This window comes from Pieris brassicae, chromosome 4 (genome assembly GCF_905147105.1).
Source record: "Pieris brassicae chromosome 4, ilPieBrab1.1, whole genome shotgun sequence".
NCBI lineage: Eukaryota > Metazoa > Arthropoda > Insecta > Lepidoptera > Pieridae > Pieris > Pieris brassicae.
Window position 1 is genome coordinate 7,293,571 of NC_059668.1, and position 288,358 is coordinate 7,581,928.

General features: G+C 32.9%; 12 protein-coding genes, 1 long non-coding RNA gene and 3 other non-coding genes across 20 annotated transcripts; 9 read left to right on the top strand and 7 right to left on the bottom strand.

Moving 5' to 3' along the window:
- Window positions 1–62,601: 62,601 nt before the first annotated feature.
- Window positions 62,602–62,673, top strand: Trnad-guc. The gene has a single exon. It is a non-coding gene; the product is annotated as a tRNA-Asp (tRNA).
- Window positions 62,674–92,953: 30,280 nt separating this feature from the next.
- On the bottom strand, window positions 92,954–93,025 carry Trnad-guc. Its single transcript has one exon. It is a non-coding gene; the product is annotated as a tRNA-Asp (tRNA).
- An 803-nt stretch (window positions 93,026–93,828) lies between these two features.
- Window positions 93,829–93,900, bottom strand: Trnad-guc. Its single transcript has one exon. It is a non-coding gene; the product is annotated as a tRNA-Asp (tRNA).
- Window positions 93,901–109,882: 15,982 nt separating this feature from the next.
- On the top strand, window positions 109,883–112,453 carry LOC123708340 (deoxynucleoside kinase-like). The gene is made up of 5 exons (XM_045659017.1): window positions 109,883–110,118; window positions 110,235–110,404; window positions 110,909–111,045; window positions 111,253–111,347; window positions 111,687–112,453. Exons 1-5 carry the CDS (start codon window positions 109,975–109,977, stop codon window positions 111,831–111,833), a joined length of 693 nt encoding a protein of 230 aa, XP_045514973.1. The 5' UTR covers window positions 109,883–109,974; the 3' UTR covers window positions 111,834–112,453.
- Window positions 112,454–113,992: 1,539 nt separating this feature from the next.
- LOC123708947 (NADH-ubiquinone oxidoreductase subunit 8-like) lies at window positions 113,993–116,520 on the bottom strand. Its single transcript, XM_045659985.1, has 5 exons — window positions 116,359–116,520; window positions 115,799–116,025; window positions 115,320–115,460; window positions 114,669–114,767; window positions 113,993–114,379 (listed from the first exon to the last, which is right to left on the bottom strand). The coding sequence occupies exons 1-5, from the start codon at window positions 116,393–116,395 to the stop codon at window positions 114,218–114,220; spliced, it is 666 nt and encodes a 221-aa protein (XP_045515941.1). The 5' UTR covers window positions 116,396–116,520; the 3' UTR covers window positions 113,993–114,217.
- A 247-nt stretch (window positions 116,521–116,767) lies between these two features.
- LOC123708208 (pyridoxal-dependent decarboxylase domain-containing protein 1) lies at window positions 116,768–127,586 on the top strand. The gene is made up of 15 exons (XM_045658792.1): window positions 116,768–116,923; window positions 116,993–117,378; window positions 118,252–118,358; window positions 118,564–118,695; window positions 118,933–119,147; window positions 119,981–120,052; window positions 120,264–120,323; window positions 120,555–120,746; window positions 121,099–121,143; window positions 121,816–121,944; window positions 122,339–122,558; window positions 122,867–123,017; window positions 123,135–123,256; window positions 123,645–123,819; window positions 124,167–127,586. The coding sequence occupies exons 1-15, from the start codon at window positions 116,852–116,854 to the stop codon at window positions 124,237–124,239; spliced, it is 2,151 nt and encodes a 716-aa protein (XP_045514748.1). The 5' UTR covers window positions 116,768–116,851; the 3' UTR covers window positions 124,240–127,586.
- A 719-nt stretch (window positions 127,587–128,305) lies between these two features.
- Window positions 128,306–130,244, top strand: LOC123708543 (lactosylceramide 4-alpha-galactosyltransferase-like). The gene is made up of 3 exons (XM_045659309.1): window positions 128,306–129,250; window positions 129,324–129,445; window positions 129,534–130,244. Exons 1-3 carry the CDS (start codon window positions 128,535–128,537, stop codon window positions 129,758–129,760), a joined length of 1,065 nt encoding a protein of 354 aa, XP_045515265.1. The 5' UTR covers window positions 128,306–128,534; the 3' UTR covers window positions 129,761–130,244.
- Window positions 130,245–132,566: 2,322 nt separating this feature from the next.
- LOC123708256 (40S ribosomal protein S24) lies at window positions 132,567–133,217 on the bottom strand. The gene is made up of 2 exons (XM_045658875.1): window positions 133,056–133,217; window positions 132,567–132,961 (listed from the first exon to the last, which is right to left on the bottom strand). Exons 1-2 carry the CDS (start codon window positions 133,103–133,105, stop codon window positions 132,613–132,615), a joined length of 399 nt encoding a protein of 132 aa, XP_045514831.1. The 5' UTR covers window positions 133,106–133,217; the 3' UTR covers window positions 132,567–132,612.
- Window positions 133,218–134,793: 1,576 nt separating this feature from the next.
- LOC123708255 (monocarboxylate transporter 14-like) lies at window positions 134,794–142,657 on the top strand. The gene is made up of 6 exons (XM_045658874.1): window positions 134,794–134,863; window positions 136,119–137,611; window positions 137,706–138,122; window positions 139,067–139,288; window positions 141,256–141,541; window positions 141,770–142,657. The coding sequence occupies exons 2-6, from the start codon at window positions 136,394–136,396 to the stop codon at window positions 141,928–141,930; spliced, it is 2,304 nt and encodes a 767-aa protein (XP_045514830.1). The 5' UTR covers window positions 134,794–134,863; window positions 136,119–136,393; the 3' UTR covers window positions 141,931–142,657.
- A 515-nt stretch (window positions 142,658–143,172) lies between these two features.
- LOC123708130 (monocarboxylate transporter 14-like) lies at window positions 143,173–162,744 on the top strand. 3 transcript variants are annotated; one of them, XM_045658656.1, is made up of 7 exons: window positions 143,173–143,536; window positions 153,270–153,343; window positions 157,589–159,162; window positions 159,553–159,987; window positions 160,357–160,578; window positions 161,339–161,648; window positions 161,884–162,744. In XM_045658656.1, exons 3-7 carry the CDS (start codon window positions 157,948–157,950, stop codon window positions 162,072–162,074), a joined length of 2,373 nt encoding a protein of 790 aa, XP_045514612.1. In that variant the 5' UTR covers window positions 143,173–143,536; window positions 153,270–153,343; window positions 157,589–157,947; the 3' UTR covers window positions 162,075–162,744. The 3 variants fall into 3 exon arrangements, with proteins under 3 accessions (XP_045514612.1, XP_045514609.1, XP_045514611.1); XM_045658653.1 differs by lacking the exon at window positions 153,270–153,343; XM_045658655.1 differs by lacking the exons at window positions 143,173–143,536; window positions 153,270–153,343 and adding an exon at window positions 154,472–154,634.
- Window positions 162,745–163,784: 1,040 nt separating this feature from the next.
- LOC123708660 lies at window positions 163,785–168,217 on the bottom strand. Of its 2 annotated transcripts, none has more exons than XR_006753641.1 (4): window positions 168,076–168,217; window positions 167,300–167,683; window positions 166,380–166,544; window positions 163,785–164,623 (listed from the first exon to the last, which is right to left on the bottom strand). It is a non-coding gene; the product is annotated as an uncharacterized LOC123708660 (long non-coding RNA). The 2 variants fall into 2 exon arrangements; XR_006753640.1 differs by having other exon boundaries at window positions 163,790–164,623; window positions 167,300–167,369; window positions 168,076–168,215.
- LOC123708658 (hexosaminidase D-like) lies at window positions 168,189–175,027 on the top strand. Of its 2 annotated transcripts, none has more exons than XM_045659478.1 (11): window positions 168,189–168,262; window positions 168,973–169,027; window positions 169,165–169,347; window positions 169,435–169,632; window positions 170,039–170,222; window positions 170,609–170,763; window positions 171,219–171,331; window positions 172,755–172,852; window positions 173,565–173,679; window positions 174,038–174,124; window positions 174,658–175,027. In XM_045659478.1, coding segments are annotated over exons 1-11 (1,380 nt in total). In that variant the 5' UTR covers window positions 168,189–168,260; the 3' UTR covers window positions 174,848–175,027. The 2 variants fall into 2 exon arrangements, with proteins under 2 accessions (XP_045515434.1, XP_045515433.1); XM_045659477.1 differs by lacking the exon at window positions 168,189–168,262 and adding an exon at window positions 168,335–168,877.
- A 5,185-nt stretch (window positions 175,028–180,212) lies between these two features.
- Window positions 180,213–182,495, top strand: LOC123708280 (phospholipase A1 VesT1.02-like). Its single transcript, XM_045658936.1, has 2 exons — window positions 180,213–180,342; window positions 181,519–182,495. The coding sequence occupies exons 1-2, from the start codon at window positions 180,234–180,236 to the stop codon at window positions 182,421–182,423; spliced, it is 1,014 nt and encodes a 337-aa protein (XP_045514892.1). The 5' UTR covers window positions 180,213–180,233; the 3' UTR covers window positions 182,424–182,495.
- A 12,706-nt stretch (window positions 182,496–195,201) lies between these two features.
- On the bottom strand, window positions 195,202–199,114 carry LOC123708993 (lipase member H-like). Its single transcript, XM_045660063.1, has 2 exons — window positions 198,957–199,114; window positions 195,202–196,132 (listed from the first exon to the last, which is right to left on the bottom strand). The coding sequence occupies exons 1-2, from the start codon at window positions 199,072–199,074 to the stop codon at window positions 195,222–195,224; spliced, it is 1,029 nt and encodes a 342-aa protein (XP_045516019.1). The 5' UTR covers window positions 199,075–199,114; the 3' UTR covers window positions 195,202–195,221.
- A 16,607-nt stretch (window positions 199,115–215,721) lies between these two features.
- On the bottom strand, window positions 215,722–217,404 carry LOC123708671. Its single transcript, XM_045659494.1, has 3 exons — window positions 217,343–217,404; window positions 216,946–217,092; window positions 215,722–216,394 (listed from the first exon to the last, which is right to left on the bottom strand). Exons 1-3 carry the CDS (start codon window positions 217,388–217,390, stop codon window positions 215,891–215,893), a joined length of 699 nt encoding a protein of 232 aa, XP_045515450.1. The 5' UTR covers window positions 217,391–217,404; the 3' UTR covers window positions 215,722–215,890.
- Window positions 217,405–280,384: 62,980 nt separating this feature from the next.
- Window positions 280,385–283,315, top strand: LOC123709045. The gene is made up of 4 exons (XM_045660133.1): window positions 280,385–280,542; window positions 281,447–281,906; window positions 282,537–282,601; window positions 283,158–283,315. The coding sequence occupies exons 1-4, from the start codon at window positions 280,515–280,517 to the stop codon at window positions 283,172–283,174; spliced, it is 570 nt and encodes a 189-aa protein (XP_045516089.1). The 5' UTR covers window positions 280,385–280,514; the 3' UTR covers window positions 283,175–283,315.
- Window positions 283,316–288,358: the final 5,043 nt, after the last annotated feature.

Sequence of the window (288,358 nt, forward strand, 5' to 3'; positions counted from 1 at the left end):
ACCTACTCGTAAACGGAAGTTTTAATATCTTGCGTGGCCTTTATATTACTCTTGCATATAATAAATTATGTATCGAAATAAATGTTGATACAAAATTCACTTTATTTATATAGGTTTAAATCATCATAAGCATCTTATTAAGAAATTACTTTGATGAGATTTCTAATTAATGTAGGCAATTAAATATTCTTTGTTTAATTTGCCTTGTTTAAAGACTAATATGTCAGAATATCTTATGAATTTTTTATCGTATTCACAATTACTAAGTGTACTACGGTGAGTTTTCTGAAGAATTATTTTGGTTGATTCCTCTTGCCTCGTTTCAACTCAGTACAAGCCGTATGAATTCAAAATTTCATCTACATTACCTTCCTGGCTGGAAGTCATTTTCTTTAGCGAACTAGCGAACTGTGGAATCGACTCCCGGTGGGTGTATTCTCTGAGATATACGACCTCCAATTCTTCAAAATTTGAGTGTAGTCCTTCTTCAAAGGCCGGCAACGCTCCCACATAAAATAGGTGTTTATGGGCTGCGATGACTGTCCTTATTGGGCGTCCCGCAGGCTTCTTTGCCTATTATATATGCCTTTGCTTATTATATATTTAAAAAATACTTTATATGTATTTTAGCTAAGAATAGATTAGTTTAATTAGAATTTGTGGGCTTACGGCCTTGTGTAAGTATCAATCGAATCGTATCGATTTTATTTCCCCTTAAAAAATTTTTGGAAGGCACAGCATGAAATTTAGTTTCCATGCCGATTGAATAAAAAATGTGTATATAAGCACCATGACGTTTAAATAGACTATGGAAATTAGGTTACCATACATGATGTCATTATTTTTACGATGTTAAACACTTACATCAGCCAATTGTTGAAGTCTATAATACCCCTACAAATCGGTCTACCTATGCCTGAAATATACTCAGTCAAACCAATACATAATTGTAGCCAGACATTAATTATAACATGACTTAAAAGTATACAGTACTACTATATAATTCCTCTTGAAGAGTAACAGATCGTCCCCTCATTAATATTTTAAGGTACCCAAATAACTTCGTAATTAACATCATTATAAGTTTTAAAGGTAAATGTATAGCGCATAATTCAAGGCAGGTCAGACGCTCACGTTCGGGTTGGGTGACGTAAATATTAACTTCTCGGAAGTTATGTCCTCCTGGTATCATGCATTTCAAGTGGAATATCTGTGCAAAGTTTATTTTGTTGTTTATTTAAATAAATTTATTTATAACAACAAAGAAATTTACGTGTAATAAGTATTACAAAAAACAAAACTAATAACTTATTATCCTTTATACATAATATATAAAGCCACGTTTTAATAAACATAGCAATTGTGCTTTGTGTACACAATGTATTTGCATGGCACAGTCGTTAGAAAATTAGGCATTCTAACGTAAGATGGACAGTGCAAACTGGACAAAGCCTGGACAAATATTTACCTCTAGCTGAAGTTCCTGTGACCAGGTCTCTGAGTACACTTTACAACTATGTCTGTGGATTCTGGGAAGACCTCAAATAGTTTAACATCCGTTTTCACATAAGTCTTGTAAAATTATTAAGATTATAAACGAAATATAACCTCAGAATTACGGATACCTTTTTGCGTTTATATAACATAAATATTTATCCAGATATGAAATTGAAAATAAAAATCCTTTTCCAGTTTTATGTCTGTGAAACATCTGTATTGAATATGTATTTTTATAAATATTTATTACAAAATATCATTTAGTATTTATTCATTAACATATTCCAAAAAAATACTATTTGCGTAGGATGGTATATTAACAAAATTCTAAATTGGAAAACTTTTTTAATGTACCCTTGATTGGTCCCAAAAGAGACATTAATATACTAGAGACTATAATTATACCTCTTACATTTTCCTTGTATCGTGTGTGCGGGCAGTGGACAAACGGGATAAACTTGGGCAGAACAAATATTAACTGTCCTGTGTAGTTTGCTACGAGATTTTGATTACCTACGTGTAAGTTACTAGAATTTTCGTAAGTACGCCTGTATACTGCGGAACAACATATGGTATTGAAACATTCTTCGATTTGATTTAAAATGAAAATCATTATGTTCACGAAAATTAAAAAAAGTTCTTGTCACTACATTATAATAATACCCTTATTTGAAGTGCTTTTACATTTTATTCCTCTTCTTTACTCCTTCAATGTTCTCGTTCGAGGATCTGGTTATAAAGGAGAAAATAAAAAAAGATTACTCGTCATATGTAAGTGTATATTGACGTAAAAGTATACATGACATACAGCACGATGGTACAACACTTTCTTTTTATTTTCAATACAACGTAAAATTCTAATTACTAGAGCCTAAATAACGTGTACGTGTTTCATATATAATTATTTGATGCAAACACAGAAATTTGACTCATACCACATTGAATCGTACTTATCGTATGTCATAATATTTTCAACATACACAGATAAATAAGGTAAACATCGAAAAATAAAGATATAACAAATAATTTACACAGCTCGTTCATATTAATCAAAAACATTTATTTTCATAAACCGACAGGTGACCGTTATGTTGTACGTTTTACGGCTGTGTATGCGATGTTCATAACTTGTTTTATTTCGTATACCTTTATTGACGTCATAAAGTAACTTAGCGATAGTAAAATGTGGCTATGGAGACAAAATTATATAGCTACAATACGTGGCACTTTTTATTTGAATAATATTTAAGCACAGACGACAATTATAATTATTTTAAATGCTTTATTTTTTTAACGGAAGCAAAACGAATTATTATTATATATACTGGTAACTTTAATACAGGATCGGTTTATCTTCCTGGTGGACTATGGTATATGTGCCAAGTGAGCACAGTGTTGTGAAATATTTTTTGCTGTATTTATAATATTTTATGTCCCTCTTTGGCTGTAGTTTTGACTTGCGATCCTTAGACAATCTAATTCTTGAAACTCTTACTCATAAAACTGATTTCTTTCACTCCTCCTTACTACAGGAGGCTATTACACAGTAGTATTGCATGGAATTCTTTACCAATTGATATCACACGAGCTCAATCTTCAAATTTATTTAAAAATCTTCTTTTTGATCATTTTTCTTCTGCCTCGTACTAAGCTACTACTTATACATATTAATTGTTAATCAATTAACCTTTGGTTTAGGTTTTACATTTTTGTTTATGTATATTATTATTTATAGTTTTTCTTTAGATTTAACTTTTGTTATTTTTACTTATTAGTTACATGTGATTTTGTTAATTAATTATGCACTTCTTGTACTTTACCTTCTGTAGGTGTTTCTTTTTTTATCCTCCCATATTAGGGTGGACTGGAAGAAATCGTTTGTTAGCGATAAGGCTGCCCGTTGCCTAATAACTTATGTAACCTAATTTTTTTTTAATATGTATAATTTTGTATATTATGATAGCGAAGTGCCAATAAATAAATAAATAAATATTGAAGATGTAAATAAATTTTAGGAATTTAATTAAATTGTTTCGTGTAACTGTTCCTTTGGTTTCTGTACTCGGCCGTACTTGCCTGAAATAGAAATAAGTGGAGAGACCCCTTGTCTCAAACACTGCGGACGCACTGTAGAACAAATACTTTGTTCTGTTTTTTTTATAATTTTTATTTCATTGTATTGCTACATAAATAAAAATATTTTATACGGCCTTAAAATTTTAAATGAAAACAAATTAGGAGACAAATAATCGAAGAGATTTCATGAATACAATCATTTAATGTAAGTAATAGGAATATGTAAGCCTTACTCTCAGATAATTAATCTGTCAGCGCAGTTTGACGGGCATCAGATAGGCAGAACATTCTATAATAAAGCGCAAACTAATTTTCCGACGAGAAATTGTTTTGCTTTAAATCTTTTGAGAGTAATACTTCATTATTCTTAGAAGATATTGTAACTTCAATTTATTTTTAATATCAAATAAAACGTCAAGTTGAATTTGCTTTTGTTGTTCGTATTCCGATTTTTCATCATTCATTCATTTAGAAAAAACTTAAAGTAAAAACTAAACTGTACAAGTATTGTAACTATAGTTATACTAAGTCTGGCCATAAATACTGTTACAACTGAAAGTTATCAAAATAATTACATTTCAATTTAGATTCTGTTATTTTATATCATTGTTCATTAGGTTTTCTCATTTTGGCGCCCCTACGTTGTACATATTTTGCGATATTAAAATGCAGTGTGGTGATAAAGAGAACTGAATCGCTGTGATTCCAGTACATAAAGTAGGTAAGGAGCCAAATGCAATTTTTAAAACTCTTCATACGCTTGGTATAAATGGATGTGTACCGAGCTATAAATAAGTACAACGAGGCCTCCTTTGTTTGTAACAGAAAAATACCTGGCCGTCAACGTAGTGTTCGTACGAAAAAGGTGGTCAAAGCAGCAAGGGAAAGAAGTCCAAGAAATCCTGTCCGAAAGCAAAATATTTTGTCTCGGGAGATGAAGATAACACCTAGAAGCCACCTTGAAGCCTATAAGAGACGCACTAGTCATTTCTTAACTAATATTTAAAAAAGTAAAAGGGTGGAAAAACCGAAACAACTAATGAAGCGGTACACAAAAGAGGCGGTAACAAAAAAATTGGTTTACGGATGAGAATATTTTTACAATTGAGTAACATTTTAACAAACAAAATTGCCGTATTTATGCTCAAAGCTTTCTAATTAGTTGACAGAGTGCTACGTGGGCACTATCCGACTTCAGTGATGGTTTGGTGAGGTATTAGCAATGAAGGAGTGACTGAGCCATACTTTAGTAAAAAAAGGTATCAAAACATCGCCACGAGTGTATCAAGATACCATTCTTGAGAAAGTGGCGAAGCCCTTTAACAACACCATGTTCGATAACCAAGAATGGTCCTTCCAGCAAAAATCGGCGCAGGGTCATAAAGCTCAGTCTACGTAATCTTAGTTGGAAACAAACGTTTCAGACTTCATCAGAGCTGAAGACTGGCCGTCGTCTAGTCCTGATCTTAATTAGCTGGTTTATGATTTATGGTCAGTTTTAGAGACTATGGCGTGCTTTTAGAGCATTGATAATTTGGAGTCTCTAACACAATCCATACGATTGGCAGTGAAGAATTATCCCATAGCAAGAGTGCGTGCTTCTATTGATATCTGGCCTCAACGTTTAATGGCCTCAACTGTATTGTAGCTAATTGACAGCACTTCAAATAAGCTTTTTATATTTTACATTGTTTTATACTTATGTATTAAACTAATACACGGTAAATTTTACTAGCAATAGATTTTTTACTTTGGTTGAGTATTTATGGTTAGACTAGATATATCTTAAATTCTTATATTGCTTAGATTTATTTTTAGAAACTTAAAAGAAGTGATTGGTCTTCTATAATTTATGTTTCAACATACGACACCACTGAATTTTTTCAGAACTGGCCAGTTCACATTTACCACAAGAAACATTCCAAATGAAAATTTTATTTTAATTTTAGGACCATTTGGTAACCTAATGTAAAGATAAAATTAAAGGTATTCGTTTTATGAGCCCTGAAGATCCGGTGAAATCGTAGAAAAATGCCATGCAAAAGACGGAAGAATGGGCCCACTGCATTTCTCAGTAGTTCCATCGAATGCGACGATGTGTAGAGAGGAACGGACATTACTTCGAAAAACAATAAAAGTATTGGGAACTTTCTACATTAAGCCGTGTTTCATTTTCTAAACATCTTCATTGTTACCTAGGTACCAGACGCAGATGTTTATAAATAGAAGATCGTTAAAATTAAAAAAAAAACAAATTTTATATAGCAAAATTTTAAGAACAATTCAAGTTGTTTAAAATTTGCTGTGCACATCGAATGACACCATAATGTCTCGTAAATAAATATGGTAACAAACTGGTGGCGCGGTGACCTAAAACCTTTTTACGTCTGGGCTTCAGATTTCTGTATTTTTCATGATCAATTCTCAAACTTATAGGCAAGTAATTGACAGCCTCCTGTGCTTAGCACTCGACTTTTTGGGTCTAAAGCAAGCCAAGGCTTCCTCAGGATATTTTCCTTCACCGTTCTTACGACTGTTAAATTCGCACATAGGAAGTCCAATGGTACAACTCGCGAGTTGAAGCCACTAGGTCAATACTGCTCTAAAATACGGAAGCGTAAATAATACAACCGGTTACTTACGTATTATGATCAAGTAATGAGTTTAAAGTATTTTTTTTTTAAATATTACTTGCTAAGATGTTATGTACCGTTAGTTCACGTTTTGACACCTTCATCTGAAAGGGCCAAATGTGATTTTTGCTATGAGAATAATAAAATATGTTTTTTTTCACTTATACGTTACAATATGTTTTTTATAAAATAGGGGGCAAACGGGCAGGAGGCTCACCTGGTGTTAAGTGATACCGCCGCCCATGGACACTCTCAATGCCAGAGGGCTCGCGAGTGCGTTGCCGGCCTTTTAAGAATTTGTACGCTCTTTTCTTGAAGGACCCTAAGTCGAATTGGTTCGGAAATACTTCAGTGGGCAGCTGGTTCCACATACCGGTGGTGCGCGGCAAAAATTGCCTTGAAAAACGCTCAGTCGTGGAACGGCGGACGTCGAGGTGACACGGGTAGAATTTTGTATTCTGCCTCGACGTCCGATGATGAAACTCAGCTGCAGGTATTAATCCGAACAACTCCTCTGAACACTCTCCATGGTAAATGCGGTAGAAGATGCAGAGTGACCCCACATCTCTACGCAACGCCAAAGGATCGAGCCGCTCGGAGAGGGATTGGTCATCGACGATTCGAACCGCTCTTCGTTGGATACGGTCAAGTGGAAGGAGCTGGTACTGGGGAGCCCCCGCCCAGAGGTGAGAACAGTATTCCATGTGGGGCCGTATTTGCGCTTTATAGAGTTGCAAGCGGTGGCCCGGAGTGAAGTACCGTCTCGCCTTGCTGAGCATACCAAGCTTTTTGGAGGCTAATTTAGCCTTTCCCTCCAAATGACCGCGAAACTGAACCGTCGTTCGATATGTCAATGCCAAGTATTCCGATGCTGGCTGTGGCTTCAAGAAGAGTGTTTTCGAAAAGAGGAGTAGCGACAAAGGGTATTTTTTATAAGGGTCTTCTTGGGGTTAAATTGGACTAGGTTTAGTCTACCCCAGTCCGAGACTCCACGTAGTAGAGTTTCGACTTCAGACACAAGTTTGTTCCGGTACTCATCGACAACTGCCCGAGAAATACCTGTCCGGCCAGTGTAAAGAGTATCCCCAGTGCTGTCGTCCGCATATCAATGAATGTTGCTAAGTTGCAACATATCATTGATATGCAGAAGAAACAGGGTCGGGGATAGAACACAGCCTTGTGGGACCCCAGCATTCACGGGTTTAAGGTCGGAACATGCTCCGTCGACGACGACATTGATGCTCCGATCGGCCAGAAAGCTGGAGATCCAGTCGCATAATTTCTCGGGAAGCCCGTAGGCTGGAAGCTTCGAGAGCAGTGCTTTGTGCCACACCCGATCGAAGGCTTTCGCTATGTCCAAACTAACCGCTAGCGCCTCCCCCTTGGACTCAATTGCCTCTGCCCATCTATGTGTAAGGTATACTAGAAGGTCACCAGCCGAACGACCACGACGAAAGCCGTACTGATAATCGCTAATCAGCTGGTGGCCCTCTAGATACCTCAAGAGCTGGCCATTAATAATGGATTCCATTATTTTGGAGAACAAGGAGGTTATAGCTATTGGACGATAGTTGGATAGGTTATAGTATCAGAGCGATCGCCTTTTTTAGGGATCTCATGTATCGAAGCGGTCTTCCAGCACTTCGGGACAGTGCCGAGCGAGTACAGGTACCGGAATAGGCGCGTCAGGACCGGAGCCAACTCAGGAGCACAAGTACGCAGCACAATTGGAGGGATACCATCCGGCCCGCTCGACTTATGAATGTCTAAGGAAGATAGCGCCTTGCGAACAGCACGTTGCCGGAAAGTGATTTCCGGCATTGAATAATCACACCGCGAAATCGTAAGTGGTGATCCCCCTCAGTCATCCAAAGTCGAGTTGGACGCGAAGAGACAGCCCAAGAGGTCGGCCTTCTCCTTCGCAGTGTGGGCGAGCGAGTCATCCTCCCTGTGCAGCGGTGGAATGGATGGCTGACAAAAATTCCCTTGTACAGCTTTGGCGAGAGACCAGAAGGCTCGAGTCCCCGAAGGGAGTTGGGCCAATCTCTCGCCAAATCTGGCGATGTGCTCTGACTTTGCTTTAGCGATTTCCCGTTTGAAGGACCTGGAGGCTGAGTTATATGCTTTTTTAAGTTCGCTGGTATTGGCATCACGATATATCGCCGCTTCCGCCCATGCATTAAAGCATTCTCGCTTTCGACGCGATGCTGCCTTGCAAGAACGCTTAAACCAGGGCTGTGACTTGCCACCGATCGGCGCCGCAGAAAATGGAATAAAGAGTTCCATGCCCTGCAGAACCACTTCGGCGACAGAGGCAGCGACGGAATCTGGAGCTTCCGACGAAAAGCACATAGGCCCCCAAGGGTAGGACGCAAAGAAAGACCGCATCCCATCCCAATCTGCTGACCGATAGTGCCAAATACGGCGCCAACCCGAAAAACGGGGCCGAGGAGGGCGCGTAGTAGGCACAGTACTCCGGACCACACAATGATCCGATGAACCCAATGGCGGGTCAACAGAGACTTGATAGGTCTCCGGATGTGAGGTTAGCAGAAGGTCCAACAAAGAGGGTTTATGACCATCCACATCTGATATTCGCGTAATCGCAGGGACCATTTGTGACAGGTCGTAAGCTAAAGCAAAGTCGTGAAAGGATCTTCCCGCGTGATCGGTGGTTTCCGAGCCGAGCCAATCGGCATGGTGAGCGTTAAAATCGCCAAGTATCACGATTTCATTTCCCTTCGAGCAGGGAATCTGTAGCCATTAGGATGTGCTCAATGAGTCGGTCAGTTTCGGTATTTCCGCTATGGGACCTATACAGGCATGCGTAAAATCGTGGATGGTCATCGCAGTCTACGCGCAGCCAGAGGCTAGATAGGTCCCTTCCTTCAAGCGACCCGAGGCGACGAGAACAGATATCCTCTCTGACGTACCCGCAAACTCCCGCCCGCGGCACAAATGAATGTTCCAATTTGTACCCCGGGTAGGAGAGGTAGGATGTATCAGCCGGGGAGGATATCTGAGTCTCATTAAGGAAGAATAAGGCCGGCTTCGTAGTTTCGAGGTGAAAGTGAACCGCGTTAAGATTAGAGTTGAGCGCCCTAACATTGGTAAAGTCCACTGAGAGCGTGGAAGGGGATGCCTTCGGTAAATTCTTCCGTTTGCCCCGAGATCGAAACCTAAAGTTAAAGTTTTTTGCGCAGTTTTTGCCCACCCCAGAATACGAAGGGCAGCCTGTGCATCCACCACCGAATACTGATTGTTCCGATGATGGACGCTCAGAGGGGGATTCTCCACAGCGGAAACGTGTGGTACCGCCCTGGGGTAATCTCTGTTTAAACTGCATCTTCATATTCTGGGGGGGGAATTGATGGGCTCCGGGAGTCTCACTCACCGCACGAAACTCGAGTACAATAAGATGAACCTATTGCATCACTTCACGCCGGTTTTCTGTGAGACAGTGGTACTGCCCCGGTCGTGCCTGCCCGTTTGGCTGAAGCCCGAAAGCAACAGCATGGCACTCCCACTAGGAAGGGGGTTGACTGACTGCACTGGTGAAATAACCTCTGTCACAGGTTATTTCACCAGTGGGCGATGGGGTCGTCACGTCCCGACGCCGCTGTATATGGATAAGATAAGGTTTTTACTCACTACATTTCACAAATTAAAGCCTATATGTATGACAGAGTAAGTAATGTGATTAATGTGTACATTGCGTCTGTAATCGAGTCAACTCGTTCAGTGTTGCCAGTAAACTGCGGATTTCGTGGTACTTAATTAAACCGCCAAATTTATCATGTAATTTAATGCACTAGGAACGGAATGACATGTTCCGGTTTCTGTAACCTAGAACTATGTATTAAAATAATTGGCACGAGATTATTATAAATCTAATCTAATCTAGCTTACGTTGTTTTTACGTACTGGAAGATTAAGTGTTTCATTGAAAGAAACCAATTTTTTACCGAATTAAAGCTATTTGTATTATTATAAACTTATAATTATTTTACATATTCGATACCAACTCCGGGGAAATAAATACAGATAACACAACTTTCTCTACAGCTGTGACACTTTTTACATTCAACACCTTTTGTCTTCAGTCACCGTGACCACGCACGCCGTAAAGCACGTCGACGTTTGCGAAACGTCGGCAAAATTTAAATTTAAAATTATGTAAAATATTTATAAGTTTATAATAATACATATAGCTTTAATCTGGTTAAAAAAAATTGTGTAATGTGTAAAAGCTATGTTAACCAAAGACAATACTAAGTGTTTCATTATAGGAAGTCAAAATACCATCCATATCACCTCGACGTCCGACGTTTTACAACTGAGCGTTTCTTAAGGCAGTTTTTGTCATCAAAACTAGGTGGACACAACTGATCACCGTTGTTTTTCCGAACCAATGCTGAAATTATCTTAAAGGTTACTAATATTAATAAGAAGGTTCAATTCGGTGGCTTATGTGTATTGCGGATAGTCTTTCACGCAGGAGATATCACGAGGAATTTTAACTATTCCATAACTCTCAAATACCGACGGGACGGACGTGCGACACGACTGGCGGTATCACGAGAGCGGGCGTGTTTATTTAAAAAAATCTTATTTTGATTTTCTCAAACTGATCAACTGAACAATTGATCGATTTAGTAGCTATTCTAGTTAAATTTATAGAAAAATACGAGGTAGACGTTGACATTGTGGTTGTATAAATATTTATACGGGATCTTGGATACTCGGTTATTTCTTAAACAGTACCGGAGTTGAATAATTAATTTATTACAAAGCCGCATGTCAAGTTGTTTGTTACTTCGTTCTAAGGAAACCCTTATAAATATAGTAGTATAAAGGAATTTTTTTTTTAATATTTTCTTTTCGTTTTTTTTTTCTTTGTAATCAGTCTGACAAATTTCGGTTGTAAGACATGTCGGTTTCCTAACGATGTTTTCCTTTACCATACAAGCGTGTTTATTACGCACATAATAAATATCCATTGTACTTGGTACATTGTATTTTGTACGGATGTTTTTTTTATAATTATTAGAACATTATTTATGTAACCGTTATAAGGGCCCAGAAGTCCAGTTTTGTTAAGGTCCCCATTGTCCCCCCAAATCCGCCCCTGTCGAAGCACTTGCTTAATTCGCTATTCGTAATTAAATTCGCCGCGGATAGCAGTTCAGTACTTGTTTGTAATTATTGCCCGTAGTTTGTCTTTGATGTGTACCGCTGCAAACTTGGGAAGTATTTGTTAGATTGATTAAAGATGCCGTTCATCAACGGTTCTAACAATAAACAAGTATGTTTGGTTGTATGACTTGTATTTCAAGATTATTTTGATGTTAAATAATTTGTGATTATCATTTAAATACTCATTCAAACTTTTAGACTGGCAAAAGATTATATTCGTTATTAGGTTATACATTTGGTTTTACGTTTTAATTAAAAAAAATCTTTTTACTTTATTGCCGACCACTTCCTATTGTTTTGACAAATGTATCAGCTTTCAAGAATTGAAAGCTTACAGACGTATGTACGTCAAACAATTAAATTCAATTCAATTAAATTAAATTGAACGTAAATATTATTAGGTGTCTGTAATTCTGTAAGAGTTCATTTAATAACTATTGCTAACTAACAGGGTTCTTACACACTATAAATGTGAGGTAAATGATAAGTTATTGCATTCTCAGTGATCGTCATGTGGGAGCCTTGACAATGTCATGATGAGATGCACGTTGAGACATTTCTGGTTAATTGTTTGTAATTTGATTATTGATAGTACTTTTAGTAGATAAAACTGGAATTTGTGCACTTAAAAAAATCTAGGCAAAGTAATCAATCGAATAAGTAAAAATAAAATCAATCATTTTAATATGAAACTGAGAGCAGAGTCCCTTGAGCCAAAACTGGGTAAATGTACAAGAAATATGTTTTACCTTTTTATAACTCCTGAGGAAATATAAAGATAAGGCTTCTAGAAAGTTCGCTTGTCGCGCCCCCTGGGGCTGGCTGAGTGCGGTTCTCTGTACATAAAGTACTGTGAAATGTTATTAACATTATGCTAATGTTTGGATTGCTTGTTGGTTTAATTTATATTTTATTTGGATCATTCTTTGTTTTTCCGTCTATTGTTATTTTTATCTCAATAGAAAAATAAAAATTGGAACTGAGAACCCACTGGTAGATTTAAAGGGTCGAGACATCGTCGAGGGTCGACAGTGCTGTGACCCTACGCCACGCAACTAAATGTTCCGCGTACTCTTTAAGACATGCAGCAGACATTTCACTTCTTTACAGGCAATGAACAACCTTCTACAAGTTACCCTCTAAGGTATAACAATTAACTGGCATTGAAAACAGGTTCCGTGTTTCTGTAACCTAAAAAGCCTTTGTGTTGGTAAATATTATTCATTAATTTTATTTATAACACTTACCAAATACTGAATACAAATTCTGTGAAATTTCCAGTTTCAGTATATTGCCTATACTCGGCTTGGCCGTAGCCCAAATTCCCCCAAAATCGGCTTAGTATTAAAAAGGATTAAACAAATAACGGGTATTAAGCTTACAGCCAGCAAAAAAAACTTGGTTCAATATATCGGTGGAGGATCCCTCGAGGCTAATCTTATCCGAATTTAATGAAATTTTTACCAACCACACACGACGCCACTTGTTACAATGAATGTTATTCTGTCCTACATACAAAATAGAGTTTTGTTGTAAAGGAATAAACTTTAATTTGACATAGCAGAATTATGGTAGATACGTCGTTATTCATTCATTATGATCTACCCTTTGGTAAGCACTCAAAGTTAGGTAAATAAAATTATCAGTCTTCGTCGATAGGTACTAACAAGATGATTGAAACATCGACATAAACCTCTAACTACATATAAAATTACAAGAAGGTGATATATCTACTTCTATATCTGACACAACACATCCTACCCTTCACTGTTAGGGAAAGTTCTAATTATAAAGAAAGAAAATTCCTTTGGTGCTCAACCGTAATTCGAATGCACGATCTCAAGGATGAGGGTCGCAGGCTGAAGCCAATAGGTATACTGGTCTCATGTGTGTGTGTGTATTTACTCTAACGCGACAGAACTGTCAACTGTCAAAAATGGTCTACCTAAGAACTAGAACTAAAGTTGTTATATTAAACAGCAGATTCACGAATATTACATTTATAATAAGCTAAGAAATAGGAATAACGTAATGATTCCTATGGGCTTTTTGTCTTCAAAGGGAACTTTTAACATATACATATTTAAATTATAACAATTATTGACATAATTTTAATAAATTTAATAAACCCATGTTCCGATTGTATATTTCAACTAAGACTGTCAATTTACGCATCTTGTTAGTGATAATTTGGTTGTTCTAACGATGTTATTTATTTCGACACTTAACTGACCCTTTGAATTTCAACGCCGTATTATGGAATCCCAAATATTCGTGAGAAGGAATTTTTCGCTCACAAATTTTGCTGTCACAATGATAATATAATAATAATTTTTTTAAATATAATATTGTAATAATGTCATAATATAAGCGACACTTGAACAGTGTTAGCCTAATGATTAGCGTAATCCTTAACTGGGATCGTGCGTTCGAATCACGGCTGTGCCTCAATAGACTTTTTAAGAGCCATTTACTATCCGATACCACTACCACAACCAAAACTTGTATCCTATTTAAGTATCATAATTTTTTTTTCACACTATCTGCATACAATTAAATAATAATATTTATAAACTTAAACATGACTTAAACTATCTTTTCCAAGCGTTTTACGTCCTACAACGCAGGTAAAAAGATACAATGACATATATTCTAACTGTATAACTATCGTATTAACACGCGTAATTAAAACATTTAATTTTACAATCTATGTAACTAGGTTCCAGTGTATTAAGATAGTTAAGTTCACGTCTAATTTGTGTTAAGTTCGTGATCGCTAACAATGTAACAATATCGCTTCGAATTCCGAGAATAAGTCCGGTTCTACGAAGTAATTTGATTTGAAAGTGACTTTGTATTTAAACAGCCGTCTTGTGGTTAGGGAAAGAGTTGTAAACTTGGTAACAAAAGTAAATAATACTTCAGCGTTATGTTAATATTCTGACATCACAGAATGGTTTATTAAATTCACTTTGTGTATGACTTGATGTCTGAATTTTTCTATAACATTTAACAAGGAATTTACTCCCTAAATTTGTAATATATATACCTATGTATTTTGATCGTAGTTAAAGTATTAAGTTTATGGATGCCATTTAACATATGTCAGTTATAGCTTCATAGAGGGTTTGTCGGCAATATTGTAACGACAGTTCACTCTTTGGAAAATAAATAATATGATTAAACTGTTTTTTTTAATAAATTGTCTCTGCACTGACTAATAAGTAATTTAAAACTAATCTAATTTACTAAAACGCATTCTTAACATAAGAAAGTGTCCTATAACACTACTCACAGTCCCTATTAAGGGGAAAGTGTCTCCTTCCTTTTCAGTTCTTGCGTTCTCTGTTTCCACTTACCACTGTATAGCACTTAAGACTGACGTACACTCACATTGAGTCACCAATTCGAATGGTGCTTTTCAATCTCCTCACTAGGCCCGTGGTGTCAAAAAGTTGAATTGCTTAGACATACACGTGTTGGTGCAGCCTTTGTTCCTGTGCCCCAGCAATCTATTTCATTATTGTGGTGACATCTCTACATTAAGGGCTTGATGAAGGTGACTGCGTATGTACCAGGGAGCATTGACTATTCCCCTGAGCACTTTGTTTAGGAAAGCTCCACAGCTGGCAACCATAAGTCCATGCAGGCATCATTAGGGAAAATAAATCGGAAATCTTTTATGACAATCTAATCGAAATTGGAAAAAGTTGTGCTTTTTTAGCTTTTTATCCGTCAGAGGTCCTTTCGTCTTTCACTACTTACTTTATTCCAACAAAATTACCACTAAGGATTGAAAGCTTTATACATTTACCAACGATCTTAAACAACATCTTCTTAAATTATTGAAACGGAAAGTATTGTGCAACATTTCATTATAAAATTGTACGTTGAAATTATTACGTCAAGTACCGTTAACATATCAAATGGAAGAGACTAGCTGCCTACGACACTGGAAATCCTATATGGGATCTAGTGCAGTTTCTCTTTTAACTAAAAATCCTTTTTTATTATATGTCATAAATAATTTTCTTTTTATTAGGTCCTTACATATGAAACTGGCGTTTTGTCGTTTTGGCCACTTTGACCTCAAATACCTCCTCTTTGGTAAGGAATTATTTTCAATTTCAAATTTGTACAGCTATTTACTCATGTATTTGTGTTTCGATGACCGTCATTCATTTGTTTTTTTCTGTTTGCGTCATTCATTTTACAAAATAGAAAACTTAAAGTATCGCATTATTTACGAGTACGAGTTCCGCCGTGGCACTAGTGCTGCGGAAACGACTCGAAGGGTGAATGATGTGTATGGCGGTCATGTTGCAAAAGAAAACACAGTTCGTTTTTGGTTCCAACGTTTTCGTTCTGGAAATTTCGACCTGCAGAACAAGCCCCGTGGACGGCCTGAGACCCAAGTTGATAATGAAGTATTGAAGGCTATTGTGGAAGCGGATCCATCGCAAACCACGTCCGAGTTAGCTGCAGGCTGCAGTGTTAGTGATAAAACTGTTTTAATTCACTTGAAACAAATTGGGAAGATTAAAAAGCTTGAAAGGTGGGTACCTCACGAATTGACTGAAGCAAACCAGCAAACGCGCGTCGACTGCTGCGTTACATTACTGAACCGGCACAATAATGAAATGGATTCTTTACGATAATCGGAAGCGCTCAGCGCAATGGTTGGATCCTGGCCAGCCAGCCAAATCCTGCCCCAAGCGAAAATTAACCCCAAAAAAGTTACTGGTAAGCGTTTGGTGGACTAGTGTCGGTATTGTTCATTGCAGTTTTCTCAAATCTAGCCAGACTATTACGGCTGATATCTATTGTCAGCAATTGCAATGGAAAATCTAGCGGCTAAACAACTTAGGCTGGTCAATCGCTCCACGCCACTGCTACTTCACGACAACGCTAGACCACACACTGCACAACAGACGGCTACCGAATTAATTCATCATTAATTAAGTCTAAGACATCCTCCGTACTCCCCGGATCTTGCTCCAACAGATTACCATTTTTTTCGAAATTTGGACAACTTCTTGCAAGGGAAACAATTTAACTCTGATGGGGCAGTCCAAATCGCCTTCACAGATTTTATTGATTCCCGTCCGACTGTTTTTTTTAGTAAAGGGATCAATGAACTACCTATGAGCTGGCAAAAGTGCATAGAAAACAATGGTTCATACTTTGATTAATTAAATATATTATATTTAAAAATATTCGACTTTTTGTTCCTCCCATACAAAACGCCAATTTCATATGTAAGGACCTAATATAATTTTTGATGTGGCACCTACATGTGATGTGTTGTGTACATAGTCAAATAACTGTGACGCTTACGGAGCTTTCATTCACTCTGCAGTTGCAGGCTATGGTTTTCACTTTCCTTCCCTATTCGCTTAGCTTCTTCTATATCTTCCTTTAAATTTCTTATGTACAAATATTACCTGTCCATATCGTATCCCTAACTTTCTAACTACTAACTGACGTGAGACTGATCTTAAACTATCGTCATTCATGTGCACTTTTTACTTTTTATTATTCATATATATTCCTTTTTTTAGTTTCGTTTGTTTCTTTTTGTTCCTGTTTAGTTTTGTCTTAATAACTGTGTGTAATATGTATATTTGCACTTCTTGCCTTCCTTATCTAATTTAATTTTCTCTTCTTACAGTGGTTGCCTGGAAGAGATCGCTCGAAAGCGATAAGGCCGACAGTTGCTCTCCTTATAATTTAATTATGTTCAATTTTTATTTTGTAATGCAACGAATAGTTAATAAATAAATAAAAGCTTTATGTTTGATACACAGTGGTGGCTTGAACGTGCGACATTCATCACTGAGGTCGTAGGTTCGAACCCCGGCTGTGCATCAATGCCATTTTCTGTCTCTGTGCACATTTACTCGTGTAATTCTCACATGTAATGTTATGTAACAATGTAATTCTCATACTAAAAAACACTTGGAGGTTTTCTTAACACTATGTAAAATCGACTATATTTATGTCTGTTTAACCCCAATACAGGTGATTTGCAAGATTTTACTTTTATGTCACTCATCTGATAAGTTATAACGTTAAACTTCGATTCATAATCCGATTTCAATAAATTTTCCGATTTTAATAAATACGAAATAACAAATTCTAGGGAAATGCGAATAATCTGCAAATAATGTTATACAAAACAGAATTCCGTTTAATTACATCTTGTTTGCTGAGAAATATTTCATTCATTTTCAAGCAGTTCATTAAATATATGCCATAATTAACATCATTGTTAAATACAAAATTGTGCTAGGATTTATATCATTAGTGAAACTATGCTTTAGAAGAACCTTCTTTAATAAATACCAGTCAAATAGGTAAAAACTAAATCAAGACTGGCAGCGCTTGCATCTCACACACTTGATTGCCAAAAATACAAGACACATACATAATAAATATAAATAAACAATATACATAGCTAAGACATTGCTGAGTTTTATGAACACCTTGTTGAAAATTTTATGGCAGAAAATTGAGAGCGCGAACCCTCGATCCAATTTTAAGATAAATAAAATAAATTTAAAATCATATAAAAAAAATACCTGTAAAATACTTCTTACAGCCAATTTTTTTTAAATATAAACTGTAAGGGTACAACAAAGCCACACTGCATTACAAATTTATTTTCTTGACAACTGAAGACTTGAGAGAAAAGTAATGCTTGCAATAATTACAAAAGCAATAAAAATCAGAGATAAAAAATTTGATTATATGATTATATATACTGATATATACAGCAATGGCCGGCTTTATCGCTAGTAAACAACCTTTTGTTAAAGGTAAAAATAAATATAAATCAGTTACCACGGAAGGGTTTCCGAGCAAAACGACATAGACAACGATAAATTGCATACCCAAATTTGACTTAAGTGGCAAGAAACAGCATTGGTAGTATTATTCGTAGAGGCTCAACATTGTTTATCCATGGTTCCATGTGTTTATATGACAAACGACATAACTATGTTAACAAGCACGTTACGACAGTAAGTAGATTTATTATAAAGCCATTTCATGTATGCATTTTACTAATAAAATAAAAACCTTTACTTGCATTAAAGATATAAGGATTAGCAAAATAATTAAATAATTTGTTTGTATGTAAAATGGTTTTTAATAATAAACTGTAAAACCAATATTTCAAAACTATATAAACTGTACGTTTTATTTTCAAACAATAAAAATACTTTGTTAGAGTGTTCAACTCGCCATAATATCCGCGAATCTTTTCAGAAAACGTATAAACAATGTTTTTCTTCCATTTGCGACTACTTTCTTATTTTCTTAAGAAATAGATGCCGGATATTGATGTAAAGAAAACTTAACATTGAGGATAGTAAAATAATAATATAGACGCTTTTGATTTATAATGTTGTAGTGAATTCTTCAGACTGGAGTAAAATATTTATATTTAATTAAGTTTTTAAAGCATTAGATTTTTTATAACAGCACAATTGTTTGTATGCAGTTAAATGTCTATTAACAACTGTTTTTATTAATATTGTTCAATGAAATATGTTTTAGTGAATCATGAAAATTATGTTAAATAACAAAAACATACAAAATGTAGATCAAGTATCGCTGACTTCAATAATATTACTAGGATAAGCATTTCGTTGCTCCCAAAAAAGCATTTATTATCAATGTAATCATCAATCAACATTAAAAATGCATCCTATCCCTGAGTATACACAGCTATATCTTAACACTTACCCAACCCGAATTTTATTTCAGGTTCACCCAATAAAAAGACGTTTGCTCGTATCTTTACTCTAGCAGCTTCCGTAAATACGTGACGCGCAAAAAATTACTTCTAGTCACGAAGGCAACAGGATTGTACCCACTGCATATTTTAGTAATTGTTTACAAGTTCATAGATATCTATAGGTTATGAATTGTCAATGTCAAAGTATCAATCTGTCAGAGCGTTGGGTCGATTGTTTAGTTAGAATGCTAGCTACTTTAAAATCAACATGAAAGACTCTGGTCCTTTTAAAACATCGTTCAATTCTTAACAAAACGTTATATAAATGTTTTCATAAAATGTTGCAATGGCATTTTACCTTTATTAAAGACCAATACCCCAATTTTGTTCTAAATTAGTTGTTAAAATCCAGGATTTTCTCTCGTGGTGGGCACCCTACCGCACAAAAGACCCGCATAAAACTACACTTAGAAATATTGTATGCCGGGATTGACCGATCTTGTCCCGCAATCTCGTCCCGTGGCCGCGACAAACCCGGGATTAGTTAGACTGGTCAACAAGTCAGATAAAAATACGAATTCTTTCTGAGTGCCATTATTAACGTTTTTCTTATGCATTGTTTCGGTTCTTGCAAATGTTTGTTTATCAGATTATTTAATATCATATTTTAGGTATAGGTACGCGCTATCAAAATGAGCTATCATCTACAGCTTCGATGGTCCAGCCATCTTCAGAGTCTCAGAGTCGTCGCCCTTATTGGAATTTCCCAAAATCTTACTAACTTGTACATTTAGTCTTCAGAGTGGTGATAAATGACATAAAAAAAACATTATAGCTTATTTATATTTAGACATAAATAACATCGCAATTAGGGATGGCGCAAAATTTGAACAATAAAATTATTTTATTATTTATTTACGCCGTATTCCCGACATCCTGAGATATTCTCTCCTTTCATGGCATTCCTGCATGCATGCTTGTCGGTTAAGTGGAAGTTTGACGTATCCCTTCTTTAGCACGTCCTAGATTTTATTAAATTTTTATACGATATAACCAACCAACTCGCAATTTAAGTTTAGACTATGTTAATGAGTCCACGCAAATCATATTCTATATGTATAAAAATAGTTGTTTTATAAAAAAAAATATTCTGCATTATTCTAAATTTTATTTGTCGGTTAATGCTAGAAAAAAATAAATCCCTCGCCAGGGGGATGTTTTTGTCCTGTTCGGGGCGTATGCCCCCTTCAGGTGGTGTAAAGGTTCGCGCCCTGCTGATACAGGGCGGTACGTGGGCGGTCATATTGCCCCTGATGGGGGCTGCATCGCGCGGGGAGACACGGTCTTTACCCGCTGCGCGCCATATAATATAACTGAACAGTTATATGAAAATATACAAATGTCAGCAATACGGAGGGATGCGACTTTCATGCATGACTACACACTGTTAGGGTCATGTCCGCAATTTAGACGGGTCTTTGTTCTCTATCCCTCAGGAGTAACGTGTTAAATGTAATGTAAGACGTTTAATAATTAAATTTTGTGACCCTATAATAATTGGTATTAAATTTCATATTTCCCGGCCTATTTTTGTTATTCTCGCCTGTCATACATGGAGATAAAAATCCAACACCAAGAGCATATATGTGTAGTGAGACACGAGACGAAGGTTGTTGTTATAGATAAATATGGCAAAGAAATAGATTGCACCGCGGTGACTGAGGTTCGCTGGGCTTGGTTCTATTGGGAACGATAGTGTTTCTTCTACTATGATGTCGTCTGTTATCATTAGTAGACGCTGACTTGCCTATTGGTTAAGCATTTAACTGGATATGGCACATACTACGTGCAATGTAGAGAATATCTTTGGCATTGTGGCTAGACATATTTCTTATTGATCTTTAATACAAACAGTTACTTTCAAAACTTGTTACAGAATTTAAATAATATCAATCAACCATTCATTAAAACTAATGTGTTGTAATGTAAGAAAAATCTTTGGGCAAAATACACAGAGAACATTATTAAGTTTATACATTAAATACTTTGCAGATGAGAAGATGGTAAGTCATGATCTTTATGCAATCTAACTTGGCCCTTAGCCAAGTTTAAAATTTATACAATTATTAGATAAATAAAATGAACTCCAGGGCTTTTATGAGGATAAATTTCAATACAAACGGTAAATTTAGTTGGAAACTCAATGCCCTGGAGGCTCGGCGTTGATAAGGCGACGCTATACTCGCCTCGCTACCTAACTTGTGTGTCGTCGTTTAGATGTGAATATAAGACTTTCCCAATGAACATTTTGAAGTTGTTTGTAAGAAGTCCTGTAACCACCTCATGGGACATGGATATGTATTTTATAAATATTCTATTTAGTAGGTAACCTTTAGTGCGTACAAATTTGAAACGATTATTTTTAACTGGAACTTAAATTAAACATAGCCATGACGGTTAATTTAAAAATCATAAAGAATTACACGATATAATTGCTTTTTGTGATATTACATCTAAAAATACATATTACAGAAAGTATTAGTATATTTTTCAACCGATAATCACTATACTGTAATAATAAAAACTTTATTCATGAGAGAAATAGGTTGTGACAAAATTCATACATCGCTAGTTCCCACACTAGGGAGTGTCTGTGCTGTGGGCAACTAGATAACAATTATATCGTAGTACATGCTTAACAGTTTTTTTTTAAAGAAAAAGTAGTTTTAGTGTTACAACTAATTCAACACAAGTCGTATAAGACATTGAGTATGTGTAAATGTGTGAGTATGTGAATGGGTGTGTGTGTGTATTTGAGAGTATAGCTGAGAGTTGTTATAAGCGTGCACTATGTCTGTATTACTTTTTGGAACTTCAGAGTCATGCCAATAAATATATTATAATTATGAATAAATAAATAGATATATAAATGTAATGTTATTTATACGTGATTATATGGTAGAAATTTTGCTATCAGTTGAGATTCTCTATTCATCGGTAACACTGAGTTCATAACAGTGTAGGAGAAAGTTTAAACGGACATAGTATTACTCTTAATATTCAGACAGACTACACAAAATAATGTAAAATGTAAGCGACATTCAAGGGTTTATAATGCTAATGAGGAATTTTAAATAATCAATCATTTTCTATTGTCAGTTGATACATGAGAACGGGTCTCTCATGCGTTTGTTTATGATTGGTCTGCAGAACCGTCATTCCGTTTGGTCAATCACAATCAAACGAAATGGACATTGCAAAGTACTTTCTAAACGTTTTTCTCTCCCAAGGGACACTTACTTACATAATTGTGTAGCAATACACATTCGAGCAACAATAAAATTCAATAAAAAAAAATATATTTTGTAATTTTCAACTTGTTCATACAATTTATTAGATGTTCTTCCGCTTTTTACCTATGAAAATATAAAGTTACGCTAAATGTGATTATAATTATTTTTGTATATCGACTTTTGATATGACAATTTCTACTTAAAAGATTAAGTTTCACCAAAGACACATAATGTATACTAGATCTTGTAGTTATGTATATTATACATATTTATATAAACATATAAATAAATAAATGAACCTTTTATGTCTCTGTCTCAGATTTATGAATCTGTATCATGATCTTTTCAATCTAATAGTCAAGTAAGTGATCAGCCTCCTGTTCCCGACACACGCCGTCTAATTTTTGGGTGTAATGTAGGTTTCCTCGCGATGTTTTCTTTTACCGTTTGAGCGAAAGTTAAATGTGCACATAGAAAGTCCATTGGTGCACAGCCGGGGATCGAACGACGTCCTCAAGGATGACAGTTGCACGCTGAAGCCACTAGGCCAACACTATTGTAGTAACATATAGCATCTAGTATAACAGGTGAGTGTATAAGAGTTTTACTAGCTTATATCCACGACTTCCAGGCGTACGTACAAACCTCAGTGACTGTGCCAATACTCGTCTTTTTCCATATTACATTAGACAAAATACTCATTGCTAACATTCGGAAAACAAATAAATAATTCCTGTAATGGGACACCAAATTGGAGAAGTGGGTGTCAAATTGTAGTGAACTCTTCGCCTGAGGAATGTTTCTGTTATCAGGGGTCAAGCATAACTGGTGTAATCGCCAATTATATCTTGACCCCTCTCCATAAAGTACGTGAACCTTATCGGCGGTCGTATATAACTGGGCTATGTGCTTTGCTCACTGATAAGCCTGTAGGCTTGATTTATTGAATTTAATTGGTTGGAGTGTCCAATTAAATTCACTATTTCACTATGTCACTATTTCAAATACATTATAGTTCTTAAATACGTAAGTAACATACTTTACTAGTATTTATTTCAATGTATCATAGAATAAAGTTCTGCTAGAGAGATTTAATCAACATCTTATCAACCTGTTCTATGCTGAAACGGAAACTATTCTTCAAATGCAACAATAATTTTATTATAAAATCGTTATGTAGAAATTATGACGTCAAGTACCTCCCGTCCATATGTCAAATGGCTATGACTAACTGCCCACGACACTGGGAATCCCAGTTCACTCTTTCAAGCATACATTTATAAATGTGTTAAAACGTTTTTTATTTATAGTAAATAACAAATAAGACTTAAGGAAATATTTATAATCAATTTAAATTGTATAATTAAAGTATTAGTAGTATAGCAGTTAGTAGTTAGTAGATAGTAGCGTCGAATGCACAACAGAATTGGACACGAGGACACAGGGAATCCTAGTGTACTTTCGCTTTTAACTGTACATCTTTTGCGTATAGTGCGTAGAATGGACAAACGGTCGTGCATTGTCCATCTGTACAGCAATGGAATGAAACTTTTATGTGCACAATTGTTTGTACAGTGATGAACACCTTGTCAGGCATCTACTTGGTAATATAAAAATATTGTTAATATATATAACATATATACTACTAATAGTTACAAAAATCTGAAGCTAAAACCATTTTAGGGTTTTATGGCGCCACCGTATTGATGCATATTATTCAAAAATATATTGAATTGGACTACCTTGATTACTTATATTATGCTAAAAAATTATTACACAGATACCCTAAGTAACAATATATGAAAATTTTTGCTAGTAAAAAGGACAGTGTTGGCCTAGTGGTTTCAGAGTGCAAATGTGTTCCCGGAGTCGATGACACGAGCCCCGGCTGTGCACCGATGGACTTTCTGTCGATGTGCGCATTTAACACCTGCTCGTACGGTGAAGGAAAACATCGTAAGGAAACCGACATGCTTAAGACCCAAAAATTCGACGGTTTCGAATCGATTCGGTGTGTGTCACGTACACAAGTCGATCACCTACTTGCCTGTTAGACGTAATGAAAGAACAGATACAGAAATCTGAGGCCCCCACCTAAATGTTTGAAGCGCTATTGGTACATGTGAAAAGTACAGAACAAAATCTTAGTTTTGACATTTCACATAATAATAATAAATAATAAACCGTTTATTTGCCAAGATGGTACAGTGGTTAGATCGATCAACTATAAATATCCGCACAATCAGCCATATATAGGCATGCAAATGTCATATCAATTTTTACAATGCCTTATAAGAACAAAATAATGTCAAAGTTAAGTTTTACAATTGGTGTCAAATCTATGGTCCAAATACTCGCCTTCGATATAAAGGCACCTTGCCTTTAAAAATTAAATTCCTATATATATCTTACATACACATATCTTAATTACACACTAACAATTATTCCATTACCTATGCTAGGCGTCTGTAAATAGTCGTATTGGCCAAGCTATCATTGCAAATCACTATCTGCAACGGGCAATCAGCGTCTATGTTGATGGATCGTAATTACAAATATAATATGATGCTATTGACCGAGATATTTTCATAATAGTAACATTCATATAAGCTTTTCGATAATCATGTATACGATACCGTTTGATACGGCCACCGAGTGCAGCTGAAGTACTAAACAAACAATTATAAATATCAAATCATTACAACGAATAGATATTAGCTATCGTTCTCGCATGTGGCGTTTAGTACAATTACATATTTATTAAATAATACTACATATATAGTGCATTTTATACGCTATATGTTATAATCTATCTACTATGTAATACATAACAGGTGAAGGTGAAGGTGAACTAATATAAATGATAATAAAAATATTACAAGACCAACAACAAATTTTAATTTTTACTAGAAATATAAAAAAAGTTATTCGTTTAACATGTTAGTTTAGTTATTCAATATGTGCTTAAACTGAACAGCTCACTACCGAATCTATCAAGCTGTGAATAAGTAGCGATTATTATGTTGTATTGACGAAAAATTCGAATGAGTTTGGAGAAATTAGTTCTCCAAACTCATTCAAATTTTTCGTAGTTTGGATTTCACAGGTGGTATTTGGAAGATTCTACTGATTATGAAACTTGCAGATGAATATGGGACGGCAATGTTAATGTTCTGCAAGAGGTTACTGGTCCGAATTTGACCATTTGACAATTTGTATAAGAACGTAAAACCGGCTGGAGTTCACTGATCGTACAGTGATATCCTTTTAATTTTTCTAATTTAATAAATACGGGTTATTTATCAGCGAAATTATGATTAGGTATATATATATTATATGGATCCGAATGATATTTAGATTCCTATTACTCTTAATGTCTTTTTTTAACAAAATCACTGATCCTTTTTATTTGTTCACAATTTCAAACAAATAAGATTTTACATGTAACTACAACAAATTGAAATGTCGTTGATCCTTTCTCCTAGGCTAAATTTACATATTCCACAGAGCATCTAGCTCATTTGCCTGCCCATAACTGGCCTTTTGATATCTGTCACTGTCATAGTCATTAGTCGGAACTGTCAGGGCTGGCAACACAATCAATATACGTTAATAGTAAATAGGCAGTGCATGTAAACTGTATGATCCAGTTACAGTAAAATTAGCTTTTAATTAGCCCAACAGATATTGTTATTTAATATATACTTTTGAAATACTGTATACTTTTATCAAATACCTTATAATGGTATAGTAATGTATAATGGTGCAAGAAGGGCCGCGCCGACCCCCGGCAAAGCCTGTGTGCGAATTTTTTTATAAAATTGAACATAATTAAATGAAATGAGCCACTGGCGGCCTAATCACTTTCGTGCGATCTCTTCCAGACAACCACTGTGAGAGAATAAAAATCGAAATCTATGAAGCACCTCTTTTTTACTTGACTTAATGTCCTATATGGGGCATGGATTATTGTCCAAAAACTCCTAGATGGGGCAGAGGGCGTGTCCGAACCGACCTCTTTTTTACGAATCTTTATATTTCATCGTATTTTTTTATAATTTGTTAATTTTGACCGAATAAAATGTTCTCCAGTGTTATATACGTAGATTATATCCTAAATAGGTAAAACCAGTTCGCTTCCTTGCTTATTCAGGGAGACGAACGGACGTTACTTGGACTTCATAATCTTATATTAAAGTATAACTAAATCACAAACGTAAATATTATCTTGGGAGACGTATACAATAAGCGAAATATATGTTTTTATATTAAAATTTTCGTTTATTGTACCTTATTTCTTATCGATAAGAATATACAAAGAATATTTTGTTGTAATAAACATTATTTCGGTGGCGGCGCCCTATTGTAATGGCGCCTGTGTGCGCCGCACACTTCGAACAATCATCTTGTAGAACAAAATATGTACTGTTAGATTAAAGTAGTGACGCAGAGTTAGTAGTTTATTCCAAACCCTTGATATAATTTAATAATATGACTGTATTTAAGAGTCATGTGGCAGTTTTTGACGATATGTGTAAAAATTTAGTGACAACAATTTGACAAATTCCCTATTTTTAAAAATAATGTATAATTTAAGTCATAGTCACAATGTATAAACTTTAAATTAGTGTGTATTTGATCAAATTTATGAATTTAAAAACATAGATGTGCTAAAAATTATGTAAGCTAGTCAAGTATGTAATTCAATTATAACATTTATCAATTTTATTTTCCTATCATTAATTATAGAAACTTTTTGAAGTGAAAACTTCTTACTACCCTTAATTTAAAGTTTATACACTCATTTTACACGTTAAATCTTATGATATTATGTGTCTGTCTCTTTTGCTGTCGCTTTTTCATTTCATCGAATTTCAAACTGTCATTATTTTAGTTTTTACAAAATTAAAGATCGATATTAAACTTATAAATTATAACTTAACATGAATATATACATATATATAAGGTTTCACTTCTACCACGTGTAAATTGCACAATATGTTTTATTTATTTGCTCTCAAATCTCAGAATAACACCTAAAATTATATTAGGTACTTTTTGGGAAACCTGAGGGGGAACCTGATTTCTTAGTTTCTTGTTAGAGACATGACGTTTATGATTGCATTCATTGTTTTTTCTTAAGGTTTTAGTTGTTAAGTAAAGTATTTTGCTATGGTGTATGATGCGAAGATTAAAAGATTTTTGGTGAATTTGTGTACCTTTACTCTATTTATTTTTTCTTCTTTTGTGGCGATCATTACTGAAAGTGGTGTTAGTGTTACATATCTTCTTCTATTCAACCCTGTTAGCAAGCTTTAGCGCCTGTGTAATACTAAGGCCTTTAAGGACCAAGGATCGGTTCTCATTATCACCGCACTCCATTTTAATATCGCAAAATATTGTACAATGTATTGGCGCCAAAATGAGAATACCTTATGAACAATGATATAAAAATGACAGATTCTAAATTAAAATGTAATATTTTGTTTATTTTTAATTGTAACAGTATTTATGGCCATACTAAGACTAACTTATATATACTCGACTTGCTATCCTACTCATTTCAAGACCTCCTTTGACACCCGAAGATTACACTAGAACAAACAAAATTTGCGAATATAAAATTTCGAGCTGATGAATTTTATTCTTACAATCTTTAGTAGTCTCCATTTCCTTTGTTAAACTATTTTACTTAGAGCCGGCCCAGTAAGATCAAATTGAACAAGTTAAAAGAGCAACTAAATAATAGACTGTCTGATTTAGTCGGCTCGCTTGCGGCTACCAAGCTTTAATTAATACTTCAACTGAGATTTACTCAACTTTTCCCTTAGCTGTTCATTATTTTACTCGTAACATTCTCTTAAAAGCGCTGGTTTGTATTAGTTTGGCATAGCAGGCAATTTTATAAAAGCCTTTTTATGTACCACGTATTGGGGCTTAAAAAAAGATGACTTGATGGCTGATGCACAGAAAATTGGTGGAGGTGTGGCAGGGAACAATGGGAAATAACATTTATTTTGTATGTATATATTTAAAATTGATGCAATAAATCTAATATATATAGATTTAACTATGTATATAGATTTAACTTCTTAAGTTTTTTTTACTTATAACTAATATTACCATTAATGTATATCTGAATATGCAAATGCTGTGATATTTGTGTACTTGAGGGTAGTTGATAAAGCTATTGTCTAAATACGTCGTAGTTACCAAATATTATCTAATATTTTTCTGTTTTGTTCACCAAGTCAAAAATAGATTTACGCATCTTGTGGTATGATTGGCGTGTCAATGGGTACAGGGGTATATGGAACTGACTCCAAGCTACTACTACTCATAAAACCGGGTGTAATCCAACAAACCACGGGTAGTTTCAATAGTTCGCATCAAAGAGCGTATTCTACCGGGAACTAAGTTCTGCAGTCATAGTGATTATCATACAAGATACCTGGAAATTAAAACTAAACATTGACATAACAAAAGTCATAGTATTATAATTGAAATACTATATTTTCCAGTCGCCATTTAGTTAAACAAACCTTTAGTAATCCACAAAATTACTATATAAGGAATACACGTAATATCAGAACTGTATTGACATTGTTCCAAACATTCGATACGGAGCATACGGGCACACTCTGTTTACCATTACACTGCGCACCAAATGGACATTGGTATTCTCTATCTTTTAAGGTATACGATATTGTACAAAAATTATAAAATGTAAATTAATTAAAGATTTAAGTTTGCACCTGGTAGATAGACCTGTGACCCCAGGGCTGGTACTTTCCTCGCTCAACGAATAAGTATCGCAATACAGCGAGTATATGCTGCCAGTGTTTAACGGCCAAAGAGACACAGGAACAAAACTTTTGAAATTTGTTTTAATTTTCTATTTATAAATTTTTAAATATTGTTACTATTATTACAATGTTCGGTAAGTATATTGTAAATACTACAGTAGAAAACTTAAATCTGTAGTTAAAACAGAAATATATACACTTGTAAGGGGTTGTGTACAATTATAATCTCATACAACTTCATGCTTCTAACTATGAACAAAATATATCTGGTACTAACGATTGTAAGTAGAACGTAACGTAAGTAGAAGTAGTTATACATAGGTTTAACTTATCTATGGCTGAGTCGTTATTTCATATAACCCAGAGTACACAAATGAAACACACACAAAAATATGTTTGCCTCGCGCCCATTGGTAACGATTCCCATATTTTTATAACATTTTATTTCTTCATACGATAATCGTATCTTGCAGTATAATGAGCGTCAATCCTATTTATTATATTATGCTAAAGAAAGTGCCTCAGCTGCACCACACTCGTATTACGACGTGCAAAGCGAATGCTCAGTAAATGGCAATAATTTAAATTGTTAACATAAGATATACATTTTGTAGAGCGCGAGGGAAATATATAGAAACTTTGTAGATAGCGATTTAGTTTATAAAATAGAGTCCTTTATATTGTCTCGGGAGAATGTACTTCCGGATTCGTTTTGTGTGATGTCATTGAGCATCTAAAATTGGACAATAAATTTGAAATATGAATATTATTTTGCTTATGAACCTTTATTAGTAAAGTGGTTCAAACGTTTTCAGACAATTTGCACGTACATGGTATACTTCTCAGATTCAATAAAACATATAATTTATTGAAGTGAGACTTCTTTATCGGCGTTGGAAAAAAAATCGCGCCATCTTTTTCTTGTCCCTACTACGGTTGATTCGAAGAGATTCGAAGCCATTACTAACAAAAATATATAATAACGATAACAATGATAGTAATAATTCTATTACAATTAATGAAATTCTGTAATAATCTTAGTAGTAAGGTAAAATGAAATATTTATTTAACCAATTTATGTAAAGTTATAGGTATAGGAGTTAATTTTTTCGAAAAATAAGGTCATAAAGAAGTTTCACTTTTTACGTGTGTACACTAGTACACATACACATTTCTTTTCATTACATCAAAAAAAATTAAGCATAGGTTTAGTAGGTTAGGTAAGGTAGGTTTTCTCCATAGCAGTTTTTATCTAGTTTTGTCTTTTGTTAACATAGCTTTTACACATTAAGAAAACACTTTTTTAAACGGATTGAAGCTATGTATTATTATTAAAAACTTATATTTATTTACATATTTTTTTAATAATTTTAAATTATTTAAAGTATGTAAATAATTATAAGTTTTTAATAATAATACCTAGCTTCAATACGATTAAAAAGTGTTTTCTTAAAGTTTTTGTCTATCTAGCTACTAACGAAACGAATGAAATACTGACATTAAAATATTAAGATTGACACTAAATCGTTAAATACCAATTTTCAATATAATATAGTAATAAAATGCACTGTAAAAAAATCTCTAACCTTTTTCTACATCTAAACAAATTCAAGTACAAACAGAAGTTCAAATATTGGAACTTGTAAACATTCCCTCAAGCGTACGTTGTAATTGCATAAGAAGGTACGAAACAATGATAATTTACATTCAAAACAGCGTCCCGGTTTTGTTTGTCGGACACATGGCGCACAGACAAGCTGTTAATAGAGTTCGCATATTAATGGAATGTCAAATTTCAGCGTTTATTTGTATGCGTGACATTATGATGGCTGACGTGAGTGGTGACGTGGGGACTTAACGAATTCATAGCGATTACGCTGTTATGCGATATAAATGATTATATTATGTGATGTATATGTCGTAGCATAGGTCTAATTCCTATGTTCATGCATATTATAATAAAAGCCTTCTATTTCTTATACTTTTACTATAAAACATATTTATATTTCTATCATCACATTCTCTTATTCTTTATTTATGTTCCCTTCAATGGCAAAGGCCTCCTTCAAATTCCAAATCTAAATTAATTTAATTCGGTTCATTATTTAGTTTTTATTTGTATTTAGAAGTCTCAGACTCCATCAGTACTATATCAGAGACACGTACCCCGTTTGTTATGTAACCTGTTTTTGTATTAAAAAAATAATTATTAATTTGTGAGTGATCTTACTGAAAATTTGTACATAGGCCACATCTAACAAATTTACAGTGGGTAAAGGCAATGAGACGCATTTAACACAACTGCTAACTCCCTGTATTGTTCCTTTAATTATCTATATACAGTAAAAGTCTTGAAGGGTGTAGTGTGTAATCCAAGTGTGCTCGAAGAACTGGGCTTCTTGGTACCTACGGGATATGTGTGACGGCGAAGGCATAGGTTATTTGCGATACCAATGGCAAGAAACAGTCTGTTCCATAGATCCCCGTTATCCAGGATTTTGCAACTACTGAATGCTCTAATCCACAATCGATATATTTATATGTTCGCAGAGTGAACTCACAGTAGCGATATTGTATAAATTATGTGTTTAATATTATATACGTATTTTATTATATTTTAATTATTAAATGTTTTTTGACATTATCGTATTGGCATAGTCTGTAAAGATAATGTATGTAATTATGTAATAAATAAATAAAATCTTTAATAATAACTACAAAGTTTACGATTTCTATTTTAATTAAAAAATATATACAAGTCTATATCGAATAAAAAATAATGATATTTAAATTAATATTGGCTTGAATTGCTTAAAGTTTACACGAATCTTATTATTATTAGAATTTACCTTCCATCTTAACTCCCGCTAATTTCAAACGCTATATCCAAATAAGTAATGAGTCACTCTAATTAATGATAAATCCTCAGGCAGTACGTCAAGCAATAAATGACGAATGTGCCGTAAAAATGTAGATTTCGCGACGATCCTTCATTCCACTGATCACAATTTAATGGAAAATTTTATTTTATGTCTCAATTTTATTACGGTACGTCTGATCTGAAGTAATTCGAGTCGGATAAATTTGAAATGGATTTCAATCGTTGCGGGAATTTTTATGGGATGCGTTTTTGTCGCGTTTCATTGAAATAATTAAATGGGAGCTTTATAGAACGTATTTCATGGGAAATTAGTGTGACATTTTTTACAACGGGCTAGTATTGATAAATTAATAGCCACGAACACGTTTACATTGAACATGTAACACATTTAAAGGAACTATTATTACCTACCTATTTCATTACATTACATAAAAGCAAATTGACGGAACCGAAGAGCCGCTAATAGAAAGAGCGACCACCATCACGTTGATGGCGAATTACGCTTTAAGGTTGCGGTTTCGCAACCAACTGGTGCTGCTGGTAGAGCTGGGAGAATATTTGAAGTCACTAATCTTCTTGATTATAATGTTTAAAGTACTTTACTTCTTATTATTTTTTTGTTTTACTATGAGAAGCTTAATATAACCAAACGATAAACACGTCGACATCTGTAATTTTAGTCTACTAGGTTCATTCTGATATGTATCTTTAATGTCCTTTTAAATTGGTTAAACTCGCTCATATTACGAATTTTAGACGGTATTTGATTATAATTGCACACCGCCATACTTAATAAAGTTCTTCAAATAATTTGTACGCAGCTACGGCAAGGCAAACAAACTCGCTCGACGAGTATTGCGTGTAATGGTGATGAACATAAATATGGCGACATAAAAATGAGGCTTGGCGGTCAGTCAGCGTAAGAAGCACCTAAAATGGAAAGACGGTCGGCTTAACGTAACCGTATTAGATCAGAGGGCTTCTTATAACTGTTCCCAAGAATAGTGACCTTGGCTTTTTTCGAACCTCTGGCTTCCGGCCTAATCGCTCAAGTACCAACCAGATCCTCTTCGTATAATTCTTAAAGAAGCTGAAGAATGGCAGAGGGAGATTATCTAACCTTTCATGACTTCTTGGCTTTCCGACATACTGAGATGGAGCAGCATACAGCTGACCGCTCTTACATTGATGTACCGCCGAAGATAATCAACCTTGTTAATGCCATCTACGGGACCTATTGTTGTAGAGTAGCTCATGATGGCCTCGATGGGCTCTAAAACTGAAGGTATAGAAGAGGACATCACTTCATCACTTCACTTCACCAAGGCCCGAGCAACCTTCCACCAACCGGAACAACCAACCGGAAGTTCACCTTAAGGTAATTTAGATACGTCAAATCTGTGCTGCTATATGGGTGTGAAACGTGTAAGGTCACTAGCATTTACAACTAGCTTCATATTCTTGGTATCTAGTGGTCTGAGAAGAAGTGGAAATAGATAGGACATAAACTAAAAACATTTTGCGAAGCGGAAGCGTAGCCGTACTTTGTAACCTTTCGTCGTACAGTTACAGATGAGGCAACGAGAGCCGGAAAGGCTTGTATGTATGATACATAATTACGTCAAGTAAGTCCTGTAAGGAACACACACTGCTGACTGGGTATAAGGCCTTCCGACTGCCTTACGTTTTCCTTCAAAGTAGGAGCAAAACAAATAAATGCGCACATAAACAGAACAGTACATTGGTACATAGCCAATTTAAACCTACCTCTGAACTGAGACTCCAAGTTATATTGGATGTGAAAAATTTGTTAAAAAATATTGTCATCACTTGCTTTATATAATTTATAATACTTAAAAAACTTTTATTGTAACAATTTAAAATTTAGAACTTTTGTGTATCAAATAGGCACTTCTTTCTTGCGTTTTTATCCTTCTGTATAGTATTATTGTTTAAAAACCTACGACCTCAGAAATGAGAGTGCAAGTTTCGTCGCGCTTAAACCACTAGACCAACACTGCTCATTAAATAAAATAACAGATCTCTCGTTTAATTAATACCTTATAATAAATCCATATTTAATAAATTTACTTTCTTTCGTAGTCGTCATGTTTAAATGGCTCTGTACCTTTGATACTCTACACTCGCGATGCGACTACGTAATTATGTCTGTTTGTTTTAAGCTTTACACTGTCGTATATTCGAATAGCGTATTTGTGCCTAATTAAAGTCAAGCTCTTGTGACGTTGTATTTAAGTGTCACTTTTCACAGAGATTTTCCGATATTTAAACCATTTTATTCAATACTAGTGACTCGCAACGGCTTGTGCCCATACAATGCGTGAACAGGTGTGCTGCTCCTTCTAATTTAAAGGATGGATTTAGGCTAGTCTAACTCCTGACGAGCAAGATGCGGGATGTCAAGATAGCAACTTATCTCTGTTAACAATTTCTACGCCTTTTTCCCCAAGTGGATGTCGACTTGCTACGGTGACATACCTCTCTCGCTTCATCCACTTTAATCACATTCACCATGCATGCTCGTCAGTTTGACCTCTCACTTCTCCAGTACGTCCTGGATTTGGTCCAGGTATGTGCGAAAAGGACTACCCGACCCTGCCTCACCATCCACCCTATCAACACGGCCCAACTACCGAAGCTTGACATCGTATACTTATCATCACGTCCTTTTTTATCCAGAAACTTGTGGTTATAATATATGTGGCTAATATTCATGTGTGTTCTTACTATGTTGACTTATTTCGATTGTAATCTCACTTCCTTATTGCTTTCTCCTGTTTCTAAGTATTGGGTGCAAACTGTTAAGGCACTGATTGCAACCTTACATTGTAGATATCACTACAAAGGCATAGTTTATGTACGTTAGAGTCAAGTGATGAATTATATTATTATGACTAAACTACACTAAACACTGGCAGACTATTGGCAAATATTGAGACATCTGAAAATTGTTGCAGGAGGCCTTTATACATGTGGCGTCCATATTCACAGATTAATATATTACTACTAACATGTAGCTATAAGTAAATACTAACAATACTAGTAACACCATTTCGAATGTAAATTTAGTATATGAAAATAATAAACGCTTTATTATTATTGATTTAAGAATATGGTACAATAATGATATGGTGCAATCGAAAGTTGGCCACACATAATGGCGTGCAAATTTGTCTATAGGAAATATAGACAAATTTATTATAGGATTTGTTTATAGGAATTTTATATTTTACATCGTGAGTCATATCAATTAGTCACATCAAACATTAAATGTATCATACATATATTATACGTTGTCAAATTAATTTTAATTATAACATTTCACGCAAATAATCATTTACTGAGTATAATTTTTATTCCAAAAGTAGTATCTTAAATCGATTTTTAAAAACTAGCCGGAAGATCCTATAATGTTCTTAGTAAATTATTGTAAAGCTTGATTGCCATACAAAAGATGTTTTTGCTTTACAGTTCCAGATTAATTTCTGGCACATCCTATTTCTCCCCATTATTAACTGGAATAAAATGGATATAAAGTAAAATTACTAATTCAGATAAAGTTCGTTTTCTATAAATGTTCCTAAGAAATAATAAGTTCAGGCCAATTTATATTATATTATATACGATGTAACAATCCATCCATTATTCGTAAATGAAACGTCACTATAATGTAATCCAATTCTAATGCCCAGCCCTTTCTTACCAAAATTGAGCTGCACCGTTTCTTAGTTAAATATCTTATTCAAGAAGGCTTCCTTCGCATAAATCATTTGAGGACCATCGAATTCCTGATGGCTCTAACGTCGGCATCTCGAATTAATGCAATTCGATTGCTTTTTGAAATTCATGAGTCGCCCTACTCGAGAACATCTTAATATTACTAAGATCGTGTTTTAATCGATATTAAACCGATTCCAGACTCGATTCCCAGTAGTGGACCGTTATAAAATCGATTATTGAGTCGAGTATTGTTGAGCGCAGTCAAGGATTATGGAACAAAAACATAGGAAATGTCAAGCTTTAAAAGCTTAGTAGCCAGCGGCCCAGTTTTTGAAGCTCCGTGAAGCTTATATAAATGAACGAAGGAAAACTAAACGTGCTTGTAAACTTTCGTTTGAATTATTTAACATTTTCCAACATTACAACTTTTAATGGCAGGATTTTTAATTAGAAAATAAGATATCTCCCAGACTAAATATTTTAAAACATGAAGTTTGTAAAGAATTCGAATTCTCACAGAAGCCAAAAGTAGTTTATAAGTTTTGTTTGTTTTTTGTGATAAATTTCTTATCTTTATCATGCGATTCCCTCACCAGCTGGTAATCTAACCATAATCATCTCAATTATTTAATACTTCCGATATGGTTAATGTCTAAGGACGAGTGTTTTAGGCTAAACGCGTTTTCACAAAGTCTAATCATTATGTATAATTTTATTATATTAAAATATGTACTAAGGAACATGTTACACTTTCAAACTAATATAATATTAATAGTTTCATCCAAGATTCGTGTTATTGTTAATATCGCAGTTCAGAGGCCCGTAAACTGTCAGAATAATTAATCTCACTAATAAATTAATGACTTCAATCAACCTTTGACCTTCGCCAAAGTCCTATTTTAAACGGCTCTGACGCAAAAGGTAATTTTGGGGATTTTCTTATACTTTAATAAAGTAGAATTCAATTATTGTTTAGTATTAAATTAAAATTAACAAAATTTATAAGAATATTTTGAGGACGAAAATTTATTTTATTAAAGCCTATGAAAGATGAATATTTGCTTTTTCTATATTCTGCATAAAGCTTAATAAAAATTGTCTTATGTATTTTTGCACTTCTGGTTCTTCTTATCTAACTTATTATTTCTTCTCACAGTGGTTGCTGGAAGAGATCGCTCGAAAGCGATATGGCCGCCAATTGCTCTCCTTTTCAATTAATTATGTCAATTGATTTATATTTCTGCAACGAAGTGTTAATAAATAAATAAAACTCTTAAAGAGTATGTAAAACAATATTATTTAGAAGTCTACGCTTTAAACAAACTAAAAAAATATAACACAAACTCATTAAAATTTATGAACTAAATTTCATTTAAAATTCTGTGGTATCCTTTTCGAAATATCATTATTCAATTAATTTTTAAATAACAAAACATGTATAATATTAGAGGCTTTAGACTCGACATCATGATCATAGATCTGAATCAAACCGTAAACGCTATATTACAGTGCTCTTTTCCTCTGAAAGGCGTAAATCTTTTTTATTTTAATCACTAATTTTAACACCGGTACCTGTGCAGTGCTAGCAATAACTAATACTACAACATTCAGAAAGTTTTATTTTATATTTAGAATATGTCTCATCGTAAAATACCTCAAATAAAACCTTTTTTGAACGATCTTAAATCGAAATATTTAGAATAAAGAATATTGAATCCGATTGTTTACTCTGAGGTGAAACACTTTTAACGTAGCAAACTGAATTCTAAAGGGTAATTATGTTAAAAAAATTCCCGGAACGTTCCATTTCGATAAAAGCCTTTTCAGATACCGTATATGGAGTCTAAGACACCCGATTCCCTCACGAAATTAGCAATTTGGCAGGTAAATAGAGGCCGTTTCGCTATATGTATAAGGAAACGTGCAGAGTTTTGAAAAGTTTAAACTTTTCTCTCGTTTCTTACAGGAAAATTAATCTTTGCAGCAGCTGTACTAAAGTAAAAAATATGTCTTTTCAACATGTGAAGTCTGTATTATAATTGCATAGAACACATATAAGTGCTACAGGATTTTAAATACATTCTCTTTGTGCAAAGTTTTACAAAACATACTATAATACCATATATTCCAATCTGTCAACCAAAACTTATAACATTGTATCAAAAAATTAGTTAAGGTAACTTCTATAATTTTATAAGCGTAAATTCCGCAGCATAAATCAACTTTTTATATTTGGTGTGTTTTGATTACTTTCTGAATTAAAAATAACATAGGTTATTTACATAGACAATTAGATAAAATTTTATTTAGATTACAATTATAAACACTTTTTGAAGTGAAAACTTCTTACTACACTAATTTAAAGTGTTTACACTGTATAATGCTTCCTATCTTATTTTCTCCGTTCTTCGTTAAATCTTATGAATGTATGTGTCTTTCTCTTTTTAATTTCATCGACTTTCAAACTTTAGTCATTGTAGGTTTGATCAAAACTAATAATCGACGTTAAACTTAAAAATTTTAATTACATTCGTCTCATTACTTTGGAACCAAATTTTTTGAAGGTTTCACTTGTACCACGCGTAAATTGCACACATTTTTAAAAAAATACCAAACATCAATTACAGTCCTACTCATTTTTTATGTTCATACATAAAAAAATAGGTTAAGTTAGATTTCTACAGACGATAAAACAATATATTCTAATTAAACATTACCTACAGCCAACGTATAATATATTTATATCATTTTTATTATATACTATATATCGTAAAGTTACTATGTTGTACCATCATTACCTTAAAACAGCTACGACGTAGCTACTTAGATGTGAACTACGATGGCCAATTGCAGCTGCGTAGCACTCTATGTAGTCATCAAATTGAAAATACTACAGAAATATAAACACTTAAATTTACAAACAAAAACTTGACACTTTTCTTATATACATTGAAGCAACTAAATGCATGGCGCTCTGTCGCTAATAAGCTTATCTGGCACAATGCAGTTTTCAAGCAGCTCTAATTTTTAAGCCGTAACTACCATAAACAAGCAATTACAATCTTAGTATAAACGATATATGTTATATTAATAAAGTCAAACAATTTTAAGTGCATTACCATTTTGTGAGTCCTGAAACTGCTAATAAACTTTCCTTAAAAATAAAACGATAGGTCAACTAAACCCGATAATCGTAAACATAAAAGTTTTATTACGTTGATGAGGGTGTGTGGAGTTTTTGCGCGGTCCGTAATGGCCGGAAATGACGTCAGAGCATTCGCGGGGCATGCTTTTAATGAAAACCGAGCACTCACGTATGGCTACTGAGAGCGAGTACTAAGAGTCCTTGTTAATTAATTATAATTTCAATTTAATTATAAATATTTTTTCGCTGATATTGCAAATGACGTAAATCATTCTCCTATTTTCTACAGTCAGGCGGTATTGTATTCTGTTTAAATTGTGAAGTAAATATAGCAGATTCGAATCTCTATTTTCTACGGTATACAAACAACGCTTAGATGTTATTTATAGCTACGATCGTAAACTTTATTCTAAACATAAACATGATGCTGAAATGATGGAAATGAAAGCCCCTATTAATTTGTTCTAAATGAACTTTCATTCAATGCCTCAGGGAATATAAAGAAATAGGACTAATTATATAGATTGCTTTGAAATCATATTTTGTGTTGTTTTCCTATACAGTACATCTGTTTCATGATCATTTGTCAATCTAATAGGCAATTAGGCGATCGGTTTAATATGCCTGACCCACGCCGTCGACGTTTTCGGTCTAAGCCAAGCTGGTTTCCTCACGATGGTTTCCTTTACCGTAAAAGTGTTAAATGCGCACTTAGAAACTTCTATCGTGCACAGACGGGGATCAAACCTACGACCTGAGGGATGAGATACGCACGTGAAGCAATTACTACGCCAACACGGCTCTATATATATATACGGATTTATATCTTAAATAAATATAATCTATATATGAAATTAAACGCTTAAGAGGTGAATATAAAATGCTCGCCTAACTCGTGGTCGTACGATCTTTAAATGCTAGGAAATGGGATGTTAAGATAAAAGCGATTGTAACTCCATGCACGTATCACATCACAGATTGTTTTCTTTACTATTTCTTTACCTTTCTTTCTCATAATGTAACAAACTTTGCTCTGTAGCGTTTCCAGTGAATACAAAAACGAAACGAAATTTTCACGCAGGCGTTTTATTTATTTCAACATTTTTAGAAACTCAATGCTTCGATAATAATAGAGTGGCGCTGCATGAATCCTTACTTAGGGTTCTTTTTATATGGCTTTAGATATGGTATTTGTTTTTATGATGCATACAGACAAGTAACATCTGAGCCTTTTTTTCATGAGGTGAAAATGCGCTTACGCAGGCCTGCGCCAACTATGTCCACTTTGACGCGGGGACTGTGGGGCTGGGTCTACGCTCAAATCCCTCTGCTATTTACAGGGATAGCGAGACACTACCCACTAAAAACACCTCAGCCCTTCACAAGCCCTTAAGATGGGCCCTCGGGGCTTAACATCTGAGCTTGACACATGCCATAGATCTTTGAGACATACTAACGATGTTTTCCTCCCCGCAAGACTCATGCGTATTTAGAAATACATATATATTGGTTCAAATACACAACCGTAGGATTCAAAATAGCTAATGTTTAAAAACTTCTTTAGAGTAGATTAGTTTAAATATAGGGATATATATATATTGTTTTTAAATATGATCGTTATTATTTAGTAATACTTAATAAATGATACAAAAATTTAAGAACGAACATGAGACGCGTTGTAAAAGAAAACGACTTTTTAAACAACGATTTGTTTCTTTAGTATAATAGACTGTATTGTTATACTAAATCCTAACAGCTGTACAATATTTTATCAAAACTTAATTAACTCTAATTTCAATGAATTTTAATTGTAATATATTATTTACAGTAAAATCATCAATTTCAACTGAGACAACGAATTAATCTGTTTCACAATTATATAGTACTTAAAAATTTAAATGAAAATAGAACAAAAGTAAATCTCATTCCGAGTAACAACATGTTAATAAAGACAGCAAAACAATGGTGAAACAACCTCGAAATACGACTATTATAAATCTGGAAACACTAAAATCGTCAAACATCACCTAGTCATCAACACACAAAGGGACTGACATCAAAAAGCTTTTGAGGAATTTTCATCCGGTTTTCACACAAACTCCTTTGAAATAAAGCTGGGTTTAGCGTGGCAAGTAAATCCTGCTTAAATGTACATTTTGTGAAATAAGTTGTCATAATAACACATGGCATGAAGTGCTTTATGTAGAGAGCTCGTAAAATGAGGTGCTAAGGGGGAAAGTTTTGTGCTTGCCAGTACACTTAATATTACTTACTCTGTGTAAAAACAATATGAACAGGGTGTTTTTTGTAATGCATCTATTATTATTTTATTTATATATATTCCAACAACATAACAACATAATTAATATATTATAAGTATTTTACCTAACAGCGTTTTTTTTTTTTTTTTTCGCTTTGAGTTGTAGGATTTGTTTCAATTTCAGTTTTAGTTTTCCGGTTGCCGATGTTAAATTGCTAGTTGTTACCTTTCTCTGTTATCCTACTGAATTTCGACACTGGTCTAGTTTTACTCACATTCTTCCTTATTTCTTTAACAGTGTCAGCAGGTGAGGTAGATGGTGCCCGTTTTCTGTTACATGTTTTATAGTACTATAGGTTAAATATAAGTTTTTCATTGCATTTTATCAAGATTTAAAATTTAACAATGGATATTTAAAAAATTAACAAATAATCCGTATGGTGTGAATAAGACAAAAGACGTATCGTATTTTTCACGAACATTAACTCGTGTGTTTACGCAATGACACCGTGTCGACTCCAATTTGCCTCCAACTAAAAAGCCATTTATTTATATATGAATAAGATAAACGGGTCTGATTTGTCACAAAGAGAAAAAACCTACTTTAAGTAATGTTTGAGTTAAACCATTGACTGCGGAATGTATCACTGCTATTTATAATTATGAACTTGCGGCTTGCCTGGGCTTCGCACGACTAGGCAATTTCCTTTGAGTATTTTGCGAATATAGTCTCATTAAGAGATAAAGTAGAATTTTAATTGTGAAATAATTTATGGAATAGGTCCAGTTATTTTTGAAGTATTTCGTTACAAACATAACATTTGTTTAAATATATCTGAATTTTACTACTAGATTACGACGTTTCTGTGTTATTATAATATTACGCACACGACAATATACATTTATTTATCGATTTGTTACTTATATAATCAGATTATTATTAGGTAAAGAAAACAAAATCTTCACAGTGAAAAAAGGAAGCACACTAAAATAATTACGCCACCTACGATACAATAACAGAAAGCTCTCTTAATTACCAAAACTGCCTTTCCTTATATGGTGTAAGGTGTACTACCTTACTCGAGCGGTTGATTTTTTTTTTCAGAACCAGCCAGTCTCTCTTATTTATATAAAAAATAAAACCTCCAAAGCTTTATAAGCTTAAATTTTTGTTTTTCTCAAATTCTATATAAAAGCACTTGCGAAATATGCAGAAAAGCATTCGTGGATCACAATAATATTGTAAAAGATCAAACGACATGACATCTTAAATTTCAAGGTATTCCCAAGATCAGATTTTCCAAAGAATATTACAATGAAAATTCCTAAGCTTTTCATTTTATATCCTCATATATGGAACCTCGTGTACAAACGCCTTTTATTAAACACAGAGTTTTCGTATATTTGAACTGAACGGAGAATATATTTTTGTAATATAACGTGTTATTTATACAATGGATTTAAGTTTTCTGTGTTTTTTGGGTAAATATCGTTCTTAGTATTTGATATATTTTCCAAAATTCTGCAATACAATATCTCTGGCGTTTTAGACCATAATAGTTTGTAAGATCCTGTTAGTTGGCAATAGTTATTAAATATATGTTGTTTGCTTGTTGAAGAGTGTACAATCAGTTTTATTTTTACTTTTGTTTGTTCACGTGATAATTTATTGCTGGCGAAATTTTTAAAATACATATAAAAAAAAATTAACTTGCAAGTTTTCCTATGGAGTTTAGATATTAACCTAAGTTATATGTTAGTATATTTAATCTTGAATTTACGCGAAAGTAGTTTTAATGTAAAGAAAAAAACAACTTTAACTATACAAAATGCATTTATCGTCCCATCTACCTAAACCATACGCAACGGTACTATATTATTGATTGAAATATATATTAATAATTCGTTCGGTAGAAGTAGTGATTTCTTTTAATTAATACTCGCGTCGTCAGTAAAAAAAATCTACTCGTAATTTTAAAAACATTCCTTGTAATGTTTTCACTTAAATATCACCATCAAATCTTACTTAAAAATTCGGTTGAATCTCAAGAACATCCTAAACCCATCTGGTGCTTCTTACAAGTTATCTTGTCCGGTAAATAAACTAAGCTAAGTGCACTCTTGATGTATAGAGCCATTTGCACGCCACCGGCCGACATATACTTGTTTAGCAAATATGTTTTATTCAATAGTGAAAGGACGTTTAAGTTATAAGGGACGCTGACACAAGCTCCAACCCTTTTAAATCTATACTATTTTCTATTTATCCTTTTTAATTATTATTATTACTATACCTAAAAGAGCAGTGTTGGCCAATTGACTTTAGCGTGCGACTCTCATCCCTGAGGTCGTTGGTTCGATCCCCGGCTGTGCACCAATGGACTTTCTTTCTATGCGCGCCTTTAACATTAGCGGTAGAACGGTGAAGGAAAACATCGTGAGGAAACCGGCTTGTCTTAGACCCAAAAGAAGGCTGATCACCTTCTTGCATTATTAGATTAACAAATGACGATAAAACAGATACCTAGAATTCTGAGGCCCAGACCTAGAAAGGCCATTAATATTTTCAAGCATCTCTTTTAAAAGTTATTATATTAATATAAATACTGAGAGTAGTTGAGTAGGCCTTGTCCTACTCACCGAGACTAAATCTACGAGGTACTAGAGAAGGGACAAGTTAAAAGTATCCATAACCAACGAGCATGCATGGTCAATATCATAAAAGTGGATGAAGCAAGAGCTCTATGAGGAATGCAACTGGAGATCCGTGGTCTCTGCTTACCCCTTCGAAAAAAAGACGTGAAGGTATAATTAAATTAAAAAAAGATACTGAAAATTTGTAATCTCAAAGTTTTGTCTTGAATTAAATCAGTATTGAAATGTAGAAAAAAAGACGTTGATATACATAGAATTTACTAAGTTCATAACAATATTGTCTTTTGTTAAAATAGCTTTTACACATTAAGAAAACCACTTTTTGAACGAATTAAAGCTATGTATTATTATACTTATAATTATTTACATAATTCAAAATTTTAATTTTTTTTTCGACGTTTCGCGTGCTTTTCAGCGTGCGTGGTCACGGTGACTGAATCCATACTTAGCTTTAATCCATTTAAAAAGTGTTTTTCTTAAAGTTCATAACAGATTAGAAATCTCCTGGCATATAGCAAGCATTAATCTGTGTCGGAGTGTCGGCACTTAGTTGCTAATGTATGTTGCACCTGCCGCGAGCTTTTTATCTCGCCTTAAGTGCTCTCTGTTTTTAAATTTTTAATTATGTTGTCAGTAGCTTTCATAAGTCATTGCAATAGGTGTTGCAGAGCTATTTTATCCGATAGGTTTCAAATCCAGGTTATACCAGTTTTTATTTATTCACTCTAACATTTATACATAAACAAATAATAAAACACATGAAATGTATAAGGGATGTAACGGGTGGCTTTATCGTCGTGTCTCAAGCGATATCTTCCAGGCAACCCCAGTAAGGGAAAAAGTAATTTAAAAATAACAAATCAATAGATGGATAAATAGCCTACCAAATGTTGTCAAAGAATTTATTTTGTATTATCGTTCAGTAATCAAAAACTACTATTTCTAATTAGAAAAGTTTTTATAAATACATTTGCAATTTACTTATATATTGAGTTCTCTGGAGTCAAAACTGTCCATCTGGTGAGCCTCCTGCCCCTTTTCCCCTGCTCTATAAATAAGCATATGTTAACTGGTTTTGAAAATTCCAGGTATAACAAGGTTTAGGAATTCTATTGAGTAATAAATAAATACAACTACTTTTTTCTTTCATCAAGATTTGAAAAAGGTCCTAATAAGCAATTATAACACTCTCAATAAGAGGAAGACAAGAAAGCCTCAAAGAAGTCTCAGAGCTAATTAACCTCAAAACCATCTTCATATTAAACAAAAATATAATCTTTTATTTATTTAAATAACCAGACTGGTTTCCACGGTTTGTACGAGTACTACATCTTTAAATAAAACTTTATAACAGTTTATAAGGAATTTATTAAGTTACTAATTACTTGGTGACCATTATTACTAAAAATCTATCTAAACGTCTCGATTAAAAAAAATCACGTTTATATCAGCAGAAGAGATAAGACCAACGACCAAAGTAGAGGACATTATAAAGAAAATAAGACATTTGAAATTGCGCTGGAACGGGCACATGACGAGAGATAGCAAGTTCAAATGGACAAAAATTATTACAGAATGGCAACCAGGCGATGGAAAAAGGAAAAGAGGAAGACGGAGCAAGAGATGGGCAGACGATATAAAGAGAAAAGGAGGCACTTGGACAAGAAAAGCTAACATTAGAAAATAATGGAAGCAACTGGAAGAGGCCTAATGTCACAGGACACACTGATTATCAAAAACGGGTCATATGATCTATTAGATTAAGTAAGGTTATGTAAATTAAATAAGTGTTAGTGTCAGCAATAAAAAAATTCAATAGCGCTACGTTTTTTAGGTCTGGGCCTCAGATTTCTGTATCTGTTTCATGATCATTTGTATATCGAATAGGCATGTAGGTGATCAGCCTTCTGTGCCTGACACACGCCGTCGACTTTTTTGGGTCTAAGGCAAGCCGGTTTCCTCACGATGTTTTCCTTCACCGTTCGAGCTAATGTTAAATGCGCACATAGACCTCAGAGATGAGAGTCGCACACTGAAGGCACTAGACCAACACTGCTCTTGTCAGTAATAAAGGCTTCATAATAATAATAATAACCGCTGCAGAAGATTGTTTTATATAAATTATACATAGTTAAATTGATGAAAATGCTCTACCAGACTTGAATAAACCACCCAATAAATCCAATCTATCAATGTTCCATTATATCTTACCTCCTAGACTACAACCAAAATGACGTGTATTACAGAGGACGCCCTTTGATTAACTAACCACATATTTCCTATCAGCATCGGGGTCGTGAGTTCGATTCCAGTCACGTATACAATTTCCTAATGTGTCCGGCGAGCATCCAACGGTACGAATAAAATTGTTGAATGCTTTCGTATTTTGACGGTTATTTTGGAAACGTATTCAATAATACGAGGATATAAAATTTTGTTCAACGTACACATACAAATAACGTACGTACGTACGTTTATAGGACGTAACTTGCGATTCCTAACTTTATTTAACTTGGACTTACCAGGAGATAATAACTCTAAGAGATTATCAAAGTACATTTTTATCTATTGTTGTTTAGTCAACTCATAGCCAAGTTAGCAAAGTATATTATGAAAAACGTAAAGGATCTTTAGAAAAAGTTAATTTTTAAATGTAAACTATTATTTAAATAAGTGTAAAGGTAAAGGTTCCCCATTTTCCGATTTCAAACGTTGAACACAGTATGCTAATTTTATGACCCCAACAATTTTACTAAAACTTAGATCTAAACAAACATATTTCAAGTCGAGACAATAAAACGAATCTGCTTTACGAGTTTGTGGGAGTGTCGTTTGAATTTATGTTTGAAATTTTTCATTCTCTATTTTCTTGTTACACATATGACCGGACGTGATTGTAGTTTAAAACGCTTCTATTTGTATCTGTGGTATTCTGCTATAAATTGAGAAACATACTAGTTTAGTTATGGATAAAAACAATAAAATATATTTTTTGCCTCATTTTTTAGACATGCCTTTAGAAGAACAAAGGCTTCTCATTTTATGTTTATGATTTTATTAAAATTGGATAATATTTGAGGATGTTTTTTAGATAGAACAGGCAAAACACCTGAAGTCTCACGGGAAATGATTTATTTAGATTTCCAAGCGTGTGTGCTACGTTCGTAAAGTACATATACGTTGGTTTGTTTGTCCACAAAGTCCTCGGAAACTATAAGTCATATCGTACTAAACTTGAATTAAATTGATTAATATATCTTGATCAAAACATTACTTATAATAATAAAGAAATATCAAATCAACCGCCTTCCGCTTGACATATGTTTAAATCCTAGACCTCGTGGTGTTCTGTGATATTTTTCTTTATCATATGAACATATAAATTGCGCACATAGAATAATTTATAGCCGAAGTTGAAATGCACCACCAAGGGATGCAAGTTGCGCATCTAGCTAGCGCATTAGATCTTTAATGATTTACTACTTGCTGTTATTACAACTAGTATTCTATACATAGAACCTGTGTATAGAATTTATGACTATTTTCACTAAGTAAGGAACCGACTTTCCATTTCATTACTTATTTATTTTTTGAGTTATTAGTGACGTAATATTATTGCCATATTAAATAAATGCATTTAATATAACATACCACGTTATGACAAATAACTGAATCAAAAAATGATTTTTCTCTTTTAAAAAACCAAATACCGAGAATATATCTAGCTACCTACGCATACGCATGTTGGCCGTACCGTAAAAACGTACTTTTGTGACAGTGAGAGCTGTCAGTCATGCTTCAACATACAATATTTTTTCTTGGTTATAAAATCTCAGTTGAAAGTTACTCCTGTATATATATGTGTGTGTATATATTGGTTTTTTAAAAGAAAAAAAACATTTTTTGATTCAGTTATTAGTCATAACGTGTTATGTTATATTAAATGAATTTATTTAATAAAGCAATATATATATACGTAATATATATAAAAACAATCACTTTTATACTATTCCTTTTATAATCCAAAATGTTCTGACAAAAAAAATCTTCGTACTAAAATTTAAATGACAGGCCAGAACTAGAAATTCCACAGACTCACAAACCAATTTAATGAAATATCAGTAAAAACAATAGATAATTAATAATCTAAAGAATCTAATGTGAGAAATATAATGATTTCTTTACATATTTATAGTTTTAAAAAATCCTTTTTCTTTAAACATAAAAATAATTGTGACAATAGAACGTTTACTGTCTCTTGGACCCGATACTTCTAAGGGCCATAAGTTTCCCAGCATTCAGCGTGTATTAATTGATTTCAATGCAGCTAGCATCTTTTTAGTATGTGATGTTTGACTGCATGATTAAATTAATAAATAAAATATATGTCAATATAAAAATAAAAAATAAATCAATGGCGCTACAACCTTTTAGGTCTGGGCCTCAGATTTCTGTATCTGTTTCAAGATCGTTTGTGAATTGAATAGGCAAGTAGGTGATCAGCCTTCTGTGCCTGACACACACCGTCGACTTTTTGGGTCTAAGGCAAGCCGGTTTCCTCACGTTTTCCTTCACCGTTCGAGCTAATGTTAAATGCGCACATAGAAAGAAAATCCATTGGTGCACAGCCGGGGATCGAACCTACGACCTCAGGTATGAGAGTCGCACGCTAAAGCCAATTGGCCAACACTCAGATGAAGTCCTTAGTAGTAGTGTAAATATCGTAATATGTATTATAAAATTACATCAAGCGAATAGCGGGCAGAAGCTCCGTTCACAAAGCAAACTCTCTCCTAATAACATTACTAACTTGTGACCCGATCTGATCCAGTAACAAGATTTAAGTGGCAGGCGACATCAATTATTTGGAAGCTTCTTAATTTGTTGAAATTGTCTTCCTAAATGCGCATTACCACTCACTTGCTCTTAATTATTTGAATTCATCATCGCCACAAAACACGCTATACGGAAACCAGAGAGATTTGAAAACCTTGCTCGTGTTTGGGCCTTATGTACACAACATAAACTATATTTTTGACAATTTAAAACACATTAAACACCTTTCTGTTACAATGAAAAATGATAGATATTATAATAATATTAATCAGGACATTTGTATATTTACATTTTATATTATTTTTTATGTTTATGATCTACCTTTGCTGTATTTGTCACAAAAAAATTTAAAAGTATAAAATAAAAATGACACACGCTACCTCATGCCTTGTACCACGGTATCGACACCCAGGCGAGCCGCGCGTCCCTACAAAACTTTCAAGAAAACTATTTAACTAAAAGGTACATCGTTTGAAAACATTTCCTTAGAGGAATTATTAACTACTTAGCACGAACTATGAGCTCTTTGACACAACGCCTTTAACTTATTACTTAACTGGTATTTATAAACTTTGCCTTAATTTCTTAAAGAGACTACCCAGTCAGTAATTATGCCGTAACCGGCAACTTCCTATGCTTTGATAGCTTATCCTTGTTGATCCTGTGTTTGCAAGGTCTAATCTATTTAAATTTGAAAATGTATCTTTTAAAGTTAAAATAGATATTTCGACTCGTAAATAATATTAATAAGTGGAGCTTTTAAGTCCAGGCCTCAAATTTCTGTATATGTTTCGTGATCATTAGATTTTTTACTAGGGAATTAGGTGAAACCTTCTATGTCCGATACACGCTGACTATTTGTCGCTTACGTATATCAAAATGAGTACTTTAGATTAACCAGTGTGAATTGCTATTGTTTTGAAGAATAAAAAGGAAGTTTATAAATTTATTATACTGGGATAATTTAAGTGTTTATATTGTGCTTTCCGTATCCAATATAATAATGCGTTCAGGGTGCTGTTGCGGCTGCCGCGATTGTGCAGCGCATCGGGGATGTTCGCTGAGGCGCGGGTGGATTGTTTCTACGTCAGCACGTGCAAGAGATGTACATCCTTGGTGCCCAGGCTGCGAGCTAGCGGTTACAGCATCCTCCGCATGATCGCGGACAGAGTCGATGGGCCATACCTCAATCACTATTCACACTATTCGAGTCTGAATAATTAAAGCGGTATTAATGTTTTTAATTTATCCAATTCCTGTATTTTTGTGTGTCCTAATATCTAAACCTACTAACCCTTAGATTTAAGTTATTAACTTGTAATTACTAACATAGTTATGGAACCTTGTTTTCCGAAATAAACAAATTTTTTTTTTTTTCAATTATCCTTATTTTGTTCGTTTTGAAACCTTGATTAAGTTTGAGTGACCCGTAAGGATCCATTAAAATATATGCTCAAACTATTATACTAGACTTATTTGTATGCTCGTCTGTCAATTTTTTTTCATACTGGAGTCATACTTAGCCCTACTTTCAACACTTTCCATAGTCGCTTTAACCAATTAATTTATTATAATTTTATATGTGTACAGCGAGGAAATGCTGCCAGCAATGGCTACACTGACGCAGGGATCAAACTTTTTTCAATTTGTTTTAATTATTTTTATTATTACTTTGAAGGTTTAACAAATTCTAAATACTGTATACTTGATTGTAATCCATATAATTTGTAATACAGACGAAACATTTTAGCTTTCTATTTATGCATTTTTAATTATTATTATTATACATTGTAATTAATAGGACTTAATAATCTAATTATATTTAAAATTGTCTTCGGGATACTGCAATACTTTTAAAATTTATTTACTGGATTAACTGATAAAGTAAGTAAGTGAGATAAAGTATAAGAAATAAAGGCTTCACAAAGAGCCTACTTGGCTAACACCCAACTATTTTTACACGCAATAGCTTGAATGCTTTATTTCCACACAGTTAAGAAGCTAATTATGTTTATACAGCCTCTATTGTTTGGATCTCATTAATTCTTGAATCTGCCAGCGACACCACTATCTCGTGTCATATGGTTTTGTTGACTTAAGGTCCTGGTTCTACTGGATGAAATTATCGTACAAATTTTCAATTAATATAATTCATATAGCAATAACAGATATATAATCAGTATTTTTATTAAAGAATAAAGAAAGTTAAAGAACTTCGAAAATTGTTAAGTAAGTAATAGCGGCTTCAGTCTATTTTTGAAGTATTATAGTTCTTTCTTGGTGGTACGAAACCTTAAAAAGTATTGAGATGACCAAGGACACAATATACTTCTTTTACGATTATGTTTAGCATTAGACAAGCAAAGCGGATTTATTAACACAGATTCCTAATTATGTTTTAAAACGTCTGTCTATTTTCTTCGATTTATTTTAAAAATAAAATTGGCACATGTACAGTTATGAACGTCAATTAAAAAATACACTTCTAAATTTACTTTTCCTGCCAGTTCTGCCACTAAACGAGAATAACTGGAATTCTTCGTCACTCTTTTATATCGCCAACGTTTGTTTTGCAAAATGGTTGCAAATATAACATCATACTTCCTCATCACACGTTAAAGCAGTTAATTATTGTAACAAATAATAACGAATAAATAATCAGCTACCCACTAAAGTATTTCCGAACAAATTTGACATAAGGTCCTTCAAGAAAAGAGCGTACCAATTCTTAAAAGGCAACGCACTCGCGAGCCGTCTGAATTGAGAGTCAATGACAATGGCATTGTCATTATCAATGTCAATGTCAAGGTCAATGCCAATGTCCGCCGTCTATCACTTAACATCAGATGAGATTCCTGCCCGTTTGCCCCTGTTCTATAAAAAGGAAACCCACGTTTCGCCTCTATCAGCAAGGCGTGGTAAAGTAAAATCATGCACTTACTTTACATGTGGGAACCCGCAAACACGTATCAAGAAAAATCAAGGAAAGGTCGAAACGTAAAAAAAATAAAACATACTTTTATTTTTCATAACCAACCCCATGCAGTAAATAACACACTCGTATAATAAATAAATAAATTGCAATTTAGGGAGTCTTAACCCCGTAGTATAATAAATCATTACTCTTTTGTTGAAACGTCTTCGTGCGTCTGTTTTGTTATGTATTGCTCTTGCTGCTTTTTACTTTGACTTCGCTTAATTGTCGTTCACAATGAAGTAAGAAGTGAAGCAAAAATTTGTTGTTAAGAAATTCATGTAATAATAGATCACTGTATATCACTCAATATCTTGTTTTGCATCAATACTAGTAAATGTTAATAATTCCAGTATTTATAGATTAAAAATCTTCACAAGTTCGTAACTGAAATCACCTATAATGGTTAAATATTATTTTTTTGGAATAAATTCGACAATAGTCAAAAAACAATAGAATGACTCAATTTGAAAACTCCACAATGAAGCTAAACATTTTTGAGGAAAAGTATTGTTTTAAAAATTCGTTCTCCTTATTTTACGGACTTTAATTAGGGCGAGTAAAATTAACTTATAATTGAGTAACCACCTGTAGCCCGAGGATGGTTTCTGATGAATTTTCCTTAACAGTTACTAAGGCACTTAAACGGTTTTATTAAATGAAAAACCCCTTTTGCGCGCGTTGGGCGTTAAAAATACTTCAGTATTGTTTACTCTTTAAGTAACACTTCTTTTTTTTCATATAAATGTAATGTACACTGCACTAGTGTCAATTTAAATTCTCCGCATCACCGCTGACACCAGACACCTTAATGTCAGAGGTATTTTTTTTAGCCACAGTTTATTGGTTTAAACTCGTAAATAGATTATTTTCAATTCCAAAATTCCTTTATTGATCCTAATTATAATATAGAATCTTAAAGTACTTTTACAGCCAGTCCTAAAATGATATTAATATTTATTTCCAATAGAATTCGAATATCTGTAATGTATATTAAAAACAAGCTGTCATAAGCTCAAAATCCTTCCTGTACAGAAGCTGTATAATATTGCACAATTTCTTATTAGCTGTCTGATACAGGCAGCGGTGAAGACACGCTCAGTTAATTCCATCCATTCAATCCGTTAGCAAGCTTCAATTATTACCTCGCTGGGGTACATTTTACCAAAATCTAATATGGGATAATCCTGTGGCTTCCGGTAATTTTAATATTGCAGACATCTATTTATATATATTATTGAAAATGAATTCCATGTATATTATATTTCTTACACCCATTAAAAGCAAAGAAAATAAATTATTAGTCTTATATGTGATGTGATCTAATACATAATAGAAATTATTAGTGAAACTATTGCCAGGGTGTCGAGTTGTCGTCTATTTTTGGTTTTTGGATGGGTTGATTTGCAGACCATCAGCGTGACTGGTACGAATACGTTCAGTACTCTATGCAGTACACATAACCACTTATTCACCCGTCATAATTTGTCTATGGCAAATTGTGAGGCTAGGCGATATATGTGCCGTGCACATAGTAGCTAATCTTCAGTGATTAGATAATCGGGAGACTGAAATACGACACTACCCAGTGAAAAACATTGAATGTATTTATTTAATAAAAATATAGTCTACATTATATCGATTAATCCAATAAAAATAGACAACAATGTATCGACTCGATGAAATATATGGGTTTGTTTATTATATAATAAAAAATAACAATAGGAATTACTTCCGGCATATGCGAGCAATGGTCCTTGTTCCCGCGATTTATTTTACGATTATCGTCGTACGGGCGAATCATCTGCGCCTCGGCGAATGGGCACATTTGCGCCCACTTTCCCGAATTACCGCCCTATAACAGTTTTGAGACTGGGCTGCGAAAATTTTTCGCTTCTCGTATGTACTAAGGTATAAGTGATTTGTAAATTAGGACCTTAGTAGAAAGTCCATCAGCTAAGATTTTAATTGAAAATGTCTTAATTATATGTATTTCTTTATATTTCAATAATGTGAGAGCCATTACAGCTCTTTAATGAAAGACTTGGTTGGAGTTCATTAGTCAATATACACGTATGACTAAATCGTCATAACTCCCCATTGGAGCATTACAAACCAATAGTGTCAATTACGATTTCATGGTGAAACTTAAAATATTAAATACCGTGATTGTCGAATCAGCTCGTGAAGCTTTCGGTCCCGCGCCAAGTTCCTTACAAAATTATAGCTCCACAAGATCCAATAGTTGCAACATTAGCGCTACGGATATTGAGAGAATTGCAAAGAACGTGCATACAAAACGTTGGGAACGGTATCACTGTCGCTATTGGAAGCTACAGAATGCGGGCTCAGATCTGGATATCCCAGCACTCTGTTACACACTGGTGGACCTGTACACACTGGGTTAACTGTACACACTGGTGTACCTGCTCACATTGGGGTATCTGTACACTCTGGGTACCTGTACATACTGGTGTACTATCAACTCATACTAACCGCTGAAGCCGATTGGGTATATATTTTAATCCGCTTCAGATCATACCCTACGCTTAACTCACGTTGCCTCGTTAGTGCGATAATGGGATTTTAACTTTCACCCGCGAAGGATAAGAGCAATTCTCCCTATTACATGAGTTTGTAGACTAATTGTGCCACTTAGTGTAGTGTTGTGAAGTGTAGCCGAGTATTTGCTTGTTATCTGCTTGTTAAGTTTACCCTTTCATTCATTAAATTGTAGTTTTTTTTTCAATAAATTGGATATTTCTATGATTATCCCTCTGATTCGCCGTGATATCTGTACTTTAATCTCAAGATTAATCGGAAAGAGTAGATAACTCATTGAAATGGGTGTGATGCCATTTTACCTACGTTTGTTATCGCATACCTAAAAATATAATAACTTATATATAAATTCGATATTATATATTGTAAAATGTCCTTCGGTGGATGAACTACTGTTATTAATCAATATTGTAACCATCTCGCTTATGCTCTTTAAAGTTCATTTTTGAAGTGAAATTTCTTTATCGGAATAGGAAAAAAAATTAGCGTAAATTTTTTCTCTTACTCTTCACATTTTTCCGTTAAGCCCCATCTTTTTCTTGTCCCTACCACGGCTGATTCGAAGAAATTCGAAGCCATTAATAACACAAAAAAATAATAATGATAACAATGATAGTAATAAATCTATTACAATTAATGAAATTCTGTAATAATCTTAGTAATAATAAGGTAAAATGAAATAATTGTATTATTTGTATTCATGTCAATGATAATAAAAGCCTTTTGTTAAACTTTATCTAATTTAACTCAAAAATCAATATCTGTAAAGTTGCATATAGTAGATAATTTTTCGAAAAATAAGGTCATAAAGAATTTTCACTTCTTACGTGTTGACACTAATACACGCACACATTTTTTAAAATAGAATGTTAAGAATTTTATACCACATGACCTTTACTACGAATAAACGTATACGTACTATAAATATTATTTAACGAATCATTGTCTGTTAGTTTAAAATAGATGGTGTATTTGTGAGAATTTTATGTATTTGAGAAGTGTATATTTACTGAGTATTGATGCCTGCTTGGCAAGGGGTCAAAGGCAGGCTTGAAACATTAATATGGGAATGTTAATAACATCAATTATATTATTTTACGAATATTATTGACAGCCTAGTATATAATATTTTCTGATAATATCAACATACGGCAGTAATAATAAACTGAACTCTTTTACATCGTATTTCAAATATTAGTTTTACATCAGAAAGCGCAAAGACAATAGAACTAACTTAATAGATAACATTTATTTATTAGATTATCAAAATGGTAATCCACACATCTGTGCCCACTAACTTATATATCATAAATAGTTTTAATGATAACTATTTCTAGAAAGTATCCATGAACAGAGTTCGGTGTGACAATTCATATAACCATGCTTCCAAATTATAATTAATTGTAATTGTCAAGTCCTCTGCCACATCACAGCGTAGATAGATACATATCATTAGGCAGAGATACTCAATTTTATCAATAAAGCCATACCATCTCTATAATCATACAGAATAATTTTATATTTATGTAGCGGCAACACTGCTTCCAGTAATCTACAAAACAAGCCATAAAGATTTTTTTTCACGTTACTTTTAAACAAAGAAATGCACGGGTGCTTGGCGGGAAATTGAAAAAGCGCGGTACTATTTTTTTCTAAAATAATACTTTAATTAAAATAAAGATTATTTCTTTGTAAATAACAGTATTAATAGACAAATTAAATATAAACATAGTGTATAAATAATACAAATGGAAGGAAACGAGGGGGGCGGGCTTGACCCGCCCAACTCAAAAAAGAGACCACGACGGCGGCTCGAAGATCCCCAAAATGTTTCTGATGCTGGCGGCGGAGGCGGTGAGAAAGACTCGTATATCCCATATCTCAAGCCTAATTATAAAAGACTTTATCCTGAAAATTCTATTAATATGGAATTTAAGGTTTTTATTGAAAACAAAAATATTCAGGACAGGCTGGGAAATAAAAGCCCAATATATTTAAACCACATATTCTCCGAAATTAAAGGCGTGGTGGCAATAAGGCGAATTAGCGCAAATAAAATTGTTGTCATATTTAAACAACATAATACAGCTAATAACTTGATACACAATATACATTTTCTTGAGAAACATGATATGAAAGCATACATTCCAGCAGCTCAAATTGAAAAAACTGGTATTATCAGATTTGTGCCTGCAAGTATATCAAATAAAGAACTATTTACGAAATTAACTTCTACAAATGAAATAATTGCAGTTAGGAGATTTATGAAAAAAATTGGCAATGAATTAGTCGGAACACAAACTGTTAGTATCACATTTTTGGCAAACTCTTTACCTGAGAGTGTCCAATATGATTTATTTTTTTACAGAGTGTTTGAATATATACCTCCTCTCCAACAATGTTTCAAATGTATGAAATTTAATCATTATGCTAAAATTTGTAATGGCAAACAGCGTTGCTCTATTTGTTCAGGTGAACATTCTTATAAAGACTGCAATAAACAAAATGAGATTTGCTGTGTAAATTGCAGTGGACCTCATTTAGCAATATCCAAAATGTGTCCAATAAAAATGAATAAAATCCTAGAAAAGAAAAATAAAATAACATATGCAAGCATTGCCAGCACAAAAGATAACAATGAGTTCCCTCCCCTTCCACCACGCTCCAACCCTGTAAATAAAAAAGTGATTAGTGTAAATAATGCACCCAAACATGTAAATAAATCTGTAAATATTAAGCCTGTCTCACAGGCTGTAAGTATTAATGATATAAAATCACAAATAATTGCAAACAGTGATGTACTTATGGCCCTGGTACAAACACTGGTTCAAATAGGTAATAAGAATGATAATGAGCCTATAACTACAACATTTATTAAAGATATACTTATTAAAAATTTGTCAATATAATGGATACACAACCATATACAACATCATCTCTACGTATTGCGCAATTTAATGTTCAAGGTGCAAATCATAAAAAACATCTTCTTACAAAATTCTTAAATGAAAATAATATTGATATTTGTTTACTAAATGAGACATGGTTAAAAGACCATCAATCTTTTTATATTTCCGGTTATAATTTCTACAATAAAAATTCAAAAAATCCTCGTAATGGTGTAGGAATATTAATTAAACCATATTTGAAACACAATGTTATAAATACTACTTTTTATGAAGATATTCAAACTATAGCCATAAGTATATACACAGAAAATACTACACTGTCTATTCTTTGTGTGTACTGTCCTCCGTCACGTAGGAGTATAAGAATGAATAGATTGCACAATATTATAAGAGAATTACCGAAGCCTCTTTTTGTAAGTGGTGATTTCAATGCACATCATATTGCTTTTGGATGTATGTCTACGAAAAGTCGAGGGAATAACTTATATAATATAATTGATGAATGTGATTTATGTATTTTGAATAATGGTAGCTTTACTACAGTAAATTATCCTACACGCAACCCCTCAGCAATAGATGTAAGCTTTGTTAGTCCATGTGTGGCTCCTCTTTGTGAATGGTCAGTACATGATGATGCTATGGGTAGTTATCATTATCCAACCATAACAAACATTACAATGTGCATTGAAAGATACACAATTAATAAACATGTTGACAGATTTTTATATGATAAAACAGATTGGACAAAGTATAGTGAATTGTCTGGTTTGGTCTTCCATGACATGATGGTTAGCGTAGAGAGTCCAATAAAATCTTATGATGAGTTTTGTAACCGGCTCAATAAACTCAAACTCATGGCAGTTCCTAGATTCACTAGGACTAACTTTAGGAGTAGACCACCAGCCCCTTGGTGGAACAGTATATGTGAACAAGCCGTAATACAATCTTACAAAGCCTTGAAATTGTATAGAAATGATTCAACAGAATATAATTACATCAACTATAAAAGATTAGATGCTTTAAAAAAACGCACTATAAAGGAGCAAAAAAGAATCAGTTGGAATGGTTTTTGCAATAGTTTCAATAGAACTACACCCATCAGTAAAATTTGGAATCTCATTAAAAAGTTTAAGGGTATCAGAATTGGTAATAAATCATATAGGGATGAATTTGTAGAGCCACTTTTAGATAAGTTATCAGATAGTAACAATTTACTTGACCCAAATTCATTAGACAATTATTTTAATATTAACAATGAAAATCCTCAATCTAATTTTTTATTGGATTCTTTTTCATGGTCTGAACTTTTAATGAGTATACAATCTAGAAGAAATACTAGTCCTGGTTTAGATGATTTTCCATATTTATTAATAAAACATCTATCTGAATCTGTACAAAAGCTATTTTTGAATGTTCTTAATAATCTATGGCATAAAAAACTCATACCAAGTTCATGGCAAACTCAATGTGTAATACCTATATTAAAACCAGATAAGTCACCTGAACAGATCAGTTCTTATCGTCCAATCTCGTTATCATCATGTATTGGAAAAATATTTGAAAATATGGTGAAATCTCGACTTGACTGGTATGCAGAATCCAATAATGTCATTCCACACATTCAATATGGATTTCGCAGAGGAAGAAGTTGTGTTGATAGCTTCATTTCTCTCATATCTGATCTGAAAAATGCAAAAAACAATAAATTACACACAGTTTGTGTATTTCTAGATGTGCAAGGTGCATTTGACAGTGTGGATCCTGGCATACTGGTGAAGGTACTCAGTAATTCTGGTATACCTGGACAATTATGTAAATGGATTTATGATTTCCTCAATAACAGAATACTATATGTTAGGCATAACAATATCTTATATGGACCTAGAACTGCATCAAAAGGTACTATACAAGGTGCCACATTATCACCCTTGTTGTATAATTTGTATACTTGTGAGATATGTAAATATGTTAATACTAAAAATGTAAATATACTTCAATTTGCAGATGATTTAGTGTTGTATAGTTCAGATGTAAATTTAACAGTAGCCATTGAAAATGTTAACACTGCCTTAAGACAGTTAAATAATTATTATCAACACACATTAAAATTGAAAATAAATGCTGGCAAAAGTAATTTAATGCTATTTGGAAAGGACACACCAGTAGTGGATGTTGTCTATAATGGTGATGTCATTCAAAGAGTCACCTCACACAAATTTTTAGGTATTATCATTGACCAGAAATTGTCATTTGAAGAACATATTAAATATGTATCTAGAAATGCATTAAATGGTGTTAACATTTTAAGATGTCTAGCAGGTGTTACATGGGGTGCAGATCCCAAAATACTTTCATTATTATATAAATCTATTGTAAGAAGTCATTTTGATTATAGTTCTTTAGCTTATTTAAATAGCACTCATGTACATAAATTGGATATATTGCAGAACAGAGCTTTGAGGATCATATCAGGAGCAATGTGTTCGACTCCCATAAGGGCCATGGAAGTCGAAACAAATATTATGCCATTGATATTGAGACGACTTATGCTTGCAGAAAGATACTGCCTGAAACTATTATCATCAAATAATATCCAAATTATAAATAGGATAATACCTCACCCAATCAATATAGATGGTCCACTCACTTCACCAAATGATCTCCTGAGAGGTACATCTCCAACTCTGTGCCAGATCTTCTTAGAAATACAATCTCATTATTCGAACATCAAAAAACTTTCACACTGGTCGTGTTACACTCATTCATACAGTTGTATCACTCATCCTATTACGATTTTATCCAATTTAATCGAAAATAATTCAGATTTACTGGCTTTTATAGAAGAAAATAACAAGTATTATACAATCTACACTGATGGCAGTAAAGGCAATGATTTTGTAAGAAGTGCGGTATATGATTCTCAAAAAGATGTTGCTCAAAGCTTTGCTCTCGATAAAAAGTGCTCCATATTTATAGCAGAGGTATATGCAGTTTTTGCCGCTTTAAAATCTATAATTTCTATAAATAATTGTAAATATTTTCTAATTTTGACAGACTCTTTGAGTCTTTTAAATAGCCTTAAGCATTCTAATATTAATAATTTTAAAACTAATTATATTATTTATTTAATTAAAGATACTGTCTTACGGTTGCATAAAAAAGATATAACTGTTGCCTTTATGTGGGTACCCTCACATAAAGGTATTACTGGTAACGAAAAAGCAGACAAAGCTGCATATGAAGGGATTAACACTCTTAATGTCAGAAATGTGGTACAGGTTCCTATGACTGATTATTATTATTATATCAATAACTCGATAAAATTTTTATGGACAGCATTATGGAAAGAAGATCAAAAATTGAAAGGAAAATGGTATGGTAGTATACAGGAAAATTTACATACAAGACCCTGGTATGATGAGTTGAATACTAGCTGTATCGTGAGTCGTGAGTTCGTTACCACAATCAACAGATTGCGCTTTGGGCATAACACTGCACCCGCGCACCTCGCTAAACTTAATATTATAACTAACAATATTTGCTCTTTCTGTAATAATAACGAGATCGCAGATATCAACCATATCTTTTTTAAATGCCAAAACCAAATATTCATTTTTAATAGACTAATATTGGCAAGTGAAATAATGGAAATTAGTGATCCCTCCCGCCGCCAGTTGTGTGATTTGCTCAAAAACAAAAAGTGTTATAGTGCATTATATAAATACATCAAAAATACCGTGGGGAAGATTTAAGAAAACAAGTGAAACGATAGAATAACATGTGAATTAGTGACCGTAAATAAGACTTGGCTTAAAGGTCTCGTTACCAGGCCATAAAATTATTAAAAAAAAAAAAAAAAGAAATGCACGTTCTTCACTTTCTTGTCGTCTATAATTTAGATATTTACCAATCTATTACCGGCTCAAAAAGCACTTACCTGCATCCATTATCTTTGAAGGAAATTTCCAAGAAATTCCAGGTAAAGAGAAAGAGTTTATAGAGTAACATAAAACGTTTATCAAGTGAAACAGCATAGTTCTGTCTGATAACATTTTGGTCAAGTTTCCTTAGACAAAACGATAAGTGTGAAGTGTGGAGGAAGGATGTTCTGCGTTTCACCCAACTTAAAGGGAAAATCCAGAACAACCAGTCTAAGCACTGACTGACCCAAAGAACAACGTTGATTTTTTAATGGAATCTCGCTGTTGTCCTGAAGGACTTTGACAGCTCAGCTCGGGCTGTTTCGTCCAGCGTAGTTATACCGGGAATGGGCTTTTCTCGCAACGAGGGCAAATCAGCCCTCGGCTTGGGCCATCGTACCTCTAGTTAGCTAGGCGTTACTCTAGTCTGAATAGGCCTTGCCGCGCTGGCTTTTAATTTGTCGTTAGCAATCGTGATGGAATTATCCGGATCCGTTAATAGCCGCAACGTCTAAGGTCGAGATGTTGTATTAGCGCGTTTCATGGTATTACGTCATCTAAGTGATTGTAGCCTCGGCTTGTGACTGTCGCTAGATATATTTTTTTTTTAAAGGCCCGTTAACAAAACATACAAACTTACAGAGAAAACACAACATTTAAATAGAAACATTACAATGATAAAACCGAATGAAATTATACATTAAAAATATAAGACAATAGACTAGATTAACAAATACAATTAATATGCGATTTAAAAAATAAATATATTTCTACTTTGCAATCGCTATTAGTTAAACCTTTCGACAACATACGAGTACCTTGATATTCTAACAAGGTGGGAATACCTTTACGCAACTGTCGCAACAAAAGACGAAACCGGTATGCGGAATAATATCCTATGAATTCACAATGGTTCCCACACTTAGTTTAAAAAACTAATCATTATTCAATTATAACGAGGATAACAGGTTTTGAATTTAAATATCAATTAATAGATTATATAATAGACTAGCCGATTCGACAGACGTTGTTCTGTTCACACGTCTTACATACAAAACAATCCAATAATGTTGATCATTCTCGACTCCGCTTGAACACCCAAAAATTTCATCAAAATCTTTCCATAATTACGAACACATGCGCAGATGTATCATATATACTTAACAACAACGACTCCATCAATACATATCGAATTAGCATTTATTATTAACACTATATTTTTTAGATTATGCAAAAAGATGTAAATTATTCAAAGACAAAAAATTGCTAATTTTATGAATAACACACACAACACGTAAACTTGAAAAAAACGTAAATCATAAATGTTTAGATAGAGGTTAGTTAAAAATGCCACGATAGGTACTTGATAATTCATAAATCTAAAATATATAAATTCACTATCTATTATACATCGATAAAAATAAAGATTTGTTTTTTATTAATAAAATATAGTTAAATTTCGAATTGTAAGCATAATCCTCGGTAGTATAGTGGTCAGTATCCCCGCCTGTCACGCGGGAGACCGGGGTTCGATTCCCCGCCGTGGAGATTTTTTTTTTTTAAACACATTTCTATTTTTCAATTTTTATTTCCATATATTGGTTTATGGATACTGATTTACTGAAATTAATAAAGTTTTTTTCGGGTTAACTTATGGCGATTTAAACAGACTAAAATTTTTAATTTACACGGCAACATTTATCACGGAATCTTATCAAACATTTATATTATTATACAGTTAGTAATTAACAGTTAATCACAAAACATAATTCCCCATTTACAATGGTCGGTTTAAAACCCTTTGGTAATATTATTATTGTAAATCCGATTACAGAATTAGGTACGTCGTTACCGGCTCTCAAAGGTTGCCATGGCAACGTGAAACTACTAGCGGTCAGGCTGACTCCTCGAATTCTCTTCAGCTTGTTAACTTGTCCATCTATACTAATATTATTAAAAAAATACATTTGTGGTTTTGTATGTATTTTTGTAATGTTTTCACTTTTCACACAAAAACTGCTCGACCGATTCCAAAAATTCTTTCACCATTAAAAGGCTTCATCATTCAGTGACTGACAGAGCCTATATTACATTTTTTTAAAATAGGGATCCCTAGTAAAAATGAAATATATTAACCTAAGGAGTAAAAAATATCCATTAAAAATCTCTCGCTGTGGAAACTATTGATGATTGATTGATATTATATAGAACGAAAAAATTTTGTACAGTAATACTAGTATCATAGAACGTATCAATATGTACAAAAATAATGTTTTACCAATTAAAAATTGCATGTTGGCTTATCCCGAGTCAGAACTCCAGAACATTGAAATACTTTGCAGCCACAAAACAAAACTACGTCAAATGCTGTATAGGGAAGTTCTGAGACGCTGAAGTTCTACAAATAAATATCTTCTCTATTACAGAAGAAAATTTTGCATTTTCGAATTTTTGTTTTTTAATGTATAAAAATCAAGCTAATAATTCAATCAATGCCTGTAAAATATATTTAAAGTTACTAATGTCGGACATTCTACGTAAACGATGTAACGCATTAAAAAATATATTAGATAAATATTCGTTGGAAAGTAAAATCTATATACTGATTAAAAAGGGTCTGAAAGAAAGTAATTAAACTCTGAAATAAATATGTAATAACAAAAATATATCTATAGTCCGACTTAATAGACTTTCCACCGCCACAAGATCGGTATCTACGCGAGTGCAACCGCGGGGCATTGCTAGTAAATATATATGTTTCATTCGAAGATCTTAGAAATTATAATTCATCTCACTATATAAAGTTATTGGAGTCTAGAGTGCAGACTTTTTCTGATTCAATAACAAAAACAAATAGATTGTTTTTTTAGTGGGGCAACCATCATTCAAATAGATTCAGTTGAATATTTTTTTATGTAATAGGAGACTCACCTGATGTTAAGTAATACCGCCGCCCATGGACACTCACATCGCGAGAGCGTTGCCGGCCTTTCAAGAAATGTTACGCTCTTTTCTTGAAGGACCCTAAGTCGAATTAGTTCGAAAATACTTCAGTAGGAAGCTGGTTGCACGTAGTGGTGGTGCGTGGAAAAAACTGCCTATTTCAAATGAAAAAAATCCCATTAGTTTCATTTAACTAAAATTACACAGTTTAGTATTACTAAAGTATTGTTATTGACGTTGTTTATTTTAACAAGATATACCAATAATACCAATAATATATACACATTGTTACATATACATTTCAAACATACTGTTAAGACTAAGGTATATATCTTAGTCAACGTAACAGCTTGTACCGCAAGTAATTATTCAGAACTAGTCATGCATTCCTAGTTTGAACTTGTTCCATACTAAATGTTAACAAATTCTTAATCCTTATTTGCACATAGGTAGAATAATATTAAAGCATTAGAAATAATCTTTGTTAATGATTTGTGTGCGTGTATCAATGCCACAGTGGCCGGTAAATGTGTTGCTGTCATGGATATTAAGTATTGCCAGTAATAAAAAATATTAAAATAAGGGGAATTTTAAGTCTTGCAGGCATACCTAATAGTTTATTGTAATGTCTTAATAAAAAGATGTATAGTATCTAGAAAATACAGTTCTTGGCTTAAATAAATGTGACACAAACTTAGAAACATGTGATATGATACGTTTTTTTACCTGTACTATTAATATAATATCTTTTAATATACCTAGCATTCAGAACCGTTCAATAATTAAAAGATTGCAAGATTGAATAATGGAAGGAACATTTTAGTTGGATTTTTATTACATGTTGGAAGATAGTAAAATTATTTATTGGACACACTAACAAAATTACAGAAAATAGCGACCATAGTACAAATTTCAGCAGCCGGCCAAGAAAAGTATAGTAGCACTGTACTTGTTTTTCTCATTCACAGACCATCAAATTAACATGAACCAGACATAATAAAGACAGTATTACTCTCATCAATGGACCAAGTTCTTTGCCTTTCGCATTAGGGATAAATTAATATCATCATTATCACCAAGTTACAACAATACTACTGAAAATTTATCAGATATATGTAGAGTTGTATTCTTTTTTCTTCAAACTAAATTAACATAAAACTAAAACAAACGAGGAGAGTACAGATTCACAGACTAGGTAAAGATTTTAGCAGGCGTTTTTTTTTTTGTCACAAATAGTCATTGTTAGCGAAAATAACAACAGTTACAACAAAGAAGACCTCTAGCGCCGAAACAGAACCTTAATTACAATATATAATTCACCTACTGATTAAACAAGGGAAAATACTTAATTATTAATGAGCACCTTATTATTAATAATAATAATGTTAATTCAATGAATTTCATAAACTTGATTTTTATAATAGTACTCGGGATACTGGTGATTTACTCGCTTCAGCATGGTATTACAATTTGTATACTTAAATATCTTTCAAATCAAATAATCAGAATAAATAATTAAGAATTCAAAAACTATACAGTGGTACGCGAAACAATAAAATGGACTTTCGAATTTATAATATTTGCATAACAAGGAAACAGTAAAATGCAAATTTAAAACCATTTACATTATTTATTCACGACTTTGATCCTACGAGAATAGAGACTTAGGGAGGCTTGACGCTACGCGAACCAAAACAAAATGGATGCGGTAATTTGTTACAATATTTTACTGATGCTATTTTATTTAGGATGGAGGACGCTAAGTATCTATCCAATTGGAAAGTGCAGGAGGAGGCTCTATCCAAAAGGGGTCCAATTCAGAAGGCAAAGAAACAGAAATAACAATAACTAACGTGGACTATATGTATAATAACAGACTCACACACATTTGATGTCTAATTTTTTACAATATAGAATTAATGTGGTTTTATTATTATTATTTTTTAGTTATAAAAGTAGAATAAGTAGCGTATAACCATTTTCAATAACGAGTTAGCATGGTCAAATTAAAATCCCTTCACGTGTTTTAGCTAGAACGCATAATTAATTAGTATCATTTACTATAAATATATAAATTATCAGGCATATGTTTTAAATAAACAATACCAAGAAAAAGTATTTATTTCTATTTTGGCTATTTTTATATAACATTGTCATCGTCGTATTACTTTTCATAGCATGATTTTTTTTTAAATACAATTTTCCCCATTGTATTTATAATAATGACACTTTATATATTATTATTAAGTATGTATATGGATGTCACCATTTCTCCAATAACATACCCAAATATATACAGCCGGTGTAGGCTTAGAGATTCGTCGGTAACATAAAAACGTATCTTTACAAAATACACACTCAACATGAAATGAATATTCTAAGAAGCGCCATCTAGTATCGAAATTTTAACAAAAAAAATTAACTAAAGGGCATCCAAATTTCGTCGCGTTGTCATCGCCACCGATCTGGAGCTAGATAATCAACTGAGCCATTCACAATTTACACTGAGCCATTGACGGGACACGCTCCGAACCCGCAATCTGCGATAATGATTTAATTCCCCAACTCTCCCTTTGTTTTCCGTAATTAGAACCGTACCTTTTTTACGTTTAATTTTGATTTACGGCCCGTTTGTGGGTTTATACTGGGGACTGTGATATTTCGTATGACTTATAGTGAAATAAAATACAGTGGCCATTCGAGGCCCGGACAAGTTCTTACGTTAAAACCTTGGAAAACTCTTAAATTGAAATCTTCCATTTTAAATTAAAAAAAATATATATAGTGCCATCTTTCGAGCATAAAAGAAACTATTTAATTTCCATAATCAGCATAGTTAATTAACGCAAGACTTCATATGAATTTTTTTATAGCATTTTGTCGTAAATGTCAATGATATTTTATTAAAACCCTTCTTTATAATATCTAACACTGCTTTATCTATATCTCTATCCACAGCATAAGAGCTTATACAAGCTGTATTCTATTTATATGAAATACTTAAAAAAAAATTGCATAAATAAAATACATATCTACTGGGTAAAATACTACAGAATTGCCCCAGTATATTGAAATTAACTTGTTTATTGCTTGAGAGTCACAAGTTCGAGCACTTAGTAAAATTATTCGTACCTACCGTTGATACTTTGAAGATAGTTCGAGAGGTTCTTCAGTACTTGAGAATATCTGTGCAATCATTACTCAATCTTGACATAGGTAACATTGGTATAAGCTAACAGTACTTGAACCAATCTCAATCGTTTTATTAAAGTTATCCTTATTTTTGACTTTACTTAGATAACTTAATTTGTTAAATTCACTGGACTTACGTCTACATAGTTTTACATATACTTTTGAGTAGACTATGTCCAACACGACTCTCCCATAAGCCCTGTCTCTTTATGATTATAATTGTACAAATTATAAATTCCTTATAATTAAAAAAATTCTATTAATACACAAACGGAAACGATAACATTACAACAAACAAAAAAACGTTTTACATAAAACAGTAAAATTATATAAATATAATATATAGATAACATATACAAATACTCTAGGACTTGAAACTTATAAAAAAGTTATTTTTTATGGAATTAAGTATTAAGATTGTTATGGAAGAGCTGGGAACCCTGACACAGGTATTTTTTTACTTAAAAGGGTTCCGAAATCCTACTCGAAATAAACAACTCGTACTTACTTGTAATGAATAAACACATTATTATTATTATTAAAAAATATTCATTACATTCGGTATTAGATTGATTGTTATGGGAATTATATTTATGTTTTCAATTAACTATTTAAATTTCAAAGTCACCAACACGTTCAGAGTTACCATTAACTCGTCTAGGTACATAAATCGGGGATTATTTTCGAGATAGAAGCATTTCAGTCACGTATCGTGGCTAAGCTCGAGATATAACTTACACTCAACTTCTTGACGTAGACGTCTAGCAGAATAATAGTTTCGTGGTAGATTCGGTGCACTAAAGTCAAATTTCTCTTCGCTACTTGCTGTTTAACTAGAAGCATATTTAAGGATATTTGTTTGTAAATTGTACTCACGAACGTTTAATTTTGATTAAAGGTAAGGCAGCCCGTTCCGTAATAAATTTATAGACACGTCAAAATTAAATCATCTTTAGTACCAAAAACAAAAATTTAAATTTTTTAATTCCAATCGGACATGAAAGCTACTTTGTTTATTTTTTATTTGTCTCCAGTCAATTTCTATTATTATATTATTTATTTTTAATTACGAATAATATAAGGCTGGAAGCATTGTGTATACACTGTGAGAAAACAGCTGGCTTAGAGGTAGAAACTTTTATTGTAGTGGGTGGAAGGATATGTGGGACTGTACATAACCACTAAACCCCCACGGCGCCACCAACAATAGACCGATTCAGGAACCAGTAACAGCGTAGACTTGTCCGCATCCCGCCATGCGATCAGCCGTTAAAATCACGACCTCCAACGGCCATGTTATAGTTATATAATAATAGTCCTTTAATCTCATTCTGTACTAGAAAGTAGTATCTAGTACAGCGGTATCTAATATATTTAGACAATGCACGTGACAATTTTGAAAATATATTAATCAAATCTCGTAAAACGTTCTAATTTGTTTATCAAAGCTTAACCCTAACGAAATATGATCCTGCTACAAGACATAATAATAAGTTTCAATTATTAGGTCCTTACATATGAAATTGGCGTATTTCGTACTGGCCACTTTAATCACGATGTTCTCCACTTTGGTAAGGAATTCCAAATTCAAATTTGTACAGCTATTTACTCATGTATTTGTGCTTCGATGACCGTCATTCATTTGTTTTTTTCTGTTTGCGTCACTCATTTTACAAAATGGAAAACTTAAAGTATCGCATTATTTACGAGTACGAGTTCCGCCGTGGCACTAGTGCTGCGGAAACGACTCAAAGGGTGAATGATGTGTATGGCGGTCATGTTGCAAAAGAAAACACAGTTCTTTTTTGGTTCCAACGTTTTCGTTCTGGAAATTTCGACCTGCAGAACAAGCCCCGTGGACGGCCTGAGACCCAAGTTGATAATGAGGTATTGAAGGCTATTGTAGAAGCAGATCCATCGCAAACCACGTCCGAGTCAGCTGCAGGCTGCGGTGTTAGTGATAACACTGTTTTAATTCACTTGAAGTAAATTGGGAAGATTAAAAAGCGAATTGACTGAAGCAAACCGGCAAACGCGCGTCGACTGCTGCGTTACATTACTGAACCGGCACAATAATGAAGGTATTTTAAACCGAATCATTACCTGTGATGAAAAATGGATTCTTTACGATAATCGGAAGCGCTCAACGCAATGGTTGGATCCTGGCCAGCCAGCCAAATCCTGCCCCAAGCGAAAATTAACACCAAAAAAGTTACTTGTAAGCGTTTGGTGGACTAGTGCCGGTATTGTTCATTGCAGTTTTCTCAAATCTGGCCAGACTATTACGGCTGATGTCTATTGTCAGCAATCGCAAACCATGATGGAAAAGCTAGCGGCTAAACAATCTAGGCTGGTCAATCGCTCCACGCCACTGCTACTTCACGACAACGCTGGACCACACACTGCACAACAGACGGCTATCAAAAGAAGAAGAAGAAGAAGAAGAAGAGCTTCAATTGGAATGTCTAAGACATCCTCCGTACTCCCTAGACCTTGCTCCAACAGATTACTATTTTTTTTTCGAAATTTGCACAACATCTTGCAAAGGAAAAAAATTAACTCTGATGGGGCAGTCCAAATCACCTTCACAGAGTTTATTGATTCCCGTCCGACTGTTTTTTTTAGTAAAGGGATCAATGAACTACCTATGAAATGGCAAAATTGCATAGAAAACAATGGTTCATACTTTGATTAATTAAATATATTATATTTAAAAATATTCGACTTTTTGTTCCTCCCATACAAAACGCCAATTTCATATGTAAGGACCTAATATTTTACGCCATCAATTCAAGATAGAATTTGTAATAAGAATCATTAAAAGTAATATAATTACTACTTGGAAATTAATGCGATTTAATAATGAATGTCTTGAAGTGACGGTTTTTATATTAATTGTAAATTGAACTGTGTAATTGGTTAATTCGAAGTCTAGACATCTTGATATTGACATTGTTGAGATCTAATAAACTTAATATGATTTAAACTTAGTCTAGATTTACTGAAATTACTATACGTATTTTGAACTTTAGACTTTCATTCTTCTATGTAAGCTCTGAAACTCTTTAACATTTAAACTTAGTAAATAAATATATTATGTACCGAAGTATTTTTTTATTATATCATAGGGGGGCACAAGAACCTGTGCCATGCGCAGAAAAGGAAGTCATCGCAACCCATGGACGCCCAGTGTAGTGGGTGCTTGCCGGCCTTTGAAAGGCAAGTATGCCCTCTAAATTTATACTAATGTTATAAAGAGAAAATCTTTCTTATTTTCGTATTATTTTTATGAATAAACTACTTTTGAGTAACATTCCTTTCTTATTTCCGACATAAAAAAAATTGCCAATGTATGTTCTTATTAGCTACAAAGTTTTCAACAAATGATACATTTTTAAAACTGTCTGGATATAGACTACAAATTTTTCAGATACCTCATTCGCCAATAAAAATGCTAGATAGATAGCCCATCAATCGCGGTCGGCGTGAAGCGTAAAACTAATAATTAAACTGGTTCAATTCCGCGCCAGGTCAGCCCGGCTCTGGGGATTAAAACTAAATTGCGATCACTGTACATATATTAACTTACAGGCTGAGTTTGCACAGAGGCCGAATGTCATATTTAATTACTAGTTTCATTCCGTGTTCCATATTTAAAGATTCTACAGCCTTTTATGGGTCAACTGTCAAAATAATTGCTGATCTTGGTCTTTTTCTGTGGTAAATGTCTTTCAAGTAGTTAACCATAAATATTCACCGGTTTCTTTTTAATCGACTAAATTGAAGTTTTAGACACAAATTTTGTAATTATTATTAAACATTGATTGTATTTCCAACCTTATAAAAAACAGATATTTACATTACATTAGTATTTCGTTTAAATTTCTCAAATTTATTTTTTAAGAAAAATATATATTAAATTGACTTAAATATGATTAAGATTATATAATAAATATTATAAAGTTCACTGTTTTATTGGGCCTATAACATATATTGGGTTGGAACTCCATCTTGCTTTGGGCTGGCCCATCTAGGCTATCATAGAGGGCCTTGACTTCGACGGCTGATCGTGTGGCTGTTACCGTGTCCTGCCTTGGGCGATTGTTAGTGGCGCCGTGAGTTTTTAGTGGGTAAGCAGAGTAGCGAGTCCCACATTGTTTGTTCCTAATTCCCTCTTCGCGAGGCAGCCGTGCCGGCAATTGTTTTTGATACTTCCACACACTGCTTGCTAATACAATTATGATATCGTCTGATTAGCGTATTGAATACCTATTCACTGTTTACCGTTAGGGCCTGGCCATTTCAATATTATGCTTTATGTCTTACCACATTGGTTTTGGAGCTAGGCTTTGTTTAGTTTTTTTAAATACAATAAACTTTTAAGTATATATTTTGTGATAAACGCGAATTTATTACACTATTTACATAACTCTTATTAACCAAACACAATAAACATTTTGTCCTTCATACAGCATGATATTTTTAAATCATTTAATAACTATGGAGTCATAAATGATGTCTCATTTATGACTCCATAGTTCACACACAGTTTATAGACTCCACGGACTACGTCTCCCGTATGTCAACGTCTTGGTCATGTTTCTTGAGAAAAGCACAGTAATGAGATCTCTATATATAAGTGTCCTATGTAGAATCTATGCAAATACATTGTGGACTAAGTAAATAGGCTATTTTTATCGTCGCAGCTTGTTTATGGTCGCCTCATTTGGCATTCTTCCACCGGCCAGCGGCTTTTAACTCTCCTTTAATTATTGCAAGCTATCCAGCTTATAGGCTTAATTATTTTTAACATTTTGATAATTTGTTATAACAATACATTTCATAAAACGTTTTCTAAAAGAGACATTCCCATCGCTTGTTACAAAAAGCGAATTTATAATTAATTTTTCATGAAATTAATGAAATTAGTGCTACTTGAAGTTGTATTAAAAAATATGTAAAACAATTTTAAAATATTAAAGCTTTATTTTTATAATAATTTCGACCTGCAGTTTTTCATACACAGGAACATATCCAATAAGTTATATAAAATCTCTTCAATATTTTAGTTCGCGTTTCATCGCGTCCAAACTGGCCAATTCCTGGTTAATATATGGAAATGGAATAATAAATAAGCCATATCAAGAACAATATCTCTTGGAACGAGAAAATATGGCAAAAATACAATTACCCCAATCTATCAGTGAGAAATAAATTCGGGAAGTTGATATAGAGTCGTTTTAATGGCATTTAAAGAACAATATAGTATAATTTACGTGGTTCCCTGGCAGCTACGAGTTTCATTCTGGATTGAGGCCAACATTTTACATAATATAGGTTTTAATAGCTCAACTTACGTATCACTTTAATATGCTTGATTGCAGTACTTAATTGCATTCCTAAGTTGATATGAAATAGCAATTAGGTACTAGTAATAGGATATGAAAGATACTTGCAGTAAATTAGACGTGGATTTTATCAAACAATGTTTTTATTCAATTAATTGGATAGTGTTAAGTATTTGATATTTTATACTAATCAGCCTTTGATATTTACGAAACCTATAGTAACTTCTGCTTTGACATTGTCAGTTAGCTGTAATTTCTTGGTGCGTACAAATTATTCTACTTTCTAAGAAGAAAGAAGCATAAGAATGCTTTTTATTGACATAGACAAATGGAGGTATTTCAACAATATTTTATATATTTTGAAGCAACGTTGCGCCATCTTTCAGCAAAAGTATACATAGATACAGATAATAGAGGGTTACCTGGAAGAAATCGCTTGTTAGCGATGAGGCCGCCTAATTATAAGTTTATAATAATACATAGCTTCAATCCGGTAAAAAAGTGTTGTCTTTAAAAATATACCCTTTAAAAAAATTGTATTTCCTACGAGTCGTAGTATATTTAAATAAATATTAGGTCCTTACATATGAAATTGGCGTATTTCGTACTGGCCACTTTAATCACGATGTTCTCCTCTTTGGTAAGGAATTTCAAATTCAAAATTGTACAGCTATTTACTTATGTATTTGTGCTTGGATGACCGTCATTCAATTGTTTTTTCTTCTGTTTTTTTCTGTTTGCGTCACTTATTTTACAAAATGGAAAACTTAAAGTATCGCATTATTTACGAGTACGAGTTCCGCCGTGGCACCAGTGCGGAAACGACTCGAAGGGTGAAGTTGGGTCATGTTGCAAAAGAAAACACAGTTCGTTTTTGGTTCCAACGTTTTCGACCTGCAGAACAAGCCGCGTGGACGGCCTGAGACCCAAGTTGATAATTAAGTATTGAAGGCTATTGTGGAAGCGGATCCATCGCAAACCACGTCCGAGTTAGCTGCAGGCTCCGGTGTTACTGATAAAACTGTTTTAATTCACTTGAAGCAAATTGGGAAGATTAAAAGCTTGAAAGGTGGGTACTTCACTGAACCAGCACAATAATGAAAGTATTTTAAACCGAATCATTACCTGTGATGAAAAATGGATTCTTTACGATAATCGGAAGCGCTCAGCACAATGGTTGGATCCTGGCCAGTCAGCCAAATCCTGTCCCAAGCGAAAATTAACACCAAAAAGTTACTTGTAAGCGTTTGGTGGACTAGTGCCGGTATTGTTCATTGTAGTTTTCTCAAATCTGGCCAGACTATTACGGCTGATGTCTATTGTCAGCAATTGCAAACCATGATGGAAAAGCTAGCGGCTAAACAACGCCAGTGCTACTTCACGACAATGCTAGACCAGACACTGCACAACAGACGGCTATCAAATTAGAAGAGCTTCAATTGGAATGTCTAAAACATCCTCCGTACTCCCCGGACCTTGCTCCAACAGATTACAGATTAGATTCGAAATTTGGACAACTTCTTGCAAGGGAAAAAATTTAACTCTGATGGAGCAGTCCAAATTGCCTTCACAGATTTTATTGATACCCGTCCGACTGTTTTTTTTAGTAAAGGGATCAATGAACTACCTATGAGATGGCAAAAGTGCATAGAAAACAATGGTTCATACTTTGATTAATTAAATATATTATATTTAAAAATATTCGTCATTTTGTTCCTCCCATACAAAACGCCAATTTCATATGTAAGGACCTAATATTGTAGCTCTTGATGCAGATCTATTTCGACGGCGTTGTTCTTTGTCAATCCTATAATAGAGCAGATGGTACTTTCGGTTCTGGAAATATTCGTTTTTAAGAACACACAAGATGTTTTATTTCAAAGTTATGATTTGTCATTTTATTCTTAACCTTTTGTTATGTACAGCCTTGATCCTATTTCTATAATTTCATAAAATGTTAGGTCTACTACATCGCTACAAGTAGTTTTCGCAATAACGTAGGGAATGCACAAATTATACTTTCAGCTATTCACAGGCTTAAAGATTTTTCGAAACAAATCCAAGATCTTTCCCGATATTGTAAAACATCACAAAGGAACCAAATTAAAGCTCTGCAGTTGTCTCAGTAAAATAATGGTGCATTAATAGCGGTGTCCATTTCCTCAAAGTCGATGAAGTCGCCATGATTGAATTCTTCCCTCTATAACGTTATTAACTGGCTCTTTGATCCCAGCCAGGTTAGCAAAGGCTATATTAAAAGGATTTCTCGAGGTCTTAAAGAAATAGCGCTTTAATCAACTTTTCTAAGACAAAAAATACTAAACGATTTTAATAGCCGACTACCAGTGTTGCTAGTGACAATGTATTTTTTTCAATGGACCCTTTCTTTGCATTTTCATATAGCGCCTTTATAATGTTTTATATTGTTCGATAAATGAAATCTCTGACAAGGGATTCATTAAGTGCGTGACATTATAGCGTATTATTTGTACTGATAATTGAAGCAATCTATTATAGTATACATTAAAATACAATTTTATTTACATCACATATCACTGGTGAAATTAATTAATGTTAAACTCTGTATTGTAATTTTTGTCGGTTTAATACTTTTATGTTATTAAAGTTAATTTAACAGTCTGAATCAGGATTAAAAAGTGTAGAAATATAGTTTGTTTATGATTTGTTAATATTTGATACATAAAGAAAGGCCTCAAAAGCCGGCAACGCACCCACTAAAAATGGATAACTCACACTACGATGACTGGCCGTTTTTGGGCGACCCGCAAGCACGTTTGCCCTCCTATTATATAAAAAAAATCTTATTGGAATAGTTTTTGTTTTTTTTTAGTCTTAACATTTAAGTAATGGAATGTGTTCTGCGGTTTGGCCTTTCAGGCAACAAGGTTAAACCCTTAGTGGTTTTGTCAAAACAGTTTTGAATCATTTCATTACCTATGTTTTACGAAACATATGTAATTTAGTAACATAAAAGATATTTTATAAAATATTATTTATACGATCGTTTAAGATTTTCTTTTAAAATGTTATAGGCATGCAACACAAGAACTATATCGAAATTGCACACAAAACCGTCAGTCTATTAAAGGTTTTTTCCGCGATTGACGTAACTCATCTAATTAAATAAATTGTCTTATTGCACCAAGACTATTAAGTTACCACATATCGGCACAATAGACAATTGTTGCCTAAAAGAAATATTTTATTTTATATAGAACACACACACCTTAAGGTAAATGATACCGCCGCCCATGGACACTTACCACCACCACTTAACAGAGAGCTCGCGAGTGTGTTGCCGGCCTTTGAAATTTAATAAATATAAAGTTATAGAACAGATACAAAAATCTGGTGTTATTGTACGACATTATCATGACAGTATCATGTTGTGTTACTTTGCAGTAATTTTTGTTCATTGAGGCTTTTACAAATCTCTTACGTTATTGGATATTACAAGTGGCCTAATTTAAAAAAAGAGTATCTACATATACCATATCCAGAGATACTATTTACAGTCTAGTAGTAAAGAAAATACTCTTTTCTTGTGTTATATTTGTTTCACATGTCACTATTTAACACGTAACACTGACGCTCACTAACACAAATTCGAAACGAGATTTTATTTTTTTTTCATAATTTTTTAACTTATCGCAAAAAGGCAACTAATGAAACCTTAAGTATAACTTTTAACAAAAGCAAAATTTTGTTAAATTGAATTAACAATTTCTGAAGTGCGATAATTTGTATGGTATAATGTAGAACAGTTCTCCGGTAAAATTGCAAGTCTGCAATTATTATCCCGGACAAATGTACTGTTCTCATGATACACTTTCATAAGATGAAGTAGAGTAGAAGAAGTAAATTAATATCTAGTTTGCAATTATTAAAATAAACTAATATTCAGTAATCATTTTTTTTAAGCAATCTTGTAGATGTATGCATTTCAATTTGATTGATTGATGATTTTATTTGGCTAATTAGGTTTCTCCGTTGTATTATCGAGAGTCAAGCCATGTCAAGCAAGACCTTATTACTAGTATAGAAGATGAGATTTGTTAGCGTAATTAAAGTGAATTTCTTTTTTCTGTTTTCGTTATATAATAGTTTGGCCAAGCACTGTTTCATCAGAAGTTTAACTTTGAACAAATTTGATTGATTTAAAATTAATAATAATAATCAAAATATAAAAATATTTATAATTAAAATTTATAACAAATTTAAAAGGTATGGTCCCTGTGGTAGTGTACCTTTAACGCTGGCAGAATTTCCTGGGAAAAAACCACCAGCTCTAGGGTAACACATACCATTTACCAGGCGCCTGTGTACTTCAACCCCCCAGCCCAAGAGTCTCTACTGCCAAGGGAACAAAAGCGAAGTTGAAGGAAAGACTCTTATATTTGAGCCATTTATTATTTTCCGCCTGCTCTGCGGCTGCCCCACTAGCTTGTTCAGTTGTAAATACATCTTAAATCAAATTTAAAAACATTTGGCAGAAAAATTATTATCAAGTAACATGCATGTGCTGTAACTGCTGTACACTGGTGAAACCTCAGTGTACAGCAGTGAGCAACCCAAAATCACAAATAGTTATCATTTTAAAAACCTATTACATTGTAAAACTTATTGCCAAAATAAAACGAAAGCTTCACTGTAACAGGCCGTCAAGTCAGCGCGTGTTATTGAAAGTCCAATTAATGCCTCAATCGGGTCGGACCACCCACTTGCTCTGGATTTAACACTCAACTCTGATTTATACTTGCTGCTACGTTAATGAGATTAGCGACTGGCGAGTTATAGAAGTAGTTTTATCTAAGCACTTCTAGGCTAAGGTTTTTTATTTATTTAAGATTTTGCTTTGTGTCTCAGGTGGACGGCTGACTTAGCCATTTGTTCAACGATATTCTGGTATAATATTTCCGCGAAACTGTGGGCTATGCCTTTCTTAGCAAAGGCGGTAATATGAGTCTTAGCATGTCATTAAATAAGCTCTTATGTTTGACACGTGAGTAAGTTATATTCAAATCAAAAAGTTTTTAATAAATAATAAGAAATAAAATATGTGTTTATTCATTTTAAGTACAATTGCATTACAATGTGTAAGATTTGGGAACACTTTTAAGTAAAAAATACCTGTGTCAGGGTTTCCAGCTCTTTCATAACAAACTTAATTATACATTTCTTAAAATATTTAATTTATATATAATTCAGTTACACCTTTTATTTCTTTCTTTTTTTGTTATTGATTTTTAACTGTTATCAACACGCTTGAGTGCATAAGTGAGTGTGTGAGTGCAAATGTGTGAGTGAGTGAGTTAATAAAACCTTATATAGTACAATTATTTTTGTATTAGCTATCATGAGATCGGGTAAAGTAGAAGTGGATTTAAGTTTGTTATTACATCTAGAAAATACTTGAATATCAAGATCCGACTATGTTTACTGATACATAGAAGTTATGTTTGTAAAAAAAACTCAAAATAGGTTACACAGGTGACAATTATTTCTAGTACAATGTTAAATAAAATAAAAATAGCCTTTATTCGAGTACTACACTGCACTAAGTTCATGTCATTACGTTTTACAGTAGTACTTGACCTCCGACGTAGTGAAAGTTCCAAGTACAACGATCACAAACATAATATTATCCTTCTATAAAAATATACAGTGTTTTTTCCGCAACTACATTTTTTAATTTTGATTTTTGTACCTTCAAGATTAGATGTATGTACGTTTTTATAAGACAGGGTACAAACGAGCAGGAGGGTTATCTAATGTTAAGTAAAACTACCTCCCATGGAAACTCTCAATGCGAGAATTTTAAGAATTGGTACGCTCTTTTGTTAAAGGGCCTAAGTCAAAAATACTTCAGTTAGTAGCTGGTGCCACATAGTGTTGGTGCGCGGCAAAAACTGACTTAAATAACGCTCAATTGTGAAACGACGGACATCGAGATCATTTTGATGGTCAAAAATCGGATGGTATTTCGTATGCTTGTTTTATTTTTTAACCGTGACTGCTAAACCAAGATCGCCCTCGCTTCGTCTATGAATGTGTTATAGGTAATATTGTCATTGATGCCTCTTCAGGCTCGTTGACGGTTTTTGTTGTACGTAATTGCAATCAATATCTACGAGTATATATCGCATTTTTATCGGAAATTACTTCACGTTGATTAAGATACAATTGTTATAATTTTATTTACTACACACGTATACCAAGAATCCTCTTGTAGCTCATACAACTATAGTTATTTAATAGCATATTTTTAAAATCAACAACAGTGTGGTGTAATTAAGGCAACTTTGTATAAGTATTTTATAAAACAAAACAACAAAACGTGTTTCGGAAAGTTCGGCATTAAACTTTCGTTCGTAACGCTCTTCTCGGTCATTCGTATATCGTTACGAAGTGACAGTAAGTGTAAATATTTCGTATGTATATTAATCATTTAAAGAACAAAACATGTATAATGACGAAACTGTAGAACAGGAAACTCGTAAAAATATTCGAGGTAATTCTGCTTAAGTCAGGTTGGCGATATGACTTAAAATCGAATGATAATCCTGCCCGTTTACCTCATATTCTATAAACAAACTTCATTGGGCGAAAAAAACTGTTTTGTCTAACAACTAGATAATATACAAAATAGATAACTTATACCTTACAATCAGCATATCTATAGAATCTATAGATTGTTTAAAAACCACGTAATATATATATTTAGTAGCCGATTAAGACATTTACCTTGTGTTTACGATATTTTCTTCAAAAGTGTATTATTATTATTATATATACATGTATTTAAATGTATGGAGATGGTTTTTTTTTCTGACTCGTTGGAAGTTCATGTGTTCTTTTTTATTATTGCCCCTTTCACTGTTTACTTATATTTTAATTGCTTTAACTTGTTCCATTAGATTTGTCCAAGTGATTTTGTTTTATATAGTTTTTCACTTCTTGCGCTCACCTTATCTGATTTTTTTTTTATTTTTTATTACAGTATTTCTGTATTACTGAGTTAAGTGTAAATAAATAAATAACATTTGTTTAATCAATATAATTTAAAATTCCATACAAATAGCTCTCTTCTAAAATCGGAAATTTTGTTAATTTGATACATTTCTTCAATTATTGACGCCCTCAGATTTCCTTGTATAATTTGATTTTGTCATTTATCACTTGTAATTCTCCTTGATAGGTGTAATTTAAGGGTTTGGTTTGAGTGCTTCGTTGTAGGGTTGGCAAAATAAATATTGATTCTATATATTGATTGAAAATTTAAATATTTGAGCGCAAAGTTTAAATATGACTAATTTTATACTCGACTCGGCCGAATTGTTTATTATCTGTGACGTGTTCAGAATGACGCTTTATTTAATTGAATATTGTTAGTCTGTGGAAAAAGATGCGTGTTTTAGTTTTTTACAAGTAGAATATTTGTTAGAACACTTTCGGAGTTTTTGTCATGTCATGTCATTAGATATTGGTTTCTATAGAAAGAACTGAAAATTGATTAATTATTTATTGAATTTTTGGGTTAATTATGAATTTAAAGATTATTGTTTAAAAATTAAAGTTAGATAAATATGGTAATAAGTAAGGTTTATAAAGCAGGATAACTTTCACTGTATCTCCTTATATATTGATGAAATCCCATAAAAATACGCAAATTTTATGAGTTTTATCAAGAACAGATGCGGCCTAGGATTTTGCTCTACGTTCTTGATGGTTATTAAGGTTGTATAAAACCTAAGTTTAACGAACACAACGTTAAGTAAAAAAATAAATTTATGAATAAAATGATTGACTAATTAATAAATAATTGTTTCGTGATATGATACAGTAATCTATTCAAACTGAAGTTCCAAGTGATAAAAAAAATGATTTTAAAGAATTTTATCTATGAACTCCCCAATTTTTATTTTATTATGATGACATTATAAGTCCCCCAGAGTTCTAAAAGTTACTCAATGACTTTTTAATAGTCTACCACCTAAATGAATTTATTTGGTAACCCTTCTATCTAATCTCGCATCTGAAGGGGTTTTCAACTTTTCGGCTGCTAATTGAGGCCCTTTATTCCGAATGCTTGTGAATAATGTCTTGACAAGAACAAATGACTGCGCTCTTGTTTACGTACTAAGCCTTTTTGGGATAACGAGAAAAATTTATCGTATTACAAATTAATTTACGTGCGTTATAGTTTCCCGTTGTTTAGTGCATGGTTATATTTAAAATTAAATTAATCAGTTGCACTACATTATTTTTAGGTCTGGGCATCATTTGTCAATCTAATAGGCAAGTGAGTGATCAGCCTCCTGTGCCTGACGCACGCTGTCGACTCTTTGGATCTAAGGCAAGCCGGATTTCTCACGATGTTTTCCTTAACCATTCGAGCGAATGTTAAATGCTCACATAGGAAGAAAATCTATTGGACACAACCGGAGAACGACCCTATGACCTTAGGGATGAGAGTTCCATGCACTGCAGTCCAAATGATGATATTAACATAAATAATTTAATCACACAGATATTTATTGACTGGGCGATGATAATTTACTGAAATGTCATTAAATATTGCCAGATAGGACCAGACAGTTATGCGTTTGCTAACTATGACATCTATTTCAACATAAATCCACTCAAAACAATTCCACTCGTTATCCCACGAAATCCCTCACTAATGTTAATAATCGGATCTTCAATCCCCGAGGTATTATAGAAGTTTAATGCCATGCCTGTGTTTTCATGTGTAAAAAGTTTATTCAGCAATGAGTTAAAGCGTTGAATTTAGTATACCTGATGTTTTAACATAACTATACGGTTGATATGATTCTTTAGGTCAAGGACGGATCTAGAGGTCACACAGTCAAAGTCATAATTTCTATAAATAAGAACGTTGCGCACGTATCTGTGTTTATAGTGTATACGTAACTGATTTTGATTGTTTAAAAAAATCCGTTAAACTTTACAATATCAATAAAAAGTGAAATAGTTTCAATCCCGGTGAAAACCTTGCCATCGTGACCAGCGAAACAGTAACTGAATCCCATCACAACATCCGGTATCTAATTAATTCGATTCGAACCTATCCATACATTTTTCCGGTTTATCGCACAAACACGCCGTGATTGGAAATGGGACTAACGTAAATAAACATTTGTTTTCTTCAGACATTAATAAAACATCCATATACCATTGGTCGTACTAATTGATTACTAATGTCAATGCGTTAATATAACAATGCCTTACTGTTTAAAATAAGATTTCACATATAGGGTATGTGACACTACAAAACCTATAGTATTGACTTTTGTTAACATAGCTTTTACACATTTAGAGAAAACACTTTTTTACCGAATTAAAGTTATGTATTATTATAAACTTTCACATAATTTTAAATTTCTCCCGAATTTTCGCGTGATTTACAGCGTGCGTGGTTACGGTGACTGAAGACAAAAGGTGTTTAATGTCAAAAAGTATCACAGCTGTAGAGAAAGTTGTATTATCTGTATTTATTTCCCCGGAGTTGATATCGACTAAAAGATCATATTTTTGGTTTATACTAATACATAGCTTTAATCCGGTAAAAATGTGTTTTCTTTAAACTACAAAACGTAATCATTATATTTTAATCGAGTAGAACAGCCAAATCTAGAACGATATTGTATCTGAACAGTGGATGTGAATACTAAAGGAAAAGCATTTAGAAGCGAAAAAGAAAATCAATCTTTGTTCAAATCTGGTCCGTTAATGAATTAAAATGACAATACTATTCCGCTACACTTAATGAGGCGTAACAGCAAATTACTCTGGTATAAACGATCTTCCAATCCATTAATCTGTTAAGAATTTAGCCGTTCACTGGAATCACGGATGTACTCCTCCCTCCCTACTGGGAGTCAATAAACAGGAGCGGAGTAACTTCCATAACTGCTATATGAATTGGAATGAAGCGACTGATACTAGAAAAACGCTTTTTTGAGTTTCAACGTAAATTTCAAAATTGCCTATCCTGGGCTTCATTAAAATATTTCCTCAGATTAAGTTAATAGTGGTTTTTATTACATAATAACAAATAAGAAATCGGGCGAAGACTTCTCTGTTATGGTTGAAGATGGTTCGTAGGGATTCAGTTCCTAAGATGTATTGTATTTTGTCACGGGACGGGGAATTTATATATAATATCAGATTTAACAATGTCTATGGAGTTTGACAGCTCAAATAATTAAGTCTTGACAATGGTTTTAAAAATTAATTAAACTAAAATTCCTCGTATTCATTAATGTCATAGGACAACTTTTCTTCGGCCCTCTCTGGTAAAATACTATTAAATGAAAACGAATGTGTTCACCCATAATCCGTAACAGTCAAGTCAATCGTACCCATTATATACCACAAATATTTCACCAGTCCGAGATCTACCCCAGAACGAACTGTGAACGATACACGACAAGTCACTACATATTAATTACATTTCTCATACCTTTATTAGCATTATACTACGATTTGTTTCTATGTTACTAGTGTACCTATGTAAAATATAAATTCAATCACTCGTTTGATGTGTTGTATTGAATCGAGCCCGGACGTCATAGTTTTTAACCGCTTAATTACTTTTAATAACCAGCGAAATAAATTAAAAAATAACATAATACTGCTTACATACAGGTTCTGCTGTTATATCTACTAACTTTTTTGCTATTTCCTTAAAAAGTCTTATAGAGACGACCCCACGGACCAAGGGTCTCGACACCGAATAGGACAAAATCATATTCGGAGCCTAGGCCCCTGTATCTGCATGCTTTAGCTTTTACAGCCGCAGCACAAGCCGCACCAGATGTAGATGGGAAGGGGCCAGTGTGTTGCATCCCAACACAAACTACATTAATTGAAAAACCTGAGTCATTTTTAAATTTTTTGCCCTTCATATTTTACATATAATATAATATAATAAATGCGGCCCTGGTAAAGAAATATTTCTTAAAGCAAATGTTAAGAGCAACAAATCAATTCGGAGCGTTATATGAGCAACAGCCCAGAAAGGGTCTTCGAAACAAAAGAAACAATGTTCGCTATACTTCACTGAAGTGGGCATGTATCGTTATTGCTTTGCTTACATTGGGATAGTTACTCACGGTGTGACTTAATAAAATGTATGGAACTTTATCCAATTATAAATAGTAGAACATTAAACAGTAGAACATATAATAGGAAATGATTTTAGTCTCTACCTACATAAATATATGATTGTCTATGTAGCAGTATTTTAAGCACCGGAATATGTCCGACGGCTAAACGCTGACGACAATTCAACCCGTCTGCGGCAATTGTGGCGTTATAACTAAACGTCAGTTGAGATTCCTGATCGGTTGCTCCCTTTCTGAAGACAAAATATTTAAAAATAATCGCACTGTGACTTTACATTGCTGATTTTTACATTTTATTTAAAAAAACAAATGAGTGTGAATGACAAACTTTGCTACATAAATAAAGTGCTGCTTCCTTTTTGTTATGAGTAAACTATTAATATTCTAAATGTACGATCTGAAATATCGGCCTCGCATTCAAAAACACGTTTACAATCATATTTAATAGAATATTTTGTCACTAATTATATGACAAGTGACACGACAGGTATAAGATTTTGTATATATTATTCACCCAGAATATAGCAAAACAATGCAAACGCAGCACAGACAGGTTGTGCTCAGTAAAAGTAAATACCGCGTGAAATTGAAAGAGCGTCGGTCGAGTAGCACGTATCGTATCAGATGTTACACTTGACTAACACAACTACACAAGTACACGGCTTCGATATCAATGCGTATACTCAATTACATGATTGAGTTTCCTTTCTTATGTGTGTAATTTTCTCAACATATTTTAATGCTTGATTTGATTTCCGTATATAGTAAAACAGTGGCGCTATAACCCTTATTCTTAGCCTCAGATTTCTTTATCGGTTTCTTGATATTTTTGGCTTAATAAGCAAGTGATGATGCCTGACATGTCGTTTAATCGATAAAGCTTGGTTTTGGTCTCATATATTTGTTTCTAGATAGGCAAATAAGTAATCAGCCGGGCAAATGCCGTTGATTTTTATGTCTAAGGCATGCCGATTTCCTCACGATGTTTTAGAATACCTTTATCTTACGAGCGGCTTGAATGCGCACATTGGGAATTCTAACTTACGACCTCATCGATGAGAGTCAAGCAATAGCCACAATACCAACAATATTTTTGTCTTAAACTTTAATGTTTATAGTTTATTTATGTTTAAGCTAAATGTACCAAACAAGTTCATAAAGGTAGGTCATGTCTTCGTCGGAACAGTTACCACATGTATTTTTATTCATAAATTTGTGCCATTGTTAAATATATTATTTATAAATAAAATATTCAGAAGAGAGTAAGTTATCATTTTTATTAATTATTATTCAATTAATGGCATAAAAGTTCGTCTTTATTTGCATTTAGATTTTAGTGTCTACCTGACTCACAGACTCACAGACGGCATTTGACATTTCATATATACAATGATATCGGTTACAAGAGTCTTCGCGAAAAAAATATTATAAACAATTTATTTATTCACACTTTAAACAACACAACAATATACAAAACATTAAATTAAAAATAATATCGTGCAAACATAACGTGCGTGTTTTAGAGCTTAATAAACAATAATAACCAGTATATTATTAATATAATAGTATATAAATTAAATCAACACTACTCCCTAATTATACATTATATACATTGCCGATTCGGCATTACCTTGGCTGTAATTAGTCCACTCGATCGTAATATATCTGTGGCACTGTTACAAAGGAGGCTTTAATGCACGGCCGGGCTAGAACAAATATATACTATGTCATATTAACCATAGTATATAATAAGTGGATATCGGTTTTTCGGGTTAAATTAATATCTAAGGTATTGTGAAATAAATACTCAATTTATTCATTTAAACAATCATTACACTCTGGTAGCTATAGTAATCTTTCGTCTCTTTCTGACAAGTTGTATTTACGTTGTGATGAAAAGAGGCAAATGTGTTTTAATTAATACGGTACAATTATATTAATATATATGTAATTAATAAGGGATCACCACTGAAGTATTTCCGAACCAATTCGACTTAGGGTCCTTCAAGAAAAGAGCGTACCAATTCTTAAAAGGCAGGCAACGCACTCTCGAGCCCTCTGTCATTTAGAGTGTCCAAGGGTGGTATCACTTAACATTAGGTTAACCTCCCGCGCGTTTGCCCCCTGTTCTATAAAAAAAACAGTCCTTCACGATAAGCTCGGGCTAATTTCTAAAAGACCGGCAACGCACTTGCAAAATTTCTGGCAGTATAAGTGTCTAGGCTACGGTATCACTTAACATCAGATCCTCCAGATCAGGTCCCAATGGTCCAGCCTCCTGCCCATTTGACCAATGGTCTTTAAAAGCCTTTAGGCTGGATCAACACTACAATACCGTTCACAGTTCGATCTTGGTCCGGTCTAATGGAGAGATATTCTTCGTATATAATATCGTTGCGACCGGAACTTTACTGTTATGGATAGTACGAATGCACATATTTTTCATTCGAACGACGAAAGGTCAAGGACATTATAGTGTTGATCCAGCCTTAACACGAGTGTTTTATATTGAGTATCTGTGGTTTTTGCATAAATCATCTTGTTACGTATTGAATAAGTAAAAATATTTTTTAGTAATTCAATCAAAACAAATTTAAATATTAAAGTCTAATCCGTTTCAGTAATGATTGGATCTTGCACGATGCGACTTTAACCGAATGATACCGGATTTATCCGGTTCAGACGCCACTGGCCGGATTACCGTTTAATAAGTGTGAAATGAAAAGTTTCAAGTGAAAATGTGTGCTATTTGTTATTGGTATACTATTTTCGAGGCGAAATAAGGAGTGTCGACCCTGGTGGTAAGTTTGAACCCTAGTTTTGCAACAAATTCTCTATTTATCTATATGGGCAATGAATTCTTCCTCATAAGGTTGTGTACTACATAGTATAATTTATTTAAGCTTCGTTACAATAAAAGAAAAACAAATAACATAAATTATTAGACATTCAAAGGGCGAACTTATCGCTAACAAGTGCTCTCTTCCAGGCAACCCTAGAAGGAAAGAAGAAGAAAAAAATTACACAAGTTCATAACCAAATCAATAAAAATAAAATTCCTAGAAACACTGATAAATTATAATACCAAACCTGTCCTAAAATAATAAAAAACACTCACAGTTCATGAACTACAATGCAATACAAAATAATAAGAATAAAAGTTAACCTACTCTTAGAATGTTTCTGATTTATTTATACATTACTTGTACAATATATAAAGGTATCTCTAATAAGAACTATTGTAGTATTATAATAATTGACTGTATAAATATATCAAACACTCACTTGAGAGTTAAAAAAGGAAACAAGCAATGCAAGAAGCGTGAATTTTCATTACGTATATATAGTATATATTTTCTTAAGTTTAATAGAAATACAATTACCGCAAATGAGATATTCCAAAGGCAAACATTGAACGCCGTAAACTCGAAGCATGAATTGAAATGCGTCGAACAACAAAAATAATCATTATTTTAATGATGATCCTTCGCAATTGAAGATATTTCCTTATTAATTGGAGGCTTCGCATTTTCCGGGAAATCTGAATTCAATTATAGTGTAGTAACGAGAAAAATCTTGTTTATTTTTATTAATCTTTTACTGTACTGTTTATATGTGGTTTATCAAATATTTAAGAGATTAAATTGTATTTTAATTGGCATTTAACTTATACGCTATTAGGCTATTACGCTTATGCCTTAGACCCAAAAACTCGAGTATCAGGCACAGGAGGCTGATCACTTGCCTTTTAGATTGACAAATGAACATGAAACAGAAATCTGAGACCAAGACCCCAGCCCAGACCCAAAAAGGTTGTAGTGTTTTATTTTAAAATCTATTTGAAAAATTGTGTAGACAATTGTACTACAAATAGTGTTTGTGTAATGTACATCAAAATTTCATATATAAATTACTAGCTGCCCCCACGAAATTCGTTTCTCCTTAATGTGGTTTTAGTTAGCCTTAATACCGTGACACGAAATAATAATTTTACTGTATTATCGTTACTATAATTCCGTCTAAGTAACACGTGGTTTGCTAAGCTAACACCAAAAATTAAAAAGTAGAAATAATTTAATTTCACGGTATTTCGTTTACTACAAAATAAATTTAATTTATACTTTAACCTCAATAACACGTGGTAAACATGATATTGAATTGTAGCTTATATGACACGTTTGTCGGTTTACCATAGCAGTGCCATCTATTGATTACTTACTCAATCCAGTCGAAAAGTATCGTATCTGTTAGAATCTTTTGGAGTTAACAGATAATTGTGTCTGTCAATTAATTATAGACAAATAATTTGCAATAAAATAAAATTGCGACTATAATTAAAGATCTAAGCTAATCTTATCTCTTAAGTTGGAGCAGACTGCTCACGGTGTGCCAATTTAATTTAAAATCGGTTAAGTAGTTTAGGAGTCCATCGCGGACAAACATCGTGACAGGAGATTTATATATATTAATCTACTACTACTAAACTATATGGTAGTAGCGATGTTTGCAGTAATTCTAAACACGTCGAAACAGAAAACCCAATCAATCAATAAGATCTTAGATTGTAATGTGTAAAATAGTCTATTATTACGAGTATAAAAGCAGTAATTCGAATGTCCCGTTAATAAATGGACAATATCGTCAAGATAATATCACGTCAAGCACAACCGCAGCTATACAAGGCACTAAGTGACATGGCTGAGGGCTAGGAAACAAACGATTCATTGATTAATGATTGAACTGGGAGTGAGAATTCAGGGAAAGTAACCATTGACCTGTGATTAGTCAATAACATTTCTAGTTCAATACGCGTTGACACGATACAATAATAAAGGTCCATTTGTCAAAACACAATTTAACGTAATCGGCTTGTATTTTTTATTCACTTTTTTCGTAATTTTTGACGTTTATTGTATAATTGTATGCACTGATTAAATTAAAGATATCATTTATTTAATAATATCTTTGTGAGCCTCAATTTCGAAGTGAATATTAATTTAATATCGTTGTGATTTGAAAGTCGATGAAACGAAAAAGCGACAGTAAAAAGAGACGGACACATACATTCATAAGATTATTATACAGTGTATAAACTTTGTTTATTAGTGTGTATTTGATCATTTTCTGAATTGAAAAAACATAGATGTGCAGAAAATATTAATAGCAGATTAATTTAATTTAATTATAAAATTAGATGAAATTTATCAATATTATTCACCTCATATATATCATTAATTATAAAAACTTTTTGAAAACTTCTTACTACACTAATGTGTTAGAATTAATACAAGCTATTTTTCAAATGAAAAAACACAAAAATCATAAAAATCCGCTATTTTTGAGTTGTAAATGTGCTACTTCGTTTTACATATATCCAGCTCGAAGGACAAAAATGTCCCGGTTCCCGAGTCAAGGGGATACGTAAAATAAAGTACACTACAATTAATTATCACTCGCGTATAACAATGTAATGAATGGTAATTGATTAAATATTTTGAAATAAAATGCTGTGATAAATAGTTAACGCAGGCAGCGCATACTCCGTGGGCGTAACTCCGACGGGGTTTAGGAAATCGCATGAATGAGCAAAATGTACAGCCTTGGCTCGTAGTTGTATAATAATAGCATCTTTAATGGCATATATTGTTCTTTGTATAGAACTGATGTTAAGGATACCGACTGATAGTGGACACGCTCAGTGCCAGAGGAGTGACGAGTGATATATAAGTATTTTATTGCATTATAGCGTTTATTACTGACTTTTTTTGTATCCTAGATAAATTGTTCGTTTAATGGCCTTACTTGACAAGGAGCTAATCTAGCTCAGTGTGGTGTAATTAGCGATCCAGCGAGCGCAAAACGTCTGATCGTTAGTCTTGAGGACTTACTTCAGCATGGACAAGAAAAATCTAAGATTTTATATCAATTTGATGTTGTAGATAAAACTCTAAACCAATTATATACTTTATGTATTTTTTAGTTTTTCCTAGCCCTTTTACTGGATTATAATAAGGATATTTGAACATTTACTATTTTGTTGATAAAGCTAAATCATTCTTATACACAGTATACAAAAAAACTCATTCGTCTCTTTTCTCCCATTCAGAATTTGATAGAATTTGATAGAAAGGGACAAAATGGTGGTGTAATAACAAATTAAGTTTTTGTGTAAGAAATAAAGACAAATCAGTAAATATGCCAAACCATTATTTATTTATTATATATAGTAGCTGACCCGGCAAACGTCGTTTTGCCATGTATATTATTTCCAGGAAACATTTTTTTAGTTCAATAACCTATCTACTATAATAGAACTATGCCTTAAACGTAGAAGGTGACAATTAAGGGTTGTATGTATTTTTGTATGGTGTATCATAAAAAAATAAAGCAAAAAATATTCTTTTAAAATTTAACCCCTTATCAATTAGGGGTTTGAAAGAGTAGCCGATTCTCAGACTTACTGAATATGCATAAAAAAAATCATAAGCATCGGTCGAACTGTTTCGGAGGAGTATGGGAACAAACATTGTGACACGAGAATTTTATATACAATAGTGATTAACCATTATATTTCGTTGTACTTTGTAATACCAAAAATAGGGTCGCAAAAGTAGCGACGTGCATCCATATTGAAGCTACTACCTTTTTATAACGTGCTCCCATCTTCTTATCTGCCTGCCTCGTCTTCGCTCCCCACTTCGTGGAAGGCGATTCTATTCCATTGTTGCTTTTTTTCGTATCATATGATCAAACTCAAACTCAAACTTAAAATAAGTTTATTCATTTAGGTAAACAATTAACGTCAACAAAAAAGATTTTTGATTCTAAACTTACATTTACTACCAGTTTCCAATTCAAGGGCGTAGAGCAGGCAAGAAGAACTGGCAAGAAACGCCACTCTTTTTTATCGCCTAGATTTGAGTAATACAAGTTGTTTGAATTGGAGCAAATCAATCCCTAGGATTAGGATCTTTTAAATATTCGTCAAATTTATTAAAAGCTTTATTTATTAATTTACGTTTAACGAGTTTTTAATTTATTCAGTGATAATTCTCTAATTTCGCTTAGGAGTTTGGATGGCAAATACACATATTCTGAACCTTTCTCTTTTCCTTCCTTCCTTCCTTTTTCTTAATAGGCATTTCCTTGTCTTTCATGATCTGATAAATAACAGCTCTAAATTACTACATTTGTAATGTAATGTATTTGCTTTACAGTTAATTATTGTATTTCTTACAACATAATTTTCATAATAAATTACTTTTCTCTTTAATTGATCTCTTCTTTTGCGAATGTGTTCAAAAAAACTAATAAGCTAATTTTATATAACGATTTTATTTAATTAAAATTTTATCCAAGTAATATTGTAATCAAAATAAATTAATTAATACTGAACAGGGAGAACGTAAAAGGCTATTTAATAATATTCCAAGAAAACATCAAAATATCGTGGTTTCATAAGCACAATTTGTAATGACGAGGAGTAATGTGGAAATTTGATGAGGGAGTAATGGTGGGGGTAACGAAGTGTGACGTCATAACTGTGGCTACTTGATAAGTCTGGATGCGCTATTAAAAGATTTTTGTTAAGGTTTTCACCATACATCTTAGCTAAGCTACGTTCCCAATTTGTGGTTTTATCCTGGTTTTGAATTCAATTACACTAAACTAGCTGTAAGCACTGCGCATCAACTATTTCTATGTGACACCAATAAACCTCGAGCCACCTATTACACTACGTGCAATCACAAAATTAGGTATTGATAGCTCTATCGTCTTCGGGGATATTTTGTTAGTCTTAACTATTAAGAAAACAATTTTGTTAAAAGAGGATCCTGGATCATTATAAATTTCTTCTCTTGACCGCTGTCTAACTTATATGTCCAATGTTTAAGAAAATACTGTATTTCAAATAATATACCTCATCCAGTCTTCTCTAATCGGATCGAGAATTTTTCTTAAAGAAAGCGATCCCTCACTTTGCTTAAGCATCCATGTAATGTAAGTCCTGATCTCTTCTGTAGATTTCATTAGCGCCACAAAATGTTCCACTTTTTCCTTTCCATTTTAATTATGATTCGTTAACGAGCACAATTCATGTTATTTTTTGTACTTTTACTGAATTTAAACTTTTATTTTATTTAATATTTTATTATGTGGTCGTATTTTATTTGAATGTTATAGATAATATAAAAGACACTACAGTATTTGTACTGTGGAGGAATGTTGTCATTGGTGACGCAGATTTTTGAATACCATAATTTTTTTGGCTTTAAAAAAAATCCTCGGAGCAGTGAGGTCGCCCCTTAAAGCCTGTAAAGTGCCCAGGGTTTACAAATACTATAGTAATAGTTACATACGATGTTGCCTCTGACGACATATTGACTGAATATATCTATACCTTGTCCAGCCATAAGTTCTATTACATTACTTCATTAAAAGAAGGATTTTTTGAATGAAGTAATGTAATATTATTCAAATGTATACCTACATATATATTAAAGTCGCAGCGAAAACAAAATTCTCGAAAAGGCCACCTTTGGATTTTATACAGGCCTTTAATCTGTTTGGCCACGAATCTATGGATTTACACTGTGAAGGGAAATTTCGGCACTGCTTTTGTTTAATGTGCTTTAGTATTTTTTTCTCATAAGTCTTTACTTTTAAATCATAAATGAAATGTAGTGTGGCCCTTCAGGCACCTATAGTTTATTTATTACGTATAAGCAATAAATTAATATAAAAACATGTTACATGTATTGTAATTGTGGTCAAATAATTTTAAAACCAGACAAAATGTACAAAATGTTAACACGTAAAATAAGAAATGTATTGAAAACATAAGGGTAGGAGATGTATCCAGCGATAATAATCCGTCCTTTTTATTATTTCTATCACAAAAGAAAACCGCGGGAAACTCGCCACATTCGGCAGATTATTGTTGCCCCCTACCAAAGGCTTTCGAATATATGTATGTAGAAAAATACACTATAAATTATTTTGCTCCATTGGAATAATAGATATTAAAATAAACATGTTTGAATAATATTTAACCAATTATGCCTACGTTGTATTAGTAAAAAAAACAATCTACAACAGTAAGTAAAAATTTAATACATATAATTAAATATTAATTATGTGTTATACAAAATATGTTAAAAAATTAAAAATAATCTCCACGGCGGGGAATCGAACCCCGGTCTCCCGCGTGACAGGCGGGGATACTTACCACTATACTACCGAGGATTATGGATAATTCAGCCAAATTATAGATTAGAACTCGTTTATGGCTGAAATAAGATTTGATAATTTTAAATTGTTATGCTCATACAAGGTAATTATATAAACATATTTTTTTAATAAATTATTTCTGCATTGAGAAATATATAACATTACGATCTAACCTAACTTAAGATAATTAATTTCATACATCAAAATTGTCGACCGGGGAAATCTGTAATTGGGTTTGTCTATTATAATTATAGTCTAGCCTAATTTACTAAAAAGGATATTTAACATAGAAAGTGTTACTTTCAGTCTCTATTAAAGATAAGACACTCTGTTCTTGTGTAATAGTTTTTCCATTTCATATCACTGTTTAGCACATAGTCTAACACAAATTCACTAATTCGAATAATTGTTCAATCTTCTCGCTAGGCCCGTGGTGTTCAGTTGAATAGCCACATTCACGTGCTGGTTGAGCTTTTGTTCGTGGGATCCAGCTATATATTAATGAAATCATCGCATCAAATCATTTCACAAGAAAAAATATTAGGTCATCGCTTCATCGTAATGTGACGCTGCGTCAGGGCGTTGCACTTTGTAGATTACAATAAGTAATTCACTACTTACTACCTTACCACCCCACCCACACATGCCCAAACTATACTATATTAAAAGTTTTTAAAATATTATGTATAAACTCTTAATGTTTGTAATATGAAATAATTATGCATAAATTAACGTTATATCAATAAAAACACAATCTACATGAGTAGGTAAAAATTAAATATTAATTGGGTGTGTTATAAAAAAATAAAAAACATTATCTCCACGGCGGGGAATCGAACCCCGGTCTCCCGCGTGACAGGCGGGGATACTTACCACTATACTACCGAGGATTGTGATTGCTTATGCCAAATTATAGATTAGAACTGGTTTAGCGCCAAAACAGATCGTGTGATCAATTTCCATTATTGCTATGATATAATATATTTGTAACAGATAAAATTTATAATTTTTATTTATACAAATTAGATTGCGGAAAAAATCATACGACCTTGCAACGACAGATAACCAATCGATAACGCCCGAACAGTAATTTTGTAAATTAATTAATGTCTTGTATAACCGTTTGAGTGCGGTCCATATTTGATTATAAATAGATTGTAAACAAATATAAATTTAGTATATTTAACATCTCGAAGCGAGAGAAAAGTGAGAATGAGAATTGCTAGTAATCATTCAAAAATGTCGCCCGGGGAAATCTGTAATCGGGTTTGTCTATTATACCCAGCCCAATCCTGCCCCATCCCGAGGCTATCCGGGATTTTTATCTTGGAATCGGATGACGCGCGGATGACTTTAGAACCGAATCTCCTAGATTGCGTTCCAAATTCGAATATCTGAACGTTGATTGGTCCTAGTTTTATCCTTATCTCGTTAACTACATCGGACATTTGCCTAAGGGACTATTATCTCAATATCTAGTTACTTTTTTATTATAAGGGATAGATAGTTGTACAAATACTAGTCTTATAATGTAGGTAAATTCTATATGCCTAAGAAATTGTATAAAACAGTTTAGCCATGGTTTTTATAAACATGTTTTAGATTTCTGATATTATGACTAATTAATTAGAATAAATATCAATAATAAAATAGATTTTATTTATAACTTAATGATATTCGTTCGCATGAGGCACAGAACACTGCTCACCTACTTGCAGAAAATATTTCATATGATGAAGAAATGATTTGTATTAAAAAAATAGTGACCGTACTAAAATTTATTGATAAACAAAATGTTATATTAAAATTTAAAAAATTCATAAATCTGTTCATGCTCCGAACCTACCCTTTTTCCGTAAACGTTAGATATTTTGTAGATAAAAACGATGTCATTATTTCCCATAAAAATGGAATGTAATAAAAATATACCTGTTATTCGAGGGTAGACCGCATCTTGACAGTCCTATACTAACAAGATGCTTTACATCTGACTTTTGTCGTCCCCTCAAATCCTTTAGTCAAAGATTATATTACAGATACATCTTATAAAACTCTCTTTCTCTTTTCTTTCTTTTTTTCTTATGTGTGGCATTGTTGGTGCGGCTGCAAATAAAAGCTTCCGTAGATGTTAACTTACTTACAACCAACTTACGTTATATTTGTTGTCTTGAAGTTGTGTTCACAATTACAGAAAAACAAAACTGGTTATTAGGGTTTTCTGTACAATTTTTCTCTCTTCCTTAGAGTACCTACTTCCAGTTTTGCGATTAATTTTATATAGATTCTTTACTAATGCAACGTAGCAAATTATCGAGCAATATATTAATTAGTGACGTCAACTATTTAGGTATTAGATTTAAGCCCTGGAATTCAGTTCAGCTTATCAATGTAATTACAAAGTTAATTAGTTATAAGCTAAATGCATTGGAAATTATAATTTATTGGACAGCTAATTCTCGCCTTTATAATAAATAATATCAGGAATATTGTGAATTAACTGTCATATAGATATCTCCCAGATATCGAAGAGAAGATCTCAAAAAAGTTAAGATATTCAGGATACTATTACGTCTACCGTTTGTTAATATCGAAACATTTTTTATATACTTACTAGTTACTTCGGGACACATGCCCGAACTCGACTCTGATTCATAATTTGGTTCAAAAGGTCACCAACGAGATTATAGACAATAGTAAGAACAAAATAGTGTTTACAAAGCTAACTAGAAGTTCTTTTCCAAATCTAATGCCAAAGAAAGCGTAAGAAAATTATAAGTTTTGATTTAGCTGTAAAGAAGTTTTTTTTTACTTTTTCACAAACGGTAGTAGTATAAAGTCGGCGAAATAGAAGCGTAACAAACTTATTGCGCTGTGAAGATGTTCACATGAGTTTTTAAGTAAACATTGTTCATGGAATCTTTTGGAAATCATATCTTTATCAAATTTATCTATGTTAAATCGCTCATACTTCTGTTTTACGTTTCGCCTTAGGCGGTCTTCAAAGTTTGGGATTTTCAGGTCAAAAGGTTGGCAGATATGAGAGGCAAAGTGAGTATTGTTTGCATACCGAATATTTCTTTAGTCGCCCCGAGCGTGCTACATTCTATTTCAGTGAATCTTTGTTCAGCGACCCTAGACTTAAGTGTGTATACTATAATAGACCAGCATCTAATTCGAACACCTTACCATGTTTAATCACTATGCAAGATTATAAGTGCGTATAGATTTAATTGTTTTGGTATAAGCTTTGTACCTAGCGAGTTTCCATACTAAAACATAGACACTGTGATAGTACTTAATATATCTCTAATACAAAGAATTCATTGCATAAAAATAGTTCGCTTTTTATACTACTTTGTAAAACGGTCTTACTGTATTTAGCTTTTTGAACAACAGTAAATAATTAATTTACCCCCAAACAACACTTATCACAAGGGCCCTGTCTGTCCTGTGTTAAATTATGATCGTACTTTTCATCAGAATACTTCAAACAACCACTAGGTCCTTTGATCTCATGCTGTAGTGTCCTCAATTTGCAAAGCCATTAACGCCTAGCCACAGGTGAGCCACTCAGACACAATGCAGCATATTTTTCAAAGCAAATGAATTGCAAAACTGTTTTGGTTAGAACATGAATATGAATGGAAAACAAGGCAACAATGACGCGTGCTTCTCTATTATTTTCGAATCCTTCAGCGTATTTAGATTTAAATATTATTTCTCATTAATTTTTTACTATTTATAAAAACAATGCGTTTATTGTTCGCAATGTAGTTTTCTAAATAGCATAGATGAAAAAGAAAAGGAATGCTTTACTTTAAAATATGATGAAATGTCTATCGTAGCAAGTACAGCGTTATTTCTTGGCTGAGATTTAAAAAACTGCTCCCTGTCGATCCATCTGTTGTATAAAACGGATATTGATTAATCTTTTTCGCGCGCTCCCGAGCGCGCCTTCTGACAGATAATGAATGACCATAGCCACGTGACAGATTAAAAATGTTATTTCACAGATTACAGTAGTGTTGCTTATTACAAAGTAAAAGCAGAAATATATTTTTAAATCTATCTGTATTTAAAATTACGTCTTATAGTTAAACTTAATAGTAAACAAAGATGATGAAAAAACAACTTTGTATAAGATAAGTATTAATGTATATTAAACCGTCTGTCATCAACAGAACCAGCAGGCAGTGCGGTTTCGGCGGGAAATCAAGATGGCTACCAATTCCGTGCAACCGACGGCACGCAACTGTCAACGTGAACAGATGCTTATGTTATCATAACTGAATTAATTATTAATATGACAAATCCAAAATTAAAGTTTTAACTTCTATTATATTTACATTCTATTCATTTGTGACGTATTTAATGAGACGAGTAAAGACACAGAACAACAGACATTCTTTGCCTTTGTGGTTCGATTTGATTGTTTGAATTAATGACAAAAAAATGAAGAGCAGACATTTTTACTGAAATCGGTTAATTAAACTGCCTGTATAAACTAGAATGTTAATCAGAAGATAAATATGGTAATTTCGTTCAACCATGCGGGTAACAATTGATTTATAGTTTCGGTGTTGCCCTGTAGAAAACTATCCCGATGACCAGGGAAAGGGTTAATTATATTTGCGGACTTTTGGATTAATTGCATTTGCGAGTGTAACAAATTGAGTTTATTGCTAAAGTTGCCAAAACTTTAACGCCTACCGCTTTACATGCAATAAATCTCGACCTTATTATTATGCTTTGTTACTTTAATAAGCAAAAACTATTTGAATATGAAACGCTTTCTATTCTTGCTAAAAAACAGTAAAGAAATGTCACACTTAAAAGTACTGTTGTAGTATGCTTGCAAAAGTACAAAAGTATTTTTGCAAGCGTGTAATTCTCTGTGTGGTCGTGTGCTTAAAACCCCACCGTACAATAAATTGTTCTTACAAAGTGCACAGGTTATTCTTAATTGTAGGACTCAGAAAAGCTTGTAAGGAAACCCGTAAGATTGGTCTTGGCCAAGAATCACCTGTTTAGTGAGATAAAACAATAAACAAAACTGACGAAAGAATATGTTTGCTATGTCTTTATCATCCTGATAGTATGATTCTTTTTTAATCATAACATAACAGGAACATTAAAACATTCAACTATTGTGATAATACTAAACCTAACGTATAGCTCTCCCGGGTGTCATAGAATACTGTGTCACCACTAAATTCTATTGCTATATGTGTTTGCACAGAATACTAAACTGATAGAATTAATAAGTTCGTTTATTACGTTCAATAGACAAAGAACAATTAGCGTCTTGTAGATTCCGAAAGATTTTTCAGTTAATTTCACTGCGTAAGGCATACGACACTTGACTATGCATAAACCTTGAATAAGGATTATGATGCTAAAAACGTGGCAGTTCAATTATACCAAAACAACCAATAAAATAGATATGAAAGAAACAGATAAATGTATTTTTTTAAGAAACATTTCAGGTGTAAAAAATATAAAACTGTCTCTACTTAAAAATACAAAATGTGTTTAATAAAACTCAAATACATAAAGTACAGAAAATAATACCTAACTTACACTAATTTTACACTGAGATGATTCTTCATCAAAATAATTTAAAGAGCAAGATGAAAAAGTGACCAAAAAGCGGAAGATCTAAACTTTACATTTTCTATGTGAATACTTAGATCAAAGCACAAAGTTTTACAACTACCAGAACTCAGACTGCACCTCAGATTTCAAACCAAATTCACTTGAGAACTCCTTACCAACTTTGAAGAGATCTCGTTCTATTTGTATTGATTTGGTCATGTAAGTTCCTTCTTTGGTACAAAGTACTGACTTGGTACCGACACATAACACTCTAGGGTTAAATTTAGGCAGTGTAGGTAATATCAGATAGACTTTGATTTCTGTAGAACCTTTGCAAGTGAAAAATTACTATTCCGCTATAAGCATACAGTCAGGTCAGAGTAATTTTTGTTGAATATCTAATTACTATACACCAAAACTTCTTTAAGATACATATTTCATGGTGATCAGGCAAAATGTCAGCAACAGTTTTTGTTATTAAAATGTCGTTAAGTTATTGTATCTGTAAACCGTTATCAATATTTCATTATTATTAGTATTATTAATAATTAAATATTGATAAATATTAAACAAAACAAATTTAAAAAGTGTCCATGTGACAGTGTACCTTTAACGCTGGCAGAATTTCCTCGCTGCATTGCGATGCTTATTCGTTGAGCGAGAAAAGCACCAGCTCTGGTGTTACCGGTACTATCTATCTATCTTACTCATAATAACTTTCACTCTCAAATAACGTTTTTATAGACAACGACATACGCACAAATAGTCCGCGTAGAACCGTAACCGTAACCGTATGGTTAACTATCTAAGAATTTCTCTAGGAAAATCTCTTTTTAAAGATGTCCTAGGCGTATTGCTTTATATATATTATAAATTCTTCGTATAAACTACATTCGTATATACAGTTTTCGTATAAAACTTTAAAAAAAAATATTCTTGAAGTCTTTCGAAGTATTCTTGAAATATGACATAAAATTTTAAAAGTTTTCGAATCACGAAAATCATAGTTTTGATTCTGGCCATAAAGGCATTTAAAGCTAATAAAACATAGACCGGGCAGTGAAAAGTGATGGAAACAAAACGATCACTCCCCAATTGCCCGTGGGCCACTCGGCTGATTGACCCGGCTGGGGATTATTGAAACTCCAGCCACAGACTACATTATACACTAGTGCGTTGCACATTTAAAAGTCAAATTTAAGGTTGGATAAAGAGACGTGAGTTTGGGTACGGAGAGACGTACGCGCGGGGACGACGAGCCGTAAGCGCGGGAACTGCAAGATAACGCACCGCATCGCGGTTCGGAGCCTGTCCCGAGGCGAGGCGAGGCGATTACGTTACGAATCCGATTAGTGTGCGTTACAGTAGGAAGTTTCATACAAACAATACTGAACGGCTCGAGGTGTTACAGTGACGATCCCCTTCCGAGTTGATATATGTGCCGTGAACCTTAGAACAGTGTAGCGACACACATTCTACTTAAAAGCTATTCCGGCCACTAAGGATGTATCTACAACTTCTTGATATTAGGACAACGAGGCCTTCCTGCCGGCCATCCAATCGTCAGACTGGTAAAAAACATAGATAAGGTCCCTTTTTACATAATTATATGTATCCACATTAGAACAATTACTTAATGTGCCTTTTACACTAAATAATTGTATCGTTTTTTAATGTCGACACTGTTTTAATAATGCTGCGATTCAACTCTGTATTTTATGGCTGCGTTCATCGTTATCTGTAACTGATGGATTTAAAATTCACTGTTCCCGATCCGATGCAGGCGGAAATTGACTTCGGTATTTTGGACTGTAAAAATTCAAAATTAGAATTTCGTCAAACAAGCAATTACTACCATTTAAGCCGCTTAACACTGAACTGTGCTCATATACATTTAACATTATTTAGCGAAACGAATGAATAAAAATGTAACAGATAATTCATACGAAGATTTAAAAAGCAAGAGCGCTCAGCATTCAAAGGGAAATAACATGCAACGTTTTATGAGAGCCGTTTGATGGCACGGCAAATACGTTCATAAATTCCCGCGCCATCTGTATATATTATTGCAATTGGCTTGTCTGTACATAAACAATTGAATATTATTTATTTTGTACTTCACTATCAATATAACTTGGGTTTTATTCGGTTGCAGTTTAGAAATAATCAAGTTATTGTTTATTAACAATAACTTAATTATTATACAACACGAATTAGATAGTACTCAGCAAAGTGAATTTCATAATTTTTATTGAATTTTTCCTTTCTAAGTTTCGTTAATGTTTGAAGTTAGTTAGTTAGAATAATTGTATTTTGTTGTACATAATTTATGTTAGTTGAAAAAATACTAAATAAATAAATAATTTTGTATGATACGATTCCCCTTTTTTTATTGTAACGAAATCAATTTACAGTCGCCCGCGCCGGGGCAACTTTTAAAAGTGACGCGGATTTCCCTTAATCCATGTCTCCGTCTGCAAGCCCAACTTCCGATTTCACCAATGTCCAGGTCACAGTGGAGTACGTACGTAATCATGTCGTCGTCCTGCAGGCCTTTTTTTGCGTTGAGAGTCTGCCTCTAGGTTACACTCACTACGACTACCGGCAAAGTTCTAGAGCATTAAACAAGGGAGTGGGGGAAAGTTTGCGCATCGTACGCATGTACGAGCAAAAAGTGTCTAGCTATTTTATTTAACTGTAGAATACGTTTACGTAGATATCTTTTAAAAATTGTTTTAATTTATTGCAGATTGTTAGTGTATGTCAGATATTGAGTTGTTAAATATAATTTTTACTACCTCCTAAAATATTATCACAAGAAATAAAAACCGGCCAAGTTCGCTTCTATCCATGCCAGGAAAAATTAAAGAATATATTTATTTATTAATAATATATCCCCGCCTATATATGTTCAGCTATAGGGCATAGGCCCCGTCTCAGAACAAGAGAGCTTGGGCCAAAGTTCCCACGCGGGCCCAGTGCGGATTGGGAACTTCACACGCACCATTGAATTGCTTCGCAGGTTGGTGCAGGTTTCCTCACGATGTTTTCCTTCACCGCAAAGCTAAGTTATTAATAATGATTGTGGAAAAAATATTTGAATAATTTAATCATCATCTGAAAAAAATATTCCTTCCATTAGGTCATTAGCAAAGCTAGTGCTTGGTCTAGGTTCAGGGGAGATGGAGTTATCATGATGCTCATCATTACTGTCTTTTTCATCATCATCATCCTCCATCACTATCATCGTCACCATAAATAACGAATGGGTCGATAACTAAATCTATCACATGATCACTTTTCATGCACGCCAGTGTACTTAGGAGGCAAAGGAACGCGGACACAGCGCGGGACACAAACGTCAACTGATTTACCAGTCACGCGACACGTCACTCTCCCGCTGCCGCGCACCACCGAAGTGATACCTAAAAATCGCTTCTGCACAGGCAAAGACAATTGTTCAAGATGTTTGCCGGTATATGTACCTGGTTCAACCTGTTCTTAGTTCTGAGCTCGATGTCCAGCGACACGACATTTGATTCAGTAAAAACATAGAAGCTGTTAATACAGAGTTTCATACAACCATTGCTGAGCTGGAGAGCTGGAGATCTTTGTCAAAAAGCAAAATCGAAGCCGGATGAGTTAGTAGCTTTGCATAAATTTATAGATAGCGGTTGGCAAATGTCTGAGACTAAATCAAATCGTCCCAGTACAATTTCAGCCAATAGACATTGAACGGGGCTGTCCTGCTATTTTATTACGTGAATAACTTAGATGTTAGTCTTTGTTGTCGAGACGTTTTGAAATTGGATTTTCATTGCACATTTAAATTTGTAGAATCTTTATAACGTTGTTTTTCGTACGGCAAAGTAACAACATCTTCAGATAGAGATAGGCCAGTGTTTCCCAATGTGGGGCCCACACCCCATTTGATAGTTAAGTTAATTTATCAAATAATTAATTTATTTTTATTAAATAATTATTTGGAATTTCAGTGTTTCATTATATGTTTTAAAATCTACTTAGTCTTGAAAGAAAACATTTTTTTAACCAGATTAAAGCTATTTGTATTATTATAAACTTATAATTATTTTACATAATATTAAATATAAATTTTTCCGACGTTATAAGTTTATAATAAAAAAGTGTTTTCTTTATATGTGTAAAGAAAGCCCACCAGAACCTTGTCGATAAATTATTAGTGTGTATTCATATTATTGTGTCAGTATTTTCAGCAATTAAGGCTATTATTATTCATATTATAATTATAGTTGAAATAATTATTTTACCTTCACTAGAGTAACTACCGAAAAATCAAATCTCTATCTACTGCTTTTGACTGACTCTGATTAAATTTACCTCTGTAAACACATGACGAGGTACGGAAACTTAATAATAAAATTGTTATTAATTAAAACAAATGTAACACGAAAGTCTATGTAATTATATTGACGAAAATCGTATTCATGCACTCAAAACACGCAATAAATTAATAAAGTTACATAATTAAAATTACGAAGACAAAGCGAAGTCAAGTAATTCAAATGAGGGTAAAAGTTTGACATAATTACGCTTTGAGTAACACCCCATACGTATTAACTTTATCTAAAGGTAGGGATACAAATACATATCGATACTATTAACTCGACACTTATAAGGTTTCTTTTGAGTGCTTATTTATAGAAATATCATGATTGTAACGTACTAGATCTCGAACGTTACAGAACCTGTCTATATATTCTATGTTGAAAATAATTTACACCGCGGGTTATGTATTCTAACATTAGTAACATATATATTTTAGTTAATAATTTGAATCGTAAACCAAATATAAGCAATAGTACACTTGAAGCGAAAATGAGCCCTTATTTTTTGCCACGCTCATAAATTATAATATAACATTCTCGTTTCCGATAATGTCTGAAGGGTCGACTACATTTATATGAAAATGTCACTTAGATTTAAGAATCCAAGTTAGTTTTTTGTAAGCGTCACCACCCTAAGTTTATATTAGTTATAAGCTCATGTTAAAAACAAGTAAAGCCAGTTGACAAACTCAAACAAAGAGTTTCATTTAACATATGTTTTAGCATCCCTACAACAACCGCCACGGAACTAAACTCGCGATAGTCCGAAATTGTAATTATAACGTGGGTATTATATATGGGTTTCCAATTCTTACTATAATTCTTGCAGTGGATCTCTAGTAATATATATAGTAATATATAATAGGTCGGCAGTCAATTTCTGAAATATCTCCTTGTACATTGCCAATCTAAACAGTTATTCCACCGACTTGACATCCGAATGCGACGATGCCTCATCTCCGAAACCGACTGATGCATCTCATTATAGAATGTTCGAGCATTTTCCCGGAATATTAAGAAGTTTCAGATCGTAACTGGAAGATTTCTGCAGTGAAATGTCTCTCTCACTGCAACAAGGGCGTAGCGGAGGCAAGAAGTCGGGCCCCTACTTTCCTAAAAATATACAGTAGCAATAGTAATATACATGTATAGTATTAGGAAATTTCTTAATACATGTTTGTACAAAATATGTGTATAAAATCAGGTCCCGCACCACAACAGTTTATATTGGGTAATTTATATATAAAAAAGAGGATGTGTCCAAGATATGACATTTTCGTCATTTCTATTTTGACACTTTACAAACATGTACAATGTACATTTAATCACTCCTTAGAAATTATTGCAATTTGAAAGTATACTGAAGATAGATTTTGAAGACTTAGAAAAAAAATATAGTACATTCAATATTGCATTACTTAAGTTAATATTGTATATTATTCCACTCGTATAGGACCTACTCGATAAAAGTTTTATCCGATATTAAAGGTCATGAGTCATTTGTTTATTTCTTTTTAAACGTGACATAAATTTAAACAATCGAAATACCGACACATCCCTAGCGAGAGTAATAACAAGAACACGAAGAGTACAAGATTAAGTTTAATTTATTTCGTCTTTTACTATGCCTGTGCCTAATATCCACTGATTTGGCGGCAAATTTAATTATGGCATGCTTTTGACGTTGATTGTGGAGTAATTTCGTTTGTGTGACTCCGATTGTCTTGTTTAAAGATATTTTCGAAGAAATATTGTTTCGCATTTTGACGCAGTGGTCTTAAATTAAGCTGTGGTTTTGTTTTCGAAATTTGATCGTCAATCGTTTAAAATAATAGGTTTATATTGTCTATCAGCTTAGACCCAAAAAGTGGATTGCGTGCACAAAAGGCTTCTTGCCTATTAGAAGATAAAGGATGGAACAGATATTGAAATCTGAGGCCAAACTGACAAGATTATAACACCCACGTAGTCTTGAAATGCGTGGCTGTGGCTTCCCAATATAAAGCCTTACAGTAATGTAGTCGCTGAAGCCTGTGAAATGCCCAGGAAACTTCTAAGCTTCTGGAAGTAGCCTGGCTGGCTTATCAGGCGGATCAAATAGTGGTAAGTGCGGAAACTGAGTACATATAGGGTTGTAGCGCCACTGTTTTTTTTATTATATATTTTATATAATAAATTAGATTATAATAAATTTCACAATAATGTTATAAAATATATAGCTTTAAAAACCACATAAGCGTTTAAGAAGGTTTACAATTACCGTTGTACTACATTATACGTCCTACATAATATATTGTAATAGACGTTGATAACTACCTGACCACGTAAGCTTTTTAAACTTATTCTCCAGTTGTAAAGTTAAATAAACAATACATATAAAATTTCACACATGCATTGTACTGTGACAATGGAATGTCAACGAGCATACACTAGCCAACGAGCCGTCCCATTGTCGTGAAAATACTTTTACATATTTTATTGCCTCGTCGATACCGTTTGTAAGAATATAATAACTACGCTATATAGATATTGACACTGAGAAAGCTAATACAAAATAAAATAAAATTATAGGTAATTACTCGGTTTTGTTTTATTTTCTTCCAAACAAAACCTTCCAATGGGATTGATTACATAGATGTCGTCAGGTCACGGTAGGTTTTGTCGTATCTTTACAGGTTTAGAGTTAGACAAAGTGCTGCCAGTACTTGTAGCAATAGAGCTCAAGAGACGGTGTTGCATATACTTACCGACTGTCCAATGTATGGATACACGTATAATCTAAACAAGCAAGGAATAAAAGTAACAGAGAAGATCTTAAAGGAAATAATGTTCAACTATAGGTTAATAGTCCTTCAGGAATTTGCTGTAAATGTTATTTAAAAAAATGTTAAAAGAAATAAGTAATACTAGTGGGTGCTCAATCAATACTATTACCAATGTCATTTACTTTATTTGTAGATATACGTATGCTAATTCGCTAGTAAAGATTATAAGTTTTTTATGAGAATAGAACAACTACGGAATTTATGTCTGATTAGTTAGCAAATTATTTAAGCAAGTATATGACATATATTTCTGAACCAATTCGACTTATGGTCCGTCCTTACGAGCCAGAAGCAATATGAATTTCCATGGCTATCTCTTAACATCAGGTGCCTACTGTCCGTTAGATAAAACATGTACCTTGTGTTAAACAGCCAAAACTAGACAGTACTTGTGAAAGTGTGGTCATACTGCTAAGAGACCTTCTAGAGAATTCAATATGTTTTTAACATACATAACGCTATAGGTAGACTTAGCACGAACTATGACTTCCGTATGTCAAAATCTTTGCCGTACGGTAGTCGGACTTAAAACTAGATCCCGTGTCCGAATCTTACCCTAAGTTTAGACTCGGAATCTTATCGTTACAGAAATAGATTAGTACATTTGACACATACATTTAAATGGTTATGGATTTAAGTACACTTGCTTCTTTCCCATCTAATAATGCATTTAGGAATGAAAGGATATTTTATGAATGAACCATTGCTATTATGTAATGAAATAATGAAGGCATTGTTTAATAGTGTTCTCGTTACAACAAACTTCCGTTTTCCGTTAGCTGCGGGGTTTTCATTGTAAGGCTTTTTGTTTTTTCAATAATAGCTCGCCCGTGGCTACGGCCAGATTATAATAACATCTTTCAAAACGAAAGCTATGAAGGAAATTTCATTTGTATTTCAAATTTATTTTAAGATTAGCTAAGTACTTCGTCTCTGTGTTGGGATAAGTATTGTATTGATCAATGCTACATTACCGAAATTATTTGAAATGTATGACTTGGCGAAAATAATATATAATTCATTTTTGTATTTTTTTGTTTTTAGGCAACAATATAAATAAATAATATAGAAATTAATCGCAAACATACTGCTCAGCGCAATACTTTAACACGGCTAGACGTGTTCGAGTATTTTTTTATTAAATCCTTAAGTTAGAGGAAAGTTATTACGGAGAGAAAATTTAGCAAGTACTTTTACGGTTTTTAGTAGCTACATACTTAAAAAAAACATATTGAGGCGTAACGAAGTCTATACGGCAGCTATAATATAAAATCACATTAATAATGATTATTTCTTGTATTAATTTGTAAGGTTAGATAAATGAAAATACTATAGCAATCATCTAAATTATGAACTCCGCGAGATTTGCTTTGAAAATCAGATTAAACCATCAACACACGAGGTTTTAAAATACTTTTAAAATATTGAAATTCCAAACAATAAATAATCCCGATGGAATTATAAAGTACACGCAGATACGTAACTGATTTTCTATTCACAAACATATTTCCAAACGCGATAGCGCGTAAACTTCAAAAAATACGAAAACTCCGATGTTGAAATTCAATCAACTGCCACAAAAATGTTCCCTCTGTTTATTTCTGTTTCAAATGAAACTGTCAATCGCTAACTGTTTCATACGTTTGGTGTGCCACGAGAGTTGATTGCAAATACCACTTCTTTCTAACCGATTGTTACAAAAAAATCTTGAAAAACGTGATATACCTTGATCCAAAAAACTGTTGTATTTTTTTTCATGAAAACATACTTTTGTTTACGGTACGGTGAAGGAAAACATAGTGTGTAAATCGGCATACCTCAGGACCAAAAAATCGTGTGTGACACGCACTTGAGGGTCATCATCATCAATCTGACAAGGCGGCCGCAATGACGTAATGAATAACAAATTCAGATCAGTCTTTAAATTTATTTAAGAATCTTCTTTCTGAGCATTTCTCGTCTACTTTTGTAATTACATTAATTATAACTCATTAACCCTAAAATAAGCTTTTTCATTGTTATTAATATTATTTTTAAAGTTATTTAAAAATTATGAGCCTTAAATTTTTACGATATATGCGCACACCGTCACAAAAACCGACACCCTGAAGTTAGCATAGTCAACATTTTTACTTTTATTATTTAGAAATATTTTTTTGTGATATTTAACTAGATAATGCGTTATAATAAAACTTTCAATGTATTAAATACGTTTTTTCTATTGTTAGTGACGTTTTTTTCTATAAACGTGGAATGAGGCGAAAGATAAAAGGATTTTTATCTTGTTACGCCATTGAAGTATAACTTCTAACGTGTGTACATAAGTACACATACATTTTTATTTTTTTTAGATTTCAGTTTAGTTAGAGTTATTATTAGTTAGTATATTTCTAGTGTTACATGTAATATTTTGTTAAATATTACGTTACCCTCAGTTGTTGTTTCTTTTTTATTAATCCATACTTTGGTTGCCGGGACGATCGCTTGTTAGCGATAAGGCCGCCTGTTGCCTTAAAACTTATTTAAGAGAGAATGTGTTTAAAAAAGAGTACATTTCCTTTATCAATGTTACAAATTACTGGCCCGGTAAATAAAACTCTTTAAACTTCTAGTAAAAATTGTATTATTATGAAATAATGAGAAGGAAAAATAAATTTCAAATTTATATATCTACGCAAATACGATACGTTCCGAAGTAACTCTACTATATAATTCATGTCATCAAAATAGCGCGCGTTTAGTTGAAACTTTCAGATTTTAATGTAACAGAAGGTAAATGGGCAGGAGGCTCACCTGATTTTAAGTTATACCGCCACCAATTGACACTAAAAATACCAGAAGACTCACAAATGTGTTGCTGGAATTTTAAGAGTTGGTACGCTCTTTTCTTGAAGGACCCTAAGTCGAATTGGTTCGGAAATACTTCAGTGGGTCACTGGTTCCAGATAGTGGATGTGCATTAAAACAAAGATGTACTTAAATCTTTGTTAGAAGTTTAGTATTGGTTATAGTTAGTACTTATTGTCCACATTACAGCGACATTAATTATCAGACTAATTAGTGCTTGCATTAGCAGGTTTACCATTATTAACTATTAATTGGTACCGCTATACTATTATATTTGTAGATACATTAAGTAATGCACTAATAATAATAAGCTTATATACTATAATGTTGCATACCTGCTGGCTGCTACTTACAATTATTGACAAGAGGCGGGCCGATCTAGCATTCATGACAGATTTTTTTTGTTGTAAATAGGACTGTAAATATCCATTGCTAAAAGCTGTTTTGTATTACGAGTAGCACTCTAGACCTTGGCTATATTTTTTCATTCTTTAGGGAATGACAGGGCCGGTAAATAAAACACTTTAAACTTCTTGTAAAAAATTTATCCTTCCCATTCGCTAGTCAAGTACAATTAGAGGTGGTGGCGCACGTCGCCCTTACAATAATATTTTAAACTTGCGCCTTGTAAAATACTTGCGCAATGACGCAACAATATTATATTATATGTATTATAAATTACATTATTATATCTATCGTTTTCAACCACCGTGTACTTTTTCTACGAAGTAAGATTCTGTTTTAACAAGTCAAAATTCACTTTCACTTCATTTTACCAACGACTAATCATTATGTGGAAAAAACATGGAAACTGTTTTAAGCTCTAAGTTTCTTCGACATTTTCACGAAACGATTAATTAAAATTTATTGTATGAAAGTATTGTAGGCTTACAATATCTTTCTACAACATCCGGAACCCAAATTGAATCAACGGGGCGAAACGGACAGGACAGGACACATGATTAGAGTTTATATTTAATTATAAAACCGAAACGTCAAGTTTTTACGTGTTAACTATGATTCTGAGCTTTTTGTGTTCATCGTCATTACCTTCGATTTTACTGCTCCTTTTTAAAGCTATTATACAAACTACTCTTAATAACTCACGACTGAAAATATACCAAACACAGAACATGACAGATACATAATATCTGTCTTTTCTCACAAGACAGCTATCGTCAAACGTCATATTTGTCTGCCAAAATTTTGGCGGTAAAAAGTAAATACTAAATACAGATTGCTTTATTGTTTGTCATGGTAGTTTAGTGGTTACTAAAAACACAGAAAGTAATTATATAAAATTAATATTTTAACAAAAATATTATTGAATATGTCAAACATAAAGAATATAACGACTGTGGCTCGTTCACTGACCAAACGACCATTTCGAGTTTCTATTGAAGGCAATATAGGATCAGGAAAATCGACGTGTATAAAACATTTTGAGAAATACAATATTGTGGAAACACACCCAGTAAGTTAGCCTCTTTGTTCGATATTTAAAACTTCTTATATATTGGGCAACTATTCAAACTGACTTCTAATAACACTAGACAATCGGATTTAAATGTTTATTAACTATTATTCTAGGAGCCAATACAAGAATGGCGCAATGTTAGCGGTCACAACTTACTCGGGTTGTTGTATAGTGATCTTAACAAATGGAGCTTTGCATTTCAACACTATGTGCATCTCAGCCGGCTAAAGATTCAAACCAGTCCACCATCTAGCCCAAATGTTACTGTGAAGATGTTTGAAAGGTATTGTGTACATTTTTTTTGTAGTGATAACTACTATTTCGAAAAAAAGCACATCTAATGAGAAGGTTCCTAATAGTGTGTTTAATTAAACATGTAGAATATTAAATTTTTATTTATACTAAATCTTAATATATCACATAAAAAAGACTTCATAGATAAGTTAACCACATTAAACAGAAGTTACATTTATGTTTTTAATTTACACTTTTATATTAATACTCAATAAAACATGGGTTATATTTATATATATATGAAACGGAATGTTTAATAGAACAGTACTAACCCTCAAGGGTGGAGGTCTTTTGCTGTAAATCAGTAAATTGATAAGCATAGAATTGTGTTGTGGGTTATCAGACTATGGGACCAGGGATAAGGCATGTACCATGTATGGCATTAGGTGTGTAGGCAGGACAAGACTAAACATGTAAATGTAAGATAATATTACTATTTATTCATCATCTAGATGTAATTATTTTTAATTGACTTATAATGGTGTAATTTCAGGTCAGTACAAAACAGCAGGCACTGTTTTGTAGAAAATGCTAAGAAACAGAATTTTCTTCATGACCCACAGTACCAAGTTCTTCTTACTTGGTTTGACTATACTGAAAAGAATTTAGACATTAGCTTAGATTTAATAGGTTTGTATGATTTTCTTATGGTTGCATATTGGTTTCCTTACAATACTTGCTTTCACCTAATGGGCAAGTGTTTCCATACATCAAAACAAAATCCATTGGCACCTAAATATTGTTTAAATAAACAACCTCTGGGTAAAATGTTGTATATTATACACAAGTATGCTCTGCTATTCTTCATAAAAACACATATACTAATTTTAATTTCAGTATATTTGCGGACAACACCTGAAGTGGTCTGGGAAAGAATGATGAACAGAGGCAGGGCTGAGGAATCTGAAGTACCTTTGGAATATTTACAACAAGTAAGTAATAAAGTTTAATGACAAATCATTTTAAATAAAGCCTTGAATATACTGTATGCTTTGTATAAATGTCTACTTATTTAAGACTAGTTGTGAAGCCCAGGCTTGTAATGCCATAAGAAAAATAAACATTAATATAAAAAAGAATACAAATATAAAGCACAGTAAGGCTGATTAATTTGAATATATGTTATGTAGATACATGTTAAATTTCGTCATAAAGTTTGAAATTAAACATCTGTACAAATTATGGTATGACCAGTGGTTGCACTTTAAAATAAGGATACTAAAATAGATAAAAGACGCTCATTACTAAATGTATAATTAAATTTGTTGCAGGTGCATGAATCATATGAGAATTGGTTAAGTTTCCCCGATGTAGGCTGTGAAGTGTTAACAATTGATGCTAATCGAGACATAAAATTTGTGATTGAGGACTTAGAAAGATATACATATAAGATCTTAGGTGGTAATCATACTAGCTAGAAAATGTAGGTATGTTACAAATAAACTGGCTAATTATTCAGTGTAAACTCGTGAGTTGGGCAGAAACATTTTCTGTGTAAACTACATAGAAACATTAATGTATTATAATTTCATATTGTATTAATAGAATAAGATGTTTTATGATTAATTGTTAAAGTTTTATAGTTGAGCAGTGGAACCCTGTACTATAATATGATTAAAATCACCCAGTCTAGTATATGAGGAAGATTTTCATAGAATCTTTACTATACCAATAATTGTTGCAATTTTTAATTTCTGCATCTTAAAACCTACAATCAAGGGCTTCATAAGATACCAAAGTTCTTTTTCTAATTATGGTCATTATTTAGATATCATGACATAGAGTGTATAATTGGAATCATGGAAGCTGGGTCTACATTTAAAAGACTGAGGTACAATTGCGCTGTTACATGAAGTTGACACTATGTATAGAAAGTAATTCTAGAAGAAATCCAACGAAGGCTTCTATCAAGTCTGAAAACAAAAGAATCCCTAAAGTAGTATTTTTATACAAAAGATATTATATGTATAAGAGTCTGATATTACTAAGAAACAATCATCACTTCAAAGATTTTTTGATACAATATGAGAATTTTATATTGGGGTATTTAAAACTTACTATAGCTTTCATAATTTTTAACATTTTTTAATGTAAGTTTTATTGTTGCATTGTATTTATTGATGTTCTGATTTATATTTGAGTAGAAAAAATATCATTTATACCAAATAATATAATTTTAGTTTTATAAAAATATGTATACTTTGTCATTTCATATATAGACTTAACGCATATAACTAATCTTCCGGGTTTGATTCTTGTCGAAAGAAAATTGTCTTAACTGCCTGATCTCATGTTACCTATAAAAATAATGATTAATAAGTCGGACGTATGACTCACATCCCGTTGTAGGGTATTGCGAATTTACATAATTTTATATAAAAACCGCCTTAATATTAAGCTAAGAGACATGTAAAAACCTATTAAATTAAATCTTTGTTTATATTATTATTACGGGTATGCCTCTAATGTTACTAGATAGCATAAGAAACAAGTTTAATTGTAATAAAAAAATTGATGGGACCGGTGTTTATTTCTTCCTTTACAATTTTTTGGCCATGATTAGACGCTATCACCTATATTCATTATTTATAGCACAGATTTTCGGCACAGGCAAATGTATGTTGAATGTGACTAAAATATTTTAAAGACACACTGGTCAATATAAAATATTTATTTTATTTATTTATTAACACTTCGTTACACTACAGAAAATAAGAAATTGAACATAATCAAATCAAACTGGCAACTGGCGGCCTTATCGCTTTCGAGCGATCTCTTCCAGGCAACCACTGTGAGTAAAGAAAAAAATAAATGAAAATGTATTAAATTACATAAGATAGGCAAATAGTGCAAAAATACATGTTATTGTAACTAAACAAGAACAAAAAAAACTAAACTAAAAATATGATACATTAAAAATAGAAAGTAAAAAGACACATAATCACCATAATTTAAGATAAGTCTCACGTCAGTAGTTGGAAAGAAAGTTAGGGATACGATGTGGACAGGTAATGTTTGTACATACAAATATCAAGATAAGATAAAAAAACGTATATAACGTAGACGTAGTACGTTAAATCCACATCTAGCTCGTCTAATTTCTACGCATTAGTATTATTTGTTTCCATTAAAATTTCTAGCAAGAACAAAAGTATACTTGCGAGGAGACCATGAATATAAAAGTTCACTCAGGAAATAGTTTTATGGCTAACAGATATGGAGTCAACAAACAAAACCCAATAGAAATCACATAGTAATCTTCTTTATTTTTTTAAATTATACTGTCTTTTAATACTTGTGTACTAACTTCCAACAAATTATGAATACTTTATTTCAAAAACTGCAGAGCCGATATTAATGAAAATTTGTCTGTTCCTAAATTATCAAAGGATCATCTTGATATATTATATTTCTAAATATATTTGAACAATTACTCTTACCAAATTTAGCACATAACTATCAGCCTAAATATATCATCACACTCAATTATTATTCTTACAACATCATATACCCTTTTTGAAGTCTGTTAAAATAGTTCATTGTGATGAGGATTCAAATAAAATAAAAAATTCATAACTAGTTTATTATACATTATAATTTATGCTTAAATTACATATCGCATTTTGAAAGTAATTTCAAAATATTACATTTATCTACAAAGTCTAAGATCGTGAAAAAGGAAGCTTTTTTAAAGACATTATGTACATCATAACTTGTTTTTTTTCTGGGAGGCAAAAGTTTAATTAAAGACTTGCGTTAAAAATGTTTGACTATTCCAATATTTTCACGATCCATGCTCAGTTTAACGGTACAGATGATCAGCTTTAATATTAGCGGCTATTTCGCTCTCCCATTTGTCACCGTTCGTTAGTAACTTTTCCTTATTGTAGAGAAGTTCTTCGTGAGTTTCAGTCGAGAACTCAAAGTTCGGACCTTCTACAATTGCGTCTACGGGACACGCTTCCTAAAAAAATATATTCGAATATTAAGAAAATACAAATTTAAATATCAAATATATCTTCTGGTAAACTTTTATTATTATTAAGCAAAAAATGAATACATTTTTTAAATGTTTAATACATTATATAGGAAATAATAATACGTTATTATTAGATACATGCAGAAATAGTTTGTATATATTTTTATTTAACAAAGAAATATAAAAAAATCTGCAATATCATATACTATTTGAGAGTGTTGGTAACAACTGAATAAATTAGTAATGTAATAAATAAATATATATGATATATTACCTGACAGAATCCACAGTAGATACACTTGGTCATGTCAATATCGTATCGCGTTGTTCGCCGGGAGCCATCGGCACGTTCTTCTGCTTCAATTGTGATTGCCTGGAATAGCATATAAAAGTATATAGCTCAGATACTATAGTACAATCTCGCAATAGGGCACTGTATGTATACCATTTCTTCTTTGTTATGGGTTATAATGAAGGATGATATCAATCTTAGTTCCTATCCCAAACAATCAGACCTAACTGGTACATTTTTAGGCAATTCAAACTCAATATACTGTTGACATTAAAGAAAGTAAAGACTGGCTGCATTTCTTTCTCAACATGCCAATTTAATTAAAATTAAATTATGCTAATTGAACTAATTTATGTTGTTTATTTTTTTAATTTGAAGAGTTATTATAAGCCTGATAGACATTTAAAAGTGAGTAAATTTTTTTTTCTAAATAAAATTTAACTTATATTTAAAATAAAAGAAATCATATATTTAATTTAAATATATCAGTTGAAATTCAATATCTATCTTTTACCTTTTCAAGCATATTGATTAGAAACTTCATACAACTGTCTTTTGTATTAAGTTCACAGAAAAAGAACATATAACAATCTTTGGAAATTTTCTATATTTCCATATTTAAAACAGGGTTACCTGTGCAGGACAAATAGCTTCACATAGTTTACAAGCAATGCATCTCTCTTCTCCAGAAGGATAACGTCTAAGAGCATGTTCACCCCTAAATCTGGGAGAAAGGGGCCCTTTCTCAAATGGATAATTAATAGTTGCAGGCTCCTGAAATTAACAACATACAATATTTAAGTTTAATATTGTTGTATACAGTGCAAACTTCAAATTGTTTTTGATTTAATTTCAAACTCTAAAACGTTAACAATAACTCTCTATAATGTCAAAATATGGTCATTTTTAAAAATAAAAGCACAAAACTTTGTTGCAAAGAAATATCTAAACAGCACAGTCATTATTGTCTGGAAGTCAATCATATGCCTTTTATAATCTATAAGTAGTATATTTTTCATATATTATCAATAACAATGTGAATCACATCACATATAATCACAATTTAAGTTGTTATTATAAAAACCTAATTAAATATATAAATAAAAGCTTACTTTGAAAATATGAGCAAAAGTAACAGCAAAACCTCTGATCAACTCTGTCCAGAACATTGTCTGTGCTGCTCTATCTGTCATAGCCTTAAAGCTCATATCTGGATCTTCTGCATTCACATATTTATATCCAGGTACATCTGTTGGGTAGACTTTCTCAAGTTTTCCCTCACTTGGTGTACTATACTGAGCATGACGAATTACACAGCTACTGCTATTGATTGCTCGGACTATAAATTGTAGGAATTAGAGAATTTTAAAGTCATAAAAAAGCTTTGGTTAGTTATTCAAATTTTACTATATCATTGTTTTGATAAATTCTGAATAAATTTTCGGTAACAATAACATAAATTTCCTGAATTCATAAGGTTAATAATTAAAAAGGTATAAGTGAGATTAAAAAAATCTATTTACCAAGACGAAATAATGCACCTAGTTACTCGAACCAGCTGATAATTTTAAATTATTAATAAGGTTATAGAGAATTGCGTAACGTAATTATTACTATCATGGCAGCTTTGAAAAATTTGGTTGAAGAGCAATAAAGAGAGAAATAATATTACCTCTCGAAGTCACCGAAAATATCTTAGCAAGAGACATTATATTGTTTTCAAGTTTTGCGACTCGAATTTATTTTATTCAGGAACGCAGAACATTATTGAGCTCTGACAGTTGTCTTGTGTGCTGTCGTCTATCCAGTAATCCATCTATCCATCAATGTCAGTAGTGAAAAAAAATAAAGATGTGCATGAAGTGACTTAACTTAAATTTAAAATACCAATAAATTTTTAAGTTATTTTTTACTTAAAAATTTCCCCAACTTCAATTGTTTAATTTAAATTAGGTTAAATGTTTAAAGAACGAATTGAATATTGACTTGAGCATAAGATTTCCATTAAAGAGTGACATATAATTATTTGTCATACTAAGTTTTCAACATTGACATCTTTTTGGAAAATCAAACGACGAAGCTCGTACTATCAGACGTTCAAAACAATTGTGACGTTTACAAATCTTGTTGGTGTCTTTAGTTTTGCGATAATTTTGCCACGCACCATGGGAGATGCTCAAACTCCTAATGTTGAATCATCAAAACCCGGTCCAGGGGATGAATCGGGACCTGAGGAGGTAAGATCAACTCATTATTTATAAATGGCAAATATTTTAAAAAGGCTCACTCAAAAATGTTCTTATTAGGACCGGCGACTCTTTGGAGGCTTAGAATTTCAAGTTTCTGAAGTAGTCGGAAGATTAGAAGCCGTAGTCAATTCTCAGGAATCCCACGAAAACATGGAAGAGGAAGAAAAAAAGCCAGAACTGCGCAAAATCAGCGCCAATTACTTTGAACCAGAAGAAATGGCAATGGATGAAATTTTGAAGGTTTTAGAAGATCTCGTATTAAAGACTGATCCTAGTTGTGAAAATACCGAGCCTCCACTACTGCCGACTGATGCTGTTACGCGTGCTGCTATATTGTCCCATAGTATTTCGGCTCTTTTTGGTAGGCTCGAAAGAAATCATGCGGCAAGGCTTGGAGCTCATATAGCTAGTGAAACTACGCTTTGGATGTCGCATATGTTTAAGTAAGTACTAATGACCTTAAAAAATATATTTAATAAAGAAGTAACACTCCTATTAAAAAACTTTAGTATAAACATTTTGTTGTAATATTTATCAATTTTAATGGAATACTTAGATAGACAGATACCACAGTTTATTAATCTGTGATCACTGATAATTGTAAATTTGAATTATGGCAGGAAATAGTGCACCAAGTCCTTGATAAGAATTTAATAAAATTGTTATCAGAGAATACAATTACAATTAACTAGCCTTATCAATTGGTAGAATCTATAGATGGTTAAATAAACTAGCTTTTCTGTTTTCTAACGTAATAATTAATTGATAATTTTATTGTTATTGGTTGGTATATATAACTCTTTTCTTGTACCTATTTTTCTCGGTTTTTAATATAAAACATAACACTCAAATTTTATAAAATGTATATTTAATATTGAAAACAACTTAATCATAATATTTATACATTCCTATTTACATAGCTCTAAAGATGTATCATTTCTACAAGGTTTATTAGTAAACATCAAACAACATTGTCCACTTATTGCCTTGGACTCTTTACAGATGATTAAACTGTAAACTGTAAACACTGAAAGATATTTGCATTTCTTATGTATGTGGTACAATTCTTTGCTTTTTATACCAACAATATACATTTCTATGTATTATCTTTAAAAGTATTAGAAATATGTTTACAAATGTTTGAGTGTTTGTAAAATTAAATAACATTAGGTTTACTAGAAAGATAAATTAAAAAAATATATATATAAACTTTATCTTTCTGTTTAAAGATATTATCAGATTAACAGACAGAGAAATGTGTGTTGTTTTTTATATTTGTATAGATGGGTGTTTAAAGTGAAAGTAATACATTTCAGACTCACAGACTATAGTGCATACTACCACCAAGAACAAATGGAAGGTTTAGTAAGAGTAACAAGAATGTTGCTGCATCACAGATATCCACGTTACTTAGAGGATGGGGGTAATTTTTTTGTATATATGCTTACACAAAATATTAATATTACCTTTCATCCGTATTATTAATTTACTTGTAAAATTATTTTTCATTTAATAATATTACTTATTAAGACAATTTTGCTGCTCCATGTACAGTAAAGGGTCTTTTTTAATTTATTTTAGTTTGTTATATTTTTCTCTGACCTTGTTTATAATCTGTTCAATTTTAGCATTAGCATTTGCAAGCCGTCTACCGAGTATATACAGCTGTGTAGCAAGTCCATTGGGGGTTGTCCAACATTTGTGCAGACAGCTTGGCCTTCCACTTGCCTGTGTAAGACCAGTGCCTGTTGATGCTACTGGTGCGTAATTTAGCCAACTTGTGCAAACTATTAATTTTCTATACCAAAATCAAAGTGTAATTTAGTCATACTTGTAACATATGACACTATTCTTATAGCAGAAATTCAAATTTAAAGAATGGTAAAATAATAATCTTAAAAATATTAATATGGCAACTTATTGTTTTGCTGTTTCATCAACATAACTTAAATGTAAAGAATTAAAAATAAAATCATAATATAAAAATTAATTTTCAGGTCGTGGAATCGATATAGAAGCACTGGACAGACTTTGTGAAGAGGATATTAATGGCAACCGAACCCCACTTTTAGTATTAGGTGAGGTTGGTGGACCTCCATTGGGCACAGGGTCGGCACTTCGACCCCTGGCTGAGACCTGTAAGAAAAGGAACCTTCACCTTCACGTCAGAGGACACGCATTGGCTTTACCCGCTGCTTTGAATAGAGATCAGGTAATTTATTAAATAAGCGGTTAATATGATATCTGGTTGTGTATTAATGAATGTTTCTTTTGTACACTGTGAAGTCTCAATCTCATTGGTGAAATAGAATAAAACTATGATATTTGTTAAACTGAGAAGGCCAATCAGTTGTCTTTCAAAAATAAAAATAATCAAAGATACGGATGCGAACATATATATATATATATATAAATGAATCCCTATTTCCCTTGGTCACGGCATCACGACTGAACGGCTGGACCGATTTCGCTAATTCTTTTTTTTTTTGTTGTGTTTGCTATTGTCGGGAGAAGGTTCTTACGAAAGAAAAAAATAAGAAAATTGCGCGGAAACTTAGAAAATTTAAAAATACTTTTGTTACGATTGCAATTTTTTTTTTCATTTCATTCAAACTTTATTGATGTAACCTTATGGCGTTTGACATAACATTGACAAAATGCGTGCTGCAATTATCGTCATAGTAGATGTAAGAAAATTGAATATCGTTTAAAATAAATGCTTCGATTGGAGTTAATGTATTGATAAAATACATATAAAATAATTACAGTCGCTAATTGTTTGTGGCATCTTGAAAATCCATGTTTTTCACATGGCCAGTTATATGTCGCCTGTTCCCTTGTCGGAATACCAACAAAACTATTTATATACGCGCCACAAAAACAAACAAAGAATGTTGTATATCATAAAACATTTTTAGTTAATTATACCAATTTACGCACAATGCTATCGTGATCATTTCGCACATAGAAAGAAAAATTAATTTGTGATACAACCGTGTTTGTGTCAAATTGTGTATATTAATAAGTTTTAACTAATATTTTCAGACCTACAATATAGCCGATTCTCTTACACTTACGCCCGGTTCTTGGTTCGGCGTTCCCGGATTACCCACTGTCGTATCCTTTTGCGTCAAATCACATATTACCGATTCATAGACTATATTGATATCGAGACGAGCTCAGTCTCTAAATTTATTTAAAATCTTCTTTTTGATCATTTTTAGCTTTGCTCTTAACAAATTTTACGACTCGTAGCAAATACGATTGGTATTTAGGGTATATATATAGTTTTGTGAGTTTTAAATATTAATTTCTTAACCTACTTCAGACATTTTATCGAATACCAGAACCAATAACAGCTAATGATCAATTGAAGGGAGTGAATTCGGTGAGTAAATATTAATTATGCCAAACTTGAATGGTTTCCGTAAATTGAATGCAGTACCTCCAGTTTATGAGCATTGTTTATCCATCCAAACTTTATTTTATTTTTAATGTTATAATTAGACTTGCCTTATAGTATTGGAAACTTTTTATTTTTATGATATATCTTTATATATGTATGACAAAATAAATATACACTATATAGAAAATAAAATATGAATTAATTTCGTTCAAGGCGGGTAGTCGGGAAGGGACATTAGCGGTTCTAGCTGGCCTTTGTAGTGGGTCCGGTCGTCTAAGCGCACTTCCATTGTGGACCTGCGCACGCGCAGCTGGCGCTAAACGGCTAGCAAGGAGACTCGATGCGGCCTTTAGATCTGCGAGGGCAGCACGCGCGCTGGTTGCAAGTGCTGATTTAAGGATTTTGGTTAGTTTTATGGTTTATATAGAATAAAAAAAAGATGTAATATCCCAATACAGAAACAATAAAACATGATAATCCACAAATGGAAAGTAGGATAAGTTTCAGGAGTTGATAAACTCGGAATATTTTAGTTTTTCGACTCGTTTCACTCCTGAAACTTACCACTTTTATTAAATTGTAATATCGAATATTTTAAATAGACAAAATATTAATATACTTTGTCTTAATCATAATTGAATTTAAAAATAATCGTATTTTGTAATCAAGAAATTTTTGTGTTTATCTACACTGTGTTGACTTGTATTATATATTAACATATATTTTTAATCTTAAAATAATTGGTAATAATTTTCAGAGCGAACGACCGGGCGGCGATGAACCACCAAACCTTGATATTGTTGTAAGTACACAGTTTTTTTTAATTAATATTTTTGATCGAAATAGGTATAATTGTGTTAGTTATTAAATAAAAAAATTAAAAATAAGACTCGGTGATATTATCAGAATTTACACTAAACATTTTGTTAATTGAAATTGGTTTATAAATATAAAAATGTGTGCGTGTACTAGTGTCCACACGTAAGAAGTGAAACTTCTTTTTGACCTTATTTTTCTAAAAATGATCTACTATATGCAACTTTACAGATATTGGTTAAATAAAGTTAAATTAGATAAAGTTTAACAAAAGGCTTTTATTATCATAGACATTAATACAAATAATAAAATTATTTCATATTACCTTATTACTACTAAGATTATTACAGAATTTCATTAATTGTAATAGATTTATTACTATCATTATTATCTTTATTATATATTTTTGTTATTAATGGCTTCGAATCAACTGTGGTAGGGACAAGAAATAGATGGCGCGTAACCGAAAAATTTGACGCGTAACCGAAAAATGTGACGGTATTTTTTTTTAACGCCGATAAAGAAGTTTCACTTCAATAATTTATTTAAGCTGACATTAAGTCAATATTAGCCTAAATAATATATTAGTATGTAAAGGCCGAGCCTTTCCGATATAACTGCTATCTACGTTAAAAGTTTTTCCATATTAACTTTGCAGGATGCGCTGAGCCAAGCATCAGCCTGTGTGGCGTTTCAGTTCGCGCCTCCCGGAGTTGAAAGACCGCCACCGTACTTCGACAAACTCAACTCCTGGCTGGGACAGGTCTTGCAGAGGGAATCGGATATGGTATGTACAGAAATTATGAATAATAATGCGACAAAATTTTTTATTTTGTACTAAAATGATACAAGTTTTTTTTTGCATTGTTTCTAGCCGTTCTTGAGTCGTATTTTTGGCGTATACAATACTTAATATTATCAAAATATTTGTACTTAACTATATTTATAAAAATAATAATTTTAAAAATTAACTGTTCTAGTACTTATTGAGCTGAAACTGACAACCCTGTTCTATGCATATACTACGTAAAGATAATATTTTTCTTCAAAGACATAATATATTTACATAGAATCCGTAATATACGTAAATTACGGATTTATAAAATATATTTTCAAAACCACTAACTCGCTGTCTCTATAGAATTTAAGAGAAATCAAACCAAAAGACAGAGATATTTCAGATTCACATAGAAGTATGCGAAACAGAAAGTTATGGTGTGGTCCTGAGGTATTGTCCCCTCGAAGGGTCCCTTCTAGAAGAGGATTCAGTAGAAGCGTGGGCCTCCGTTCTAGAAGCTCAGCTGCATGTTTTACACGCAACCGTGGCTTTGAGAGAACCGTTTCAGGAGAGAGTGGCTCAGCATCCGGCGTTACGACTGATCCATGTACCGGGATGGGCTGGTACGTTAAATTGTTTAGGCCTTTGTTTTAAAGTATATTAAATTTAAATCTAGAATTACATGTTTTTTTTTCAACTTTATGACGTTTGACATATTTCATAGTTCTTAATAGTATGTCTTGATAGTAAGTAAAGATGTTTTTAATCAAGATTTTTGTGCGACCGAAAGAAATCTATTATTGGATTATACGCCATATAAATTGGCCATAAAAGAAAAGTTTTCAACAAAGATCTAAGACTAAATAATCCGATAAAAATATAGTATAATAAAATTGTTTTTAATGTCTATTAAATTAGTGATTTTTGTCAGGTCTCGGTGGTGTCAGATACGTTCCTGCGGGCTGGGAAGACGCACCCTCAGAAGAGATAAACTCGTTAAATAGAAAATTAGTTCACACGTTGCGGGCAACAGATGGTGCTTTCTCGTGTAGCGAAGGCGAGGATGGTATGTTTTGTGTTAGGTGAGAAAAAGATCCTATTATATTTTATTAAATAAAAATTAAAGAAATTTTATTAATTCAGTACAATAAATTTCATACATTTCTGCGAGGTTCTATGGAATTTTTTTAAATCTTCAGATTCGGAATGGTAACAGCGGATACTGACGTTGAAGAGTTGTTAGAATTGGTGCTTGCGGCCGGTAAAGAGGTTGAGGAGAGTTCAAAGGTGCTTACAGATATGACTGAAGTATTAAAAAAAGGTAAATTGCTTACGCTTCGTGCATATATGATAAATACAAAAAAAAATTACAGTGTCGTGTCGAATCGAACCTAAGACCATTACGCACTATTTGCGAATTTAACTGAAAGCTTTTTGTCATGAGCCACCTTTCCTATTATTTTTAACTAGTACTCTTTTGTCTCTTTCTGTCAAACTGATTTACGTTATGATATAAAAAGAGACGGAACTACAAAACTAGTATTTTTTTTTAAACTAGTGCAATTTTTTTTCTGAATACGGAGTTTTCTGATTAATCTGAAAGTCTATTCATGGATAGTTTTACATAGGTAGGGCGGGGGGTTAGGACATACAAATTCCTTCCATAGGGTGGGTTGTAACGGTATTAATTTATTATAAATTCGTTCCAGGTATAGAAGCTGCTCAAGAGGAGTTAGAGCGGGAAGCCTCTCAAGAAGGGTTATTACGTCGGGTTCCAGTTGTAGGCAGAGTGGTCTCCTGGTGGGCCCCCCCTCCCCCTGTTACTGGAAGACGGCTTCTCCTCACACACGGCGGCACACTGCAATCTACTAGTGATGTATATAGGTAACCTTGTGTTCTATGTTATCCTGGTACTTTCGTTTAACAAACAAGCTAAAAATCCATGATTTCATAAATAGATTCTAATATAATGGTCGATTTCTAGGAGGTCTCCGGTTCGAAACCCTGTCAATTATAAAATAAAATAATAAGTGAATGTGTTCAAGTCAAGTCAGTGATGACCGCCATTGTCGTACCTATCTGGAGGAGATGGACTGTCTTGACTATATTAAAATTCATCATAATGAATTCAGTTTATTTTGTTACTGATTTTGTTTTTATGAATGATGTGTTCATTTATTAATTGTATTATTTATTGTTACTTTTATCATTTAATCTAATGTAATTTTCAGCTGCGTAAAGAAAGAAAAAGATGAGGAACCTGCGCGTGCGCATTCGCCATCTCGCCGCGAAACGGTCGAGTAACATCACACACGCCAAAGGCAATTTACATGTAGTATTATAAGGCACGTAACTTGGCCAGATACGACATTGGCCATCTTATTTGTCGAACACTATACCGTACATACAGTCGACTTCATACATTGTCACACCAAAAATTGCTATACTGTGATATCAATAATGTTTTTGATTGGCTGTGCCGTTATTTTTCTTATTTGGTTTTTACTCTGTAGTGAATAAGATTTACACTGTATATGAGTTACGCACACTTATGAAATTTAAACGAACATTTAAATTTAGAATACCGTCTATATTCTAAATTTGAATTTTTTAATTGCAATAAACGTACTTTTATTTACCAAAAATACAAGATAAAACCTTGAAAGTCTAATGTTATAAGTGTGTTTTGTCTCGTTCCTACAAATTATATTAACACTGAGATGGAAAGAGACTTTTTATGGCTATATAGTACATTTATACGGTGATATAGTATTCATTGATTGTTTATATGCAGCCGACTGTATAAAACTAGTTTTAATTAAGGTAATGTAACATACCATAATATTTATTATAAATCCAAAGTTTGATAAGTTCTTCTTAAGTCGAGTTGAGGTTAAATTTAGAATTGACAAAACTAAGTTTGGACCCCGTATAGGATTTTGCCATATCGAGTTTATTTGTTGTCTGTTATTTTTGGTACTAACCAAAGGTAATAATGGTTCTCAATTTGACTGAGCGGTTGTCTAGATCGTCAATCAAACTTAAATATAGTTTCAAGAGCTGTTATTTTTTTCTGTATGAAGTCAAGATTGTGATTTGACTTAAAATATGGACCTATATCAAGTTTTAAACTAGTTTATCAAATATCACTTATTCATGGTGCTCCATGTACACTTATGAATATCCGAAAAATGCTTCTAAATTTACATATTCTGCTGGAAGATTTCAGGTGAAGTGGATGTTCGGAAATTTGTTCATATCCAGCATAATTGTACATAATTGTGCAATTGTGGATATAGTTTCTTTTTTTGTATAACGTTTATTTGTCAAATTGTAAGCTTCTAAAGAATTGTCGACTTAAATAGAAAATTTAGTATTTTTAAATACAAAAGAAGTAAAATTAGATTTTTTTATTTCAAAATAAAGCCTAACGTGCACCAGAAGTTTCAAAATGGTATCAATTATAGTTTAGGAAATTAAATTTTTAACAAATTTTAGTTTAATAAATTAATAACCATCCACTTCACGTGAAATGCCCCTCAAATCAAGGGATCGTACGAGAAGAACTGCCAATATTGCGTCACACTTTTGGCCAAGGAGTTTTACATAATGTTTTTCAGTTCCTGCATCCATTACATCACCTTATATCTTTGAACTATGTTGGTTCGGTTGTCTCGAAGGTCCAACGATTATTGAAATAAACCAATTTAGAAAACTTACGAGTTCAAGTACCTTGGTGTTATTATTAGTATACATGCGCACATCATGCATAGCTCAAAGTTTACTTAATCGATTTTGGTAATACTTAATAGATTTTTAAATCTCGTCATCATCTTAAATCGTCTTGACTTTTACGAGAAATTTGTGTACAAACATACATACACTATTGAAATTTAGCACGTGCTTGGAGCTGATATGACACTTATCAAGGATTTCAAATCCATACAGTTGAAACTGATAACCTTTTGAAGTCGGTTTAATTTTTTATCTTCTTGTAGATTTTCCGCAACTTTATCTGGTGTATAAAGCTAAGAGATTGGCGATCTTCTTTTTAGTAGTTCCAACACCTAGAATCATATCTAATAAAGAAATTCCATTCACCCGATATTTGATTATTGTATTTGAATGAAAAAATACCAAAGGGTCTTTTATTTAAAACGGAAAAAGTCCTTTTTACTTAGAAACTACGCACATTAATTTAATTAGTATACTTTGATATTTAATTAAACAAAATTTACGAAAGTATTTGCACTTATCCTGGTGAAATGTTAATTTAAAATAATGTACTGTATCACTTAGATTAATAGATGTTCCGGAATTTGAAGTTATATAAATAGGCATTGTAGTTGGTCTAGTGGATTCAGCCTCAAAAAAGCCAGTTTCCTCACGATGTTTTCCTTCACCGTTCAAGCTAATGTTATGCGCACATTGAAAGAAAATCCATTGCTGCACAGCCGAGGATCGAACCTACGACCAGGGATGAGATTTGCACGCTGAAGCCACTAGGCCAACACTGCTCAAGCCTTCAAGCCTCAACCTCACTGAAATCGTGCGCTCTAATCGATTGTCTACCAATGGAATTTTCGTTGTGTGTGTACTTGCTCCTACGGTGAAGGAAAACATCATACCGGCATGCCTTAAATCTGACATGTGTGAGGCACAGAAGGCTGATCTTCCAATATCGAATCAAAGAAACAGATGCAATACGAGGCCAAGACTCATTATTCCTAGCCGCTAACTTCGTTTCGCCTTGATATGATATTTTACTTAGCCTACCTTTTCAGTAAGTACATACCATCAGATGTAATATTCGTTACCTTGAAGTTTAGGTTAGTTACAAAAAATGAAAATAGGCTAACTTCTCTTTCCATAAAAGACTTAAAGTGAATTTAAAAACAGAACTCCGGTTGGTCCAGCCATCTTCGAGTTTTGCTTTAGTTTACCTATAATATGTGATTCATTTTTATTTATATAGATTATTAGTCTTAAAAAATAAATCAGTCTGTTGCACAATAATTGCTCTGTTTTAATTAAAGTACACATTTGTCTCTTTTTATCACAGCGTAAACACAATAGGACAAAGAGAGACGAAATAGCACTTGTTAAAGCAGTGCAATTAGAATAATTGAGTTTTTATAATTAAAGGAATGGTCTGGCCGCATCATTCACAATTCACAGGATTTTGCCAAGTTTCTTGTGAATTGTAATATATTTTTGCTGTATTTTACAATGGAATTTAAACGTTGGCGGCCATTGTAAAATCTTTAACAGTAATTTGCTACCTTTTAGGCGCAAATTATCTCAAAATTTTCTTTGTATTTAAGCATAATTTCATCTTGTGATAGTTTATTATGCAGTATTTATTTTAGTACAAACATACCGAATATGTATTGATAATATACGTACGTTTTAGATATATCTCTATCTTAAAGATACTATTAGAGAAGGATAACATATACTGCCTACTTTATTGAATGCATTTGACATCTTTCACTGTATATAATTAATATGTTCAAATTAGAAACGATAATTCTGCTTGCAATCTACCAATTAGCACCTTTGCATGTAATTAAATGAGGCAAATTTTATAATAGTATGATTATTAGATATTTATTGTAAAACTAAGGATATAATAAAGTTATCCAACGTTATTGATTTTTTATTATAATCTAGAGATTCTTTCCTTCCTTTACTACTTACAATTTTTCTTTACAAGTTGCGAATTCACTTCTTCACAGTATATGAGATAAACAATGATTATAATGTCTATGCCCAGTATAAGGATTTATTAGACGGCACAGAGACTTGAAAAACAGATAAGTACTCCGCGTCTATCGAAGAAAACTTAAACGTTTTAAAAATTGAACCCAGGACGGCGTAACCTATTAGAAAGACGACAAATTTTAACCAATAGTTACAGAGACGAAAATCGTTCTAAAAATAAGATTGATGGTCGCAAATTATTTGGGCCGTTTATAGCTTCGATCGTTAGAGGCTGTATATTAACTGGAGCCCGGATGCGTAAATGATTGATCAGGGAACAGGCTACAGCGCATGCGAGCTGTTTCCTTGCACTGTGGTCCAAGGGAGGACTTATTAGTATATTTTATTCCCCAAGGAACCCATGTTCCTTGTATCTATATAATACGACAATATATAAACTGTAAAAATAGTACGTAGTAAATACTTTGCCAGTGTTAAATAAAATACTAATGTCAAACACAGGTTTTTATTGTTAAGAGATTCTTGTTAAGCATAAAATATGCATACGTTAAATATCAACGGACAGCATAAAGAGAATCGAATGTTCTTTGGTACGTTGTCCCCGTTTTAACCATACATACTTATGTTTTTACAAGAAACAATTAATCAAATTTTTATTGCGCCTATAAATTGTACCAAGGGCGAATATATGTCCAATTATACTTAGTTTGATGCAATCGTTGCCCGTGCAGGGTGCATTTTGCAATTATCATTCAAAATATTGCATACTAATAAATCCCAATTTATTTGCAATCAAAAAACCGGTGTTAAAGACTTTTAAATATCTGTTGCTGTGGAGTGCTCTAAGTTTCTAATTTTTTGAATTGACTGTGACGATGTCAAAGATTATACTTAGAGCTGTAGTTGTGGACCGGCAGGTCTATGTACGAAACAAGCGAAAGTGTAACTATTTCACGTTATCTCTTTTTGCCCTTAGCTATATAGTATACGTTAAGTACGCTTTGGACCCCAATTTTTCACTCACAAAGTGGAATTGGAATGATGACATAAGCTGTTACTTGGATACCAATGATAATTTATCAACTATCACTGCGTTTAATCCGACCGGTCGATCGATATTCTTCAATGATCCCACGTGCAACGTTCGCATTTTTAATCCAAAGGATGCGTGCTCAATTGAATCCGCTGCGAGGGCGCACTGGAATTGGCCGGTCTATGTACTTTTCAACAGTCCCGTTTCGAAGGAAGAACTAAAAAAGAATGACGTATTGAAAGTCCTCATGAAGCTTCCAAACATAAAATTCGCTCGGGTAAACATTGAGGAATTTTCTATGGGTACACCTGCAGAAGGATTCGTATCAAGTGGAGTTTTAAACGATACCGTATGCCCTATAGCCCTCACGGGAGGCCTGGTTAAATATCTAACGCTTTACAAATGGGGAGGGATTTTCATGGATAAAGACTTTATAGTGACGAAGTCGTTGAGCTCATTACCTCGGAATTGGGTTCCGAAGTCAGATGATCAATCCATAGGTTCTGGTATACTTGCAATCTCTAAAGAGGGGCGATCTATTGCTGAAGCCGCACTAAGGTATAGTGCCCAGCCATAGCAGAACTTTGTAGTTGTTGATGAAATTATCGCTTTAATGATTAACCGTTTCCAGATTACTCATAAAACATCACAAAAATTTAGACTGTGCAAATGGAGAAAATGTAATGGCCAAGATTGTAGAGCAAGAATGTTCCACGCCTAATCCTATCAGTAATGCTGCAATCTCTTGCAATGGTAATAATCGACAAACTTTAAAACTTCTTAGTTATCAGTCTTTCCTGTTAATGACATTGCGAATTTTGTAAACCTCTCACTTTTTTAGGATTTGAAATCTACGGCCCGCAGTTCTTCTATCCAATAGAAAGCCAACGTGTAATGGAGTATTCAGAGCCTGGCGAATTGCAGGGATACGAGACAGCTTACACATATTATCTCTGGAGCAAGATGAGAATTGGCACAGGAATTAAAAAACGAATCGGATCACGTTACAGCAAGCTTACGAGAAAACACTGTCCCGCTATTTATAATGCGTTTGCTTATAAATTTTAAATATTGAAATAAATTTTACAGATCTATTGATTGGAAAATGTTTCAGATAAGTTCGTGGGCTCTAACGATGGGACTTCGTTCGGCCCAGCTTTTATTTAAGCCTATTATTTTTGCTCAATTAGAATTCATTGTTGCACTGTTCGTTTCTAGTAATTTTTACTGAGTTAACAAAGAAGGGTTCTATACTTGATATTTTAATTTTAACTGCAATAGGATTCTTTGTCGGGTGATATTTGTGAATAAACAAAAATATACCAATAACCATAACTTACACCTTGGTTGACTGGTATGTGGTTTCACGCTATTTTAAGAGATATGTATTATTAAATATTTTAGAACTATTTTTTACAACTATGTATTACTAAATATTCAGTTTAAAACTTTGAAAAAGTTGTTTCTTACAGTCTAATAAAATTTGTATGCAATATTTTTAAATGTAATCTACAGAAAATCTATGTACATGTGAATTTGAAGTTTATGATGAATAAAAATTAACTAATACATATGTATTTTGTGTATCACCTTATATATAGAAACGATGACAGTAATCACGTACTTATTAGTACAGTAGGACTTTTGTCTCTGATCACTGAAAACCAATAATAATTTTTTTGAATAGAAGTAAGATCTACGCGCATTGGCGTATCTACCTCTTTCAGGAAGGCCTACGTTCCTAGGTTAGCCTAGAATTTCGAATTGGTAATCTTACATGGGATATACACCCTCCGATTACATACTATTGTATTGTTTTATAACAATAAAAGGCTTGTTAAACATTTAGAAACTGCGTTAGTACTAACGCACAATAAACTAACACATCTGCGTGCAACTATAAAAAATATCATCACTTACATTAGTAACGACTTTTAAAATCCGTAAGACTTTGTTTTTTTTTATAAAATGGTAATGGTAGCGCAGTACCCGATCCAAAAACTGTGCAGGACATAGCTTGTATTAACAGTGAAACAGGAATATTGAAATATTTATATTTGGATTCGGCTTGAGCTTATACTCACTTGTCCATACCGTACACGTAAACTTGTACGACTTGTACCATGTACGAGTTGATACATAACAACAAAAGTGAAAACATTATATTGATGGTGACGATTATCTCCCCACCATCGATGGCACGTTTTCTCCTGCCCAATATCCCATGTTTTCAACGACACGAGCTGTAAAGGAAATTTAAATTCCCGCCAGATGTTTGCAATAAAATCGCGGCAATAAGTCACCCAGAAAGAAATATCTACGCCTTATTTAGCTGTCCTGTTTCTAAGGCAGCATCGCTAGGAAAAAATGTATATAATATGTAACTTCAGTAACGTGATGATAGCTAAGGTACACATAGACAAATACTCTACAAACACACCCCCACAACTTTTATTAGAAAATGGCACATTAAAAAGCAATCTCACTATATAAGAGGGTTAGGGTGTACCTAGACAAAGATGTAGTTGTAATATAACAAATTGATCTTTTAGGAGAAAACTGGATTAGAAACAAGACATGCTCACATTAAACTTAGCGGTGCTTTCTTTGTTTAATTATACATTCGGTAAAAAGTTGCAAATACTTAAGAAAAATAAATAAATTCCACGAAATAAACTATAATAATATTCAAGTTTCTTTAAGTAGTTGTACCTAGATTATGATAATGATATACCATCTACTTTCAGTGAAATTGTGAAACATTAAGAAGCGGAAATTGGGCATACAATAGTCCTGGTGTTGTCACAAGGGTCGTAACCTGGTACAGTGGATCTGATCACTTATCAAAATGCCAAGGTTTTCAATAGTAATTTAAGATCACTTAATTCATTGTAAGATTCAATTCATTCACACAAAAGAAATATTTTTTAAATATTCCTATACATGAATTTATCCTTAAATATCATCAAAGGAGTAACCCTACTGAGATTAAACTTTAAGGACTCTTTCCTTTGTGGGTTTGTAATTCTTAAAATTATATTAAATTTTGCATTTTTAAAAACAATCTGTAAATGTTTACTCACAAATGGTGCAGGGATATTTTTTTATTCAATAAATATTAAATAAACTTTATTCATGACTAATTTAAAAGAAATATATTGTTCACAGGATTTATTATTTTAGAGCCAAAATACTTGTTTGCAATTCATTATAATGATAGAACACAGTACTTTCATCGTGGTAATCCTGAGAACTATTCCGATGCTTATATGCACAATTGGAACAGACTTACTCATCACTTAAACCTTCCAAAATGGCAGAGATATTGCCCCTCAGTTTTTCAATTGTATAATGAAGAATTCGGTTTATAGTTCTAGATTTTTAAAATGTGATATAGATTTCAAATCTGTCAATGCTTCCGGCCAATACATTTAATATTTGTAACAAAAAATATGGTAGGTCTCTTAAAGACACAATTTGATTGTTCACTATTTAAACTGAATTCTACTGATATTGTTTTTTTAGTTAACATATAAAAATTTAAAGAATCTTTATACAATTATTTTAGTTAACATCTTATTAGAATCTAAAACTATAATTTAAAATTCACTATTTATTTATACAAAATATACATGCTGTATACTTGACAGAGCAAAAACGTATATATATTTAAAATATAAGATATGTTCATGATAAAATAAGAAACATTTAATTGTGCGAATAGATATTACAAAGTAAATGAAATTGCACTTTTCTACTACAATCAGACAAAACGTATAGTCTTACTGAGGTTCTCTTCACAATTTTATTCATGGGAACCTATATACGACAAAACTTATGGCATTTATTAGGATGTATAAATGTAAACACAAAATGCAGTTTTTTTGGGTATTTTATTACTTACAGTAAAAACCGTCACATCACTTCTTAGCGGCCGCACCTACTTTAGATTTCTTAGTACCACGCACCTTCTTCATTCTGTTCTTACGTTCTTTACGCTGTTTGCGCGTGGGTCTCTTCTTTTCGTACAATCCATGGCGCGCTAACCTATGTTTGGGCTCAAACTTCTTAGCGAAATCTAAGGTGTCGTAGATTAGACCAAAACCTGTGGATTTGCCACCTCCAAAGTTTGTCTTGAAACCGAACACGAAAACAACATCGGGTGTCACTTTGTACATCTTCGCCAGCTTCTCACGGATTTCAGTTTTGCTGACGGTGGGCTTGCCTGGATGGAGGACATCGCATACCATCTGCTTTCTGGCCAACAATCTGAAACCACAAGCATAGTCACATAACCTGTCTCAGTGATAACTCTTGAAAGACGACATCAATTGACGATTTTTTCATGAAATATCACTATTACCTGTTGGTCATGAATTTGCGAGTACGAATAGTCGCGGTTCCTTCACTCATTTTGTATTATTTTAGAGATTTCGGCGTAATTTACGCACGTGTCTCCCAACAACTTGACAAGAAAAAGAACGTGTTTGTGTTGCCACTTCCCGGATGCAACGCTTTTGTCATTAAAATAACAATTGACATCTAATGTCAAACGGAGTTGATACCGTGAGTCTGTGCTATTGGTATTCTGTGGTGAAAAGTAAATGAAGTGATTTTAATAAGTTGCAATAAAGTAATACGAATTATACTTATAAAATATATTTAGCATTGAATAATAGAAATAAAATGATTCATATCCAATAGAAAAGGCATACAATATTTTAATAGGATTTAAAAATGAAACTCAAAAACTATAGTAGTATTTTAAGCAGTTTGTTACTTTACGAATAAGCACACGGCAAACATGTACTGCTGCAATGGGTAAAAATACGTCTCATCTTCAATTCTCTTTAAAAGGTTACTGTCGGATTTTATAGATTAGGCTTCGAGAATCACCTAAGATTCTCGATGTACTATAGGGTCATCAGGGTCAGGGAAGTCTTAAAACATTCAATAAGAATTGTTATATAGATTGTGAAGAGGGATAATTAAAAACAGAATTTTTAATAATTCATAATAGTGATTTCATTTGAATCTTAACCACAGTATATGACTAAGCAAGGTTAGCTTAGGTTAGGTTAGGTATAAAAACCTTAAACGCGATCGCTATGAAAAACCTGTGTTGTCCTTTAGTCTTATCAGGAGTATATATCATTATAGCATGATAGTATAACTAATGTACCATACGAAATAAATTGGTAAACTACTCTCTATAGCTAAGCACTATAATATAATACTAAATAATAGCAGGGAAAATACAAAGCACTCACTTTCATCATAAGGATTCAATAAAGTTTAACTCTTAAAAGTAAAATAAAATATCGTCTAAGACACAAAGTGAAGCTAAATCGCTAATCGATATTTTATTTTTAGATAGTTCCATTTAATCTAAATCATGTTATGGCATTTTCCGCCCTCACGGGACGTTGTTATTATAACAAGCACATTTTTTACTTACGTTAAAATAAAGATTATCTAATAAAACAGACAGGGTTTAAAATAATAATATACACAGAATTTGACTTAAAATTCTCATATTTAGTAATTTCTACTATCAATTTGATAAACAATATTTTTAATCCATAATATCTATCTACACAACAGAGTAATTGCATTAATAAATGGCAAGGCGCTCTAGTAGCCTCATACCAATATTAATATAAGGAAAAAAGAGTATTCCAAGAATATATAACTATATAAATTTATGTTTAATTGCTGTCTATATATTACTGATAGAAGATAATTAAACTAGCTTCCTTAAATTTACTGAAAACTACACCATATACAAGTACTTTTTCAGTCGATTTAACAGTTCTATCTATTTTCCATTCAGTTTAGCGTGTTTATAATATAAAAAAATATACGCGTCGAATTCTCAGTTGGACGAAGACATGTATAAAGACGCTGCTGTCACCGTCGCGTCGTATCTACGTTATTTTATCACGTAGAATCTTTAATACGTCATCGCGCGTCGACCATTTACGTTAGACCTCTTGAACTCAATACTACGCCATCGATTTTAGTTGATAATACATGCGTTCAGAGGGGAGGGAAAGCTCTTCATGATGGTTCTTCCTACGTTATATCGATTTTTAGGAACCTGCATGGCCTGTACAAGTCGTGACTCTGTGGCGGGCGGTATTGTATATTGGAACTTCTTACATAATTTCGGTATGTATTTTTTTAATTAAACAATTATGTATTTATCATTTGATACTTTGACCCTCTTGAAGTACAGTGCAGTAAATATTAATAATGTAGTTTTTTCTGAACTTACAACTTTCAACTGTACCTATTTTTTATTATCTTCTATTTATGTCCTTTATAATTAGTTATTAGTGGTTACAATGGGCTTGTAATTAGTTTTGCTAAATCATTACATAGGCTCATAATGAAAAATGTAGTTATAATTATTTTTTCTAGAACTAAGTATCTATTTATTCAATGCTTTTCATTATGAAATAAATGTACATAATAAAATGAAGTGAAAGCACTTTTCATGAAATATTAATTTACTTTGGACCAAATTTATAATTTTATAGACAAATAAGATGTTCTTATTTATATGAAATCACCTAGTTGTGTTCTTTTTTTTATTTAATTTACCACAAACTTTATAGATAAATATTCATATCATTTCGTCATTGCTTAATTTCATCATAATGCCAATGTCAGAGGATATAATATAGATAATGGATTTTTGGATGGACTATTTTTCGCATTTAATATATTATTTTAAAATAAGAACCTCTATAGTTTACCTAATATAATACTTATGTAGCTCTAAGCTAAGCCTTTTTAACTATACGCACGGAATTTTAAAGAAATTAGATATACGTATAATTATTTATCTATACTTTACTTAGGTATTATATTTTATAAAAAAAACCAAATCTGACAAACATGCCAAACTTTTAATTTATAGTTGTGGATTATTTAGGCCATTGAGTAAATATTTATAGATTAGTTTCTATCATAAGTAGCTAAAAACAGACTTTTCATTCCTTAAATCAGTCGTTAATTTATCGGCTTAAAATGACCACTACTAACCTTATAAAGTACAGCTTGTTTGTTTGGTTGATATATGCTAATCTTAGGAGATTCTTCTTGTTGTTTAGATATTAATTTACTCTAGATAATTTAATGGACGACTCAGCACGGTTGTAAATGTGATATAACTATTGACTACTGTTCGATAGATACCAAAGAAGTTTTGAGTTCTTGTACGGCAAAATATCTTAGGTAACTTTTTATGTTGCTCGGCTGCCTCGCTGGTCAAGGTTACTGAGGCAGCTTAAATTTATTATGTTTATTCTATGGGGCTAGTTTACCGTATAAAAACTTTGTTCATAATCAATTTCTATTAGAACTTGGAAGAATAAATAAAACGAACACTTGTATTACAAAATTTTGTTTTAATTTTCAGGTGCACCGTCATATATATGCCATCTACAAGCAAGAAAAACTGTCAGATTTTTGTAACGATTCGACAGTGACTACCTTGCATGGGTCACTTTAAAACTGAAGAATTCAGCCCTTGGATAAAGATCTTAATGGTTCTTGTTGAAAACAAGCCGAACTCGCTTAAACTCAACAGCGTGGCGAGACAATCTAGTCGATACTCTGCCAGGGATCCTAGATTAAGACGTTAAATCAGACCAATTAACCTACCCACTGCCAGTATTAACTTAACTTGTACCAATGGAATTAGATGAAAAAACTATAGTACTTAGAAATCGCACGCAACGCGATAAAACAAAGCCTCTAGATGCGGTTCGTGAATCTCTTTTAACTGAATCAACGTCAGGAATTGTGAAAGGCGAAGAGGATACAACGAGTAGTTGCACGACTTTTTCCAGCCCTGATGTTGAAAGTAGTTATGATTACCTTTCTACAAATGGTAAAATAACGGAATTGTATAATGAAAATTGTGAGATAACTATAAATAATACAAAACAAGAAAATACTAACCACACCAAGAGCGTAAGTTATGATAAAGAACTCAAAAAGGAGCAGAATCTTATAAATACGGCACCCCCTAAAGCGATAATTCCAGATGGTGGGTGGGGATGGGTTGTGGTCTTTTCATCTTTTGTTATATCGGTGATAGCAGATGGAATAAGTTTTTCATTTGGTTTATTATACATGGAATTTCTGGACGAGTTTAAAGCTAGTAAGGCTACTACTGCTTGGATAGGAAGCTTATTCATTGCAGTGCCGTTACTTGCTGGACCAGTGATGAGTGCTCTAGTGGACAGATATGGCTGTCGTAGTATGACTATATTGGGGGGACTTATTTCTACCCTTGGCTTTGTATTGGCATCTGTTTCAAACTCAATAGAATTGATTATGTTGACATTTGGAGTTATCGCTGGTTTAGGCCTCGGACTTGTTTATGTTACTGCCGTAGTTTCTATTGCTTACTGGTTTGAAAAGAAAAGAAATCTCGCTGTAGGCTTGGGAGCGTGTGGAACAGGCGTTGGTACTTTTATTTACGCACCGATGACACAATATTTGATTAAAGAATTTGGATGGAGAGGAACGATCTTGATTTTAGCTGGTACTCTTCTAAATTTGTGCGTTTGCGGTTGCGTTATGAGAGATCCAGAATGGTGGATATTAGAACAGAGAAAGGAGAAATCTGAAAAAGAGGACTTGAAATCAGTAAGAGATGATGCCAAATCTAAAAATTCTAGCTCTGCCTCTTTAGCCAATTCGTTTACATTTGATGATGAATTTACCCATGGTAAAAACATGAAACGCCTTATTTCTAAGGGAGTACTTCCAGAGAAAGTTATTAAAGATGAAGTTGCGGCAATACGCCGTCGACAGATCATGTTGTTAATGAGAAAGAAGAATAGTGAAAAGAGGACAAGTTCTCTTATTGACTTGCCCTCTTATTTGATTAGAATTAATAAGGTAAGGAACTTAACATACTTATAAAATTATTAATTGAGCAATTGACTTAGGAAACATGTAGATGCCACGTTTAATATTTTACTTAATATTTCAGATACCTAATCCATTCACAAATACGAGTAAGGAATGTGACGACGGTATGAAATTCGTTTCATTTTCAAACAACATGAATGACGGTGATCTTGAATCAAGAAAAAAATCGCCAAAAACCATTAACGAAACAAACCCTAATAAAAATAAAATAATGGATGAAAAGCCGGAAATCAAAAGGTCTATGTCCGAAGCAAAATATTTACGACCCTTGCTAAAACAAGACAGTAAGGAAAACAAGAAGGATTGGTTCAAAAAACAATTGTCGATAAACCATCATTATCTAAGGGACTTGAAGATGCCATTAACCTCAATAAGCCATAGGAACGCATTATTGAATATAAAACGGTATAAGTTGAAGGCGTCGTCCTGCCCTGATATATTTAAGAACTCAATGGTTACAGTCAACGAGGATGAAGAGGTAAGGCTTCAAAATCAGCCTAATTATTAATTTAATTATTATGAAACGTGTTCATAGGCGATATTTCCTAAATTGTTCCATATAACAAATAACTATTCTTATATTAGCCGCGATAATAAAATTTCAAAAGTGTGGGGGAAAGTTCGCGCATTGAAGTTTGGTAGGATTATACCTAAAAACCGGTTTCAGCGCGTATAATGACTCTATCCTCCTTATTTGCCGGAAACCTGGTGAAATTTTGTGTGATTGGGAAAGTTTGCGCAGGTAGGAAGAGAACAAAAAATGTCTCCAGCGTATTTTATGACTGGTGATGGTATTTATATAGGGAAAATGTGAATATCGTTTTTCAGTTTAAAATCATGGGACATCATTTGTTTAGTTTTGTAGTAATATTAAAATTAAGAAATCATTTTGTGTAGTGAAGCGAAACATTTTTAGTAATAAGTATTTTACATATACCAATTCAATTATTATTGTAATAGCTCGATATTTTTATGTCCTTAAGACGTGTCTTAACTTCCATTATAACGATGATGTATACCAAATAGGTCATATTATTTTAGTATCTATTCAAACTAAAAAGTAACTTTGAATCTTCGATCGATTGTCGACATAATCGTTTTAACCCGGTTTCAATTTACTAGTTTATTACGCTAAATGTATTAAATCTCATTTAACATAGGACCTTAATAATATCGAACTAAGCTTTAATTTTCGATGTAGTTGAGTAGTATTATAAACAGAAAACCGTGGAATTCGACTCGAAATACCTTACCTAGCGATTGGTTGAAAACTTGTAATCGATTAATCTGGGAAATGACTTTGTGAAGAAAAGAGTATTGGGTCGGATATTAAATTAATTTAATTTATTATTTAGCAACAACAAAAACATTAGAACATGAACCGTTTTGTATATAATATAAAAAAAAATCTTTCTTCAACAGAAATGGTATGATGATTGCGTCAGTGTTCTCGCTGATATGTTTAACGTGGACCTCTTCAAGAAAGTGACATTCGACCTTTTATGTATTGGCACGATTATAATTTTTGTATGGTTCATTGTACCATACTTCTACCTCGCTGAGCATATGATACACAAAGGTTATGGGGAAGATGAAGGAGCAGTCCTGTTGAGTCTGATTGGAATTACAAATACAATTGGGATGGTAAGCTTAGTTAACTGCAGTGGTACATAGTACAAGTATTGTTGGCGCTATATAAAAGCCGAATTAAACAAATAATATATTATTTTATTTATATATCTTAATATATACATATTTAAGTCTAAGGACGTACTAGAGAAGGGTCTAGGTAAAAGTACCATGACATGAATGACATGAAAGTGGATGATTTAACAGAGCTATTTCAGGACAGTTGTAAGAAGACATATGTGGTCTTTGCCTAAATTATAAAAAAATATATGTAAAATATAAAATTCTCGTGTCACGGTGTTTGTAATTAAACTACTCCGAAATGGCTCGACCGATTTTCGTGAAATTTTGTGTGCATATCGGTTAAGTCTGCGAATTGGACAGCATTTTACATCCCACTAAAATGTTAAGGGTGGGTCTACCCTTAAATTTTTTTAGACATTTTTTTTAATATACCATACAAAAATACATACATCCCTTAATTGTCACCCGTCTACGACCAAACCCTATTTTTTATTTGTTAATTAAAAACTTACGACTTGAACTCTATGGTTTATATAGAAAAAAAAACACAGAAAAACTTAAAAGTCAGGGTTAGCATAGCAAATGTTCCAAGTTGGTATGTAAAATCCATTAAGGAGAAACGTAACGAAAGTTCGCGAGCGCAGCTAGTATTATTATATTAATGATCTACTACTAATTCTTACGATAATATTAATCGCAAACGTGCTGAGTAATCTATATGTAATCTGAAACGTGCTTTTTACGACAAATTTTTGCTGATTGGGTAAAATGTGTTCGGTCATATAAATATATCAAAATAATGTTCATGTACTCATTCATGACAATGGATTTATTAGAAGGCATGGAATTAGTTCTGGTGTTTAATTAATACGCATTGAAGCGGTTTGAGAATGAATTGAGATTTTATGTAAATTTGTCTCACCAGTCTACTCAGGGCATATCATTTGGAACTTACTTTGGTATAGATATTATGATTTACAAGAGAATATTTATAGTTCTACGTACCACATATACGCTGTAGAATTTATTTTAAACAACTGCTTTCAAACCAGAATCCAGAAAACATGTCACCTGATATTTAGGTAGATCTGTGCCAAATTCCCGCTTTTAACATTTACTAAATATATCTGCAGTTTTAACCTTCAGATATCATTTATTTTTGAATTATTGATGTTAGGATTACTAATAGAAATATTAATTTAATTGTTAATCTATTTATGTAATCTGGTCAATAAATCCCATCCAATCCCACCTCTCGCAGCATCCTTATTACATAAATATCTATAAAAATAAATCGCAAATATATTTTGCTAAGCGCAAATCTTAAAGAGGGCTGTACCAATACAAGTATTTTTTTTTTATTATTTATCCTTGAATCTAAGCTTTGTATTGTGGGAAATATTTTATTTTTTTCTACTCAAAACTTTTGCTTTTCAATGCTTACGATTGCACGAGGCGGTTTGTTTTAAAATGCTATTTTTTTGCAAGGCAAAATTTAAAATATTCGTCCCGGCAGGATTCACTAAGATTGGTATTTCCAAAGTAACATTACCAGTTATATTTATTGTGTAACAATTTCAATATAAGAAAAAAAAAATTAAATAGCTAAAACATGCATACAGCTAATGTGCATTTAACTAAATAGGGCATAATTAACGTAGAATTTCTAATACGTAATTTAGTTCGTTACGCACTGATTACCACCGACACACAATGAAAATTATTTTGTTTTCACGGCAGAGAAAGATTCTTTTCACAAGTATTCTGTGGCCATGACCTTCTAACCCCAGTCGATTCTATGTATATACAAGGAAAATAGTGACGGTACGAAACAATAATTTAAATCGTGAAACTGGATATAAAAGAAGAGTGTATAGAGCTGCACGTTTTCACAATATATCACATAAAAAGCCTAAATAAGAAATTGGTTTGATCGAGAATTATCCTTTTTTTGGTAGGTGGGCCTTGGCTGGATTGGAGACCTTCCTGGCGTGTCAATTGGCAACCTGTATGCCATTTGTCTTATAATCTGTGGGGCTTCGGTCCTTGCCATACCCCTGGCTGTTTACAACTATTGGTTGCTGGCCTTTTTCTGTGGCCTTTTTGGATTGATGTTTGCAGCGGCCTTTACTTTTGTACCTAGCCTTTTGGTGAAATTGGTGTCTTTGGATGACTTTACCTCAGCGTATGGATTGGTTTTGCTAGCGGAGGGGATTGGACATTTAATTGGACCACCGTTATCTGGTGAGTAATAGTGTATGTATTTGTATATTTTGTATATCTTCCGCTGATATTTTTCTAACAGAGAAACCTTTTTAAAACAATTCGCTAATATAGGATTCGATTCAATATTACTCTATTTGGTTTACGCAAATACGGAAATTTAAATAAAACCTTTGTAACGGATATACACTTTTTTAATTTATTGCTTTATATCTTAGAGTAAGATCTATTTAAGATGTACTTTTGCAGGTCTGATCTACGATTTGACTTTTTCCTGGGAGCTGTCATTCTATCTGGCTGGAGGTTGGATAATTGTAGCTGGCATCTTAACTTCTTTCATACAGCCTATTAGGTCTTACCAGCAACGTCGGCAAGCTGAAAGAGAAAGCAATATTATATCTCTCAGCTAGAAGAGTCTGATGGCATAATGATTCGAATACAATACATACACACATATAATAATATATAACTATTCCATTTGGAACATAAGCAACATTGTTGTCTAAAAGGAACCGAGGTCTTAATGTAATTTCAGTGCAGTGCTGGTATATAAAGAACTATTTTACAGTTAGTCTTTAAAATACCTATATTGATGTTTTAAGCATATTAGCTTCAATATAAATTAGCTATATGACAACTTTATCTTTCGAAAATCTATTTTTATTAATAAGACAAAGTATTCCATATAGTTTTACTAAAATACATTAAAAATATTTGCAATTCACTAATGACTAAAAATACCATAGAATCTTCTAAAGCGGATCGAGTGTTCACGCCAAGAATATTTTTTTTTAAAGATCGTATTTATGGCACATACGTCTATAATGCCGATATAGAAACCGATTTTTTTATACAGATTCCTAAATATACACAGAGACCGTAACAGGTCGCGTCCTGGTATACTTATATTTACTGAAACTGACTGAAATCTGGGACTATTGTAGAGTGAAAACAATCTGTTTTAAAATATTTTATTTATCGGCTTTTCACAGCCAATAACTTACTAGTATTAATCACTTAACTCCTTTGGAATCTTTGTAGTAGTTATCTATGGTACTAAAATTTATACCAATCTACAAATATTATACTAAGCACAAATTAAATGCTTTCTAGTCAAATTATAGTATTATATGTAATTAAAAGTTTACTATTATTGTTATGACACGTTATTATGTAATAAGAAATAATGAACCGTAAATATTGTTTTATTTGATAGTTGTGTAATTTATTTCATTTATAAACGTCTTTATCGTTCTTGAAAACACTTTATTAAATTTGGCACGTGTGATAAAAACTACAAAAGAACAAATATGATTAATTTATTTGATATTTATTGTATGAGGGATATATTTTCTCAGATATAGCTAAGCTAAGTGTATTTACTATATTTTTTATACCACCAATAAACCTGGACATTAGTTATGATAATAATTCTACCTATACAGATTTAGACGTATTTTACGCCAGATTTCGTCTTTGAATTCGAAAGACGTTAATTTTTTTTTAAATTTTACATAAATTCCTTTGAGTACTTTGAATTTGAGATGGTCCTTGCAAAATTGGCTCATTCAAACTACAGAACCTGTCACTTGTCATTTAATCAGAAAACGCGTTAGTTAACTAGCTAAGTACGTAAATAACTTCATTTTTGTTTGAATTTAGGCGAAAACGACCGCTTTCGTTAGAGTAACAATTAAAACAATTATTTGGAGGAAATTGCATTTATGTGCAAAAAGATAGTAAAATTCCACTTCATCTTGGATGACAATAAGAAAAGTCATAAGTAAATATCGTTATCAACAGATAATTAACATTTGTCGGGAGGAATTTCTGCGTAACGGACGTTTTATGAATAGATTTAAAAATGGGGATTTTATGTTTGAGGCGCGACGCGGGTCTCGCCTCATAAATAAATTCTCAGATCCCAGAGTGTTTTGTAAGCTAACGCACGTTTGTGAACTGTTTCTGTGTATCAGCTGTTTTATTCCAGTTTTACTGTGGTTACTACGTGTCCAGGTATGTACTTTGTTTAGTATTTGTATAGTTTGTAATGTTCATCATTTCTTGTTGCTAGTTTTTGTCAATGTTTTGTTTCATACAAAACTCTCAAGGATACGGTGCATTGTAAAAGTTGCTTTGTTGAATGTTGAAGAGATAAAAAAGTATAGTCGCAAACATAACCATTTATCTTTTTACTGTGTTAGACTTGAATTTAAATCTATAGTAATTTAATATCTTATGTACGTGTGGAGTTTAGATATTAATTAGTTAGTTATAGATATTAATACAATATACCGGCGAGATGGCCAGCTTTTTTTAATTCTACTTCTCATTAATTTTTTATGGCCTGCTAGTAGGTATGAAGGTCGTTTAAATACAAGTTTATTGCATTATAAACGTTATCTTTTTACTGATAAAGTAAATCTAGATAATGATCCTAGGTATCAGGGTTTTCTCCTCACTTGTAGATTCTAGATTTCCATCGGTAGGCATTCGTTAATAATTGTATTATGTCTAGTAAACCTTTTATTTTTTGTATTTAAAAAAATCAATACTATACGATTGGAGAGTCTAAATATGAATTCCGAAGTAACTCGAGATATGAATCACAAAGGCACAAAGGATTTTAGTTTAATCTTGTCTCGGGTTAGTATTGTTGTCTGAAATCCCCTACGGCGTGGAGTAGACACATTTCTGTTTCACCAATAAAGAAGGCAAGATTATCACCATTATGCGTCTACCTGAATTTATTAAAGTATTACCGGCCGCGAACCTGGGGCTTTCGGTTCTATACGTTACAATAAGTACACGAAAGTCCGAATGCAACGTATATTTTACACTTTTAAGGTTAAAGATTACAACGGATTTTTATTGCTTATATATATTTTCAACAGGTTTTTATTTTTATTGATTTTACATACAACATATGCGTGAGCGACGTCAGGAGGCCTTTTCTCTTTCGAATTACTTTCACTTAATGAACATGATACAAAGTGCCTATTTTGTAATATATATCAGGTTTTTACATAATATATTATATGAATACCGATACAAATCTATTAATTCTAGTTAAAATAAAAAAAAAATTGTTAATTGATTCTTATCGCAATTTACAATCTTGAGCACTGTCAAATATGATAAACGTGGATAAGAAATAGTTCGTAAGCCCTTTTAAGAAATAAGGCAAACAAAAAGCCTCTTTAGTATCTTGATCTATTCATATGGTATTTTAAATAAACAAAATAAGATGTTTCACGCAGCAGGCTCTAATGGCGAATCCCTGATTAATTAGTGTTATATTAACGTTTTTTAGACGAGCTGTCTTCAGTATTTTTATACTGCTGCAATAAGTTTATTCTCATAGGGACCTGTATTCGGCATCGTTGTATTACTCTGTCATTTTGAACGAAACATTATTCCGTGTCTAATGCCTTTTTGACAGTTTATTTGTTACATTTACAACGTTAAACGATCCATTTATAATTAAAAATTCGTCGATGACCTTGTACCCCTTATATCGGTTCTTTTGCCATTAGCAAGTAGGTCGAATTCTAATTTCTTCTGTTTTAATTGAAATTAATTATAAGTCATAAATATTAGTAATTGGTTTTTAATCATATGTGAAACAAGTTTAAAACATAGTTAATAAGCTGCCTATAAATTTATTAGTATTTTTTTCCTCAAATTGTAAATGAATAGTCAAAAAATCCGAAAGGAACCGTATCTCAAAAATCAAGATGATTATTATCTTCATATTAAAAAATAGTATTATTTGTTACTCTTTAGTATCATGTTCAAGTTGGTTAGCGCCGACTTTTATTGGCGGTTTTGCCAGTTTAAGGAAATAATCCTAAGGAAAAAGGTACTCAATGCTGGCGGTTATTGATAAATTCACTAATTCAAAATCATTTGGCAATAAAATTACAGGTTTTAATATTTAAAATAAATATAAATAACATTTATTTATACATTTTATTAGAGTTACAAAATTAAATATCCTACAATATACTAGCATTTTTTTGTAAAAAGATTTGGCGTATAGGCATCGCGAAACTAAAATATTCGTTTTAGAAACTTAAAATATTTGTAAAGTATGTTAATAAATCTTGAATGAAACAATACTTTATGTCTGTAAATATTATATGCGATTATCGGCATGCAATTTGCATCAAATTTCGTTCGGTACATGTGAACTTAAAGTACGAAAGGTGAATGACCCTAAACAGGTACTGTACCTGGCGCCTAAGTCTATGTGACAAGCTACCTAAGATGGAGTTGGCTAATTACGAAAAATATTACGATGGCAAATCCTTATACTGTATTATATGTGGGAAAATATTTTTAAAACTAGTCGATACACTAGGACAATAAATTATGTATTAACACATTACATTCGTAATTTAAATTCAGGAGATATACATCTCCGAACTTATCCTTATGAAATTAATATTCCACTGGTGTAAAATTGTTGCTGTCTCGTAGATATTAAATTTGTTAAGACTTATGAAAAAAAATTGTGACCTATCCGAATCATTGCGTGCCTTCAGTCCATAGAGCAATACAATATGACTACATTGTGGTAAACATTCAATTAGTCTAGCATGTGTTCTATTTGTAGCGAGTATTTTATTACCAGTAAAAGGTCTCTTGTGCCCAGTATTGTAATTGAAACAATTGACGCAATACAGTTTATCTTATAACTATAATTATTTGCAATGTTAGTTAAGCCTCTAATTCCGTATGTTTACTAGGAATGATTCTGCCTTTTGGAGGGAGCCATCGCACTTGAACTTGTTAAAGGCAAGGATTAAAATTCCTGCCAACTCCGACTGTAAAGACATTATTTCTCAAAAAAGACAAAAATGTCACTTACATGAGAATATTATTTTAGAATAACATTACATTTATTTATTTAAACTTTGTTATCATAATATACATAATTATAAAAAAAACCCAAAAAGTAAGTTATATGTATATAAGTTATTAGGCAACAGGCGGCCTTATCGCTAACAAGCGATTTCTTCGCGTGGAAGATAATATAGGAGAATAAAAAATGAAACATCTACACAGAGTACAAGAAGTGCATAATTAATTAACAAAAAAAACTTTAAATAACATGCTACTATAACTAAAATTAAATAAAATAAAATCCAAATAAAAAATACAAATAATAATATGTATAACATGTACAGACATGTAAAAGCTCTGCCAACATACAATTTTGTTCTAAGTAACTAGGAGTTTTAGGATTAAAAAGAACATTACATTATAGACGTTCTTAAAAAAATCACAATAAAACGGTAGCCGTACATGCAATAAACTTAAAAGTAAAATTAACCGAGGTAATATGAATAAAAATTAATTATAAGAAATGAATTTCAAAGTAATTTTGTCTAACATATTCACTTAGCCTCGATTTGAATGAATTGAAAGAAGTAATATTTTTTATATTTGTGGGTAGTTTATTATACAGCTGTGCGCCTTCGTAGGTAAACATTTTTTGCCGTAGTTCGTACGTATTTAGGGTAATGCAAGTTTACTAGCTCGACGCATACTTCTATGAAATTATATAAAACGAAATTACTTAGTACTAAATATTCGATAGATATTACCTTAAGCACTGTGTTTTTATATTAATTGGATCTAAAAATACGTATATTTTTAAATTATAACCTTCCTTATGATATCATAAAATGTATTTAATTATAAAAAAGTTGCTAAAAAAATATGTATGAGGAAATATTCCATACATTGAGTTTCATAATAATTTTCTTTACCTACCTATATATCTCTATTATCTATATTTCCTTTGGTTTACGTACTGTACACAAATAAAAGAGATGCGCTTTGGTATCTCGATGACCACTATTGCTAAAAGACATTGGAAACTACGAGTTTTGTTAATCTAAATCTAAATACATATATAATGAGTTGCTGGACCGATTTAGCTAATTATGAAACTCGATATATTTGTAAAGGTAAGGTTAGGTTAGGTAAGGGTAGGTTTGACTGATGAGAAACCAATTAAATAATAAAAATATTAGAAACGTCTAATTTCACATAAAAACTGTTCCAAGCTGGGAAATGTTTGATGTCTTTTCTTTATAGAAATATATATAATAATATAAAACTGTCACTTGGTTGTCCTTCAGACGTTTGGGTTTATAGCTGTAGTATGAGATCCGATATCTTTGGTTTGTTTTAAAAAAACTGTATCAAGTTTTACACTTATATATACTATACATCAGTATTCTAATAATTTTCTGTCATAAACTCGCGCCTTGTAATTGAAACAGTTGAATGACTCCATCTTATTTGATTAAATGCTTTATCATTTATTGCAGAATGATCTTAGAAGTGATAATAACTGTTTTATTATCCGACCCTGAGTCTGTCGTCAAAACCTAATCCAATTCGGTACAGAGCGGTTATAACAACTCTATGAATACTAACATAAAAAAATATATTGGTTTTTTTTTTTAATTTGAATTAAAAGACTTAAGCACTATCGAACCTTATTTTTAAATTGAATTATGAAATTGAATGTTGCTTATGTGTATATAATAATTAATTATTTACAATTATATATAGGGATGTCATGTTTATTTTGTTGAAATTGTGTAAAATTTATTGACGATGGCTCAAGTATTTATGACCTATTCAATTCCATTCATATTACATTTAAATAATTTTTTGTCACATTTATTCAGTTTAAAAGTGACATAATGATAAGGACAAAACATTAATATTTATAGCTCTTTGTCGTTTAAGTCAGCGTTTATATCTTAAGCGTTAGCTACAGATACATACAAACAAAAAATAACTTTTATAGGGTGGTTTAGCATGAAAAAAAACCTATTAATTTAATGCCTATTAAATTAATAGGTTTTTTAGTTTTTTGGTTTGCCATGTATATTTTTTCCATGAAACATTTCTTTAGTTCAATAAAAATAACCTTATCTAGTATAATAAAAAGAGGGGTTCATCGTGGAGAGGTGAAAATTAAGGGTTGTATGTATGTATTCTGTATTCTGTATCATCAAAAAAAGCGAAAGTCGGGGGTGTGAAAGATAGATAGTAGCCGATTCTCAGACTTACTGAATATGCATTTAAAAAATCATAAGCGTCGGTCGAGCCGTTTCAGAGCAGTATGGGACCGAACACTATGACACGAGAATTTTATAGATATAGAGAAGACGACCTAATGCCTTAAGCAAGTTATCTTCCTATTCTGCGCAATTAACACTTTTTGCTACCGTTTGCTTTTAAGCAAACATCGTCAGAAAACCGGATGTCTCAAATACAAAATCCGAAATGTGTTAGACGCAGGCAGCTGATAATTGTCTATAAAATAAAAATTATTACAATACGAGTCAAGGCCCGTATAGGGTTATAGCGTCATTGGATTATCATTATTAGTCTAACAAACAAGAGCTACAATTTAATAAGTAAATGTTATATGCACAGACAAATTAGCTAAGCTAGGAAGTAGTCAACCGACTTTGGAATGGTCGGAAGTCCATTGTAGAATTAGGCAAAAGGAACCGCTGTAATTTGACAATTCAAATCGAAAAAGCAGTGATGAATAGTACCGCTCTATAAAAGACAATTAGTCTTTGGTTCTCTTTTAAAATTATCAGTGTTTGACGATTGTATTTAAGAAAAAGGGAAGTCGTATATAATATTGTATCTGTGTTAATGTTTAACTATTGTTTCAGAGAAACGCAATAAATAATCATATCAATATGTATATTGTTTGTTGAAATGTTATTTTGCTTGCTTACACATATAGTTATGTACTTTGTAAGTATTACTATGTAAGGTTATTAAGGTATTTATTTTAAAATTGTTATAAATCATAGAGTTGTATGGAACGTGGGATGTTGTTTCATTCACGAAAACTGTTTCATTCATAGATCGAGTTGATTATTAATCATAACTTTATGAAGTGAATATACTACGTCAACAACGCTTTTATAGCCCATTTTAGTGACTATCCTGAATACTCCACCGAATAACAAAAAAGTAATATACATGGAATAAAGTCTCTTCCTTGTTAGTTATAATAAAAAAAGAATATGTTCCTAAGAATGAATTGTCCACAAAGAGATACATCTTCTTAGAAAAAATCTTTAAAGAGCAAATGTTTACCACACTATTAAATTTTAAGACATTTATTTTTGTATGTAACCAAACCCCCATAAAATAAATCGTACACATTATCAAACTGAATTCAAAAATCAATACCTAGTCTCTATTTGATTCCAAACATTTCAACGTTTGTATGTAAGTTCTCCTTAAATAGAATTATGGCTTCCATTTGAACTGTGAATCATACCCTGACAGTATTTGTCGTAATTTGATCTAAATCTCTGTTTGCAAACTGGAGGCTGCCAAATGACGTCAGAGATCGTCTGCCTTGGTACCTTCTATTTTAGGGCTGCCTTGAAATGACCCTCCAGTTGATGTAAATTACTCATTTTAACGCGTGTAATTTTTGCGCGATAATTTTGCAATGATGATGTTGACTTTTAAAGAATGTTTACTCTTACACGTGCTTAATTATTACAATTGTTATTAGGAGTTTTATGACTTAGAAGAGCCTACCTAATTAAGGTAATAAAGGCATACAAAACTCCTTGAAATTGTATTATTTATTCACGAAAAAATTCTAAAGCGCTTAACCATGTCAAAAATGACAGGTCTGCTTAGTAGAATCTGTGGACGCTTATGTTAAGGTTTGCACACATGTGCAAATGCTAAGATATTCATATCTTTTAACCGAGGTTTACAAATGAGTACTATTGGATGTTTAAGTCTAGGCGTGTTCTAGCAAATAGTTCTTGAACAAAAAACTAGTAACAATCAAAGGCCACTGCAGTTAGCTTCTAGCCCTATGTTGCGTTTAAACCGGTTTAAAGCGGATTGTTCACCGTTCAAGGCGTCTACGTGGAAATAGCTATGTAAATTACTGGCGCGAGTCAATACTTATACCTATCTTATACATAATTAACATTGGTTGGTGTTAAGCGAACTTCCGATTTTCACTTAGCAAAAAATCAAAAACTTACGAAGAATCTTTAAGAATTTATTAAAATTGTACTGTTAAACATAAAGATTATTATTACTTTTATAAAGATTTAAATTGGCGCTTGTTATATACTCTGACTCCAGAGCTGCTGCTATCCTCGCTCAACGAATAAGCATCAGGATTAAAGGTACTGCCACAGGGACCAATCTTTGTAAATTTATTTTAATTCTCTATTTATCCATTATAAATTATTATTACGTAAGTTAAGAATATTGTAAATGCTGTATATATGTGGTTTGTAATAAGATATAAATAGAAATTAGATATAAAACCTTCTTCCTGATCTGGCTTATCGGATCTGAATTCAACCTTTTAAACAAACACCTTTTCATGAATTATTGTGTTACAATAAGAAAACAAAACAATGTCACAATGAGGAAGATTAAAGCAAGGAACGCAAAGTCCATAATTCCAAAGTAATGCTAGACCATTATCCTACTATTGCTAGTATATCAACTATTATAAATATATTATATTACTAGTGTAAAACCAATATACAAGCTCCACTCTCCAGCTAGTATTATCCTGACCTTCCATAACTACACTTGTATGATTTCTACCGTTTCCAACTTATTACCGGTTAGGTCTCTATGGAAAAATTCTCATAATTTACTTGACAAACTTATCGTTTTGTTATTGATAAGGTCATAGATTTTCCAAAGATTTCAAAGAGAAGTTAATCAACTCCTCATTAGGTATGTGTGTCAAATGCGTTCGATCCACTTATGCGTTATCTAGAACCAATAAATCACATAATTACTGGTACAGTCGGCCGATACTACTTTAGTATTAGGTCATCTATAGTGTCTTTTTCCCAAAATACGACGGCGTGTGTGCACAGACTACGCCTACTAATAGAACAAACAAAACACGACACAGATACAAAAATCTGTCTCCCAGACCTAAGGCGGTCTTAGGCGGTAATAGTGGTCATTCTATTTTGACAGTTATGAAGACAGTAATATTAGAATACCTATAATGTACAAAAACCTTGATAACATCATACATAGATTGCAATAATGATTTCTTATGTACTTTATAATTACCTAATTATGGCAAGTAAAAAAGTTACACTCATTTGAGGTTCATCAGGTGGTTCTGAAGCCACTATGCCAACACTGACCTTAATTGCTACGAAATATTTAAGATTATTTATCATCACACAGTTCAAGTAATAATTTTCTTTAATATCTCTGTTGACATTCAAAATGTAAATACACTAAAGATTATCAATTGTTGAAACCTAATACCTAACAGCAAGTAAAATAATAATAGCACCATTGTTCCTATCTTTGGAATGAATACATATTTTCATAATACGGTTTCTATACTCAATAATATTCCGAGAAGATGTGTTGAACCTTTAAGGTAACCTACTAGGTCGCTGGCCCGCGCTGTCAAAACAATTCCATCTTTGACTGAGCTGATTTTAACCTGGTTACATTAGCGGTACGGATATTGAGAGAACTACATACATATCGATATTAATATTTAATATGTTTAACTGTTTTAAAAGATAATATTATTAGAATTTTCACTTTTTCTATTTATTTATTTATCAATTTGCTAACATGACATCACAAATAAAATATACCTATACAAAAGATAAAACAATTTCAACTTTGGCGTTGAGAGTGTCCATGGGCAGCGGTATCACTTAATATCAGGTTCTTCCATGTTTCCCCTGTTCTATTAAAAAAATACTATTTTAAAAGGAGGTTGAAAGAACTAGAGAAGCACGAAAATATATCTAACTATATTATTTCAGTTCCTTATTTAGAGCTTAGCATGTTTGACTGCAGAGATCATTATATTTCATAATTTCCTGTTAGCCAATTCTGTCCAATGCATTGGGTTAATATTTAGTAATACATAACTGTTATTATTATATTTTTTGAAACGTCTCCAGTGACGTGTCTGGAGAGTAGCCAATGTCTCGCTTTACGCAAAACTAGACGTTTCAAGTGCAAAATGGAGGTTGGACAAATATATTTTCGACAGTTATTTTGTAATTTTAGTCTGGCTTCTGTAGTCGATATTTATATGAATCTTGGAAATGATGTTCTTCTGTTTACTGTTTTACTTACATTCCTAAAATATTAAACAATAAAAATCATTTAACATTTAGTATACATTAGTATACACTTATGTTTAATTTTGTTAAGTATTTTTAAATTTCAAATTAAACTTTCATTTCTTAAAAACCCATTAAAACATACATATACGATAGAAAATGGCGTCGCACCAATTCCGATAACGTAACATACTTGTAAACACTTAAACGCCAAAAATTTTAGCATCCCTTTTCTTGTCTATATTTGTGTAAAATGGTGTGCAGTTAAACCATCTACAAGAAACAAAAAAAAAACGATTTTCCTGCCTTAATAACTTAAAAGTGCTCCGTTGTAAACGTCGAGGTGATCCGAACAACTCCTTAGAATACTCTCCTATTATTAAATTCCTTACAAAGGATTTATGGTACCATGTAGTTTCAATATTTATCAGCTTAAAGCATAAAAGTCTTAATTATGTTTGAAAAAAAATGCCGATCATTGATGCCAATTTTACGCAATATACATAAGTATATTTCTATCAAAAACAGACGAAATTAAATATTGTTGCTACTCTTAATATATATTATATTTGGAATAATTACAGGACAATTCTTGACAATTGTACAACACTTAATGACCACGGATAACAATTTCAACGGTTCCTTCAAATTAAAACATGTGAGTACTCAGTCTCTTAGCATCATAGCGTAAATTAGCAAACTTTAGTTAAAGGAATAATAAAACTTTCGTTTTTATAAAGGGGTAAGTTTCCGAATTGTTTGATAGAGGCATATATGTTGTCTATAGATATGTGGAGGCAGTTGGGTTTATATCGTAACCATTTTTTTATATTTGAGATGGAAATTCCTTTACACGTATCTGGCTCCCGATGGTAGATCATCCTTGTCTCTCTTGTTGTTGCGAGCTATTCAAATTCTTACCTGTAATAATATGTGTGCTTGCCAAATTTTTCATCATTTGTTTCATCATCATCAACGGCTGTTCAGCCCTTTATGAGACTTAGCTTCGTCAAGTATCTATCGCAACCTATCTCATGCTTCTTGCGTGGAACTTCGAACTCCTTATGTTTCGAGAACCTTGACAAATTCATCCCACCAACTCAGCCTCGGCCTACTGGGTCTTCTCTTGCTTGAGTTACTGTCGTCCCCCATTCGGTGCACACCACTTGAGCCTGTTGCATTATATGAATTGGACGATCCGGAAGTTGTAAAATTCTTCGTTGAGGCGAATACACAAACAGGAGCAAAAATTCTACGAAATATAGTTGTTTTAAATAAATAAGTGGAATATAGCAATATAAGTTTGTTTGTTATAGTATTATATACATTGCCATTTTCCCGCTAATGCTAAGCATTTGTTACTTTATAATGATATTTTCATTCAATGTCAAGTGAAGTATGGCGTAATAGTTGCAGTTGCTTGTTAAACTTGGCGATTAAAAAGAGTGACGAAAAGTTTTTGCTAGTTCTGGTGGTAACTGGCACTGAAATAAGATATTCTTTTTTTAAATATTGACATTCATAAGTGTTACCAATACATTTTTATTTGATCGAATAAATATTTGTTAAAATAAATTTCAGTAAGCTTACATTGCTATTTCAAAATTCGTATTAACATGATAAAACCCATAAATTTTAAATCGAGGTTTCTCTCTCTTTCTTTTCCTCTCATCTCGCTTTCTCTCATTTGATATGCCATACGCAAACGCGTGGGCTTAGGTGCGTAGTCAGTACTGACTTTAGCTTCGATAGTTGTGTTTATCGGTGCCTTAGCCAATGAATGACGTCATCTACGCATACTTATATTTAATTGAACGCTCGCTGGTTCAGTAATCGGACGACTGTGAGCGATAACTGTTGCGAATATCCAAGGGACTGACTGCACTCATCATATAACTTGTTCTGAAATCTCAGAAATCACTATAAAATTCCAATCTGTGATTATATTGGTATGTAATATAAATTATAGACTATAAAAACTGTAGTCTCGATACTAAAGATAACACTAAGTATATTGAATCGTTTTTATTTTAGGCGTTCGTTATAGGAACAGACTTCATTTTGCTGTTTATGAACTAGGCACGTCACGTGATGACACATGGGGTGACCATATTTAAAATTAACTGAATCACTGTGTAAATATTTAGACGTTTTCTGTGCATATGTTAACTGAGTAGACAGTAGTTAGTGAATATATATTATATAGGTTATTATTTATATAGGTTGTGTATAATTATTTATGACTTGCCAAATAAATGTACGAAAAACATCGTCAATGTTATGTTTCGGCGCTTCCAAGGCCATTCTAAAGAATTTATTTAGTTCCTGAGACTGAGAGATTAAAATATGTTTTAATTAATGAGATTCGCGTCGTCCTCAGAGTGATTACGTATCTTACAATAGACATGCGATATCAATAATGGCGCGATAAATGATCTCAAATTATGTATTAGTAGTGACGCTACAGAGAAGCACAGCACCTTTAGTCTGTAACTTCCCATAGCAATCCCGTTTTTGTATGCAAGTTTCATGGAGTTCTCTTAATAACCGTGCCGTTGATGGTTGAGGTTGTAACACCCTGGATATTTACATATTATTAGGAACAGTATTGCAAGACCTAGAGTTGCGTTACTTTCATAAAAACTTAATCTTCGTAAGTATCTTCGTCTCTCTCTGTCTGTTGTGTTTACGCTCTTATGAAAAGAGAGATGAGTTGATAGTTGACCATTGAAAGACGGCGCAGTTAGAAGAATTATATTTTTATGAATAGGATGGTGTTGTGATGGCTCGTTTCGTCTAGCTTTGAAAGCAGCGGAACGATCGGTGAGAAATACTGTCTGTCAATTAGCTCACCTTTTAGCTGATTATAAAGATTGGTTATCGCTAAAATATTTTTAACACTGAGGAGTTTCAAATATCATATAATTTTTAGCACGTACCTATAATTTTTTTGTTACAAATATTATTATTGAAATAAGAAAAACCCTTAAATTTCGTTAAATTATTTATTTATAATAGCTTAGTACACAATTAGCTCATTACAGAAATAATAACGGAAGAACTGACGGAAATTTAGGAAGTTGCAGATTGAACTTATTTACTGATATTATATATTTATTTATAAAAAAGCAATCTGATTGATGTATTGTCATTTAATAAAAAAGAATTGAAAGCGTTATAACAAAACCGGTGCGATATTTTTATTAATAAAATACATATTACAATTTTTCGTTAGACACTAGGTTTTCTATTCTCTCTGGTCTCTAAATCTATGCGTCTCTAACTCTAGAATTATCTAAAATGTTAACAAATATATGCGCTATATTGTATACTGTATTACTTTCTGTATTCTATAATGCACTCCGTTTAGTCCGCTTTAATCAAACCCCGATTTTTATGATATTCTGCTCGGAGAAGCCATACAGGTTCATTAACCTCACGACGAACATGATTTACTAGCACTTTTATGGGTTCCTAATATTAAATAAAATTGTACATCTATCTCCAGAAATGTCGATAAATTAAGGTCAGTTACAGTTGTATCGCTAACATCGTTTTAATTTTATTAGTGATGTAGACAACAGAGATTTATTAATAAATATGTCTCCCGAATGTTAAAATTATTTGAAATTTGTCCCTGAATTTTACCAAAAAACGGATTGATAATGAACTAGGTCACACGGTCAGTAGGTACCTAGTTAGTATGTATGTATCATTCTTCAGAAGGGTCTTGATAATAGCAATGATTATAGTGCAGTACAAATGTGAAGTGTGTGTTGCTAGTCTTTAAAAGATAACCAAAAATACTATTATTATGACCTTGACTTGGACTTGGACTAATGCTTACAATGAACATTGTATTCGATGTTCTGCATTGAACACTGTAGTAATATAATTGAGCTTATGAGAGAGAAAGGGTTAGATTGATATATTGTCATCTCTCTTTAATGTCATTTAAAAACTTGTGAACTACTACTGAAGCTAGGTCAAAAGAAGTCAAAACTTTGTAGGCATTTGTCGTCAAAGTAAATAAAGTTGCTTTATTAGTTAATTAGTACATAAATAATATATTTTAACCAAATAATTCTTTAATCAATAAGTTAGCTATATAATAGGTGAAATAAAAGTTATTTATGTGGCAAATAACGTAAAAAAATAATAAATTGATATTGAATGCCGAATTTCACCTCAAGGCGAACACATCTGCCTAAAAACTCTTCGCCACAGTTTTATAAATAACAATTCTGTCAGCCGACTTAAAAGTAGAATTTATTTAGGAGAATGTCTTCGAGCTTCGCATATGATATAATGATGTAATCATTCAACTGGCGCATTCAATAATAAGGCTAAAGTAGTTTGTTTTATTTTTAGTTCAATTTATTCAAGTTAATTAAAGTTCAGTGACGATCTGTCTTACCACGCAGAATCATTCAATTGGTTAGTTAATCACGGCCTTGTTAGGAAGACCTTAAAACTACAGTCTATATATATGTTTATAATTTTATCCTTATATTTTCTTTATATATGTCAAAAAGTTATCTTGATTTAGATAAATTCATAAAATACGATATACGAATAATGCAATAGATAAGGAATCTATATTAATAAAGTACTTCGTATGTTTCTATAAACGTTATCTTGGGCCATTGACCTTAGTACTTTTGGTCTTAAAATTGGTCCATTCATTAGATCATACGTCAGGTAAAGTAAGTTCAAAAAAGTATTATAATGTCATAATAAGTAGGTATTTGGGTTGGTTGCTTAGTTATAATGTTTTGTATTCAACATTTTGCTCGTATTATAAATAACAATTTTACTGTGTTCAAAAACGTTAGTAAAAGTATACGCAATATATTTTTTTTAAGTGAACTTTAAATATATATGTTTTTCTTATTTGTTTCAGATTGTTTCTGCATTGAAATGTTTGAAGCAGAAAGACTTTAATGTCAAAAAGAGAGAAGACGTTTATTAGACAAACGCGCCACAATTTTGAAAGTGTATTTTTTAAGAAATTGATATCGAGGACTAGCCGGTCCTTGATGAACTCGTCAAGTAACAAACCCAGCACTCTCACTCTTTGTATATCGAAGAGCCCCTGCCGGTATTCCGCTAGAGATCCGAGATTAAGACATTGGTCAAGAGAACTAATCGTCTCTTCCACGTAGACAAACTTAACTCGCTCATTGAAAGCGACTTAATTCTTCTATACGAAGATCACACGGTTCCAAGTACGTACTTAAAACCGTACTTAAAACGCGTGGAATGGAAACGGAAAGAACGTACGCAAATGGAATACCAGGTAAAGATAGAGTCAAACATGAACAAAGCGTACCGTCTGAAGAGGAGAAGAATACGTCTCCGCTGTTAATCAAGAATGACATCAAGTACATCGATTCCGTTCATGACAGCAAGTGCGATGTCAGAAACTCGGACAACAATGACCTAAATACAGTGAATGCGATGAAAACGGACGAAAAGAAGGATACACTAAGTGTTGCGTATAACAAAGATGATGACGATGCAAAGTCAACTAATGAAAGAGTTACATTTTTGGGCGTTGGTGATGCAGATAGTATATGTTCTAGTAAAGACAATGAACAAGAACCACAGATACCGGATGGGGGATGGGGCTGGGTGGTCGTAGCAGCCTCTTTTCTTATCGCCACGGTGGCTGATGGCTCGGCATTTTCTTACGGTTTACTGCAGATTAAATTTGTGGACTTCTTTGAAACAAGCGAAGCAAAGACTTCATTGATTGGCAGTCTTTTTATATCGGTTCCATTGATAGCTGGGCCTATAATGAGCGCTCTTGTCGATCGATACGGCTGTAAGAGGATGACTATGGTTGGTGGAGTTTTTTCCACTGTTGGATTTGTTGCTGCCTCCTACAGTAACACAGTTGAAGCGTTGTACGTTACGTATGGTATAATCGCTGGATTAGGAATGGGGTTACTGTATGTAACTGCCGTGGTATCTATAGCATACTGGTTTGAAAAAAGACGTAACCTAGCAGTAGGTTTAGGATCATGCGGTGTTGGATTTGGTACCTTTGTGTACTCACCCCTGACGACATATTTGTTGGACGAGTACGGTTGGAGAGGAACTCTGCTTCTTTTGGCTGGCACAGTACTTAATGTGTGCGTTTGTGGAGCAGTAATGAGAGATCCAGAGTGGCTAATCATAGAGCAAAAAAAACAAAGGAAACTTAGTAAAGCTAAAAGAGCATGCAGTTATACTTCGATATCAGCAAGGTCTGCGAAATCATGTGGCGGGGAGTCAATATACCCTGGAGTTGAAGAGTTGAAGTCATTAATGAATAGTGGTGATACACCCGAAGACATTCTTATGGCCTTAGTTTCATCTATAGCAGAAGCAGAAAACGTAGAAGAGGCAACAAAAAGAAATGCGGATTCGTCGCAACTACAAAAGGGCAGTTCCGTCATTAATTTGCCTACATTCTTGCGACAAAATGAAAGGGTATGCTTTTATGTATATAAACGTTAGTTAAACTTATAACAACCCAACGTTGTAAGTTCTGAAATATGAACCTTTTTAGGTCTGAGATTTCTGTATCTGTTTCATGATCATTTGTCAATCTAATTGGCAAGTAGGTGATCAAACTCCTGTGCGTGACACACGCCGTCGACTATTTGGGTTTAGACGCTGGTTTCCTCACGATGTTATTCTTCACCATTCGAGGAATGTTATTTATTATTAAATGTGCGTATAAACAGAAGGTCCTTTGCTGCACAGTCAGGGATCGAACCTTACGCATGAGAGTTTCACGCTGAAGCCACTAAGCCAACACTGCAGATAATTACTACAATTTAAAAATGTACATTTTTAATACTATTATTTTTCTTTCAGGTACCAATTGAAGTATTGGAGCAACTAAAGTCTAATGAACGCCTATACAGTATAGTTTTACAGAACTATCCTTCACTACTTGCTCTGAGGACATCCTCAGAGACTAAATTACCAATCGAGTCTCCAAAGAAGGACGGAAAAACAAAAATAAGCAAAAAGGAGAAGAAAGAATTTGAAAAGAAAATGGAAAATGTTAAAGATAAATTGCTTCAACCAATACCTGAAAATAACGTCATTACGCCAAAAGCTCGTCAGGATTGGTTTACCAGGAATATTCAAGCCGATCACAACTATTTAAGGGGTATTAGAGTACATCGTAACTCCATTATGCACAGGGGTGCTATGATGAACATTGCTAAATATAAATTGAGGGCATCTTCATGTCCAGATATTTATAAAAACTCAATGTGGTCAGTGAAGGAGGAGGAAGATAAGGTAAACGATGCTGATTCAAAATTAAGTCGAGTGTCATTTATATATTTTTTGCTAAAATCGATCGAAGAGTTAAGCAAAATTAATGACTTGCGTTATCCAAAGGACATTTTCTGTCAAAATTGATTTCGACAAATTCTCTTTACAAACAAGCCTTTTTAATTTTTTTACCAACTGTACAACTGTCTTTTACAGTTATTACCACCAATGCGATAGTCTTAACAATTATATAAAATAATTTAGAAAAGTAATAAAATGTATTAATTTGAAGAGTATATTACTATATTATTATATTACTTAGAAGAGTTCAATATCTTACGCACATACGTACACAAAAAAAAATAACGAATATTATGTATTTGTTTTTTTCAGACATGGGGAAGGCGTTTTTTGGACATTATCAACAAAACGTTCGACTTCAATATGTTTACGGAATTTCATTTCCTTATGATGAATCTGTCTACTTTGGTTCTATTCATTTGGTTCATCGTACCTTACTTCTACATTTCGACTTTCATGGAAGAAAGCGGTTACACTGAGACCCAAGGTGCTTTGATGCTCAGTACTTTCGGAGTAGCTACCATTATTGGAATTGTAAGTATGCTTGAAACGTCACGTCGTCTTTAATTAAAAAAAACACATGCCAGTTTTCTCACGATCTCCTTACCAAAGACTGTTAATTGCACATGTAGAAAGAAAATCCCATTGGTACTGATGTTTGAACTTACGATCTATGAGATGTAGACATAGCTCAAGCCGCTAGGCCAGCACTGTTTCTGCTAAAAAACATAATTACATAGTTAATATCAACTATAAATAAAACGACATTAATCACAATGCAGTATTTATTACACGGTTGTCTATCTCCACTAGAAATGTTTTCTGTGAATTTTTGTCCACAGATTAAGGTATCATCTTTTTAAAAAGCTATAAACAACTGCTATATATCTCTATGCGATTACAAAGTATTCTTTGATAAACTTGTATATAATATGTAATCTGTATGAAAACAAGCCTTTTAAGTAACTCTTTGTATCTTATCTTTAATGAGTATATAATTGTTTACGTAGACTATTTAAACACTATAAGCATTCTTTTATATGATTAGGTGTCAAGGACGAACAAAGAAATGACTCGAACTTTTTTCCGAAAGTATCTCGAAAAGAAATTTATTTTAATATGCTACTAACAACCCTAGAAATAGAAATATTTCTTTTCTGTATTAAAATATTGCAACAGATTACCGAGATGGAAGTAATAACAATTTGGATAAAAAAAATATCTGAGAGTAGAAACTTGTATATGAAGAACAAATTAATATTTATCTATGGATTAAAAAAAAATCTTTTTTCAGGTTGGGCTTGGCTGGATGGGTGACCTGCCATGGGTGAATATCACCAAAACATATGGACTTTGCCTCGTACTATGTGGCGGCACAATCGTTCTCTTCCCAGTTCTTATCCGCCTGATGGATCCAAAGGAGACATATAGCTTCTATATTCTCACTTTGAACGCATTTATCTTTGGTCTCACCTTTTCGAGTTCGTATTCCTATACGCCGAGCATTTTGGTGGAGCTGATAGCGTTGGAAAGATTTACAATGGCATATGGCTTGGTACTTCTTAGTCAAGGTGTAGGCCATTTGATCGGACCGCCTATGGCTGGTAAGTTTAGAAATATTTTGCTTGAGAAATGCCGTCTAGCAACTGTACACAGGTACACACAAAATAGCCCAATTCATTATTTAAATAAGAAGTCACACAAATAACACACACTTTAAATGTCTGCTTTTTAAAACCTTTTTAATCATTATACTCGATATTGAAAAAAAAATTAACAACTAAAGTATATAATATTTGTATTTAAAATAAGATATTTATTTGTTCTCGAATTTTGTAGGCGCTCTTCGTGACAGGACCGGATATTGGGATGCAGCTTTCTACGTGGCGGGAATATGGGTCGTTGTTTCCGGGCTATTGGTAGCTGTAATACCATACACAAAAAACTTTAGGATTATTGGAGACGCACCGCTTGCTAAGGAAGCTGCGGGAGAACCCGATCCCAATGTAAAAATAATAATCGCCCATTAGATCAGTTTATTTTTGTATTAGTATTTTTATTTAGGTAATATTACTATTAAATTTCCTAAATATATATTAAAGCTACCTAAAACGAAGACAATTATATTACTGGCAAGATGTTTAAAAAACAAACTAGCTTTTATGAAAATGACTTCTTTGGTAAAGAGTAAAATTCTAAGGAAGTAAGATTATTTAGCAGGCTTAATTTTACATTTTTTTATATTTATAGTAAGTATGATTATATACTCACTTTTAATTGTTTATTTCTTTGTGTATTGACGCGCGAAGGGCAAGTTTCAAGTTTTATGTGTATTATTAATTTATCGAGTGTACTTTTGTTTATTCATAATATCTTAATTTCATAGTTTTTTTAATGAAATGATGGTATAAAAATCATAAGTTTTGGCGTCATATCTGCCAGGGTTGGCACCATAAATTTTCGATAGTGTACTTATTGTTGTATTTTTGGACAGATTACATTTACTGTCTACTTAATTTTAGTTCCATAAAAATTAGGATGTCCCAGTTATAAAAAAAAAACTTAAATGATTTATTGTGGCTTTAGACACTTCTTGAATTATATTTTTATATTTAAATAGACTTTGATCTAAACATTATTTCTAGATTAATATTTAATAAAGTTTGTGTAAAATATTGAAAAATAAAAAGCGTGACTTAAGTTGTTGTTTTTTTTATACATATATTGTCGAAATCGGTAAGATATACGTGTCCTAAATCGCAATCCTGTGCTGGTTACTTTGCTAGCCCAAAATTTATGTGCAGTTTGAATTATCGTGACATAAGGAGTAATACCTTGCATTATCCATAACCTTTTCTACAAGAGTAGTGTTTGTACAAGACACTTAAAATATTATCTACATTCCCTTCAAAATGGAAATAAGCACAAGTATTTCAAATTAATAAAAAAGGTTCTAAAACCTAAATATACCATTATTATCCTATCTCAATCCTTAACTGTTTGAAAGGCTAGTACCCAAATAATATTAAAATTTAAAAGTCATTAAACAGCTACAAGATCACCAATACGAATTTACTTAAAATTGTTCTTTTCACTGACGAGTTATGGATGAGAGTGACCAAATTGAAGCTATCTTATACATATATAGAAAAAGATTTTGATCGCGTCGATCATATTATTATCCTGTAACATAAGCTTTTCTCCCTTAGAATACTTGGCATACAAAACTAACAGACGGTAAGCAATAATAGTAGGCGAGTATAAAAGCAAGTAAATATTACATCCGGAGTACCCCAAGGGTCAATACTTGATCCATTATTATTTAAACGATATAAAATAAATTTTCACTTTTGTAAGTATTTTATATTCGCGGATAAGCCATAGATAATTGTAATCAAAATTAACAAGATCTCAATAGACAAGCAAAAACAAACAAAATGAACTTTCTATAAATATACACAGGTGAAACAAGATAACTTTTTCGCGGAAAAACCAGAAATACAATGCAAAATCGACAACACATACACAATAAAACAAGTAAAACTAGTAAAAGACCTTGAAATATTGTTAGATGATTAAATAGGCCTATCAGAACATATAGAAGCAGATAAACAATTAGGATTTGGCAAGCGGACGTAAAAGTCATTTAAAAACATAAATTGTACAAAATGCCTCTTTACTCTGCTTGAGTATGCAAGTTTCGTCTTGTCTTAATATAATTTGTATAGACATGTAGCTGTAAGATTTCTTATAAATAAATTAAGTCTAATACTAATTTAGTCTGTGACCGTTATCTGTGTTTCATTTTCTCAAACTAGAAAGGGCTGTTTTTTTGGCGGGAACTCCAAACGTGGCGGTCGATTTAATTATTTTTAATGTTAAAATATTCTGTGTAAATATTACCAACTCTTATATTAGTCAGTATAAATAATTGTACATTTTGTTAATTATTAAAACGAATGAACCGGAGGACGCAGGTGGAACCTCGAAACGATCCCAAATTGTTTGTAAAAGATGTGCGAAGGAATCTGGACCTGAAGTAGCTGTGAGGTTGACTTTATTCCGTTTTTTAAGCCAGGTTATCTGAGACTATATCCGGAGCATTGTACAAATACGGACTTCAAAGTTTTTGTTGAAAGTCATGACCAACAGGTTAAACTTGGAAATAAAAGCCCAGTTTACTTAAATCATATTTTTACTTCAGAGGTGAAGGATGTGTTAGCTTTACATAGAGTTAATGCCAATAAAATTGCGGCTATTATGACAAAGCACAACTTGAAGGCGCATATTCCTGCACCACAGATGAAAAAACTGAAATTATCCGATATGTGCTTACCAACATTTCGAACAAGGATTTATACAAAGCTGTCTTCGATGAATGAAATTATGAAATTATTTCAGTGAGAAGATTTACTAAAAAAGTCGGTCAAAGTACTGTAGGTCTCGAGACTGTTAGTATGTATTACTTTCTTGTCAAATGTTCTGCCTGATAACATCCAATATGATCTTTTTTCGTTCAAGGTGTTTGAATATGTCCCGCCGTTGCAGTAATGCTTCCGGTGCTTCAGGTTCAATCATCCTGCAAAAATTTGTAATGGTAAACAACATTGTTTGATATGTGCAGGGGAGCATAATTTCAGAGAATGCTATAAAAAAGAGAACTTGTGTTGTGTCAATTGCAGTGGCCCTCACCTGGCCATATCCAAATCTTGCCCAATAAAATGAAAAAAAAAAAACTTGAAAAAAAAAGGGTAAAATTGTAAGTAAAACAGTGCCTGAACTCAACTTAAGGCGCAAATTGCAAACAATAAGAATATGTTGATGGCAATGGTCCAAACCGTTCATTAGACTTACTTTTAAAAAATCTGTCACATTAATGGACAGTATAGTACAGAATATACAGCAGTTATGTATAGCTCAATACAATATTCAAAGTATTAATAAGAAAAAAACCTTATCGTCTCAATTTTTAGCTGAGCAAAATGTGGATATCTGTTTACTTAATGAAATTTGGCTGAAAGATACTCAGCATTTTAAAATTTCTAGATATAATTCCCACTATAATAATGCCCGAAACGAGCATGGCGGAGTAGCAATTTTGATCCAGCCGTATTTTAAATATAATATTATTCAAACCAGTGGCATTATATATGTAAAAGGTAACCTTTAACATATATAATGCCACTGGTTTACACTTAACGATTTTATGTGTTTACTGCCCTCGCTCGAATGGTAGCGTCAGAATAAGTAAACGACGTGATGATAATTAGAGATTTGCCTAAGCCAATATATGTGGCTGGAGATTTTAATGCTCACCATGTCGCATTTGGGTGCATGACCACGAAAAGTTGGGGTCATCAGTTATACGATTTAATTTATGTATTTGATCTATGTGTCCTTAACAATGGTAGTTTCCCTACTATTAATTATCCTAACCGAAATCCATCTGCTATTGATGCTGATGAGCTTTTGTAGTGCTGCAATCACTCCACTATGCGAATGGTGGGTGCATGATGATTGTATAGGGAGCTATCATTTTCCTACGCTTACTCGTGTTTTATTGTCCGTTGATAAATACCAAATTAATCCTACCATTGAAAAATTCTTATACAACAAGACAGACTGGATAAAATGCAATAAGCTGTCTATAATTGCTTTTTCTAATTTTGAAGTTAATAATGAGAATCTATTACAGTCATGTGACGAATTTATCGAAAGGCTTGATGCACTTAAGAGGGATACTGTGCCAAAGTTTGTAAAAGCAAATAACTATCGTTGCAAACCTCCGGCACCTTGGTGGAGTGACACGTGTGAACAGTGTTATTAAAACTTATGAAGCTTTAAAACTGTACAGAAGGGATCCAACCATAATTACATTAATTACAAATTACTTGATGCTTAAGAAAAATACTATTTCTGAACATAAACGCAATGGTTGGGCGAACATCTGTAATACTTTTAACAAAACTACACCTGTTAGTATTATTTGGAAATACATCAAGTTATTTCAATGAATAAAATGCAATAAAAGAACATATAAAGACGAATTTGTTGTCCCTCTCTTAGAAAAAATATCTCAAAATGGATGTAGGTTATTGATAATCTAGAAAGATATTTTGAAATTAATAATAGCCTTCAGAAGTCTAGTTTCCTTATAGAACCCTTTACTTGGAGTGAGTTTTGTACATGTTCACAATCCAGACGAAACACAACCCCTGGATTAGATGATCAAAATGATTTTGATCAAAAACTATTAGCTAATCTTAATGCTCTTTAATGTGTAAGATGTGTGTAATCCCTATACTTAAGCTTGATAAGCCACCTGAAGATCCTACCTCATATTGTCCCATATTATTGTCATCTTGTGTTGGAAAGCTTAATAAAAACATGATAAAGGTCTTGAATGTTATGAAGAGGCGAACAACATCATTCCACATGTTCAATATGGCTTCCGGAGAGGTCAAAATTGTGCTCTCAGCTTCATCTCTCTCTTGTCAGATCTGAAATATGCCAACAATAATAATAAGTCCAGTGTTTGTATTTTTCTGGATGTTCAAGGTGTGTTTGATAATCTCAACCCTGGCATTTTGGTTCAAGTTCTTTCTGACACTGGTATACCAGGCACACTTTGCCATTGGTTATGTAATTTTTTAACAGATAGAATTTTGTATATAATGCATAATAATATTCTCCATGGTCCCAGAAGGGTCTCCAAAGATACAAAGGGTTCTACATTATCTCCATTGCTATACAATGTATATAATAGTCAAATTCTTAATTTTGTAAATATAGAAGGTGTAAATATTTTACAATTTGCGGATGATCTTGTAGTATATTGTTCAGATCATAATGTAGAAATAATATAAATAATGATTTAGATCAATTGTACATACAGTATAATGACAAGTTGGCTCTACATATTAACCACAAGAAAAGCAAGGCCATGATTTTTAGTAAAGATTTTCCCTCTCTACAACAATCATTCAATTTCAGTTGTACCTAACCATAAATTTCTGGGTGTTGTCATTGATAACAAACTTTGTTTTAATTTACACACAGTAGTTGTGTAAAAAAACTAGACATAATTCAAAACAAAGTTCTCCGAATTATTTCTGGGGCTATGTGTTCAACTCCCATACGAGCTATAGAAGTTGAAACCAAAATAATGTCACTGTGTCTTAGAAGACTTCTGCTAATAGAGAGATCTTACTAAAGCTGTTATCTGGTGATGATAATATTCTCAAAAAAATAGTACCTTTTCTTGTACCCAGCAGACTTCAGCTGAGCTATTATGAGGTTATTTCCCATTTCTGCCTCGCATAGTACTGCAAATGAATGAAGATTTAAAAAATGTAATTAAACAATCAAAGTGGACATGCTACTCATACCCATATTCCTGTATTATATTTGAGACCTCTATTGTTACCATTTTTTTTAAAATAATTATGGATGATTCTGTTTTCTTTACGACAATGACTACTATACTTTGTATACAGATGGTAGCAACAGTGAGCTCTTTGTTGTATTGTTAGTGCTGTTTATGATCCCCAATCCAAGTATGGTCAAAGTTTTCTTCTGGACTCTAAATGCAGTGTTTTCACTGTAGTACCTCTACAGTGAAAATGCAGCCCTTGAGGCCCTGAAGAGGATATAAATAGTGTTAATAATTTCTTAATTTTAACAGACAGTTTAAGTATGGTCCAAAGTTTAACCAATCTCAGAATTGACTATAAACAACACTATATTTTGTATAACCTTAAAAACTGTTATTTAGTTATGCACAAAAGGGTATACATGTCTCTTTCATGTGGATTCCATCACATAGGGGCATAACAGGAAATGAGATAGTAGATAAAATTTCTTTGCGTGATGGAACCAACATGTTGGATCTTAGCTCCATAGTAAAAGTACCTTTGACCGACTGTTATCAATCTATTGACAACCATATCAATAGTTTATGGGTCGAATTTTGGAAACAAGACCAAGAACAGAAGGGTAAATGGTATGGATTATGGAAATGTTCAAGCAAACCTTCTTGTAGCACCATGGTATAACAAACTGAAAATGGCAAGTCGGAATTTTATTACGACTATAAACAGACTGCGTTATGGTCACTGCACCATCCCGGCCCACCTGGTTCGGTTGGGCATATTGGAGAGCAACTACTGTAACTTCTGCAAGAATTCTGTTGGTGATATCGAACATTTCATATTTAAATGTGAGTGCTTTTCGTTTGACAGATTGATTCTTGTCAGTGAAATTAGTGACATAGTGCAAAATCAAGTGATAGTGCAATATCCCTCCCGCCGCCTGAGTGATATGTTAAAAGTAGTTCCTATTACGTGCCTCTTTATAAATTCATCAAAAATACAGTGGGGAAATTATAATAAACCGAATAAAAATACTGAAGACTTGGCCTAAAGGTCTAAATACCAGGTCATAAACTCAAAAAAAAAAACAGGACGGGCTTGACTTAACTTCTGACTTCTGTGCCTCTGTGGATCTTATTAATGTTGTTTTTAAATAACAGTTAATCTTAAATCTTAATAGTATTGTTCGAAAACTGAATATTTATGAAGAATTAAGAGCCTAACGCTGATTAGTGTAGATAACAGCAATGAGCTACAAGATTACAGAATATTCAGCTTATTTAAAAAAATATTGCCGATTTGGTTTTAAAAAAAGTAGGAAAGAAATGCTACATTAACATACAGTATAATATGCTTAGATAATTCCTTTTTTATTATTACTTTATTGCAATATTTATACGTTATCACCTAACAGTTTTACATTAGTTTTTTACTGTCTCTTAGATTGTAATTAAAATGGAGAAGTAAGTAGCGCATATAGATTTTAGTTACAATTACAATTCTTCAAATTCAGTTACAGATAATGGTTAATTTTTATATACATTTGTTATTGTTTCAGGATAGTTCATTTGGATTTTAAAGGCGCACCTTTGAAAGTCTCTTACTTAGAGAAGGTACGTATTCTGCAAATTTTGTCAACTATAAAATAATTCTTGAATTACTAAAACAAAACTAATGTTTCAAATTTGTTCTTGAAAAAAAAACCCAACAATCATGTCTATTAAATTTTTAAATTGTTTTTATTTTTCAGCTGTTCAGCAGTATCAAAGAATGGGGTGGAACAGGGCTACTTATAGAGTGGGAGGATACATTTCCTTTTACAGGAGATTTGGAGTGCATCGGCAGTTCAAATAATTCTGGGGGAGATGGAATGTACTCTAATGAGGAAGTGAAAGATATAATGCTTTGTGCAAAGGCAAATGGACTAGAAGTTGTAAGCATTGTTATAGAATTAGTGGTCTAAGCAGATATTTTTAGAACAATTTAAACATACTAGATAATTATCAAATATTTTTCACAGATTCAACTAATTCAAACCATAGCCCACATGGAATATGTGCTAAAGCATCCAAAGTATTGTCATCTAAAAGAGTCATTACCATCACCGGCTGTTTTATGCCCAACAAAAGCTGATTCTTTACAACTGGTTTGTAACTTGATTGATGGTGTATTAAATGCACAGCCAGAAGCCAAGTATATCCATATTGGTGCTGATGAGGTAAGAGACATTAAGGTTTTGCAAAACATTTATAATACTTGAGACGCAAGAGATGTGTTGGCATAGTTTAGGGTATGACTCTTAACTCTGTAGTTGTAGGTTTGATATCCAGCTATGCACCACTGGACTTTCTATGTGCGCACTTAGCACTTGCTCATACAGTAAAGGAAAACGTTTTCAGTAAACCAAAAATCTACGACAGCAGGCTAATCTACTTAATTATGAATTAAAAATTATCAAAGAAATGGATACAATATGAGGCCAAAGGCAACTTAGGGTTGTAATGCCACTGACTTATTATTATTCAATCAATCAATCTATCTTCCAGGCAACCTGATCATTAGACACCCAGATATTCTATTCTGTAATAGCTGTGTCAAGGTATCAAGAAGCAGTTTTTTTTTAGGTTTGGCACACCGCAGTCTGTCATTCATGTCAACATAAAGCAGCAACACATAAATACAAAGTGGCATCACTGTTTTTAGATCATATACAAGCTGTAATATTGTATGTGAAGCAACGCAGGCCCAATATCACAATATTAATGTGGGATGATATGTTGCGGCCTATGACTGTTGAGACGTTACAAGGTAAAGGTGAAATTTTATTCACCTGATCTTTTTAAATTGGGATAGTTGATTGGGTGTGATATCCGGAAGGTTTTTGGGTGTGATTCCGCGCAAACAAATTATGATTTCACTGCAACGAAGATTGATCAAATACTTTACTGCTGTTTTATTTTAAATATTTACTATAGACCAGTAGATTGATAGTCTATTTATTTTGTTATAATTATTTGAGCCTACTATGTACTCGAAGTTTCTCGTTAAATTAATTTAGTATTCCCGTCATTGTGAGATCAAATTTTTACTGACAGTGAAATTTTTTGGCGCTTTCAATTAAAAATAAATTCTAAAATGTTTACACATCTGACACATACGAAATCGTCTTGTTAAAATAATGTCGCGTGTTTCAGCATACAACTTGAGGGATTTAGTTCAACCAGTTATATGGAACTATAGCTCTGTGGAACATTTTCAAATTGACCGGACACTGTGGGAGAAATATGATAACTTATTTTCTAACGTATGGGCTGGGTCTGCGTTTAAAGGGGCTAATGGAAGTAGTCAGGTGAGTTTGATATGAAAATCATAACAAATAGAACATAATTTTTTTCGTCCACGATATCGCTTTCATCAACTTATAATATTGTCAATTTTTTTTTTATTAACAATTAAATTAAAAGTACAATGTAAACTCTATGTAACGTAATTTAACGATGAACTCTCTAAAGCGTCGAAATCAATTGTCTTTTGTTTTGCTTGTCTTCCATACAATGATACACTACATAGCATTACACCCACTCTCAATAACGTTTTTAATTTGTAACGCTTTTGAGAGCTTAGGATCTCCTAGAGAATGTTAGATAATCGATGAAATTATGGCACATTTTGATTGGATAAATGAAAATACGGAAATCGTCTCGCGTCTCCGTGATTGTAATAGCTTTTCACCAATAATAAACAAACTTCTTCAACGTTCACACTTTTTTATATGATTTACATAAATATTTTTGTTAACTTCAGATGCTATCACGAGTTGTTCGGTATGTCAGTAATCAAGAGGCATGGCAAAGGGAAATCAGTAAGAAACCAAATGGAGTTCATTTCAATGGAGTCATACTTACTGGCTGGTCAAGGTATAATACTATATTCTTATAAAAAAATAATTTATATATCGAAGAAAAGTTTTGTTATAGACATCAGTGGAACCAGCTGCCCACTAAAGTATTTCCGAACCAATTTGACTTAGGGTCCTTCAAGAAAAGAATGTACCAATTCTTACTGGCAACGCACCTGCGAGCCTTCTGCCAGTGTGTGTCCATTATCATTTAACCTCAGATGAGCCTCCTGACCGTTTGCATTCTATTACATAAAACAAAAAATATCAAAGGCCTAAAATATGATAAGGTTACTTTTGCATAATAAACTACTTAAGTCAATAAAGTCTAAAGATGTATATTTTATTTACACGAGACACATTATGTATATACGAGCGATACACGTCCAAATTTCATTCTAGTAGATTCACTCTGACATGTAACCATGAACCTAATTAATAACACTCGGAAATTATTCTAAATCCCCATTCTCTATTCTAATCCCCTTTATTTTTATCATCTATGTCGTACAACATGCACTTTATAGAGAAATTAAACAAAAAAATTAAGAACTTTTGTTATTAATAATTCCTCATAATTTTCAATTTCGCCTGACATTTAATTGTAATTTATTCATATAGGTAACTTAATGTACACTTATGAACGTCAGTAAAATTATAGTTATAAATTATCATGCTTTTAAACTACTGTTTAGAATGGGGAGAACTGCATTAAATTCTCAGTAAGAACCTATGTAAGAACAATTACATGCCTCGTCACACGTTAAAGCAATTAGTAATTGTTATTAAAAAAAAATAAGAAAACCTATCGTTTCACCTCTACCAGCAAGGGGTGGTGAAAGAGGATGCACTTACATTAATGTTGGAACCCGCAAACTTGTAGTATCAAGATGAATTTTTACTTAGTATTGTCTTTTGTTAACATAGCTCTTACACATTAAGAAAATACTTTTTAAACGGATTGAAGCTATGTAGAATATAAACTTATAATTATTTACATAATTTTAAATTTTCCGACGTTTCGCGTACTTTACAGCGTGCGTGGTCACGGTGACATAATTATAAGTTTATAATAATAATACATAGCTTCAATCCGTTTAAAAAGAGTTTTCTTAATGAATTTTTACGATGTACTAACAGATCTGAAATTGTGATTGTGTTGTGATTGTGATTGTGATTGAATCGTGATTTATGTACACTTGTGTCTTTTTAATGTGTCCTTTTTTATTACTGCCCTGTTCACTGAACTTGCTTTTATTGCTTTGTATTGTTCCATTCGTTTTGTCTATATAACAATATGTCTTATGTATTTTTGCACTTGCGCTAAGCTTATCTAATTTTATTTTTATTTTTTCCTCGAAGAGATAAGGTCGTCAATTGCCCTCCTTTTTATATTTTTGTATATGCATCGAAGTGTTAATATTACATTAAAATATTTTCAGATACGACCATTACGCGACATTGTGTGAATTGCTTCCTGTTGCTCTTCCCAGTTTGTATAGCTGTCTTAGAATTTGGACTCAACCTACGGACACTAATGGTAAGATCTCAGTTTTGGTGTTTCATTTTAGCCATATTTAGGTTGTATGGAACAATTTGTTGAAAGACCGTGCCAAGATAAACAGGTAAAGTTTGTGAGGTTGTCGTGTTAATCTCTGGGACAACAGAATCGATTTGAAAAATTATTTATATTATAGATAGTCTCGTTATTTGAGAGTTATAGGCCGTGAAATTAAAATAAATTTTTGTAGGCAAACGTTTTTACGAACACTGCCTTAACAAGGAGAGATATGTATATGACAGCGGTGGTAGGTAGTTGGTATAAAAAAGACAGCGATATTGAGCGCTAGCGGCACCTGCACCTGACGTCATAGCCCCACTACGTTTCGGATTTATAAAAATCCGAATCGCCGCTGTATCGGCACCCAAACACAGATTAGGGTAAAAAAACGCCTTCATCGGGGAAGGCGAGGACCTTTACTTCGCACTTCGCTCACTCCAGTGAGCTTCCGTCCTGCCCTTCAGGCGATTGACCACCCCGCGACGGCCCAAGCCGAGGTTCGAGTCTCACAGGAGGCGCCCTTGCGCTAGTCGCGGGATAAAACGCCATTCTGGCCGACCTACGCTCGGACCTCGGATTGCATGGACCTCTTTTTTACCTGTTCTTTAATCATCAATTAATTTAGTTTATTAGTTATAGTTCTTACTCTTTTTATATAACGTATTTTTTTTATTTATTACATGACCACTAGAAACAGCCCGGGAAGTTTTGCCAGAGGAAGAATGGCCTGGCATAGAAGTCGCGAGATGTATTCACTCGTTCGTCATGTTGAGAGAGCGAAGTTATTCATTACTACACGGAGACTTGTAAGTGTAATTTATGGTTGGAATTACTTCGGTCTCTTTTGTATGAATTACTCTCTTTAGAATTTTCATTTCAAATCATTAATTTATTATATATACAAATTATTTTATATATTTTGTTTAACCCGGGTTGGTTATAAACAGTGGACATTGTTTAAAACATCCCCACTGACCTACAACCGTATACTAACTAGTTAACTACTCTTAAGGGTTATTAAATCGTAACAGAGATATAAGAAATTTATAAAGTAAATTTATTTGTGAAAATTCCCAACAGATTGTACCCGTACCGTAAATGTCTGTGTTTGTTTTATTCGTTTTAACCTATTTTAATATTTCTTAAAGTAACTTATTCTTCCAGAGTAGCGACGTGGCTAAATCCGTGGCAAATCAAAATGTCCTACACAAGTCCGGTACAAGTTGAAAGTGTGGCAAATGCTTCGAACACGTAAGTATTTTTATGTTCTTCATAATTTAATTATTTGTTAAGAAGGTTTATTCAACCATGAAGGTTTCATGGATATTTTTTTTTACATAAAGATTTCAAACGCAGACAACCAGTTTATAGTCTGTGTTTGGAATGAGAACCAACCTTTATGTGACAATTTGAAAAAGAATACATTTTTAATCTTAGTTCTTAATCACCGTGACGCTTGTGGGGTATTCATATGGTTTGGATACTTATCTAGTATTTTCTTGTTAAGGAAACTCAACACTTTGTCATAATATGTCATTATAGTTCAGTAATAAGTTTTAGGTGTCACCTAATATGTAAAATATAAAGTATATAATTGATATGACGTAAGAAATAAGATTTATTTCCATAATCGACACGGCGGATCTTTCGACACAGATTACTACTGCTTATGCACAGTTTATTACAGACTTTACTGTCTAAATAATAAAAAATACTCGCTTCATAGTCGTTTCTCACATCTGGTGAGCATGCGTGCACAAACTTTATTGATAATAAAATTTCAGAATTTTAACTGATCTCAGAGGACTATATGCGGAAACGAAGAAACAATTGCAGCAAATTACAGGAAAAAGGAGTACAGAGGAATGGATAGTTGCGTTTTTTGATACCATATTGAAGAATATCGAGGAACTGAACAGGGTTGCCAGCTTGAGGCGACAAGTTGCGGCTAGTGTTAGGCCAACTTATTCATAGTAGAATTTTTAAACATTATTACACTTGCATAAAACAATGAGATTTAGCCCGTATATCTATGTCTCCCGTATTAATGAATATGTGTTTTTAATTTTTTTTTATAAAAATAAACTTCTTCTGAATTTAGTATTGTCTTTGGTTAACATAGCTTTTACACATTGATATAAAACAATTTTTTATCCGGATTAAAGCTTTTTGTATTAAGTTATAATTATTTACATAATTTTAAATTTGTTTTTTTCCGACGTTTCGCGTGCTTACAGCATTTTTTTTAATTATGTAAATAATTATAAGTTTACAATACAAATAGCTTTAAATCGGTTAAAAAAATGTTTTCTTTCTTTTGAATTATAAATTATTTTCACCATACGACTCTTTGTTTCTTACAGTTCCAAAGTTAAAATATGTATCTGTAATCTATAAATTACATTTTTATCTGGCTTCATAGATTAGTAACTAGTTAAATTTATATCTAAATTAATCTATAATCATAGTAGAAACAATAGAAGCATGTATGCGATTTTTCATTAGCCTTAGCCTGGGCTTGACGTACTATGACCCCCGTATATCAAAATCCAACGTATATTTGACGTATGGCAGATCAGTCTTAGCGCTAGGCCTCGGTTCTGAATCGTAGTAAATTAAAATAAATGGCTCAATTAGCTGTAAATGGATTGAAATCTGATGGAAACAATTATACATTGTATGGTTGACTTTGGTAGAAACATTAGATAATCCTGTTCTATAGTAAATACTAGAGAAATCACCATTAAGATAGGTATGTGACTTGGAGAGAAAAACAATGATTGCTAAGTAATCGATTGTTCTCATTAAAAGAAATCGATTTGTAAAAAACTAATTTACGAAAAATATTTCATTTTTTTCTAACTTTTGCCATAGGTAAAAGTTGTATTTTTTGAACGAATTATTTAATTTTTCTACTGGCAAATGATATTTTTTTACGTTTAGTGACGTTTTATCGTATGGCGCTGTTTTCAAAATACGATTAAAATCTGTAGTTTAGCTTCCGATAGTGAGCCATTATATATTGAGCCAAAGTTTGACATCATGGCTATGGATATTTAAATAAAAATTAAAAATGCCCGGAAGCTTAGCGAGTACTGGCGCTAGCCGAAACCTAAACCTAAATAGTCATTAACTATCTCCCAAACGTTAAAATAATTAAGAATAGCAAATGCACAATGTTATATTTGTTATAGCGATATTAATGTGTTTTGTAAATATTAAGAAAATAAATAATCTTGAAATGATTTGTCTTTATTGTCCCTTTTAAGTGCAGTCATTTGTTTTTATAGGACCATTTATACTTATTATAATATTAAATGCGTAATAACTCTTATCTGAAACGGTCTCGCCCAAACCACAGAACCAATTGTATTGGAATTAGATATCATTTACCTTGAGAACTTATTCTACAGTTATAAACTCAAATATCATATAGGTAACGAAATACACTTATGAACGTCAACAGAAAACATGTTGAATTAATTCTAAATTACATTCACTACCAGTTCGCAAGTCAAGGGCGTAGTGCGGCCAAGAAGAATTTATTTATCGCGAAAATATCGGTTGTAATAGGTGATTAAAGTTATATGGAAGTTCGTGATAGTCAATGATATATCATGATTGTACCTAGGCTATTGATAATAAAAAATAATAAATGATTTTTTTTTAATTTTATCCCCATGGTATGGATTGGGAAGTGATTCTTTTTTGTTTTAGTTAGTATGAAAGACAAAATAAATCTGTTTATCATTACTGTGCTATTTATGAGAAACATTTTGTTTGACTAATGTAAATCATAGTAGGTAATATTTATATTTTATTTGCAAAATAAGTATCTAAAGTACCTAACTATCAAGCGGACGTAATCTGTAAAAGCTAGTTTTCTGAATTGAGTTGTACACAGATCAATTTATTTAATTTCTTTTTCAATTTGTATACAGATTTTTAATACATCTCATGGTTCCTGAGTCAGTAAAATATCTTATGGAAAACTGTATTGGTTGGATTTTAAATGTAAAGTATGTTTCTGAAACCTCTTTACGTACATATTGTTACGAGCTAGGGGATCGGATAGAAAATGCCGTAGATTTCTTCAAAGGTTTATTTCTTAGTAAATCACTGAGGAATTTATGGGCACAAATTAATTGCAGAGATGCACTAATTGCACGCAAAAACACAGTCACTAATTACTTCACTTATGCATACTTCACACTGTACTTTATCACTTATATTCACTTTATTCGCACTTAATCGCTTCGGTGTTCCTCTCGTGTAATCGCATTCCAAACTAAAGGCGACTAGTCGCGTTTCGGCTCGCTTATATATCCCTGGGAATAGTTCTAAACAATATTCGAGAACTTTCTAGGCGGGCTTGCTACTGAGTAGCGATTGCACAATTCTAGAACGTCCGCACTCTTTGTCTCTTTCGCACGTTGCTCCGTCCTTGTCGTACGGCGTTCTAGAGTGCTCGTCTAGTTTCGAGAAAGTTCTGATCTTCTCTCTCTCTCTCTCGTATCATTTCGTCCTTGTCTCACACCTAGAAAGTTCGGTCTAGAATATTCCTTCATCAAAGGGGTATAACTAGGCCTGAAAACGCCTGAAAACGGGTCTCCTGAAAACTGCACCACTCGACTACACATGTTCTGAAACTGACTGAAAAATTGTTTCAGCTTCCTGAAAACTAGGGTAACATTATGAAAATTACAATTTTCTAATATGTGATTGACCCTCTCCTGAAACGGTCAGAAATCATATTACAGCCTGCTGAAAAGTTCTCTAACTAGTGGAAAAAATCTAGAAACATGCAGTCGACCCGTCTTCGTAACAATATTAATAAGATTGTTATAGTTTATATCGTATTCAACAACACTTGTATTTTTTAATAAATTTATTTTAAGCTGTGTTGAAGTGATGAGCAGTGATGGGCTAGTGGCTTCAGGTGACTCTCGTACCTAAGGTCGTGGCTCGTCCAATGGACCTGTCTCGCGAGTACGGCGAAATCGTAAGGAAACAGATAGACACAAATAGTGTCAGTATGTGAGGCACAGAAGGCTGCTCATCTACTTGCTTATGGTTAAAAACAAATAATCCTGAAAAAGATACAGAAAATATAGACCTAAAAATTTGTCACGCCACTGGTTTTTATTTAAAAGTGATTGTGCTTTTATTAAAACAGTTTACTTATAGAGGGGCAAGCGGGCTCATGTACAGTCTAGAGGGCTCGCGAGTGCGCTGCTGGCCTTGAAATTACTATACGTAAAGTAGGTAATAAGGAAACAAATGGATTAAAGGCTTTTTTGTCACACCTCCTTCAAGGGATAATCTAAAACTATATAATGAAAGGCCTTTTTACCGGAATTTGTCTTAACAAAAGTTAATTGGATATAGAAACGCGTCAGTATTGGTGAGATAAGAGCAGATGTTATTTCTCTCTACGTAATTCACTTAACACTTGGGTAAAAAAATAGTGAGAAAGCCATTATCGGCTTGTGTTAGGGCTGGCAAGGTTTAAAAAGGTGTTTAAGCATTATCAGTTAATAATAAATAAAACAACTTTCAAGTAACATACACACTGACTGTATGTTAATCCTTTTTTTATTTATAAAGAATAATGTAAAATAGTTGCAATATTTGTGATTATGTGAGCACCATGTATCATAATAGTTATCTGCATTGATTTTTATAACATTAACTTATATTTTATATATATATATATATTACAGTCTTAATGCCAGAGGGCTCGCGAGAGCGTTGCCGGCCTTTTAAGAATTCGTACGCTCTTTTCTTGAAAGATCTTAAGTCGAATTGGGTCAGAAATACTAGGTAACTGGTTCCACATAGCGGTGGTAAATACGGTAGTAAATGCAGAGTGACCCCACATCTCTACGCAACGCCCAAGCATCAAGCCGCTCTTAGAGATATTGGTCATCGATGATTCGAAACGCTCAAGTGGAAGGAGCTGGGGTGGTGATTATCACATACGAGTATAATTATTATCAAATCAATGGATACAAAATATTCTAAAATCCATTTTAAAAGATTAAGTATGGGGTTTCTTGTAAATTCTTCTTTATATGAAACTACCTTTTCAAATGGGCAACTAGACTATTTTTTATTCATTTTTTAACTTGTAATTTTGATTTTCAAAAGTTCCTTTTTAATAGGCCTAATCGAAATGAATTATTTGACTTTGACTTTAAATAGTATTGTACGCTTTAAGTAATGTAATATTATTTTAAGTACCCAGAACGAGAATATCCTGGGCACTGGGTAAGTGCTGTGTAACTTCCAATAGTGGCAGCGATCCCGAAGTTTTTGTATCCAAGTTCTGTCAATATACGTAGAGCTGATGTTGCAACCTTGGAATCGCGCCATACAAAAATCCATTACTAAGGTGGGGATCGCTGCATTGGAAGTTACAGAGTACCCACCCTTCCCTCAGGAGTAACATCGTCCATATATATCTTGTAATTAATTTTATTAACTTATTATTATTTTGTATAAATGTGATGGAAATAGGGTTTTATCATTAAGTAGCTACTCCCGGCTTCGCAGGCCTAGGCATATTTTTAAATAAATATTCCTACGTTACTTAAGGATAATGTAGAATTCTAATGCTGAATATATACAATTCTTAAAAAGCCGGCAACGCACTCGCGAGCCCTCTGGAATTGAGGGTGTCCATGGGTGGTATCACTTAACGTCAGGTGATCGTCCTTCCCGTTTGCACCCAGTTCTATAAAAAAATGGATCTACTTAATGTCTCTGATTCTTACATTAATGTCTGTTGCTAACCCTATACGTTACTAAGATCAAGATTAACGAAGGTGTCGGGGAGGGCGAAAAGTCAATTAAAAACTTTTATCGGCTGTCCGGCGATTAAGCCAGTTAATTACTAGTTGGAAGGACTACGGATTTCCATTTTATTGTGTTTATTTGAAAGCGTTAGGATTAAGATAAAGGAAGCCTTTTCTTTTAATTACAGTTGTTCATACAACTGTTTTCAATTTGATTAAAAGAGACATATTCATTGGATTGCTAAGTATTAGAAAGCTCATGGAAATTGGTATTGCTACCATCTTTATTCTTTACATACAGTGATCAAAATGATAACGTAGAATATATGACGCTTAGGACTCACGAAGCGGTTTTGACGGAAATCGGACTTAGGACGTTTTGTTAAAACGCTTTAAAGAAACTAAGGGTGACAATTGAGCTACCTAGGACATAGTAAATTAATAACATATTTTAAATAAACAGGAAAACGCCATAAATATAAGCAAATAATTAGGATGCCGATATCAAATACGTAAGAGCAGTCAGTTCACTTATCGTTTGACCATTGACACGAATACATCAGATGGAAATATTTATATTTTTAATTTGCACTTGCATAGTTAGTAGTTACGCAAATTGGCAGTCTGAATATGGACCATTCAAGAATTTATTGTACTCACATTGGATTAATTGTAAGTGTTTTTTAATGTCTTAAAAATACAAATTCTAATCTTAAGTATATCAGTTAGACTTCTATTGCATATAAATATATACAAATGAAATGAAATGAAGAAAGACGAATTGTTAAACCCTGAAAAATACTGCGCATAATAGAAAAAGAGTCGAGAACCTTTTCGAGATATTTTTTTAAAGATATAAAATATGTATTTATTCTATTATATTAAGTACATATGCATTACAATGTGTAAGATTTGGGAACCCATTTAAGTAAAAAATACCAGTGTCAGGGTTTCCAGCTCTTTCGTAACAAACTTAATTATACATTCCTTAAAATATTTATTTTATATATAATTTAGTTACCTCTTTTATTTTATTTATTTTTGTTATTGATTTTTAACTGTTATCAACGCGCTTGACTGCATAAGTGAGTGTGTGATAGGTGAGTGAATGATTAAAGTGTGTAACTACATACTAGGTATATACGTATTTTTGCATTGTAGACGATGAGCGGGTAGATGTTAATTTAATTTATTATAGATATAGTCTGCTTACATATTGCATCTGGCCAAGTCAGTTATTACGGTCTGACCGACGACAACATCTCTATTTCTTTTTAAGAACAGCCTACTATCAAATGGTAGCGCTCTGTGTTATTTTAAAATTAGACTCAGGACATACAGCTTCCTAACGGAAATTAATTGGCTGAGATGATAGAACTGACTGACTGAAGAGAAGACTTAAAAGAAACGAGTGGAACATGATGTACAAACTCGAGCGGTAACGCAAACAACGTATACGGCGAGGGAACGCTGAGGTATTTGCTACCGCGGCTAATGAATGATCTACCCAGTAAGATATTAGATAGCCTAATGCTAACTACATAGACAGTAAATTAAAAAAAATCGGTTTTCTAGTCTATTATATTATGATTTAATATGTAAAAATAATAATTTAAAAAAGATCACTTTAATACAATTTCCGCGTGATTTAGTGGTTATAAATTTATTGATACTTTAAATAATGCGAATGTTGACACTGAGGGTGGTATGACGTACAATCAAATAGAAATGTGTCAACCTGATGTCTCTGATTCAGGAGTACATCAAATAACGTATGGGTTGATTTTATATTCCGATAATCTTAGCTACTTTGGTTTACGATATTTATGTATACCTATTTGTACACAGGTAACCACAGTAAAACTGAAAATTTAGATGTAAGCGAAACAGAAGTATATTTCTACGACTTCGCAAACAACTTTAATATTAGCTATGGGATTAATAATGCTGCTGGTGCAATCACTAACTTCTATAACTTAGACACGACACGAGAAATTAAATTTTTCGTGCCCGGATATAAATCTCACATCAGCAAGAACGCGCCAGAATTAATTCGACAGGTTTTCAAGGATATCCCAAACATTTATCTTATAATTATAGACCACTCCTTTTATACCTCATCGAGAGGAGGCAACAGAAAAAGTTACGAACGTTCTGTGAACTATTCCTTCTATCTTGGCAAAGCGATTGGAAGACTCCTTGCAGAATTTCGTCAATTCGGTTTCCCCTCTCAAAATATTCACTGTATTGGACATAGTCTAGGCAGTCACATTTTAGGATACGCAGGAACCACTTACTTTGAATGGACTTCAGAAAGAGTTCGAAGAATTACAGGAATCGACCCAGCTGGCCCTTGCTTTTCAAATAGCTTGATAGAGGAGCAGCTTCATTCAGGTGCGGCAGATTACGTTGAAGTATTTCATTGTAATGCAGGTGGTTTAGGGACTACGAGTGTTCTAGCCGATGTAGATTTCTTTTTGAATGATGGGAGGGTTCAACCACATTGTACTGTCGGTCTAATACCTGGATACGGTGAGTCTGATGCAGCAAGATGTAGTCATAAAGCATGTGTCAAGTATTGGACGTATACGGTGAACCATCCCGGTTCATTTTTGTCTTGGGCCTGTAATTCCTATAAGGATTTTAAGAATGGTAAATGTTCGGGAAACGAGGTGGCAATTGCTGGGTTTTCGAATCCAGGAAACACGTCTGGCGTCTTTTATGCTTCGACGGAGAGTTATGGTGTAATGTAAACAAATGATTAATATACTTAATGTAATTATATTTCTGTAAAAATATATTAAATAAAATTTATATTATTAATATTTGTAACTCTTTAAGTATCAATCCATAGAAAACAATGGAAGGTCAAAATATTCGTACGTATATACGACTCACAATCAAAGGCGTAGAGCGGGCGAGAGGAAGACAGTTTCCTTTACTCTTTTTATTTCCGATTCAAAGGGTTAACTAGGAAGCTGTCAAGAACTGTAACCATTGACCAAATACTTATTGGGCACTTGAATTGAAATTGACTTATTTAAGGTACAAACTATACTCCATTTTAAACGATTTCACAAAAGAAGAGTATAAAAAATAACAGCTAAAATAAACATAAGTTATAGTTTCTTATTTTTTTTTAATTACGAAGCTACAGAAAATAAGTTAATTGTTTCTTTCATTTTAACCATTGAACCGAAACTAGTTATTTTTAACACTAAGATGTAGTCATGTAGCAGTAACATCTCACAAATCACGACTATTTGCTTAAGCAACCCCGTGGCCCAGTTGATCAAGCGTTTGAGTTATACAATGCTTCCAACTCGTGCTAAATTTATTTCCAGCGATTCTTTTACTTTTGAAAGTCAGAATTAGAAAATACATTAGTAACGTGGCTGCTCACCACATGGACCCGAAACATAAAAAAAACACCATTGGCGCTTCAACTTTTTTAGGTCTGATTATATATTTGTCAATCTAATACGCAAGGAGGTGATCAACCACCTGTGTCTGCCACACCGACGATATTTTCCTTCAAAGTTCATTCGCAAATGTGTGTGTTAATTGCGCACATTGACAGAAAGTCCATTGGTGCACAGCCGAGGGATAGAACCTAATCTAATCGAATTCTATAGAAAATAGAAAAATCCGCGAGCCAATAGAAATTCAATCACATTTCAAATATACCTACGCGTACAACCCACTCAACATTAAGTGCGTTTTATGGCATTTCCTACTCCATAGGAAATAAAATAGCAATTTTTGAATTTCTTAAGAACATTTTTAAAAAGCACCAAGTTTATGTCACTTTGAATCATTGCTCGCATTACGCAACTCCATAACGCAAAGTGAGTAGAAACGATGGGGTGATTTGTTAACAGTGAAAAATTTTATATACCCGGGAAATGTTAAAAGCATTACGAAATTGATTTAAAGCATCGACTATGTGCGTTCAAGTTATATTAAGAATAGGTATTGTATAGACACAGTTATGATCGCAAGATTGTTTGTTATGTCATACAAATTGTTAAAAAAAATCTAAAGAAATTTTAAAATGAATTTAAGATGCACATTTACTTCGCATGTAGTCTAGTATACGCTGGCAACGCAAACTAAAACTTTTTGAATAAAATTTTTGCTGCTGTTTTGTTCTTTCTATGCAAAATATTGCTCGGAAAATGAAACACAATAAACATACGAATATATACATAACGAAAAACATATACAAATCCGAACAGTCTAGAATATAATGAAATTCAAAATTACGAATTATAATAAAGATAAAATAATTCGCTCTATTTTTCCACACAAATATTTAGTCTTAAAACGCAACGAGCTGGAGATTGAAGGACTTAAGGTCTCAGTGTGAGATGAGTTCACCCGGAAGGAAGACGGCGAAGTCCTTGCTGGAAAGCGGGTGTGCGCTAAGCTCACAGCTCAGCTCACAAGCTAAGTTCCCAGGAGACGTGCGTAAGACGAGCGAGGTGTCACCGGATGCAGTTGCAGACGTTTGACCTGAAGTTCAAGTGACAATCGTACGGCCTCTTTGACCATATAATTCAACTCTAACCAAAAGACAATTAGGATGTCATATTTGTACAAGTATTCTCTTTTAAAGACTTTAATTATATGCATTCACAAAATAAAGTTTCCTACTCATCCTTGTAAGGGAATGTGCAATGTATCATTAGGCAAAAGTTTCGTAATCAAGACAATCTCTGGTTTAACCCCTAGTTAGGAGGGATCATTGAAATATTTGTACCTCGAAAATGCCATTTATTCATTCAATTTGAGTTCGGGACGTCCACTAATGAGGTCGATCCTTACTCTAGGAATGTTAGGTTACCCCTACTACTATAAATTCAATAATATTAATTGAAACTTCCGTTGATTGTGAATCTTTATATGATCTGTAGTGGAATATGCTAACTAGCATTTTAAATTGATGTTGTAACTCTACTACAAACAAATAATTCTAAAATCTGGTGTTTGGTATATTCTGTAAAATTTTGACAGTTCGCCAGTTATAAATAAGGTAAAATTAAAAAAAATAACACTTACCTAGTGAACTATTGTAACTGTTCTTGTTCTTTATTGGAAACTGAACAAACGAAAACGTCAATTGAGTGTAGTAAGTTGCGCAAAGTTTTTGTAAACACAGTACTTTGAGCATACATGCTTTAGGAATTCAAATTACAACAGTTTTAATAAGTATTCGCGTAAACTTGACGAAACTTAGTTATAAGAGTTTTGGAAGCGTTTTCTAACAACATATCACATACACATATTAATGTGAAGTCAAATTTTCTTCAAAAAAAGAAAAAAAATATCTACATCGTTTCTTCATCACGCACTGTAATCGTTTATTGTGCTTAATCGAAAACTCATAGTAATCCACGAAGTGTACTCAAGCCGCAAACGGACAGACGAGTTCGTTATTCAGTTTAGATATTGATACGTTAAATTACACGCCTTCGTGTTTTGGTTCAAATATATTGGTTTAATTTAATCTATGTCTGTGAAATTAATTTATCGTTCAACTCGAATCTTCTGGAAAAAGAAGACAGTAATAAACTCACAGAGAAATATTGTTTTGACAGTTATCCTTTAGTAATATTAGTAGCGTATATGACAGTTAATGCTTTAAGATTAAAGTAGATTACGTTTTTATATTTCTGGCAAAAGATGTCATAATAAGCTCATAGACAAGTATTATTTTGACAGTTATACTTTAGTAATGATACTAGTAGTGTATTTGTCAGTAATGCTTTGAGATTATACAATATTTTTTACGTTCATACTTACATACTTACCGTATGACCTCAAAAAATGTATTGTATTTGACATACAGGAGTAATATTTAGCGTAAACTTTCGCTAAGATGATTCAACTCCATTCATTCGTGGTGGGATGCGGATAAGGCATGTTACCGTGTCCTGCTTCGGGCGTTTGCCGGTGGCGCCGTGTGGTTTAGTAGGTATGCACAGCGGCGAGTTCCACATAACCCTTCACCACGAGGCAACCGTGCCAAGGGTATGAGTATCGCAATTCCGCAGGAAAATCCCAATTCATGCTTGTTGTAATGACTCGAAACTGTAAAGGTCGCAACAGGTCTATTTTATTTGTACATTCACCTTTTTTTATGACACCAAGGATGCTTGGTAGGAAGTCCCTACTTTTAACCAGTCCTTTTTTAGTACGTCTTGGCCCTGGATTAGTTCCACTTATATACGACAACGCCCAACCAACCTGACTTCACCAGCCACAGTTGGAATAACTTAATTTAAAGGGTTTACCGCTACCATACTTCTAGCAATGCGAAGTCTAAGACATTTACTTTGACTTAAGGAAATTTATCTTGTTTCGAAGGTCAAAGTTTTATCAGGAACTAATAAAGGAAAAGAATTAATGACACTGATATGTCTAAGTTATTTGAAAATTGCGTTACTATTTAATTTCCAATATGGCTTGCAGTAAGAATGCGGTAGAATGATAACATAAATTATAAGGTATACTAATGTGCACATATATTCCTTCCTCGATAGGTGTGCTTAAATGCGCCACCTAGCGCCCGTTATTGTAGACAAACTATAAATTATCTAGTGTTGGGATTATATTAATTTTTAATACTTTAAAAGGTAGAGCAATGCGCAGAATAATACAATTGTTTCAACACTTGTCATTGTTACATTACACTTGTCCGCTTTAAGGTATGGACCACAGATTTTGTATCTGTTTTGTCCGTTTTTGTAATAGACAAGTAGATGATCAGTCTTTTGTGCTTGACAAACCCCGTCGACTTTTTGGTTATACCGGTTTTTCACGATGTTTTCCTTCATGTTGTTAATTGCGAATATAGACAGGAAGTCTATACAAAATAATATTAGCCAATTTTCATATATGCATATAGGTAGATAGAATAATGGAATTAGAAGGAATGCTTGAGTATAGTTATACTGATTTAAAATATCCTTGTACACTAATAGCTATATATATATATATATCATATAGTGAATCATAGTGGATTCCTATCCATGGAGGAGGAGGGTTTGCTGCCCCGTTTTCTAAATATATAATTAAAATTCTTTATTAAGTTACTTAATTTTTAAATTTATAACGCATTTACCTTTCTGTTCTTTACAAACTAAAATTACCATGTTTTGACATAAAAAAACAATAATATTTTTTCTTACGTTAATTCTAAGTTGTTTTACGAATTTCCTTGATTCAAAAAGCCGAGAGCAGTCAAGAAAATCTATTTGTGTACTATATTTATGCTATATTACATAAAATCTATCGACATTCCACACATCCCTATTATGTGTGAAATCGAGTGCAGTTTTGAACAACATCTAGGCCGGGGCTAATGATACCACGGGCGCAAGTTAAGCAAGCACTAAACAATTAATGTTCTTCCCACTAAAAATTAACGACTGTTTAATGGGTTTCTTCAGTTGTTGTATTGCAGTTGCAGATGTTGTTTCTCACATTACAGATCGAAGTGGTTTCTAAGACACTCCATACCTTAAATAATAATCGAGCGTAAAGAATGTTTGGTTGATTTGATATCTATGATATTTACAAAACAACAAGGTGACAGAGATGACGTTTTTTTTCTGTTACAATTCCTACAGTATTGGTATTAAAAAAGGTGTTGGGCCATTCTTATTATTTAGGGATCCATACAGAACTACCCATTATTCAGACCCACGGAATATACACAGAAATATATAAAGTATCGGTCAAGCGGAAACGCTCGAAAGAAATGGAATGAGTTTGGTTACAAACAGTGTGAGACAGAATTTTAAATGTATTACAGAAATAAAACACACAAAGGTATTGTCAAAATAATATTTATTATTTTTTAATTTTATTAGGATTGGGGGGCAAATGAGCCTACAGGAAGGCCGCAGTCATCAAAGACCATAGATACGCATTTTAGTCAGTACTTATTGCAACGTCTAGTAAAGTTACTGCAGTAAAAACCACAGTCGGTCACACCGCGTATTGGGGCCGGATAGACCGGATAATGACCGGATAACCGCAAATCGATTAGACTCGTATCCGGATTCGTTTAAACCGTGTGTGACTATCAGCGGTTTGCTAATTATGGCGACCATTGATATAAATTTAGCACTTAGGTAATTAATTTTAAAATACGTTTATTTACTCAAAAAGTTATATAATTATACAAAAGGTGGACGTTCGTAGGCTAACATAGAAAAAAATCTATTTTTTATAGAACTTGATTTGATTATTCATTATATGTATTGCCATACAACGATTATATCGATCATACAATTTTTCGATACCATTTTTATAGTACGATTTGTCTTTAGCCCCAAAATAGGCTTCAGTTTCAGCGATTACCTCTTCATCAATGTCAAATTTCTCTAGCGACCATTCTCTTGAGGTAACAGGAAAAAGTCACGGGGGGCGAAATCTGGAGTATGCGGCGGATGCGGAAGCAATTCGAAGCCCAATTCGTGGAATTTTGCCATCGTTTTCATTGATTTGTGAAACAGAAACTTCTTCTTCAAATGGTTTTTACGCCATTTTAACCTCCAAATCGTTATTTGAGACATGAACCATGCAATAAATTGTTGTAATCTGGAAGGATGCTCCAAGTATTTGTCGGAAACTTACAACTTTTATAAACCATTGCTAATTTACGTTATGTTATTTTTACCAATTGCATTTGGCGAAAGTAAACTTTCTTTAAATATCCATCGTTCTCTGAACGATATAAGTAAATTACTAGAATGTTATAACATCTAATCGTTGAAGCGTCCTAAAGGAAACAAAAGAAGGTCACAAACTCACGACCAACCAACGTTTTTCGTAACGACTCACGGTAGATTTAATTCATTCGGCGCGAAATATTTTCTACGCTATGATGGGAACAGTGGACCGGCAAATTGAACCGCGCGCCGCCAGCGACGCGTGTGCAAATGGTACGAGTATAGGATGATTATACGTGAACGACTTTAGAATATTTTGTGACAAATATATGAAATAGTGCCTAGAAGAAATCAATACTAAGCTTTTTTTTTCTAGCCTCAACGTCGGACAGTTTAGTACAATTAACCCTGATCACTATAATAAAATAAAAAATAATTAAATAAATATAAAATAGCCTTTATTTTAAATAAGTTTATTATATATATAGAGACATACAATGCATTTAAAAAAAATATTTGTTTAGATCTTGACAAATCACTACCTTGCAGCATGACCCGACGAATAATTTCATTCAAAATGTAGCTTAAGCCATTAATTTAAGAAGCATCAAGTAGTTCATCAAGTAAGTCTTTACTTATTACAATTCGTAGTGAACCAAATAAAAACGCCTGTGAAGATGTTATTGCAAACGCGTTACGAGAATAGCTACTATAAAATAAATCAACAGTTATGTAAATATAAAATATTTGTTGTGAGTAATATAATATGTTTGAATTACTTATTAACTGAATTGTCAAATTGGGAGAAAATTTTGTTACCCTTATAGTTGATGTCGCCATAAGATAAAATGCTTAATTTTTGGAATAAAATCACGCCCGTTAGGAGCACTTATTGTTTTTTACATTTACACGGGATTAACATCTTTGTTCAATCAGTGTTAGCCTTTTTCCATGTATTTAAACCGTTTCATTTTTCTTTTCTGACTGTCTGATACTATAGGCAGTGTGGGCCTTGAGGTCGTAATATCGAACCCCAATAACAAAGGACTTTATATTTGCGCGTTAAATGCGCACATATAAAGAAGTCCCTCGGACGGAAATGATCATGAAAAAGACACAAATATCTGAGGCTACCAAAAATTGTAGCTACACTGGTTTTTTTGTCCTTCTAGTAAATTGGTTGAAAATGTAATAAGCTTATGTTTCTACTCACTATACTTGAAGTATGTTAAAAAAAACATGTTAAACCATGAAGAGTTGTGCAGAATAATACCTGAGATTCATGAACAGACATCGTTCCGCAACTGACATTTATTTAAGACGGTTATTGCCGCGCCGCCTCTATATGAACAAGCTGCCCATTGAAGTATTTCCGAACCAATTTGACTTAGGGTCAAACAAAAATAAATTTGTTAAATGCTTAGCAAACTCATTTGACACTGCATTGCAGTTAACTCTACGAATACTACTAACATATAATGAAGAAAAAATAATACATCGTAACAACAAAAGAAAATTATTTAAATATTTATAAAAACTTTTTATCTGTCTCTTTTCAACGCGTAAAAAAATGATATCAGATGAGCCTCCTGCCCGTTTGCCCGTTATAAAAAAGTCATATAATTGTTTTAACCACTTTTGAAACCAAAACCACTGTATATAAACAACGGGGGCGTTAAGGTACAGTATAGGTACCTTATTAAATACTAGTATAATATATTATGTTTTAAATAAAACTGCATTAACACGAATTACATAATTTCCATAACTCGACGTGAAAAGTCGTGGTCGGCAAAATAATTGATGCAATAAATCTCCAATATGAAATAAGTTCTTTTTTAATTTTTATTGATAAAAGCTTGCCAACGCTCGGCACACTGATACATAGGTTAAACCACAATATACAATTTTAATGAGACAAGCACTTATAGGTAAACATGACATACATGAAGATATAATACAAATATTAACAAAACAATTAAAATTACAAAAACTAAACGAAAATCGATTTAAAAGTGAGGGTGCAACAATGGATATCCAGACCTACGAGTAGCTCATTTATCAGAATGTTCGATCTAGATATCGGTGAGCTTTGTTCAAAAGCGTTCTTACGTTTAAGACTAGATTTGTCCGTAAACTAGACGATGTAAATTTTTTATAAATAATAAAACTTGAATTTTGAAATCTTTTTAGCAGAATATTGCAGCGAGCGAGAACCGTAACATATTATATTCAAAACATAAAATGCACGTATTATAACGGTGCAAAAGCGACGTTTTACATTTAAAATTTTCAAAAATGTCTCCATACTGTCGCCTCTGATAAAAATTTCTATCACGCGCTTCAGAAATCTCGCTAGTGTCTACGGCGTTTCTTGACGCTGTTGTGCTCGTAGTCGTGACTCAAGTTACAGGATTATAATGTAAAGTTAGTTTCTCTCTTGCAAAATGGCTTTGTTCATGTTTTGTTTAATAAAAAAACTACATAATTGAGTGACTCGCCTCGAGTTAATAGTTATGTTCCAATTTTAAAATCGTGTTCGTTTGCAGTGATACATACGAGGAACTTAGTCTAAATCAACATATATACACTCTCACTTATGACAATCTTTTGAGCTGATGTACAGGTTCGGCGCGTGCTAGGCTTGTGGTCGTGGGCCCATGAGGCCGGCTACTGGCTTCACGCTTACGTTTATCAAATACAGGAATATTTCTTTAGTCTGACAGGCTCCAAATCGCCAACCTGTTTACGACTTGGGGTTCCAGTGGCTCAGAAATGTCCCTGCGGCAGTGATGTCGACAAGCTAACACATCACGCACTGTATTGCAAGAGACGATGGCAAGAGACCTGACGGTATGAGTTTGATTCCATAGAAGATCCGGGTGCTGGTATGGGATGCAACTTGTTCCGACACGCTGGCCCCTTCCCATCTACATGGAACCAACAACAGAGCTGGTGCGGTTCTTGAAGCGGTTGAAAAAGCTAAAGCAAATCTAGGCTCCGAATATGATTTGTCCCATTCAGTGTCGACACCCGAGACCCTTGGTGCGTGGGGTCCTAGCGCTATAAGACTTTTTAAGAAAATAGCAAAAAGGTTAGTTAACGTCACAGTAGACCGAAGAGCTGGCCTCGGACAATGAATTAGTCTAGCTATTCAAAGGGGAAACGATGACAAAACCTTTGTAACCTAGCCTTAAGTGACTCCTTTTAATACTATATTTTATTTATATATTAGTTATTGTTTTTTTTATATTCATTTATGTAAGATCTAGGATTTCTTTATATTATAAATATAATATTACTTGTAAGCAAAGCAAAGCTAAACCTACAAGCTATTATAGATAATATTTCATTAACATTTTAATGATTTTATTGTGTTTACAGTGCTTTGTCTTCATTTTATGTTACGATGTTATTCATTGAGGTACCAAGAATGTAATGGAAAATGTAATATTATTCTGTATTTGATTTTCTACAACATCTATGCCTGGTGATATAAACTGATCATATTATTCGTAAACAGAAAACTAAGTAGACTCAATATTTATCTGCGTTATCGCTATCATCAAGCTCTATATATTTTAAGTCATCTTCTCCTGCATTGACATAGGATTCTAAAGTTTTCATATCCTTGTCCAATCGAACATCGATTAGATCTTCCAGGTTTTCAAATGCCACCAGTTTTAGAATTATGCTACTACCATCTTGTGCATCGTTCACTTGACTAACTTGGAACAACAGTTTCTAAACTTTCAAAATATTATAACAGCTATTGTCTATAAAGTATAAATCAGTGAAATCTATATAGAACCATATTAAACCCGGTGATTTTCTACTATACGATAAACTAGGATCTGCAATTTCTTTATACCATACAAAAGCTCTGTTTATGTAGAAGCTGGGAGCGCTTGATCGCGTAATACCTAAAGAACGTCGTTTACATGTTTAATAACCTAGCCTTTACGAGAAAATGAAGACGGATGGAATTTTAAACCTTCCTATCTTAAATATACGAGAAAAATTTAATATCATACTTACGAGTTTTGTAAATTTTTCGCCTGAAAAATTATTTAAAGAAGCAATCTAATATCGTTTGAGAAGTTTAAGCGGGTCGAATCATTTTTAGGGGATCAACACTCATATGAGAAAATGAAAAATTGTTCGAAAACTTGCCAGTTTTGATGCGACAGAAAATGTGTATGGTAAATCGTAATCGTATGGCTTATACAAAAAAATATTAACGAAGATACATAAATCAGATCAGTCAGTTCGAACATTAAGAAACTTGTTGTTGTTGTTGGCTTGTTCTTTAAAAAACAATTGTTATCTCTCATTTTTTTTTGATTATTGTAATTTGTGAGTTTCTATATGTTTTGTTAGTAATAAATGTTATGTCTATGTCTAACGTACGAAAATTTAAAATTAACTTCCGCTTGATCATCCACATTATTTGTTATAACATAAATCTAATGATATTAAAATCTATAATCAGAATCTTAAATATTAATTTATTTTATTACGTAATTAAAAATATATAGACTTCGTTAAACAATAATCAATGAAACAGCGTCACAAATGCGTCTGCTCCTTTATGAATCTCGGATAGATTATTTATAGATAGTCAACGACAACAACCCAACAATTTGATATATAAAAGAATTTAACATTTAAAGTGAATAATAAACACGCAACTTCTTACGTAATAAACTACTTTGAACACAAAAGAGGTAATATTCAGTAAACAAAAACACTTGTATTCGTATTTCAAAGTACATAAATATTCTTAAACCACGGAATCTTCCTGTTCCTGAAACATCCGTAATTATAATGATTTATTCGCATAGAACATCAAAATAAATAAAAGCCAACTGTGCGCTCGTAATTTTATGAGGTTTTTTAATATTTTTTGTGACATTTAAGCTTTATTAACCAAATTATATTTACGTTAATAATTACTTTTACGGACGAAAGAATAATGACTAAACAAAGATATAATGCGTAATACTGCGCTACTGAGAGCGATTGCGCTAATCTGTACTTTCTTGTATATGCAGGGTAACTAAAATACAATGTCACTGATAACACTATTATCTGTGATTGTACACGGATTGATAATAAGAAATTTCTGACGCAATTTTTTTTAATGCAATCTCGCTGTTGGCCTTTACAGCTCGGGCAATTTGGCGAGCGAAGATCGAAGGTCTAAGGTCGTTCATAAGTTTGGGTGCAACCCCAACTTAGAGGAATCAATATGTCCATAGGTTTTATTAGGTACATTAATTAGGGGATTTTAGGGTATACGTTATTTAAGTAATTATTTTTATTTATTTAAATAACGCACGATTCTATACAATATATTTCAAGCGTAGAACACAACCAACAAACTAAACTAAATATAAACTCTAAGCGTGATTTGTGTACCTAAGATTCGTTAACATTATATATAAAATTTTAGTAAATAATTAGAAGCGATAACCAATTGTTAGTAATTATAGCATTTTTGAAGCCAAAATGAGCCCCTTAGTTTTTCCCACTCTCATTAATTGTAATTTACATTCTCGTGTCCGATAATGTCCAAAAGGTCTACTACACTCATATTGAAGTGTCACTGTGATTGAAGAACTAAATAAGCCAATTAATTTTTTGTTAGCGTCGCAACCCCACTACCCCTAATTTAATGTTAGTTATAAGCTCATGTTTAAAATAATTAAAGCCAGTTCACACCCAGCTTCAAACAAATAATTTTATTTAACATCAATTTCAATATCCGTCTAACAACCGCCAAACTTATCTCGTAATTTAATGCATATTTGAAATACCTTTTAAGTCAACAACAACTTAAGTGGTATTAATCGATATGTAGGTGTATTTGAAGTTGGTCCTAGTTCCTAGTCCTAATGATCCCCACAATAGGAGTTGGCATCATGAGCGGAGCTTCAACTAGTAGTCGAAATTGCAAGCGCGTTCCAACATCTTGTAGCCGTAGCAAAATATTCATAGAGATTTTTCTTATATTGTTTTTAATAGTTTATTTTCCGCAAGATAAATAGATCGCAACAACCATAAAGATTTAGTATAGATCGCAATTATACCCAAATAATCATAAAAGTTAATGTGATACTTTAAAAACGAATAAAAAGTGGTATACTATATATATATCGCAGTTTTACCAAGGAGTTTGTTGCGAAAAAGTGGTAATAGATTATTATGCTCTAAACAATTGTCAAAATGTATCGCCGTCATGTGTGGTTACTGTGTCGTAAACCATCGTGAGCGTAATTACGTTTATACAGTGAAACAATCGTAAACGATTTTGCTCTTTATACTAATTAGATGAATTACTGCAATGTACATTTAATTACATAACAATATTTAAGTCGTCGAATAAGAAAATAATTGCTTTCATTTGATTTGTATAATTGTATAGGTATCCTAGTAACAATATCATTACCTTTTATTTTTCGTGAGAAATATAGATTTTGCTTTTACGACATTGTTCCCTCGGGAAAGTGACATGATAGTTACATATATACAATAAATTAAGTCAATCAAGCTCAATCAGCTGATTAGTCATCAAGATTTTCCTTTTTGTTATACGTAAATCATTTCCAAACAGGGGCTTCACCTCCCCATCTTTGTTTTCCTCATTAACAGAGCATAATAATTGAGGAAATTAAAGGCCTCGATAGTCTCTCTAGAAATGTTAAAGTCGTATAGAAAGACATTTGTTTAATGGATTGATATTTGAAAAAAGAATATTGCAAATAATTGAAAGATAAAGAAATTTGTTTAATCTACAAATTCGATTTTTTTATTCTAGAACTAAATTATCTTGACAAAAAACTAGACCGTCTTTTATAATATGTTTATTTAATTTATATCATAGCCATCAGTAGAGAAATAAAAGACTCCTGTCGCGTTACCAGGGTTCCAGAAACCGGCTATAGTTACTTCATTAGCTGCGCAAGATCCATGCTTGAACAATTTGTACGAGTCACATTTCCATGCCAAAAACCAATTAGGATTACTGACAGTGGATGTCCAAATATCAATACAGGCTCGATGATTACATTTCGCTGCTTTTGAAGAGTCAAATATACCAGGAATCAAGGGTGTACTGCAGTGAGGTTGTGTGGAACCTTTTTTATTTATAAAGAAGTCTATATCACCCAAAACACTTGTTGTTCCTAATCCTCCGGCATTGCAATGGTATACCTCTACGTATTCCGCAACTCCAGATCGTATTTGCTCTTCAATTAAACTATTTGAGAAGCACGGTCCAGCGGGATCTAATGCTGTAATTCTTGCTATTTTATTGCCTGTATTATTAAAAAATGTATCACCGGTATGCGCCAAGGCTTGCGCACCTAAGCTGTGTCCTATACAGTGTATGCTTTTGGCTGATATTCCATTATTAGCCAATTCAGTCAACATATCTCCTAAAGCTTTACCGATATAGTAAAGGTATTTTACAGATCGCTCGTAACTCTTAATGTTACCCTGTCTGTTATTAGTGTATGGAGAATGATCTAGAATTATTAAGTAACTGTTCGGATAGTTTCTGAACGTGTCTCTTACACGTTCTTCGGTCTTCTTGTTTATGTTTGATTTGTAACCGGCAACGAAGACAATGAATTTCTTGGATTTGTCCAGTTCTTTGTAGGCAAGGATTCCTTTGGCTGCATCGTTTATGTGGAATGTTTCCACCTCATTTCTTGGCAAATCGTAAAAGTACACGTCGATTTCGCTGACGTCAAGATTTAGTGTTTTGTCGTGATCACCTGCAATTGACAATTTCGTTTATTGGACTAGATTAACTACGATAGGATAATAACAGTCTTGAATTGCTAGAAGGCGTTTTTTAAATAGGATAATTGAAGGTGCTCTTAAACGAAAAAATATTAATAGACACAGAGACTAAAGCTCTAGATGAAAAAGTATTTGTATCAGTTTGGTTACAAAACGCTGATTACCTAACATGCAAAATAATCTGACAAATATGGCCAGATCTATTCTCCTTAAAACAGAACCCGGCCGGTACCTAATAATAATGATATGTACAAACTATACAATATTTATATGCTAAGTGCTACATTGAATAGCACGAGAACCGTGTCATAAAGTGTTGGTCAATATATTGCTTTGTAGCTATGAATATATTATCTTGTCTTGTAAATATGATTTAAAATTTACCGCATCCATATTACTGTATATGAAATGTAACAGTTGTAGAGAGTGCCTATGTCTGGCAAAATGTGCAGCCTTGTCTCGTACAATGATTATGTGTTTTTCTTAGAAATATTTTAATATTTAGTTTATTATTGACTTTTATTTTTATTTATTTACGATTATAGATATTATATTAGTTTATTTATTTACGATTTTTATACTAATCAAAAGCAATAGGTGATTGTACCGGGTACTTACTATTATATTTTATATGCAATTATCTTTTTTTATATGCATTTGTCCCGCTCCTAAACAAGATTTTTAAGGTTACATTAATACAAACTACAACGGTTTTCTAGTATTGTGATTATATTATTTTGTAAAATTAAGAAAAAAAACAATTATTTCAATTTATAGTTTTCTCTGCTTTGGTTCTTGGTTGATTACTTGTTTAAAAATGTTGGGACTATTTTCAACAGTTAAAATACCAAACAAGCGTAATTGAAGTTTGTGACTGTATGTTTAGTATAGATATAAGTTGAGCAGAGTTAGTCTAGACTTTCAACCACGACATGCGGCCGTACCAATGAAGTTTTCATACTATGTGCTCATTTAACAACCGCTCGCTGTGATGTTCAAAATTTTTCGTAAACACAGAATTTACAGATTAAGTAAATCAGTCTATAAATGATCAAAGAAACAAATGCGATGCGGCCTAAGTATGTATGTATCATTATACCATTATATTAGTAGACCCATGCGACTTCTCCAATACAAAGAGTAGCCTTGTGAGTAGTGTACTGCGGCATTGCTGGCTGCTGGATTGTGAGGAAATTGTATGTATCTGGTTACCGCTGTGCCTTCTTAAGTTCTCATATCTTTTTTACGTATGTCATCATATATATCCTTTCTATGAGCGACTGTCATTACTCAGGTAGTAGGTTCGATCCTTGGCTGTGCACCAATGACTTTCTTCATCTGTGCGCATTTAACATTTGCTTGAACATTGTGAGTAAACCGGCTTACTTTAGACCCAAAAAGTCGGCTTGTGTCTGATCACCTACTAGTCTGTTAGATTGACAAATGATCATGTAACAGATACTGTGTCTGAGACCCAGACCTAAAATGGTTGTAGCGCCACTGATTAATTATTTTTTATATTCTAAAAGCAAAAATGAAATATTAGTTTTGTTTTCATTGATAAAATGACGTCATAACAGTTACACGGAAATTTAAATATCATATCTAGGTAAAAGAAGATTGGCCCATTTATCTTAGTCAGACTTTGATAAGATAACCAAAAAATAACATTTACCTACGGTACGGTTTAAAATGCGATTCGAGTTCAATCCTTGGCTTCGTATAATTTTTGTATATTTCATTTTATTCGACTTCAAAATACCGAATTAAATTCAATTCGACAACAAATTTTTAAAATATTTTACAGACATATAATAATAATTTGATAACTGTTTTTTTAACTTATAGAAAAAATATTACAGTTGGCTACGCTTAAAACCAAAACATGAGCACGCATTTATGATTAAAATTGTAATAATTCAACGCGTTTTCGCCATTAAAACCCAAAAATTTAATTCCGTTCATATTGTAGGAGCAAAATTTAAAACTAGTTATTTTAGTAAGCCTTATAAGTTGTCACAAGGTTCACACAAGGTAACTGCGATCGGATTGAGATCGATATAATCTCTTTATGGAAATCTTCGAAAAATTCTTTGAAATTTATTAAATTTTATACGCTCCATCGTGCACTCAGCACTTCAATCTTAAGTGCTAAACAATGGTAAGTGAAAAAGTATGTTAACTATCCTTTTTAGTAAATTTGGTCAGTTTTTAATTACTTATTAGATGTCGTTGTGCAGAGACAATTTGTAAAAACAAAATTTATCCGGATTCTCATGAACTGCTCCAAAATTAAACCGCGTTTCAATTGTGACGAGCGGTATTTCCTGCCTAAGCTTAAGGCCTTCCTCGATATATTGGCGGCACAAAAAAACATTTAATATCAGTAGCTCTTGAGATAACCGCCAAACATCTTCAGTTTTTTAACATTTGGTAACTGCATTATGTTTATTACTTTTATGTTTTGTATACATATGAAATACTTTTTTTATTTTTAAACTGTCTGTAAAAAGGATTAATCTCTCTCTCTCTCAATTGTATTAAACTACATTTCCCTAGAGTAGTAGGTATATAGTGTTGGATTGAACATTATTCAAATAGGTGATCTGCCTTCTATACCATACCGGTGCTACCCAAAACAATAAAGCTTTGTTTTACCGGCCACCGAAGCCAGGACTCGAGAGAACGCAAAGTTTGTTATTATATATCTATTTCTAATAATTTAAATATGTACATGCATACTTTATACACAGTACATATGCTACTTTAGGATTTCATACGATACACAATGCTTACATTTGATCAAATTAGAATGTAACGCGATTTGGAAAGGTCCATACTTCTCCAAGTCACCACGACCCCACGTGTACGCGTGCGAAAATAAACACATAAACAAACACGTAAACTTAAACATTATAACACAAGTATTCGCTACTCAGTATAGAGCCGGACTGAGATCGTGAACGAGTGAGTGTAGGTCATTCAGTGATCATGATTCATTCAGTTAGTATCACGTCACCGATAAAGGTACTTCACTCCGGTAAACAAAGGCGGTAAATAATGAAATAACTGTTATTAATTGTGTTTGATTTATTTGTAATATAGCGCATATAGGTTAAATTGAGTTTTATTATGATTTTTTTGTACGATAATGTTATAATAATAATTATAGCCTCATATATTTCTAGAAACATTCATCATTAATATGCATTTTTATTTTATAGATAAGTAGGCAATCTGCCTTCTGTGCCTGTCACGTGTCATCGGTTTTAGATATCTCACGATTTCTTGTGACGTCGAAACAAAAATTCAAATTCGCATAAAGAAAGAAAATTCTACACCAAGCCTTCCGCTTCCTTAGGATCATTCCTTATGGCATAAGCGTACGAATCATGAGGTTCCATTGGCCAACACTATTCTTCACGTCTAGAATGGTTAACGAAGTTAATTTAACTTATGACGTAAGTTAAACATGATCCATGCTAGTGCCTTAAATAATAATTAAAGATGTAGACCATATGTAATCTATAAGTAAGTAAAAAAAACTAAAATCAAAACGTATTTTAGGTTGTCGAAATTAATTTTTAATTCAGTCAAAGTATAGTGACGATGTAAATAAATTTACACAGATCAAGATATATATTTTGTCCCATGCCATAGCATACGGATGCTGCGCTGAAGAGCAGTATTGGCTTGGTGCCATCAGCGTGTGATTCTCATCCCGGTGGTCGATCGCCAGATTTTCTTATATGTGTCATTTGACACTAGGCCGTACGGTGAAGGAAATCATCGAATTGACAATATAGTGAATGGTGTGTTTTGGACATATGGCTGATCACCTATTTGCCTATTGGAAAAAACAAATAACGAGCAGTAGAAATCCGAGGCTCAGGCGTAAAAGGTTGTACCGCCATTGGTTTTTTTCTATCTAGACAAACATACCCAAACATAGTGATACAGTATTAAGAGGATATATATACTGTACAGATATATTATGTAATAAAACAAACGTAAAATTTATATTAAGTATATATAAAGTATTTACAATATTAGTTCTTATTCTAATGCATAATATTATATATAGCACCAGCTCCACATGAGTGGGTTATAACTTCATAATAATCTTAGCGACTGATCAAATCAAATTAGCATTGATAAACAGTATACATACATAACTCAAGACGCTTGACGCGATATATTGTGCTATTATTTACTGTATGTACCAATTATATGACGGAATACTAGGCTAGTTTTATATTACGTCCTTACATATGAAATTGGTGTTTTTTTTAAAGCAAAAAGTTAAAACGGGAAATGAGTCATGGTTTTCGAAATAATTGCACGAGTAAATAGCTGTAAAAATTGAATTAGGAATTCCAAACCAACGAGAAGATATTTAGGGTAAAAGTAAAGTAAGTAAAATACTACATTCATTGTCATATGAATAAAAAAAATGTGTGCGTATACTAGTGTACACACAGTTTAACAAAAGGTTTTTATTATCATAGACATGAATACAAATAACACAATTATTTCATTTTACCTTATTACTACTAAGATTATTACAGAATTGTAATAGATTTATTACTATCATTGTTATCGAAATATATTTTGTTTATTATTGGCTTCGAATCAACCGTTTTAGGGACAAGAAAAGATGGCACGTAACGGAAAAATGTGACGCGTAACCCAAAAATGTGACGGTATTTTTTTCTAACGCCGATAAAGAAGTTTCACTTCAAAAAATATTAGACAATTTTTGGGGCGCTCAACGTAAGTAGAGCAGGTGTTGGTCAACCTATGAAGTCGGACTTCCGTTAAAGTAAAACGGTTAAGGATTTGCGTGTGTTCAAGTTCATTAGAACATGCAAAATGAATAATTTATTGAGATTTATTTAATAATCGAATACTTTATAACAAGGAAGTTAGCGTTTTGAGCTGCTTTGGATTAAAAAATGATGATCTATTGATGTATATGTGATAGTAAAAAATATATATTTTTGTCTGGTTGGTGGCTGATTTGTGTGTGTGTGACTTACTTCATAAATGATTTCTTCTTGTTGTTTCATTTATGTATTTATGATGAAAAATCTACCTTACATATATTTTAACAACTTACAGCAGTGAATTATGCCCAGATTTCAGATTTTTGTTAGGTTTAATTTTGTAGTTTGCTAGGTTCAACTAGGAAAGTTGATTAGTTACTTGGTTAAGTAATATTAGTTTATTTTGGTTAAATACTACTCAAGAATGTCTATACCAGGGCTGATACAGGTAAGGTAACCCCCCTTCTGAGCCTAGGTATAGCCATTCTTTATTTTTATTTATTTTTCGTGTAAGAATATGGAATTTAAAAAAAATCTAAGCTACAACCTTTTTAGGTGTGGGCCTCAGATTTCTGTATCTGAGTCATGATCATTTGTTAATCGAATAGGCAAGTAGCTGATCAGAATTCCGTGCCTGACACGCGCCGTCGACTTTTTGGGTCGATGGCCGGTTTCCTCATGATGATTTCCTTCACCTCGAACTAATGTTAAATACGCACAGAAAGAAAATCCATTGGTGCACAGCCGGGGATCAAACCTACGATCTCAAGGATGGGAGTCGCACGCTGAAGGCACTAGGCGAACACTGCTCATAGAAACCTTCCTATGGTATCCTTTTAGAAATATGAGCTACCGTTAAGATGGCAAGAAATTTTTAGTAATTAGATTTTTTACATACAATTTACTACGTTACTTGTGGAAAGCAAAATAACTGAATTGTTAAAACCTATTATAAAGTAGGTCACGGATATACTCATTTTAAAAATATATTTGGTTTTATTTAAAGTGAAAAGAAACTTATCATAGTTGTAGTACGTTATCATCTAACTTTTGCTTTGGCATACTTCAGTGATTTTAGAACTAAATTTGCCTATTTTAATACTAAGTTCATTTCGAAACATTTTACATAAAACAAGTGAAAGGACGACATGTCAATACGTCTTGAAGAAGGCTCTCGTCTCGTCTCACCCAACTTTGGGAAACTTTTAATTAATATCGTATTTCATTACTTGATACCTATCATAGGAGCTTTGTGTTAATCCTACTTGTGAAGCGTTTGACATAAATTCAGAAGGGCTTTGATCTTGTTCGGTCTAAGAAACATATACGACAATATTTTTGATGCTAGTCGTTTCTTTGTATTTAGTTCATAGTAAAGTGATTCCAAGTTTTATAGATTATGTGTAGGTTTCGCAAGGAAATACATATATGTGCTATTTCATTGAAACATTGTGATTAGGTAACTTGAAGAGCCTCTCAAGTCTCTCTGTGATTCAGTAATAACATTGACAAGGGAATGTGACGCCCAATCAACACTTATGGTCATCGATATAGGTTTCCGACCAAACAAGGACATATGATGTATCCTGGGATTAATATAACTTATACTTTAACTATAATAGTTTTAATTAGTTTATAATAGTATATAAAATTATAAATGATTGTGACAAAGCTAAGCTTGTATAATATACAAAAATAGTACGAAATATATATATATAAATAAATATTTTTATAGAACTGGGGGCAAACGGGCAGGAAGCTCACCTGATGTTAAGTGATACCGCCGCCCATGGACACTCTCAATGAAAAAGGGCTCGCGAGTGCGTTGCCGGCCTTTCTTTAAGAATTGGTACGCTCTTTTCTTGAAACGCCCTAAGTCGAATTGGTTCGGAAATAATTCAGTGAGCAATTGCGCTGGCTGGCAGATAGTGGTGGTGCGCGGTATAAACTGCAACTGAAACGAAGCTTGGGTTACACTATCGTAGTTTCATAAAAAAAAAATTTACTTAAAAATATTCTATAGCCTATGTTTATCAAAAGAGTATCTAGAGGTTTTTTTTCCGCCGGCTTTTTAACTCGGCCTAAACCGTCTGTATAAATATTTTTTATTCCATCAGGAAAAACGTAGGGGGAAATTCTAATGGGGATTTTTTTTTCAATTCTGTCCTGTAGTTTTCGAGACTTAACATATAAACCTTAAATTATAAACCTTTCCTCTCTATAATAGGAAGAGTAGATGATATGTCTACTATCGACAAACAGCGGATTTTACGACATAAAATAAATATTTTTTAATTGAGTTTAATCTATAGAAAATTGTTTTTTAAATTTACATAGAAATAGATGTACCTATGCTGATCCGAGGAGATCAATACAAATAGTAAACTGTTGTTAAATATTCAATACCGCTAAAGCAGATGCAAAATCACCGATTCCAAATCCGTATTCTGAACATGCAATTTGTAGTGCACAGTGAAAAGCCTACAATTCGTCACCTACGATAGCTTATTCTCTACATTCACGAAATAATACCATTTTCCCACAACGTAAAACAAACGAAAACGAACCTTAAGTTAGAACAAAAAGGACTACAATACTTGAAGGTAGGAAATTTCAAACGTACACAACATCCAGTTTAAATAGAGCCCCAACATTTGTTACAATATTTACCTAAAACTGCAGCGCGACCGACCGAGAGGGTTCAATGTTAAATGGTGGTGAATAGAAACATCGCGTCAGTCGTAGCTGCAAAGTGCATCTAGTTAGGGAGGCTGGGTACAATATGCCATCAATATTGCCTGCTTTCCGGGCTTCCTCTTTCAAAATGGCGCTGATACAATGGCGAGATATAGCGAAGTAATTACTCATAGATGGATTTAATGTTTTCAGTCGTCTATTTTTTATTTTGATTAAAGTTTTAATCGTAAACAACGCAGTTTAAGTTTATAAAACACAGAGCGATTTAGAAATGCGTTATTTTCATAAAGCGTGAAAGTGTTTCTTATCGATCACCAATTTTACGCTATTTATGTGTCGCAGAAATATCGTCACTCCATTAATATTGACTTGATTTTATATGGGTAAAATGCGGGCACAAAATACACGAATAACTATCGTACAATATTTAATTAAATGACACTTTTATTAAATTACAATGAGCAGCGAGCCCAAGGCACCGAACTTACTTTAAATCGCAACCTCAAGCAACTCAATCCAACGCCAATCCAACCTCGCATTACCACAGTTCACCACTAATTTTTAATCAGAACAATCCTGCGTTCCCTGTACGCACCGTAAAATCAAGATGGCGCCTTGCCCACTCGAGGCATTTGTTCTTCTGTTCTGATTGGTCGTAACAATATTCGTAATTTTATCCGTTAAGTCAAGTAAATAAATGAAATGAAATTATGATTCTCAAAAGTCAAGAAATCTCAATCAATAACTAAAGCAAACATACAAATTAACGGTCAATTGACTGTAACACAACATTGCTGATAATCCTAACATTCCCTGACATATGTATGTATTACTGCTTAAAGAAAGCTAATGGTATAAGGTGTATTTGTATGCATATCACTTATTGATTGTGTTACTCAAATTTAATATTAAATTAAATAAATTAATGGCAATACAACCATTTTTTAGGTCTGGGCCTCAGATTTCTATATCTGTTTCATGATCATTTCTTCTGTGCCTGACGCACGCCGTCGACTTTTTGGGTCTAAGGCAAGCCGGTTTCCTCACGATGTTTTCCTTCACCGTTCGAGATAATGTTATGCGCACATAGAAAGAAAATCCATTAGTGTACGTACACCCGGGGATCGAACCTACGACCTCAGGGATGAGAGTCGCACGCTAAAGCCACTAGGCCAACACAGCTCTTTAATATAAAAAAAATAATTTTACAATTTATAAAATACTTTATTAAACATAAGAGCTCTGTATTATAATAGCTCTGCGTTCAGTCATTTGAGACTCATCACTTTGTCTCAAAATTTGAAGACACTTTACATCGAGTGTTCAATAGATGGAACTCAGCCGAAGTTCCGCTGCGAAAGGAATTGAAATTTGTATCGGGAATGCTCAAATATAACAGTAAAGTCAGCTTTCCTATGAATTTGATGTAACATCAAATACGTTTATGTCAACTGTACAATTGTTCAGAAACACACTATCAGAGGATTTAGTGTTAATAAGTACCATATTAACTGTTTGGTCTATTTGTTTAAATACAATTTGGCCACACACGACGGCGAATTATTTTGAAATATTATAATTATTGCAAGCATATGTAATAAATATTGACCTTTAGCAATTTGGAAGTCATGTTACTTGCTTACATTGTTACTTAATAATAATAATAATAATTAAGCCTCATTTATTCCTCGAAAAATTACAACCGGAATTTTAACCGGATTTAAGCTATTTGTATTATTATAAACTTATTATTATTTAAATAATTTTTAAATTTAAATTTTCCGATGTTTAAGACAGACCCTTCAGACTTTCTCCTGGCATATTTATAAGAGTACTTCAAAACATAATGCAAAAGCTTAATTGGACACAAAAATTTATAATTATTGACGGTAATTACTTAAATAATTAAGATTTGCTGACTACATCGTTTTATTCACAAAAACATCACGACAAATAGAGGAAATGATAAACGTACTCTGTTCTGTTAGCCGAGCATAGGATTAGAATTAAACAAAAACAAAACAAAAATAATAACAAATCACGTACAAGATCCTTTCCTAATTAAGGGATACCACTAAGAATACGTGCAGAAACACATCTACTTTGGTGAGGAAATAAAAAAATTCACGGCATCATGATGAAGTTAATAGGAGAACTAGGAGAACATTGCTACTTAAGAAAAATATATAAAATACATCGAAGGAAAATTAATTTTAAAATTTCCCTAACACTTTGTATACGTAACTATGTAAATCCAGACCTAGCTCACCTATTACCATGCTTACAGTTACGTGATCACAATCTACACAAACTTAGTACGCTTACGTTATAGACACTGAGTTCTTTTAATCTAATACCAATTATAATCGCCAGGCGCCATATTTTTTTCTTAATAGATGTAAGAAATAATAAAGCCTTAAAAGGTATATTAATGATGTACTAAGTTCATATTTCATGTGATCTACGGGTTTGCTACAAAACTAAACTGCTACATGGTATACACGTTACACTCAAAGGCAAGGTTGTATGAGGTAACTGTGGCTCGGCTATGTTATTTCCTCTTTGTGTTCATTTTCATTATCATGAGAGCAATGCTATGTCTAAATGTTCTGTTATCCGAGTAAATGTGAGGTCTATTATTTTTCCTTAAACAGTAAGACTGGTAGAAAATTTGGTAGACGTTATATTGCGTTTTACAGAATCAATTTCTGAGGTATCAGCGAAAAATTCTTTGCAATTTAAATTAGTTTTAACCAATCACCAAGTTTAAGATTATAATAAGTTTATATATAAGTTATACTTTAGTTTAACATCGGACGTCGAGGCAGAATATGTAATTCTATCCGTATCACCACGACGTCCGTTGCGGTCGTTCCACAACTGAGCGTATTAAAGGCAATTTTTTCCGCGCACTGCCACTATGAGGAACCAGCTACCCACAGAAATATTTCCGAACCAACTCGACTTAAGGTCCTTCTGGACCGACCAATTTCTAAGAGATCAGCAACGGACTCGCGAGCCCTCTGGCGTTGAATATATAATCATAATATCAAATGAATATGTTGTTTAAATTTAATAATTAAATTTCGGCTACAATTCTACAATTATTTATGGCGAAACATTTGTTCAACGAATCGACTATTAAAAAAATAAGAAAACTATATAATAGCAATGAATGTATACAAATAATAATTAAAATACAAATCGATAGTATTGTCTTTTGTTAACATAGCTTTTACACATTAAGAAAACACTTTTTAAACGGATTGAAGCAATGTATTATTATTATAAACTTATAATTATTTACATAATTTTAAATTTAATTTTTTCCGACGTTTCGCGTGCTTTACAGCGAGACAAAAGGTGTTGAATGTCAAAAGTATCACAGCTGTAGAGAGAGTTGTATTATCTGTATTTATTTCCCCGGAGTTGGTATCGACTAAAATATGACGGGTTATTGCAGAAATGACTCACGGTGTCCTCTATTTTCGCGGATTGTTTTTCTTGGGGTTTTAATTTGGATATTATTGGATCCCAGGTGTTTGATAATTTTAGGCCGTCTTCTCTATTGAAATTGAGGTGTTTTTTTTATTTCAATGGCTTCGCGTACCAATCTTGGGAGGCATCATCTTTCTTTCGCAAGTACTTTCACACGCAACTATGTAAATGTATTGTTAGTCAAAGCGTATGTTGTGATTAGGCCTGTCTACTGTGTGTTCACAGACTGCTGATTTTGTGTGTCGTCTATGTCTTATGTCCGCAATGTGTTCTTTGAGTCTGCTGGACATATTGCGTTTAGTTTGCCCTATGTAAGACAGGCCACAGTCGCAATCCAATTTGTATATACCTGCATCTTGCAACGGGGTGTTACTTTTGAGTGGTCTTAGGAATTGCTGAATCTTCTTGTGCGACTTGAAAATTGTATTAATAGAAGCTCGTTTTAGGATCCGGCTAATTCTATCTGTAACTCCCTTTACATATGGCAGGTAGGCTGGCTGCCGGGGAACTGTTTGTGTCTTGGTTTTGTTTCTGTAATGCAGCCGGGGGATGCGCCGCTTGTTTCGGTGTAGCACCTGTTTTACATGCTGTAGTTCCTCCTCGAGGTGGGCAGCATCACAAAGACGTTGGGCTCTCTGGAACAAACATTTAACGACAGAAAGCAGTTGTGAAGGGTGGTGGTGGGATTCACCATTGAGGTACCTATCTGTGTGGGTTGCCTTTCTGTGTATTTTGTGACCTAGTGTGCCATCTGTTTTGCGTAAGATGTTTTTGCGCTGCCTCCAATCTGTTTCCGATAATATCCGTTTCATTTTGGATTTGAATGTGTAGTCGTTGATACTCTGTTCTGGCTCGCAAGGGCGCTGCCGGCCGATTAGGAATTGGTAAGCTTTTTTCTTAATGTGTAAAAACTATGTTAACAAAAGACAATACTTATTCCAAATTATTTTTTTCGTTATAATTCAATTGTTTTTCGAAAACCATGATTCAATTAATTTTCATTAAAATTTTAAATGTTTGTATCTTTTGTAAATATGGATGAATGTTTCGAAGAATAAATGAGGCTTCGTTATTATTATAATTGGAATACTTACGTATTCTTAAAATATTTGCAGAAAACTTTAGAATTTAAATCTTTATTAATTGCAAGCAACGCTTAATTGAAACTTAAAGAAATTGTTTCGCAAATACCTTTTCTAATAAAGTAAAGTAGTTTCTAGCAGTTAGAAGGTTACCGAGGGAAAAATTTAATTTACTGGTAGTACATTACACAGTTATCTTAGCGATTGGTGTGAGTTCAAGCGATTTTAGCTTTATTTTAGAAAAGATTACTAATTCTTATAAAGCCGTCAACGCATTTGCAAGCCTTCTTACATTGAGAGTGAGCATGGGCGGCGGTATCACTTAATAGCAGGTGAGCCTCCTGTTCTTAAAGAAAAGTAATAATATAAATTTAAGTAAACAGAAGACGACATGAATCATCACACCATTCACAAAACCTTGTAAAAAGTAATGCAGAGATTTTTTTTAGAAATTGTGTTTTAGTAAAGTTTAAAATTAATATTCTGTTGCCTAGACTTAATTTGAGCGCGTGAATGTAACCTAACAATTTTACTTGAATAGTTGATAATTATCCGAAATTAATAGAGTATTTGTATAGGCTTACAATACACAATTATTATGCAGTGGATGAAACTACAGAAAATTCGGTGAGAGCTCTCATTGAGAGTATTATTTTTTATGATAATTCTTAATTCGATTTTGAGTTCGTAGCCTAGGTGTTGTTTGTATAAATAAATATATAAAGTTTTTGACCTAGCTAATTGCAATTTAATGGTGATGTGAAAACCAACTTTTGATTTGTAATAATAAAGGTCGTTTGAAATGTACATGATAATGTATATAAATGTAAGTTCGTGGATGTTAAAAAAACTACGTTTTTTTAATCTAAAACTGACATTATGTTAAGAGTTATGTTTACACTCACATTGCCAGCAGACTCGCAAGGCTGGCCTGGCCTATTAGGAATTGGTAAGCTTTTATCTTTAAGGAATTGAATTGTTTCTGGTAAATGTTGGTAAATTGAGAGTTTTATGATCCTTAAATAAGCAGTGTTTGATCGGAAATAAAATGACATCAGGTTTAATACCAGCCTCGGAATCATATCATAGGTTAATTATATTGTTACGAGGATGGGTTGACTGCAATGTTTATCGATTTTAGTTCTATTCTAGTTAGTGAAGGTGATTTCTGACTGTTTCAGGTGAGGATCAATCGCATATTAGAAAATTGTAATTTGCATAATGTTACCCCTGTTTTCAAAAGGCTGAAACATTTTTTAGTCAAGTGTAGACAAGCTACTCAGTACCACTGCTGCCTAGAAGGTTCTCGAATATCGTTCAAGATTATTCCCAGGGATATATTGGCGACCCGAAACGCGACCCATTAATTCAGTTTCAAATGCGATTCCACGATATTAACATTCAAAAGATACAGTGCTAATAGTGAAGTCAGTCATCAGTTAGTGTATTTCGCGCATAATTTGGGTTTTTTGTGTAATTAAATTCCTCGTTGATTTACTAAAAATAAACTCTTGAAGAGATCTGCTCTTCTATCCGATCCACTAGCTAGTAAAAATATTTTTGCTTTATTTCTAGCTCAACATATAAAACTAAGAAAGCTTACACTGTGACCGCAGCCTTACAAATTCACACTTCTAACCAAGTTTTTTCTCTTTTTTATCGCTGTTTGCTTTTAGCTGTACTTTTACAGCTTTCGCAATTACCATACCGGCTTAGAAGGCTTCATGGTTGCGAAACCGAAGAGCTTTTTTCATATTAATAAGGGAAATGTTGCTTATAGCAAATTTTGTTGTATTCTATAAAAAATCTTATACCTATTTATATACAGTTTGTGAGTGTGTCAATTATATATAAGCTTCTTGACTTGTTATTCTTAGCGTAGGTGGCGTTCTTGAACGATAATACTCAAGTTATGACGTCAAAGTAACGATTTACTGTCTATGTCTACTCGTATCTTTGATATATATCGAAATATGTGGGTAGTTAAAAAAAACTCACATTTCGTACAGTTTTTATGATTAAGGATATTATTTATCGAATTTTAGAACATTTCGTTGCAGTAAAAACGTCCAGTCATTATGAAGGAGGTCAAGGAATCGGATATCGATAAAAAATGTCAGAGAACAAAGGCTGTGTCAAACTTCAATTAGAAAAGAAATTAATTTTAATAAATCACATTTCCTGCTGATTTCAAGATAAAGGTATGAATATACTGAGGTAGTTTCAGTTATTTGTACACACTGGGTTATGGTTTTCGTGTACCCAATTTCATATGTTTTTTGCAGTGTTGACTTCAGCGTGCGACTTTCATCCCTGAGGTCATAGGTTTGATCCCCGGCTGTGCACCAATGGACTTTCTTTCTATGTCCGCATTTAACGTTCGCTCGAACGGTGAAGGAAAATATCGTGAGGAAACCGGCTTGCCTTAGAAGTCAACGGCGTGTATCAGGTATAGAAGGGTGATCACCTACTTGCCTATTAGATTAACAAATTATAATGAAAAAGGTTGTAGCGCCATTTTTATAAATTTCATAGTTTTATGCGGTAAATAAATATTTTTATATTTATTTATGACCAGTACCGGTACTTAAACAAGTAACTAATCAACTTTCCTAGTTCCTAGCAATCTACAAAAATAAACCTAACAAAATTCTGTAATTGGCCATAATTCACTGCTTAATGTAAGCTGTTAAAATATATGTAAGCTAGCATCATAAATACATAAATGAAATAACAAGAAGAAATCATTTATTTAGTAACTCACACACACATAAACATACGTGCGCACAGAAATACCAAAATACGTATTATATTTTACTAGGGTAGTCCGTTCAAGGTAATTAGTTAATAAAGACTTTTGGTTTGGTAATTTTAACAAGCTGTTGCCTGCCTACATAAAAATAAATATTTTGTGTAATTTCAGCCCATCGTTCGCTAGAATGATTTGTCTATCAGAGACGACAACAGCTGTTGGTATCGATCCAACAGGAGCTCAGTGCATCCTCAACCTATTCAAGGGTAGGGTCAAACCAGGAGTGCAATTAAAAAACTTTTTGAGCTGCTCCTAATTAGAAATGCTTGATATTCAGACGTTGGTACTCCACTGTAATTGCTTTCAAATTAGTGAAACGAAAAAAAGATGGCGGCTGTATAAAGAAGTGATTATGTACAAGTTTTAATTAAATGAGTACTTGCTTTTAGTCGAAGACTCTTTCAGTAGCAAGCTTATAAGGATGGAAAAATTGATGCGGTCTGCGTGAAATTCGTGATAACTATAAGTAACAGCTCCATAGCTTTGTAGTGGATTTATAAATGAAGGGATGTATAAAACTAAAGACGAAGTTGAATTTCGTTTGTTTTGAATCTGTCAATATCATCTGTAGCCCCCACAATATGCGAATATAATCAATACGATGACGTCATACCCTGAATCGCGCTATTCCGACATCGTCAGTGGATAGCTAGTCTCAAGGATATAGAGGCTTTACTATACATAATGTAACTAAACCTAGTCAAAAGAGAAAGTGCACTAGGATTCCCTGTTTCCCTGTGTCCGGTTATGTGTTGTCCATTCGACGCACTATTATTCTAACTCTGATCTGTAATACTTTAAATATACAATTTAAATTAATTATAAATATTTCCTTAAGTCGAATTTGTTATTTACTAAAAAATAAAAAATAAACTTTATAACACATACTAATTGTGTACTTGAAAAGTGCACTAAGATTCCCGGTGTCGTGGGAAGTTAGTCTCTTCCATTTGAGATATTAATAATTGTACGTATTAAAAATTGTAATAACTATTTATACACATCGAGCAGCACATTACTTTCTCCATATGTGATGAACCCAAGAATCCCGCCTTCTCAATACAGGAAAGTATGACAGTATCATTGATTTACGCGCAGATTGTAAATCTCACATAAACATCTTTAGTTTTACAATGGAAACGTTCACTTATACAATCGCTAACAAAAAAAACGACTGAGCCACGTTACAATAAAAAAAAACATTTTTGCAAGTGAGCCAAATAGTAAAAAAATTCATCCAATAAATTGACGCAGGCTTTTACTTTGACAAACTTATTATAAAGACATGGATTTTGTATATTTTTGGCAGGTAGTTACAATTGTCCAGCTCTAATCTGTGAAACCACAAAATATTTCAGTGGTTGGAATTTCTTAACAAATACGATTGACGTCTCTCTTATAAAACAACAACGTTCTTGCAAAATATAGAACAGAAAGAACGAAAAAATTATGTTAAGTTATAAGTAAGTACACTTGCCCCTAAACTAAGATTCCATGTGCTTGACATAATCATTTCTTCGTATTCATTTCATACAATTTAAAATTAAACACAACACATTGAAAAAACACTAAACATTTATTTATCGAATTTTCTCCCTAGTCTATGGTATCGTTTCAATCTACTGAAAGAAAGACGCAACCAATTAGCAAAATATGCAAACATTTCGCTTTCACAAGTAAGTTTGCACAATTATATCCTTATTACACTGTTCGAGGAATCGCAAAATAAACGTTTTAGATGCGTCATCTACACGGAGTGGCACTAATGAACCGTAGACACAAAAGTGCACATTTTACAATTTTGACGTTCGCTAACGATGCTATAGCTGGGAGACATTATTTGCTTTCAGAAATTCCTCGACTAAATCTTTGCGCTTTAATGGGAATAGAAATATCGATATATATTTTTTATATATTACTGCCACGTTTGGAAATGCTTTAATTGGAATCACCGAGAACCTTGAAATCATTAATGATATTTAATTTACATAACTAGTGCGTGCTTTGATCGTTCTAAATTTATCTAGTTTTATTTAAGTTATACTTGAAATGTTAGGTTAATGTTGCTGTATTTTTTTTAAATAATAGGAGTGCGAGCGGGCAGGAGTGTCATCTGATGTTAAATGATATGAACACTCACATTGCCAGAAGACTCGCAAGTGCATTGCTGGCATTTCGAGAATTGGTACGCTCTTTTCTTGAAGGACCCTACGTCGAATTGGTTCGGAAATTCTTCAGTGGGCAGCTGGTTCCACATATTGGTGATGCGTAGCAAAAACTGCCTTAAAAAGCGCTCAATTGTGGAATGATGGACGTCGAGGTGATACAGATGGTATTTTGTATTCTGCCGTGACGTCCAATAATGAAACTCAACTACAGGTGTTAGTCCGAACAACTCGTCTGAAGACTCTCCATGGCATTACAAAACGCAAAGAGACTCTTGACAGTAGTATCTCAACGCAACGCTAAGGGATCAAGCTGCACGGAAAGTGACTGGTCGATGTTGATTGATTTCCACGACTTCTACACAAACATGTCAACGTAGTAATGAAACGTAGCATTCAAAACTTTACAAGCTCACCGGCGTCACGAGCAACGATTTGCTATATAAATTGACTATAGACACTCGAATATTTACCCTTAGACTGGAGTAGTAAAATAACAAACTTATCAGTTTTATTATTATATTATTTACAATAATATACATGGTTTGAAACAATAAAAAAATTGGGACACAAACAATGAATATATGAAATAAGAAATTTCAACTAAATGTTTAATGAGACCTGCTTAATGACTAGCAAGGCAGATGGCTAGCGTGAAACGCTCGGCTTTTCCAGAGTTTTTCTTTTGACATCGTAAAAACTTAAATCAGGAATTATAATTTCAATTGTCCTCGTATTTTGCATTGAGAATTGCACTGTCGTTTTATTTATCTATTATTTCAAACCAAATACGTAAACTAAATTATCATAAAAAATATTTAGATTTTTTATATACTTTGTTGCAAAATTGTATTTCATAATTAAATAATAAAGATGGCAACGTGTGGCCTTATCAGTGTCCAGCGATCTCTATATTATATTATATATATATATATATAAATAAATAAAATATGTTTTTTTTTCATTTTAAGTACAATTGCATTACAATGTGTACGATTTGGGAACCCTTTTAAGTAAAAAATACCTAAAATATATATTAATAAATAAGATTTTCATTGTGTCGTCCTTTTAATTAGGTGCGACGTAAACTATGTATTTTTACCATAATTCTTTAGTGAAAGTTGATATTGCTTTCTGCTACCTCTAAAAAATATTATGGATTCAAACTTAATTTTTCGTTATAGTTAAAACGAATTTTATATCTACAGGACTTTTTACTAACCCAATGCATACATGAACGTGTATTTGATATGTTTTAAAAGCTACCTTATGCTATAACACTGTACTTTTCAAAAGAAATGTAGCTAGTATGGAAGCCAGCATTCAATTCAGTACATAAACAGTGAATCGTGTGAATGGTGTATTTAGTTAGTGAAACTGTGCAAGAAATTACTTGGACTTTGAGCTACATCTAGGCCAGATTTCCTGTTGGATGTTATTAAGCTTTCAAATAAATTATTGCAATTTGCAATGAATTGAATTAGGTTCATTTTCTTTTCACGCTCCATATTTTAAGTGGACTATTAAATTCATTACACCATATTATTAACGTTTTTATATTTGAAAACCGATAACTTGATTGTTAGACCACCTAACCGATATTTATAATCTGTTCATGCTAGTAGGAAACGTTAATATAAATTACTAAGATCAATTGGTTTTAGTGACAGCTATATAAAAAAATGAATGGCGTTACCAGCTTTTTAGGTCTGGGCCTCAGATTTCTGTATCTGTTTCATGATCATTTGTTAATAGAATAGCCAAGTAGGCGATCAACCTTCTGTGCTTGACGCACGCCGTCCACTTTTTGGGTCTAAGGCAAGCTGGTTTCCCTACGATGTTTTCCTTCACCGTTCGAGCGAATGTTTAATGCGCACATAGAATGAAAATCTATTGGTGCACAGCCGGGGATCGAACCTACTTAATAACAGCTATAAGACAATAAATAAAATTAATTAATACTAATACTTATATTACATACTTTACGTCTTTCTTACAGTAATCAATCATGGATATATGATTTGAATACAAACAACAAAATAACAACCTGTCAACAGAAAAATAAAGGACAAGATTAGAAGTACAATATGAAAAAAAAAACTATTGCAAAAACTTTCAGTGGAAATGAACGTGTCACACAACTCGCATAAACAATGACGAATGAACAAATATGGTAACAAGGTGGAAAGAATCACCAGGGAATGAGATACATCTTCTTGCAAGGTGAGAGAAAGAGCATAAAGTTGGTGGGGAAGATTGGCAGTCAAAATATCAAGATAGAGGGAGTTAGAGCAGATTGGAGACCAATTTACTCGTCCTTGATATTTTGTAAATAGTATGTTACAAGGCATAATTATTATTACTACTAAGATTTTAATAAAAATAATTAAATATAAGCCAATTTATTCAAGAGTGATTTGCACTAGTAACATTGAGTTATATAATTAATGTTTCACGTTCAGTTTTAAATTCACCTTTATTTCCGTTAAATACTTTTATTAAATGGGCTGGTACTCGCGTAAATTATAGACAGTAATACCAATTTTATAATTATAATTTTACAACTTGTCCATAAAACTTTATATTGTTTTACTGATTACCTTAAAATTATATTCAGGTTTAACACAGTTAACCGCTAACAGCACGAGATCTATTTACCAACAATTTTAGCTAAATTATTGAAATCCGGCCAACCTTCATCCGTGTCGTTTTTCTTTTCATTCTCTTTTAGTTCTCCTTTATCTTTGACTTCACTATAAACAGTACTAGTACTTTTATCCTCGGGCTGTGTGGTCGTTGTTTGTGGTTCAGTTTTTATCTTTTGATATTTAACTATAAGTTCTAAGATTTCATGTTGCATTCTCAATTTCAAATACGTTGTAATATTTTTCATAGCCATTCCAACGTATTGTCCAAACACAAAATCTTCAGATACTTGACTTGACAAGAATTCTCTACCTAATTGTACTAAAACATCTTTAACCAGAGTGCTAGCTTTATTATCACCAGCATTAATGTTAGATGGGACTAATTTTCCATTACTTTTTGATAGTTTGTCGTATTTGGGTCTAATCGCTGGTGGTCCCACTGCTACGGAAACGACTTCATCGTTTTCTATATCATCTTCGTTTAAAGGAGTTAGATGACCTGAAGGCTGTAAGCACATTTGAAATTTATTCTTAATAAATGGAATTTCTTAATTTGATCTTGTTTAATATCAGAAATCAATACACTTAAAATTCCCTATATGTTATAAACTATGTTTTAATTGGGATGTATTTTCTTTTCGTGCGTAATAATATTTACGTGTGCTTAAACCAGAGCTCGAACACACTCTGTGCACTTGTGTTTTTTTGTTGTTTATGCGCAATAAGCACTCGCTCTTACAGTAAAAAACAACACACCAACAACGAACAAAATCAACGAAATGTACCACAGAATGTTAATCAGTAATCACCTACATGTCTGTGTTGCTCTTTGATAAGACCCAAAGTAATGGATTTTTAAATTTTGCAAAGAAATATTCACAAATGCAATACGCCCTTGTACCATCTATTACGCAACGATGCAGGCCATACATCTAGTTTACATGTCCTATTGCGTCATTGTATAAGATTGACGAAGATCTATGTTGGCTTATTACTTGTTACGAGAAACAAGTCTACCAAATTACATAAAAGAGTAAATAATATATGTCACATATACCTTTTTTCTTAATTCCTTTGGACGTTGTGAGGTAGCGCGTTTTCTTGGTTCGCCTTCCCGAGGCAGCATGTGTCGTTTAGTGTGATAATGGTAGTCTCCTCTTAGATTTCGAGAATACCGCCTGTCTTCTAATGTTTGCCAAGCTTCCTAAATATCAGTTAGATTGAGATTTTTTGTCATATCGTGTTGAAATGGCAATATTTACCGGATTAATCGTCGTTTAATATTTCTAAGAATATACCTTGCATGTTGTGTGTGTTATGTGTTATACCGCTAAAAGTGTTTTTCTTTATAAATTGAAAATTACGGCAATATAATTTTGATGAAATAATAGTCATTTTGTAGTAAATATTTTGAAAGTGTGTTTATATTATTTATTAAATGAAAAATTACTTACGCTTAGTATGAGTGACGTTAAAATTAAAATCGAGAAATGTACGTTCATTGTTCGTAATCTTTGATTTCCAACTGTTGATGCTACGAACAATGCTAGTATGATCAAGATCTTGTTGATAAAACATTCTTAAACAATGTACAACAACAATAATCTCAAGAATAGTAGGATGCTTGTTATATATTATTTTTATTATCATATTATCTATCTAAAAATAAACTAAAACATTAAAAGTTTTGGTCTAGTTGCGTGATCCCTAACATCTGAGGTCGTAAGTTTGTTTGTCCCACTCCACACTCGCTCATATGGTAAAGGAAAATATCGCGTGATTATGGGCATGCCTTAGTCATTCACAAAGGTAGACCGTGTGTGACAGACACGGAAGACATCTGCCTATTAAAAGAAACAACTGATAACGAAACAAAACAGAAATCTGAGGCCAATACCAAGGCTTGTAGCGCCACTGTTGCTCTAAACAGATACTATGGTTGTCCAACTAATTCTTTAATTTGAAAAACATAAATAACATTATACAGCAACTTAGATGTATATTATACATGCCTATTTGCAACAGTATATACTAATTAAAGGAGGCAGAAATGCGTGAAGAGAGATGCGACATTATGGTTAAAACTATGTGTATTTGATTGAACACTACTAGCATATATACAGTTAAATTAATAATTTATATTATAATTCCTAGGATTTATAACGTAAACTAGAATCAGTTCCCGTTGGATAGTTATAATATACGCCTACGTGCCTGGCGTGGGTGCGAAAATTAATAATTTAGCTTAAAGAATTATCTCGTAACAAAAACTGTATTTTTAATACGAGTATCTTAATATATACGAACGAGATACACGTCGTCATCAGCCGTCCTAATTTAGTCTACTAGGTTCATTCTGATATGTATCTTTAATGCCCTTTTGAATTGGTTAAACCCCCTAATATTACGAATTTTAGACGGAAATTCGTCAAATAATTGCACACCCTCATACTTAATAGGCTTCTTCAAATAATTTCTACGCGGTTTTGGCAAGATAAGCAAACTCGTTCGACGAGTATTGCGTGTTGCAATGGTATAATATTACGCATACGGCTGTCAAGCTTGAGGTTTTGTATCTAGATCTAGCCTATACCAATGGATTTTCAATTACATGTACAGGAATGAAAACGACATACGGTGGATAGAGATGTTCCATGAAACAGATATAGGAATGTGTTAAGCTTATGCTTAGTAGGTTATGTTATATACATAACATACATATATACCTAGTCTAGCCATAAATACTGAAACAATGTAAAAAAAAATCTCATCCGTAAACAATTTTTTTCTGTGACCTCTCTTTGCGTACCGCTCCAGTAGTTGTTTCGGTTTTACCAGTTGCCAATTTCATTCCTCTCTACACATCGTCGCATTCGATGGAAACACTGAGAAAAGCAGTGGGCCCATTCTTCCTTAGGCATTTCTTCTATGACATTTTCGCACGCTTTCACCGCATCAGGGCTCGTAAAGCGAATACCTCGAATTTTATCTTTAGTTCTTGGGTATGAATAAAAGTCACAGGGCGCTAGGTCAGGACTGTATGGCTGATGACTCATCTTGACACCTGCCATGGTCAAGTATGCACCAGTCCATGGGAATGTGTTTCTGGTCGTCGGTTAAAGTATGGGGAATCCACCTGGTACAAAGCTTCCTGACGCCTATATTCGTATAATATTTTTTGAACTTGACTCATGCCAATGCTTAGACTTGCCCGTATCTGCTGCTAAGTAACTCTCTTATCTTCCTCTATCATGCGTCGCATAGCACTGATGTTATCTTCAGTAGTCGCTGTTAAAGAACGTCCGAAGCAAAGAGAAAAAGAAAGCACACAACGAGAGTGATAATAAATCATTCACCAACAATTTTTTCGCGTTTGGTTCATTTTCACTAGTGACAAGAGTTTTAGATTTGCCACCAATTAACAAAAACAAATGACAAATGAATGCAATATACTAGGTAGGTACATTAGGTTACCAAAGAGTTCTAAAATTTAAAATAAAAAAGTTTTCATTAGCACTGTTTCTAACTGGCCCGTTCTTAATATTTTCAGTGTTACCCACGTACCTACCTATTAATAGCCCGGTACACAAACATTTTACCAAGCGTATACCAGCATAGCATGCAATGTAGGTACATTGTGTAATACAATCAATTACAGTGATTCGGTTCTCTTTTTCCCCACACTCCATTTTAATATCACAAAATATTGTACAATGTATTGGCGCAAAAATGAGAAAACCATGATATAAAAATGACAGATTCTAAATTCCAATGTAATATTTTGTTAATTTTCAATTGCAACAGTATTTATGGCCAGACTAAATCTATAGAAGATAAGTATATAGAAGATAAATTGAGCTTTAACATAAACTTTTGAAATAGTCCAACGTATTATGAAAGTAATTGTATGACGGCTGGGTGGTTCACATCTTTGTTTACTAAAGAAAGAGACAGACAATCAATTACTTCGTGTGAACCAAACACGTGATATTTACTTTCGAAAAGATAAAACTTTTGACACGAGAACGCTTTTGAAGAAAATTTGGGAAACGCACGATTGTACGTACGAAAATTGTTCGAAAGTTTCACATGAATTTTTTTACTAATTCGTTAAATGAAGAATTAATGTGATGACATTTATGGCATTATGGTCGTTCGGTTATCATTGTTGGATCTATGGTAAAGTTCTAACTTATTAGTAAAGCTACAAAAATCATTTACAACATCAAAATGTTTATGTCCTCTGTTAAACAAAAACAATATTTTCAAATTATCTGCACTATATATATATTATTAATATATAGAAAAATCACGTTTAAATTCTATTTATCAATTGCCTTCAATGTAATTTGAACCGTAATTCCACGAACATCTGTTTAAAATGTATAACCATAAAATGCTAATGAACATTTTGAACACATCAAACTTCTGATTGGCATCGTTTGTATTCTCAAACGGCAATAACCAGGCGCTTGATCCCACGCAATGTTTGTCGTACCGAATGAAGAGGTTTACTGACTTTCATGAATTTGCTAAGCTGGTCCCTTCATTCACTCATTAGTTTACTGTAAAGTCAATAATAGGTGTTTGTAGTTTATTAAATATAATTTATAGTGGTATAGCTGTAAAATCCGTACAAATATTACTAAAAAAATAAAAAAAATAACTACCTCATAACTATATCCTTGAAATCCCATCTCTTAACTCCTCCTTTCTTGGCGAATCCTTTAAGGTCTCTCCAGTTAGGCTATGGAATAGTTTTCGGGTAGTTATTTATTTTATTTTTTAGTAATATTTGTAGGGACTTTATAGCTACGCCACATTAAATTATTTAATTATGCTCATTTTTTATATTTTAATGCAACGAAGTGATAATAAATAAATCAGTGGCGCTACAACCTTTGTAGATCTAGGCCTCGGGGCAACAAAGGGGTAGAGGCCCCTGGTCCCTTATTATTTTCCAAATCAAACGTTAAAAAAAAACCGTCGAGTTTTTCAATAAAAAAATAATTGTGAAATCAAGTAGATTAATTTAGTATTTATCAATCATATAAAAAATATATCAAAAGAAAAGTTGTTTTCTAGTGTATACTAGGCGGAATTTGAAACATTTTCTATTTGGGGGCGCCTCTTTTGTAGAGGCCCCGGGGCCGTCGACTATTTGGGTCTAAGGCAAGGCGATTTCCTTACGATGTCTTCCTTCACATTTCGAGAGAATGTTAGGTGTAGTATAGAGAGAAAGTCCATTGGTACACAGCCGAAGAATGAACCTACGACCTCAGGGATGAGAGACGAACGTGAAGCCACTAGGCCATCACTGCTCAAACAAATATTATTTAGCATGCCACAAGTTGCTACATCTTTACACGTCAGTGAAATCAAGAGAGGTCTTTTTAAATTGGCCACAGTACATGTCATCACGTACCACACGAGTTGTACAACTCAAAATAACTCCTTTTGATTTAATTAGAGACCCTTAATTGAAAATATGTTCGCATTACATATGTACAAGTGTAGGGATAGCAAAAAGAAAAAACTTGATATACAAAACTAAGAATATGTCTTTGTAGGGTAAAATTATCTCCCTTATGTAAAAAATATATGTACTAATATGTCATTGATCGCGCTCAGTCTTGACTTTGAATCTTAGACTGCGAATGTTTGCTATATGTGTTAAGTAGTAAAACAAAGTGATTCTTTTCATGACATTTTCTGTGTCTCCAAACCTACCATGTTTCAGATTTTATAATAACAAACTAACGTAACTTTCTCAGTAGTAATCATAACAAGCCTTCCCACCACGGTTTGTCGGGAAGTTCAAATAAACACGTGGAAAATGGTGTGATGGTTGCAGCTCGTAACAAACATTGTGTAATACATAAAAAAAACTTGGCGATTAAAAAGAGTGGCAGAGAGTTTATTGCTAGCTCTACGCCCTTGATTAGAGAACTGGAAGTAAATGTAAAATTAGAAGCATTTAATGTATATTTCTTTTTTATTGACGTTCATAAGTGTACATTGTGTTACCTATATGAATAAATGATTTTGGACTTTGACTTTGAAACCTCAAACCAAAAAACATAATATATATCTAGCATTGCTTAATACCAACCCTGAATTTTCAGATACCAAGCAGGGATTGTATAACGGTATTTTGCAATCAATTTGAACTAGTAGTTTAAGAATTATAACTGTCAAGTTTCTTGTCACTCACTAACTGACCGATCATCAACACTGTATGGTAATTTTAGCAGACATAGAAACTTCAAATTTAGAATACAATTAGTGTTTAGCGTATACATCAAAGAGACATCGTATACAAACTATGGTAGAAGAACTGCGTAGCGAGATATGGTTTTTTTTGATGGCATAGTTCACTTTACAGAAAATTTATGAAAATTAATTTAATCGTTGTAAATATTTTTTATTTGCTCACTGTACTTTAGCACGCGTTACTCCAACAAATTTCAAGTTGCGGTTTAACTTGCGACTTTGAGCTTGCGTAGAATCGTTTTAATTGTTATTCACGACCTGTGCTTAATGTATAAGAAAGGGTAAGTTTACAAGTGGCTCTATTGGAGTACAGATACTAAACACGTGTCATAGATTATTAATTTCTGAAGGTTACTTTGAATAGGAGCTGTTTGTTTTTGTGAATCACATGAAAATGGTTCATAATTTTAAAATAATACATACATACAGCTCATACTATATAACATATTTTAACAATAAATTGTAAGTTAAGTATATAGGCGCCACATTGGAATATTAAAAAGTATTTGAAAACTTGACAGATTAGTTAAAGAGAAATTCTTGAAAAAGTTATGTATAATGTTAAAAATCTGGCTAGCATGTACTTCAACAATTCAACTTAAAAATAATAGAAAACAAAAGCTGAATGTCCATGAATAAATTCACTGTTCTGTCATAGGACAGAGCTCAATCCCCAAGGCCTACATTCACTTTGAACTGAAAAATCTCTGTTTTACATCACTGACCCAAAGGTCTAACTACCAACATACGTTGAACCCTACAACGCAGGCTTGCTTTGTAATAAATAAGGTTAGAGCAAATTTCACGAAGGGTATGACGGGTCAAATTATATTGGACGGAATTTTATTTCATGCCAGTTATAGGTTATGGCAGACAATTTTTACTGAGACTACTTAACTTGAAATTTCTTTTACTCGTCAAATTGAGGACGACTCTGAAGTTTATTGAATTATTTCACTATATTTTATGAAGTGGAAAATTACGAAGAACAGTCACACCAAACATGAGTTCTCCCTAAGACACTCGAACGAAAGGAACGTTTAAGTTAATAAGACTATTTTATCTATTTTTTATGTTCGGAAATAGCTAAACACAAATAATTGAAGTCACGCTTATCGCAAGTATTGACTGTAAATCTTAGAACTTATCGGTATCCCTAATACATATAGGTAATTTACTTAAAACATTTTGTTTCCATTGAGATGACACGCTTATCAATATACAAAAAAAGGGTTACAAAAGAAAGTATAGCAAAATTTATGGAAACATTATACACAGTATTGTCTTTTGTTAAAATAGCTTTTACACGTTAAGAAAAACACTTTTTGGACGGATTAAAGCTATGTATTATTATTAAAACTTATAACACACGCACGCGAAATGTCGGTAAAATAAAAGTTTTTCTTAACATTAAACACGTTTTTATGTATTCATAATTAGTTTCTTGAGCCACTACTATGTTCTTTCATTATGATTACAATAACTTAGCAAACTAATTATTAAGTAATCTCTTCCGTGTAAGCCTGGAGATTAAAGTACACATTTTGTACATAGGCCGATCCGGGGTTAAAAGCAAAGATAGTGATGTGACCTCGGGCCATGAATAGCTAGTGTTTCGGTTATTGTGCTGAAACATTAAAACCGGAATCAGGCCGGCCGTGTCAGTTTTATTTTTATTATTTACTTTCATGTTACTCCATTTTCGGGTCAACGAGTTTCTGAATTTTTAGTTGCTACATTTTATTTCTATTCGAATTAGCTTCCGAACTTTTAAGTAAAAATAATGTATAAAAAAGAAAATCGGAAGCTTTCCTTAAATTTAGTTCTAGTTTCAGTATTATATTATAAGAAATGTCTTCTATTCGGTTGCAATTTGAACGTTGACTATAATAAATAGCAAATTCTATATTTTGCTTATATTTAGACTTTACATTAATTTCTTGTTTTTTCGACTATATTTTTTAATAATATTCTTAGTATCAGCGCCTGGTACTTTTAATATTATATGTTAATTCAATTAATATATTCGTGTTCGCAGTGGCAAGCTTTTATTAGTCTACTGATCTAACTAAATACACAATGACCAATATGAAATAATCAGTTTCAAGTCGTGCAGACGCAAGAGGCATTCGAGATATCAAACATCGTCATACCAAACTCGAAGACCTTCTAAGGAACGTTCAAGAGTATTTTAACACATGTATTCTTTTGGAAATAGCTAAACACAAATTATTGAAGTCATCCTTAGCGCAAGTCTTGGCTGTAAATCTCAGAACTTATCAGTATCCCTAATTCATAAACATAATTTATTTTAATCCTAAATCCTTTGATGTGACATGCTTATAGTTATAATTTTTCATCAATCATGGCCAGTAAGTTTTCTTTTAATCACAAGAGTGTCAACTATGATTTACAAAAGGTTGTTTGCTGCTTCAGTCTTTTGAAAACACTGAATTGGATATCTCAACAAACTGGTTATAGTAGAGCCACGTGATGGCAGAAGTCGGGGTCGATCGCCTAACCCGATGTTTTGACCAAATAAAGATAATTATAGGTAGAGCGGTGTGGAGACAGCAAGGCAAAAGTATGACCGGTCGTCATTAGTGAAGACAACGAAGAAGTATAGAAATGTAACATAAATAACTTTTTTTCTCTCTTTATTATACAAAATAATATAATATAATCAAATATGTTACATTAGAAAACTGCTGTGGTTTGTATTAATGTAACCATAGCAGTCTTGTTTAGGAGCGCGACAATTGCATATAAAAGTAGTTTTTTAATTTACGGCTTATGTTGGTTAGCGTTAGGCTATCTAATATCTGATTGGGTAGACCTACCTCAACGTTCTCTCGTCATACACGTTGTTTGCTCTCAATGTACAGAGCCGAATCTGTGTTACCGCTCGAGTCTTTAGATCATCCTCCATTCGTTTTTTTATGTCATCTCGGAAAAAGTGCTCAACCAGAAGATATTTATTTACTTTATCTGTTATGGGCAATATTTTGCAGTGTTTAAAAATTCCTCTTTATTCATTTTTATATGAATCGAGCACATTTCTCGAGACAACATGTATGAGGATTCGCGTTTGGAGGTTATATTTACGGTTGAGATATGTCGGATAAGTTCTACCGTAGCTACTTAGGCCGTAATTGTAATCGTATTTATATATAATTGTGCACCTAACTTAAAGGTTGACACTGAATTACAATTCTGCCGTAAAGTATTGAATCTAGAATAGATTGACACCTATTGCTCAATGGTAAAGTACGTCGTTTTTATTGTAAACGCTGTATAAATCACTCCGCTACTTACCTGTAAGTCTTGGCAGATTGAAATACGGCCATGCATTCAACCTTTTTCACTTTGCATTGAACTCGAACAACAATAGAAAAATACGAATATAAATCTAAACGTTAGATACGATTGTTCTTATTTTTAACCTATTTTAAAAATAACTCAAAGAAATATTTCTAGGTTTTTATAATATGCCTGCGATGTAGATTTTTACTTACCGTGTATCTTAGGTGTGGAAAGTGAAATTTTGTTACAACGTACACAAAAAATACTAAATAAAAAATGCTAGACTTTTTACAAACTGACTTCGAATGCGTGTTTTATTACAGAAAAAGTTAGTTTTTTTTTAACCACGTGTTTTATACGTTATGGCATTGTTTTTCTATTTAATTGATATCGGTGCAAATACGCACATTAACGTAAAAGTACAAGGAAAAAGTTGATAATTAAGAAACCCATTTTTCCATACGAACAAATTGAAGTTAAATGAGTCTATAAATTTAACATCATTGTAAATTCATTCATACTAGATGAAGGTTAAAACGTCGTTGGTGCGTAAGTACGGAACGATTAAAACATACATAGGACCGGACCGTAAATGTTATCGCTAAGTTCCCTTGTGTTCAAATCTTAACAAATCTAGGTTAATAGGATACGACTGTTTCGTTGATACGACTGCTAGATGTTCTTGTCTTTTATATATTATCTAGTGCTTCAATTAAATATTCACAAGTATCGAGTGAATAAATAAATAAATCACAACTATACCTTATGAGTGTCGTGCCGTATCATAAATGTCTGTCTCTTTGTTATAACTACAATAGGTTACACGTTATTAAACTTAATATAAAAAACCTTACGTAGAATTGTTTTGTGATCTTTTCCTCGGTGTAAAGCACGAAGCGGCTGCAGTGTGCGACAAGCTATGAACTAGAGCCGTCGGCAACATCAAAGAATTTATGATGTTTCTTAAAAATAACAAAAAATGTCTTACACCTAAGATAAAATGAAATGATAAAGGTTTGATATAATGGTTTTACAAACGTATTATGTTTTTCACAAATCTTATTGACAATGACAACTATTATCAACCTCTCGATTTTAACCCAATATTATCCCACCTCTTAATTTTTACTCAATATTTAACAGCTATTGGTGATGATATAATACAGTGGTGCTTACTTTTAGTTATTTCCGTTAGAGGCTTTGATCAAATATCATTTCGCACATACATTTTTATAGGATTTCGTAGTCTTTACAGAAGTTTTCTCTATTTGTAGATTGGTTAGTTAACAATGAATTAAAGGAACTATAGGGCAGGGAAAGGCTTTTTTAGTTTCTGATAGGTTCTATCTTCTGATAAAAATCTCTTTCTGGGACCTTAATCTCATTAAGTATATGCTGGAAATATCTCTAAGCATTATCGCCTTTTTATCGACATAATTTCTTTAAATAAACTACCAACTGAGCTACAACGCTGCTTCGATAAAATTCCTTGCTATAAATTAATAAAATTATAATAGGTGTTGGAGAAAATCCAGGAAGCGGCGGGGCGCCGTAGGATTTAATATTCGAGTTTGTTTATTATATACGTCGACATTTATGTATCCATTAAACTGACTGTTTAATAAGGCTTGTATTAAACCTCCACAATTTAGGGACAGCGTACACAGGGTAGTATATATAACTATGAGTGCAGTTTTGAAGTTACTACTTTCGAAGCTAAGAATTGATTCTGCTGCCGAACGACGTATACAATAAGTAGGTTTTCCTCATGAATTGAATCTATATAACCGTAGAGATTTTAAAAGTAAGCTTAAAAACTTTATAAAATTCCTGAATGCCGCGAAATTTTTCATACCATACAAACAATTTCTATACAAAGACTTACACCTAAAATCTACCAAATAGATAACAAGTATGGTGTCAGCATAGTATAGTATAGTAGTTCTGTATTTCTTTCTGCTGTCTGTATTTAAGATCCCATACGTGATATAAATGAATTAGATTTTTTGGTTAAATTTAAAGTCGTTTTAAAGTTAAAAGAGTTTTATTATTTTTATTATACGTGAGAGATTGTATATTAAGTTTTGAAACATTCAATGCGATGTATGGACTGCTACTGTATATAAAAGTACTCCAAAGAATTAAAAAGGAAACACAAATATGCGAAGGTCATTTGTATCGTGAAGTGAGCACTCACCCTAAAACATAAACGTAAAGCCAACCGGCATTAAGCACAGTTTGCAGCCATTAACCGGTTATCCGGGATTACATCCAGATCAACTTGTATGCAGCCGATTACTGAAATATAATTTAATTAAGTTTTTTACTTTAACACCATGACTGTAATATGCACCGTCTTAAAACTCGCAGTAAATTATTCAATGTAAAGGGTTCTCATCTGTGTATAAAAACAATATTCAATGTAAAGATTAGTGAATTAGACATTATTTTAAAATTTATCAAGCTACGAGAAGTTAGCGGGAAATTTATGACGTAGAAAATAAAAAGAAATTGTTTTACAACAGGGTACAAAGGGGCAAGGGCGTGGTCACCCGTTGTTAAGTAATGCCTTGCCGCCAATGGGCAGTCAATGCCAGAGGGCTGGCGAGTGCATTGCCGGCCTTGTAAGAATTGGTGCGCTCACTTCTCAATGGACCCTTAGTCGAACTGGTCTAGAAATATTTTAGTAGGCAGCTGGTTCCACGTAGTGGCAAAAACTAAAAAACGTTCAGTTGTGGAACGACGACATCGGGGTGATACGGATCGTATTTTGCCTTGACGTCCGATGATGAGTTCTTACTTATGTCAATGTTCTCTGATATCAGCACAATATTTTCAAAACTAATTCGAATATTTTATAAACGTAGAAGGTTCAGATTTAAGTTGTACGGTGTCAGTATTGCTATTTGATTTGCCTCGCATTTAAGTAAACATTCTTTAACGGATACAAACGTGAATTTATTACCTTAATTACCAAAGTTTACTATTTGACATGAAAATAAATTTAATATTGACTCTGTTATTTAAACGCAAGATATATTTTATTATTATTAAAACATAGTTTAAATTTAAATACACGTAAAATAGTTTAGCGTCCGTCGTGCAATGACATCGTTATCGAAACCTAAAACAGTGACATAATTATTTTATGTAAATCCAATAAGTGTACACTCGTAAGGAGTGAAACATCTTTATGACCTTATTTTTCGAAAAATGATCTACTATATGCAACTTTACAGAAATTGGTTAAATAAAGTTAAATTAAATAAAGTTTAGACATGACATAGATATCAATACAAATAATACAATTATTTCATATTACCTTATTACTACTAAGATTATTACATAATTTCATTAACTGTAATATAATTATTACCGTTATTATTTTATATTAATCATTGTTATCGTTATTAGATATTTTAGTTATAAATGGCTTCGAATCTCTTCGAACAAACCGTGGTAGGGACAAGAAAACGTGTAACGGAAAAATGTGACGGTAAATTATTTTCCAACGCCGATAAAGAAGTTTCACTTTAAAAATATAGACAAGTGTTGTTAGAGGACACAAGGATCACAGCGGAAACAGAGTGAAACAAGTTCCAAATAGTCAAGCGTAAAGTTAACAAATGGGAATAGCCACGGCCAGCGCTTGTGGACCTGTTTGGTACAAGAATAAATAGGACACATAAGTCGAATTGTGTAGTATCATTTTTTTACTAACATAACTTTCTATAATATTCAACATGAAAGTACAGTTGGTTACGGCCAGACAGTGGTCCAGAATACCGTTAGGTTGGAGAAACGAACTTCCTTCCTTAAGAAAATATAGATCTGGGATATAGTTGGACTTAGCAGATCAAGCGATGCAAATGAAATTGGATAGGCCATACACTCCGAAAGGATCCCAATCATATTCAGAAGCAGGCGCTTGATTGGAATCCGCAAAGAAAGCGTGGCCGTCCCAAAAAAACCTGGCGCCGAACAGTTCCAGGCAAGGCAGAGAGCCGGACTTAAGTTAAGACTTGGAGGACATTAAGTCAAGTAAGTCATATAGTTGTATCTTTATATATGAAGTAAAATTCTATAGATTTATACTAAAATACTTCATTTTATTGTAAATATTAACACTATAACCTTTTGTACCTGAAGCCAAAACGTTCGTAGATTAAGTATCTACCAATGTCAATACAGATAGATGTTAAACACACAACGATATCTCTAATTTAGATATAATTTAGATACCGCTGCCGCTACTACCTTAAAAAATTTAAACCGACGCTTTTCACGCACATTCAACAATTCAAGTGATTTATGCCCACTGTAAACTAGACCGGAGCAACGCTACGTTACCGCAGTGTTATTACACCAAATGTTCTGGCTAAAAGATCGCTGACGTTGGCAAAGTATCGGCAATAAATGGGCACATTAACATATTGGGACTATAATTTTTCTTGAGTTGGCGACTGGTTCGGGTAATACGTGATTTGGTATGCATGGCTATGTAAATAGACTAGACGATGGAGGGCTAACAAAAATTAATACAATTCGCTTTGGAACGATGATTTTTATTATTTGGTTATTTTATTTATTAAAAATCAGTAGCGCTACAACCTTTTGAGGTTAGGGCAACAGATTTCTATATCTGTTTCATGATCATTGGTCAATCTAATTGGCAAGTAGACAGCCTCCTGTGCCTGACTCGCGCCGTCGACTTTTTATGACATAAATTCCATTGTGGCACAGACGAGGATCAAACCTACGACCTCAGGGATGAGAGTCGCACGCTAATGGCTTCAAGACCAACACGAAAATATTAAAAAAATAACATCGATTTGGTATTCAGATATTTTTGCATAAATATTCGATTTATCATTTAACAAAGCTAGGATTTCGGAGAGTTAATAAATATAGAGGTTTAATAGCACGATTTCTCTACAAACTTGTTTGGCGAGAGCATTATAGACTTTCCGTAGTGATGAGAGTGGATTATGCAAGATTTTATCCATGGATATCAAAGTTGATATTTTGTACCACGCCACTGCAAATCCAAGTATTCCAATTCCGCGAAAAAGGTTTTAAAATAACTAGATGGCAATTCCGTCAGTTGATGATGTCTCTAAAGGTTTTCATATCGGTTGTTGAAATTGATATTAGTTTTACAGTATAGTCCTAGGCTCTGATACTTCTAAGTTGCTTATAATAATATGTTTATTAAAACTATTTAGGATAATGGAAATAATTCGCCCCCATCCTAAAATAATTGGATCATTATGAAACATTTGTTTAAGTTTTTGATCAAGCCTCTCTCTTGAACAATCGGCAATAAATGGGCACATTAACATATTGGGACTATAATTTTTAAATATATTAAATATATTACACGAAAAAACCTTCATTATATATAGCAAATGTATACTTTTTTATAATTATTAGATGTAGATTGCTAAAATATTTTACTTAAAAATACGTCAAAGAGACTCCAAAATGAATATAATTAAATTCTTCAGTAATAGACTCATTAAGTAAACTCCGTCGAAATATTAAACATTTTGAGCCAAAGTCGCTTATCTTGTTCAACACTTTGATCCGTTAAATGGGACTTAATGCTAGGGAATTGCTTTAGAAAGTACTTTTCTTAATGGTTTTATATAGCTACATTAGACGCTGGTCGGGTTGTTACCGGTTCTAAATATCGTACTTATTAAACAAGTGCCAGCGGAGCTTTGATTTTTTTATTGAGTAAAATTTAATTAACATCAGCTACCTCCTAATAGTGTTGAACATAGTAAGCTGTCTAGTAGCTGGAGCTTTACGTTGAAGCTTTGATCTCGCTGACATTGAATTGGTCAATGTATTTCCATTATTAGATGTTTCAAACATAAGTGACAAATGATGATTGGCCGATAATTATGAAAAAGGCTAAATTAGCTTCCAAGATGCTTGGTATGCTCAAGAAGGCAAGACTTTACTTCATTCCAGGACATCGAATGCAATTGTATAAAGCGCAGTCGACCCCACATGGAGTGAAGTATTGTCTCGAGTTGCAGAGCACACCAAGCTTCTTGGGCGTCATTTGGAATGACCGCGAAAGTAAACGTCATTTGATATGTCAATGCCCAGTATTTCGGTGTTAGCTTACGCTGGTTAAGGTGAGTGTCTTCGAAGAGCGGAATAGCGACAAAGGGTGTTTTTAAGGGAAAACGCTCAAGTTTGTGTCTTATTGGGGAAAATGTACTAGAATTAGTCTACCCCAGTCCGAGACTCTATGTAGCAGAGTTTCGACTTCAGACACAAGTTTGATCTAGTATTCATCGGGAACTGCCCAAGAAATACCTTGCTGGCCAGTGTAAAGAGTATCCCCAGTACTGTCGCCTGCATGGCAATGTAAGTTGCTAAGCATCATATCATTTATATGCAGAATAAACACGATAAGACATAGCCCCAGCGTTCACGGGTTTAGCAGGTCGGTTCAGGATGAGGACCTTAATGAATTGTTTTTAAGCTTGAGAAATTAAGTTAAACATGATATTTAAAAAAAACATAGACGCTTTCAAGGCTTGTGTAGTTATACACTGTGTGTGTGTGCCTCTATTCAATAGATAAATATTATTAATTTACCATAAAAGAGAAAGAAATTCATGTTGGCCTGAATGTCTACGAAAACCCTTATGGGATAATCCGCTTTTCCGAGTGTATAAATAAACGTGTCTTTTCCAGTGGGTCAGTGGGTTGAGTGCGTAGACTGGGGTTCAACTTCCAGGTCAACACCTTTCACATCATTCGAACGTTTCAAGATATAGGTGACACGCTTTTGTATTAGTTAACAGTTTTTATATAGGATCAAGTCTGCGAAGATTTTATATAGGTTCTTCTCGTCTTCAATTTTCTTCCATTGTAGCTCAGTTGGTTTATTAATTATTTTAATAATTTATATTCTTGAAGACAGAATTTTTCTTGGAGTAGAGGGCTGATCTTATTTGTTTTCAAACGAAATGATTAACGGTGTAGATTCTTAAAATTTCTCAATCATTTAATTACAGAAAATATATTCACTGTATAAACTATCGTACTATTAAGTATTTCTAAAGTGGGTAGAAGTATACATAATGTTGATGCATAGCTGAGAGGCGTATATTAAATACAATTTATGTAAAGCTCAACGGCTCCAAGCTAAAGCCGTTGTCGGTTTTTGAATTTAGAACAAAACGCAGCTTCAAAAGACCTGGTACTTGTCTAAATTCGAATGAAAGACCAAAATAAATGTAAATAATAGCTCGTCGCGGCACGGACCGACTGTTTTATGAATAAATGAAGCCACCAGTGATTGCTGGTGAATAATTCACTTGCCCTCGAGTTTTTCGCCGAAATACGTTTTCGCACATTCAATATTGTAATTCTGGCCTCTTGAATTTAATATGAACTTTGTTACTGTTGATGCTTTGATGTCCGTGGAAATGGTTATATGTTTCTTAGGACCTTAACGATTACATGGACTTGTATAAACAAGTCTCCCGATCTCATTCTCACTACGTGACACTAATGCGGTATTGAACAGAAAGCAAACAGGATTGTAACTGAGAAAAATCTCAGATCAGTCTTAGCAGATAAGGGGACCCGATATGTCCAAATTGTCGTTTGAAATCTTACATAGAAACTCCGATAGGGTTTCTATGTAAGATTTCAAACGATTCTGCTAAAAAAATGGCACTCAGTATTTAATGTTATTATCACTTGGCAGATGTCTTACTTAATAGTGTCTACGCCGTAGACCCTACAACATGACCTTACAGCCCAAAGGTAATTAAGATATTAAGTAAATGTAGTATTATAAAAGTTTTACTTCTGCGATAAGCAAGATCATATTCTTTTAAAATTCAAAGACAGGACTAGGAATCTTTCCTATGATACTGAAGGCAGGAAACTTCCATCCCATTCGGCCTTGAATTCTTGAATTTCCCAAGTATTTTTGGGTCTGTTCACCCCATTGTAACTTGTTGGGACGGACATGATTCCGCTAAAAAAATAGACACATTCTAATAAAACAATTTGTTTTTATAAAGCCCCCAAATCTGTCCTACGTATTTTACTTAACCAATGTTAAAAACCTCTTATTCGTCGGATGCTATATAATTCTTAAGCGTTATTAACAATGGTGACATACTAAATTGTGGTTAGTAAATATAAAATAAATATTTGTAATGATTCCCAACAGATGTGTATTTAGTGAAAAAATACAGCAACAAACGAGTGACCGAGTGATAAATGATTACAGTTCGGAGCATCTGAGGGTCGGATCTGCTTCAAATTTAATGAATGTGTTTAAGTTAGAAGAGCGTGCGTGTGACTTAACAAGATATCAGGGATATTTTTTTTATTATTGAAATTTCTATACAGTTTAGCTACGGAGTGAAGCAAATCAATCAGAAAATCAATGGCGTTACAACCTTTTTAGGTCTGGGCCTCAGATTTCTGTATCTGTTTCATGATCGTTTGTTAATCGAATAGGCAAGTAGGTGATCAGAATTCCGTGCCTGACACGCGCCGTCGACTCGAGCGTCGCACGCTAAAGCCACTAGGCCAACACTGCTCGTGAGATAATTGAAACAATTTTCAATCTTTACCCATTAGGTACACTGCGATGACGCCATACCCTGAAAAGGGCTAATGATGTTATTCCAGCCGCTAAGGATATATAGAACTTCACCTTAACCTCTGGGGCCTTCGGGCCGGCCTGTCGGTGGTAAGACGGGTCCAGGATCCTCGGAAGAGGAGTTGGAGGAACAGTATGCCACACTTCCTCTACAGACTGTATCAATTTTCTTATATTGAGATTTTACATACAATACATATTTAGGAAAAAAATCTGTATTACGACTATACTTCGAGTAGTCTATCACATTTTTTCTTACATTTATATTCCATTACATATCGAATGATGCTGCCAGCGTTAAAGGTACACCAGCAGAAGGACCGAATACTTTTTAAATTTGTAATTATTTTTATTACTGTAAGAAATTGTAAATACTGTATACTTGATTGCCATGATTACTAACAAGCGTTAGTATATTAGGTCCTTACATATGAAATGGGCGTTTTGTCGTACTGGCCACTTTGACCTCAAATACCTCCTCTTTGGTTAGGAATTTCAAATTCAAATTTGTACAGCTATTTACTCATGTATTTGAGCTTCGATGACCGTCATTCATTTGTTTTTTTCTGTTTGCGTCACTCATTTTACAAAATGGAAAACTTAAAGTATCGCATTATTTACGAGTACGAGTTGCGCGGTGGGACTAGTGCTGCGGAAACGACTTGAAGGGTGAATTATGTGTATGGCGGTCATGTTGCAAAAGAAAGCACAGTTTGTTTTTGGTTCCAACGTTCTGGAAATTTGGGCAGAACAAGCCCCGTGGACGGCCTGAGACCCATGTTTTCTCAAATCTGGCCAGACTATTACGGCTGATGTTTATTGTCAGCAATTGCAAACCATGATGGAAAAGCTAGCGGCTAAACAACCTAGGCTGGTCAATCGCTCCACGCCACTGCTACTTCACGACAACGCTAGACCACACACTGCACAACAGACGGCTACCAAATTAGAAGAGCTTCAATTGGAATGTCTAAGACATCCTCCGTACTCCCCGGACCTTGCTCCAACAGATTACCATTTTTTTCGAAATTTGGACAACTTCTTGCAAGGGAAAAAATTTTACTCTGATGGGGCAGTCCAAATCGTCTTCACAGATTTTATTGATTCCCGTCCGACTGGTTTTTTTAGTAAAGGAATCAATGAACTACCTATGAGATGGCAAAAGTGCATAGAAAACAATGGTTCATATTTTGATTAATTAAATATATTATATTTAAAAATATTCGACTTTTTGTTCCTCACATACAAAACGCCAATTTCATATGTAAGGACCTAATATATCTAAAGAATGCAACTCAGATGCGGTATATAGTTATTATTTATAGTTTTTAGTTGGTGACTGCTTTAAGAGCTAGTTAGCAAAATTTACAATTTCACCCACAAGTACAAATAAAAATAAATCATGTACTCGTTTGTATCATTTTCAATAAAACCATAAAATAGCATCTGTTTAATTTACATGTACTACGCGGTTTGATTTAAAATTTCATGGAATGTTTTGTTTAAGTGAATAACAACGTATTATATATATGAATATTATAAATGCGAACTGTTAAGTTTAGTCTAGGTGTTATTTTACACGTGGTAATTATAATTGTATATCGAGCGCTGGCGCTAAGAAGCGTAGATCGTTGGATCGGCGGTGGCTGACTAGTGGAACAAACGTGATAGACGATACAGTGTTCGGTGAAGAAAAATGAAGTAAGCGCCAAATACTTTTAAATTAAATAAATCCGAAAATTTACCATCGCTAGTAACAGATCCCGGCCAAACTAATGTGCTGTAATTATATGAATTTTTGACTCTATGATACTCGCCCTGATTGAATAAAAACTATATACGATAAAAGTTAGAGGTGACTATGTATTTTTTTTCGAGGAGTTTTTATTGTATTGTGTTTTTAATTAAAGTATCATTGAAAGTATAGTGTAGGATCAATTCTTATTTATTGTTTTGAATTCAAACATCACACACTTAAATTAAATCAACTCAAAGATGAGTGATTTTGGTTATAGCCCGCTCTTAAGAAGGCACGGTTCGATTCGAGCTTTCGTATATACAATATACAAATAGTCAAATCTTTAATGGAACTGAATGGAATTTAATGAAGTAATCGTAGGAGTAAGTAGTTACTTACACAGTTATAATTTAATATTTCACTACTAACGTCTGTTATTAATTTTTTATTCCGTATCATTAATTACTATTTTTTATTGATTAATTAATGAGGACTGGATGTTGACGTTGTATCTACCCGCAATTGGTTGACGTAAGTATGATATAATAGGTATGTGTTACCTAATCCTATGATAAAAAAATATACGTATAATAATTCGCTTGAACTTGGACCATAGTTAACAAAAACAATTTATTATCCTACGCAAAATAATTTTGATATTTCTGTTGGTGTCAAATAAAAGGGAATTTGTTGATGTATCAATGATACTGATATTTATTTGATTATTAGGTTTGCATTGTAATATAATATATTTACTTTCATCTCGGCAATTTTTTATTTGTTAAGTGCTTTAATTGGGGCTATTCTTAAGCAAGCAAGATCCTTTTATACCTGATATGTCGTCGTTATTGAAGACATGTTGTCACATGTAAGAAGTGATAGTTGTGCACATAAAAAGAAAACTCCACTGGTGCAAAGCCTGGGTTGAATACATGACATCCAGGTTACACTAGCAGGCTTTACCAATAAGCCAAAGCTGGACATTATGATAAATGCTCATAAGAACATTGGCTTAGTAATCTCGGAGTTCTTTAGAAAAAGTATCGCTTATTCTATTCATTGAAAAGATCCTAATATGAAAACTCTTTTGAAAGCAACAAATAAGTATCTCCAGTCAGGACAAAAGCCGGATAATCCGGTACACATCCCAGATGTGGAAATAATAACATGCGTCCTATCCGGGTAAGACTGTATTGACCGGTTTGAGGCCATTAAGTATGTATGTTGAGTTTTATGTGCTAGCTTATTAGGAGATTGTTTCCCTATAGGAAAAATATTTTTTGGCCTGAAAATTTATAAAATTTTTAATAATTTTTAGGCCATTGTATCCAAATGTGCTTAATGAGAAATTCTGTTCTTCACACAGAAGATTGGAAATAATGAATAATATAAAAATAGTATAACAATGTATAAAAATGAGCAAAATCTAGTATTATTCATCAATCAATCTAATTGCCATATAACTTTATTAGTTACATAACATCGGACTCTGAACAGGAATATAATTAAAAAAAAGTGTATTTTATTTCAGTTTCAATATTTTAATAGAATTATTCTGTTTGAATATGGCAAATGGATTTTGCTGCCGCAAATTACTTTTGAGTATAAAATTTAGCTTTAAAATTGGAGTATTGGAAAAACATCTATAAATTCGTTACGCAAATGGACGAATAACATTAATGACAAGCAGGAGGTTCATCTATTTTCTTAAAGGAAAACATGAATTAGTTCGGAAATACAAGGAGTGTTCAATAAAAGGTGATAATTAGTATGATGCATTATTTTTTATTAATTGTTATTGTATTTTTCGGCGTGGCCACGTTGATCTACATACTTAATATTTGACGTCGCCGTAATATTGGCTCCATAATGAAGGTATTTGTTCAATACCACCCCTTGACTGTACCAGAACAGAAACAGTTATCTAAACGGCGGACGGAATCGCCTTAAATTTATAAAGATTTGGAGATGACGGTCTCTTCCAAGTCATTAATTGTCGATTGGTTTCCGAGTAATAATTATGATGCATCAAGACAGCCAAAAAGCTTTATAAAAGCTCAGTCTCGTATGTTTCTCTGCTTGAAGAAGCATCCTGAGAAGCACCCAGAGCGCTGACATTTTTATCATATCCAATGGTTTAGTATAAGTAGTAATAGTATTAGTATAGACACTTCCTATAAATAATTTAGTTTCTTATGCTATAATACAAAGAGTAACTCGACGATCCAACAAGATTTTTTTGATTTAGTGTTTTCAAATCATTAGTTCAGTCATTACCGAGGTAGGGCGCACCGTGCGTCGTTAATGGAATTTCTTACTCACTTAAACTCAGCACACCTGTAGCGCAATAGTAGAATATTGAGGAGCACAAACCCCTAATTATCTGTTTATCTAAAGGCTTTACCAGCTTCCCAGTAAAAATTTCAAGCAGAGATATTTTTGCGCCTTAAAAACAGTCATGTTACTATTTTCGTCCGTCGGGACGACGAGGTGATACCCGATGGAAATTTGTATACTCTCTTGTATTCGATAATATGCTCTGCTGTTTATATTATGAAGATTATAAAAATAATGAAACTCATTGTATATATTAGATCAATGTTGGCCGCCTTCACTAGATAGGTAATTCGTGAGACAGTCTTATTTTAAGAATACGTTTAATTTAAGTAGCAGCAACAGTATTGGCCTAGTGGCTTCAGCATGCGACTCTCATCCCCAAGGTCGTTCGTTTCATCCCCGGACCAATTCTTTCTATGTGCGCGGTTAACATTCGAACGGTGAAGGAAAAGATCGTGAGGACACCGGCTTGCCTTAGACCCAAGAATTCGACGGTGTGTTTCTTTGTGTGTGTGCCATTGATTTATTTATTTTTAATTGAATGTCAGTGGTTTTATTTAAACATGACAAAGCATACATGTATAATGTTTGCCTCTTCTTTTCTACGAAGCCTAGCAATGTAAGAAAGGGACATAAATATAAAACTTTAATCATTTGAAAATTGGCATTTGTTTAAATCACAATACGGTTCTGTCACATCATTACCACAACAAAGAAATCACAAATTTAAAAGACAACAAATGATCTGGTAAATTGGAATTTCAAATTGATTGTGAAACGTCGAAGAATTTCTCTTGAAGCTATTGATATTTGTAATTTTTGCAAATTGGAAAAAGGAACTCTGTCAAAGGTAAAAATCACTTCAGTTTGTTAGAAACGTATACGGGAGTCAAAATTTGAGTCAAGCCTGGGAAATCTATGTGTATAAATTCCTTTATATATATATATCTTATAAGGCGAAACAAAGCATGAAAGCAAAGAGCTTGGTAGTATAGTAAATAAGTTATATATATAATTCTGGAGTTAGTTATATAGAGAGTGCAAATTAATATATTAAAAAAATATGCCCTAGTAGGATGTTTGTGGTTTTGAAGCCAGGAAAAATTCATCGTAACTTTATGTATAACACAAATAATAATTAACGCATGTTCAGCTTGCGACTCTAATCCCTAAATTCGTAAGTTTGATCCCCGGCTGTGCACCAACGGACTTTCTTTCTATGGGTACATTTATTATTAGCTTGAACGCTAAATGAAAACATCGTAACGAAATCAGCTTTCCTTAGATCTAATAAGTCGACGGCGTGTGTCAGGCACAGAAGGCTGATCATCTACTTCCCTATTAGATTGGCAAATGATCATGAAACAGATATAGAAATCTGAGGTCTAGAAATTAAAAGGTTGTAGCGCCACGGATATATTATATTTTTATTTTATTAATCTTAATTTAGACTAGATTGTAATGTTATATAATAACTATATGTACTCAAGCTAGATTTAAGAGTATGTCGGCACACCTTTATTTAAAAAAAAATAACTTTAATTTAATTTTAACTCAACGCAAACATCTAACTTGCAAGATAATGTCGGATAAATTTATGCATGAACATTTTAAATATATACGATGAAAGGCCTTTTATTAAGTGGATACTGGTAGATCGAGCACAGCGCGTCGAAGATTAAAATTCCTTTAAAGGAAAAAGGAGTTAACAAAGAGAAAAATGAATCCATCCGGAGCAGTCGTACTTGATCTTATTAAATTCACTCCATTCACCGGATGGTTGAGCCATATTTTAAAATACTTCCTCGTTATTTTTGAAAATAGAACCGTAGATTCATTATTGTCATTTCAAAATAAAGAACTTATTGTATATTGTTTTAAAAGTATCATTTCTTGTACACTCGATTTAAGTATTTGTTAATTTATGTTTGTGGAATATTATTTATTAGTTATTATTATGCTATAAGTTGTAATTATGTTTAATGTTACTTTAGTTTTTATATACATGAATCATGAATCCATTTATGATGTGATAACAATTTTTTACGTAGTTTAAATTTAAATCTTTTTGTCACGAATCTTTGTTTAAAAATAAGATCATATTTATGATAGTCAAATAAACAGAGCCATAATTACGAGCATTCTGGCATTTTATATATCCGGATACAATGGTACTAAGATTCTTGTTTTCACCCTGTTATATATAGAAAACATATTGCTTTCTTATCGGATTTGAATATGCGTTTAAATGTTATTAAAATAATATTATTATAGTAGTAACTATTAAATTACTTATTGGTAGTTGATTTACGGTATATAAATGTGGTGATTTAATATATCCATGTAAATAAATATAAGTTTTATGAAATTTGCATCGTCTTTTAAGATGCCAACGGTGTTATGATGTTCTAAACGTTGTAATCATATGAGTGTATGGCTAAAGTATCCATAAAGGGCTTAAGCGTAAATAATATGTAAATATTCCTGTATGAAAAATACGGCACATTATAGATTTTATTTTGGTGGAAGTATTTTTGATGTAACAATGAAGAAGCTATTGTGAAAGTAATAATAAGAAGAAAATAAACAGTGTATATATAAAGAGTTAAAGTTTTTCGTTACACCCGCTAAATCTAAATATAATGGAAAACCAAACAAAAGCAAGTTGAGCTTCGTTCCATCAGTCGCGTGCAAATATTTGCTACAGCTCTGAACAAGGCAAAAGCTTTAGCGAGAAAAAAATTGAGGGAAGTAATGTTTACAATTCAATAATTAAAATTAAAAAAAATCTACAGAACAGGGGGCAAAAAGCCGGAGGCTCACCTGTTTTAAGTGATATCACCAATTGACACTCTTGATACCAGAGGGCTTGCGAGTGCTTTACATTTTAAGGATCATCAAAAAAAAAAATTGTTTCTTATGGAATATAATATCAAGACACTTATCGCTTATTCCACGTCATTAAAATTGTATCGGTAGACATCCCTACTCATTATTATTATTATAATCTCCATCGGAAGAAGACAGGGTATAAGCTGAGAAAATGTAGGCGTAAATAATTCTCGGTACTCAAGGACTAAGTCGAATTGGTTTGGAAATTTCACTGGGTTGCTAGTTCCAAATAGTGGCGGTGCGCGCCATAGACTGTCAGTTGTGGAACGACAGACTTCGAAATGATATGATACAACGTGATATTGTGTAATGATATAATTGAATTGTATATAGCTATAACCTACAAAATTTTAGAATTAGTTAAGTAACGTATTACTAAAAGTGCCTGAAACGTGAAGTTTTATTGTAGTTTAATAACAATTATGATCAGTAGAATCAGGATCACCTTATATTGACGACCAGACGTAAAATTAGCAAATATAATATACAGGCAGAGATAAAAAAATAATAAGGACTGAAGGAAAATCGACAAAATGTGTGGGAAGCAACTATGGATTTCCTGACTCCTTCAGTTCATTCATTCATTCTCCTTCCTTCCTGACGGCTTATTTATAAGAATACTCAATCTGATCATCGATGAGTTTTGGCTAACGTTATTATGAAAGGAGGAACTAATGGTCGTGGTCTCTCGCTTTTCCGAAACTTAAACGTAGAAACTGATAGACAAATTCCACAACAACAACACACGACGATAAAAATTTTTTATTAGATACATTTCAATATTTTTCGTTATAAATCCTTTAACATAAACCACAGACAGTTTCGTAAAAAGTTCTAAGGCTTTCTTGGAGACACGGCAACGAAATGAGAGAAGTTGCGACATCATTTTTACTTACCAACTTTTATGAAACAGAAACGCACGGTAATCGTCTCCTTAACTCCACATTCAAAAAGGATTCAAATGACTATTGCGAATATATTCTTCTCACACTAATATACATTTATATATCAACTTTCAAATTATAGAAACCAAGAACTCTTCCCCGTTATACATAAAAACTATATCGTATTCATTGAAGGTTTGTGCCAGTGGCGCTACAACCATTTTGGTCTGGGTCTCTCATCACTTGTTTTTTTCTAATTGGTAAGTGGGTGATCAGCCCTCAAGACACGCAGTCGTCTTTCCTGGGTCTAAGGCATGACGGTTTCCTAACAATGTTTTCCTGCACATTGTTAATGCGCACATAGAAAGTACATTGGTCGGCACTTGACGCTAAAGCACTAGGCCAACACTGCCCTAATGGTTTGTACGCGTAGAAAAAAGAAACAGTTTTGTAATCACTTTACAGATTTAAACAAGCGGGCTACGTTATAAAATGGTTTTGAACAAATCACACTACTTATAATTTTAGAACAGGAAGATAGACGTAAATTATATTTATAATATGATAAATATTGTTTTGCATTTACATCAATTAAGTTTTCAAATAAGCCCTGGACATCAATTAAAAATTTCCCGACCTTCATTTAAAATATCCCAATCCTTTGTCTGATGACGTAGTCGTATAATATAACTATTTCTAATATTAACTCGCAAAGTATATACAAAGTTATGTGCGACAACTCAATTACCATAAAAGCAGTTTCATTTTCAAATATATTGTTTGCAGAACGTATTCAACCATTTTAACTTACGCGATCATAATATAGAAACTATGGCAATTACCGTTTATCTTGCTTAATTAGCGAGTGCTTACTGTAATATTTGACTAAATGCGTCTTTCTATAGAGTTATATTGTCTATACAAATACTGTAAAGATTTAATTATTTAATATTTGTTTAATGAATGAAATATTTCTTTGTGTACAATGTTAATTAATTACATATTCAATTTATTCAAACAAACATTGTATAATACTTTATTATCTCTGGATTTAAGAATGTCTTCCTGACCTCAAAACCTATTTTTAATAATTATTAACGAACTATAAATCATATTGATAATACGCAATGTTTTGTTATATCTAATAGGCAAACAGATTTCAGCATTAGTCTGACTGATATTTTTACCTATAACTGATAATTTTATAACAAGTCGTCATCAATTAACCAAAGTACACATTACCGAGATTCCTGAGAATAGTAGGCTCTAAAAAGGCTCTTTAAAAGATACAGGTCCACTAAGTAACACCTCCACTGGGAGTCAAATCCACAACCAATTACGTCGTACTGCTTTTGAATTTGAAATTCTCACTGAAATAATAACTTTATGTTTAAGTGAGAGAAAACTAAGTAGCTTACTATTGATTAAAAACATAGTAACTTCTTGACTACACCTTTTCCATACAAAATAGTCAAACACAGTGCTTTTGCAATATAGTGTGTAATAAAGTTTTATTGCAGATTCTAGTGATAGTTGGAGCAAGTATCGCCACGAGCTATTTCTTTGACTGCGTCTTAGACAGCATATAAATAGAACATATATAGGGTGTTCCAAGGTTGCTTTTATAAGATAGAATGGCATTTTATTCCATTTTTGTCTAATAAAAGTAGGCCTTAAGACATGTTAGGCAGAGCGACGATAATAGTTGCGTGAAACTATGTTACTCCACCACTTCACTCACTTATATACATATTATACTGATACATATATAAACAGTGACAGTATAAATATATAATACCGAGTCTTGGGTTTATTCCCACCAAAAATGTTCCCTGTTGGACGGCACAGTTGGCTAATATATGTATGTATGTCGGAAAAATATCACTCTATTACTATTCTTTTTTAAATATTTATATTTTTTATTATTGTTATTTTTTGTGTTTCTGTGGGTGTGTTTTGTTTGTAATAAATGTTATATCTATGCCTATAGAAATAGGGGGTTTAGAGGGCATCATGTGGGTGAAGTACGAGCACAAAAGATACGAATAATTATCGTACAGTATTTAACATAGATTGATTCCTTTTGATATTACAAATAACACTTAAATTATAGCGAGCAGCGGGTTCGAGGCACCGGTTTTACTTTTAAACACAATCTACTCAACAACCACAAATCATCTAGACCCAACTTGGTCCAACGGACTCATCACTATAATGCTCCACTGAATACTCAATCAGAACTTTCCGTACCCTGAATGCGCTGTCCAAAGTCAAGATGGTGCCTCGACCGTGGCATTTACTCGGCTCTGATTCTTCGTAACAATATTCGAACTGAAAGAAAACAAATTTTTAACCGGATTAAAGCTATTTGTATTATTTTTTCTCCGACGTGCTGTACAGCGTGCGTGGTCACGGTGAATGAAGACAAAGAATAAGTTTATAATAATACAAATAGCTTTAATGCGGTAAAAAAATTGTTTTCTTTCAATGTGTAAAAGCTATATTAACCAAAGACAAGAACTTTTATTCGATAAGTAATGATACTTGTGAAACAATTAAATAATAACAAAACAAATATCCGAACATATCCTGATAATTCGAGCATTCCTTGACATATATCATACTCGTCTATGAAGCCTAAAGTAAAAAATGTGTTTGAAATTGCGATTGATGAAACTTCACGACGTTTCAAAACTTGGCTCAAAGTAGGAGTTAAAACTCCTGTACATTACAACATTACATACAAACATTGTACATAAACGTAAATACATAGGCGTAAACCTAATGAAATAATAAAGAAATCCAGCAAGGCATAAATTTCTTGAGTCGGTAGCTCATCAAAGTTCGCATCCCTAGCACTCCAACTTGACCTTACTGATAATTTAATTTGTGCTGTATCCACTAGTATATTTAAACCAAGGTGAATTTCTAAGCTGAGTACTTTAAAACGTATTCAGTGGAATTTTAAACTGCAATACCAAAGTCGCTACGAAAAACGATGTAATAAAATAGTGTAGCGGTCGAAATGAACCTGATCTAGGGCTGTCCAAAACGCAACAAAATTAAGGATATGTTGTAGTACAAGTAATGTTTAGTTTTAATTTATGTATGTATTTGAACCTGTATCTGACACATCAAATTGTCATTTCATGAATTTGATGTTGTATGTATAAAATGAAATCTTCGTTGTAGTTTTAAGTTACCGTTTACATGTCATTAATTTTGTTAAAAATTTCAGTTAACATTTTAATAATCACAGAAGATTTATTTTAAGTAGTATAAGTAATACTTCATAGCTATTGTAGCAACCCTAATCTGACCTCAGGCAATATCTTCGAAAGAGGCCTTACGTGATATCGCCTTTAACTTCCGTTTCAAATAAATATAGCCCACTATTTATTTTGCTCGTCTGCACTACGCTACAGGGCATAATAAGTAAGATAGGAAAAATCATACAAAATTAGATACACATTCACGCAGAAGATTTGTGATATCAACACAATGCATAAACTAAGAATATAAATTAAGAATATATCGCACTGTCAGTAATACAAAAGCATAATTCGAAACTGAAGATGTTTGGAAAATAGCTATTAAAGATTTTGTTCCACTCTTGCTTGTTTTTGAATTAAATCCGTTATATTAATTACGACTAATATAAATTAGTCATGAAAATTGTTATTTGATAATTTCGCTATAGAAAGCTTTAGAAATTACTTTAAGTTTTAATAAATTTTTCTAATTGAGATTTATTAGAAACATTATTTAAGTTATTATATATACAAAAAATATGTCAATATTAATGTAATATACACAATCGGTCAGGAATAATTCCTTGTAACGACTCAAATTTGCAAATCTTCCGCGGTAGCAATAATCGTCATGTTTTACATGTTTTAGTAAATACATTAATAATTATTGAATCTCTGTGACACCGGTCAGTAACTGTCTTGCATTCCCGCCAACGCCTCCACTATCGCTTGCATCTATGGAGGTTATAAAGGGTTACAATAATAAAAAAAATATTTTTGTTTCAATTAAACGCAAGTTTCGAATTGTTAATTGCAATTTTTACATAAAAACCATAAGTAATAACTTATTTTTCAATATAATAATGTATAATATTGAAAGATATGTTAAGATTTTGTTAGGATCAATAAGTATTTTATAACCGAAACTTCCTGGTCATGGATCGAAATTATACATTACGAATCCAGCAGGTTTCTGATTCAATCATTAGTCGACTTCTTGAGCAATCGCCGAAACGATTATTATTTTTTAAATACAAGAAAGCTATTATTTCCTCGTTTGAGTTGCTAATAATCACTATAAGTGAGGGCTTCAACGTGACCGAAGGCTATAAGTCTAAGCGGGGGTTGGATTCTTACGTAAGTGATACGGCCACTTGCTTTCCACTTCAAATAAATTGACGGCCGGCGGAGTCATAGATTACTTTGTAGATATGGATAGTTATTTTGGCTAACCGTTTTACACTGCATCACTTGCGTATGTAGTCCAGCAATTCTTAAAAAAAAATATTTCCCTTCACTAAATTTCTCCCTTCAATGAACATGGAAATGGACTGGACACGTGGCCAGGTATAATGACGACAGGTGGACACAAAGACTGCTGACTGTTAATATCTTGTGTTGAATAATGTTTGTATTTTTATGGATAAAATAAAGCTGTATAATGATTAATAATAGTCTTGAAATTTACAATGTATTAGGAGGTGTTTCATTACTAGGACAATTCTGGGTACTGCTTACTAGTATGTATGTTTTACTTAATTTAGAGACAATCATCAGTAATAATATAGTTTTAGTAGTAGAACTAATTATCATATCTGGTTTGGTAAATTCTTCTATGGTAGGAGTGGTATTGATAAATTGAGCAATCGACTCGGATGAAGATGGCTGTGCCCGTTGGCGACATTTGACGGTTCGCTCATTGAGAAATACGATAATTTTAATTATAAAATAATAACAAATTATTATTTAATCCCATTTTCTCTTTCACCTAAATTAATTACAAATTATTGTTTGAGTATAATGTATAAAATTGAATAGAGAAGTACGCAACATCCCTCGTGTTTTCGTGGCTAACGCACAATTGTTTCGTAATGGTAAGCAATGCATTTTAAAAGAAATACATCACAAAAGGCAAACATTTCCATGTCGTATTGGAACATCATTTTGAACGCAAGAAAAATGTGTATTGCATAATATTCTAGGTGATAATCTAGTAAGCTACATAAAATTAAATTCCTCTATATTAAATATAATGTAATAAATGTAACGAGTAAAAGTAATCTAAAAACCGTTTAACTGACGTAGCGATGTTTTTCCAATCTCCACTTCTTATGTAAATATCTTAAACAAATGTATTAGGAATAATTAATGATAATGAAATAGGGGTTCAAATGGACCTTCATTTATCATGCTGTGGTCAGACCTAAGGCATGAGAATCATGAATTACAGGATTTATAAATGGTGGCCCATAATCTCCCGTTAGACTGTGGAGGCTTTAATCGGCACTCTAATTAGAGGTATTGGGAACAGGTTTCGAGATATTGCACATAACTATAAATTACAATATACTAATTTTAATGTCTAAGGGCCTAGACGAAATATTTTGATATACTTGTATAGGACTTCTCACGTGACCTTATTGCGCTACACTTCATAATGATATTCGGCTTTGGCATTGATGACCTAAGAGGTTTTTGTTTCAAAAGATAACGAACTGTTTATACAAGTTTTTATTTAAAACGAATAAGTACATAAAATGTGCTTTTATAATATTATTAATATCATCATTGAATCCTTCAAATCTTAAATACGAATTCGCAATTATCTTGCAGAAACGGTATTCAAAATAGGTGAAGTAATTTTTTCAAGTTCTAAAGTATCCATTGAAAACCACTCATTCCTTGGCAAATGAGATTTTTCAAAAAAACCTGACTTTCATTAAATTCGTTTCGTATTTTCGCAATATTTTCATAATTTCAACTTCATTTTCGAAAAATTCAGTGGTAGTTTTATTGAAAATGTCATCAAAGGCGGTTTTGAATGGCGAATGAGTTCGCTCTCATAAAGTTTCATTCGATAGATAGTGGATCTATTTTCTTTCGCCTTATGAATCTTTTGAAGTGTAAATATGTTTTATGTTATCTTTCTGAAATATGATTAATTTTTTTTAATGTCGAGTGAATAAAATAGAATATATAATGTTATTTTTTACATTATTACTTTCTGGATTTTCAAGCAGCGATAACAAAAATCTATCTAGAACCTTATAAATACAATTTCTTAAAAAAAACACACAGTCAGCTACCTTAAATCAACATGGAAATAAAGATGAAATATGCAGAAAAATTCCACTTCGTATGATTTGTAACCCTTATAACTGAAATATTGGAGCAGACTAAAACATTTTTATACTTACTTTTGCCTAAGTTCACAATTCGTATATTCAACTAACTTCGCACTTCAAGTTGAAAACAGGAAAGTTTGAGACGAGGCAGAGACGGAGTTTCGTAATATTGAGGACCGACATAAAGTTGAGTTATAAAAAACATTGTCACAGGAGCAAATACCTTTTAACAGCGAATTTTAGCTAACAATATATACGTATATCTAATTGCTTTATCTACATCAAAACGTATTATACTTAACCCATTAACGAATAATAATAAACAATTATTTATTACATTAGCTACTTTACTTTTCAGGAATCATGGTCATAGAGAAACTATATTATCCGTTAGAGTATTTCCATTTATATATTTAGTACTAACATAGACCAACGTTAATACAGAGTTTGTAAGGTTAAGCTAAATTTATCTATTAGATTTTACAGCTGTATACAAATATATTTTTTACGAAAGCGCTTTAAGGCACAAGATTCAATACACACTACTAAGCGTTAGTACACACTACGTTACGTACTAAGCTTCGGTTTTTAATCTATGAATGGTGTAAGTATAATAATACTTGTAACAGTTCGTAAAACTTTTAAGAATGGGGCTCTATAGTTTTAGGGTCGTAAACACGCGGCTCTGTTTCAAGTAAGTTGAGGTTAGCTGAGATGAAGAGATGTGTGTGAGTATCAAACAACAGTTCAACTATTTCAAAGTGATTCAATAACTCGCTTTCTTTGAAGTATGTTTAAGTAACGTAATACCAGTGAAACAATGATATGACTCGAATAACATTAGCCTTTGTTATTCGAGTTAGGCAAAAACAGCTGAACATTTATCAATGCCCCACTGGTTTCTCAGTTTACATTAAACCTATTTTAGAACATAAAGGTTCTATATTTACGTTCTCCCTAAAAAAATATGTCCCAACTGTATTTGTATTACTTTACTAGTATTACTGATCATCGCAATACGAATCATTAACTTGCTTGGCACCAGGAATCATTACAAATAATTTGAAATTGGAACATTCATTCATATTATCTTACATGGGTACCAGTACCGAAATTAGAAATACAATATTCTAAGCGAAGTTGGAAGTTCGCAGTTATAATTCCGCCGTAAATCCCGAGGACATTAAATTTATAAGTTGGGTCGAGTCGGAAAGATAAGCGCTGCATTTGTGATGAACAAGCCAACCTCGAATATAATTTAGTAAACGTTCTATTATTGTGCTAAAAGTTATTTAGATGTGTAATTGAATAAATTTTATATTTAACAACGTTTAACTAAAAAAACCTACATTTTCATCAACAACAATCTTCTTTGGCATACTAGCATAGGTACAAGGCGTATAAGCTAGAACTTGGATTGAGTTTTAATGCTTTGGGCTAGACGCCAGAGGGTCTGAAAAGGTCTGGGCCTCAGATGTCTGTATCGTGATCATTTGTTTTTTATAATAGGTAAGTACGTGATAATCCTTCTGAGATTCGACGTCGTCGATTTTTTACGTCTGAGGCATGCTGGTTTCATCACGATGTCTTAATTCACCATACAAGCACATTAACAGAAAGTTCATTGATGCACATTCAGTTATGACTTTAGCGAATACAATAAGTGAGAACATCAACTTGTTGTTAGAGGTCCTAGAAAAACATGGGGCAGACACATTTCTGCATATGATTCATAATTTGTAACCAATTCATATGAACAGTTTTTCGGACATTCCGTTCATATAATTTTTCTCGTGGTATATTTATTACTGGAAAAATTATTTCATTGGATATCAAACGATCGCTTACGCTGTTATCGCTTACTTTATATATTTATTTCCATATTATATGTTATTAATGCGATAGAATTACACGGTAAAATGAGGCAATACGGCTGATATGGTTCAATAACTTTTATTATATTACTATTATTATATTTCGTGAGATTAAAGTCTCAGCACCAATATTCACTCACCCAATTAAGACGACTTCCTTATCTTCCTGACGACTTCCTGACCTAACACCCATGATTTTTTACTAGTACCTAACGAATATTATACATTAATATTTCATTTCTTGAATTCTAAGTTCAAGACTATAAAACAAAGATTTTTGTCACAATTGAAACTAGAGCAGAAAAATGTAAATTCTTGCTTGTATTTTCAATGCGAACTAATGCAGTGGCAAAATGGTATCTTTGATGTCAACCGAGTGTTGTTCTATTCCATATTGCATTCCGCGACTGTTTCAATGAAGTTTTTTTCATTTTTATACCTATTCTAATTTCACAAGTTTTATGATACGCAGAGAATTTAGACAATTTAAGCGTATCGTAGCACACCATGTTTTCAGAGGCAAAATAACTAAACGTAATATTGATACGTGGGTAACACTGAACATGTTTAGAACTGGCCAGTTAGAAATATTGCTTATGAAAAATTTTTTTCAATTTGAATTTGAGAACTTTTTGGTAACCCAATGCATTCATTTGTCATTTGTGGTTTATTCAACAACAAAACTATGATAGGCTGCATATAAGCTGCTTAAGATAACATCAGTGCTGTGCGACGCATGATAGAGGAAGATAAGAGATATCATTAGATACGGGCAAGCCTAGGCATTGGTATGAGTCAAGTTAAAAAAATATTACACGAACATTTAGGCGTCATGAAGTTTTGTACCAGATGCATTCCCCATCATGGACTGGTGTCAAATATTAGATTAGTTCAACGGCGGTGCCTTAAATGCTGTATTTGACATCGTCACAGGTGATGAAAGCTGGATATATTGCTACGAACCGGAAACCAAAACACCATCAGCTCAGTGGGTGTTTTCTTTCGAGGATTGGCCAGGTAAAGAAAGGTAGAAGTCAAGGAATAAAGATGATTGCATCATTCTTTGGTCGGAAAAGTCATTTTGCAACTGTTGTGCTAGAAGATGGAAGGACAGTTTCTGTAGACTGGTATGTCGATCGCTGTTATCCTGTTGCCTTGGAAAAAAATCGACAGCAGCGCCCTCAAAGCAGGAACCTCCTTCACTACGACAATGCTTCAGAGCACTTCGCAAAACGGATTGTTGAATATTTGGCTATGGCAGGTGTCGAGATAATGTGTCATCTTCCATACAGTCCTGACCTGGCACCCTGTGACTTTCATTTATTTCCAAGAACTAAACATAAAATTCGAGGTATTCGCCTTGAAGATGCGGTAAAGCGTGCAAAAATGCCATAGAAGAGTAAGTAAGTATGGGCTCACTGCTTTTCTCAGTGGTTCTATCGAATGCGACGATGTGTAGAGAGGAACGGAGATTACTTCGACAAACAATAAAAGTATTGGCAACTTTGTACATTAAGCCGTTTTTCATTTTATAAATATTTTCAGTGTTACCTAGGTATTAATGTATAAAATGCAAAAAATTAAGTGACCTTTTGTTTTTTTTAATTAGTGTGTTCCAGTTTAAAGATACTTTATTTCTCAAAGAATTGCGTTCACTTAATGAGAAATTTTAGAGATTAGTTATGTACATCGTTTGAAACTATTTTAACATAAGCTATATAAAATAAATATATTATTTGCTAAGAATGTGCACAGGAATATGTGCAGGTAGGTCTCATCGATGTTACGACACGCATTGTGTGACTAATGAATAGTAATAAGTTCACTGATGTAAATAAGTATTAGAAGTAATTTTTTTGTTTTGTAAATAAATATTTATGCTATTAATTTGTATTGAACTATTACAATTTTTATAGATATATATGTGTGGATCTTTTTAGAGTTTGTAAATAAATATAATTAATTTCTTTTAAACTGGTAATCATTTTATTAAATATTTGTGCGCCTTGATTTCTATATTTTTCTAGTTGTGATTATTATTGATTGTATAAAATGTTTCGATCGTTAATTATACTTTTATTTACCCAATCAGTTTCAGGTGGTTTTATAATTTAGATTTTTATAATTTTGCTGCCGTTAATGTTTTTAACTATTTTTTTTTATGTGATTATAGTCTAAAAACGTTTTCTCTCATTGTTGTCTTTGTTAGGTCAGTAGCTTAGGACTGCAACGGATTATCTTCATCGATTTCTATCCAGCGCCTCTCTTCGTCATTATTTGTAGTTTTCGTTAATAGGAGGTTTCGTATTTACTTGGGCGTCTAATCAAAATCATTATAACAGGTAAATCTGAGGATGTTAGAAAAGAAAATAGACAATGTTTATATATATATATCAATGTTTCTTATAAATGAGTAAAAAGTTCTTATATAATGGTCTTGTAAAGTGTCACTGTGTTGTGAAACTATCGGACGGAACTCTAACTTTTGCCGAAGACATCTCTATGAAATATTGAATGCGATCGACAAAATGATGTGCTGGTGTTGTAGACTTTATTCTTCTTGCAATAAAGTCAACTTTTGCTTAAAGGTTTCCATTAACTTTGCCAAACTTTCATCGGTTGGGTTGTCCTGTTGTTTAGGTGTTTGTTTATAGTTCAAGACGTTTGAGATCGAATTTTGTACATAAAATGTTTGGAAAACTCGAGAATTATTCTGATATTAAAAGTTTTAGACTTAAGGGTTGAAAATCTTTATCCTTCCTTTTTAGCGAATATATTTTCACTTTTTTTTTCTACCAAAATAACGATTTATAATTTCCACATTGTTACTAATATAATTATTTATATTTATACCATATATATTTTTTATAAAAGCGTCATCACATACAGTTCACACCGAAATATATATAATGACTGGCGGACCCGACGGACGTTGTCCTGTGTTAACTATGATTTCGAATTGGTATAATTAACTAAAACTGCTTTATGATATACAACATTGTTTGTTTGTTTTTCTGGCGTATATAAATAGTTTTGTTGGTATTCCGACATGGGAACAGGCGATATATAACTGACCACGTGAAAAACATGGATTTTCAAGATTAATGCCACAAACAATTAGCGACTGTAATCATTTTATATGTAATTAATCAATATAATAACTCCAATCGAAGCATAATGTTTTCAACACATAAAATTTTTCATACATCCTCTTTGACGGTATTTGCAGCACATATTATGTCAATGTAATGTCAAACGCCATAAGGTTACATCAAAAAAGTTTGAATGAAATAAAAAAAAACGTTATCGTAACAAAAGTATTATTAATCTATCTAATTTTCCGCTCAATTTTCTTATTTTTTTTCTTTCATAAGAACCTTCTCCTGACAATAACAAACACAAAAAACAAAGAATTAGCGAAATACAGTCGTTCACGCGTGATGCCGTGACCATGGGAAATAAATCCCTATTTTTATATATATATAATAAAGATTACAAAAATGCACAGTCATTTGTTAGAATTCATATGTCAAGTATTTAAAATTAGTAAACTAAAAGCAACTAGCTAAAAAAAATACAGATTTCCGAATTCTATATATTATAAAAATCTACAGTGTTGTAAATGTATTTCCATTCTTAGAGACTTTCCATGCTGTACTACTATATTGGTTCTCCATAGTTGTAAATTCAATAACTTTCTAGACGACTATGCATCTATAAACAGGTGAAATTTTTACCCAAAACTACGTTTATATATATGTATATAATAAATTTATGAATAAACAAGAGTAATCTGGGTCATCTTTATAGGTTGTAGCTGTGTGATAGTAAATTCTTGACAGAGATTACAAAATGAAGCGAGTTTGAGCGGCGTGTATCAACCCGCTAACTAGTTCACTAAACAAAGGGTTTTACACCTCATTACGCAGACTTTATATGATAATCTGTTCATATGTTGCGATACGAATTTCATAATATTTTTGTTTAGTTTAAATAAAATCTTAAAGTAAAAACATATATATAACCTTATCATTTTAAACGCACCTACTTAAATAAGAATCCATAGACTGCTATGACCGCCTTTTTTGGGTCCACAAAAAACACATTGGTTCTAGAATCTATGAAACAATTGAATTGTATGGGCTTGTACATATTTCTTCTATTTATAAGCATATCATGCAAATGTATATGTGTAATGGTTTAATATAATGATAATACGTAACATAGAAATTATGGATAAAACAAAGTAGGCGTAGGCAAACCTAGCCTGTCATAAACATTTATATTCATTTTTGCTTTTTAAATTCTTTATAAATATAAAAGTCATAACGAATAGAGTAAATATTTATCTCAAATTAATCGTTACGCCGTCGTATCGTGAGGTGTTCGAGGCTTAAAAACTTTTACTGTTATGTTATACGGGAAACTACGCTCGATTTAACCGACTATACAAATAAATACACATATATTCGGCGTATGCTGTGAAATATGAAAGCTTAGTAGGGCTACCTTTCATCTTTTAATATAATAAACAAATTGACGACTGCGGCTACGTATCATTGCAAAGTATATTATACACATTATTTCATTAATAACGTCTTCTTATATGATAATATAAATAAGAATATAGTGCAGCAACAAAAGTTTTCTATAACAGTAACTAACGTCTTGTGTGTATGCAATGGGTACTTATAAACATCGCTTGTACACCGACCCAAGCTGAGCTTTGAGCCGTTTTGAGCCTCCAGAACCTAGAACGCCTTTGCAGACCGCGCGCTTCCCGTCGTAAAATTATATGTTAATAAGTAATATGATACGCAGAAGACATAATTTTAAATTTAAGTTGAAATATATATTATTATCTACCTGCAATAAAAGAGTGTGAGAGACTATCATTGTACGTCTGAAATCAGATTTTCTAGATTCAATAGTTTAGCAACCCTAATAGAAATCCACACGGGTAGGCCTTTGTGAGGATGTAGATTACGTTTGGGGAAACTTTGCTCAAATTGAAGTTATATATGGTAAAATATATGTTTTATACATACAAATCTCAGACCTTATTGTCGCAATATAATAAATTGGCTAATAATATTGCATTTCCAATATCAGTAATATTTTGTGTGAGCAAAACAAATTTTAAACGATTTAAGATACGCTGTACTTTATAATAGTTTAATTTTTTGTTAAAATTAATATCGCAAAAAGATAATAATAATATTCTTTAACAATATTATTTATTTTAAGGTAACCATGTTTTAAGTCTAAAAATTGATTTTATGTGAAATTAGATCCCATAAAGGGGCTCCCTAAAGATTACAGTAGGATAACCAAAGCCTCATTTGCAAGCGACTTTATGCCACTTCGGTTGCTTTTAACAAAATAAATTAATTTTATTCAAATTAGTCGAATCCAGATGGGTTTTGCATCAACGTTTACTTTCTTAATTGAAAAATTATCTCAACGCCCAGCCTTCGTTAAGACGCGATATAGGCAACGGGATTTATGTGTTTTCGAGGGGTCAAAAATATCGTCATTACATTTAAAATGTTTAAAGAACATTATTTATCATTACAAAAATGTAGTTGATTTACATGAGAAACTTAATATGTATATACAAACGAGCTACACGTCGCTATCAGCCGGCCTAATTTTAGTCTACTAGGCATGAGCCTAGATCAGAATGATCTGATATGTATCTTTAATGCCTGCAATGAATTTTAAGACGGAATTCCGTTAAATATTTATATTAATAGACTTCTTCAAATTATTTGTACGCGGCATTATATAATATTATAAAACAGGATATATGATGATTCAGGTATATAATTTCAATAGGTTTGTATTTTTCAGTTAAACCTTTTATTTTAATCACTTTTAAAATAATGAAACATTTCAAGTAAGTGTGAAGAGTAAAGTGTGATCTTTCAAATTGCGAGCTTTCCCCACTCATTTTATAAATTACATATAATACTATACTCGGTAACGAGTAGTTATTTTGGTGTTACTTTACCTTTATACAAGTTTTTAAATTCACATCAAAAGTTTTCAACGTCAACGTCGTGAATCAGCCAGAGTCAGTGAGAGTCTTATACAATTTTATCTCCCTACGTGGAGACAATGCGTCTCTGTGCGTATTTTAAAAAGTGTACTTTACTATGTAGTACTATGGTGTACACTTTGTAGAATTTAGTGTTCTGAAGAGTTATTTGGGTTGATCCCTCTTGCTTCGTATAATCCACGTACGAGCTGTATTAACACAACATTTCATCCCGAACATCTTGATGGAAGTCTTGCACGGTCCGCTTCAGAAGAAATTTTCTTTTGAGAACTAGCGAACTGTAGAATCGACTCCCGGTGGCAGACTTCCCTAAGAGACCTTCAATTGTTTTAAAAAAGAGCTCAAGGCTTTGATTATTGTCTTTTTTGGGCGTCCCGTACGCTCATTTGTTCCTACATCCTATTAAAAAGATTATTAGGATATCGGTACAAGACGGCATTTCATAGTTTGTCAGCTGCCATCGATGAGGTGGTGGTGAAAGTAAAGGTAGGTGGTGGATTATTATAAATGGGAACAAATTCTATTAATAAGATTCCATACTAAGAGGATATAGATATTAATAGGTTATAAAGGCATATCCCTTGTCACTCCGAGAGTAATTCAAGCGGGGTGAATAATAAATGACTTTTAATAGATTAACGTAATTGGAATATGGTCTTATTCCGAGTGCATTAATATTTAATTCTACTCATTTACGAGGTATAATATTATGTCCATTGAAACTTAATACACTGAAATTCAAATCTATATGTTACTTAAAATATGTTACTCATGTTTTAAATATAATTGGAATAATAGGTTTTATTATTTTATATGAAACAAGAGCTGTGTTGGCCTTGTGGCTTCAGCGTGCGACTCTCATCCCTGAGGTCGTTCCACGGCTATGCACTATGTGGGCATTTAACATTCGTTCGAACGGTGAAGAACAACATCGTTAGGAAACTGGCTTGCCTTAGACCCAAACATTCGACGGCGTGCGTCAGGCACAGAAGGCTGATCGCCTAATTGCCTATAAGATTAACAAATTATCATGAAATAGATACAGAACTCTGAGGAACGGTCTGGCCGTTGTAGTAGTAGCGCGTAGGTTGTAGCCATTGATTTATTTATTTTATATGAAACTATCGGCCATGTTTTTTAAATATCGTTTAAAATTTGTACATTTACAATTAAACAATGTGTTCGTAAATGTATAGAGGTTTTAAGATATAAATGATTAGTGACGCATAATGACATAGCCTAAAAAATTAAGAAAATAATTAGGTTAACAACTTGTTATTAATCTTATGTGTAAAGCTGTTGTTATAAAGAAGCCTATGTAAAAGGTTGTATGATATTCAAGATAATGCGAGCAAAACATAATATTCGCATAGGCTCAGATAACGAAAAATAAGATTCATGTAGCAAAATACCTTCTGATTTACATCTTGGCAATATTTCTGCCAAAAAACCGAGCGTGAGGCTTATGAAAAGTGGAAAGTGTATAATTTTCCCATTAGGGGCGCACCCACTATCTCCTATGGGCCATCACGAGTGCCTCCACGTCTAAATGACGTCGTTAATGTTTGATGTCCATCTCCCTTGAACATGTTATTGATTTTGCAATCTTCACTTTGTTTGTAGTTTCTATATTTAACGTGTGAAGAGGTTTATTATCTGAATATATTGTACTGTATACAGAAATGCTTTAAGCAGTGTACATCTATAGTATATAATTCATATTAAAAGAGCGACTTGTTTAATTTATAAACACCTTTCGTTTATCCGTATATATTATAAGGAGAGAAAACAGAATGCCAAACCACTGACTTAAACATGATACATTTCACATTATAACATGATATATTTAAAAAAACCGTGACCCTAAAACCTAGCCTGGGCTTTACGTCCTTAGTTCTGGGCTTCTGCTTTCTGTATCTGTTTAGTGATTATTTTTTGTAATTGGCAAATATAGACATAGGGTTCAGCCTTTGACTTTTTGCATTTAACGTTTTCCTTCACCGTAAGAGCGAATGTTAGGTAGATAGACATAAACTCCATTGGTGCACAGCTGGGGAACGAAACGACGACTTGAGGGATGTGAGTCGCACGCCATGTTATTTTAATAACAAGATCGAGAAGAGAAGAAAGTCTTCAGTATCGCAAAGATGTACGCGGCTGTGCTTATGTTTTAAAGGCATTATATGCATACTTTAATGTAAAATAATGAAAATGCTACAAAAAATATTCATACAACTTTGGAAGAATATGTTACTTCCTTCAGTAACCTTCATTTATCTCAATTGCACCCTTTTTCTTTCAAGGGACAAACTGATGAATATTAACATACACAAAATCAGTAAAAAACATGTTGGGCTAACGATAGGGACCCTCAGGGATAGCCCCTCGATAGGGGTAGGGCCTAACAAATAAGTCCATGTACTCATTGTATGTACTACCGCTCTCCGGAGAAATCGAATATTGAATCACTAGCCTGTGACTTTACAGAATTAGTCTTTGTCTAACATTGTCAAACTGTTGTCTATGTGCGATGTAAACATTTTTTTAAACCTTCAGTAATATTTAATAACTTTTTTAGTTGAAATGTGGTCCGATCTACTTGCATTGTGCGAATTTTAATGGAAGTTATTGCATGTGTCAAACTCTAATTCGGTAGCTCTAATGAAATCAAACTTAAGCCCAGAATTATTAAAAATAAAAACAAATTTGGATACACGTGGCATTAAAGGAAACCGCACGCCTTAAAAATACATACAATTAGATATGTTTAGCCTAAGCGTGATGGTATATAATATTTTACCACCTAAATTTCTACATAAACTACTAACCATTAACAAGTTAGTCAAAGTCAATATTATAAATTATTATTCAGAATACAACAATACGTAGTATATCGAGGCCACACTTATATTGAACTCGATTTAACAAACAAGATCCATAACTTCCACTTACAAAAATAAAGTTTAAAAAATAAATTTCTATCAAGGAATTTTTTTATGAAGGACCCAGGAGAACCGTAACAAACAAAGGGAAAATTTATACAGTAACATAATTCGTGGCATATTTTATTGCTGAGTGCTATCCAGATTTAAAATTTAAATTGTAAAACCTAATTTTCGGGTGACGTTTTTTGTGAAAGCCTAGGTAATTGACCTATATATTTGACGTTTATCATCTGCATAAAGAATTTAGCTATGCGTTGCATATACGTAGCGAACGTACGCTGTGCCTATTTTAAAATGTAATGTGTCAATAGTAGACTTTATGGTAAAATTGTTTCGTTGAACTAATATGTATATGTCTTCCACTGTCCTATTTCATTCAAGAATTAGCTAATCGGCCATGAATTTTATACGTTACACCCTTCTTTAAAAGTGCAATTTGTGCATTTATATTTCAATAAATTTTATTAGTCAACAGTTTCTGTCACTGTGTGATTCGTAAATGTCATTATCAAAACGTTTCAAATACTTTATTAGACATAAATTTAAAATAATTACGATTTAATCTTTACGTTATAAGGGCAAAGGTATTGTAATAAAAATATTATTTTTTAACTAACTTTTTCTTTATTAAAACGCAATTACTTACCAAAATACTTTTTTATAACAATTAATTATAAGTCATTATAATTAGTACTAAGCTTAGTTTTGAATTCATTCAAGAATATAACTTGGATTGACCAAATAGTAATAGGCTTTAACGAAATAGCAAAACCTTACTCAAGACATATCCATAACCCATAAAAAGTATTACTAAGTTTATTTGTTATTTTTCCATTCCAAAAAAGTGTTTGGTCTCATAATAGGAAAGTTATGATTATGGCAAAATGGTAATAGGAAAAAATATTTCTATAGTTTCTGGCGCAAGTCCAGAGCTATCGAAAACGATTTAGGATATAAATTATTGGACGCTCGTAATATTATATTGATGCAAAACAAAGGCTTTGAGGCAACATAATACTAATGTAAGCCTGTTTGTTGTTGAAACATAATTGATGTATATTGCGCTCTGAGGTTCCAAAAGCCAGACACAGTACACGCTTAGAACATCTCCAAGCCACACTCACATATACACACCCTTCACATATTCATACACTTACGCTTACTTAAGGTATTTCACGATTTTTTTATTAAATAGATTTTACATGAAAACTACGTCTTATTAAAAATAATTATCTTAAATAATTTGAATACGTTACTTAGATTCCTTTTATTTGAAACACGCATCATGTATCCCGGGAGAGCTGTCATGTAGTCATCCACAACACAGTGGCTCCATAGTGTGGGGACTAACGTCAGATCAATTTTGAAACTTATTAAAGATTTAAGTTGGCGTCTGGTAGATAGTACTGGTGAGTCCAGAGCTAGTGCTTTCCCAGCTCAACGAATAAGTATCGTAATACAGCGAGGAAATGATGCCAGCGTGAAAGGTACTGCCACAGGGACCAAACTTTTTAAATTTGTTTTGATTTTCTTTTTAATAATTTTAATTATACTTTGTAGGTTAAGGTTAAAATTGTTGTTATAATATTGTTTAACTGTATAGGAATAAAGTATTATTGTCATTAAAAATATTAATAATACTTTATTCCTTAAATAAAATATTTTGAAACATATTTTGTTATGAAGAAGACACAAGTTTGCGCGTTTTCCGCGAAAAAAATACCCTTTGTCGCTACTCCTCTTTTCGAAAACACTCTTCTTGAAGCCACAGCCAGCATCGGAATACTTGGCGTTGACATATCGAACGACGTTCAGTTTCGCGGTCATTTGGCGGGAAAGGCTAAATTAGCCTCCAAAAAGCTTGGTGTGCTCAGCAAGGCGAGACGGTACTTCACTCCGGGCCACCGCTTGCAACTCTATAAAGCACAAATACGGCCCCACATGGAATACTGTTCTCACCTCTGGGTGGGGGCTCCCCAGTACCAGCTCCTTCCACTTGATCGTATCCAACGAAGAGCGGTTCGAATCGTCGATGACTAATCCCTCTCCGGGCGGCTCGATCCTTTGGCGTTGCGTAGAGATGTGGGGTCACTCTGCATCTTCTACCGCATTTACCATGGAGAGTGTTCAGAGGAGTTGTTCGGATTAATACCTGCAGCTGAGTTTCATCATCGGACGTCGAGGCAGAATACAAAATTCCACCCGTATCACCTCGATGTCCGCCGTTCCACGACTGAGTGTTTTTCAAGACAATTTTTGCCGCGCACCACCGCTATGTGGAACCAGCTGCCCACTGAAGTATTTCCGAACCAATTCGACTTAGAGTACTTCAAGAAAAGAGCGTACAAATTCTCAAAAGGCCGGCAACGCACTAGCAAGCCCTCTGGCATTGAGAGTGTCCATGGGCGGCGGTATCACTTAACATCAGGTGAGCCTCCTGCCCGTTTGCCCCCTATTTTATATAAAAAAAAAGAATAAAGCATGTTATTTTTATTTAGAAATAGAAGTACTGAGTAACAGTTGCTCTTTTAAATCCAGAATACAAATTAAAATAATTAAAAATTAATTTAAGTTGGCGCCTGGTAGATAGAACCGGTGACTCCAGAGCTGGTGCTGGGAGTGCGGAGAAATACTGCCCGCATTAAAAGTCACCTTTTTGTATTTGTGTAATTTTTTTTTTGTTATTATCATTACTACGTAGGTTAAGACTATTGTAAAAACTGTATATTTGTGTGTTGGAAATTAAAATAAATATAGTTTAATAAATAATGTGTTTAACCTTCTTTAACAAACGGTTACTAAACATTAGTGGTTAAAAGCTACAAATGTCCATAAATTATAATTCAAACTAAAATAAAGAAACACAAAAAACAGTCAGTTAATTATATTATTTCGTCACTGTAATTATCGTAGATGTAATGAGAGCAAAACTTCCCAGGCACTTAACCTAAATCGATCAAGACCTATCTCGTTTCTTGATACTCTCTTTCCAATGTTCACATTCATCTGAAGAAATGGGTTCGATCTGAAATCAGATGGCATTTTTTACGTCAACTCATTTGAGGAAATCGGGTCTGCGATTGTCTAAGTTTGATTTTGAGAATGGCACTTTTGACACTTTTAAATAAAGAAAAAGGCGTTTCATTTCTTATTTATACGTTATTTTTTTTGGACTACTAAAATAAGATTGTGTACAAAGTACATTATGATTTTATAAAAAAAATATACTTTTCTATATATAATTTCAAAGCATTGTTCGAATGAACTTTCCTGAGTAATAAAGAAATATGTTAATAAAGTATTATTTTACCTCAAGAGTACATGAACATTAACGAATCATGCATGATTCAATAACTGTCATATTAATAGTACGCAGAGAAGATTTGGCATATTTCTTTTAAAATAAGTGTTGTTTGCCATTGTCATTTTGTATGATGATTTGCTATTTTAAGAGTGCCGAGAGCTTTTTACGCCTACACCCTCTGTCTTCTTTGCCTACCGATTCGAATTTAACGACGTGGAATATGTGATACCTGGATCTTATATTCCTTAACACATTTTATTATATTTTACCAAGTTACATATTGATTTTAATTTTACACTTTTAAATATTTCTTGTATAGAATTTTTCGATATTTTAATATTGTATTTATTCAATAAATATAAAACCTGTACATTCACAGTTCATTAAAGTCAAGCACAGACGTAGACGTAACCACGCGAACACGTTCGACTCCACTCAAATCGTTTGGAAGTGAGCTTTCGTGTTAGGGTTAGTTGATACATGCAGTTGGCACGCCTATACAAACAAATTTATAATAATTCAGCAAGTCACATTTCAATCGAAATTTACAACAATTAACATAGAAACCTTTTAAAATTTAATCTTGTATTAAAAAGGTAGTAAATAAATATTAAGTTTTATCCAATGCATCCAAATAACTACGACGTGTTCCATTTTGGAATAATTTATAAAATTAAAAAGAAAAATATATAGTTTCCTTTCGTTTCCATATAGATCATATTTTCTTAGCTAAGCTGATAGATAACAAATATTTAATTGTTAAATGTTATAGTAATGTATGTTTAAATTATGAAATTATTATCAAAAAATTTCCTTTCCTGCATTCCTACATGTATTAGAAAGTACCAATACCAGATTAAAAAAAAACAATTATTAAATACGAATAGTGTAAACGTACCACACGGCAGTTAATCACTCTCTTATACTCATCCTTACCAGCAAGGAAGGTTGAATTTTATAGGCAACGCGGTGAACTAAATCAGTTGGAAAACGCTACTAGTGCATGTGGGAGCATAAATATGTTTGTAGAGCCTTCGTAGGCTTGTTCCAGGTTATTTCTATGCAAATGCAATCGTGTCGGGGATTTAAGCCGGTTTTCTTATGCGTTTAAGTGACGTCACAGGGACATGATAGGCAAAGCTCCAAGGCTAAAGAGCTTTGGTCTATGAAATTGAAGGAGAGTTATGGAGGTTCTTTAGGTTAAATTAGATGATTTATAAGCTGTTTAAAAAGTCGCGTACATTGAAATAAACAAACTGCGCTGCTTGACTATACGAGAAACTTTTTTTTTGTTTATGACATACAGAACACTATGTAAAGACTTTAGTTTACTCCATTCATTTATATTACGAGTCTATATTAAAAAAAAAACAAACTACAAAACATTTAGAAGAGATCAGTTTTTACCATGAATAGTTTCATGTTATTTCCTAACGATGCTTTCGTTTAGAAATAAGTCTTAATTATTAGTGCTTGGCTGGAATTCTAACACTCAATCGGAGGGTTAAAACACGTCTCACCAATAAGCTATCAGTGCTTAAACAGAACCGTAAACAAAAAATATTCAGAACATAAAAGTCATTGATATTTCGTTAGATCAAACACTATTCTGTTCAACAGACCATATCCAATTCCATAAGGCGCTGTAAAACATTGTTTTAAAGAAACAATAGCACTATTTCACTTCAACACAGTCCAAAGTAAGCGTGATTTATTGAGAAAACAATTAACATTTTACAACATAGTGAATTATGTATCGAAAATGTATACAAGTCATCTTGAACTTAAACACTAAATAAATAAAATTGAAAATCCCTTGTGAAGAATGTTACTAAATTCTTGCAAAATTGTAAAATGGAAAACAAGGGAACATTTGGGGAGTTCTTAGTCTGGATTCGATGCTGAACTAAGCAAAGTTACAAAACTCCTAACATATGTATAATATTACTGTGCTCAGACTGTTTTGAAGGTAATATTTTAAAGTATGTATAGTATATTTTATGTGTTTATTAAGTTATTGTTGAAAGAAAGTAATTATTCTCCTCTAATAATCACTATTAGTTATAACTTTTACAATAATACCCCAATACTTCCTTATTAAATTATCTTATGGATAATGTAAATTGGTTAGATTTGTATCATTCAATATTTCAACACAGAACAATGAAATTCAATATTTTTTTTAAAAACTAGGAAACTTACTTTCGATAGAATTTATCCTCAAAAATAACTGCTATCATTCTAGTATTTAAAAAAAGGTCACTGGATATATTTAAATGACTATACATAAGGAAGGACATACATTTATTTTAGGAGACGTACAACGTAGACGTAGACGTACGTTGAAAGAAGACAAATGAAGCACGTGGAAACGTAGTATATGAATGTAAAAATATATCAACGTAACTGCGGATCTGGTGATATATTAATTCCATGCGCGAGACAAACTTGAAACAACTGTTACGTATGATGTTGAATGTAGGGGAGAGGATATCGCAGAAGCCTACAAATCATTTTAAGTCGGTATTTTTACCTGACGAGCCTATCTTGGACGTATCTTTTGCGAGGTGCAATTTCCTTTCCTTTCCAATACCACGTCAATGACAAAGAAATCTTTCTAACGTGTGCCAAGAAACTGAACATCCTACGGCCCTGACAATACTCGTCCATACTCCATATGTTCCTTTATTACAGCGCTGGAAAACCTCACGCGTGACTCCAATTCCCAAGAAGGGTTATAGGTGCGAAGTTAAAAACTATAGGCAAATAGCTAATAGTTTGCTAATTAAGGTGAGTTAAATGTTTCTCGAGCAAAGGACAAATATATTCCAACATTCGAACTGACGTTGTGTACTTTTTTTAGGCCTTTGAGAGAGAGATGATAATGATGTTGCTGTACTTTTCTGAAGCTATTTTCAAATAAACCAGAAATCTTATAATATTAATATTAGTTTTTTTTTTCTATGATAATAAATGTTAGTATCGGCCGGTTGTTATGTATGGCCCATTCGTTTCCCAACAACCAGAAAACATACCCAATACGCTCTGGAAAAAGGCAAGGCGAACTGGACCTTTACATTAATTGTTTTGAGGAGTGGCATATGCCTACTTCCAGCATTGCTAAGATGGTGTCTGCCTAAATAGTAACCATTACCTCAGTTCTACACCCTAACTGCATATATTTGTTGGTTTGGAAAGACCGAGAGACAAATCTAAGATGTTATTACATAGTAATAAAATTTGTTAGTGTTTAAGATAGAATAGAAAAAAAAATTAAGTAATAAGTTAATAAAAAATATTCGCAGAAGTAATAATACATACCTATTGTTAAATCATTATACTTGTTTCTTTGAAATTCAGATTCGTTATCGAAATAATAAGCTTTGCTAATTTTTCAATATCCTTTGGATTTAACTTAACCCAAACAAAACGCCAGCGTCATCATTAAAAATAAATATAGATTTTAATTAATTTTATTTAACTATACACAAATACTTTAACAGATATATGAATAGCTTTGAAAAACCCGCTTTACATTCAGATGTAAAGCGTAAACAAAACAAATCTGTAAATAAACAGCGCTTACAAAACTCATGCAAACATTAAATTTTTCCGTAGGAAAATTCGCGGAAATAAATGCGTGTTTTGTTCGTTCAGTCAAATTTTTAATGATCTACCCTCGAGAAATTGAAGTTCTATTTTGACGGGATTTTCAGATCACACATGAAATATCAAATGAATTGGAGGCTGCATTTTTAATTGGGACTTTCCATCGAGGCTCTTGACTTGTATCTGTAACGCAAATAAAATGTAGCTCTATGTATTGAACGTTTCTCATTAATTTATAAGCTTGCGAAATATTTTCCATTACTGAAATATTCAGAACTATAAAAGTTTCCTTTCTTTAGTTAAAATGGTTTAATACTTTGCTTAATATTGCTAATAGAAGATTACGTACTGAGTAGAACAGTGCCCAACACGGTATGATTTACAACGGTATTAAGGTGTGTTCGAGATTTACAATATTTACTAATTTACTTTAATAGAATACTACAATATTCTTCATATGTCAAAGACAAAAACTTAACAACCATTGCTTGTATCGTATTTTCTGTAAAATTTTATTTCTGTCTATATGTAACTTTTATATATACATTTTGTTATATTAAAAAACACTACAGATATATTATATGAGTAATTCCACTACTAAAATTTTAAAGTAGAAAATCTTAATTTATAGCGGTGACACATATAATTTTATATTATTGTAAAAATATATAATATATAATAATAATAATGCCTATATTTCTGTGACAGGATGTCTTTATTTAGTTTAACTTAAAGTACTTACTTTAATGATTTAATTTATTTTATCAAAACTAGTTAAGTTATTTTCAATTGTATATCAATAAAACAATTAAATAAATATTTTTTTCTTAGTTTTGCTTTTAATTAACTACGGACTAAATTTAGTATGAAAATACTTTTTGATGTTTTTAATTTTTTTCTTTTGGTGTTTGTGGTTTGTGTACTTGTACTTACGTGTACTTTTCGTAATCATCCTTTTTTCCGAAAACAAAATTACAAATGTTTCCTCTTTATAAGATTATTATAGATTTACTTAGAGCGTAGGGCACTAGAACTCGAGGGCAATCCCCTACTCGCTGGACCGTAAAGGCTCTGTAAGTCTTACAGGGCTCAAGACAGGGGATAGTGGAGTAAGTTCTACGGCGCCACTAAAACGACATTCAGAGATGAAGAGTGCGACTGAAGAAGATAGATTTACCAGTCTAATTACAATAATAATATAACAGTCTAATAACATTTATTGAATAAATAACAATTTCAGTTGAAATTATAATAGGATTAAATATAAAGGTTATATCGTAAACACTAAAGATTTAATTTAATACAAACTCTGGTGATTTGTTTGGGACTGTCCCAGCCACGGCCCATTTCACTTCACACCCTCATTCTGTCCACGATTTACAAGGACCTTTTTCGATTTGTTTACAATATTGATTTTTTCCATAGATTAATAGTTTGTAGAATATAATCGATATGGCGACATGACAAAGTTAAGCTTAATTGAATGTGTATGGAGAAGATGTCCGAATAATATCTATATAATTCAGTTATGGTCTTGAGATTTTTCAAATGAAAGATTTCTTAAAGAAACGTTGCATTTAATTGTTATTTCTAAATATAATTATTTAAATGGTTTACAATAAAGTTTACAGTATTAACAATTTTCTTAATTTACAAAGTATTAAAAAGTAATTTAAAAAAATTTAAAAAGAAAATGAAAACCAATTTAAAAAGTTGGGTCCCTGTGGCAGCTTTTAACGCTGCTTTTACGTAGCATTCGCTGTATTGCCATACTTATTCGTTAAAAATAATAATATTATTATTGGTAAATAGCATTTTATGTCTAATCTCAGACATGCAACGGTATACGTCATTCTGGATAACCAATGATATTCAAAAAATGGCATGCTCCATCATTTTATCTTTAATTTTACTTTTATTAGACTCATTTGCATATGTCAAGAGTACGACATAAATATAGTGCTAGAATATACTTTTCTTGTGTACATTTCAAAAACAAAAGAAAACACGACGTTGACTGCCTCCTACATAAGATTACAACACATTTTTGTGCGCCTACAGCGTTACGTTAAAACTCGAACATAAAAAAAAAGTATTTTTAACAATTGTTGTAAAAGACTTTTTCTTTTTAAAATTATATAAATTCAAGTAACGAACAGAGCTATAAAACAAAAAAAACAGTTTTAAACAAACAAAATATTGAAAAACAAAAGAAATTCGATTCCATAATTCACACTCATAAATTGAATATCGAATTACCACAGATAACTTCCGTGCGAATTGTCAATTCACAATGACCATTCCTATCGTTTTCATTCGGAGGCCATACATACATAAATAAACGTTGAAATGGGTTTCATCCTGTTCAAGATTGATTACCGGCCGTGACACCTACTGGACGTTATTTGGGATGTTGTAATTTTTTACTCAGAAGACTAAGCATTATTACGCAGTGGGTAAGGTTCAAATTGTGTGTTTGGGGAGGGTTATGCGTGCTTCAAGGTAGTATTGGGAAATTGGGGGCCATTTTCGAAGACTGATGGGACATTTCGAGAGAAATTGTTGTGTGTTATTCGGGTTAGTGTTAAGTTTCTTATTTTAGGTAATTTTTTAAAGTAAACAATAAATATTTTGTTTTATTTTGCTTCCTTTGTCGCTACTTATTTTTAGGTATATGTGCTAACGTACAAATTAGTTTCTAACTAATAACTTCGTCCTCCGTCGTCTGTCGATCTTCAATTACTGTTAAATAAAGATATAAATATAGGTTAGCTAGTTGTAACTAGCTAGGGATAACCTGATTTTTATATTATAAATAGATATTTCATAATGATTACTAAGGACTTACATTAATACCGCGATTTATTACAGTATATTGGATCTACGATAAATTGAATTCAAAAGCATCATAAAGTATATATGTTAGTTAAATTGCAGTTCTATACATGAGAGAGTATTGTAAGTTGGAATCTCGCACGATAAGGCAGGCATTTCCATGTTAATTGGTGTAGTGTTGTACATTACACCGCATAGCGTGAGCAATGTAGGTGTTCTAGCTTAGTTATCTCCCTTTACTGTGTGTCCTAAGTCATAAGCTATACTCGTATAAAATGAAAACAAGATGTTGGATAGGTTGGTATTCCATGCTGATAATCTTCTTATGCAGTAATGTAGTGGACAATTATAACGATTCTACTACTACTACGACTCTACAACTATTATGACACTGCTACTACTACGACTCTACTACTATTATGACTCTACTACCACTACGACTCTACTGCAACTTCGACTCTATTACTTCTACGACTCTCCTACTATTATGACTCTACAACCACGACGATAATTTATAGCGTAATATTGTGTTATTATATACGTATTACGTTATTTTATATATATATATATATATATATATATATATATATTATAAATAAAAACCTAATTACAGTATAGTTATAATAATACTTCACTGTTTAATCAAAGTGTCTACTGAGACTTATGAATAAAGGGATAAGTGTATAACTTACACAGTCCCAAATTAACTATCCGCAGTAAATGTTCCGTTGTTCGGATAACACTCGAGACTGACTTCATCTTATTTTGTACAAGTTCAGTTGAATGTATTGTAACAAAGACCCAATCGGAATTGTGTTACCAATAGTATATAACAATATAACTATAGTATACATTTATATAAGAAACAAATAATGTTAATGCTTTCGTATTTTAAGCACTCAAACCGTCATATTTCTATTTTAAGTCTGTGAAATGTAGATAGGAGTTAAAAAAGTCTCAAGTGAAGTCGATAAAGTGTCAATGGCGTAGAAAAAAATGAAGTTCTGTATAATACGGGATTATTTGTGTTAATACATTTAGTATTAAGAAGAATAAGTGTTTTCTTTAATACATTTATATTAAGTACATTTTGTGCCTTTTATATTTTTCACAGTACTTGAGGTCTTAATCACTAATAAAACAAATATATATTTCTATTATGAATACCGAATATAAATATAAATCTCGAACAATAATCAAAACCTCATTTCCAGATTGCAGTCACAATCATAATGTCCCAATATATCTCTCGGCTTCCTCAGATACATTACTTCCACTTCCTCGTAATGGCTTTATACAGTTCATAAGGAAAAATAATAGCTACGATCTATCAGTTCGCTTAATCTAGAAACCAAAAAAGTATGGGAATGTCAAATTTCTTGTAACCATTTATAATAAATTGTGAAAGTCCTTGGAGGATACAAGCTAATATTTTATGTGGATGGAATTACTATGAAACCTTTGTCTGATTAGATAAGAAAAGGAATCCTGCAAAAAGATTTAGTATTAATAAACACTTTTTCATGTCATCACAGGAGTTGGAACTTTGCTCGCTCAAGAAAACTTTTTTTATTTGATACTTTTAATGTTAACAAGAACAATTATATACGATTTAAAATAAAAATGAGAAAACTTCTCTCTCTTCAGCTGTAGCTCGTGTCTGAGCATCGTTGTCAGCAAGGAAACGCGTTTCTGTCCAGCGCCTCTCTTATTACACTTTACTTTTAAGGAAAATTAGGCTTTGACTTGATCACTCTATGCCGTTGGTTGTTGGTTTGCCCTGTCATCTGTTACCTTCTCATCGCCCTTGCGCGTTGAGAAAACTTCTTATTTCTACGTAATTGTGGACGTACGTCTACTCGCTTCAAGAAATGGGCAAACTGAATGACCAAAATCGAGTACTACTAGGTACAAAAACAACGTTTCTTGTTAACTTTAACAGATAGAAAATTGTTACACCCAAAGGCATTACCTGTTTGCTATAATTATGAAACGAATAATTGTTAAATTCAGCCTTCTCGAGGAGTGGCCGTCTGTAGTTTTCGGTTAGTTAGTTCACATCATATCGTACACCAGGAGACATACATTGTCTGAGACTGTTGACACTCGACATTTGCGTCAACAGGATTGATTCTCGCAGTCAAAGCCAAATATTATGTTGTCTGAATATATACCTTGTGGAATCGTAACTATATTATTTTCAGAATTATAATATGATATTAATAAAAATGTAAGGTCAGAATGTTGATTGCATGTTATATCTTATAGTCATCATTTAGTTTAGATTCAAAAACGGTCACCATTAATGGTCTATAAATGAGCGTAAAACCGTACCGGCTGACTTAGAGTCCTTCAAGAATAGAGCGTACCAATTGTCAAAGGCCGGCAACGCAATCGAAAACCTTTTGGCATTGTGAGTGTCCATGGGAATTGGTGAACCTCCTGCCCATTTTTTTCTTATTATATCACGAATGAAAGTGGCGTTAATGTATTGAAATATTAAAATTTACAAAAAATATAATAGTAACCACAGCCTAGTTGAAGACATTTAGGTCACCCTATGTACTACTGGATAAACAGAGTGTAGGAGGACCTGCAGCTAAAATCCATTGGCGGGAAGTGGCACAGAAGAGGGAGCGCTGAAAGTTTGTCGTCTCGCAGAGCCAGCGGAGTGAATGAGTACAACATTTTTTATATAAATATATAGACATTAAGAATCTATATAATAATCTTTAATTTAAGGCCTTGTACGGCTTAATTGACCAACCAAGCCCTGTTTTTATCCAATTAAACTGAGCAAAATTGGTTAGTTTAATTTCAGTTGTTTCTACATACAAAAGGCTCGTATCCCGGTCACGGCGTCTGATTTCATTACAGCTAACGAACTGAAATCCTAGAACGGTTGATTGATTTTACAATGTCCGATTCGCATACGATGAGATTGCTTGAAAATTTATTTTATATTTGTTAAAACTGACTTTTATATATCCGCATTGCAACCATCGTTTCTATTGAAAGATGGACGGAAGACTTATTTATTAGCGCATGTAAATAATAAACTTATTCCTCGAGAATTAAACACCGACTGTGTTATTAAGAGTATTTATTTTTCTCTTTAATGAGACATCATCTAGTCTAATTGAATTATAAGTAATTTATGTATAGCCTATTTAAAAATTAAGAAAGTAAACTATTTTAACTTTCAATCCGTGCTCATTATTAGTGCAGGCCAAAACTGAATGTGAATTTTACTGAACTAATAGTGTTTTAATCTCAATTAGTATTCGCAGTACGCTGAAACAAATTCCAATACAAATCAACTGTACCTGGAAATAGATTTCCTTCATTAAGCTAAAAAATATGTATGTATAATAGGAGACAAAAATAGTAATATAAAGCTGTTACATAACACATCTACCAAGAACATACTATGATGAAAAGTGAGATTGTTATCAGCTTCACTCATATACTGAATTAAATTAGAATCTATATTTTTCATTAATTACGTGTTTGGTAAATAATAAGTAAGCACTGTTAACATGTGTTTCTAAACGATGGCGTTGGTATCCGGTTCCTTAACTGTGAACAAATAAACTAACAACACAAGCTGAGGTCTTTTCCCCTAGGGGCTAGTTAGTGCACCTTTGTTGTTAAAGATGCACTAACTTCCTTTATTTTATGTCCTAACTTAAATCTTCTTTGTGTTCGCAATAGTTTGGTTACTAAGAAAATATAACTACATTTATTTATAAATGGATAACATAAGTGTATACTTTCGTTAAAAACTCGTTCCAGCTTACTTCCAAATTCACGCTGGTTTTTTTATTGAAACAGTCCTGAATAAAAATGTATTATTTTTATTTAATGTTGGTATTCTCCTTGTTACAAGTATCGAAAATAATAGACGCTTAGGCTTTAATAGAACTGGCAAAAAATGTCGCTTAAACTATGGAATAAAAATGCCACTTGCAATATTTATCTTTTGTGATATTGAAATGAGATCTAGATAATATGTTAGAGCATTCAGCGTGAACTGATTTGATGGAAGCCAGTGAACTGCACAACCCTCTGTTCTATTTGTGTGCGATTCATGGAACCATGGTAATGTATGGTTCATTAATTTATAACGATTTTTATTAAAAAATATTACACGCTTGTTAAAGATTTTATTACCGGACTTATTTTTATTTAAATATATAAAATTATGTTAAACACAAATGTTGTACTCTGTTTTTGTGTACAGATTAGATTATATCAATAAGTTTTTCAAAACCTATATAAAAAGTCATGACGAAAGATTTTGAAATCCTCTTCCGTTATGTGGTATTATTATTTATGAATAAAGGTGTTATTTCGGTAATAATGTAAAGTTTAACTAAGCTTAAAACTATATTTCTATACTCGAATAGACACACTATCGGGTATGACTTCAAGTTAAGATATTAAAATGCGTCTGCGCAGCTGGAGTACACAAAAATTGCTTACTTCGATTTATATAAGCATATTTCAAAGTTTATAAGTGATGTGCAGTTCTTCAGTGTGAAAACACAACAATAAGACTACCCAACAACGTGTTTGTACATGTCCCAAACAATAATATAATAAAAAATAATCATGTTTAAGAGTTGCACGGCGAAACCCGAACGAAGTAGTCAAGAATTCGGTCCACATTGATACATTAATCCTGGCTAAATTTGAGCTCATTCCCGAATTTGCCGATAGAGTGGTCTCGCTTACTAAGCACATCAATTGTGGTTTATGCTGCACACTCCCTTTATGGTGAGTTTTGACCCGTACGGGGCATGTGCCCCCTTCGGGTTGTGTTTCAGCTCGCACTCTGCTGTTACAAGGCGGTACGGAGGCAGGCTATAGCCCTTGGTGGGGGCTAAGCACACCAAGCATCTTCGAGGCTAATTTAGCCTCCCCTTCCAAATGGCAACAAATCTGAACGTCATTCCATATGTTAACGCCCAGTATTCTAATGCTTGCTGAGACTTTAAGGAGCCTCTCTTCGAAGATAAGAGTACTGACAAAGGTTTTTTTTAGCGGAAAGCGCGAAAACCTGTGTCTTCTTGGGATTAAAGGAAAGCGCCTATGAACACAATATCAGACAGCTCAATGATCTGTGACATGTGTCTCTTCCTATGAGGTGCGCCATTAAACTATGGTTATTATATTGATTGTACCTAGGTTAGTGAACGGTACAAACGGGAACTACATACCCGTAGTAAACTAATTGAATAAGCAGCCGGGTGATCTCGGCTCGTCTATTTGTTACCGGGATTTGCGCCAGCTTTGGCTATCGGTTTCATATTGAATTTGCCCTCACGGGCTCAAGTTTGACAAGGCTAATACCGTTTGGATAAGTAAATATTTTTGCCGACACGGTATATGATTTTCTGTGAACATTATTTGTTTAGCTGTCTTTGACGATAAAAATAATTGGGTGACTTATAACTAGAAGCAAAATTGTCTCAGTAATTACATAAAACGTAATACGTACATAAATGTTTACACAATAATAACTCTTCTTTTGATAAATAACTCTTATAAATAAATCAATTAATGCCATTTACTGGAACCGCCGTCACAGAGACTGGGTAATTCTATAAAAAAAATTTGGTCTATTAATTTAAGTTATATAACGTTAAAAAGTAAAGTTTATAAACAATTATAAAGCTATTCTCGCCAATTCCAATTCGATGCCACCATAAAAATAAGAGGACAGGACATATATGACTATAAATACCACCGTAAAGTGCCTGTCTTACAATTAGGGTTGTTGAACGACAACGACATAGAATCTCACTCGGCTGTGTGAATATTTGATTCGGAATGGCCTTGTTTGGTCGCGTCCAACTACACGACACTCTAGCAGGCTGTTTTAAACAGTGTCGATATTCAACGAAACTTAAGAGTATTTGAAAATAGTCTTGGCTTAGTGGAGAAGTATTGTTTGATGATTATAACACTGAAATCTTAATTATGCTGGTTGCGGGAGGTCTCAAAAACATATACTATAAACGAATTTAATTAAAATAAAACTTTTAATGTAGTTTCAATATGTGGCAGCTGTTACACACGCTTTGATTTTTACAAGTCTAAATTACATCTTCTAAGTAACTTATACTAAAGTGTCCTTCGGTCTTCATTACGCCAAGTATGCACAATTTGACACCATGGAACTACTAAGTATAACTAGAACTACAATTAACAGCATAATAAACATAAAAATGTGGGTATACACATGTTATTCTAAATGAATAATAACTAAATACATAAGAGTATCACTGTTAAAAAAGTCAATTGATAAGGAATAATACCAACTTCCAAATATCAATAAGGTCAGAAATATCGTCCAAATGGGCCAAATACCACTTGTGAACTTCACAATAAATACGTGACAATCCATGCGTCGAGGAAATCTCTCACTTTACCCAACTGTTTTCATTACTCTAGGATCCTATTGATTCTAATATCTATTCTTGGATTGCTACAGACAGCAGTTTACGACATCTCTGATACAATCAATGTTATTATTCTAGGAATATTTTTGACTTTTTACTCAACTGCAGCAACACGTTTGTGTATTTTCTCTTTAAATACATTAACTATTGCTGTTATTTTAATCCCTATATCTGGATTATATAAGTTCGTTCATTTGCAGTTATTTTATAAACTGTAATTCAATGTACAATTACTTGTATAATATAAGAGGATTGATTTGCCTATCTTGTAGATTTTGCCAATATTTTTCGAATATTTGATCTAGTCAAAGGGAGTGAGAATTTGTCACAATGTTTGAGTTATTTTGTTAACAAAAATTAGTCTCAGGCTGCATGGTTAAATCCTAGGTAATATCCTATATATTCGAACGTAACGTCACACTGCATTTGGCTTCATAGATACCATTTAGTGCATCCAGCAATGTACTCAACTGACTTAATGTGGGGTACAAAAATAGCGAATAAATTTTCGTTCGAGAATTCCTTTATTGCTTTGTATAAGGTACAGTTTTTTATAACTGTGTTAACGGTGAACACTACATATTATGTAAATGCCTAGTATGAAAAACGTTAAGAAAATCTAGCTTGTAAGGAGTCATAGTCCAAAACTTTAAATTCCATATATCTTTGACATACGGAAGTCATACTTAGCGCTAAGTTTAGACTTTGAATCTTAACTTTAAATAAGAAAAGATGAGTTAAAATTATTTTATTGTAAACAATCTTGATCAGCCAGATATAGTTATGGAATCGGATGTTTTTCTTGAACAAACAGAAAGCACATGGACACCCAATACCAGAGAGCTCGCGAGTGCGTTGCCAGCCTTTTAAGAACTGGTACGCTCTTTTCTTGAAGATTGACATGAAATGCGACTTTGCGAACCTGATTGCGAAGATCGCAAATATTGTAATAACAACAGTATTATTTTATTTGCCAATGAAATGCCAGTTTCATAGCTCCGAGATCTACATATCAGCTTGATTAGGCATTAGCATGTCGAGCACACGTCTGTTACGTACTGACATCCGTTCAACACCGTAATCTTATCTATATTAAACAACAGTATAAAACATAAATGAGTTTTTACGCTCACATTATTAAATATGACCCGGTTCTGTATCACTTACATACATTTGTGATAAAACTTAATAAAAAACAAAAATTTACCAAAGAGAAATTTATGAAACACAAAAGTCTGAAGGCATCTATCAATATATGACAACCAAGTGATGTTTATTTAAAACAGACATCAAATATTCCGAAATTTGTGTGTTGCATTTTTCTTTACTGATTATTTATGATTAAACCTTCCCTGAACTTCCACAAATATTGCAAGATCACAATTAGCCAAATCAGTCCAGCCATTCTCGAGTTTAAGCGAGATAAAAAACTATAAATCATCATTGTATATTTATTTATTAAATATATATATTTATAACAAGTTTTGTTTTGTTAAATGCATACATAGAAAGAAAGTCCACTGGTGCACAGCTGGGGATCGAACCTACGAGATCAGGGATGAGAGTCGCACGCTGAAGCCACTAGGCCAATGCTGCTGCCACCGTAGGCACCATACCAGTCAGTATAAGAGAGCTTGGTCCATTTAAGTCACATACAATTACAAATATTTTTCTACTATTGTACCTTCAAAAGTTCATAGTACCCAAATGCCCAATTTAAGGGCATTAATTAAGGGTATAATCAATAAAGTGACCATATATAGGTGATCAACCGTTTGTTTCATTCGATTCGTTCGTCAATATCAAGTTTTTTCGATAAAGTGAAAATTTCAAGTAAATCAGATCAAGTTTTATTGGCTGAGTCCTAAATAAACTTATACGTATGCTCAGTATTCGCTCCCAACAATATAATGTTTGTAGGGTGTGTTTGCTTAATTTAAAGGATTATTTACAAGGGAGAGATTAATTCGCAAAATAAACATGAATACAAAGTAAATATATTGATATTGAATTTTTTGGAAAGCGATTGAATGCTCTTTTATTATATTACGTAAAATATTTTATAACATATACAAACATATAGCATATTACATATTATACTATATAACTAGTCTGGCCATAAGTACGTTTGCATAAAACTTCTCTTTTTTCCAACTTTTTCATTATTTTGAATTGGGAACACGTATATTTTTTTTTAAACTTCTTTCGATTTTGCGCCATTTTACATATTATTTCGTGTTCATTAACAAATAACAATATGGAATGGGGTGTTTAAGATAATAGAATTGCATACAATACAAAGGCTGTTAATGCTGTTAAAGCCAGAATCCGAAACCCCATTAGGAAGCAAAAAATCTTATCGTGAGAAATGAAGATTCCCGATACGACTTTGTCGCGTATTATAAAACCAGACCTGAAGCTCGGTGCTTATCGTCGATACACAGGACATGCCCTAAATACAAAAAGAGGTGAAATAAAGAATAAAGAACGGAAATATCCTATTTACCGATGAAACAATTTTCACGACTGAAGAACACTACTATAAGCAAAATGACAAAGTATACGCTCACAGTCGTAAAGAAGCTGCAGTTGTAAATAGGCGGAAAAGTACAATGTGGTCACCATCCTGCGTCAGTTATGGTTTGGTGGGGCGTATCTTATCAAGGAGTCACAAAACTAATTTTTGTAAACGGTAGTGAAAACTTTAGCCAAAGTGTATCAAGACACAGTTTTGGATCATGTTGTGAAACCTCTCAGTAATACAGTTTTATTAATATGCCGTGGATTTCAGTCGGATTCTGCACCTGGTCACAAGGCACGAACGACCCCAGCCTATTGAAACCAACATTCCGCACTTTATAAGAGCTGAACAGAGCTGACTGGCCCTCAGATAGCTCAGCCCCCAACCCTTTAGACTTCAAATTATGGTCAGTTTTAGTGGACATGACCTGCTCTAAACGACACCTTGACATTAAGTCTCTTAAAAAATCTTTGGATCAAGCAGTGGCGAAATTTCCATTAGAAACAGCGCGTAAATCCATAGATTTGTGGCCTAACATATTAAACGCCTGTATAAAAGGCAAAGGCCATTTCGATTATATTTTTTTTATTTTTTGCTCAGACATTTATAAATAGGTATGAATTTTAATAAAAATGCATTACTTCATTAAAAAATAATGCATTTCATTTGTAACTTATGGCTGGACTAGGTAGGTACGTCGGTAATACTGAAAATGTTTAGAACGGGCCAGTTAGGAATATTGCTAATGAAATATTTTCGTGAATTTTAATTTAAGAACTCATTGGTAACCTAATGTATGTATATTGCATTCATTTGTCATTTGTTTTTGTGAATTGGCAAAATCTAAAACTCTTGTTGCACGTGAAAATTAACCTAACGCGAGAATATTTTCGGTCAATGATTTATTATGACTTTCGTTGTGGGCTTACTCAACAACAAGGCTATGATAAACTGAGATTAGAATTTCTTTATGAAGTCCCACCTCGTGCCACTATTTACAAATGGTTTAACGAGTTTAAGTGTGGACGAAGCAATCTCAATGAAGATCCGCGTGAGGGACGTCCTTTAACAGCGACTACTGAAGATAACATCAGTGCTGTGCGACGCATGATAGAGGAAGATAAGACAGTGCCCTATCAGTAGATACCGGCAAGCCTAAGCATTGGTATGAGTCGAGTTAAAAAATATTACACGAACATTTAGGCGTCAGGAAGCTTGTACCAGCTGGATTTCCCATACTTTAACCGACGACCAGAAACACCTTCGCATGGACTGGTGAATATTTGACAGTGGCAAGTGTCGAGATAATGAGTCACCCACCATACAATCCTGACTTGGCACCCTGCGACTTTCATTAATACCCAAGAGCTAATGATAAAATTCGAGGTATTCGCTTTACGAGCCCTGAAGATGCAGTGAAAGCGTACGAAAATGCCATAGAAGAGGCCCCTAAGGAAGAATGGGCCCCCTGCTTTTGTCAGTGGTTCTATCGAATGCGCCGATGTGTAGAGAGGGATGGAGATTACTTCGAAAAACAGTAAAAGTATTGGCTACTTTCTACATTAGGTCGTAATAATAATATATAATAGTAATAATAAAAACAAGCGATAATTGAAATTGAATTAATTAATATCTTTTAATCAAATAAAATTATATTTTATATTTAAATTGTTAACTTTATAAGCCATCAATAAATACTTCTTTGAAATAATAATTTGGTCGCTTTGATCGCTTCGGTAAAGTTATCAGATGGGCCGAGAAATTTCGTATTTGTTCTTTGAATTGTACTGTTATTTTTATCTATTTTTCTTTGTTTCTACTAAACTAATCAAACTACTATTTCCTAGTTAAATTGCAATACTTATTCTTTTGTTATATTCATATACTTGTAACCTGGAGCCATTAAGAGGCTCTCAAAAAATGTATTATACCTCATAACATTAAGGTGTTATGCATATGAAAGGAAAGCAGGTAGAATCCCCCAATGGAAAAGAGCAGAATATTGAAATTTATACTAGCTTTAAACTAAGGGATTTCTCGTGTAAACCATATTTTACCGTCTTGAGAATTCTAAAGGAGGATTATATATTTCAAAATATTGCATAGAAACGTATGCTTCTTTCTGTCTGCTAATAGATTCGTAATAAAATAGTTACACCTAACACAATTTCAACCTTCCAGACCTCTCCCAATGCTATTATTACAAAGATATGTGTTTGTGACGTAGAAGAGATCTGATAGAATATCGGTGAACCTGTGTCTGCACTCTCATATGAGTAATAATAAAAATAACCCACCTATTTACATTAGACCATACATACTTGTAAATAATATTTGTAATCCAATTATAACCTCACTATACTTAATAAACGTATAGCAATACCAAAACCTTAGCAATTACAGATTTCTACATAAAGTTCATAAAATAAAGAATATCAAATTTATGGCTAAGCGAAGCGAAAAGTGATAAACGCGAGTTCTAGTCGTAAAAAAACCATAAAGAAAATTAAATTCGATCTACCTTTTTAATATCAGCCTTTGAACGGACGAGGCCGGTATGAAACGATTAATTGTGTTACTATTATGTAAGTTTTACAAATTTTATTTTTAAAATAAATATTTAATTATTAGGTAGCCACGACTTACCAGACTTTGACCCGAAAGTCGACGGTGTACGTTAAGCTCAGAAGGCACCTACTTACCTATTAGATAACACAAATAAAACAGATTTTTGTATCTGTTTAATGACCATTTGTATTGAGGCCCTTTTTGGACATCCAAGTACTTGACTTACTGACTTAATGTCCTATAACACCTAGATAGGGCAGAGGGCGTCCACAGTGAGTTTCCATCGCGTTCGGTCTTAAGCCTCGTGTTTTACCTCGCTCCAAGTCTTGGACATCCAAGTAGAGGAAGGGCATTTTAATAGGATTATCATAAGGATCTTTTGTCCTATTACCTATTAACGAGGCCACACATAACTTGTAGTTTGTCCATACAATGTATTATTTATTTTTGTGTGTGGCCAAGACACAAAAAGAAATAATAAATTATTTGTGTGGGTAAGTAAATAAATAGAGCAGTGTTGGCCCAGTGGCTTCAGCGTGCGATTCTCATCCCTGAGGTCGTAGGTTCGATCTCCCGCTCTGCCCCAATGAACTTTCTTTCTATGTGCGCCTTTAACATTCGCTCGAACGGTGATGGAAAACAACGTGAGGAAACCGGATTGCCTTAGACCCAAAAAGTCGACGGCATGCGTCAGGCATAGAAGGCTCACCTACTTGCCAAATCAATTTAGAAATAATCATGAAACAGGTACAGAAATCTGAGGCCGGGTCCTAAAATTTTTGTAGCGCCATTGATTTATACTATTTAACTTAATAATAAACGTTTATTGGAATAAAAAGTATTTCTTTAGTCAGTTACAGAAGTGGACAGATTGATAATGTGTAGAGAGACTTATCATATTTTCCATCATATTTTTTTTAGCCTCAGTATCAATAGAAACTGAAGCCTATCCTCAACCGAGGATTCAAGTATACGAAATAAGAAAATCAAATGAAAACCGTGATGTCAATACCCATTTCTATGATCCAGATGGTACAAGAAACGATGATTTCATGGATTTTTTTTCCAAAATTCATAAAAAAATTAATTTAAAAAGCCTTAATAAATTAATACAGATACTGTCCGCTAAAGAACCTATCAATCACCTACAAAAAAAATCCAATAAAGTTTATTCAAAGGATCGAAATGAATTTAAAAAAATCGATAGTGACCGCTTGAGTCGAGATGATATTGTTAGGTTTGATGATAACGAAGCTAAATCAGAAGACCTTAGTAAATTGATCCAGTACCTAACGAGGACTGATGAAGATAGAAGTTATGATAATACTAGCTTTGAAGATCTCACCCGAAGTTCACCTCTAGTTATTGTATCAGTAGATGAGTAAGTATTTTAGCCTTAGTTATATATAGTATCATAATATTATTAACTTCATTAGAACTCTGTTTTGTTCTCTCCATAAATTAAATGCTTCTATTTTTCCCGCTGATGCTAAGAGCTTGCTACTTTATTATTTCAGTTCCTCATAATTTCCTTCAACACTATAACTTTAAACCGATTAAAGTTGGCTGAGTTTCTTGACAGTTATTTTCGCCCGCTCTACGCCTTTGATTTGGGAAATGCCAGTAAATGTAAAGTTAGGTCTTCGTTTTTTTTAATTTTACGAATAAAATCAAATGTAATTATTGTGTGACTTAATTAGAAAAAACAAACCAGGAATTATTATTTTATAACATCAGCTCAGTGAGACAATTGAATAGTATTAAGAATGTCAAATTATGTATGTCTGTAACATAAGCTTGAATTATCAAAATATTGTCAAAATAATAGAAATTAAATGTGAGAGTATGAGCAAGTATATGCCAAAAACAGTACCAAACTATTCACATTTTAATTAATTTGTAAACAAAACAAAATTGTGCAATAATCATATAAAGTTGTCATAGATTTAACCCAACATAAATGTATTTTATATCTGTTTAATTAAAAACGTTATTTGCTCCGATATTAAAGGCAACCACAGGACGTAACCGCACTCGGAAAGCTACTACGCTCACCGCTACGAACTCAATATTATGGTATAGTTTATATACTCTTCATTATGTTTAGTTCTACAAGGACCTTTAACGTTATTATAAACTCATTTTTGATTTTAACGTCTTGTTGTTGGCCTATGGACTGTTCCTTTGTGTAAATTGAACACTCGCTCGTACGGTGGACGAAAATTATTGTGAGGAAACCGACATGCCTTAGATACAAATCAATTTCGCGGACGTTACGCATTGAAGGCTAATTACCTGCACGTAACAGTTACATAAACCACCGACCGAGTATTGTAGCGTAAGGAATCGCTGATTTTAATTGGTTTGAATTTTAGAAAAAAAATCTCGATTTTGGCTATGTGTATAATAAAACAATGTAATGTAAGTATAGTATATAGCTCGATAAACAAATTATGTTTAAGATAACAGACCTGGACGATGAATTAATAAATTATAAAGCTTATATGACAATATAATAGCAATTAAATTTAAGTTGATGATTTATGGTAAGCAGATGTTTAAATATATGTAATAAAATAAATTTTCTCGTAGAAAACGATTTATATATAAATTAATAATATATTAATTACAGATGACAGAACAGCATGATGAGCAGCAGATGGCCTTACGATAACGACTATTGATGATCGCAACTTGAAAAATAGTATAAAATAATTATAAAATGAAGATAAATAGAATGATGTAATTTTTCTTAAGCCAATAAACCTATAAATCTAGATTACATTGCTATGGACGCCTTTATAAACATACACATAGTAAAACAACTCTACTTACTTCGTAAGCACGTCAATCTAGTCTAGATCTAGATCTAGAAAACGGAATCGTCGGTGATCTTCTTCTGCTGCCAATGGCACTTAGCAAAGCTCAAATAAAAATGTTACTTTTAAAAATACAATTAGGCTTGTTTTAACTAAATCAGTTTTAATTATTTTTCACGCTTCTATTGATTTGTATTATGTTCACTAAGTAAGATATTATTTTGCATAAATAGACAATCACGCTAAAATTTTAACTTCTGACACACCGCTGTTACAGTTACAGTCGTTAAAAGTTACTTTAAAGAATGCGTCCGTAATAATTATTATTTTTTTAATTTATTTATTTTATAGAATAATATAATAAAATTATAAATTTACATAAGACTTATAAATTTAAAAGAATTATAAATTTAAACCGCTGTGTTTGGTATAAATATAACCATAGCAGTCTTGTTTAGAGTCGCGACAAATGCATATAAAAATCATTTTTCAATTTCATTTTTATGTTGTTTAACGTTGGCTATAGAGTGGGTAGTCCATTTAAAAGCACGCGTATTATGTATGCATAAATTGTCTAACATAACAAGAGCTACGATTCCAAAAATACTGACATCATCCTATGTATTGAATATGTATTGTAACAGTGCCAAGGATGTATTTTTAATCAAGAATCCGTATAGACTGAGTACATGGCGTACAAGCACTCAGGGCGGTGACGTTTGTGAGTTCAAAAGTCACCAACACTCTTTGAAGTTGTTGCAGTGCTGAGTCATGGATTGAGGTGCACTGGGAGCAAAATTATTTATTTAATTTAACCACTCCATTTTTGGATGTAAGCTCCAACTTCTTTAGTCAGGTTATTGGTTCGTCTTATAATGAACGTGATAATAAAATGTTTTTTACATAATATTACAGAACCTATATTAAAGTTAGCAATTGCAACTGATCTTACCATATATAACCAATGAAGAAAACTTTATTTAATTAAAGAATTGCTTGCAAGGGCCTCACAAACGTCATAACGTTCACCAACCAGATGGACCGATCAAGTCATCTCATCGTCCTCAAAACTGTACACTGTCATAAGAGACACGCTGGACCGAAACCAGTGGAAATAAATAGTAGTAGTAAACCATGACGCTCAGACATGAGCTGACTTTAAAGAGCAATATATGATAATATGATGTATACTTTTATTTAGAAATATTGACTTTGTGGGGTATTTCCAATAATATAATGGAATGTGAAGCAAAGTAAAACAGGGTATAATGGGTTATCCATGTATAAAAAGTAAAAGAGAACCTTTTGTACAATGGCAATATTGTCCGCCGTGGCGCGTGAGTTGGGAAGAACCGTTTCGTAAGAGGCTGAAGTTATAAAGGCCGCCGCTACGAGCTTTTAGGGGCATTGTGCTAGTCATGGGATAAGGCCCATTTCCGGCAGAGGTACGTGGCATTACTTAATAGGTAACATTAGATTCGGGAAAAAAATTGCTCCCAGTGCATGCTAGTTGTTATAAGGAAAATAAATTGTTACTAGTCCCGCCTTTGTAGTTTCTCCACAATACATTACACAATAAAATAACTCAGCGGCTACTTTGTTCTCAGTATGTATTCCGCTTTACTTCAAGTTTCCCCTAACTAGTGGGGAGGTGACTCTCACTTTTGAAGGATACTCTTGAGCGAAAAAGCTTTTATTCGCGAAGGGAAACTTTGTGTTTTTTCAGCAATGTAATGTAGCAGAAACTCAATCCTTTTAGCCAGTCATCTATGACTTATGCTATATTGTGACTTTTACTTTTATGATTGCAAAGGTAAGGTGTTAAATCTCATATCCTTCTTGATGGAGAGTGCTGTAGGGTAAATATTTTAGTCAATTTCACGGATGTTGAAGATACAATGACATAAAATATAATAATGAAATTAAAATTTCTATAATCGATTTTTCTCTAGAAAATATTAGCTACATACCAAACCAGCTATAAACTCAATACTTTAAATACTGAAAAAACAACTGAATTACCTCAACCATGAGTAGTGGTTGAAACATTATAAACATATTTCTATAAAATTACATTCTAATAAACGAACTATGTTATTCGAACGATTAACGATCAAACGATTCAATCGATTTTCCTTTAGTTTTTTGATTTTGATTAAGTCTTAACAGACCAATATGTTATAATTAAAAAACACGTCATCTACCGATCCTGTGCCGTTAAGTACTTACAATAACATACATATTACCTATACAGGCCATTAGTCAGGCTGGCATGTTCAGAACTAGCGGTACAGAGTAATAAAGTTATAGATAGAAAATAATTAATGGAACTTAAAAATTTACAAATAATTATATATTTTGATTATTATTTTATTAGGTAGGTTTAGAATATTGTAAATATTACACAGGTTACTTCTGATTTACGAGCTATAAGTTGCTTTTTATCTATTAAAGAAACATAAATTAAATAAATATGAAAAATGAGACATAAATTGTATTGCATGGGTTTTTTACATAATAGGGAGAAAACAAGCCTACTGGATGCCCAAAAAAAGGCAGTCATCGCAGCCCATGGATGCCTGGTGGCCTTTGAGGCAGGAGTATACCCTAACTTAAATATAAATATACTCAGGGAAGACCCCTACCGGTTTTTACGATTGTTCTACAATCATCATGACGTGATAACATTCCATTTTTGAAAATGGCGTTATAAAGATTTGAATGAATCATAACAGGATTTTAATAATAATAATTTATTAAAATCTCGTTTTGCTTTTTCCTACAGCACAAAACTTATTCTGTTGCTCGAACTCTGGGAGTGAGTACGCAATACTGCATTCGTAAGTGTAAGCTGCTTAAAATGGACCTTAAAAGGCGATTAAGAACTTACAAATGTACTCCATAAAGTAATATCGAAAATTTTAACATAATAACTGTAATCAACAAAATTTGTTGATGTCTTTCTCTCTTTGCCTGGAACGTTGAAAATTCGGTATAATTTACATAAATGATTTTCTAAATATATCAATGAATGTAATAATAATTTATTTTCTTAAATATACGATATTTCTATGTTTTGTGGCTCTATGTCAGTAACAATGTCGCGAATACAGCGGGCTAGATATTTATCATGTCACACTAATGTCTGGCATTAAGTGCTTCTGTAAAGCAATCAGGATATATTTCTCGTATGGCAATAATAATATTAACATAATTGTTAATGCTAACTCCGTTAAATAGCTGGAGTTCTGTTAAAATACTTATGAGTATAACAAAAAAGATACGTAAAAATGCCTTTAATTACTTATAAAATCAAAGTAAAGTCAACTTAATCCTACTATAATTTTATATGAAACTAATTTAAAAAATCTGTGCTATATAATATCTTATTTCTAATTAGTTTGCAAGAACGAGGTATTTGCAAGGCCTCTGCCAAGCATGTGCAGGTATTTCAGTCATGGGCAAACTGAATCCACCTCGACCCCACCGTTTTGATGATGTCGTCCGCCCATCTCATGAGAGTTCTTCCGCTGTATCGTTTCCCAACTGTGCCTTCCCCACAGGGTCGCCATTATGTGTATGGAACTATAATTGTTTTAGAGACTATAAATGTTTGTGAAAGACGTAGTATTTAAAATTGGATATACGGAACACGAAACTATTCATGTATATATATGTATGCACAAGAACTTTGACTACAAACTATTGTTTTTTTTTAAATGAAAAAGGCTATATAGAAATAAATTCGACCTAAATTCGTATGAAGCTCTTAGAGATGAGAGCAGTTTTACCTAATGCATAATATTGAGACCCATAACACTGTCGTTCTTTCAAATCCTGGCTCTGCAACCTATGTATATATTTTTTTTATATTACGGGCAGGAGGCTCATCTGATGTTAACATCAGTCTCCGTGGGCAGCACTTAAGACTCTTAATGTCTCAGCGGTCGCGAGTGTATGGCCGGCCTTTTAAGAATGGGTACGCCCTTTTCTTGACGAACCCTTCAAGACAAACCCTTGGTTTGGAAATACTTCTTTGGGCACCTGGTTTCACATAGTGGTAGTAGCAAAACTGCCTTAAAAAGGCTCAGTTGTGGAACGTCGGAAGTCGTAATACGTATAATAAATTACTCTATACAAAAGGGCCTTTCTAAAACAAAACCAATTCGCAAAATATACTTTTGAAATATAAATATTTAAAATAATAATGTACCTACAATGTTATTACTCATGGTATGATTGTGAAATGGGCTCTCATTGTGTTACAACGTGTAGACTTTTATTAATGTTATTAATTGCGGATACAGTGATGTGTGATATTCAAGAGTTCCTCGCAAATTTTCCGTCAGATGTAGGGGTAAGTTAGTAGGTACTTATAACATTAATCTAACTTGTGGTTAGTAGTACGTTAGTTTAACTGTTACCTGTTTTAATTATATAAAATATCATTATCACGTTCAAAATAAGACTTTATAATCATCATATGACTAAAGTAAGTTCGATATTAAATTCTTGTGTCATAGAAAGGGAGAAATAAGTTTATGTAAATTTTAATTTACGTACATTATACACGTTCATTTGAAGATAATTGAAAATATTATTCATATATTTAAATTTACTTGTTTTACAGAATTCTATAAGCAATGCATGGAATAATATAATAAAAGCAATAAAACGACCTGTGAGAATACGAAGATTGGGACGTACTGGTAAGTTATTGGAGAACATGATTTTTGTTAAACTCCATGATACTTCATTCATTCACACACACACACACCAAAGTCAAAACAATGTTATACACAAGGAGAGATCGTGCTTTCTAATCACGGCTAGCAACAACGGACTTTGAGGGGTGATGAACTACGTGCCTATTAACAGAGCAGTGATTACGAAAGAGATACAGAAATCTGAGGCTAAAGGCTTGTAGCGTCCTGGTTGTAGGTTTTGCTTATGAAACCGTGTATGTAAAATGCGGAGTACATTGCAGTACCCGTGAGAAATTTACCAATGGGTT

Excerpts from the sequence above, each read along its gene's own strand:
- LOC123708543 (XM_045659309.1), top strand. The coding sequence starts at position 128,535 with ATGTCAAAGATTATACTTAGAGCTGTAGTTGTGGACCGGCAGGTCTAT. Across the intron at positions 129,251-129,323 it reads ATTGCTGAAGCCGCACTAAG|ATTACTCATAAAACATCACA; the intron begins GTATAGTGCCCA and ends AACCGTTTCCAG. Across the intron at positions 129,446-129,533 it reads TGCTGCAATCTCTTGCAATG|GATTTGAAATCTACGGCCCG; the intron begins GTAATAATCGAC and ends TCACTTTTTTAG.
- LOC123708671 (XM_045659494.1), bottom strand. The coding sequence starts at position 217,390 with ATGAACGTACATTTCTCGATTTTAATTTTAACGTCACTCATACTAAGC. Across the intron at positions 217,093-217,342 it reads TAACGTCACTCATACTAAGC|GAAGCTTGGCAAACATTAGA; the intron begins GTAAGTAATTTT and ends ACTGATATTTAG. Across the intron at positions 216,395-216,945 it reads CAAAGGAATTAAGAAAAAAG|CCTTCAGGTCATCTAACTCC; the intron begins GTATATGTGACA and ends ATGTGCTTACAG.
- LOC123708256 (XM_045658875.1), bottom strand. The coding sequence starts at position 133,105 with ATGAGTGAAGGAACCGCGACTATTCGTACTCGCAAATTCATGACCAAC. Across the intron at positions 132,962-133,055 it reads CGCAAATTCATGACCAACAG|ATTGTTGGCCAGAAAGCAGA; the intron begins GTAATAGTGATA and ends TTGTGGTTTCAG.
- LOC123708340 (XM_045659017.1), top strand. The coding sequence starts at position 109,975 with ATGTCAAACATAAAGAATATAACGACTGTGGCTCGTTCACTGACCAAA. Across the intron at positions 110,405-110,908 it reads ACTGTGAAGATGTTTGAAAG|GTCAGTACAAAACAGCAGGC; the intron begins GTATTGTGTACA and ends GTGTAATTTCAG. Across the intron at positions 111,348-111,686 it reads CTTTGGAATATTTACAACAA|GTGCATGAATCATATGAGAA; the intron begins GTAAGTAATAAA and ends AATTTGTTGCAG.
- LOC123708658 (XM_045659477.1), top strand. Across the intron at positions 169,348-169,434 it reads AGGCAAATGGACTAGAAGTT|ATTCAACTAATTCAAACCAT; the intron begins GTAAGCATTGTT and ends TATTTTTCACAG. Across the intron at positions 170,223-170,608 it reads GACTGTTGAGACGTTACAAG|CATACAACTTGAGGGATTTA; the intron begins GTAAAGGTGAAA and ends CGCGTGTTTCAG.
- LOC123708255 (XM_045658874.1), top strand. The coding sequence starts at position 136,394 with ATGGAATTAGATGAAAAAACTATAGTACTTAGAAATCGCACGCAACGC. Across the intron at positions 137,612-137,705 it reads ATTTGATTAGAATTAATAAG|ATACCTAATCCATTCACAAA; the intron begins GTAAGGAACTTA and ends TTAATATTTCAG. Across the intron at positions 138,123-139,066 it reads CAGTCAACGAGGATGAAGAG|AAATGGTATGATGATTGCGT; the intron begins GTAAGGCTTCAA and ends TTTCTTCAACAG.
- LOC123708280 (XM_045658936.1), top strand. The coding sequence starts at position 180,234 with ATGGAAATATTTATATTTTTAATTTGCACTTGCATAGTTAGTAGTTAC. Across the intron at positions 180,343-181,518 it reads GTACTCACATTGGATTAATT|GTAACCACAGTAAAACTGAA; the intron begins GTAAGTGTTTTT and ends ATTTGTACACAG.
- LOC123708208 (XM_045658792.1), top strand. The coding sequence starts at position 116,852 with ATGGGAGATGCTCAAACTCCTAATGTTGAATCATCAAAACCCGGTCCA. Across the intron at positions 121,144-121,815 it reads CACCAAACCTTGATATTGTT|GATGCGCTGAGCCAAGCATC; the intron begins GTAAGTACACAG and ends TTAACTTTGCAG. Across the intron at positions 123,820-124,166 it reads TCTACTAGTGATGTATATAG|CTGCGTAAAGAAAGAAAAAG; the intron begins GTAACCTTGTGT and ends TGTAATTTTCAG.
- LOC123708947 (XM_045659985.1), bottom strand. The coding sequence starts at position 116,395 with ATGTCTCTTGCTAAGATATTTTCGGTGACTTCGAGAG. Across the intron at positions 116,026-116,358 it reads ATTTTCGGTGACTTCGAGAG|TCCGAGCAATCAATAGCAGT; the intron begins GTAATATTATTT and ends TACAATTTATAG. Across the intron at positions 114,768-115,319 it reads AAGCTATTTGTCCTGCACAG|GCAATCACAATTGAAGCAGA; the intron begins GTAACCCTGTTT and ends ATGCTATTCCAG.
- LOC123708993 (XM_045660063.1), bottom strand. The coding sequence starts at position 199,074 with ATGTTTAAGTTTACGTGTTTGTTTATGTGTTTATTTTCGCACGCGTAC. Across the intron at positions 196,133-198,956 it reads ACATTCTAATTTGATCAAAT|GTGATCACGACAAAACACTA; the intron begins GTAAGCATTGTG and ends TGTCAATTGCAG.
- LOC123709045 (XM_045660133.1), top strand. The coding sequence starts at position 280,515 with ATGAAACGATTAATTGTGTTACTATTAT. Across the intron at positions 280,543-281,446 it reads ATTAATTGTGTTACTATTAT|CCTCAGTATCAATAGAAACT; the intron begins GTAAGTTTTACA and ends TATTTTTTTTAG. Across the intron at positions 281,907-282,536 it reads GTTATTGTATCAGTAGATGA|GCAACCACAGGACGTAACCG; the intron begins GTAAGTATTTTA and ends CCGATATTAAAG.
- LOC123708130 (XM_045658656.1), top strand. The coding sequence starts at position 157,948 with ATGGAAACGGAAAGAACGTACGCAAATGGAATACCAGGTAAAGATAGA. Across the intron at positions 159,163-159,552 it reads TCTTGCGACAAAATGAAAGG|GTACCAATTGAAGTATTGGA; the intron begins GTATGCTTTTAT and ends TTTTTCTTTCAG. Across the intron at positions 159,988-160,356 it reads TGAAGGAGGAGGAAGATAAG|ACATGGGGAAGGCGTTTTTT; the intron begins GTAAACGATGCT and ends TGTTTTTTTCAG.